This window comes from Carassius auratus, chromosome 16 (assembly GCF_003368295.1).
Source record: "Carassius auratus strain Wakin chromosome 16, ASM336829v1, whole genome shotgun sequence".
NCBI classification, from domain to species: Eukaryota; Metazoa; Chordata; class Actinopteri; order Cypriniformes; family Cyprinidae; genus Carassius; species Carassius auratus.
Window position 1 is genome coordinate 9,736,919 of NC_039258.1, and position 288,358 is coordinate 10,025,276.

Consider the following 288,358-nt stretch of genomic DNA (forward strand, 5'->3'; position numbering starts at 1 on the left):
AGCCTGAGACTGGCTGCAGAGCTACTTTGCATTGATTTACTGTTGCAGGTGTTTAACAGGGAGCGGCGTTCTCTTACGGTTTGGAATTCGTTACAGCACATCACACGATCAGCATTCAGTAAATAACCCGTAAACCTGCGACTTAAAGGAACACACGTTTATATTCGTATTAGGCAATAGGCATATGCATGTTAAGAAATCTGTAGCAATTTTTATTATCTGTGGTTGCAATAGTAGTGGTTTGATACAGATTAAAATAGCCTATTTATTAATGCTTTTTTGTCTGTTCAACCTATTAACAATTAGTCTATGCTATAATTTAGTAATTGGTCTATAAACGGAATTGCTGTTTAAAAGAGTTTGAAAATAAACTTGATATTTTTTTCTGTTTTACAGTTATATCTGAAGCATAATGCAATTTCTCTCCGCTAAAAATAGATTCAAGGAACCCAAAGCAAAGTGAATGATTCGCTCATTAATTTATAAAGACAGCAACTTGTCGCCATCTACTGGCTCAATTAGGTAATCCATTGAAAGAGTCACAAAAAAAAAAAAAAAAAAAGATATATCAACCACTAATGCACAGACTGATATTTTGTGTGAAACTGGCAAATACAGACAATCAGAGTGATACAAAATAAAGAAAACACTCAGGGTTACTGAAGTGTTGCTTGGCTAACCAAAAAAATGTGAGAACTGTAAGTACGGAATTAAATTAAAATTAAATTTGAATTAAGTATTCTATAACGTTTTCGATTTTAACTTATAACACAATTTCTCTCATTAGGAGAGATGTAGTATGTGTGCCTTATGGTTTCAAGATCAGATACACTATTTAAACATTCTCACTTTACATCTTGCACAGCAGTTTCAATAGACTTTTTATAGCCACCTCTCTTGTCTTTAGAGCTGATCATACTGTCCTTCAGCTGCAGGCACTCATGAGTTTTCTACTGTGGGAAAGTCAGTTTTCACAAAGGAGAGTTCAAAAAAAGAAAAAAAAGACGATGAATAAGTAATGAATTGGGGAAAGACTAGCAAAGAAATAAACTGCTCAAATAGATCTAGAGAAGTATAGGCTACATATTGCTTAAGATCAGTGTCATGAAAGAAAAATTACATCACCTCATCCCATCCTGAAGGACCTACATACATTTTGTTAGATTTTTTGCAGTGTGCATCACAGATGCATTTTGTGTGTTGCGCCAAGTACAGTATGAACCAATCGGTTAAGTGCTGTACCTTGTCTTCAGGGTGTTGCCAGTTCCAACAGGCACACCACACTAAACATGGCAAATAATAAAATCTGATAAATTACAGTATTTGTACCATAGATTTCAGTACAATATCAATTTACTATAATAATAAAGTATATTTACCATAATTTGTACTATACATGTAAATATATAAAATATACATAATAGCAGATCTCTCTCTCTCTGTCATTATATATATATATATATATATATATATACACACATACATATATATATACACACATACATTATATATATATATATATATATATATATATATATATATATATATATATATATATATATATATATATATATATATATATATATATATATATATATATATATATATATATATATATATAAGCTAGTGCAAATACCATGTGGCTAAAATTACCAGAGCTTGTTGCTGAGCAAATTGGGTCTAGCATAAAAACAAGTTAAGTCAAATGATTTACAATGAACAAACGATGGTTTAGGCTAAAAAGAACAATAGGGTTAACTGCTATTAACACACATCTGTTTGTACAGACAACAACAGAAGGATACATGATAAACTAACAAAGACTTTATGTAGAAAATAAGAAAAAAAGTAACAGAAAAATGGTGAAGAGTGAAAAGTGTAGGGAAGGTAAGAAAAAAAAAAAGGTAAAAAGAAGAAGAAAATAACTTATTAACAGTAGAATACTATCTGGCCATGTATTACAGTGATTTTTCCACGGTTAAGCGTGTTCTTGCTAAAAACTGATTGGCAGTGCTCTGCAAAAATGCATTTGATTCCAGACAAAATGTGTATAAATGTATGTATACAAACATAAAAATCCCACAGTGTACTCATAAAAGGAGTCTATGGGGAAATCGTAAGAAAAATAAACATTAAAACACACATACACAAAATTTTAGCATGAGACATTTGTTAACAGAAATTAATCCCACAAGCATTTTTATTACCATGGAAAGCCAATAAATACGAGACCACACAATGCGCACAAAGAATTGAACTATTATAATAAAAACATGCCTTTTAAACCATTCAAAATGCATTTCCTCATGAAGTGCATTACTGTGAAAACAATTTTTGTTCACATTGCAAACTATTACCGAACTTAAAATGCTTTCTATTTTAATATATTTTAAAGTGTAACGTATTCCTTTGATGGCAAAGCTGAATTCTGAGTAGCCATTATTCCATCCAGCACCACATGATCCTTTAGAAATCATTCTTATATGCTGATTTAGTGCTCAAGCAACATTTCTTTTTGTTACCAATATAAAAAAAAACAGTTAGGCAGCTTAATATTCAAAAAGAAAAGCTTTTGTAGTATTGTAAATGTCTTTACTGTCACTTTTGATAAATTTTTTCATCTTAGCTAGATAAAAGTTAATTCATTTATCTTTCTTAAATGGTTTAATACACATGTATGTCATTTTCACGAAATAAACTTTTGGAAAAAAAAAAAAAAAAAAAAAAAAAAAATAATAAAAAAAAACGGCAGCAGTGGCGTCACTAACCATATTGTGGACTATCAAGGCATAGATATAGCACGGCACAGCCAATGATGTAACAAGGTCTTTTTTTATTAGTTAATAAGTTTAATTAGTCAGCATTGTACAGTTAAACCCACAGATACCCTAGTGTCAACACAAACATATATGGACTTTATGGTGAGTGCGTATGTGTGTGTGTGTGTGCACGCGAATATATGTGTAGTGTATCATTAAATATTTGGATATTGAAATATTGGAAGCATGAGAATTCATTTAAATACAAAGATGTCTGTGTGTATGTATATATCACAAGGTTGAAGAGCTGTCTGAATTATGATGAATGCTGGTGTGTATGCTTTGGGAGTAGTAACGTGGTATGAAGTTCACAGGCCAGGCCGAATTCAACAACAGAGATGCAGTCTAAAAAATTCAGCCTGTGTCATGATACTTCATGCCAGCACGCATCCCTGTAAGGAGCTGACTACACATATTGAGACAGTTCAGATCTATCAAACATTTGACCCCTCAGTTATAATTTTCTTCTTCTATATCCCTCACTTCTCTCTTCACAGCATCAGCTAGATAACTTCACCTGCAAACAGATACACAATGTGTAAAAAAAAAAAAAAAAAGCCTGAGTATAACGTACAAATTCAAAGAGACCAGTTTCATTCGGGCCGTGTGAGATTCGTACCTCTCACCAGTCGTAGCGCGGGCGGGAGTGAGGAGGGTGGTGGCGTGGTGACTCGTGGCGAGGCGAGGGAGAAGAGGAGGAGCTCGGAGGCGCTGTCAGGGCCAACTGCTGTCCAACCCCGGCACTCCGCTCACGCCCATAGTCTAAACTACGGGCATTAGGAGGGCGGTACCGGCCCAGCTCTCTCCTCCACTCGTCATCAAACGCAGCTGCCTCACCTGAAAGAGTGATTTTTACAATAGTGAATAAGAGAATTACTTCACAATGGTCCAAGATGACATTTAAGGAGTTGCCTGCAGTTACAAAGGAAAAAAGAAAAAGAGGGATTATGCTCACTCTCTTCCAGGTTGAAGAAGTCCTGTCTCTCTTCACGGTCTCCTGTGAGACGGTTCCTTGAGCGTTCCATCACGTGACCTCTTTCACCAATGTGATGCCCTATAGCCATTCGCTCCAGGCCACTTGCACTGTCCCGCATTGTCTGACGGGTCTCTCTGATCTAAACAAAAACACACATACTCAATTTAAAAAAAAAACAATTAAGGGCGACTAAACTGTTTTGACACTTCTGTGTGTGGTACTTAATGAATAATAATAAAAAAAAAATCTGTTTACAATTTCATCCAGTTTAACCAGACTATCAGTGTAATTTTTTACACTTCTGTTGCCAAATGCTGGGATTACTGCAATAATAAAAATAAATTATGGATAACGGTGATGGTTAGGGATGCACAGAAATGAAAAGTTGAAACCGAACAAAATGAAACATTGGCCCGAATACCGAACGTGACTTTCACAATTGCATAAATTAAATAGCCAAAATTTAATTTTTACCGTAAAAAAAAAAAAAAAAAAAAAAAGTGTTACAATTTAAAAGGATTTACTTAATAATGATTTTTTTTTTACTTCAGTTAGTAAAATTATATTTCTTGGAAATTTTTGAGACTCCCCTTCTTGAATCAGGCATGCATTTTTTTATGTAATAATGTCATTTATAATAAATAAATGCAGCCTTGCGGAGCAGAAGATACTTTTTTTTTTAAACATTGTAAAATATTACGGATCCCAGTTTGAACACTCTGTGCGAATGTTATAATATATATAATTAATAGAGCTGTTATTGTTACTAGAGCTGTTATTACTATTATTGTCTTTAATTTATTTTACAGAGCTACAGTAAAGTGACAATACTAACAATTATGAACGTTGATGGAGTTCTTGCTTTTTCTCAACTTTTATTTTGGCAGAATCTGGCAGGAAGACATCCGTGTTTCTTTCTCTTGACAGCAGCACATTTATGAATGATTCTAATTACGAATTTGGGATGTATATGAATGTTTGTCATACGCATCACATTGTCACATGCCTTGTAAAAATACATAAAAGGTTACTGAGCAACTGACGAATAGCACTGTTTCAGTGCAGATTTTCCACGTGCTTTGAACTTTGAACCCTGGCGCTGCAAGCCCATCACCACTGTCAGAATACATGCAATTTGTGCGTATATTAGAAAACATAACATTCTGCAGTTTATTTACTAATTGTTTAAGGCCATTTCACAATTTAAATTATCATACAGTAACCAGCAACAATCATCCCTTCATCATCTCATCGCAGACATGAGATGCAGTACTAAACACTCTCTGGCTGTCGGTGCTTGTAATGATTTTGGTGTCTTTCTCTGACAAATGCCTCCACCCTGCCAGCATGTTTGCTGCATTAGTGCGCGCCTCTATTTGATCACGTCACGGCACTGTTTGCTACAAATTGGTCTGTCTTTTCACTTATTTGGTCGAACACTGGAAGAGCTTTTTTCCGACCTAATAATTTCAGTTGCTGAAAATTCGGTGCATCCCTAATGATGGAAAATGTCATGGGTATGGCTATATATCCATTTGTGTGCCAGATATTCAAGACTGGGGCTCAAGAGTCAGTCACTGTCACATTCCCATTCATGTCTAGTGCTGTGTGTCCATGTGTCTCTTACACCCCCGGGAGCACTGCGATATTCACTGGTCTGCTGATAGACTTTAGGTGCTCCCGTGTCCGTGGAGGAGTACGAGATGACTGTGGAGGAGGAGAAGGTCTGGCAGTTTGGAGAACCAGACATTCGTTCCTACAGAGTAAAGAAACAGAAAAGTCTCATTAAACAGACTCTCTCTGATTAAAGACACATCTTTTGGCCAAGCATTCAAATAATGCATCTCATAATCTTTTACTACAGTTATATCTGATCAAATGCACATCATTATTCCTTCGCTTGGGTTGAACAAATAATTTATGCTTGGTTGAACCAGCAGTTACGCTAATTACATCTCTATTTGTTTCTCTGTTTCTCCCATGGAATTTACATCCCATGGTAAATATAGGAATTAAACAAGCTTCAGTCTGAAACCTGCCCTTACAAAGACCTGAGATGACCAAACACCTGAGAAGAGATGATGCAACCCCCTCAGAGGACCTCAGATGATGCCAACCCTGAAACAACATAAACTACCACATTTTGCTACAAGTTTGATTGCAACATATAATAATTAGAGTTGGGTCCGAGTCCACCTTTGTCGAGTACGAGTCAAGACCAAGTCCACAAACATCGAGTCCAAGTCCGAGTCCGAGTCCAAAAGGGGCCGAGTTGGACTCAAGTCCGAGTTCTTAAAGGCCGAGTCCGAGTCGAGTCCGCCCGAGTCCAGAAAGTAATTAAATTAAAAAAGATTATAAATTGGTATTGTACATTTTTACATTCTATTAATACTTTAACCTTTCAACCCATTAAACCAATGGCAATATAAAAATGTAATAAAAAAAATACCACTGTTACATCTAGTCATTGCCACTGAACATTTTTATTTTATGTCAACAGAATTAGTTTCCTATCAAAAAAGGTTTCAAAGGTTTTATTGTATTACAAGTGCATGAAAATACAAATGAACCTATTTTATTATTGTATCACACTATATTGTCCTCCAGTTAAAGCTGACATTTCAATTATTTAATGCCTCTCCCCCACATTTGACAGAGGTAAAGTGCAGCCAATGAGGAGATCCTTAATGATGGCATTATGAATTTCTTGTTGTCTTGGAGAACTTGCAACATAAAGTTGCACTGCTTGTTTGGTCAGTTCTGGTCTTGCAAATCCTGCAATGCTGAGCTGTGCAGCATCTGTTGGTTGCTGCTGCTGTCTCTGGTAGTCGGTTGCATCGGTTTTCGGATCACCAGTACACTGAACCGAAAACCGTTTCTTTCGGAGGCGTCCGATTTGAGAACCGATGAACTGATGATACTGCGCATGCGTGTAATTTTTCAAGTATTTTGTTAAACATCGGAAAGTGTGATAAAACTATAAATATATATATATATAGGCTATATATATATACTTTTTTTTTTTAAGATAGGGGCTACATGTTTCTAATCTGTATATTGTAGATTATGTATGGGCCAAAGGGGTTTTCAGGGAAGTTGGACAATAATTAAGACTCTAAAGACTCCATGTTTAATATGAATAAGGGATGATTTATGAAATATCTGTACTGTATTTATAGTTAATGATGACAGATTCACAAACTGAGTTTGTAGTAAACAGAACATGAACACGAGTAGAGCAGCTGATGATACTGAACTGCAGCACGTGCCGGTGTCCTGACATTTTATCCTACCCTGTCAGATTTTCCTACCCGGGTTTTGAGCGATTCTCGTTCTCGAGTCAAGAACCGGTTGTATCAGTTTTCAGATCATCAGTAAACTGAACCGAAAACCGTTTCTTTCGGACGCGTCCGATTCGAGAACCGAGGAGCTGATGATACTGCGCATTCGTGATTCAGCATGAAGAATGACTCACACAGCGCGTCTGAACCGAACTGATTCTTTTGGTGATTGATTCTGAACTGATTTTGTGCTAATGTAATGAGTGCGGGTAAACCGAGGGCTTGAATGAAGGGCAATCTGACGAAACGTAAGTTCATTTAATAACAAATACATCGCAATTGATTATGTATCCGGTGAACTGTTTTTTTTTCAACCGGTTTATTGAATCAAACCGTCCGAAAGAACCGGTTCGCGTAAAAGAATCGAGCTTCCCTTCACTAATCCACATTGATATCCAGTGAGTGGTGCGTGTGTTTCGTCTGCAAGCATGAGACTTCTGCCTGCCGGTGTGGTGCAGTAAAATGACAGAAGGGGAGACATTCATTAATTTATCATTTCAATTTTATGCTGGTTTTATTGTTACACATGACGTGGACTCGACTGTACTCGGAATATTTTCCGAGTCCAAAATGTTCAAGTCCGTGTCAAGTCCGAGTACAAATTCATCCGAGTGCGTGACAAGTCCGAGTTCATTCAAAATTGGACTCGAGTCCGGACTCGAGTCCGAGTCCAAGTTCGAGTACCCCAACTCTAATAATAATTGCTGTTAATAGTGTTCATCGTCTGTTTGATTGAGTCATTAACTCATTTTACAGTAGACTAAAAAATTAAAACCTCTCCAGCTCAAATATTTCCAGTGACTGGTTACATCTACATTTTTCAATTCGCCTAACTGAATTTATAAAACTAAATTCACACTATTTCAGTTTGGCCAATTGAAAAAATTAGATGTGATCAGTCAATAGCAAAATTTGAGTTGGAGAGGTCTGATTTTTTTTACAGTGTACATTTCTGCTATATGTACATCAGTTTGACAGTCACCACTGTATTGTAGAAGCATAATTTTCTGTAAAGCTGCTTTGCAACGATTTTTATTATGAAAAGCACTAGACAAATAAACTTGAATTGAATGTGAGTGTTATATTAGTCTATCTCAATAATTTTTGCAATAGTTTTCTCTCAAAATACAGAGAATTAAAATAGACTTTGATTAATTTTATGTGAAATCTAAAAGGTAGCAACTTCAAAGTCACAGTATGCACTTATTCTAGCTTAAAAGCTGTAAACGATAATACACCCTTACCATTAACAAATGGAATGTTCTTAAACTATAAACCGGAGTGTTTCAATAATTCTGATTTGTGGCTGTTCGGCCACTCTGAAACTCACCACGTTCTCCATCATCCCACCCATCATGCTGAACATGTCCATGAAACCTCCACCCTGAGAAAAAAAAAACACAGAAATCTTAAAATGCACTGACATAGAAAATGACGACGCTGCACCATTTCTGCCACTAATCAAAAAGTGAACTCAAGAGAAATTCAAGATGTCATACCATTCCCATCATGCCGAAGGGGGCCAAGGCTCCAGCTTGTGGCTACAAAGGGTAAAATATAGACACTTTAATCTTCAATACATTACCTTGAATTACTTACTTAACCTTTATGTTTGACTAAGACAGAATGTTCTTTTTCTCCAAAATGCTAATTAATGTCATCAAACTGGACTAAAAATTACTAATTTGGCTAAAAATTATCATTGATATTTTTTGCCCACTTTGTTACACTTGCCAGTCAAAAAAGACCAGCTTACAAACACTTCCTTATGAATTTCTTGTTATAAAACATTACTACTACATATTGGATTCAATATTTTTATAAAATTGTTTTCGGTCTATTACTATTACCACAGGTTTTGTATTTCTTTGCAGAACTGACTGATCGTATGTCTCATTGAGTTTAAGCACTTCAGTTTTTGAACTAATCATGCCAAAATTATCCACAAATAATGTTTTCATTTTCTGTCACTCAAACATAAGCTCAAGAGGCCTATGACCAATCAGTTCTAAAAACAAAAAAATAAAACATGTGCTAACTGAAAGAAAACGAGCCAATTAAAAATTAGGATTTGGTGGTAATACAGAATAATGAGAGATTTACTAGCAGTTTAAAAGGCAGATCATTTTTTAATCAGGAACAAGTTAGCTGAACACTTTTTGCACAGCACAGGGGTTAAAAATCAGCAAATCGAGCCCTGTGTAAAGCTCTAATGTGTACCTACCTGTATGCGTGTACGTGGATGCTGGATCTGAGGGGTGAAAGGAAACGGGTCCATCCCAAAAGACCCAAAGAGACTCCTCATCTGGTGTCTGTGTGCTGCGAACGGATCCCTGTCACAACATAACATGCACATCGTTTTACAGGCATAAAATGCACTTAAAATGTATTTTAAAGCCCTAATGGATTATGATGTTCACCTCAAACACTCAAATTAATTTCTCATTTTGATAGTACTAATACTCACATCATGTATGGGCTGTCATCCACATCATTCAAATAGCGAAACATTGTTGTTTCTTGGTTGGTTGAATTGCACCAGTTAATAAACTTCCGTCCCTTTAATCAAAATCCAACACAACAGCAGCTCAGGAGCTCGTAATCGGTCAACCAATCATCAAGTTCCCTTTGCCAGATATGCAGAACAGTCTCGACTGGTGAATTATACAACCCGGCCTGCGCGCTCTATTACCTAATCACAATACAAACCATCAATTTACCGAGCGAGATGGATAAAACACACCGATATGTTAAAGCAGCTCTGCAGAACATTTAAACCTAGGCGAATACCCTCGAATATTCCAGGCAGGTGCTAATCCATAACAGCCTGCGAGCTATTTCTGATTGTTAGCCTAACATAATAACATGCGTGCGGAAAGCATTTGTTTACAACCACGGTGGGCTTCGGACATACAAGTCAAGGTGAATTTTATCCAGCTGGCGAGAAAAACAGCAGCACGCAGAGCAGACGGACCGACGGAAATAACCGCCGCAGATGAGCACAGGAAGACAGTATGACAAAGGAAACAAAACCTTGAAGATCTTGGGCGAATATCTTGAGCTTCTAAGAGATTCACGCGGTTCTTTTGGAACACACTACATCAGAGTCGATGCCATGTCACGCGCTGTCACTAAAAAATAGAGTCCAGTGCAGAAGAGATGCTTTTGATAGGAAGATTACGCGCATTTAGTAAAACAGGCACAAAAGCCAAACGTCAACAGAAAAGAGAGATGGGAGGGGGAGGAAGAGGAGGGGAAGAGCGCTGCGCACATTCCGGTGAAGGAAGATAAAAGTTTAAGCGCGGCTCTCAAAATGACTGGTTTTGGCTCCGATCCCTTTATATTTAGGTCACCACTTGGTCATTTGAGGGTTATCTTATTGATTTTTTACGAGCATTATTAATGTGATTCTTAATCATAAAATCAAGTGGGTTGTACAATGCTTTGTAAATGTGAGGAATAACGAACTGTAAAATGTAGTTGACGTCTTCAGTGTTTAATTATTTTTTATATTATTAATATTATTTGGACTTCTTTTTTATTTTTCTGTCGCGCGCGCGCGTGTGTGTGTGGTAGAGCACGTAAAACACGTAGAAATGCGGTCCTAGAACTGCAGTCCTGAAACGGCAGCCTCGGGTTGTGCAGGAAGACACTGTTGGGGATGGTTTTGCAAAATTGTGTGCAAAATATAAAATAATAAAGCACCGATAGATAGATAGATAGATAGATAGATAGATAGATAGATAGATAGATAGATAGATAGATATACACACACATACATATTTAGGCAGGGGGCTTTTATCATGTTAAAATACTTTGTGTCCTTTGTTGCAGTGTTTGCAAAATAAGAGTTTATTGCCTGTCTTTTGTCGCGTCGCTAGAGGGCAGTACACATGACAAAGTAAATAAGCCACCTTTCCACTCGTTTCCGAATTCAGTCACGTGATGCATGTATATCATACTGACAAGCATTTTTTTAATTGTATTGCATTTTAAATTATTTTAGATTTTTGTAAATATGTATTTTATTTACTACCCATAGCAGTTTTTTTAACTTGTTCTCCCTGCCCCCATCTATTTGGGGTTAGATCATTCCAAAAAGGGGGAGGGGTTGTGAAACCAAAACTGGTTCGCCTATGACATTTTGGTTCCCCAAAGAACTTTTCAGTGATCAACTCTTAAAAGAACTTTTTTTTTAGTCCGAAGAACGTTTTAAAATTCTAAAATCCCCTTTCCACTTTAAAGAACCTTTTGTGGAACGAAAAGGTTCCATGGATGGTAAATGTTTTTTTTTTTTTTTTTTTTTTTAAACCACTGATGACTAGACTCTTTATTTTTAAGAGTACATATTAAAAACTGGGGTTAGAAATCTTCTAGTGTGTTAGTTTAAAATATTATTATTATTTTTATTATTATTATTTTTAATGTAATGTATTAACGTAATATGTAAAATAAAATCAGAATGGCAAACACTAATGGACCACATTCTTTCCATTCTAGTTTCTGTGTCTTTAAAACATATTCGATTTGGATTTATAAAATACTATATGAAAATCCCTCTATTGTCTTTACTCTTTAACCATAAAGTAAAGATGTAGTCCTAGGCCTAGAGGCTTCTTAATAGGAACTACAATAGGGGTGTGCGCAGGGTGGGCTGGCTGGATTATTCGCAGGAACTACGACTAGACGTTTTTCGCTTTCGTTCACGTCAGATTGATACTCTCAAACCCGGACGTAACCAACGCCTAGTCGCCGGAGAGGAACGGTGAGCAATTCATAATTTTTAACATTGTTTTATTTGAATTTTAACTTATCAAACAGTTGTTAAACTGTACACGTTTTAATTCAGGTCGTACCGTTGAGTAATTTTGATTTAGGATGGTGTGTCGCCCTCTCAGTAGTGCTAACGCATTAGCTTAGCCTCGCAGCATCCTGTCGGCCTCATTAAACAAAACTTTGATTTTTCTTCACTGTTGCCAGATCTCCAAAATATTTATTTCGTTTTCTGTTATCGCCACAAACTCCACATTTCTTAGCCATTTACTGTTGTATTTAATGAAGTAGATTTATCAAGCGAAGTTTTTAACTTGAATTGGTGAGGAAAGATACAATAATTAAACCATTCTAATGTAAAGTCAGACTTCCAGTATGAAAAAAAATACGTATCATCTCATGTTTAGAAAAATCGGCTTTGTATAAACGACACAGGTTAATTAGTTAGTGTTTTACTTTAAAGCTACTTTGTATTCGTTTTTTTTATCGTCCCAAATTGGACTCAAAATGTAGTGATTACTAAGGACTAATACTTTAATATCTAATGTAAAAGTAAAATCATTCCGAAACGACAATGTAGCTGAAAACCAGACAAAGTTTTCTGGTTTTATTGTTTCGACAAAGTCGAGCCTTCCTCTCAGCTGCGTTAATATGCGGAAGCAAGTAAGACGGGACGCATTCTTGTAGATGTCTCTCTGTATGCCTGCTTTTGTTTCTGAAATCAAATCACATCACATTATTGGCAATTCTGTTGAATGCGTTCGAGCTGCCTAATTGTGTAACAGTGGGAACAGTGAACGCTGGAACTGCTCAAAACAAACGATTCACTCAAAGGTATTTCTGATTCCCACGAGAATCCCAGTAATAACGTGATTTCCAATCTCTTTCTCTATATAGATGCAGACCATAAAGTGTGTGGTGGTTGGAGATGGAGCTGTCGGAAAGACCTGCCTCCTCATCTCATACACAACCAACAAATTCCCCTCTGAATATGTTCCCACGGTAACAGAGTAAAGGGTGGTGGGCTCTGGGACAATGATTCTGGGGGAGGGGCGCAGTGATCCAATGTTCATAATAATAATAATAATGCTAGCTATTATTTGTTGCATGCTTTGTGCTGTTTAAGATTAGGAAATCTAATATATGTGAGTTAGTTTGTAGGATATTTGATTAGTCTGAAACTTTTTAGGGTTGTATGTTTGGTGTGTTCTGAACTAAAATGTGATGAATGTGTGAATTAGATGTTTTTGTGTTTGTTTTAAAGGTTTTTGATAACTATGCTGTAACAGTGATGATTGGAGGTGAACCGTATACACTGGGGCTTTTTGACACAGCAGGTAATGCAAGTCTGGGGCTTACTTTACACTTGACATGAATCTGATTTGATTCTGGTTAGCATGATAGGGATTTAAGTGTCAACATAATCCAAAGAGACCCGAGGAAATCGCTGTTGCTGTGGAAAAACTGGAAAAATGGTGCTGAACATGGGAAAACAAGTGATAGGCATTTTATGCATCAATTCATGCTGTGTCCAGATTTGCTGACTCATTCACTCATTCACTATCTAGTGAATGTCACATAGGTCAGTATATGAGGACGAGAGAACATGCATATTTGGATACTGCTTTAGACAATATTATGCATATTTGCTCTGCATATTATTCTCTGAAAATGATAAAAACAACCTGCTTGATAAGACTGATGCTTGTTAAAAATGTTAATAGGATTTCAAATTGCATGTTGATTTACTGTAAACAGATTGATACTACAATCTGTAGAATAAAATGGGTGTACTATTGTAAAAATTACATCTTGCCCACACACAATTCCACCATGTTTGTTGATACACTGCCGTTTAAAAGTTTGGGGTCAGTAAGTTTTATCTTCTTTCAAGATATTAATACTTTTATTCCATAAGCAGCATGTTTATTTCAAATAAATGCACTTTCTTCACCTTTCTATTCAGATAATCCTGTAAAACATGTATCATGGTGTCCATTTAAATATTAAAAGCAAAACTGTTTTAACATTAATAATAATAATAATGTTTTATATAAATATCTTAAAATATAACCCCATTATTTTTAATGTTATGACTGTATTTTTGATCAGATACATTCACTTTAGTTGGCATAATACACTTCTTTTCAAAACCATTTCAAATTTCAGTTGACAATAAACTTTTAAACATTGTTTTCATTAATTAACAATCATCTCTAGTCGTTTTATTTTAAGACTCGTTGGATTTCTCTTCAGTTTTAGCCGCGGTGTTCATCTCAAATGACTTGGAGCTGAAGAGAGGTGGTAATGAACTGCGTCTGTTCTTGTTTTCTCAGGTCAGGAAGACTACGACAGACTTCGGCCTCTCAGCTATCCGCAGACCGACGTCTTCCTTGTTTGCTTCTCGGTTGTTTCTCCTTCCTCCTTTGAGAATGTGAAAGAGAAGGTAGGTTTTCATCAAATGCTTTCTGCTTTCTTGCTGGTCTCACTGTTTGGGTCATCAGAACTTGAAAGAAGCACCTTTTTCTGATAAGATCATTGACATTTGTTATTTATGGTATACTAAACGGTCACCGTTTAGCATTTGAATGCTATATCTATGGTATGGTTTCATGTACAGATAGATACTTGGTTAAACACATAGTATGTTTCTTTAGTTGGATGACGCTGACGTCACATGCTTAGTGTCACTAAAGCACTCTTTAGCAGTACCTGATTTTCCTGCTGGACTTGGAGAATGGAACTCATGTGAATAGACCTGAGATGTTTAAACTGATCAACCCATACATGAAAAGCACATTCAATACTGAGGCATATCAGATTTCTGGAGAAAGGCTGCATTTTTGTAACTTACATTTAGATGCATATTTGTCATTGGTTTTCTATTCGGATTGATGGTGTAAATATATATATATATATATATACTTTTAAATTAAGATTTTTACCTGGCTCTCTTTTTTACGCAATTGTCATTGATCAATTGCAGCATTCTGTGCACATTTATGTTTACAGTCTACTGTTTTACAGTCTATTTAAGGAACTGATTTCCTGCACAGTGGTGCTAGTTTCATGTTTCCTGTATCACTTCACAGTCTCTTTAAGAAGCTGTTTATTAAGCGATAAAATGCTTAATAATATTGTCTATTAATAATGTTTAATTAATGTTGTCTAACATGAAGAGAGATGGGAAAATGGAATTCTGAATAACCTTTTTACCATTTTTTGTAGTGTGGAACTGAAACCGAAAACGTATGTGAAAATAGGCAGCACAGATGAATTTGTAAGATAAAGACTGCACAGAGAATTCAAGCTCATAATTTCGTGACCCCATAAGGGCCATTCATAATTTATTTTGTAATTTGAGGTTTATTATTATTATTTCCAGTATGCACACACACACACACACACTACCATTCAAAAGTTTTATTTTTGAAAGAAGTCTTATGCTCCCCGAGGCTGCAGTTATTTGATGTTTGATGATATTATTTGATGAATAGAAAGTTCACAAGAAAAATCTTTATTTCTAAATAAAAAATCTTTTGCAACATAAGCGTTTGTCACTTTTAATGATTTGCCTCCTTGTGGAAAAAGTGTTAATTAATAAAAACTTACTGAACTTGTAAGGTAGAATATTTCTTTATACGATATGTATATTTCAAAATATTTTTTAATTTTATATTGAACATTTCTTTCTTGTCATATACATTTGTTTTCATTCTGGAATTGGAAATGGATTTAAATTGCAAATTTTTAAGTGTTTTTAAGGATGTTCCCTTTGCACTATGAATAGCTTTCTAGGCACTGTCTTACCAGTCCTTTTTCTCCTCTCTTTTTCTCTAAGTGGGTACCAGAGATCTCTCACCACTGTCCACGCACTCCATTCCTTCTGGTGGGCACTCAGGTTGACTTGAGGGATGACAGTAACACTGTGGAAAAACTTGCCAAAAACAAGCAGCGCCCCATTTCACCTGAGAGCGGGGAGAAGCTGTCCAGAGACCTCAGAGCTGTCAAATACGTGGAGTGCTCCGCCCTCACACAGGTTAAAAGAGCAACCGCACACACACCCGTGATGACATAACAGCTCTACTCACTTATCACCACTCACATGACCTACTGCAAATGACATTTTACCATCTCTTTCTTACAGAGAGGCCTGAAGAATGTATTTGACGAGGCGATACTCGCCGCCCTTGAACCTCCAGAGACCAAACCCAAGAAGCGCTGCGTCCTTTTGTAGGAACACAAGCAGTGGGTGATGCACTCACTCCAACAAGAGAGGCAAAGAAAAAAATAAAAACCTTTTTAAGGTTGGTAGGGCTTGGGGTTTGGAGTGGAGAGAGTTATAATTGGGAAAAATTACGGGAACAAAACAGCAAAAAAACAAAAAAAAAACATGATACTGGAGGAATCTGGCAACAAAATGGTTTTGCAAACAAATGCACACTGTGCCTTCATAAATCTAGAACAACAAAAGAAATTAAAGAACCCTGGAACCAATAGCACCCCTGCAAACAAAGAGCATAACGATAAAAATAGGCGCGCTTTACGCGTGTGATGTCTTACAGAACAACATATAGATTCACTTCAATGCTTTAAGTGTCAGTTACATGTAATTGATCCAGAAAAAAGTGTGACAAAGTGGCACGGATAAATTAGATTAAATACTTCAGGTTTCTGATCGGCATCCAACATGAATTTTTTTTATTTTATTTCTTTTGCTGGACAAACGCATGTGTGTCTCCCATACATGCTTTTCTCTAAGCCGCACAGAATGTCTATAAACAGCACATTTCATAGTGTAAAGCCGAACATGCTGACTGCTCTGATGAACACTTCTGCAGGGCTCAGCTATTTGCTCTGTAACCTGCGGATTGTGTACGTGCAGAAGCTGACTTCAGCTTTCCTTGAATCTCCATAGTTGAGCATATTGCAATGGGCACAAATGCTATTCATGACAAATTTGCCTTTTAGTGTTGTTCTGGGGTCCGTTTTCCAGTTTTTAATGTTGCGGTTTTGCCAGTTCTAGACCCCGGACTCGCATGACAAACTGTAGGCAGGTTCTGTTTTACATGTGGTTCACATACTGTTGTTTATACGTACTGGACTGGATGTGGCGCAAAAGCAAGCTAACGTGATTGGTTTGGGCATGTAATTAGCTCTAATCACTGACAATGGCATTGAAACCGAACATATACAAAAATAAACAACAACACTTTTAGCTATTTTTAAAATGTTAATTTTGGATCAGAGTGTTATGGCCATAGAAATGACACTCTATGGCCACTTCCCCTTCTGAATGACTTGTGTTATATGGTTTATAAGAGAGTTTGGGACTTGAATGGGAGCCAATGGATTTTAGTTCACAAGCATTTGTTTCTTCCTGTATGAGCCAGACTGTTCTCTTCTTCTGTGGTTCATGCTCCTAGAATCTCTCTTAAGTGCATTTACTCTTGAGCCTTGCAGTGCCTTCTGCTGGCCATTTAGAAAACTGAATTTTATTTGTTTTATTTTATTTTTTTCCCTCTCATTTTTTTTGACTTTGATTATGATGTATTAAATGTATTACTGTTTTACTCTTGGGTGAATGAATAGTGGTGACATTTTGAAACTTGAGTTTTTTTTTTAAAAGGCATTTTATTTTATTTTTATTGTTTCGCTAGAGTACCATTTGATTGTCATTTATTAATAAAATAACAATTAAAAATGTAATATTTTGAATAACCAATCTTAACAGTCGTGTGAATAAAAAGGAGGAGGATAACCGATGATGATGATGGTTTGAAATATGGCCTTTTCTTAGTCAAGTTCTGCGGTGTTTGGAATCTCACTATATTTGTAATAAAAGTGGTGCCACTGACTCGCAGCTGTATTTCTATCCTGTTCTTTAGAAGATTACGTGATTGTTTAGTGTCTGCCAATTAAGCATACTGCCATTCAAAAGTTTGGGGGTCAGTAAGAATTATTTATTTTTTTAAGAAACTTAATACTTTTATTCAGGAAGGATCTGTAAATTCATCAAAAGTGGCAAGTGGAGTCCTTTACAATGTTACAAAAGATTTATTTTCTTTTGAGCTTAATATTTTATTAAAGAGTTTTGGATAAAAACAGTTTCCACAAAAATATGAAGCAACACAACTGTTTTTACCATTACTATTACATTTTTCTCCAGCACTTAATCAGCATATTAGAATGATTTCTGAAGGATTCAGACTGGAGTTATGATGCTGAAAATTCAGCTTTGTCACCACCATAATAAATTACTTAATATATATGCATAAATGTTGTGTTTTAGCTAAAAAAGTTGTTTTTGATTGAATAAATAGTTCTGGTGACCCTAAGAGACTAGCTACTGAGCCCAACATTTTTTTTTAAATTTATTAATTTAAAATGTGTCAATCCATAATTAACAAACACACCTTTCCACGTGTAGGATGTCAACAACTTTATTTTAGGCCATAAAGATGAGATAATGGCAATAAATGAGCCTCTATGCAGCTAAAGAGTTTGCAGGTGGAACTTTCCATCCAGAGATAATGCCACAGTGGCATGATGCAGTCAAATAAATAAACACAATCAGCAAAACTGAAAAGAAATTCATAAATACAGTAAACAGGGAGAGAGACTCTAGAATTACATGCTAAGGCCTCAGACTAAACTAACATTATTCTTCTGCTATTATTCAGAGGTTAATCTCAGCTTTAAGAGCGTTGTCTGAGTATGTTAGTTACTGGTTTTGTAGCATTTAAGAAATGTAATAGCGTCTGCATGTTCCTTTTAAGCAAGAGTGCAATTGGAGATTAAAATAATTATATAATGTAATGTCACATCGGAAAGAACTTTAAAGTCACCAAATAGGAGGCATAATGCAGAATGTTTTAAGTGGAGCAGGTTTGGTGTTCATCATGTGGGCATCAATGCAGGCTGGCATGAGATGAGGTGCTTCTGGTGTGGTTGTGCGGTTTTTCCAGGTACGTCTCATTCTCGGCAGGTGTGTATGAGCACTGTGTTCTTACACTGCTGGCAGCGAACCGAGCAGCACCAGGAGAACTTACAGGAGCAGCGCTGGACCACCTCAGCCCGGCCTGCTCGAAAACCTGGGCCACAGCATAGCAGTTCACATCCGTCTGGTGCCAACCGTGAGGTTCCTAGGATGTGGAATAAGGTTAAGTTAAGAGTGATAACACACAAATCCAGGGAATGGTCCAAGTATTAATAATCAGAAGTAGAAGATCAAAGATTATTTTGTGACTGGTTTTTACACGTTTACCATTACACCGTCGTCCTGCAGTGCCAGGAATGCCGTTGTCTGGATCCAAGCGGCAGAAATCTGGTGAAGGGGCTAGGTAGACCAGGTCCCGTGCGGCTGGTGGCTTCACTTGGGGGTCCCGAGGAAGGAGGGCTGTCCGAGAGCCCACACGTGTCAGCCGAACCTAAGCAGAAAGTATGACCATGACCCTTGACCTTAGATACAGATATTTTTTCTACCTTCAACAACACTACCATGGTGAAATTCTAATGCAGCGATGCTTGTATCCTCCACATAGAATACAGTCCCATAATGCATTGTGACAAGCTTCAAAAACCATCAAAGATGGTGGATTACATTCAGTCCATAGAAACATTGACAACAAATACTATTGTACCTATTGTAAGTGCTACATGTTGTTTGTTGGAGACAACCCACATTTTTCAACTTTAAGTTAAGGAACCATATTCAACAGTGGAATTCATGGTGAAAAACGTACCCATGATTCTGCAGAGGAATATACACCAATTGTTGAATCCCACAAGAAAATTGTGCTAAAAGAACTCTTTAGTGCCACCCGCTCATGTAACATGCTGTACTCGAGTAATTTTCTTTATGCGCTCAGGCTTCATATATTCATATTTTGCAATAAACATACAATTTTTGGTTTCTTTATCTATAGTTAATTTTAAAACACCAGTTTCATATTTCTACCTTTTTATCCGACTATCATTCGCAGTGCTTTATGGGACTGTGGTTATTTCTCTCATTAAAGCTAGTAAGTACATAGTCTTTTTGTCTCATTTTCAGTTGCTTATGTGCTTCAACTCAAATGTTTAGTTTTGTGATTCACCTTGTAGGCTTGGTTCATGGCTTATAACTCTTTAACAAAGACTTTTTAAAGATTCCTATGGGAAAAAATTATAAGAATGAACTATTAAGGCTACTGAACCACACCGTTTTTAAAGCACCAAATAACTAATAACTAAAACCCAACTCAGAAAAACAAACACTTGAACATACATCAGTTTGATAAGGACTACTTCAAATATCATAAGCCATTTTTGGAAAAATGTAATGGAAGTGTAATTATTTTTGGTGGGGCAGATGTCCCATTCGTTTAGATGGAGAGGGTGGGTTTATGACCTATATTGCAGCCAGCCACCAGGGGGCGTTCGAAACGTTTTGACTTCACTTTTCAGGATGTGTGTGGCACACTTGTTTCACTTATGAGGTTTCATCTCAGTTCTGCCTTAGATGTAGGCAGTTGTCAGGTAGGCACCTCAGTAGTTTTTGTAACAGAGACATTGTGACATACCTCTGTGGCCCCATCAAAGCGTTCTTTCAGCACAGCACCGACCCGGCGGAACGGAGGCATGACCTTCCAGCACGTTCTGAGCTCACAGGACCCCGAAACACCATGACACTTACACTCAACTTGCATGTTATGAAGAATCGCCTGAACAAAGATGGAGAAAACCATGAAAACAATATGCAGTTGATGATGAGTCTTTATACCAATAAGTGGAACATCTCACTTGCCTTTCGTCCTGCCTCATTGTTGTGAATGTTCATTAGCGGCCGCCCTGATGACATTCCTTTAGCTCTCTCTGCCTCATCCACAAACGTCTGAGAAAATGCAACGCCATAGGACAGATTATCAGAGCAGCCAGACCACTGGAAACCTAAGGGTGTGCAAGAGGCATATTTTAATCAAACAATTTATTTATTTTTATTTTATCAGTGTGATTATTGATGTGTCTCACTATGCACCTTCAGGACTGACCCCCCTGACCTTTCGGTCACAACCGCACCTCTCCAGTTCTCCCCTGCTACAGCCCCGAGTCACAGCTACAGCGATTGCTGCTGATGAAAGAGCATGGACAAAAGCAGCCTCACGGGTGCCTGAAGACAGCACACAAAGGGAACAGGACTAAGTTGTGTTTAGTGTTGACAGTATTGATTGTGTTTTGTGAGATTAATGTTTGAAGAATGTTGGAAAGTGGTCTGTTATTATTAATGAGTAGTATAATATCAATACTCTGAAACTACGGTTTCTTTTCTGAGTTTCAAGTTTTCTGAGGGCCCCTACTGGTTAAATATTGGACCAGTCACTGAATGAAATTCAAAATTGAATTTTTTATTTTTTTATTTTACACTTTTATGTCATTACAGCCCATACTTGAGCCATAATGGTAAGCTTATATTCAAAATTGTAGCATAAAATAATGACATAATCCAATATGTTCTGATACTGTACGTTGTGAAAGCATTTCGTTGTAACCTTGGTTCATGACTCGTCCAAAAATATTGATCCCGCGAGGGGTGGTGGAACAGTTCCAGCGCCGGTTTCGAAACTGGTGTTGACACTGCAGTAGGTAAAACCAAACAAATAGCTGAAAGTCAGAGTTTATATATGTAGATGTGCAACTGTAATTACACTTGCTCATTTCTGGCCTAAAAGTATGTGTGGGCTAAAATGTGGCTGGGGCTAGTTGTCACAAGCAATAGAGAAAACAAAAGTGGTGTGTTGTTCAGTGAGCTATATTTTTATTGGGACTACAACAATAAAAATGTACAGCACTTTTTTTTAAGCCACAATCAGATTCAGAAAGAGGTTAACTGCCAAGTGTGTTTACATACACACACAAGGAATTCTTCTTGCTGACTGGAGCTCTTTACCCTGTCCTTGAAAAAATGAATGTCAGTACTGTATGTTCACAAAATTGGCATTGGGTTTCAGCCTCTCTCACCTCCTCAATGACCATCTCTGCAGCCTTTCTCACGGACTCCATGACCTCCCCCCGTGCCCGGCACACCCCGACTTGGCCTGGTGTCAACCCCCTCAGACGGCCACATGGTTCTGCACCAGACACAGGACGCGAGCGCGGCAGACGTGCCAGAGAACTACAGAGACAATACAGTACAGTAAAGAATATGGCTGCATCAATACATACACATAAATAAAAGGACAACATTTTGTAGGTAAATTGAAACCAGCAAGAAGCTGCAACAAATAGAGTAGAAACAAAGAAAGTATGTACAAATGATGGCATAACAAACAAACGCTTTCACACTAGCCAACTTACAGCCAGTTGCTTGCCATGGTGAGGTGGGGTGCCCATAGCAACAGCAGGAGGAGTCGTCCCGTGAGAGTCACGGAGGACACCGTTGGCATCAGATTGCCTGTCTGTCTGACTACCTGTCTGTCTCTGAATTAGTGATCAGCTCTTGTTTCTTTCAGTCTGACAGCTGTGCCTGTTACATTGGGGTTGTTCCCCTCATATCTGTCAAAATCAAGAGACAGAAAATGACATGACTAATTTTTACATTATTGTGTGATATCATTTTCTATTATAATAAATATAACATTAATTGGAAATTACTTGATCTGCTCATACTTATGCATATGCATGACTGGTATAATAGCAATTACATTTTTACAGATTATAACTGGCATCAGAGTATCTGTATTTTTGTTGATTAAATTAGCAAAATATTAGATAAACACGGGCAATGCAAGAAATTCTAACCAAATAGTTTTACAGCCTTCAGAGATAAGTTTTAAATGTGATATTTCAAAGATATTAAATATGATCTAATAAATAAATCCAAGTCGATCACTACAAAAGACAAAAATTACGTTTTTACCACTCTGAGGTCCAAAAGGATCCGGAATATTCCTGTTGACGAACTTCTGAAATAACGGTTCAAATCTGCTAATTAGCCCAACAGATCATCAGCTTAATCTATTATAATAATTTCCATTAATTCCACTTAAGTTTTGAAGATAAAATGCCTCTAAGTTGTAATCGTATTGTCACGCAGAGAGAGATATTCATCTTATGACATTGTCATCTATAACGACAAAAAAAAAAAAAAAAAAAAAAGAAAGAAAAGAAGAGAAAAGTGAAATATTTTGGTTGAGTAAAATAATCAGGACAAGGAAAACAAACGTACTAATTAGATAGATAAATAATCAGAAACCCTTTATGATATTCCATTTTTTTTAGATCCTCTTACAAAGTTATTCCTTGTCCCAGCTAACTAAAAAATATATTGCTCTTATCCTAAGAAAGCACTTCCATTTCCTTCAGATCTGTAACAGTATATGTGGGGAAAAACGTTGCCAGTAATCCAATTTGTCCGCCAAAATGAGCAAATCCAAAGGTAAAAAAAAAACATAAGTGTGGATGGAGTGAAGGTTGTGGGGTTATAAAGGAAGGATGGATAAAGGGAGGGAGGGCTGGAGACCGCAGGGAGGGGAGGGGTGAAGGTTTCGGACATAGTACATTAACATTGAGGGATGAGCTTGCACTCATTGTCCAATTTACTCAGGACGTAATACGTGACCTCTGCTTAATGAGTCCCGCAGGATGGTGCCTTCAACTCGTGGGATTATACAAATGCTAACACGCTCGACTGTGTGTTTGTATTGGTGTTGTGCGTCAAAAAGAGGGCAATTGACCAAAAGTCGAGTGCCAAATCGCTGTCTAAATGCATACATCTGTGAGCAAGTGAGAGAGAGAGAGGGGATTCCTTTTGTCAGTGCATGTGACTTGAGCATCTGTTACCTAGTATCAGTGAAGGCTGCATCAGAATATGTTGCCCTTAAATCCTGAGGCTCTCACAAAAGAGTTGCGCTTGAAAGCCAGCGGAAATTGACGGAGAAATATGTGCCGTAACAATAAATAACCTGATAGATAGAACAGCAGGGGAAGGGTGCTCAGACCTGTCCTGAAACGGGCCTGTGTGAACGTGTCTTACCTAATGTTTAATTTTCCCAAACTTTTGTTGCTCTTTTTACGAGTGTCCCCCTCCCCCCTTTCTTTCCTCCCTCTGCCCTGCTCCCTCTTTTTCTCTCTCTCCATATTGTCTTCGAAGAAGGGATGACATTTAGACAAGGAGGAGAAAGCACAGTGCTGACAAATATTAGAACTGAGGCAAATAAATCACCAGAGAGAGAGAGAGAGAGAGAGAGAGAGAGAGAGAGCATTAGGACAAGATCTTGGATTTCATGGATCTGGTGTGGCCCTCGAAAAGTACTTGGGCACTTAAAGAGTAAGTTCACCCAAAAATGAAAATTCTTTCATCATTTACTCATTTTCCACTTGTTCAAAACCTGTATAGGTTTCTTTCTTTTGTTGAACACAAAAGGAAATATTTGGAAGAATGCTGGTAATCAAACAATCGATGGTAACCTTTCAGCATATTTTTTTCCATGGAAGTCAGTGGCTACCATCAACTGTTTGATTACCAACATTCTTCAAAATATCTTCTTTTGTACAGAGGAACGAAACTCATACAGAATTTTGGTAACTTGAGGGTGAGTAAATGGACTATACCTTTAAGCCACAGTTTTTAAAACAAATGATTGAATGAGGTGGCATCTAAAAACAACCAGAAAAATTCATATACACAAATAACTATGGACATTTTCACTAACATTTGACATCAATAAATAGAAAGTGTCTGAATATTTTTAACAATCTCTCTCTCTCACTCTAAATTATTGTAAACCTTACACACATAATTTATACGTTTCTTTTAAACAAATGCAATTTTGGCATATATAGAATATATATTGTTATGAAAAGTAAAATATTAATGTATTTTTAAATGCTTTTAGCTTTTGTGGCTAAATAATGAAACATTTTATTTTTCTTATAAGCAGTTACTCTTTTTATTAATACAATGTAGCATTATATTGCTTTAAAATGTTTAATATCTGCATAAAATAGTTTTTATAAATTTTTATGCTAAACATTCCGAAGTTTCAGACTTTTTTTATCTGCAGTAATACGTTTTTAGTTTTGTCCTAAATATTCAGAAATTTCAGACCTAACACAATTACATAAACTACACATCATTTAATTTCTTACTTATATTTCTATAGTTGTAGAACTTGTGAAAATGTTACAGAAGCATTTATTTACTTAAATAGACCTATAGGTCTGTTTTACTGCTGAACTCTCCTGCACCTCAGCAAGCGAATAAATAACTGTGCCCCCTTAGAGATTCACTGCCTTTCTCTCCCCTCCCTTGCACTGTTTCACCCCGCTCCTCGTCGTATTCTCTCTTTGTGTCCTGCCATCCCTCGCAGTGACGTCTTGCACCGTCTCCCCCAGCAACGCCATGGCGACCTGCACCCCCATGTCATGTCCGGCGCCTCTCTTCTCCTCATCTCTCCATCCGCTCAGCTCTTGCTCGTAAATAAAATCTCTTCTTTTTAAATCAAGTGTCCCATCTGTCGGAATCTGTTTTACACTCTCATTTGAGGTGTCACTGTGGCTAATTGTGGCTGTTTTGTGTGATTTAACATGGATTCAGGTGGATGCTTGTGCTGGACTGATGTTACATTTTATTATTTTTATCATATATACATAAAAATATAGAGGTCTGTGTGTGTGTTTATTTTTAAATAATTAAATAATATTAAACATTAATCAATATAATTTAATTTTAATATTATACAATTAATTTGTATACATAATCTGTGTGTGCATATATATATATATATATATATATATATATATATATATATATATATATATATATATATATATATATATATATATATATTTCAGATTAATTTATTTCTATACATTTTTTAACAATTAATATTTCAATTAATCCACATATCTGTGTTATAAATTAATAAATTAATTTGTATATAAAATAATTCATTAAATAATAATGTAGTATGAATAATATAAATCATTTTAATTAGTTATTTTTATCTATAAATATAATTATAAATATAATCATATAATTCAGAAATCATAAGTATAATTTGTAAATAATTTACATATATACAAATATGTTATATATATGCACAAATTATACATATTTTATTATATATAGAGATCTGTTGTGTGTGTGTATATATTTACTGTATATGTATATATGTATGTATGTATGAATGCATAAAAAATGACAGCAACAAAAAAACCTTGCATATGTGTAGTGCGTTGGGTAACCAGGACTTGTCATAGCACTTGCTTTTTATTCCTCTTTTGTTGGTTTTGATTGCATCTGTTGTGCTAATTTGTAAGACAATTTGGATAAAAGTGTTGGCTAAATGACTAAATGTAATATTAATGTAAATAAATGCACACACACACATACAAATTTACTTAAATGTGTGTGTGTGTGTGTGTGTGTGTGTGTGTGCTGTTAGAACATGCATCAGAACACAATGACAGCACACAGTGATTATTATTGGATGGCTTGTTGACCTCATTCTGGAACGCTTGCACAGGGTTACTGCAGACCACTGAGAGAATATTATGGGATAGAAATGACAGCCCTCCAATCTGGCACTCCCTCCCATCCAACGACAAACATTCAGTCAGTGTTCTGTCAGAACTGAATGAATGCCAGAATGACTTTCTGTAAAGCATTGTTGAGTCTTGTTGATTTCAAATTAATATGGCAGTAACTCATCTGCAGGACCTAAAGTGAAATGTTCATGTTCTTTTTTCGTAAGTGATGCAGTTCACTGTCTCATCCATCCATCTCACCACTGGATGTCCTCACTGCTCCTTTATTAAGAGGAAGGTGATGCTAGAATATCTGTGCTTGTTGCAGCATTGGTTATCAACTGTAAGCATTTAAAGTAGCACATGCAAACCGATGCTTCATTTTAACTGTGTCCACAGTGTCAACATTACTCTGATCTTCAGAAGAATATTATGGGATAGGAGGGACATAATATCCCTTAACAGTCTGCCATGATTGGTGACTGTGAGCTACACCTAAACCCCCCCCTCCCACAATCTCCATGGTGACTGGTCTACTTTAGGCAGAAGGGTGTGCATAAGTATGTGTGTGTGTGTGTGTTTGTGTGTGTTTGGGGGGGACTGCTGCTGTACAGAAGAGATGCACTGTGAGGCGCAGAGAAAAACAGAGACTTTTGTCAAAGGTGGATAGGACATAGTATTCAAGGACAGTACAATAAAAACAAAATAAGCCTAGAGATATCTCTCCTCTGCTGCCTATCAAAGACAAAGGGAAAAGACTAATTAGCATTCATTAGACTGCAGTTTCTCAGATATAAGATCTGAATGAACAAACCGCCCAGTGAACACAGTGTCCTTCTGATTAACCTTTAGGGTCCTTCAAAGAAGTCCTTCATTAGCCAGGCCATAAGGTCATGATTTTTGTAATTAATTACATAATTGTATGCATAAAATAATTGTACATGTAATTATACACAAAGAGCTGAGTAGATTAGTTACAGATTGTAGTCCATTACTGATTAGAGTATTCATGATAATGAAAACTATTAGTGACATAATCTAGATTACTGTTTTTTGTAATGTCGTCTGACTACTTTTTAGATTCATTTCTTAATCAAACTTGTTTAAAACTAACTATTAAACAAACCAAAGAGAAAGTAAAAAAAAAAAGTGAAAGAGACGTGACAAACAGCCAAGTATGGTGACCCATACTCGGAATTAGTACTCTGTGTTTAACCCATCCAAAGTGCACACACACAGAGCAGTGAACACACACAAACCGTGAACACACACCCGGAGCAGTGGGCAGCCATTTGTGCTGCGACTCCCGGGGAGCATTTGGGGGTCCGGTGTCTTGCTCAAGGGCACCTCAGTCATGGTATTGAGGGTGGAGAGAGCGCTGTCCATTCACTCCCCACAACAATTCCTCCCGGCCCGAGACTCAAATGCACAACCTTTAGATAACGAGTCCGAATCTCAAACCATTAGGTTACGACTTCCAGAAGCTCACTGGATATGATGAAGACATAGTGTTTCACAGTTATACACCACCAGTAACTTGCATATTTATTTTTTTCACATGGTCTACAAAACCACCATTGGCTCTCCACCCCTTTACCTAAATTCATTACTTCAGACTTATGTGCCCTCTAGAAGCTTGCATTCAGCAAGTGAACATCGCTTGATTGTGCCATCCCAAAGAAGCACAAAGTCACTTTTACCGACTTTTAAATTAAATGTTCCCTCCTGGTGGAATGACCCGCCCAACTCAATCCGAGTAGTTGAGTCCTTAGTCATCTTCAAGAATCGGCTAAAAACACATCTCTTCCATCTTTATTTGACCCTCTAACTTTAGCACTCACTATTCGAATTCTATTCTTTAAAAAAAATTCTAACTAGCTTTTTAATATTTTGGTATTCTATGTTTTCTTTTCATTTATTATACAATTATAAAAAAAAGACCTCTAACACTAGCTTGCTCTATTCTTTTTCTATTCTGTTTTCTTTTTATTTATTATATTATTTAAAAGCCCTTTCTATGTATTCTGTGTTTAAGCCAACTGAGACTTGTTATAGCACTTATATATCATTGCTTTTTTGTTGTTTTTGATTGCTTCCATTGTCCTCACTTGTAAGACGCTTTGGGGTAAAAGCATCTGCTAAATGACTAAATGTAAATGTAAATGTAAACAAACTGCTGCAGAAAAAGTCTGATGCAATGCAAAATGTAATAAGTAATTACAAAGTAGTGGAGTAAAAAATGTAGTCAGTAGAGAGTAAAAGCTGCTAATATCTTTGATACTCAGTCCAAGAACAAAGTTGTGAAAAAATATACTTAACACAGTAACTAATTACATTTACTCAAATACATTTGAGTAACATTACACTTGAGCAAAAGCAGAAATGCAATCTAATCCTACACACATTTCAGCTGCATCGGTTGGACTACATGACTGGCAAGTTCCTTTCATGAGAAACAGTGTACAGTATAAATATAAACAGAAATGACTGCTAAATATTTATATCTTAAATAAATTTTTTATTGTATTTTATTGTGGCTTTAAATAGATCTACTCGCCCAAAACTTAACCTGTGACGCTTGAAAGGATCACATAAACATTGCATTTCATTCACTCCCATGTGAAGTGGCTCTGACCTGCAGTAAAATCACTGGAGTTCAGACTGAGAGAGCCTATTTTGGGTATTGTCACGGCTGATCTGATTCATAAGAGTAAGTGTTTTTGTTTCACCGCTTCCCACACACTTATCCCAGAAGTCAGGTTTCAGACTTCGGCCTGATATGGGATTAAAAAGAACTGTTGCACCTTGGCATCTCATCACCTCTGAAACTGTGAAGTGTCACTCTTGCAGATGCATGGCGTTTGACAGATCCCTGAAGTGCACTACTTGTTAGTTGACTTCCATACAGGTGCTTAAATTCGTTTTTATGTCGCTCGAGCAACAGAAACCCAGCCAGGTGGACAGACAGCCGCAGATTATTATGGTCTGTCGCCAGCGGCCTGGGGTTTCCCTGGAGACCATGTGACTGGTGTTGTTTTTTTCTTCACTCTCTTTTAGGAGTTGTGTTTATTATGGGATGTCAGAGCGGCCTGCTTATGACTATTATGGGATGCCGGTGAGGGCGGGAGGGGGCAGTGTCTCCATAGCAACGTGGTTGCTAAGGGGGCAGGGCCTAGGAAAGGGGAAGGCAGTGTGTAGTTGCTGGTACTGTGTGCGAGGGGGAGATGATTATTATGGTCTGTAGGTTGCGAGGTAACTATGCAGAGTTGAGTGAGTGTTGTAGGGAGGGGGAGCCTGCCTAGGATTATTATGGGATGTCTCTACCCCCCCTTGATTTCTTTGTGTGTATGAGGATGTTCGCTTCTGGTCACTGACGCTGGCGAAAGGGGAGAAGAGTGGACGACGTCTCCCAAAGATTTACACCTTTTCGGAGCTTCTTTTTGTATTCCAGTGATAACGTTAGTTAGTAGGCTAACCTGCAGCTTTCGCGTTAGACTAAAGCTGATCATACCGCCGACTATCTACACCTTGGACTGACCTGTAAGTCTATTCCTCCCACCCACCTCCAACCGCCTGCGTGAAAAAAAAAATATATATAACGTTATATGTGCATACAAACAAATGTGCGTTTCTCGGCGAGTTTTTAAAACATGAAACAGAAAATAAACAAACAATTTAATGGTAACTTACAACTGTGAGCCACCGCGTTATAAAGCGCCGTGTGGTGTTTGTCGGGGCTTCACGACCTCCGCATGCTATTTTGATTTTTTTTTTACATGGAGGAAAGTTTTAAAGACACGAATGTAACCTGAAACGAAGGGAGATAAGCGCTTTAACTCAACTCATCCAGCCGGCTGCCATTTTCCCCGCAGCCGGATCACTTGACTATGTTTGCTAGCTTTGCTAACTTGATTGACAGCTAAGTTGAGGCGTCTTTCGCTCGGACCGAGCGAGGAAGTTTACGAAAAAAGCCGAAATGACACGACTACGTCAAACTCTTTGTAATGCTACACGCTTTATGATGTTGTAGTTATGAAATGTCACAATCGTTAATTGATTTTAATTCATATTAACACAGTTAGCCTCCCCTGTCATTATTTTTTTTCTTTCTGTCAGCATGGTGTGCTGCTAGAAACCAAACCAAAATATTGTTGTCATTTCTATTTTGTCAAGCGTCCGGACGGGAATATGTCGGGGAGTGAAGACGACAGGGACCATTTTGGACCCATTAGAGATGGTAAGGTTTAGCGGTCCTGTCCGGACCCTCATTAACCACATCATTTTATATAACCTCCCCAAATGTGCCTGAACAAGCAACTTAACTGCTGACATGTCAGAGTAACGTTACTTATAAACAAATCATTCAAATCATTTTTGTAAGGAGAACGTTGCTAGATTCAATGTTTATTTGCTGGAGCTGGTGAGCCACGTGTTACTGCACCACACGGCTATATAAAGCCAAATGTTTAGTTTATGATGCAGTATCGGCAAGCTGTATACAAAAGTCAAATCACTTCCTGTATCACTGGTCAGCAGCAGTTGTTAAAATAAAAGATAAATCTATTTGTTACTGACTCCATCTTAAGAGAGAAAAAAGCTTGTTTTTCTATATCAGCGACCATGCCGTGCAATATCTCTAGCACAGTGTGTCAAACCCATTTGTTTGCTTTCCTCTTCTGGCTGCCCTCAGTAATGGCGTTGGTAGAGCAGCCTATCAGCAGAGAGTTTATAATAAATGAATGATTTCAAAAGCAAGTGTCTTATGCCCTAGTTTCAGTGCCGCTGACATATTTGGACAGTAGACTCGCATCTTGAAGCAGGAATGCACAATATTATGTATTTTGAAGGCTTTAAGGTCTGATAAAAAAAATCTAAATGTCATTGTATTGGTGACGTAAGGGTCATAAAGTTTAATTAAAAGTACTTTATCAGTTCAGGAAGAATAGGAATGACATGAGATTGTTTAGCTTTAATTGTTCATGTTTGATGCATGATGTGGGTCTGTGTTTTGGATAGATGATGCTGATGAACCGATATCGGAGGCAGAAACTCCCAAATCCAAGAAGAAGAAGAAAGCAAAGAAAAGCCGTGAAAGCAGGAGCAGTAAACGACAGAAACTCCTCAGAGAGGTAAGTGAAGCACCTTTAGGGTCAAAATATGTGCTGTAATACTAAGAAATGTTTTTTGAGCACCAAATCAGCATATTAGAATGATTTCTTAATAATCATGTGACATTACTTGAGTAATGGCTGCTGAAAATTCAGATTTACCATCACAGGAACAAATTAGATTTTTTTTTATTATACAGTTATTTTGAATGTAAATATTTTCAACAATAGCCTATTACTCTTTTTATTTTAATTTCTTGATCAAATAAATGTAGCCGTAGTGAGCATAAGAGCTTCTTTTTAAAATATTGTACGTCTGATTTCAATGCTGCAGTGTCACATCAATCATCATTTGCCATTACCGTCACTGTAAAACACGTTTATATAAACAAAGATTGAAGTGAAAGGTTCTTCCCTGAGTTTATCGGATATTACAATCTCTCCTTGGGTGGTTATTATGGTGTAGGATGTTCCTGTCAGCTCTCCTGAAGTCATGGAAGCAATCCGAATGGTAGAAGGTGAGGAAGACGAGGAGGACAGAGTGATGCGATCTGAGAGTGAAGGGAGTGACTATGCCCCAAGCAAGAAGAAGAAAAAGAGATCCAGCTCCTCCAAGGAGAGAAAGAAGGGAGGTTCAGCGGGAGAAAAGGCTGGTGGCTCATCTGGAGGAAAAAGCAAACGTAAAGACCCAGAGCCCGAAGAGGAAGATGATGACGATGATGATGACGGTCAGGTAAGGGTTAGCCAATGGGTGGTCATGATTTGATATTAAAACCTTGGGACAACTAAAAAAGTCAGTGTCACATGAGGGTGATCTTGTTACAAAAACACTGCATTTACCAAAAAAAAAAAATATATATATATATCAAAACAAAGATATAACATGTATATTTTTGTTATTTATTTAGATTTTCTATGGCTTCTGCTTTAACGAACAGTGTTACTTGTAGAAAGTACATGTTCCAAGAAAAGTCTGATACTGATTGTTAGCCTTGTCTATGCTTTCACGCTCTACTTTGTTGGCACAACAAATATAGATTTTCAGTTTTGTTTGTAAAGTTTTTATAAGTTCTTCTTATCTTTCATTTGCCTTCTGTTGGTAATATTTTTAAAGGGTCATATGACATTGCTAAAAAGAACATTATTTTGTGAATTTGGTGTAATGCAATGTGTTTATGCGGTTTAAGGTTCAAAAAACATTATTTTCCATTTAATGTACATTATTGTTGCTCCTTTATGCCATGCCTTTCTGAAACGTGTCGATTTTTACAAAGCTCATTGTTCTAAAAATGCGAGGTGTGCTCTGATTGGCCAGCTATCCAGTTTGTTGTGATTAGTCGAATGCCTCAAGCGTGGGACGAAAATGTTACGCCCCTTACCATACTGTGGCGCCATCTCCCAGCATAATGAGACAAAACCAATAAAACCCATTAAAAATGAGGCATTTCATACATCAAGTGGGGACATAATTACTGATTATAATGGCTTATGCTGTCTTTTTACGCATTGCGTTGTGTATTGCGCTGCGTTATCATAAAGCATGTCTGCATTTATGATCAGAGAAATGACAAACAAGCAGTGCTACTCTATTCTGCTGAAAACTCACGTTTGAATCGTCATTGGCAAATTCTTTAAATATGAACATGTAGTTACAGACTGTGAGTCAGAAGGGCCAGACTGACCTTGCAAAGTTGGAATTGCCCAACTCCACTGATTTCTAGATGTGTCCTCTTTTGGAAGGCCAAACATAGTATTTTTGCTTTCACAACAAAAGAGCTTCTAAATTAAATTAAATTTTTAGGTAAAAATTGATAGCCTGAATGCACTGTAAGTTGCTTTTGATTAAATGTGTATATATAATATATGTATATGTGTATGTATGTGTGTATATATATATATATATATATAATATATATATATATATATAAAAAATGTGTATATATATATATATATATATATATATATATATATATATATATATATAAATAATATAGTGATGGGGACACTATACTGTCAACAAGCACTGTCCTTTGGATGAGACGTTAAACTGAGTTCCTGACTCTCTGTGGTCATTAAAAATCCAAAGATGTCTTTCGAAAAAATTATGGCGATTTTCCGCTACACAGTACCAGTTAGATTCACCTTTGTTTTTTGTTTTTTTTTCACTGTGTAAAAGTTGTATCTGTACCTGCTTCCAGGTATTACCTTACTTTTTCATATCACCGTGAGGTTCTGAGCGAGCTGAGGTGATACTAAAATGTGACGTGAAATCACAGCAGACTGCTGATTGGTCAGAGAGAATTGTCACTATTCAGTGCGTCATCATTGAATAACCCCGCCAGCAGTTATGCTGCCCTCAGCCTCTCCAGAAGCAACGTTTGTCTTCTTACTGTGGAAAACAGCCACATCCCGAGGATCTAAAACAGCATAGACTCGATTTCCTCCATTGTCCTGTGTGTGTGGGTAGCGGGTGTGTGTCGCGTAGAAGATTACGTCACGGCAGTTTCCTGCGGCGTTGCTATGACGACCAGGTACTATTGTGGAGGTACTATCTGTAATGGAAAATTGAGCGAAAAGCGAGCCGAGCCAAGACGAGGCGAGTCGAGTTGAGCTGGTACTGATAATGGAAAAGCGCCATTACAGGGGTGACCTAGGCATACTAGCGAGATTTGCCAATTGGCCTCTGACCATCGTGGCCTCCTAACAATCCCCATTTGTGCTGATTGGCATCATCACCTGGTGAGCATTCTTGCACACTGTGGCTGCCGTCTCATCATCCAAGTGGATGCTGCACACTGGTGGTGGATGAGGTGACTTCCCCTCACAATGTAGAGCACTTTGAGTGCCTAGAAATGTGCTATAAATGTAATGATTTATATATATATATTTAGGATTCCATTCTCTAGTGTTATTCACCTTTCATCCTCTGTTCACAGGAGCCCAAATCTTCCTCTCAGCTGTTAGCAGATTGGGGAATGAAAGACATCGACTACACCTTTACCCAGGAGGACTACAACTCTCTCACCAATTACAAAGCTTTCAGTCAGTTTGTCAGGTAGAACAGCAATCTGTTTTTGTCTCATTTCTGTTATCGCCTTATGTAAACATCTTTATAATATCCTATTGTTATTTTACTCTGTTGACTCATCTGAAATATTTTCCCCTCCCTCTTCCTGTGTAGACCTTTAATAGCTGCGAAGAACCCTAAGATTGCTGTGTCAAAGATGATGATGGTTTTGGGTGCTAAATGGCGAGAGTTCAGCACTAATAATCCCATGCGAGGCTCAGCGAGTGCCAATGCAGCCCTGGCAGCTGCCAACGTAGCTGCTGCAGTGGAGAGTATGGTGACCAGGGTGGATGGAGGAGGGGCTGCACCTGTGGCCACACCCACATCAACACCAGCTCCTGCTGCACCACCCCCATCCCAGCAGCCCCCAGCAGTCCCCCTGCGAAAAGCCAAGACCAAAGAGGGCAAAGGTCAGAGGAGAGAGAGAGAGGAATGTGGATTAAATATATGAGATTTGATTGGAGATTAAAATGTCAGGATCAGAAATAATTAAAAAGAAAAAATAAGGAATTTTGGGTGCCCAATGGTGAATTTATTATGTGTTTTTTTAATATAATTTTTTTTTGTGTGTCTTTTAATATATCTTTTCTAGGCCCAAATGCACGTAGGAAGACCAAGTCCACACCAAAGCCCCAGGACAAAAAGTCTAAAGCGAAGAAAGTGGCTCCACTCAAGATTAAACTGGGCAATTTCAAGAGAAAACGTTCATCTGTATGTATCTATGCTGCTTACATTATATTTCTGCAACATAATGGAAATTAGCTAAATTGTACATTATTATTAATGTTTATTCAATATTATTAGTTAATGTATTACTATTATAGCAATTAATTCTAATCTATACATATTAGTGCTGTCAATCGATTAAAAAAAATTAACTAATTAATCGCACAATTTTTTAAAATTAATCGCGATTAATCGCGATTAATCGCAATTAAAAGACTGAAACTTTTTGGATATGTAAATGTAAAATGTAAATAATTAATGTAAACTCAAGACAAAGAAACTATTTAAATTCAAAATATGATTGTTTATTGGAATTTTTTTAACTTGTAACACAGATTTTCTCATGTAAACAACATACCTGCAATAAACCATCAATATCCTCCAAATTAACTGTTGGCTTGAAAGCCATATTTATTACAGAAATAAAAACACAGGCATGTAAGTACCATGTGAATTTCAAAACAATCAATGCCAATAAAAAACAAAAATGATTTCCATGTTGAATTCTAAGTGGACTGCAAAAAAATTCCAAAGTATAGTCATTGCCAGTGCTTTAAGTGGGCCGGTACGCACAGGTACTCAGTACCGCCACTTCCAAATATAGCTCTTGAGCGTACCGCCACCTCTCCGTGCGCCCAGAACGTGCTTGTAGCGTACCGGTACGCTCATTTGGACTGATCTGTTTTAATAGAGGTTTTAATCTTTTACCTGCACTGCCGATTTTCAGAGCACCCTTCACAATGCAAGCTTCCTAATTCATCCCACCCAGAGCAGAAACTACATTACCCATTCACCCTTAAGTTATACAAGTGAATAGCGCATGTGTCGCTTTTCCCACTGTTAAGTGTCAACAACTCAACGTGGCCGGAGAAGGTGTGTGAAACTCGTTGTGAGTTATACTAAAGCAAAATCTTGAGTATTTATTGTCTGATAAACATTAAAAACTGTCTGCGGAGGTTGAGTCGTCCTGCACCCCCCGCTGGCTGTTCATTGGCTGCAGCATCTTTTTTCTAAGTTCTAAAAAAATACCGTAGACGGCAAGGCACAAATTTAGATATTCATTTATCTAATTAATCTATAGCCTATGCACAAAGACAATTCGATCTTTTTGTCCCCTTTTTGTTTTAAAGCTTGATGAAGAGAGAGAGCGCAAGTTGCTGCAGCTGCGAGGAGGACAGTGATGCACGCGTACAGGAGTGATTGACCGTTCGCGGCACTGTGTACAAAAAATACTCCGCTACACAATTATTTCGTTTAAGCTTATTAACGTTAGCGTTACAGAAAGGTCTGATTTACGCACTGTTACAGTCATTGTTTTTTTTTGTTTTTTTTAAACAATGACATTTGAGTTCATGATTTTAATGTTGCTGTTTCTTGTGGCAGACTAAATGAAGAGTAATGTTTCTTGTGGCAGACTGAAGAGTAATCCGGCAGAGTTTTATACTGAAACTTTCCGTCTAAAAGTCCTTCCTTGGTCTTAACCATATTTCTTTGCACGTTGAACACACATAGGCCACAACTGGAAATAAAAAAAACTGCAACCGCGTTAATTGCGTTATTTTTTTTTAACGCGTTAAATATTTCAAATTAATCGAATGCGTTAACGCGCTAATTTTGACAGCACTAATACATATATAATTCTATATAACAGTTATAACATATATAACAGTTAAAAGGACAGTTAATTAATAATGTTACAGAAAATTTTAAATAAGTATTCCTTTGAAGTTTTTGTTCATCAAAGACTCGTGAAAAAGAGAAATGTTAACCAGTTTTTAACATAAATAACAATAAGAAATGATCTTATCATTCAATGACTTGAACAGCAAATCAGCATATTAGAATGATCCCCAAAGGATAATGAAACACCGAAGACAGCAGTAATGGCTAATGTCTGCTGAAAATTCAGTTTTGTCATCTCTGGGATAAATAACTATTTAAAACATTAAAATAGAAAACATTTATATTATGTTTTACTGTATTTGATCAAATAAATGCATAAATAATTGCTTTAGTAAGCATTAGGAGAATTCTTTCAAAACATTTCCCAACCCCAAACTGTTTAACAGTAATGAATATATATTTAAAATGATTCCTTAGTTTTATGGCTAACATCACCAACTTGTTTTGCATCACTTCACTCAGAGCGGGGAGGATGATGATGGTGAGAGCGATTTTGACAGTTTCTCCATAAGTGATGGATCCAACAGTCGGAGCAGCCGTTCCAAGAGTAAAAAATCCAAGAGCTCCAAGAAGAAGAAGCGTGAGTGGAAAAACAGCACAACTCCGAATACTCTTCACTCTACTGAACACCCTATACTACTTTTTGGCAGCCGTTTACATTTGTTATAAACCATCCTTCTCTTTTTCGTAGTGGATGAGGATGCTGACGGCTATGAGACTGATCATCAGGACTACTGTGAGGTGTGTCAGCAGGGCGGTGAGATCATTCTGTGTGACACCTGTCCGAGAGCCTATCACATGGTGTGTCTAGATCCTGACATGGAGAGAGCACCAGAGGGCACATGGAGCTGCCCCCACTGCGTACGTACATAAAAATGTTTTCAGAATAAAAGTCTGGCATTTCCTTGAGCTGCTACGGGCTCTTCGAGAAAAATCTAAATTCTCTCTGAGTGTGTGCATGTGCACAGTTTCTCTACCATTGATATTTAATGAATTAAGTTTTTGATGATTTATGCATTATTTATGTCTCTCTCTCAGGAGAAGGAGGGAATTCAATGGGAGGCTCGTGAGGAGAGTTCTGAGGGTGAAGAGGAGAATGATGATGGAAGGAGAGATGATGGAGAGGTAGAAGAGGAGGACGATCATCATATAGAGTTTTGTCGGGTGTGTAAGGATGGAGGAGAGCTGCTGTGCTGTGACACGTGCCCCTCATCCTATCACTTACACTGTCTCAACCCTCCTCTGCCAGACATCCCCAACGGAGAGTGGATCTGCCCGCGCTGCCTGGTGAGAGAGGAATAATATAGTGTGATAGTCCAAATCCATCCTTTGGATTAGGTTTTCTTAAGGTTTTGCTTTCAGAGATGCCAGTGTTGAAATAAGTAGGAATTAACATAATTGATTACTCCCTTTATTTAAATTAGTTTAATATTGAAAGACGTGGAATATGATGTCTTTGTTTTCACAGAGTCTTCCACTGAAAGGCAAAGTCCAGAAAGTCCTGGCCTGGCGCTGGGGTGAGGCTCCTCCCCCTATGCCCGTACCACGTCCTGTAGACCTGCCAGCTGATGCTCCGGATCCTCCTCCAATGATTGGGCGGAAGGAGAGGGAGTTCTTTGTGAAGTGGTGCAACATGTCTTATTGGCACTGTTCATGGGTCCAGGAACTACAGGTGACACAAATAAAAACACACACTTTCATGTAAGCAGGAATGCACCAATATTGAATATGATAATAATTAAACAATAAATGTTTAAATAATAGGCATCACTACATTATAATGTACAGTGTGAAAAATTTGTATACATATTTTTTCTAAAGATTACATTTAAATTATAAGTATTTTTGCATATTTTAAGTTTAAGTAAACAACACATGCCCTCAGTTGTAATCTAAATGTAACAATAGAAGAAAATGAGTTTGCAGTTTAATTTCCAGTATTGATTTCCAGATAGTTATTAAAACAACAAACAGCAACAACAAAAATAACCTGTAACAGCTGATGTGGTTCCATTATACTGTGCATTCCTTATTTTAAGGCATGTAGTTCCACATTTATGTACTAAAGCATAAAATATGCACAATAATTCATGGATTTTTATTTTGTTTATTAAAATCATTTTATAATTTATGTCTTTTTCTTTCTTGTCACAGCTGGAGCTGAACTGTCAGGTAATGTTCCGTAACTACCAGCGGAAGACGGATATGGAGGAGCCCCCCAATCTAGAGATGGGTGCGGAGGGAGACGAGGATAAGAGCTGCAAGAGAAAGAACAAAGATCCCTTTTATGCCCGTATAGAGGATAAGTATGGGCGCTTTGGAGTAAAGTTAGAGTGGCTCTTCATCCACCGCATCTTAAACCACAGGTGAGAACATTATTATACCGAAGCCTGTTGAAGAATGACATATGCTGAACTATTTGGGCATTCATTTCTCTCATTCTTTCTGTCAGTGTGGATAAGAAGAATAATGTTCACTACCTTATCAAATGGAGAGATTTGGCGTATGATCAGTCAACCTGGGAGTCTGAAGACATGGACATCCCAGACTATGAGACCTTTAAACAACATTACTGGAACCACAGGTACATGCACCAAGGCCTCTACAGCACTTTACCCACATGCACACTAGTGTGAAATAAAATTGATTGCAGTTATATAAGTTAATCTGCATAACTTATTTTTTTCTGTTTGTCAGGGAGCTGATGCTTGGAGAGGAGGGCAGACCGGGTAAAAAGATGAAGAAGGTGAAAGTGAGGAAGACAGAAAGGCCTCCTGCTAATCCTGTGGTGGATGTAAGGAACCTTAGAACAGCATGGTTCAACTTCTGTCTGATTTATTGACTAGGATAGAATTTTAAAACTGAACACTTTTAGGTTGGAGCCATGGCTTATTCAGTGCAAACTGGAACCAGGCCCACTTCTTTTCTCTGCCATGTTTCACACTTTTTCCTCCATAATTTCCTGTTCCATTTGGCTACAATCGCATGTCTAGATTGTTTGGAAACATTGTTTTAAAGAAAATACATTCATAGGTTTTTGAATGACAGTTATCTAATATTCTTCCTGTCTCTTAATTTCAGCCTACTATAAAGTTTGATAGGCAGCCGGATTATCTGGATTCTACTGGTGGAACGCTTCACCCGTACCAGCTTGAGGGACTGAACTGGTTGCGTTTTTCTTGGGCTCAGGGCACAGACACCATTCTGGCAGATGAGATGGGTCTTGGAAAGACGGTTCAGACTGCCGTCTTCCTCTATTCACTCTACAAAGAGGTGTGTTTCTTAAAAAAGTATAATAATTCTAATATATTATTATATAATAATATACATATAATATAATGTATAATATTTCTTATAGTAATTAGAAGTGTTCCTGTGGCTCAAGTGGTAGAACATTGTGTTAGCAGTGCAAGGTTGTGGGTTTGATTCCCAGGGAACACATGTTAGGTAAAAAATGTTATCCTGAATGCACTGTAAGTCACTTTGGATAAAAGCGTCTGCTAAATGCATACATTTAATTCAATTACATTTTAAGTGCATTTTAGAAGTTTGGGTCGGTACAATTTAAAAGGAAGGAAAAGGAAGAAGTTTTTTGTACTCCCCAAGGCTGCATTTATTTGATCTAAAATAAAACAAAAACTGTATTATTATTTACTATGTATTAATAGTTATTATTATTATTATGACCATTTAAAATAACTTTTCTTTTTTATTTTAAATGTAGTTTATTCCTGTGATGGCAGAACTGAGTTTTCAGCAGCCATTGCTGAAATCTTCACCGTCTCATGTTCATTCAGAAATCATTCTGAAATGTTAATTTAGTTCTCAAGAATAATATTTTTTATTATAAATGTGCGAAAGGTTGTGCGGCTTAATTTATGGAAGCTCTGATACATTTGTTTCCAAGGAGTATTTGATGAATGGAAGGCATTTATGTACAGTATTAATAGTTTGTAATCATTTAAAAGTCTTTGATTTTTGATCAGTGTACTCTGATTTTGGTTCAGTTTTTTTTATCAAAAGTATTATATTCTTTTAAAAAAGTCTTAGGGACCTCAAACATTTAAACGGTAGTGTATTTCAATTATTTTGTTATTGTAGTTTGATTAATTCATTTTAGAGGAATAATTGTCTCTAGGAAGACATGTTTATTATAAAAGCTATTGTTTATAATGTGGCATTAAAGTTTATAAAACAGTACATTTGGTAATGGTCTCTCTCAGGGTCATTCGAAGGGGCCGTTCCTGGTCAGTGCCCCTCTATCCACCATCATTAACTGGGAGAGGGAATTTGAGATGTGGGCCCCAGATATGTATGTGGTTACATATGTGGGTGATAAAGACAGCAGAGCTGTCATACGAGAGAATGAATTCTCCTTTGAGGGCAACGCCATCCGTGGGGGGAAGAAGGCCTCCAAAATGAAGGTATGAAACCCAGAGGAAAAGAGTTGATACAGTAGAAACCATAACACCAAACATATGTAAATTTATGGAAAATTGGTGCCACATCTGCTTTGTGGTTTGATGATTTATCTGTTTACATTGTGTGGTTCCTGAATCTCTCTTTATCTGTGTAGAAAGAGGCTTCTGTGAAGTTCCATGTGCTGTTGACCTCCTATGAGCTGATCACAATCGATCAAGCCATCCTGGGCTCCATCGACTGGGCTTGTCTTGTAGTAGACGAAGCACATAGACTGAAAAATAACCAGTCAAAGGTAAGCTCCATGTGTCAGATGAGTGACACACCAAAATATCTACTTATTAAAGGATTTCCATAAATCTGAATTCGGTCAACATTCTCCTGTCTTTCCAAACCTGTATGACTTTATTTCATCATAAATCCTGATAAAAATTGAATGGCTGTTGTTTCATTTTAAATGTCTAATTGATTCATTTATTCATTCGGACTGAACCAGTTTGATTTGGCTAACAAAACCAGTTTGAAAGATTCATTCACAAATCTAATTTGGTCCTTTAGTTCAGCAGCTCACTCAGTGATCTGATTTCAGCCTTTATCTTCTCCACTAGAGGTTAAAACTACATATTTCACTTTTTCCTCAACATAAAGCTATCAGAAAAATAGTGCAGAGCTTGTGGAGTACTTTTATGCGGCTTTTGCATCCTTTATGGAGAAAGTCATACAGGTTTAGAGCATCATTAAAGTGAATAGATTATGACAGAAGTTTGAGATCTATTGCTTTAATATTGTGATTAAACTAGTATTTGATGTAAAACTAACACAATCTCACTCTCGTTTTATCTCTCTTAGTTCTTTCGTGTGTTGAATAACTACCCTCTTCAGCATAAGCTGCTGTTGACGGGCACACCTTTACAGAACAACCTGGAGGAGCTCTTCCATCTGCTCAACTTCCTCACACCTGAGAGATTCAAGTATGTGTGTGTGTGTTCTTGATAAGTGAGTGTGAGGAGGATGTTTGTTTTTATTTGCTGTTGTTCAGTACCAAATGTGTGTGTGTTTCAGTAATCTGGAAGGTTTCCTGGAAGAATTTGCTGACATCGCTAAGGAGGACCAAATTAAGAAACTGCACGACATGTTGGGTCCACACATGCTCAGAAGACTCAAAGCTGACGTCTTCAAACACATGCCCTCTAAAACTGAACTCATCGTGCGAGTGGAGCTCAGCCCCATGCAAAAGTACGAAACATGTTCAGTGTTTGTCAGTGTTCTGCTAAATATTCAGTACATTCATTCCTCATTTGCGCCACCTGCTGGACACCCTCTCTGTTATTTACAGCATGATTCATTGAACTGTACGACTGAAAGTTTGATGATTCTGATTATTCACAGTGTGTCTGTATAAATGACAGTTGTATGGGGCATTTATGACTTTTATATGACGGTAGCCTCTGATTCAATCTTTGTTTTTCTGGAACAGGAAGTACTATAAGTACATCTTAACACGCAACTTTGAAGCTCTGAACACTCGTGGAGGAGGAAACCAGGTGTCTCTGCTCAATGTGGTTATGGACCTAAAAAAGTGCTGTAACCACCCCTACCTCTTCCCGACAGCTGCTAATGTGAGCATTCACTCTCAACGAAGACAATAACCCTTTGTCAGAGGTTTTCAATGAATAACAGCAGCACTTTCAGCTGATCATTATGAGTCTGATTTTGCAGGAAGCCCCTAAAATGCCCAATGGCATGTATGATGGCAGTGCCCTCACAAAGGCTTCTGGGAAACTGATGCTTCTGTGTAAGATGCTGAAAAAACTGAAGGAGGGTGGACATAGAGTGCTTATATTCTCACAGGTACACACAAATACCGTACACCGATTTACTCAACTAAATACCACTGTATACTTAAAAATCTTTGTGCACGGATGTAGATGACCAAGATGTTGGATTTGCTTGAAGACTTTCTGGAGAATGATGGGTACAAGTATGAACGGATAGACGGAGGGGTGACTGGAGGGATGAGGCAGGAAGCCATCGATAGATTCAACGGTGAGAGGGGAAAAGCCACCTATTTCCATGAAATAACAGCAACATGACGGATGTTTTGTTTTGACAAAATCCTTCTCTTTTCTCTCACCGCAGCTCCTGGTGCTCCTCAGTTTGTTTTCCTCTTGTCCACCCGAGCAGGGGGTTTGGGCATCAATTTGGCAACCGCTGACACTGTCATCATCTACGACTCTGACTGGAATCCACACAACGACATCCAGGTAGAGGCGACAATATAATACCTGATGCTAAATCTGTCAAACACCTGCATCTCTGTGAGAGACTCTTTCTGATGCCGTCTCTCTCCTGTTGTCTTTCTCAGGCATTTAGCAGGGCTCATCGTATTGGTCAGAATAAGAAGGTGATGATCTATCGATTTGTCACTAAAGCCTCTGTGGAGGAGAGAATTACACAGGTGAGATACAAAACCGTAGTTTCAAACCCAGGCAGATACAAAACTGTTGTAAAAAAAATACAATACAAAACAGTACAACAGCAAAAGTCATCTCCTGGCCCTTGTGCTTCAGGTGGCAAAGAAAAAGATGATGTTGACTCACCTGGTGGTGCGGCCTGGTCTGGGCTCCAAGGCTGGATCCATGTCCAAACAAGAGTTGGATGACATCTTGAAGTTTGGCACAGAACAGCTTTTCAAAGCCGAGCTTGGAGAAGGTTTCATCTTCTGAATATAAAGTTGCTTTGAGATTAGAAAATAAAGCATTTGAGAGAATAATAATAATAACATTTAAAGGCTAAGTAACACACGTACAGTTGTTAGTTAAGGATCTGTATGTGACGTGTTTTGTCATTATTGCATAAACTACAGAAATGTCCCGAAACATAAGCTGCTGTGGTGTAGGCGTTAAGTTCTGCTTTTTGTTGAAGTTTATTTAGATCTTTAAACTGCACATGACCTTACTGAGCACTCATGTTGTTAAGCTGATTTTCATTCTGATGCTGCAGAAGGTTTTATGAAAAATATTGCTAACATTTTTTTTTTTTTTTTTTTTAATGGAAAGTCGTTTTTTATGGTGGGACACCGAAAATGTAGTAAAAAAAAACCCGCCAGTCTGACTGTGCCAACGAAAAAAAAAAAATTGGGCAGAAAAAATAAATACTGCCAAATACCAATGCATATGACATACTTCTAGTACTAGACAATAAAGAAAAGAAATAAGGTGAATAAGTTAATACAGAAATTAATGGAAATAATCCTAACTATAAATGAAAGGGACTAAAATATAATAATAGAATAAACACTACTAAAGTTGATTTCTAAATCAAATAAATCTGTCCTCCAGGTGACAATAAGGAGGAAGACAGCAGTGTGATCCACTATGATGACAAGGCGATTGATCGGTTGTTGGATCGAAACCAAGACGCAACCGATGACACAGAGCTGCAGAGTATGAATGAATACCTCAGCTCTTTTAAAGTGGCCCAGTATGTGGTCAAAGATGAGGATGAGGAGGTGAGTTTGTGTGGGATTGCGACTGTGTGTGGTGTCTTTGTGTCTCGTGTGAATCTGGAGATCATATGGTGTGTCTCTGTCAGGAGGAGGATGTGGATAGAGAGATTATTAAGCAGGAAGAGAGTGTAGATCCTGATTACTGGGAGAAACTGTTGCGCCATCATTATGAGCAGCAGCAGGAAGATCTGGCTCGTCACCTGGGCAAAGGCAAACGGCCACGCAAACCTGTCAACTACAACGACTGCTCACAGGAGGACAGAGGTAGTAGACGGGGTACAGATGCACTTTTAACACTTTTTTTACTGCTCTTTCCCTGTACGTGTGTGAGTGTTGTTATAGATGAAGATTAACTTAATGGTGTTGTCTCATGTCTAGTGTGTTGTAATATGTTATATTTTTATTCAGAAATGATATTTTTGGTTTCAATTAAAATAATGCATTTATATTTATTTATTTAAGTTTTTAGATTTATAATCTATAGATTATTTAATATATGGTGGTGGTTGTTTAGATGTACCCATTACCAGTCAAACATTTGGACACACCTACCCATTTTTTATTATTAACTTTTATAAAACTGAACTGAAACATGGGAATTATGATGTATATTATGAACTTAAAAAAATGCTATTCAAAGCAAAACTTTAATATGCCTAAAATAGTTTGTTTTAAAAAAAATCATGCAATTTATTCAATGTATACATTTGTATATGAATACAATAGAAATTATAGCATTTAGATTTTTTTTTTTTTTTTTTAAGATTATGAGAAACTAATTCAGTCCAGTGTGTACAAAAGTTTGACCCTATTGTTATACGTGTGTGCATGAATCCTGGTTGTATTTTCCCCTTAAATTAAATATTTTCTTGTCAAGAAAACTCAGGTGCTCATTAATATAATGCCTCACTCATTTGTGTTCCCAGACTGGCAGGATGATCAGTCCGATAACCAATCAGATTACTCTGTGGCTTCAGAGGAGGGTGATGAGGACTTTGATGAGCGATCTGAAGGTCAGGAACAAAGTTAAACCGTCCTTATCTGAATAAGCAGTTATTATATATTAGTGTTTACACAATCCTCTTTTTTTGTCTTTAGCTAACTCCCGAAGACCAAGTCGTAAAGGCTTGAGGAATGATAAAGATAAACCACTGCCTCCTCTACTGGCCAGAGTGGGAGGAAACATTGAGGTACAACTTCAGTTACTTTTCAGCTCGTTTCTTCTATTCCCTCCACATACTCTGCGATAGTTAACCTCTCTCTCCTCATTAGGTCTTGGGCTTCAATGCTCGACAAAGGAAGGCCTTCCTGAATGCAGTGATGCGTTATGGGATGCCTCCCCAAGATACCTTTACCACTCAGTGGCTCGTTAGAGACCTGCGAGGCAAATCAGAGAAAGAGTTCAAGTCAGTCTGACTGTCCTTGGAGTTCTTGTTCATTTATTTTTACCTCATTTACTTGAGGACTCTCTCTTTTTCAGGGCATACGTGTCCCTCTTTATGCGTCACCTGTGTGAGCCAGGCGCCGACGGGGCAGAAACATTTGCTGATGGCGTTCCACGGGAAGGACTGTCACGACAACATGTTCTCACACGCATCGGTGTAATGTCACTGATCCGCAAGAAGGTGCGTGAGGTTACACTTGGCTAGTGTTTTATTGGTTAAGAGTGAACCATTTGATTCTGTGAATGGCAGTGGTGGTGTTATAGGATTCACTGTTTTAAATTCTCACAGGTCCAGGAGTTTGAGCATGTGAATGGTCAGTGGTCAATGCCCTGGATGAAAGAACTGGAGGAAAGCAAAAGAGCAGCAGCCATTGCAGCAGGAGAAGATCCAAAAACACCGTCTTCTGGGACGCCTGCAGATACCCAGCCCAACACACCAGCACCAGGTACACACATGCATATGAGTGTTGTTATTGTCAACTAAAACTAAGAAAATAGTATAAATATTAAGTATTTGACCAATAAATAAGTACACTAATGAAATGGAATGCTGTAATATATAATTAATACTAAAATAACACTGGCTCATATGGGTCAGGGAGATTAATATGGAAATTATAAAAGTTATGACCAACAAAAGCCACGTGGTCAAGTGAACGTGAAAAAACAAACAAAAGAACAGATCATTTCAAATAATTCAACCGTTTTATGGTAAGTTGCATAGAGGATCCCAGAAGAGGATTAGTTCTTCATTCACAGATAATTTGTCCAGTTTCTCTGCATGGCCAATCATTACACATTAATCTGACTCCCTTTTATCCAAACAGAAGACCTTTCCAAGAGCGATGACGTAAAAGAGCTGGAGGAGAAGGTGGAAGGGGACGGAGAGAAGGAGACGAAAGGCTCCAGACAGGAGGATGAGGTGTTTGTTATTTACAGTCTCATTTTTTCACTTAACCTTCCTGTTTCTCTTCTCTGTATTTTTCAACAATTTCCCATACCTGCCTGTCTCATTTTGTCTTTCTTCTTGTCTCCAACTCTCATTCTCACGTCCCCTCTTTTTTCTCAGATCATTGAGATTCCTGATGAGGGTGAGAAATCCCCCAGTCCAGCAAAGAAAGAGGAGAATAAGGACAGGGAGAGAGCGACCACCTCACCATCAGCAGAAAAGGATGGAGGAAGCAGAGATGAAGAAAATGAAAAAGAGGGAGACAAAGAGAGGTCTGCTGAATTGAAGGAAAGCACATCTTCAGATGTCAAAGCTGAAAGTTCAGATGCCACAAGCGGTGTAGACTCATCCAAAACCAAAGGTGAGGTGCTGAGCACTACGTAAAATGGCCAAAATACACATTTATTTCCTTATGTATACAACATATCCAAAAAATGAAAACTTATCTTAAAATGACCAGATGAACTCAAGGTCCCATGTAACAAAAAGCAGATGCACGATTGTAGTTTGCACCAATAGTGTCTTACTCCATTGCAGAAGAATCTGAAGAGAAGACCGAAAAAATGGACCCTAGCCCAGGAAGAGATGAAAAGAAAGGTACGTGTTTAATACAAATAACACCTTTATGTCACAGATAGCTGTTACAGTGAATAATGTCTTTCTCTCTTTCCTCAAACAGAGCTGAAAGACGAGAAGGACGGAATGAAGTCAGAGGACTCTGCTAAGCTGCAAAATGGAGAGAATGCCAAAGAGACAAGTGGAGGAGTGGATGGAGTGAGTGAGGAGAAGAAGAAAGCAGTGAAGCAGAGGTTCATGTTTAACATCGCTGACGGAGGTTTCACAGGTACGCTGGGAATTTACTGTCTGTGTGTATGTGTACATGCTGGTGGATCCTGAATCAATGAACTCTCTGTTTTTCTCTCCAGAGCTTCACTCTCTCTGGCAGAATGAAGAGAGAGCCGCCACGGTCACAAAGAAGACTTATGAGATCTGGCATCGTCGCCATGATTACTGGCTGCTGGCTGGTATCATACAGTATCCTTAATGCCATCATTTTGATAATCAGTGCGTCTTTCAGTACAGACACAGCAATACATTTCCTTGTGTCACTAAAAGGAATGCGTGTTGTTTTAGTGTACTTTATTATTAGAATTTATGTATGCTATTTAATGTGATTTAAAAATTATTATAGTTTTATTAATATATTAGTTTTTCATTGTTTGTATTATTTAAAATGTACAACCAGTCAAAAGTTTAGACATACAATTTAATTCTTTATTTACCAGTTCCTGAATTGTATTTTATTTTATTTTTTTAAACGCATTACCAGTCAAAAAATGTGGACACGCAATCTTTCATTTCAGAATAATAGTAAAGTCATTAGAACCAAAAGAAGTGCAGGAACTATATAGAAGTACCGAAGCTATGTAGTAGACAAGAAATATTAAATAAATCAAAACTTTACTAGAAATTAAATCCTCTACTGGCAATCTAGTGGAAACGTTTAGCTCTAGTTTTGTTAAGAAAATAATAATAAAAAAAAAAAAAAGCAACATAAATTCAGGCAAGTGTGATGAAGTGTTAGTATATCTTATCAAAAATTGTCTGTTATGTCCTTCACCTCTACCATCAGCCACGGTTATGCACGTTGGCAGGACGTACAGAATGACCCGAGGTTCGCTATCCTCAATGAGCCCTTTAAGGGAGAGATGAGCAGAGGAAACTTCCTCGAGATTAAGAACAAGTTTCTTGCTCGCAGGTTTAAGGTTAGTGATGGACAGATGCTATGAAAAATGTACACACTGGCAGAGCTACATGGCTCTTCTTTCAACTGCTTCATTTATGTCTCTCTTTAGCTGTTGGAACAAGCTCTGGTGATCGAGGAGCAGCTCAGACGTGCTGCATATCTAAACATGACCGAGGACCCCTCTCACCCCTCCATGGCACTCAACACACGCTTCAGTGAGGTGGAGTGTCTGGCAGAGTCACACCAGCACCTCAGTAAAGAATCCATGTCAGGAAACAAGCCTGCTAATGCAGTTCTACACAAAGGTACAGTAACCCCCAGAACTCTAGACTGCACAATATGATTTGCCTCACAGCTTTAGACATACTTTTGCAATGCAGAAATAAATTAAATACAAAATAACTCTACTATTTCTTGTCACCAGCAAAAAAAAATGGTTCACAGATTATTCAGGATTTTTTTTAATTAAAATATATTTTTTTATGAATTGTTAATCTAAATTAAATGTAAATTTAACTAAATTTGAATTCAAATAATCGAGGTATCATTCATAAATTTAGTTTTTCAGTATAAAAAAAAGAAACCGTTTAAATAAAAAATTGAACAATGAATATAAAGTACGCAAATTCCATTTTGCTTTTTTCGTTGTACTCCTTTTAATCTGGAAATTACTGTTACTCACCGAAACTGTGGTGTATGTCTCGTGACACATAAACATTATATTTTCTTAATTGTTGTTAAACAACCAGAGATAAATGAATTTTAAGTCTGAATGTAGTTTTTTTTTGCATTGGTAAGGCTAGATTTGCCAATACATGTTACTGTAGTTACAGAGGCCTGGTTGATTTGTAAATGTAAAAAAAAAAAAATGAAATGATGCATTAAATATCAAAGTAAAAAGCCCAAAGCTTCTAAGCAGTTCAGAACACTGTGTTTCCAGCACCGCACTTCACACTTAGTTTCTCAGCATAGTTTTAACACATTTGGCTTGCTTATTGCATCCTGTAAAATGAATGAATTTACTTAAAATGTTCAAATAAATAAAATGAATAATTCTGTCCTACCGTTGATCATTCTCTCAGTTCTCAAACAACTGGAGGAGCTGCTCAGCGACATGAAGGCAGATGTCACCCGGCTCCCAGCAACCATCGCTCGGATCCCGCCCGTCGCTGTGCGGCTGCAGATGTCGGAAAGAAGCATCCTTAGCCGGTTGGCCAGCCGAGGGCCGGAGGTCACACAGACGCAGGCGCCACGCTGATGACTCCTGGAAGAAGTTTTCACTCATACCTCCCATAATTCACGATGAGGAAACATCTCACACACATATAGACACGCACCTGGGTCGGGTGATCAGATGCGTTGTGTATATATATATATATATATATATATATTTGAATTAAGTTCCAGCTGCCTGAACTAGTTTGGACAGAAGAAGAGTGGAACAGTTTCACAGCTAACAGCTAACACACTGTGGTTCCCCAATATTTCTTGTAAAGCTCAATTTAGAGGCATTCCAACCTCCTCCTTTTAAATATCCTATGAACACACACCTGCTGACCAGAGAGATGCATACATATGTTAGAATACACAGCACCCAATTTTCTCCAGTGTAAATCCAGTTCAGGTTTTCCAGGTCACCTCTGCTCTGTTGTAGGCTATGCAGGACAAGGTTGAAGAGCTGGTGTGGAGTTTTGCCTTGTGTGGAATGGATCTTTGCAGTGGGGATTCTTTCCTCCTCAGGTGTGTTTTGTTGTAATACACACTAGATGAATCACTGTTTTTGTGCGTTTCCACAATTATGCTTCAAGCTTAAATCTCAAATGTCTGTTTGAACCCTAAAACATCATGTGGTTTCCAACTTGTGAAAGGTTTATGCTGATGGAAACAGTCCCTGTCCCAAAAGCCCACATACTTCTCCAAGTCCATGCTTGACATGGTGACATAATGCCAGATAGACTGTCAGGTAATAATCCACTGATGCAGGCTCTGAAGAATTACCCTTCTATAAAACATAAGCACTCTTCTTAAATGTCAAATGGGACACCCTACGGTCTTGATAATTGCTATTGGGACAGGGCCACAACTCCTATAAGGACATGACCTTGCATTTCTTTAGATAGAGATAAATATATATATATAATAATCAAGATTTTTTTTTTTCATTTTGAGAACTGCTGCTTTAAGAATCCACATTTACTCCCCTTTCTCTCTCCTAATTGGCTTGTGTATAATGTAACTAGAGAATAAGTCATGTTTTTTTTCCTACAAGAGAAGACAAAATCCCCTAACAGAGGTGACAAAACGCAGCTGTTAATTTAACGTCTAATATTACACTTTCAGAGGGTCTGAATATCTCACTTTGTAATTATTGTTGTTACCCGGTTATTGTTGTTATGTCTTATGTTTAAGTTTTGTTTTTATTAGACCTGCAATAAAAAGGTAACACAGCATGCAGCATTTAGTCTCTTTATTCGAGTGTAGATAAAGTTTTATATAAGTTTATACATAAATATTATATTTTGCTGAAATCTATTTGATGGTGGTTCTTCTGGAACTAGACTTAACCTATGTTCAGGAAAACCATTATCTCCCTACATTTCCTTGTTAATTTATTGCATATTTTAGCTAGATTTTCTTTAAATTTTTAGCTAGATTTTAGCTTTTATCTCCTTATGATTGTGCGCCTTTTTAACACACTTGTTTTAGTTCATTGTTGATCCCCTAAAATCAATTGATGGATTCCATCTGGGTATTCAAATGTATTCTGCAGAGTGAATTGTATTAACCAGGTGTGCTCAGAAGTTCACATTTTAAGGTCCTAATCTGAATTCAAATCAACGTGAAAAGGTCTGTAATAATTTTTATTACAAAACGTTTTTAATAAACATGCTTGTATAACTTTAACAATTCAACTTTATATGCTAATAAACAAATTTATTACATCATCAAGTCGTATATAACCAATGAAGCAGTTCTCATTGTATATAATTTCTGTTTCTGAAATAGTACTTCAGTATTACCTGAAGTCACTTCAACTGAATTGCTAAAATCTTGAATTATAACGGCAATATGCTGTTCATGCAGCAGCGAATTATATTGTTTACAGGTGCATCTCAATAAACTAGAATGTCATGGAAAAGTAAATTTATTTCAGTAATTCAACTCAAATTGTGGAACTTGTTTATTGAATAAATTCAGTGCAAACAGACTGAAGTAGTTTAAGTCTTTGGTTATTTTAATTATAATGATTTTGGCTCACATTTAACAAAAACCCAATCTCAACAAATTACATGGGACACTGTATGATAACACTGTATGATTTCAGACCTTAAAACTAAATAAATTATGAGCCTCTAGAACTTCTGACCTTCTAACTGAACTCATTTTCACAAATTGAACAAAGAAATATAAACAGTGTTAATAACCAAAAATAAACATCACAGTTCTTTCTTAGTTGCATTAAGTGAAAACAATAAGTGCAGCCATAATTAAATGCTACTCTCTCAGTATTCAAAGTGCAAATAGAGACTCAAGCATTTCAAGCATGATACAGAGCTATAGAAAACTACACAACCTATTATAGCCTACATATTAATAACAGTCTAGATATGTAGCCTAATTTTGCACACATCAGGGTGTAGCTCTCAAAACACAGGGGTATAAAAATCTCTCTTGAATGCTTCTGTGCGTTTCAGTTTCGGTTTCGATTTAAAGATTCTGCCAACTCTCAGCGCTGCTGATCGTGCATTCTACAACACAAGGCATTCATTTTGTCAGATGCTCTGCAGCTAATTCTTATGGACCAAGGAGGGTCTTTTTTGTTCACGTTGAAGTAAATCTTTTAAATAATAATAAAAAAATAGTCTGGGCAATCCGAGGCCCCTGAACACATAGGGCCCCTATAGCTGCAGCCTAGGCAAGCCTGTGTGTTACTCCGCGTCTGTGAGTGATGTCTTCAAAAATGGATCCTGGACTTTACATGTATTCAAATATTATAGATATGACCTAGAGGCTAGAGGGAAACATTTGCAAAGCAAAAATTCAGGTTAGTAAGAGCTTCATACTTTTATTCCGCTAAGATACATTACATCAAAAGTCAACATTAAATAAGTTCATGATCCTGATTTTTTTGAAAGTTAGTGTGAAGACGGGTTATTATAGTTAAATAACTCTAGTACTAAAACCATTTATTTTTTTTTAATACAGTGCTGGGCTGGCATTGTGGTGCATTAGTTATTCTTCTACGTGTCTCTGTCTACACAATTTTTTATGTTTTGTCTCTTTTATCCTCTGAGTTTAATAATGTAAATTATGCAATGAACAACACAAAACATACAAACCTGATTCCAAAAAAGTTGGGACACTGTACAAATTGTGAGTAAAAAGGAACTGAATAATTTACAAATCTCATAAACTTTTTTATTCACAATAGAATATACATATCAAAAAAGTGAGACATTTTGAAACGTCATGCCAAAATATTGGCTCATTTTGGATTTCATGAGAGCTACACATTCCAAAAAAGTTGGGACAGGTAGCCAGAAAAGTTAAATACACATATAAGGAAAATAGCTGGAGGACCAATTTGCAACATATTAGGTCAATTGGCAACATGATTGGGTATTAAATGAGCCTCTCAGAGTGGCAGTGTGTCTCAGAAGTCAAGATGGGCAGAGGATCACCAATTCCTCCAATGCTGCAGCGAAAAATAGTGGAGCAATATCAGAAAGGAGTTTCTCAGAAAAAAATTGCAAAGAGTTTGAAGATATCATTATCTACCGTGCATAATATCATCCAAAAAATCAAATCTCTGGTTGCATGAGTGTGTGTGGCATGGGCAGCTTACACATCTGGAAAGGCATCATCATCAATGCTGAAAGGTATATCCAAGTTCTAGAACAACATATGCTCCCATCAAGGAAGACCTTGCATTTTCCAAAATGACAATGCCAGACCACATACTGCATCAATTACAACATCATGGCTGCGTAGAAGAAGGATCCAGGTACTGAAATGGCCGGCCTGCAGTCCAGATCTTTCACCCATAGAAAACATTTGGCGCATTATAAAGAGGAAGATGCAACAAAGAAGACCTAAGACAGTTAGTCTCCTCAGTCCCCAGACGTTTGCAGACTATTATAAAAAGAGGGAATGCTTCACATTGGTAAACATGGCCTTGTCCCAACTTTTTTAAGATGTGTTAATGCCATGAAATTTAAAATCAACTTATTTTCCCCTTAAAATGATACATTTTCTCAGTTTAAACATTTGATATGTCATCTATGTTGTATTCTGAATAAAATGTTGAAATTTGAAACTTCCACATCATTGCATTCTGTTTTTATTCACAATTTATAGTGTCCCAACTTTTTTGGAATCGGGTTTGTATGTCAGGTTGCTTTGCTTCCTCATGTGTTTATTTCTGTGTGTGTGTGTGTGTGTGAGGGGAAGGTCTGGAAACAAGGAAGTGCAAAGTACAACTAAACAAATGGACTTCAACTGTCAGCCTCGATGACACCCGGCCTGTAAAATCAATCTGCAAGGAAAAAGGCATAAAAGAAGAAAGTCAGGTAGCAAACGAAAGATTAAATCAATTCAGAAAGCCATTGGAGAGAAGAAGCGGTAAGAGAAGGTCATTTGCATTCATTGTCGTTGTTTTGCACTACATGTAGTTCCTCAATTGGACTCTTGTAGTTTCAAATGGTGAGCTTGATGTTTTTCTGATAATTCATATTTGACAAAAAGAACAGAAATTAATCCGACATCTCTGTATCTTTCTCTACCTCTCTTGTTTGCTTTCACTGTTTTATGAAAAAGCCACAAAAAGGAAGGAAGGAGTTGGTAACAGTGCATGAGAGAGTGAGAGAGGGAGGGACATATGACAGGCTTATATACACTGTCAGGACAACCTGCTCTTCAAAGCACCTAAAACTGTTTACATTTCGAGAGCGAGGAGAAGCAAAGAGGGCAGGTATGAAGCCGCTAGACAAATAATGGTTGTGGTTGGTTGTGTAAAGGGACATCATTGCACTGCTTATAGAAAGAGGGAAGCAAATGGAATAGTAAAGGATGAGTAATGACAAATGACAAGAAGAGAAGAAGTCTATACTTTAGTGCTTTGGATTATTATGTATGCCTGTATCATATCTAATTCAATACTAATCTGCATTCAATTATTTTTCCTAATGACTGGAAGAGGAACATTTGAAAAAGGAAGATGGTTCGGTAAGTTGAGACAGACATTATGCACTCTTGTTCCAATCTTGTCCAGTCCTCATCTTCCCCTTTTCAGTTTTGCTACTCTTGCGTTTTGCACCACAGACTCTTATCTGTGACTCTTGCAAGGTGTTTGTAAAAAGACATGTTTTTTTTTGTACATAACTGCAATGTGCAAGGTGTATTTATATGTTGATGCATGTCTAGCTGCACGTTTATGCGCATTTCTGCAAATGCACTTGGTGGTTTGGTAGGCCTTGGTAGAGTGTGCTTCTTGTTGCATGTGCTTCACCATACGAATGTATATATATATATGTGTGTGTGTGTGTGTGTGTGTGTATGTATGTTTGTATGTATGTAATTATACATATATACATATATTACATAACATCGCTATTATTACATTATATTCGCACAATTCTAAAAGTGTCCAAATACTCTAAGTACTCATATATGTTTGTGTGTGTGTACCTATGAAGTACCATAAGGTTGCATTATATAATTACATTTTCAATCAACAATGTTACTCTCGAGTTCAGACAGGTGTTCTAACCTCAGGTGTAATTTAGCTCATCAACTATGCATATTTTACACTTATATTGCACTACACTGCCGAAAAATGTCCAAATATTTTTGAACAATGTATTGTTTTTTTTTATCATTTAAAACCTACTAAACTTCTTTTTGTGAAATATTTGTCTTGCGTGCAGTTAAGTCTTTCACGTACATAATGGTATGCCATTCATGTCAAGTCAATCATGTAAAATATAACATTATCATCTCTAGTGTGTCTGACTCTAACATATGCTCATTTACATGTTGAACAGGTGGTTCCACAGAGATCTGTCTGGAATAGACGCAGAGTCCGTTTTGAAGACACGAGGTGTCCATGGCAGCTTCCTGGCTCGACCCAGCAAGAAGAATGTGGGCGATTTCTCCTTGTCCGTTAGGTACAGCACTTTTGGTTTTAGCCACTTTTTATGTAATTTAGAGAAAATTTGGTTCAGAGGATAAGGTCAGATTGGGGGATAGATAGCCTTCACAGCTTTCTGTTACTTTCTGCTTTAGTAAAAGAAGCCTTTCTGTTTTGACTAAAAACGAAAAAAAAAAAAAATATATATATTTACTGAAGATTTCCGTGTTTGATTGGTTTAAGCTTATGTTTCTCTTACTCTAATTTGTCAGACCGTGTTTAATTGTAAAGAAATGCAAGCTTGTTAAGAAAAATTTATATACTTCCATTCAAACCAATTATTACTTGTTTTATTATTACCACTTTGGAATAGATGGCAAGCAGTTTCTTTTTATTAGACAGACATTGCGCAAAATGTGGGAATAAACATTTCCTTATATGTGGTGATAATTTGGTTCTGTATTTTATAGAATATGCAGCACTTTTTGTCTCGTTCTTTTCAGAGGCATTGTGTGGGTCATGGTTTTCTGACCTTTAAAATTATTAATGGACATGTTTTCTTGCAAAAGATTTATTTATTTATTTATTTATTTTTATTTAATTTTTCTTTTACTCATTATCTGCCATGCAACTGTCAGTAATTCATCCATTTATCTATATGCGTTTGTAGTAATTCCATGGACTATAAAACCTAATTTGCTTTTTACATAAACATATAGACTTTCAAACCTACAATGTGTTTATTTCTCTCTAATCTTTGTAATATAAGAAGTGTCCACTTAATAATAGAAAACATTAATACAATGATTGTATGAGTGTATGCAATGTGTGACTTGGATGTTGTCACGCAACTAGTTGATGTGACTAAATGCCAGTGTAATGTCAGTTCATTTTTTGAAGGGCAAAGATCAGTGCCTCAAAATTGGCGCATGTAATGCCGTATGATTCTGCCCATTTTACTGAATTGCAGTTTATAACTATAACAATGATATATTTTCTGCATGTAGCCTACAAACTACTTATACTTGATCAGTTTTGGTATTTGCAAATCAATTGTGGTTGCATGGTTTTATGTCACTATCTTCAATAAACCACATTTGTAGCTAAGTAAACCTTTATTTAGGGGTAAATCACAACATTAATAATTGAAATCAACTGTTACTAACATTCTAATTTAGTGTAAAATCATTCCATTTGTCATTTTTTTTATTATCATTTATTTTATTTTATTTACAAGCTTTGAAGGCTTTAATTAATTGGAATATTATAAAAGTGGCAAAAGTGTAGGGAGAGAGGAAGTGAACTGATCCTCCATGTATATCTTAGTATAATGTGTCTTTCGCGTGCCACATATCTGATATGTTTTTTAGTCTGGTTCCAAATAACATAACCAAAGCTAGTTTGCTGGCATACATAAACACAGCTATTTTCAAAAAAGGTAACGATTTATTCAAATTCAGGAGGACAAACCTGCTAGCCTGAGAAAACACAATGAATATGGTTAACCAGTATCTATGATGGAAAATATTACTGCCATCCTTTGTGGAAAAATATTTCAGGTTAAGTAATTGCTCATGTAAAGTTTCTACACACTTTTTGAAGTTACTATTACTCCATTTCCTGTGACATTATGTCCGGTTTAAACCAGTTTATGACCTAGATTATTTATTTTGAAATTCCATGTTCTATCAATAAATGTGACCCTGGCCCACAAAACCAAACTTAATTCGCTGGGGTATATTTTTAGCATTAGCCAGAAAAAAAAAAAACATAGTATGGGTAAAAATGATCAATTTTCCGATATTAAGTAAAGACTTCATGCTCCATGAAGATATTTTTTTAATTTCCTACTGTAAATATCAAAACTAAATTTTTGATAAGTAATATGGAAGCTAACTTCAAATGCGATTTTCTCAGTATTTTGATTTTTTTGCACCCTCAGATTCCAGATATTCAAATAGTTGTATCTCGGCCAAATGTTGTCAGATCCTAATAAACCATACATCAATGGAAAGCATATTTATTTCAGCTTTCATATGTATGTATAAACTCAATTTAGGAAAACTGACACTTAAGACTGGTTTTGTGGTCCAGGGTCACAAATATAAATAATAATTTTTTTCTAAGCCTGATGCATTACCAGTCCACTTTCCTTCTTTTGCTCTCTCTCTCAGAGTGGGAGAGCTAGTCACACACATAAGGATTCAGAACACGGGTGATTATTATGACCTGTACGGCGGGGAGAAGTTTGCCACGTTGGCCGAGTTGGTGGAATACTACACCGGAGATCATGGAACCCTACAGGATAAAGATGGGACCATTATTGAGCTCAGATACCCTTTAAACTGTTCTGATCCCACCACTGAGAGGTAAGCCATCATATTAGACCCTTCATCCTGAAGATGCTAGGTTGTATTTACAAAATTAACTGAACGAAATAGCTAAGCAGTTTTGATATGACTTTGGTTTGATCTAAATTGTTTCCGAGACTCTTTTATACCCAATTTCAAAGGTTTCCATGACATTATTACCAAATACCAATCTGTATTTACTAACCTTGTCTATGCAAAGTAATATCCGCTTTCTAAAACATGTCATATATTCTGATTATGATGTTTGCATAGTTTGTGTATGGAACTATTCCATTCCTAGTCTGTTTGCTTTTGCAACACCATATACCAATTAATGAGGCCCCGCAAACACAGATACATAGATCCACATTATATTCATGCTTGTTTATATTGCATTCTGATATTGATTGTATTCATACATGTAACACCATTCATTCTGGCTGCAGTCGGGCTGTTTCGGTTTTTTTCTAAAGTTAGGTTGTTATTTTATTCATAACAGCTGGAAGTGTTTAGTAAAAAAAAAAAAAGTGAAAAGGTCAAAATCATAATGTGGCATTTCCAGGTCTAGTATTATGCTACTTCATTGTTTGATTTTAAACTTAATGCAGATAAGCACAGCGCTTTTTAAATAGTAATTGGAAAATCCTGTTTCCAAATGTGTATTTAGACTGCTGCTGTAATGGATCCAGTAGTAAACAAGGCTACAGTTTTCTGGACATGGAAAGTAATTTGCTTCAAAGGGCTAGGAATTTACATTTATTCTATGTAATATGTAATGTTGTTTGCGAGCGGTAAAGGAAGTTTCGCTGCTTTGCCCTTTTGGAGAGTGTTTGGAAGTGTTGTAGTTATGGTATTTTTTTTTTTTAATTTATCTGTTCAAAATACGGTTATGCTAACTGAGCTTCTTGTTTTTCTGGAAGATAAATGCTACTCTGTAGTACAAGTTAACAAAAAGTAGTTAATTACAGGGCTTCAATGTACTTTAATTAGTTTTTGCTATAGCTGGTGTGGCTAGTATAATAATAGCTCATAGTGCATACAAAAAACAAGTTAACTACATTGAATTTCAACCTAGTTAGCAACTTTGTGTTAGCTTGTAAATAAAAACATGGATAAAATAGTATAACATTAGTATTTCAGTTAGCTTTCCCAACACTGGTCACTATGCCAAAAGGTTAATGGCCAACTGATAGAAAAGGTTGTTAATTATATTTACTGCCCCTGTAAAACAAAATGTCACCTAAGAGGACTTTCTGTCCCTTCTGTTGGTGCACTGATGTGATAAAAGCTATTGTTAGATCAGCCATTTTATCACACATTGGAATTCTTCCATATTCTAGTTTCAATTACGTCAGAAACCAAGAAACTAAATTCCTTCCACCACTAAAGTTAACCTTATCAAATTAAGAGTAAATTCACCAAACGGCAAACAGATTCATTTTAAAGAGACATGTTAATGCGATCAGCAAGTATAAATGTTCTCTTTGCCAAATGCACATTAGCTGGCACTCAAATCAATCTGCATCAGATTCTGCATGCAATTTGCATTTGACCAGACAATTGGAGAACTCTTACACAATATACTGTATTAATTTCCCCTGTTTATATTGATCACAGACACACATCCTGGATCAGCATTGCTAATCACAAGCTTTTCAACATGACTAAAGCAAGATACTCGTTGCATCAGTTAACCATACTTGCGTGTAGGAGAATTAATGCTGGCTGTAATAATAAGCACTGAAAATGCATGTTACGCACAGATATTGCAGACTTAATATTAGGTTGTTTTTTTCACGTCTGTCAGTTTCCCTTCTTTGTCTGCACACAATGTCTCTATGGTGCGAATGTGTAAAAACTTACACATATTGGTGTGATATATTTCAGATTTATTTTTGTAGTTGTGTTATTATGTAGTTAGCTATTTATGTAATGCTACAAAGAAAGACAACTCACTAAAATTAAAACAGTCTAAAAACTGATTAAACTAATGATTATTAATCTAACGAATAATGCACTGTGAGTTAAAGTGAATTTTTATTCATTATAATTCATAATAATTATATAAAGTGCATAATTATAAAGTGCAAACATCCGAAACTGCTAGAAATAATGCCTATGTTGAATTTTTTCATGTAATTACAAAAGCTGTCTGAGCTCCACAAATTTGTGTAAGCCTGATGGCCATGTCCACAATGGTCAATAGAAGCAAAAGCATCTGACCCTCTGTGCACAGGAGATCACAAGATTAATGTCACAAATTTTCAAATTTGAATAGTGACTTAGAAATGGTGCAAATTCCTGAAAACTTTTTATTAATTTTATGCCAAAATGCTGGTGTGTTTCCTGTTTATTTTCAGGTTTAGTTAAGATTTGAAATCCCAGATTTCAGTGTGGCCTTTTGGATCCCAATTCTTCCCCATCTTGGTCACTGATTTTTCTTGAAGCACTTTATTTAATTTCGATGCACCTTGAATTGCACACACACTCCACCCCTCCCTCTGCCATGTGTCTGACTTCCTCTTCTCAACTGCGGTTGGAAACTTTAGTTTTGACACATTTGCAAACAGTGACCAGACCCATTCAGGCCTTCCTTCATCTCACCCATGTCTCTCTTAGCTCTCTGTCCCCCACCTTTCTGTAGAACTCTTTCTCTTTTTTTGGTCATGCTCATGATGAGCTGTTTGATGGGTATGGTTTAACGGACAGAAAACGTAATGTATTCAAACTGAGGTCATGGCTAAACTCAGTGTGACACTTTGTGTCCCATTAAAAGTGTTATAGTGTAGCTATGTTAATGTGTTACCAGCTGCATGAAAAATGTTTCCTCTCATGATTTTAACACCATAAAACTTTGTAGAACATCCTTTTTTCGTGTTTTTTCGTGTTCTAGAAATTAGAGATATTAAATGAGAACGTTACATTTCCCCCCGAAAAAACCTCATAATTTCACTATTCAACAACATCAGTCCAAATCTCTGTTTTCAGAAATGTTTTGCCTTCACTGTAAAAGTCACTGGGGTTCAAAACAACTCTGACTTTCAGTAAATGCTTACACTTAAGGCAACTTAAATATTCACTGAGGAAATGAGAAGAGGAATCTGTACTGTAGGTATATATAACAGCACAGTTTTTTAGTTAGGATGAGTGTCTCTTATATAAATATTAATAAGAAAGGATGTTGATGTCATTTTACACACAATAATGTCTGTGTTTGAAAGAAAATGATGTTCTTAGGTCTAGCATACAAGTTATGATAGTGAAATGACAATGCATTGACAGATAGTGTAATGTGTATGCATTTGATATTACATGTTTAATGGCAGAACCTGTAACTTTGATCACAAGTCCAATCTAAAACGGAAAACATAAAAGAGCAAAGATCTAGATCCCTTTAGGGAGGCCTAAAACGATTAAGATGCACTGATAATGTTTCTTATGGTTAGAAACACAAAGACGTCTGATTGCATGACATGGTGTCTTAATCATACGAAAGTTGTCCAGCTGAAACATGCGCCAGTCACATATGCTTAACCTTCGGTCATTTAGATATGTTTAGAGAAGTCAGAGAACTTAAGAATCACATTAACAAGATTTAGTCAACTAAAAATATAAATTTCACTATAATAAATGCCCTCAGACAATGACTTGCTCGCTTTTTTTTTAAGTTGTCAAACTTGTTTATGTGTAAGAATAAATATGTCAAACAGTGTGAATGTGTACAAATGTCATACGAGTATATATGTCAGACTGCAAATATATTTCCATAAGCAAGTTATTTTAAAACGTAAATGTTGTTATCAGCTAAATGTATAAAAACATTCAAAGCACGATACTTCTGTCATCATTAAGTTACCCTCAAGTCTGGTTTTTGCAGAACACTTTGGTTGTGTTTAATAGTGCTATAAAAATAACTGACATTGACATTATAGCAATTTCTTTAATTATAAGTAAAGTTGTATTTGTTAACATAAATGTTTACAACAATAAACTACTCAATTATTCATTTATATTTTTAACAATTGTATTATTGTTCGAAAGCAGCTAAATCATATGTCACCGGTTATAATTGTCAAAGAGCAATCATGGAAGAACCCCCATAGGGGCGATTAAGCAAGCCTTTTTATTTTTTTTTTCTCAAGAGAAGAGAGAAGGAAGGACAAGCTAAAAATACACCAAAGTCTCGAGTCAAGAAATCTAGTCATCAGAAAATTTTCCGACCGCAGTACAGGAAGCTAAGATGTAGAAATTGAGAACTGAGCCCAATTGTTAACTCACATTTTAGTACACAAGACCATGAGGACCTGCATTCTATGCACCACGATCCAGAAATGCATCGTTAATAAATATATGCACACTGGAAGTATAAATATGACATGAATGTTCAGCCTCTTGTTTTTGTGTTCATGGCTGTAGTGGTTTGTGGTGCAGCTGCATTTGGCTTTTGTTTTGTTATTTTTAGGCACCGTCACCCTCTAAATACCTTGACGGGTTTGTTTGCGTCAGAGATGTCAATTTATTTTCAGTATGCAGGAATTACAAATTTACAAACAACTCAACTATTTTAATTTTGAAAAGTTTCTATTGTGAGAACATCTACAGTAATACCTAGTGCCTGTATGAACTTCTTTATGACTTTTTCCCCCTTTGTTTTTGTATCCCCAGGTGGTACCATGGCCACTTATCGGGTCCAAACGCTGAGAAGCTGCTCAGAGAGCGAAATGAGCCCGGGACGTTCCTGGTGAGGGAGTCGCTCTCCAAACCAGGAGACTTTGTTCTGTCTGTGCTGACCGATGATATGACCAGTTCTGGTAGGAGGGTCTCCCATATCAAGATCATGTGCAATGTAAGTGCTTGTGCATGTGCTCATGAGTGAGTCAAACAAGGTCAATGGTTTGCTTTCAGTTTAATAGCAAGTATCTGGATTGAGTGCGAACATAGAGTATTCTACCTCATAAGCTTGTTTCAAGTCCAGTATTTAGTTACACTTCCCTTCAAGTAATGTTTTGGACAAAATCAGCAAAAATCCTTATAATCTGTGTAAATGCATTAAACGGATATGCAACCGAAGATGAGCAATACTTGATTACACACTAATAGCAACATAAATGGCTAATTTGTTATAAATAGCTCAGGTACTTTTTTATTTTTAGCTTTTAAAAACATTTTTTGTGTGCTGTCCCTTATCAATTCAAAATACATCACAAAATATGTAGGATTCATTGCTGATTTTGTATATTTACATAATAGATATCATAAATTGCTCATTAAAATGCTAAAATATTGCAGTGAATCCTACATAGTTGTTACTTTTGCTTAGATCTGAGCAACTTGATCAGTGACACAGTATTTAAATGGACAGTTCACGCGAAAATGTAAATTCTGTCATTATGAGTTATTCCAAACCTTTATGGATTTTTTACAAAATAGGATATTTTAAAGAATGTTGCCAACTAATAAGTCCATAATGTGGTAGTCAATGCCAATCAACAACTGTTTGGTTACCCGCAATCTTTTTGTGTTCAAGACTTGAGGGTGATTAAATTATGACAGAAGTATCGTGCTTTGAATGTTTTTATACATTTAGCAAATAACAACATTTAAGTTTTAAAATAACTTGCTTATGGAAATATATTTGCAGTCTGACATACATACACATGTATGACATTTGTACACATTCACACAGTTTGACATACTTAAAGACATGCAGAGTAAAGCATTTAAATACATACGGTACACACAGTATGACACTGATTCTCACACTTGTTCTTACCTGAAAAACGGCACTGGACTTTGAGTCAATGTGTGTGCAAACGGCAGCGGGGGTGGACATGCTCCGCTCAGGGCTCTAAATAAGCACTACTGTTGAGCTGTTCAGATGAATGGTAGATAATTATGACCAGGGGAAATCAGGTCAGTGCACTGCCTGTCAATTGTTTATTTATTCCACTGGTGCGTCTGTGTATGTGCTTTAGTGAGGTTCAAAGTGCACAAAACACTGTCGTTGCGCTGTTCCCCTCTGAGCAAATTAACACAACAAACTGTGTTCTGTGAGGACGGTCCTAATCAGCTCAGAGAACCAGTTAAGTTCTAAAACTTAACAGCCTGTTAACCCTATTTTATCTAAGAAAATGAAAGCTTTCACCAGTGGACAGCTTCTGTGTTTCTGTTTTAAAGACACAGAAAGCTTTTATGCTGCCATTTTGGTGATGTTATTTAAAGTTTAATGCGCATTCTCACAGGTAGTACTATTAAAGTAAAATCTGCATATCCATTTATGTATTCAGTTTTGATAAGCATAGCATAAGCAAATGTTCAAGCAAACTTATTCATAAAAAGGATTTTCAACATTTTCTGCACAGCTGGAGTTAATGTGGCGAACAAGGCTTGTGCGTACTTAAGAGGAACTTACTTGAGATATATCCAATTAAAAAACCTTGGCCTGTTGATTGAAAGTAAATGCAGTAATTTTTTATTAGTAATTTATAAGTAAAACAAAAAGCATAATATGCTTTCTCACACAGTCTTTAATAATATAGTATTATTTGTTGGTCCATTTTGGCATCCAGTTAAGGTGCCAGTGAGAACCCCATGCTACCGTTGTGTATGAATCCAACTGACTGATTAACTTTTCATTTCTCACGCCTCTTTATTTTCAGAATGACCGTTACACAGTAGGTGGTAAAGAGGTTTTTGACTCTTTGGCAGACCTTTTGGAGCATTTCAAACGCAGTGGTATTGAGGAATTGTCAGGGACAATGGTTTACCTCAAACAGGTAAAGAAGATTTGTAATCAGAAGTTTATTTTATTTTTTTTCCATACCAACATAAACGTCTTAAATGTCAAGCAAGATGTGCACTAAGCACTAGCAGCAAATCCGCTTCTGGTATTAGCAATCTGGAAACTGACTGTTAGGTTTGGTCACATTAGCTTACACATTTTGAGATATTGAGCTAAAATGTTGTAAGAAAACTATTGCTATTACTTTTATAGTGGCTAAATGTTGGCTTTGACTTAAGAGCATCTGTTCTGCTGAGATAAAGAGATTTCGGATGGAAAATATTTGTGAAATTTTTACTTAGTGTGACAAAATGGCCCATCTTAAAAAACTGTGGGAAGCACCTTTAAAGTTGTGATTAATCTTCGCCCTTTTCTGTCTGTTTCATTCCTCCTTTGTGTTGTCGGTCACCTACACATTTTTAGGTTTGTTTATGTTGATGTCTTGCTCTTCTCCCTGTTTTAATTTGTTTTGGTCTCTACCCTTTCCTCAGCCTTATTACTCCACGAGGTTGAACGCGGCTGATATTGAGAGCAGAGTACAGCAGCTCGACCAGACCTCAGGCAACATGGACGGGGCCAATAAAAAGATTAAAGCTGGCTTCTGGGAAGAGTTTGATGTGAGTAGCATGTTTAAAGGTTATTCGCCACCTGCAGTAGATGAATCACAAGTTCTTCATCCGTTAGAAGCACGGCTACATTTTATTAACCCATTGTGGGATTTATTTTGAAAATCGCTTTTTTGACAATTCATGCCTTTTTACAGCCATTTTTTGTACTTATTACACTTGGTACAGGTTGGTAAAAAGGATTTACTCAACTGTTGCTAAAATTGGTGTGTTCATACAAGGCTCTCTGGTCGTAGTAAGGTTAGACCACAGGAGCCAAACGGTCGTTCAGAGCTACTCTCAACAAGCAGGATGTGGTCACGTGTACTCTCTATCTTAATTTCTCTTACTGTCTGTGCTATTTCTGATCTATAAATCTGTTTTTCGGCATGCAGGCGCTGCAGAAGTTGGAAACTAAGGTAACGAAGAGCAGAGATGAAGGAATGAGACCAGAAAACAAAAGCAAAAACAGATACAAGAACATCCTTCCCTGTGAGAAATGAATCTGGCCACAATACAGTATTTCTTTGAAAATATATATAAATGAAATAGGTCGAATAGTGATACGTTGCATACATTCTGATAAAAATTCAAATGTCTTCTCTTTTCAGTTGATGATACTAGGGTTATCCTGGAAAACGCAGATCCCAATGTTGTCGGCTCTGATTACATCAATGCCAACTACGTTGTAGTACGTGCACGACATAAATCACAACATAATCATAAATATCTCAATTTCTTTCGTTAAATCATCTCTTTTCTCTCCTCCTCTCTCTTTCTATATGTCTGTGTTCACAGAATAAATTAATGGATATTAATTACCAGAAAGTTTACATTGCTTGTCAAGGCTGCCTCGCAACAACTGTAAACGATTTCTGGCAAATGGTATGGCAAGAAAAGTCACGAGTAATTGTCATGACAACAAGGGAGGTTGAGAAAGGACGGGTTAGTAATTGGTAACATTCTTCCAATTTATAATTCATTCTGTTTTTTAGTTTTTTTAAATCTAGTGTTATTATTTTTTATTATTATTAAATGTGCTTTCTATTAAAGCCTTGCAGTCAAAAACTTGTCTCGACTGCAAATGTAACATTTTAAGGTCTAAAAATATTCAGTTCCTATTCTTGTTACATGTGCCCTCTGCAGAATAAGTGTGTGCCATACTGGCCTGCTACTGAAGGAGATTCAAAGGAAGTAGGCAGATATGTGGTGACGTTACTGTCTGAGAAGGATGCTGCTGATTACAAGGTCAGAGTGATGGAGCTCACAGCTCCACACCGGGTAAGAAATTCCTTTGTGCAAACATTCACACTAGCACACGGCACGTTTATGCATACAGCACCTGTGGCCCAGATTCTGTCCCTGTATCTCATTCTCTTTCAATGCACTTTATAAAACAGTATCATGAGAACACAATATTTTGTCTTTGAATGTGGCTTTTCTGTTATTAACAAACACAGTTTCATTATGGTTCCAATTTTACTGAAATGTTAGGATTTTGAAAATTTTTAGAACAATAAATAAATAAATAAATAAATTAGAATTAAGATTGTGTGCCTTAAAATACTAAAACATTTTTGGACATTATGCATTTTTCAAATTGCATTTTTTTTTTAGTTTTTCCATGAACATAAAAAAACAAAACAAAACAAAAAACAGTTAATTTTAATGACATCTTTTCACTAAGAACATTGTGCTGGCAGTAGAATTTTCTTAATTAAAAATATAAGTAAAATGTTTCTTAAATCAAACATTTATTTACTTTTCTGATTTCAGAAAGAGCCAGCTCGCACCATTTGGCACTACCAATATTTGAGCTGGCCGGATCATGGCGTTCCACAAGAGCCTGGTGGAGTGCTTAGCTTTCTGGAGCAAGTCAACATCAAACAGCACGAACTGTCTTCAACTGGACCTGCGATCGTCCACTGCAGGTACTTACTCACAACAGAGCTGAATCTACCACTTGGGGGCTCCAAAACATACTATTTCATGCTGTTTCAGATGTCCATAAAAGTCCTTTTTTTTTTTTCTTTTTTTTTGTAGTGAACTGGTTAGTTAATTTTTAATGACATCCGAGAGCTTTCTGACCCTGTGTAGACAGCAATGCAACCGATTCACACATAGGTTCACACATGGACTATTCTAAAATGTCCTTAGTACCATTTTGGGACTTGAACATGATTGTTGCATTGCTGTCTATGCAGGGTCAGAAACCTGAGATTTCATCAATATCTTAATTTGTGTTTCAAAGATGAACAAAGGGTTTATGGGTTTGGATTGACATGAGGGTGAGTAGTTCATGACAGACTTTTGGGGTGAACTGTCCCTATATGCCATTTTTATTTTGTTTAATGTCAAGAATATCCAGATGTATATATAAATAAACTAAACAAAAATAAAATGTTTTTTATTTTTATGTTATGTTATTGTATTTCATTTATTAACAAAGAGAACACTGAAATGTAATACATGGTGGTGGTCTTATTTAGGGTGGGAGGTTTAGGCAATAGACAGACCACTTAGCATTTCGTAATCACAATACATGCTTGAACTTTTCATGATCCCATACTTCCCACTCTAAACCTTTAAATTAATAGTTTGTTTGCTCTTTAGTATTAACTTGTGCTGTGGGAAATTCAGTGTCTCATGACCTCTGCAAGCTTGAAGGGATATCTTCAGTTATATGTTGCTAAATGTGTTTTGGCAGTGCTGGTATTGGGCGAACGGGAACCATTGTGGTAATCGACATGCTTATAGATAACATTGATGCTAAAGGTGAGTTTATATCATCACACTTCATACATCATACTTTTACTATGAAAAAATAAATCAGCTTTAAAAAGTCAACAGCCTGGTATCTGGAAGGTAGCTGATTCAGTCTCTAGCTGAAGCAAGATATTAGCCATTGTGCCCTTTTAAAATGTATTTAAAACCTCAGTGATTGTCCTGGTAACGATTCATAGGTTTTCGATTCGATTCAAGAACGATTTTGAAAAAACTTTTGTCCATTGTTAAATGCTAGTTTAATGATGCGACATAGCATACGTAGAAAGGGAAATTGACGAAAGTGTCAATTTATATATATATATATATATATATATATATTTTTTTTTAAGGAATCCTCTTCTTTTTTTTATCACATTTAATTAGATGTAAGAAATCAAATACACTGCTGGACAATAATCAATCATTTGTAATCAAAATTTTATATACTAGGCTACATTTAATTACCAATTATTTTAATTGTCTGCACAGAATAAGGTAGAAAATATACTTTATAGTTTCTGTACTGTAATAAACGATGTCAAACAACTAATAAACAACTCAACGTGGCCGGAGAGGGTGTGTGAAACGCGCACACGGCTCGGTAAAAAGACAAATAAAGTGAACAACACTTAATATGCTCTCTTGGCTTCAGACTCTGAGTACTAAAACATCACGATCAGAATCAGATGACTCGCTGGCTGACACCCCACCAAACCTGAATGATATCGCTGCAGGTCAGACGCAAGCTAATGAAGTTATGCAGTAGCTCTTTCTAAGGGTATTTTTTCAAAATCCTTTTGCACATTTTATTTATTCTCAGTAGCTCTTTCTAGCTCAAGCAAATCCACAAACTAATAAAAGGATTTATTATTTTTTATAAGGTCGTCTATTGACTGCTCTATATAAAACCCCTTTATTATAGTTTTTGTTACCTCAGGGGATGAGGGGAGTCATCAAAAAAAAAATATATATATATAAAATATATATATATATATATAGAGAGAGAGAGAGAGAGAGAGAGAGAGAGAGAGAGAGAGAGAGAGAGAGAGTACCGGCACCCCTTTTGGGCCACTTAAAGCACTGGCTCCGTCCATGCAATAAATACAGCATTCGACTGCTCAGGTAGCGCCGTCGGTAAGATGCAGAGAGCCATTGAAAAACTACAGAAAAGTAAAGTTGTTTCACTTTATTATTACTGGCCACAAGTTCGCAAGTCAGCTGCGTCAGAGACGAACGGAGCGCGAGCGCAATCCTGTGAGTTTCGGGCGGTAAACGGTGGAGCGCGTGAAAGACAGATTAGAGAGCACGATCTTTTACTGTCTATGAGCACGATTCACAAACAATCTTCAAGGTCTCCATTAAATTGTGAGTGTAGTAATTTAATGTGTATATATTTTGAAAACATTGAATCGATATAGAATATGCATATGAATTATGATGAATCGTCAGGGTTTGTAATCGATGCATCGAGAATGCGAGTGAACCGTTACACCCCTAGTGGAAATATTAGTGTATTTAGGATGTTTTTACTTAAACCTCTGGAATCCTGTGATGTCTAGCTTTTAATTAATTCCAGCTCTTAGTGAGATGTTTGCAATGTTATTTAAGATCAAACACATTCTAGAAAGGGTCACTACTGTTTCAAAATTGACCTTTATCTCGAAAAATTTATGACATTACTATAGCAAAACTCATTTTAGATCAGGACATGAAAAATCACACATCAGAGACTCATTATAGTTGATCATTTTTATTACATCTTAGGGTTAATGCAGTGCAATCACATTTATTAAAGCATTATAACCTGTGAATGTCCTCAGGCTTCTGGAACTTACAATATGTTTGGCTAACATGCTTCCCTTCAAAATGGTCCAGATATTTTTACACAAATCAATAAAGTTATTCTTATAATCTTATAATAGGCTTATTCTTAGTTGTTGCAACCACATTTCACATGAACACCTCAGGATGGTACTTCATTCAAGGTGGATCAAACCTGGTCGCAGTTTTTTTTGCAAATGATTCTAAAGATGTTGTCTTTGTCAGGTCTGGACTGTGACATTGACATCCAGAAGTGTATTCAGATGGTTAGAGAACAGCGGTCTGGCATGGTGCAAACGGAAGCACAGTACAAGTTCATCTACTTGGCTGTGCTACAGTATATAGAGTCGACGAAGGTCACACGAAGAGCTGTCATGGTAAGAAAATGGCTGAGGATCATGGTGAAAGGTTTCTGAAATGCAATAAAGGGAATTACTGGAAATTAAGCCACTATTTGTTTTGGGGTCAATAAGACATTTAAAATAATTAATACTGATATTTAGCAAAAATTAAAAAAAAAAAAAAATTCCAGTTTCCACAAAAATATTAAGCAGCTCAGTTGATTTCAGCATTGCTAAGAAATGCGTCTTGAGCACCAAATCAGCATAATTTGAACGATTTCTGAAGGATCATGTGACACTGAAGACTGGAGTAACATTTGTGGAAAATTCAGCTTTGCCATCACTGGAATAAATTACATTTTAAAATATATTAGCCTCCTGAGACCCGGAAAAAAAAAAAAAATTGTGAATTTAGTATTTTTCATGTAATTACATTTTTTATAGCATAATATTATTATTTTTTATATATAAAGATGATTCTAAACTATGTTATGAAAGATATAACAATGATTTGATATACCACTATTCTTTATGCAGTATGTGTATAAAAATGCCATAAATGGTTATTCCCTTTGTATACATTGCATCTATAAACTGTATCTAATTTGCATATCAATATGTTTTTGGGGCAGTATGTAATGAAAAGATAAGTGAAATAATGGGGGTAATAATTGGCAAGATTTCATCAAATATCTAATATTTCATAGAAATATTGAAATATAATTTCTTTCCCTGTTCATTTGCTGTGTCTCCCAAAATGCGTTGCCCTTTACAGTATACATGTATGAATTCAACATCCTTCGTTTCATAACAGAAAGCCACATTTTGATTCGAAACCCCAGAACATTTTCTTGAGATTTTAATGATGACAGTTAAAAAAATGGTCAGATTTAACGATCATTACAAAATATTATCTTATTGCCATAAGTGTTACATTTGATCACTAATATTGAAGACCACGGAGAGGGAGTGGTCATGGTGAAACTTGACCAAACATTTGCTGAGCATAAGCACCTCTTTTGAAAATATTAAACAAACTTAATGACCCTAAACATTTCAACAATAGTATATCCATGCAATATCTTATCAAAGTCAACACTGTAAAAAAGGAAGATAAGACTGATGTGTCTCCCATCTGTTGTACATAGTATTGCTATTGATTTTTTTAAAACTTTCTGTTACAGGAAACAGAAACTGAATATGGAAACCTCTCAATTCAGTCCAAACACCAGAAGGCCAGTCGCAAAGCCTCTGCAAAGTAAGTAGACTTCTGCTTGTAGTGTATCCCCAAATACTCCCACAACCATCCAGAAACATTCCTCTTACATCGCCTTATCTTCCTCGAACTGATGACTAGTTTAACAGGCGGTTCAAAGATCTCTCAGTCACACAGACATCTGCTTACACAAGCTTTCTGGAAGCCTTAGAGCCATTGTGCAATGTCCAACCGAACGAGAAAGAGAAGGACTGAGTTGGACATTCTATCTCAGATCTGGCATTGTTTCAGATTGTCCTTGCTCTAATCACTGAGTTGAACTAATCATTGGCTTACTGGAAAACGTTCGGCAGGCCTCTCTCTCACGTTTTGTGGTTTGGGTCAGTTAATAGCTCAAGCTGCTGACTAAAACAAAATGTTGTAGACTGCAAATGAAATGAGAACTTATTAAAAAGTATGATCATAACAATTTTTGCATAATCAAGTGCAATAATCCAAGCATTGCAGTGGGCTTCTCATCCACTCCTTTATTTCTCTAGAAGTTGGGTTGGTTATGATGAATGCTATAAGTTAGTGACTAATCAGTTACACTGATTTGTTTTCCTTCCTTTTTTTCAGAAAAAATGAAGACGTTTATGAGAATCTAGGAGCAAAAGGAAAGAAAGATGTCAAAAAGCAGCGATCGGAGGATAAAAAGAGTGGATCTGTCAGGAAACGATAAAAATAGAAAAAAAGAAAGACGATGAAATTGAATTTTGCTTCATGATTGTACAGCTAATTTTTAAATGATTTTTCAGTGGTTTTAAAGAGAACTGAGCCAGGGTTTTACAGAGATGCCAAACTATTTGACCTTATCAAACAGATCTTGCTGTGTTTTTGTCCATGTTTACTAGTTAATATTTTTTGTATATTTAGTAAACATTTGTTAAGTAAATTCACTAAGTTGTAATTAATATAAATCATCGACTCGTTCTCAGTTTTAATAAAAGTCATGCCCAAAGACCTGGCCATTATGATTATCTGCTGTAATAAAATGAAGAAATGAAAGTGTTTGCATAGAATGTTGAATTTTCCGGGATGTTATCGTAACAATGAGGCCGAATGGAAAGGTTGGTGTCCTGCAGAGATGATACGCACAAACTCTGGCCTGATGCCAGAGAGAGAGAGGGACCTGACTCATTCATATTCTTTACATCAGAGAGCTGTAGACATCAGGGTCAAACGTGGCCCTTGATCAGTGAACCCCGTACAGGGCTGACCTCATTTAACACAGAGGCACAGCGGGGAAAACATTTGGAGAAATTAATGAACTTTACAGAGTGCCACATGAGCCACAGAACAAAGTGTGTCGGAGAAAAACCAGAGCCTGGTTTGATTTTGAGAAAACCTGTTTTCAGTATTACCCAGCTTCTATCAAACTGTGAGGAAATCTTTGAATAATAAATACTATTCTTAGAATAAAATATTCTAAATATTACTTATAATATTATAAACATTGCTATAACATTATAATTGATTCATAAAAGGTAATGACAATATTATTATTAAAACTATAATAATAATAATTTATCACTGAGATGCAATTATAGTTTTAGCATTTGAATTAGATTTTATTTTTACCTTCAGCTTTTATTTAAAGTTTAGGCCAAGTCGTATGTTGTTACAGCATACACACACCCACACATCTATATTGGATTAGTTTTTATTTCAGTTTTAGTTTTAGATTTTGCTCTGCATCGAATTAAAAGTTAAAATATGAAATGTTGCCTTTTATTTTATTCCAGTTAACGCTATATTATTTCAAGTGACGGAAATGACACTTTCTGCAGACACATAGGCCTAGTTGCATAATAAGATGACTAATTTGCATCTCACATGAAGGAGTAAATTCACATAAACTCATCCTTTTTGTGTGTTTTTTTTTATATTAAAGTTGGACACAGAGGCACGTCCACCTGTAGCACCTCCCCTTAATCCCTGTAAAACAATCCCAAAACCGGGGAGAATTCGGTCTTTGATTTGTTTGGGAGGAGTCACAACCGCTTTTGGGTCTTCTTTACAAAGGATGAACCGGAGCTAGGTCTGGGAACACTGTGTAACGCAACATCACGGGATAGATTCAAGGAAACACTGACCACGGATTCTGCTCGGTGTCTTCACTTCGCGTGCTGTTAGGAGGAAACGGCATCAAATTTAATCAAATTAACTAGCGTACAATGCGATAGTGTTGCCTAGAGACTCGGATAGAGATCCAGACAGATTTCAGACGGAGAAGCAAGCCCACGGTGCACAGATCACGCAAAGTTGAGTTGGATTCGTGTCGAACAAAAAACAAACTGAGAAGATGTCCAAACCGAATTATACTGGCATTTACAACATGGTTTCCCAGGAAAATTTTGAAGAATATCTCGCTGCTTTGGGTAAGCAACAATATATTATATAAATTTTCTTTTTTTCTTAGTTTGGCAATCTACGAGCTTATGATCAACTGCTGTAGTATATAAAGAGTCTCTTCTAAACGAACCACAGTGACTCACTTTGAGTGTAACTTGATGACTGTGTTGACCTTGATGTACCTCTTTCACCTGTCCTCAAATCTCTGAACATGAGGATGATGTAGCATACCTCCTTTTAATCTGGGCTAATGTAATGAAATCCACTCCAATCATCTTCTTGCCTTGGGGGAGAAAGCCTAAACGAGATCACAGCAATTTAGTTTCTGCAGAATACAACTGGGGAAGTGAAGACATGTCTGAATTTGTCTCTAAACCCTGTATCATATTCATATTCATATTCATCGGATATAACCTTGTAATACTTGTCTCATCATGTTATGCGTGGTGTTAAAGGGTTAGTTCACCTAATGATGTTGTTTCAAACTTGTATGAATGACTTTCTTTTGTTTTTTAAGTTCTTTGCAATTATGGAGTGTTCAAACTTAAAATCAGCAGGAAAGTATCATAAAAATGCATTATCTTCCAAATCTTCTGAATTCATACAATAGCTTCTGAGTAATGAATAAACTGAAATGCATGCTGTTTTTTCACTGATAATCATCTTTTACCACTGTGAGTGTGACCAGGTCATCGAATTCAATTGCATTCTTATTATTTCAGAACAAATCCTTATGTTTCACTGAAGAAAAAAATACACAATCTTCTTCTTTCAATTAAGTATGCTAATCTTTTAATCTATCTTTCTCTCCTCATCAGATGTTAATTATGCATTAAGGAAAGTGGTCTGCATTCTGAAACCCAGCAAACATATTGAGCATGATGTGAACACAGGCAAAATGACGATTAAGACCGTCACCACCTTTAGGAACTTTGACATGGACTTCACTTTGGGACAGGAGTTCACTGAGGACCTGGGACCAGTCGATGGGCGAAAGTGCCAGGTGTTTTTTTTTAATTATTATATATATATATTTCCTAGTTAACCCATTTGTAATGTATTTGTGAGAAACACATGGGCCCTGTTAAAGGTAACATCAGCCAGACAAAGGAGTGTGGGAAAGTGTGGTATGTGTGACACTAATGGTAATGTTCTCCGTATGTTTCAGACCACAGTGGACTGGGACGGTGATAAATTGGTCTGTGTCCAGCGAGGAGAGAAAGAGGGCAGAGGCTGGACACACTGGCTAGAAGGAAACCTCCTCCATTTGGTAAGGAAACAGGGATTGTCCCGGGCTGGGAAAACAGCTTTACATTTATACATTATTCAGTGTCTGGAGGAGTATATAAAACTGGTTTGTTATGAACAATGTAAATTTATTAGTTTTTTTGTTTTGATAAAATTATGTGAAGATTTAGCTATAACCGAATAATAAGGATTTGCTTATAGTTAAATTTCAATAAATATGTTTGCATATATTTTCAGTTTATTTCTATTTTTTATTTAAAGGCAAATCTGAAGCAGTTATAAAAAGTGTGAGAAAAAAGAGAAACCATAATGAAAAGAGTAGGTGAAAGAAGAGATGAAGAGGAGGAGGGGATTAAATGAGTGATGGGCCTTTTGTGGGCTAGTTTATTATTTTTTTAAGTTTAAAAAAACATTCTTTTGGGGTTAAACGTTACTTCATTTAAAAGTTTGAAGTAAGATTTGTTTTCGTTTTTTTTAAAGAGGATAGGAGGATGCATTCAATTTATCGAAGGTATCTGGTGCTGGCTGAAGGTTTCTTGCGGGTTCTGTCTTTTCAGCATGCAGAGTTATTTAAATTAAATTTAATTCTAATCTGACTCCATTTTAATATGACCTAAAATTTAGATTTCTATTTATTATTATTCTGAGATTTTATTATTCCATTTATTCTTATCATTATACTCATTCGGGTGCTTAGGTTGCTCAAAAATATCGCTTTGGCCTTAGCGTAATTTACTGTCACATTCTCGTCAGTCTTGGGTATTAGAGTCTGGCTAATACTTTAGACGACCGCTCCTATGCTTGCTCATTCTAAAAGTAATTTTAATTAGCCCCCATAGATTTGTACACACTCACAAACATTATTTTTAGTCAGCAGTCACAACCACTACTTTAGGTATAAGTCAATCAACATTACTTTCCCTGATAGTAGTTTTGGTATGGCCATGCCATGGTTTCCCATTTACACTTAGCTAGAGTAATATAACAATACACAGAGGTTAGGCTTACCCTGTTTAGGTTGGTCAAATAACATCATTGACCTAAACGGAAATTTCCTAAAAGTCCTTACAATCTAAGTAAGCTTGAACTAATACCAAGTGTTAGCCGGATCTCTAAAGATACCGATGGTGTGCCCTATTCTCCATCTCAACTGAATTTAGTCTGTTACTAACCTGACGCAGGAACAAGGATACAGCGTAATCTACTTGAGGCAATAATTACAGAGTAAAACAGAATAGAATCAAATATAACAATTTATTAACAGTCAAAATATGGTAAATATGTATTATGCCAATTACATAGCCAATTCAAAGATATCAAATCAATACAAGACATCAAATTCTCAAAGATGAATTTAAGAGTAAGATGTATTCTTGGTTTTTAGAAAAATATGGACACACTTCATGCCATGGGCTCATTCTTGCTACAGAAGGCCCTGATCCTCTTGCAACATTTCCTTACGTACCTCAGACCAAGACAAACATCCCCCGAGATTGAGACAGGAACTAACAATAGGAATTAGCATTGGTCATGTAGAATTATCACCTCTTGATACAAAAGGCATTTTGCATGAAAGAGACTGGGAAATGGCACATCCTCTACAGTGAGCAAAATATCTCTTAACTCTTAGGATCGTTATCACCTTTAAGTCTACTTACCAGACACACTGAGACACTTCAAATGACACCAAACATGGCTGTAAATATCACTTGCATTCATGTAGAACATTATATTCTGCTTTGACCATCCTGAGTGAGCTGGGTGAAGGGAAGGATGGGTGAGGGGAAGGAATGGGATGAGGAGGAACCAGTGCATACTGTTTTCACACATTTTCTCCCAGTGAGATCTGGGAACAGATGTCTGAATGTTAATGCAATGTTAATGTCTCAGAAGATCAAAGTATCTGAGGTTTTTCATCCTTACAAGTGACTTTAAAAGACATTTGTGCAAAGGATTTGCATTTTAAATGCATTTAAATGCTGTTCTTTAGTACTTTCTATGCAAAGTGTCCTGAGAAAATGTATCATAGTTTCCACATACACATTAATGGCTTTCAACATCGCTAATAATTAGAAGTGATTTCTGAAGGATCACATGACACTGACAATTTAGATTTACCATCAAAGAAATAAAATCATTTTATATTTTTATTTTAAATTGTAATAATATTTTACAATAGTACTGTTTCTTCATTTTGATCAATTAAATTCAGGCTTTGTAAGGATAAGATACTTCTTCCAAAATCATTAACAATCTTTTCATTTGAGTTCTTTTCATTTATAGAAAGAGTAGTTTCATTTTAGAAATGGTTTCAATGGAGCGACCTTTATTCAGAAGCACAGTGGTGATTCACCTTCTCTGAATGTCTTTAGTTCTTGGATTAAACTCGGTCGAATCTTTAACAACTGGGCTAATACTATGAATCTCTCACCAAGTCTTTCATCCTTTTTTTCTGCTGTCACGTCTCTCTCTCTCTCTCTCTGCAGGAGATGAGGGTTCAGGGTGTCACTGCCAAGCAAGTCTTTAAGAAGGCTGAGTGAAGATGGAGAGAAGAGAGGGAGAGAAAACAGAGGGGCCATTTGCTGGGGGGTTGAGCTCAGGGTTCAGAAAGAGGTCATATCACAACAGTGATTTGTCTCTGAGCCACAACAAATAGTGTTTTAATGGAGACTACAAATGATGAAATTGGTTCACTTTCTATAAAACTCTTATCAGCATTTACAGCAGTTTCCCCTTCACGGCTGCAGTCAAACCAAAACACAAAGTTCAAATGAGATCACAACAATAGAGCCCTGTTGCCCTCTGTGAACATTCAGGAGTGGTACTGTAAAATATGGATTCATGGCACCCTAATACTGTATTATGCAGATATGTTTACAGTAAGCAAAAGTAAGGTTTAAATGAGCCAGTGGTTTAGCTGGTCAAGTACAGCTTGGAATTCTTTATTGCTAAATTACATTTAATTTCTAGTGTCCATCCAATAATGGATTTGTTTTAATCTGTGTGATAGGATTTTGATTAATAGCAATAGACAAACTAAAAATGTCAAAAAAATCTGAAACATGTGGTCTGAAATGTGTCATGTAGTTTTATTTGTCCACTGTAGAATATAACATTTGTATTACCATAATATCCTGTTTTTTATGAATGCATTTCTTATAATATACTAATACTGATGCTACACTATCTATCTATCTATCTATCTATCTATCTATCTATCTATCTATCTATCTATCTATCTATCTATCTATCTATCTATCTATCTATCTATCTATCTATCTATCTATATCTATCTATCTATCTATCTATCTATCTATCTATCTATCTATCTATCATTAAGTTTTTGTTAAGTTAATTTTATTTAGCTTGTATGCATTAAATCGATCAAAAGTGACAGTAAAGATATTTATAATATTAGATTTGTTAAACTTTCTGTTCATCTTTCTATTCATTAATTTCTATTAATCATGGTTTTCACAATATATAATAATATGGTTTTTAACATTGATACTAATACTACTAATAGTAATATGTTTCTTGAGCACCGAATCAACATTAAAATCATTTCCCAAGAATCATGTGACACTGAAGACTGGATTAAGGGCTGCTGAAAAATCAGCTTTGGTATCACAGGGATAAATTACATTTGAAAACATGTTCAAATAGAAATGTTACTTTAAATTATAATAATAATTCTCCATTTTAATCAAATAAATGCAGCCTAAGTGAGCACAAAGACTTCTTTCCAGAACTTTAACAAATTATTATTATAATTTTTTAAACGTCATTATATGAAGTCTTTATCCATTTCTACAAGACCGTGAAAAAATTAAACACCTTCCTCTTTGCAATTCCCTCATTTTACCTCTAAGGGGCGATAATGGACTTGGAAGCATAATATTTGGCTAACTCCGACTAACATATCTGTAAAAAAAAAAAAAAGTCTAAGTTGTGACATCTTCTGGTAAGACCTGGTATGACAAAATGAAAGTCTCCACCCTTTTGCTTTTATACACAGTCAAGGGATTATTAAAATAATTTTTTTTTAATTGAAATGAAATTAAACATCTGGAAAAATAGCAACTTAAATAAAGACAATAAATTGTTATTACTACAAGAGAGAACATAATGTGTAACTGCAGTATCTGTTTATGTTTTCATACATATAGGTATCTTAAAATATGTATTCATTAATTTTTTTTTCTATAAAAAATAAACTCTAGTTATTTACACATTCTTCCAGAACAGAAGTAAAGCTTCTACACTGGTAGATAAAAACCACTGTATACTGCAGATCATTGTCAGGTTAATAGGATGTCTGTGAGCCAAGGTTAATCGTTCCATTCAGACTCCTGCGGCTCTGACTGATAGTTCGAGTGGCATGTGATGCTGTCTGTATATCCGTTTGCGGCAGCTGAGGGCCTGTATGTCTCTGACACTGTCAGCGGTTGCGAAAATCCATCACACTGTATGCTGCTGTCCATGTCAGTGTACTTTCCAACTGAGGAAAAAGAAAATAGAAAATAATCAATCAGTGATTGGCTAAACATCTCAGGAATCTGTGTCCTTTTTGAACTCATAATATTTTTTACTTTTTAATAATATGAACAACGTCCACATGCATTCAGAAGTAATGTCAGCTGACAATTCAACATTGCCATCATTTACATTTTTAAATATATTCAAATAGAAAAGTTATTTTAAATTCTAACATGTTTGACTGTTTGCTGTATTTTAAAACAAATGATTGGCCCGTCTCAGCGTTTCTGTTTCAAAAGCATTTGTCCAGATTAGGTGTAAACAGTTTCTTGTAAATGGGTCTTTTGACATTCAACCAGAAAAATTGATAACTGTACTAACTGTAACTTCTACCTGTTGTCACGATATGACTATGGTTTTGCAACAGTATGCGATTCAGACCCCATGTTTGGCAGAGACATCAGAGACTTTTATCGCCCACAGCAAAGTACGTGCAGGAGGAAAGTGTGGGAGGCCAAAACAGCTAAACCTATTTGGCTAACTGGCATGCAGTGAAAGACAACATGTATGTGGTTTGTACCATTCGTCTGCGAGATGATAGGAGGTCAAAGGAAACTTCGCAATTATTTACAGGGTGATGCAAAGCCATAGTCGAAGTCATCACAAAATACGCTGATGCTTATTTCGAAACTCTCCTGACTGTATTTAATGGGTACTGTGGGAATGTTTGGTGAGATTCTAGAATGCTGTGTAAAGTTATCTGAAAGATTTCCAGGTCACATCTTTAGAAATATTAGAGCTGCTTTCAGAAGCAATAGTGACTAAAGTGAATCAGCATTGAGCTGAATAACAGCTACTGTTTTAAGATGAGCTGAACTTGTTTCATAATTGGAAAGTGACGTGACATACAGCTAATTATGGTGACCTATACTCAGAATTAGTGCTCTGCATTTAACCCATCCAAAGTGCACACACACCATGACCACACACCCGGAGCAGTGGGCAGCCATTAATGCTGCGGCACCCAGGGAGCATTTGGGGGTTCGGTGCCTTGCTCAAGGGCACCTCAGTCATGGTATTGAGGGTGGAAAGAGCATTGTACATTCACTCCCACGACCTACAATTCCTGCCGGTACAAGACTCGAACCTACAACCTTTTGTTTATGAGTCCAACTCTCTAACCATAAGGCCATGACTTCCCCATTGATGAACTTTACACACTTATTGAATTGAACTGAATCAAAACTGAACTGACTGGAGTTCAGAAATAGACCTGGCCTACATTCACACATTTCTAATCATACATTTTACCTAAATGTGTGCATTGCTGATGTTCTGCCTGCTTCTCCACATCACAGTCTGCAGGGTGTTTCAGGATGTCTGGAGGAAGCACTGGCGAGACGTGCCTTAAAGAAATTTCTGAGAACACAAAAAATGTCAGTTATGACTCATAATTAAAATTACATTTCCTGTATGTTTTATATTTTTGACTGTTCTTTAGATTTGAATTTACTGTATCCATTTGAAATATTTATTTGATTATTACTTGGTTCTTAATGTAGAAAATTCCACAAAGATTCATGTGAGAGAGATGGATGTCATTTACCGTAGTCTGTATTTTACTTCTATTCTTAACAGACTCTGTTGTGCAGTTTGTACACCACACTGATACATGTCTGCGAGCTTATATGTAGAACTGAAAGGATGTGGTTTACCAGCAACAGTTTAATCTTAAGCATTTTCTGCAGTAAGCTATTGACAAAGCCTACAGCATAGTGCTTTGTGTTCATCCTCACTGATGCTGAAAATCAGTGATAGTAGCAGATGTATTATCTCAAATATCAAAAGATTTCAGAGCAGTTTATCACTAAGTGACCTGCATTAGACATTGTATATGTCTTGGGTTTGGTTTCCCATCAGTCAAACGTGCATTACTGCTAAATAACCCTTTTATGTAGTGCAAAATTTTGCTCACCCATCATCAAAGACAAGTACACTCAATCTAGAACTACAATCTACAGATCGATATGAAGTCAGCTTGACTTAATTGACCACTGAGCAGAAATGATTCAGTCTTATATCAGTGTTTATATATACATATATATAATAATGTTGATTATTCCCGGATTTATTTTAAATACTCTTGCATTCTAAATATGTGATGTCAAAACTGATTGTAAATGTAGAATACAAATAATATGTGGGAAATTATTTATATATTATGATCTCTTCATGAAAATACATGCGTGCATATGCTTAGTGAGTGAGATGGGACTTAATATTTTACAGTACACTTACTTACCTAATCTTTTTGACTGACGTTTGTTTCTCCAATAAATTATAAACAGGATCATAACTATAATTATGGCAGTAATCACAATCCCTGCCCACAGACTTGCAGGTAACAACCAAGAACAAGCTGAAATAAAGGAGAAATAATGAGTTTATCCATTATCCAGGTCTGGTAGGAAGGGTTTTTTTCCAACTCTTTTTATACGCACATTGATCATGGTGACATTTCTTATAAAATAAGTCTTTCCAGGTTTAGAGACTTACGTGCTTTAAATTGTCCACACACAACATCTGATTGGCTGGTCCCAGGAACCTTCACATGTCGACCCAAATCATCACAACTGAAAAATGAGAAAAGAGGCTAATTATTTCAGAAGGAAACTGTGTCACGTTTTATTTCTATCGGGCTAAGGAAAATTCAATGGAAACTATTATGTATATGAATAATATTAGTTTTTGTATGTGTGTGCTTTGTGTTTTAAGTGTAGAAAAAAAGGAAAGAAATATGTATGAGTATGTCAGTGGGAGTTTGAGAAAGGAAGTGATACCCACCCACTTTCCTACACAATGTATGTCTACACTTTTAGTGAATGGAAGCAAATTAATGCGGTCTTATTTCGTGTAGGAGAATGACATAGACACCTTTATGTAAAACCCGTTATGGTTATACATAAAACCTATGCCTTCCTACTCTGACTTTTGTTTAAATCAGATGGTGGCAGATAAGAAAGGGCATTATAGAGAGAAATTATACGGAGAAAAAGTTAAGCAGAAGATGAAACATCTTTGGTCGTGTAACTTGGAAATAAATAATATGAGTCAGAAGCATGTGATAGTTTAGCAAGAGTAGATTTAAATTTAAAGGACTTTTTAGTCATATGTACACTGTGTGGGGGGATTCTGTGAATTTGTGAGAAGTTAGTCTGTCGCTCAGTTGTGGAATTGCTACAGTATACTGTAAATGTACGACACTGACCCTCACCTTGTATAATTTTTGCAGCTGGAAATGTAGTCGTCCACATCGCTGTAGGTTCCCTCTGGACAGGGAACGCACTCTGTGTTTTTCTCGAACGTGTCTACAAAACAGCTTCAGTTATTCAGCAGTCCGTCTGCCACATATTCCACTCTAAACAGTCTATGGAAGTAGTTCAGATCATTGCAAATCTTCTAACAAATCCATGCTTCAGTGCAAACTCAACTGATTCTTTTTTGACTTTTGTGGATTTTGTGGCAAAGTGTAGTCTTATGTAGGCTACACATAGTTTATAACAAGATTGAGTTAAGTTGGGTTCATTTCTCTTGCACATAGTCTTTGAACCAGCTTATGACTACATATTAAAGGCTATGTCGATGGATTAAAGAAAGTGTGTGGCAGTTTTGTTATAAAATGTACTTTGCCAACAAGCCGCTAAATCAAAAGCACCTTTAGTTTAGGTGCTTGGTGGAATGAACAGTCATCTTAGTACTTATGTAGAAACTGTCAGGTTTTTAAAAATGCCCAGTAATTTTAAAAGTCACGTTTGAAGTATGGTTCTGTAATATTTATGTACTAAATGTGAGAGTCTTTGCGAGTAATGCGTAGCTTGTATTTTACTCATGAATCAAAAACCGCCATTCTAAAATCAGTTGGAAATTCCAATGGGTCCCATGACAAATTAGCCTTCCGATCGGCCTACAAATTGACCCTAATAAATAAATTATATTCAGTGTTTGGAAGCATAAATAAAAAGAAAAATATAAAAGCATAAAAAATTAAGCATATAAAAAACCCAAATAAAACAGTTATTATAATGACATTTTAATAAAACAGTTATCGTACAAGCATGTGTCCTGTTTTGTGTCCTAAACTCCTGAAACATTGGTGTCAATGCAAGAGCAGTCAATACAATTTGAGAAAGAAATCAATTAAATCTGTATGTGTGAGAGAGAGAGAAAATATTCAGACGTAAATCTCTTTGTAATCATTAACAATTTCATAAGTAACTGTAATTGAATTACTCTTTTTTTTCAGTAACTAACAGATTACATATGCATTTATTTAGAAATTAAATTGAACAACGCTGTTACATGTTACTCCCCAACACTGATTATATGATATATTTATTTATAATAATTAGATTTTCACAGTATAACTGAGACTTAAATAAGTAGATATATCTTTATATTTAAATTGAAAATATTTCAAGGATCGTCATATTTGGAGGTACACTAAGGCGTCAAATATTTTGAAAGCAAAATGTTGAGTATGCCAAGGTTGATTACTTACGATGAAAGGCGACTCCTTGCCCTGGAGGACAGGTGGAGACCGGACTGCAGTTATCGCAGTGGGAGTCACTTATGTGTGTACAGTAGTATCCCAGCTTACACCTGCACTCTGTGTTTTTGTCTTCCTCACACTCCTTTACCATCTCCATGTTGCTGGCTGTAACACACACCCGAACATTACTTGTTGAAATAGACAAGTGGAATTATTAGTAATAAAAACCAGAGTGAGTGAATGGGTAATTACTGCTGGAGCACTCCCTGCAGGCTATACACTGGGTCAGACTGTTTTCCTGATCAATAAATGTGCGTCGTGGACAGGTTTTACACACTGTTTCTGATGTGGCATTGCAGCTGGCAAACACATATTTTCCTGAGAAAGAAAGAGAGCTCAGTTTTTGCACAAGACTCCACAAGCACACAAAAATTTTGTATTTCTTGTAGCTATTGCCAGAAGTATTGGGACATCCCCTTCTAATGAACAGGTTTGACTGTAATTTCCGAGAGTACTTACTTTTGCTTTAAATTAGAAGCACACAATTCCCTAGAATATCATTATATGCTTAAACATTATGATTTTTGCTCATGGAAATTATGAAAATATATATACATGCATACACACACACACACATCACACAACACACCATGGTTCTAATAAAGATTTGAAGACAAACTGAATGTAAATTAACTTCAAATCCTGTCGATATAAAACACTGCAGATAAAAGAAATGTGTTTGTTTGCCCATAAATTGGGATTCAGTGTGGTTGAAAACAATGGCTTTAATTGGCAAAAGCACAATGAAGCATTATTCAATGTTTCCTTTTAGAGGAAAGAATGTCATACCTCTTTGGAACAAAATGAGGGTGAGTAAGCGATGACAGAATATTATATATATATATATATATATGAAGAGTTCAGATGCAAAACCCTCTAAGTGACATCTGAAATTTTCATCTAAAATTTGAATTTTTATCATGCTCCATGTGTAGACCCTTTTCTATGCAATTAAAGTTAAATAACTGAACGTAAATATAGTGGCCTGATAAAAATGCTTATTTTATAAGACAATTTCAGACGGCATTTAGAGGCTTTTGCATCTGAACTCTTTATACAGTATATATATACGGATTTCATGGCAGTAGAAAAAAACCCCCATCCAACCAAGTGGTAACCGCAAACAAAGGATACTTCTCAAATGATATTTTTTTTCATGCATGTACAGTATGAAGCCAGTTCTCCTCAATTTCACACAGGTGTCCTAGCACAATAACCATAGGTGTAGTTCTGCTCAACTGTGAACTGTGAACATCCTCCGCTAAAGCATGTCTAGCCAGAAAGTGGTCAAATTCCTTTTGGTTTCATTTAAATTCTATACAGTTTTAAAATTGATGACATAAGCTTATTGAATACATAAATATTAGTCCACCTTGTATGTCATTATTTCAAATTGATACAGAATGTCCTGTGTTTTTGCGTAAATTCCAGGAACCATCAAAAACAAATGTTAGCAGACTTACAGTACAGGATTTCCGGATTCTCTAGTAGGCTGATATCACGTTGATAAAAACAATGTGATGACTAAAAATAATAACCTGTGCCTTAAAGTCAATTGAATGGCAAGACGTTTCTCTAAATTTGCACAAAAAACAGACAAATTGAATGTAAATGAACTTCAAATCATGTCGCTGTAAAAACAGCAGTAATATAAAGCATAGGACCAATTTTGATCATTTATTCTCACACTAAAGTTTGTGAACTGCTTTCATAAAGCTGCTCAAAGTATTTTGACGAGCAATAAGTGAAACAATACATTATAAGAACTGTAATAGATTCTAATATTTAAAACAGCTAACATTCCCTCTATGTTACATAGGCTATAAAAATATTCCAAAGACAAATGCATAACTTTTTTAAATCAGCTGTTTTACAGTATTGATAGATTATAGAAATCCCACCTTTTGGACATTTGCTGCATTTCACATCTCCCATCTTGGCTACGTTCAGTGTTTTCTCGATTCGGTCCTTTCAGTGTGAACAGTTTTGTGCGGTCATATGAAGTCTGTTGACTTGTACAGCCCTTTACACCAATTATGGAAGTGATGTCTTGATCGGTTCACGTAAGTTACCAAGGAATTGATGATTATTCTGTCATGCTGACCCAAACTACTGCATCAGTTGTCTTCTTCCTATTCTTTCGGTCTGTCTGTCACGCTTGCTTGCTTTGTCTTTTTTGTGGAATGTCTCAGTTCATCCGCTGCAGTTAGGGGAATAATTTTTTTTCCCTTTCTGTTTTTTTTTTTTTACGTCACCCACTCTTAACCCCCTCTGTTACTCTGCGCTGGAAAGCCCCGCTACCTCTATCCGTCCTCTGCACTTGAGCTTGCAATCTCTTGCCTTCCTTCCTGTTCGTGCAGCACTAAACCCCTGAGCCACACAGAGACTATGTCAACATGAGACCTCTGTTTATCGAGAAGTTATGAGATATGATTAGAGTTGTTAGATTATTAGTGTGATTAGATCAACATGTACAGGTGAGGAAGTCTATTGTGTTAGCAAAAGCTACTGCCGTGAAGTGTTTTATGCTTAAACTTTTAGTTTGGTTAATAAGATTTCTGATTCTGAATAATATCAGGCTATAACACTTCATTCTTTCTGAATTGGGGCAGGAATGTTTTAGCAAAATGTGCCTGCCAATATCTGTTGCTGCTCTGACTCACACAGTGTGTGACCTATATATCAGAAAAAAAGTGAGTTCTGACTTCAAAAGAAAAAACCTTGACTAAATCCTAAATAATAAAAAAAATACATTAAAAAAGTATTTCTGTTTGCCTATTTAAGAAGAATCACTTTATGTATTCCCCAATTGTTAGTCGCTTTGGATAAAAGCTTCTGCAAAATGACAAAATGCAAAACCCGCAGCTTTGTGGAAGCCACTGCAATATCATCACGGTGAGAATGTGTGTGTGTTTGTTCCTACTCTTTTCCTCATTTGGTCAGAACTGTTAACATTGCAGTTTCATATCTTTACTGTAATTTCTGATGCGAGTGCTGGTGTGCTGTGGAACACAGAAACCTCTGCCTTTCAGTATGTAATATTTTATTCTATGGTTTATGAAAAAAAAGTATTTCCTCACAATATTCATCTCATCTCCAACATATAGCTAAGATAAAATGTCCTGTTGTTTGAACAGACACCAAACAAACATATACTGTATACATTTAGGTATTTTAATCACCCTTGTGATGTAAACAAACTCATATAATCAGTTTCCCAAAGCATATTCATTATAACCACTGGTGTCATAAAGATCCACTTTATGGTTATTTATACAGACTGATCAGGGTTTTCAACCTTTTTGATGGCATTGGATCCCAAATAGGAACCCTTCAACTGTATATATTTTTTTATATACAGTATATACATAGCTGTGTAAAATAGCATCTAGGCAATATTTAAATCAATGATTTTCAAAACAATAAAATAATTATGATATAGCTCATAGATTTTCAACGAGCCTTTATAAAGAAGATTAAAATTGTAATAATGTCAAATTCAAGGATTTCATCTTGTGTCCCCTTTCGAGTCCCTGGCCCCAGTAAAAAAAAAAAGGCCAAACCTTAGGGTTCGCAACAACAACAACAGAAGTGGGAATCATGGCCTACTCTGTATTTGTGAACAATTGTACTTCCTTAGTTTTGTGTTAAATAAAGCTTTCTGTTTTACTTCCTTTTTTGGTAACTTATAGCTTACTTAGCTAATTTGTAGGCAAACTAAATGAATGGTAATATAGCATAATTTGTGCAATTTGTTGGAAATGTTCATGTAATGTAATTGGTAAATTGGCATTAGAGAAAATATTCAATGTAATGTGTATGCACATCTACATATTTTCTAAAACTACACAACAGTAATCACAATAGAACTAAACAGCTCTTTTACCAGTGCATTGTTCAAACTGCTGTAAATGACTCATCAGAATACAATGCAACATCTTATAATGACGTTGTTTGACCTTTTTTGTGTGGTTATTACGGTAAATTGTTATTGGAAAACATCCAAAAATACAGTACAGATAACCTCGTCTTCCTCCGTGCCCCCATCTCTCTTCTTGTCCTCTAAACCTTCTCGCTCTCTCCCTTTCCCATTTGTTCTTCCTCTTTCACTGTCTCCACCCCTCACTTTCTTCTCCTTTTCATTTCAGACTGCAGGCGGCGTACTTACCCTCTGTCCAGTCAAAGTGCATTCAAGGGTTTCAGCATTGTCCTGCAGCCGATGTGTTTCTGGTTCATATGCATTAGTTGTCAGTTTACTGAAATAGTTTGAATGCGTAAAGATGTTGACTTTTATTTAGTTTAAATTGTGAACTCAAATTACAATGAAAAGTCCATTATACTTTTCTGGGCCACTGTACATAATAGTTTTATCAATGGACTGAACATAAACTGAATAAGCTGTAAATGAATGCACAATTAATGTTAATGTGATCTATAGCTCCACTACAGTCTGTCTGGAGCAGTCACTACATGTTCCCTCTCCAGATCACGTCAGTTCAAGGGGAACGCCCACTGACAGATGTTGGGAAACACTCAGTGTAAGTATGTTGACTGGTTTTTAAGGGAAAAGAGGGCTGGACATGATGATGCAAACAGAGCATTAAAGTGAAAGTGTAGAAGGAGAGAGCGGCTCTGTTGTAACACTTCTCATCATGATCGTTTTTTGGTATGTACATATTTCTCTACCATAGTTTTATTCCTCTAACAAAATATTGCATGGATTAAAAGTCTATCTATCTATCTATCTATCTATCTATCTATCTATCTATCTATCTATCTATCTATCTATCTATCTATCTATCTATCTATCTATCTATCTATCTATCTATCTATCTATCTATCTATCTATCTATCTATCTATCTATCTATCACTGCATGCTTCCTTTTCTTTGTATATCCCTGTCTTTTTTACTTTATTAATCTACTATTTTCTTGCTTGTTTTCTGTTTTGATTTTCCTGACTTCTTCCTTCCTGTCCAGTGTTCTTGTCCTTCTCTTTCCCGTGTGTGGGTCAGTGTCATTGGCTGGATGGGTGCAGTCACCTGGACATCCACGAGGGTATGACCCCCATTCCAACCTGACTTGGAAAAAGTGTGCTCCAACCGGACACAAAATGACACTCACTCTCATACATTTGGACCTAGAGGAGAGCTTTGAGTGTGAGGACGACGCCTTGAAGGTGTGTGTACAAAATGCTAATTGTGCCTTTGTGCACTTAAGTGCAGTTTTATGTTAAAGGAATAGCTTACCCAAAAATTAAAAGGAAATCCAAAATGTAGTTTGTTTCTTCCTGGGAGCAGATGTGGAGAAATTTAGCATTACACCACTGATAAAAACATTGCAATGATCCACAAATTATCAACAAGAATCCATCCCCATCGATTAACATCTTGTGAAGCAAAAAGCGACATGATTGTGTGAAACAATTCTATCATTAAGGTGTTTTAATCCATGAAATAATTTATGATATTGCTTCACCTAGTGAAAATATCCATCCAAGATAAAAACATCTTTTTTTGGATTTGTTTATTAGAATAACACAGCTTTTCTCTTCACAAGATGGAAGTTGTGCTGATTACTTGTGGACTATTGTAATGTTTTTAGCAGCTGTTTGGATTTTTGACGTGACGGCACCCATTCACTGCATTGGAGAATAAGCGATGTAATGCTGCTTCCAATCATTAGCAAGTGATGTAATGCGACATTTCTCCAAATCTGTTCTGATGAAGAAACTAACTCACATATATCTTGTATGGCCTGAGGGTGAACTATTCCTTTCAGAAGAGTGTTTGTGTGAAAATATCTACTACAGTGTAAATTTTACATAGATTATTTCGATTTGTGTATTTGTAAGTGACAACTTTTATCTCCAGTTATTTGCAGATGAGGTGCTTCTTTTCACTCTCTGTGGACGTAAGTCTATGAAGGAGCTGCAGGCGTCTGTCAACCCTTTCCTCCACTCTTCCCCTGGCGGTTGTCTCTCTGTTTCATTTCTTGCCGACTACTCCAACACTGAGAGACACACTGGATTTCAAGGCTTTTACACCATACAGGGTGAGAAACGTGATGAGTAATACATTGACTACAGGCCGAAAGCACTTTTGATTATTTGTGGGTCACCGAGAGTGTTATCAGTTATTTCTGATCTGAGTTTTAACCTCAAACCTGTCTGACTTTTAGATGTTAATGAGTGTATAGACCCTGAAAATGAGTGTACCCAACTCTGCAATAACTACATCGGAGGTTATCGCTGTTTCTGCAGACCAGGTTACATCCTTGACTCCGATAAGCACACCTGCCAAGGTAATGAAAGAGATTTTGAGACATGTATTTTGCCTGCCATATTGATTTAGTGTAATTAATTCTGTAAGGAATATAGCCCATGCACCCAGTCATTATTAAAAATAAAAAATAAATATTGTTTTTATTATTATGCATTTTACATAGCTACTTAGCAAGCAAATGAATACATGGACATGAAATACTGTGTTAATTTTAAATAAAGTAATTTCATTATTTGTATATGTTTCCACTTAGAAAAATATTAAAATGTGCTAAACAATCAGCATAGCAACCAGACTAAAAATCCATTCACACCGTAGACTATAACTATGAATTTGTAATGATCATTGTAATTCTAATAGTATAGGGAACGCCACAGAGAAACTATATTGTTGGAAACGCTTTCAGAATTAACTTTTCTAAGTGATGAATAATTAAAACATTGAAAGCCAAACTGACTCCAAGAGCATGAGCATTTAACATGGCAGATGACATGATGGCAGCATGCGCTTATAATCATAATGTGATTGTTCATTCTATATGCATCAAGGTTTTGTTTTCTCTCTTTGTGTCAGTTAGCTGCAGTGAAGATCGCACAGGCTCGCAAGAAGGTGTGTTGACGTCACCCGAGTGGCCTGGGCCGTACCCAGAAAACGCAGTGTGTTCTTACTCTCTGGCCGTAGAAGAAGGTCTGCAGTTTGAGCTGACGTTCATGGGGGTGTTTGATCTGGAGAAGAAAGAGAATGGAGAGTGCATCGACTCAATAACTGTATGCAACAAGCTTAGTCAAATATCTGAACCAGTCTTGTTTTTCTCTTTGTATTAGTCCTCATTGACCTCCTCTCTTTTTCCATATCCATTCCTCCAAGATAAAACCTCTCTCTGGTGATGCTGAGACATTTTGTGGAAGGGATCTTCCTTCGTCCCTGTTTACAAGGTCTCAACGTGTTGAGATTATCTTCAAGTCAGACCATAAAGGAGCAAACCGAGGGTTCAGCCTCTATTATAAAACAAGAGGTGTGCCTGTTGCCCCCCATCTTTAAAACTAAACAACAATATACTGCATGTTCAGGTTTGGTGGGAACACATGATCTGGGAATCAAACTCATTTGAAGGGTCTCTAATCTGAATATTGACTGTTGATTGAAAAGTGCTCAGAATTGTTCCCTAAGGTGTTGTGTTGTTGTTTATTTGCTTTCTGACAGGGATGAAATGCACTGGACCTGTGACACCACAATCTAGTGTGTTCCCGCAGAATTCTGAATATCCCACGGGCTACAAAGTTACAGTGAAATGTGACAAAGGACATGTATTGAAATCAGTATGTATTTCAGGCTGATTGATTTTGCCTTCTCAGGCAAAAAATACATTAGAAAATGTATTTTTAAATATCAATTAAAATTGACAATATAAAATGTATTAGTAAAGTAGATTTATATAAGTATATATTAGTAACCAGTTTTAATAGTATAAATTGTATAGTATAAAATATAATTTAATTAAATTGATAAAATTGAATAGAATAGTATTATATTATGAAATTATTTTAAATAATTAAACATATCATTTAAAATTTGGATAGTATTCTGAGTTTTTGCTGCTATCAGTCAGCATTATATACAGGCATGTACTGTTGTTTATGAATCGAACCTTTTTTTAATCATTGAAACTCCATAGAACGAATCAGCTGAGGTTGAGTATAAGGCCACATGCCAGAAGAATGGACAGTGGATTCCTGTTATTCCCTGCGAACGTGAGAAAATTTCTTCTTTTAATGCCTTTTTGTCTTGATTTGTGAATGATGTTGTGTTTTTAAGATATACATGGGAAGTTTTTAATTTAATTTATTAAATGGGCTGTTTTCACTGCTGTTTTCCCTATATACAGAAATGACATGACATGATGTTTCAAGCACACAAAAATTAGCACAAACTTGTAGCATACAATTTGATGCTTGGTGGGCATACCAGCAGTACAATGCCCAGAAAATGCAGGAGGCTGAAACATTTTCATGTGTCATATGTAAAAAAAAACACACACACTTCTTATTTTCTTCTTTAGCTGTGGATTGTGGCATTCCAGAGCTTCCTGAATTAATGGAGCTATCAGATAAAGATCCTCCAACAACATATCTGAACCGGATCAGTCTTAAGTGTGCAAATGAATATTATCAACTGGATAAAAATGGTGAGATGTGTATGGTTTATGTGAACTATGCTGACATAATTCTTAACAAAGTGCTATTTAGTTACACATTTTTCACTATCTTTCATCAGGTTATTTTACCTGTAATGTTGAGGGTAACTGGGTGTCTGAGAGTGGTCAAAAATTAACTGAAGATTTGCCTAAATGTGAACCAGGTACTTATTCATTCTCAATACACATAAAAATCCAGATATACATTATTTTTCATATCTCTTTTTCATATATTTCATATTGCTCTCTCTCTCTCTTTTAGTGTGTGGAAAGAATATAGATGCATCTTTTGGTGGCAGAGTCTTTGGTGGGAAGCCAGCCAGTCTGGGACAAATTCCCTGGCAGCTACTCCACAGGTCAAATCCCAGAGGTGGTGCATCTCTGATCAGCGATTATTGGGCTCTTACAGCAGCTCACGTAGTGGATAAAATTGGAACAACCACCATGAACTGGTTAGGTGGAATAGTTCATGGTCAGGACACAAAATCAGTCAATATAGAGACAACAAAAATTATCATTCATCCAAAATATAAAAGAGTAAGTCAGGGTGAAAAACAAACAAACTATGATCATGACATTGCACTCATTAAAATGTCTAAAAGGGTGCCACTAGGTCCAAACATCAGGCCAGTGTGTCTGCCAAACAAAACAGATGAAGTTGCAGCAGAATTCACAATCTCAGGTTTTGGCAGATATGAAAAAGGACTGAGTAGAGAGCTGCTTCATGCACCTGTCCAGATATATCCAGTTAATGAATGTAATTCACTGGGTTTGCCTGTCACCGAAAACATGATCTGTGCTGGAGGAGAACAAGTAGACAGTTGTCAGGGTGACAGTGGAGGTCCTTTGTTTTCTCCTGTTCTGGGCTATGGGTCTCCGGACAAGCCCTATCGTCTTACAGGCATCGTATCGTGGGGTCCTCCTGGATGTGGAAGCTTTAAGGGCTTCTATACTAAAGTTCAAAACTACCTGGATTGGATCAAGGAAACCATGGAAAATAACTAACATCAAATCACAAAAATACACCAGTTGTTATTTGTAAAACACACCAATAAAGTTACGGTCTGCTGTATCTAGTCAATGTATGTTCATCTGCTATTTCTATGAATAATTCACAGAATTTTGAAACTTTTATATTCACCAATAAAACCATTTCCACAAGTTAAGAATCTCAGCCTCTTATTTCCTATTCCTATTTTAGAAAAAAATCTTATTTTTGTCCAATGTTAATACCATTACACTAATTACATAGGTAAGTGTTCATAGGCTGCTACTCTCTCTCTCTCTTTTTTTTTCATGTTTTTCATGCCTTGCAGTGGTGCCAGATTGGTGGTGCATGTCAGTATTCCTCTTCAGCCAAATCAAACAAACCTGACTTTTTTTGTGACTTTTAAAGATTTCCAAACTCTGTTGTATTTAATCTCAAATAGTGAAGATTTATACATTATGATTAATTACTCAAAACTGCTTTAGAAACACCTTCTTTGTATCTCGCAAGAATGGAAACATCTGATAATCTGTGAAGAAAAGATCCACGAAAATGATCTCTGTAGACTTTAACCCTTACTGTTTGAGTAAACAGGTTGAAAACGCATGGTTTACGGGAAAAGTAGTCACATCTCTCTCTCTCTTTCTTCAGCCATAGCCAAATCAAACAAGTTTACCTTTTTTGATGACTTTTAGACTCTAGAGTTCTCTCATATGTGATTGTTAACGAATCTTTATCGCAAGAAAACCTTATGACTGCATCCACAGTTTAATGAAACAGCTACTGACATCTGAATGTTTGTTATGGACAGAACACATCTAATAATCTGGTAAGTTGTTTTTAGATATTATCTTCATATTTTCATAAAGGACAAAATAGATTTGAAATTGTGTGATTACTTTAATAACAGCCATTGTTGGATGTCAATGCTTTATAACAATCTCATAACCTTCATTAAGTAAATGAACTAAATTATTCCAGCAACATGATTGACTTTGTTCTTTTTCTGTTTTCTACTGAAACACTGATTCAGCCTGCTGTGGGCATGTGTGAATGTGTGCGAGTGTGAGCCAGTCATGTTTGGGGAGGTGTCTTCTCCACAGTACCCTCAACCCTATCCAGCTAATCTCCAGAAAGAATGGGACCTGGAGGTGCCACAAGGCTATCAGCTCCAGCTGACGTTCAATCACCTGGACATTGAGTCCTCTCCAGACTGCTACTACGATTCTGTCACTGTTAGTGATGCTTCATCTTAGAACTTGTTTCATGTGGATGTCTTCATACACAATGCTTGAGTGCTGTGGCATCATTTGAGTAGCACAATCCATACCTCGTACTGTTGTACTGAATATTGTGTTTTGTTGGGGAATAATGGCAATAAAGTCATACCTCATGCACTACATATAAATTAGGTTTGAAATGTCATTGTGACTACTATTATTTGGCTTTATAACACATTTATATATCAAGGCCTGTGTATTTAGTAATACAAGAGCACATGTGATTTTATTTTTTCCTTTTATTTTTTTATGTGTAGGTTGTGTCTGATAAGCAGGTTCTGGGGAAGTTTTGTGGCCGGAATTCCACAGACAGGTTTCACCCAGGTGACAAGCCCATTTTGGCTCCTGGTAACCGTCTGCAGCTGGCTTTTCAAACGGACGACTCAAATCACGAGTCACACTTGGGATTCACTGCATTCTTCCAGGCTGTTGGTGAGTCATGTTTGAAGCATATTAAAAAACAAAACAGTGTTGTAGCATGTTTAGTTCTCCTAATATGCTTTAAGGACTTAAAACAGATCTCTTTTACACAGCAGTTCTAGAATTTAATTGGTTTTGAGTGGTGTTCAAAGAGTGTAGTGTATCACCTGTTTGTGTATTAAAAGTGGGGATTTTCCAGTGATTGTAGCTGTTTTTCCATAATTCTTTGAGACAGAGATAGGAAAAATACACTGAACAGAATTGCTAAGGCACAGATTTAAGATCTCTGTTTTTAATTTTATAAGGAGATATGTACAAAACTTAATATATTGCATTCCCAAACATCACAAATCTGAGGCACTATTAATTTATTATGTAGGGATAAAGAACCACAGTGGCTTTGACAATTGCAGCAACTTCTACTTTCATTGCATATATTTGTTGCCAATTTCACAGGAAGCAACCATTTTCTTCTTTTGGACATGTGGATGTGCTTTATTCGCAATTGTTTGTTCAATATTCCAATGATCTTTAAGTTAAATTCAATAAGACAAATTCACAACTTTGAATGGAAACTGATACTATCTATGGTATACATCGATACACCATAGTTGGTGCAGAGAAGTGACTGTCTTTATAAGCGAGTCATTGAATCATTCGCTTAACCATTTTATTCTACTATGGTGTGTTGCTCTGTGACACAGAATCAATTATTTGTTGGCTTTGTTCGGAACTATGTTCGTTAAACTACAAAACTAGACACACTATCTGGTTCTAATTCTTGTTTATTTAACTGTTGTATAAAAGCAATATGCTGAATATTGGGACAACAGTACTTTTGATTGTGCCGTATGATGTTATTTACTCAAGCGTAATTAAATAATTAAGTGCTGTACTATTACTACATTTAATGCTCCTATACCTGTTCCCTTAGACATAGATGAGTGTTCATCTTCCAGTGTGGAAAATGGTCGGCCATGTTCACAGATATGCCTCAACACCCTCGGCTCCTACCTGTGTGCCTGTTACCACGGTTACACATTACGGCCTGACCAACGCACCTGCGTCTGTGAGTGTGTTCATTAATAAAAACCCAGGTGCTGTGAACTTTATATTTCCAGCACAGTTTATGTTGATTATAAATAAAAGCGATGTAAAATTAAAAGCTAATTCAATATCATATCATAGTTTAAAACAGGTGAAAATAATGATAACCTGTAGCAAGTTGTGTGTGTTTCGTCCTTGTGTTAGTGGAGTGTGGAGGTGGGGTGCGCAGTGAATTAGAGGGGACCATCTCGAGTCCTGGTTTCCCAGACATGTCCCCGCTTAATCTGGACTGCATCTACACCATCTCTGTGCAGCCGGGCTTTCTGGTTACTCTCAACTTCAGCCAGAACTTCCACATAGAGCAGGTCTACAGTCAAGGAGAGTCCTGCCTCTTCCATTGGCTGCAAGTATGCTTTGCTATAAATGTCTATCTATAGTGCCCTCCACTAAAATTGGCACCCTTTTCAGCAGCTGTGAAAATGCATCTGAATTGTTTATTCTTTTGCTCTTTAATAATAAAAAAAATCACTAAACTCTAAACCTTTCATTGAAGTTAAACAATTGAAAGTGGGGGAAGCTCACATTATGAAATAAATGTTTTTCTCTAGTTCACGTTGGCCACAATTCTTGGCTTTCAATTATTGAGTTTTCTCCTTTAATGCCTGATGGGATTGCAGAACACTTGACAAGAGATCAAAACCATTCCTTCATCCAGATCACTCCAGACCTTTCAGAATACCAGCACCATGTTGGTTCTTCTTCTCTTCAGTTCACCTGACTCATTTTCTACAGGGTTCAGGTCAGAGGAATGGGACGGTCATGGGAGAGGCTTCATTTTATGCTCAATGACTTCTTTTTGTGTTAATTTTGATGTCTGTTTGGATCATTGTCCTTGTGGGAGATCCAGCCACGATCCAATATAAGATTTCTAACAGAGGCAGTCAGGTTGAGAATTTTTATCTGTTGGCATTTGCCAATCTGAACAAGATTTCTAGGAACTCTGGCAGAAAAATAGGCCAACAACATGGGCATGGGGTGCTTTTTATGTGGAAAAAGAAGTCATAGCTGGACAATTTCATGCTCCTAGTACCCCTGGTGTGCTAAAAATGTAAATATGAATGGGAATATACTTCAGAGAAATTTTACTCATACGAATTTCTAGGGGTGTCAATAATTGTGTACAACATGCATTGGAAAAAAAATATTTTCATTTTTTTCAATTTCATAATGTGAGTTTCCCCCCACTTTAAGTTGTGTCCCTGAACAACATCATCATCAACAACAACAACAACATCAAAAATATGTGAGCTGGTTTAAGTGGGTCCACCAGCAGCCACAATTCAAAACATACCTAACCAGCAAAAGCTGGATTTTTCAACAGGGATTTCTTCAATGAAAGTTTAGAATTTTGTGATTTAAAACAAAACAAAAAATTAAAATGAAAGTTCAAAAAGATTTATTTTCACAGCCACCTTTACTCGTATTTACCAAGGGTGCCAAATCTATTGGAGGGCACTGTATCTTCAAATCTATTAATTTTTAGGTTTGTTTCTGTGATGCTTTTCATTCTTTCTCAGGTGTCTGTCCAAGGAAAAGAACCCCAAAAGTACTGTGGAGGAAAAAGCCCCGGAGTCCTGAAGACGGGCACTCACTTTGTCCAGCTGGAATATCACACCGACAGATATGGACAGAGCCAGGGGTGGAGCTTACATTACACAACACAGAGTGAGAAAGAAAAAAAAAATGCATAACAATATATATATAAAATGGACAGTGTATACCAGATTAGTAATATTCTAAATCCTCAAATATCTGTAGTGCTAATCTTCATTAGTCCAATTTTCTTCTTTTGTAAAGGGGTACAGTGTCCACATCCAGGCACCATCGACAATGGAACAGTCACTCCAAAATTTGCCCAGTACTTGTACAGAGACTACATTCATGTGCGCTGTAAACCAGGATACAAGCTTATGATGGTGAGGTTTACAATAATGCTGATAGTAAAGCAAGAACCATAAGAACCATTCACACAGAAAGTGTTTTTGTGGTTCAACATGACACACAGGGCAGTGTGGGATAAAATGATCTAAAGACATTTTTTTTAAGTTTAACTTTTTTAACTTGAACGCCACATTTTTTAAACAACGTTTCTTGTGCGAGATGCTGCAAAAAACACAATATGTGAGTGCAACGGTTAAACACATCTATCCAAAATCAATGGAAAAATGAATTTTTTTGCGAATGGCCCAAGAGTGCATTATTGATTATAAGCAGGGCTTCCTTTAGAGAATATGGTGGACTTAATGAAGCATTTTGCTTTGCTTTCTTTAAGGGAGAGAAAGAGATTCCAAGTTTTAAGTCCATATGTGATAGTAATGGACAATGGCACTTGCCACTGCCGGAGTGCAAGAGTGAGTAAAAACATACACCTGATTTAGCATTTGGCTACATTTCATACATACATCATTTCATTCCTATGTATCATCCACATTACAGTAATTGACTGTGGAGCCCCAAAACTACTTCTGAATGGAGACTTTGAGCTTATCAGTGGAGAAAACAATGAATATCTTTCGGTCGTAGAGTATCACTGCAATGAGCCATACTACAGATTTAAAGATGCTTCTAAAGGTTGGATGCCACACAAAACCCACCTTTATTCTTTGTTATTGATGAATCATGACCTCATTTCCATGCTTTCTTTCTTTCAATTTTGTAGTAACATACAAGTGTGCAGTAGACCGAAAATGGACAGAAGTCAACAACAATGATGTTATTCCTCTTTGTTATCCTGGTAATAATCGAGGCTAGTCAACAGACATTACTATTGATATTTAAGTTTATTTTTAATTTCACATATGTTTTTTGTTTTTTTAGTGTGTGGAATGAATACAGAGGTCTCTTTTGGTGGCAGAGTCTTTGGTGGGAAGCCAGCCAGAACAGGACAGATTCCCTGGCAGCTCTTTCATAAGCAACTTCGCAGAGGTGGTGCATCTCTGATTAGTGATTACTGGGCTCTTACAGCTGCTCATGTGGTAGATGGACTTGAAAACCACAACATGACTTGGCTTGGAGGAATAATCGATAGTCAGGACAAAAACCCAGTCACTATGGAGTCTGAGAAGATTATAATTCACCCAAATTATCAGAGGGTTCCTGTGGGCGGTGATCAAAAAAACTTTAATAATGACATCGCACTGATCAAAATGTCTGCTAGAGTGCCACTCGGTCCAAACATCAGGCCAGTGTGTCTGCCAAACACAACACATGGACCTGTAATGGAGGGCAAGATGGGTACAGTATCGGGCTTTGGGGGGTTTGAGAAGGGCTCAACAAGTGATATTTTACGTTATGGGTATATTCGGGAATATCCTTCTCAACAGTGTGTTTTCGAGGATTATTTGGTCACTGATAACATGTTCTGTGCTGGAGATGAGGTTAAACGCGTTGACAGTTGTCAAGGTGACAGTGGGGGCCCTCTGTTCTTCCCAATGTTGGGCTATGGATCTAAAGAGCAGCCCTATGAGGTGAGGGGCATTGTGTCATGGGGTCCTGCAAGATGTGGCCATGTTTCTAAAGGTTACTACACTAAAGTGCAGAACTACCTGGGCTGGATTAAGGAAACAATGGCAAATAATTAACATCTGGTGTGCGACATGAGAGATTATTAATTAATTTCAAGTGGTATCTAAGATCAGTTTCAATTATGTGCGTAATGGATGAAAAGATTTAGATGAAAATAAGCCTATTTTGCCTGTCTTGTCCAATTTGTATAAATGTTTCAAAATTAAGCAAAGAGGATTATCTCATAACTTTATCCCCTCTGCAGGGTTAAAAAAATAAATGACCTGAGCTCTCAAATGGTTATGTTACTGGCTATGCAATGATCAATCATCATCAAAGCAAGTAATTCTTATTTACTAAACATGTCAGATATACACTTTCTTATCCATATTATGTGTAAGAGTAAAGAATACTGCAGCCTAATTAATGACTGTAAAGTATACAATGTGCAAACGTTGTTCCCTGTGAGACATTAATAAATAAATGAACCTATTACTGACCTTTTTTTTATATATATATATATGCTGCTCTGGGTGTGTGTTCACAGTGTGTATGTGTGTGTGTACTACTGTGTGTGTGCACTTGGATGGGTTAAATGCAGTTCACAAATTTGAGTGCACATATCACTTCAGTATATATATATATATATTGAAGTGTTGTTGTCTCTTCAGTTGTGGTTGTCTCCAAGACATGGATTTCCCCAGTCTCAGCAGCTGTTCCCATTGTGTCAAAAAGCTGGTGATCCACTGACAGATAGAGCTAGGGAAAGAGAGCTGGGTTAGTTTGATCTGGAGGGCTGTTGGAAGGAAGGTGTTGAAAGCCGAACTAAAGTCCACAAAAAGGATCCTCACATAAGTCTCTGTTTTGTCCAGATGTTGCAGGATGACTATATATACACTTCATCCTTCATCCTCCTTATTTAAACTTTGTGTCATGGTGCATTATCCTGCTGGAAGTAGCCATCAGAAGATTGGAACACTGTAGTCACAAAGGGATGGACATGGTCAGCAACAATATTCAGGTAGGCTGTGCCATTTAAACAATGCTTAATTGGTACTAAGGGGCCCAAAGTGTGCCAAGAAAATATCCCCCACACCATTACACCACCACTACCAGCCTGAACCGTTGAGACAAGGCAGAATGGATCCACGCTTTCATTTTCTTTACACCAAATTCTGACCCTACCATCTGAATGTCGCAGCAGAAATCGAAACTCATCAGACCAGACAACGTTTTTCCCATTTTTTTTTTTAAATTGTAACCTCCGTTTGCTGTTCTTAGCTGACAGGAGCATGACCCAGTGTGGTCTTCTGCTTCTGTAGCCCATCTGTTTCAGGGCTCAACGTGCTGTGCATTCAGAGATGGTTTTGTTAATACAGTACCTTGGTTGTAACAAGTGGTTATGTGAGTTCCTGTTGCCTTTCTATTATCTTTCATCGTCTGCCCATTCTCCTCTGACCTCTGACATCAACAAGGCATTTTCATCGCCACAACTGCCGCTCACTGGATATTTTCTCTATCTCGGACCATTCTCTGTAAAACCTAGAGATGGTTCTGCATGAAAATCCCAGTATATGAGCAGTTTTTGAAATACTAAGACCAGCTAATAAACCACTTATAACCACTAATAAAGTGGCCGATGATTGTGTGTGTGTGTGTGTGTGTGTATATACACACACACACACACACACACACACACACACACACACACACACACACATACCATATACCTGTTAATAACATGCACATTTCCACAGATCGATCAGTACTGTGGTAAATCAACACCCCTCCCCATTGCACTTTCTGTTTTTAGTGTGATAACAGAAAAGCACTCAAGGCACTATAGATGGAGTAGAGTTGGTACACTGATTCAGCGTGAGCAGAGGTTCACAGAGGATTTAAGCAGGCATCTGGAGACAGCTAACATCCAGCTTGCAGAGACCGAGAACTTCTTTGAAGCCCCCTGTGATTGTGCGAAAAAGCTAAAAACATGCCAAGGGTCTGGTATGCACACACACTTTTCAGACATTATTTATGCTAGAGTGTATCACTACAGAGTTGCAAGAAAGCTGAAAGAGGTTGTTTTCAATTAACATATCCACAGATCACAGTGCATAATGTATATTTATCTGTGATAAACGTATCACTATTGACAAAGGTGGATTCTATTTTAACATAATATGGAAGGGGGACATCTGGTGGTTACAGTAAAAACAAGAATTCCTTCAAATAGCAATAACACAATCAAGAAGGATGTCGCACCCAGGGAGTACAACAATGTGAATCAGTGTGTGAGGGATTGATAAAGTGCCTTTAAAATCATTAGTATGCTTTTTTTTTATTTATTTTTTTTAAATTATTTTTACGTGTTATTTATATGTCTATGCGTCCGACAGAAACGGTTCTCGGTTCAGTGTATGAGTAAAAATGTCGAAATAATTATTATTTATTATTGTTCTGCGTAATTTGAAGAGAAACATTTTTGGATCTTTATCCCGAATATATATATTTTTTAATCAGGAAGAGGCTGGGGGGTCAAATGGGGGGTAAAGGCATTTTTTGGCAGGGTCTTGAGACCCCCCAAGACCCCCCCTGGCGCCGCCGGTGGTGTTGTCAATAAAGCACCTATGAACCAGCATTTGGTCACATACATGAAAATGAAACATTTACTTTAATATCTTGTTAGACCTCCTTAGTTTGATTCCTTGGTTCCATAGTTCCTAAGTTTGTTTTGAATTATAATTTTTCTCTGCAGCTACCTATTCTGCGTAATGCTTATCTGCCCTCTATAGGAGGAGCTGACCACAGTCCTCTGAATATCCCTTTTGGAAGCCACACACACAGACCGCTGCCCAGGACATATGGTGTGCTCGTGACAGGATTGTGATTTACTGTATAGGAGAGCTTATATACTATTTTTAAATTACTTATATATTGTATAAACAGTATGTAGTATATCTGGTGATTGTAACAGAACTCACAATTATTTTAAATTTAAAGGGGGAAATATTTTAAAGTTTGAAAATAAAGCTGCTTCTAAATGACCTTATTATATTTTGAGAACAGAACAGAAATTATTATTTTGAGTCTCAAAAGGCAGCAAAAAAATATGATTTCATTTAATTGCTGTTAAGGGATTCGCCATAGTTTCTAAATCATGTATATTTCTAAAACACTGAGGTAACCTTTAAGGGTGTTTACAAACTTCAAAGTCGGTATACAATCCAAAACCACGAAAAAATAAGTGATCTTTGTACATAACGCAGTGCACTGAATGAAAGGATGTGGTTTCTTGCTGTTCATTACGTCAAGACATCTGACAAACAAATGCACTTAGTGGTGCAGCTGGATGAGAACGTGCGTCAAACGTTGTTGTTTCCCCTTTTTTGTGATGTTTGTAACATGTTTGTGAACGATAAGTGGTGTTTTGCAAGATCTCCTCTCCATCCTTCATTAATGAAAATCTCTCATGAGTGATCAGTAACCTTTAACCATCCTACATTTCCACTTAAACTTAATGTTCTTCGGTTCCTGTGGCTTTGTCGCAATACTTTATACATCAAGTAGGGGCACAGAGCTCAGACCCAGCATGGCAAAAGCCACTATCTGAAGCAAAAATGTGTTTCATACCATTTAAAGCATATGAAAAAAATCTTCAGTACTATTAGAGGGATAGTTCACTTTCAAATAAAATTTTGGTATGTTTTAGCTTACCTCAAGGTAGAGGTCCAAAAATTTGTGCCTGAACCCGAAAGAGACCCGTAATATACTACACTGAACCGACCCGGACCCGTCTATTATTTCAGAAGCTGGACCCGGACCAGTGTAGATCCGAGAAATGTCTACCCGGACTCGACCCGGACCCATCTATTATTTGAAAACTGGACCCGAACCCGCCAGGAAGACACAGACCTGACTGGACCCTATTGCAACATATTCCACCTTAAATTGCTATAACAAGTCAATAAACCTGTTGCAAAAAATATCACTTTTGTCTTACCTAATTTGGTTAGGTATGACTCTGATCGCACGAGTATTACACACAATGTTAAACAGACCCGGGACCCAAGGTAATAGATTCGGAACATTTAAAATATAGACCCGAACCCGTACGGGTCCCGGGTCGACAGGTCTCGGGTGCACTGTGAGGACCTCTACCTCAAGGGCATCCAAGATGAAAGTGTCTTTGTTTCCACAGTAGTTTCCATCCGGCCCTTGCGCAGACTGAGCCAAAATGCGCGCACATGTCACACACCAGGAAGCGCAAGCGCCCTCAGATCACTTGGACGTGGTTGTGTACACGAGGTAAAAACTATCTAAATACTGTTCGTTTTCTCACACAAACCACTCGTTTCATGTCTTAGACCATCAATGTGTACTCACGAAGAGGAATTGTTTAATTTGGACTCCTCTGTGCATGCTCTTTGAGGTGGTGACCATAGACCTGCATTATATGAGTCACAGACAAGAACGGTTTGACCTAAAATATTAAAATTAAAACTACTGTGGAAACAAAGACACCTTCATTTCGGATGCCCTTGAGGTAAGCTAAAACATACCAACATTTTATTTCAAAGTGAACTATCCCTTTAATGTGATGAATCCTTTCTTCATTCACATCAAATTAAATAATTTCAAAAGCCAAATTTTTTTATTTGCTTTACAGTGATGTTGTCAGAAATTATCAAAGGCTGACACCATGTTGTTGAAGTAAAAATATTAGTGTGAACTATAAGTCCTTCCCAGGAGGTTCTTGCACAAGCAAAGTATTCTCCATCAAAGAACAGAAGCAACAGCAGGAGCGATGCAGGTTACAGTGGAGGGCAGACACTTTGTGTTGCTTTGTCATAAAACTTTGACAATGCAACATGAGTGAACTGGAGAACAGAACAGGAACCAAAACAAAAAAATATGCTGAAAATAACAGCAAATTCATCTCTGGATGACAAGGACATGATGCAAAGCAAGCACTGGTTGTGATTGAGAAATCTGACTTTCTGAATGTTTCAAAAGACTGCACTAGTCACTTGGATGACACTATAAATGAGTGGCATACTACAATTTAATTGACTAACAACTTGCTATAACATGTAATATGCTAAGATAAATAGAATGTAATATGTGTTACAAATAAGCAGGGCTGGGGAGTAACAAAATACATATAACGACTTTACGTATTTAAAATACAGAATATGAGTAACTGTATTTCGTTATAATTACATTTTAAATGATGGGTAATCAGATTACAGTTACATCTGAAAAGTATTTAAGACTACCAAAAGTGATTACTTTTAATACTTAAGTAAACAGTCTGTGGATTTTAACCAATACAGCAACTGATTCAAACTGCGTGCAGGAGCTTGTTCATTTAGCATATGACATTTCTGAATAAAAAATATTTATACACTTTTATACAATTAATGTAGGCCTGTTACATTCTTCTGATTATGGGCCTATTAACATTATTAAGTTACTTTTATTCTTAAATTAATATTACAATTCTTTTGCCCCACAATAATTTCATAGTGTGTTAACGTAGAACTAAAGTTTATGCTAGCTTACTCCTTATTGAAAATGTTTTTGAGAAGGTCTTTAAAAAAAGGTTTAATGATTATAGCCCTACAATTAAAATTATTAACACTGCAATCATTTATTAATGATTTTTTTTCCCCAAGCACTGACTTAAAAAATAAAAGAAAACAACCTGTTTTACATTAAATAATTTTTTCTCTTTTTATTTATTTATTTTTAAAATGTAATTATTTATTTATTTTGCACTAGCCAATATGTTCAGGCCACAAGAGAAATATTAAGGAAGTAAATTAAAACATTTAGCTTCTGTGTATAACCATTATCAGCATATGAAGTAGATTTGTCGTTCGTCTCTCGTGCGCTTTTAATCCAGTGTCAGACGCCCAAAGCGCCATCAGTTTTTACTTTCACTTTCTGGTGAATCGACTGAGATTAAGAGGTTCAGGCTTAATTCTTGTTGCTTGTGTGATATCCATTGGCTTGCCTTCCTGGTTTAAAACAAATATTTACAATATTGCAACATATATCAGCAGATTTGTGCTATGCCAATGGACTCTGTCCCATTTAGCCTAGTGCCCGCATGTCACAGTGTCTGGTTCGTGTATCCCTGGGTGTCCATTAGAGGTCTCACTTCCCCATTTCGTCACCTCACTTCAGGAACTGTTTTCACACTAGCCTTTGTCATTACTCATCACTGTTCATTGCACACAGCTGTCCCCATTTACATTGTTTGCACATGCCCTTAAATACCCTGTTGTTTCTTTCATTGTTATGGAATCCTTGGCTTATGTTATCCGGTTTTTTGTGGTCCCTGTGTTTTTTTTATTTTTTTCCAAGTTTTTTGTTTCGGACTGCTCACCTGGATTTTAACCTTTGCCTGGCTAAGTTACAATTATGGATAACCCAATAAACACTGCTACTGGATCTCCCTGTTTGTGTGTGCGTATTGTGACATCGCTCACTTTTGCCCAGCCGCCCGCCCACAAATAAAATTCTGGTTACGCCACTGGTTTGGTGTAACTGGATTAATTTTGAAGCTTGCAATGCAACATGAAACAGTACAGAATCCATTACATTATATTCAAATCGAATTTCTATTGATTGGAATATTTAAATTACATTAAAAAAAAATTCATGGAAATTTTTCTCTAAAGCCTCTCAAATCAAGGACTTTTCTTTCACAGAACTGCCCACTGGATGGTTTTCATCTATGTACCAAACAGTACAATGTTGTGAAAATCCAGTTTGTGAAATACTCAAACCACACAGTCGGGCACCAGCAATTATACATAGTACAGGTTGGGTTGGCTCAATTTTAAGACTTAAAGAATTAAATTTCTGTTTAAATTAATAGGAAATATGTTTCTGCAAACCAGGCCTTTGACAGTGAGAGGGTGAAAGACATTGGTGGTAAACAAATGAAGAATAACAGAGCATTTAAAAAAAAAGAAAAAAAAGATTAGAATTAGAAAAGAGTGTTCTAGAGTTAGAGGGTCAAATAAAGATGGAACCAATGTGTTTTTAGTCGATTCTTGAAGATGGCTAGGTTCTGGATTAATTGTAAATCTTTGTTAAAACAGGCTGGAAAACATGCCAAGAGAGCATTGCAATAGTCCAGCCTGGACAGAACAAGATCTTGAACAAGGAGTTGTGAAGCATGTTCTGAAAGAAAGGGCATGCTTTTCTTGATTTTGAATAAAGCAGATCTGCGTGGCCTGTTTTCATTATATTTTTCAACTGGGTACTTTGTTCAACTGTGTGTGTTTATCTCTTTTTTTATTTAGTTGTGCAATTCTGGCTTTTCCCGCTTTCCATTTCCCAGCAGAACAACACCACCTCTGGAGGAGATTCAGAACTTTAGCACAGTTAAAAAAACAACAACATAAAAAAACCCATCTATTAAACTAAAATTGTGCAATCCTGCTCACTCCCAAAACTTTGCCTGGACATGTTTGTTCAGTTGACATCAGCAGTGAAGCAAGCATTTTGAAAAGGGGAGGATCATAGGATCAAAAAATATATAAAAATCATTCTGGTAACAAAACCCTCAGACACGCAGAAGCTTCAGTTTGCTGTGAACCATGATGTCCTTCAAGTCTGCACTGGGTCTGCTTCTCCTGGCCATGGTGGCCATGGTGGCCGAATCCTCATGGGGCAGTGGTACATTTACAAATCTTTTTTCATTTTTGAAATATTTATTCAAAATATTTAATTTAATAACAAAAAAGAATATGGATTTAAGATATTTTCAGCTGTTAAAAACTGGTGCACTTTCAAGGGAATGATCCTTTTTCCATCACGTTAATCTCTTCAGATAAAGGGAACTCTTACAATTATGACCTTTCCAAGATGTCTGATCTGACGAAGCTATACAACTCCAAAGTTTTCATGGCAGAGAGGATGACCAGGCCTCTAGAGGGGATGACATTCCAAGCAGGCATACTTAGCCACTCTGGAGTCAGGTAAAATCAAGATATCATCCACATTTTCATCCATTTATCTTGTGTTGTATTCATCATAGTGCATACATCACAGTTGTAAGTGATGTATTCAAGTAAGAGGAGTGAGTGTTTTGAATCTTATGCATTTTGTCCACTGGTCTTGCTTTTAGAATCACTCTAGAAGATGGCACTAAATGGCTGGTCCATAAAGGGAACCGCTATGGCATCTCATCCAACACTGTTGTTGTGGCTGCACGTCATATGAGCAATAACTGGAAGGCAAGTAATTTTGCAACTTGGGTGTAGCTTAAGGATAAGAGTCAGTATTTTATCCATACATTAAAGTCTAGGAGTTATTTAATACATGATTCACTTTCAGTTTCACTTTAATTTAGCATTTTGTTCTGATTTATATATTTTTTGACAGATTGTGGAGACAAAAAATTTTCGTGGGAGCAAGAGAGTGACTGACTTTGTGGCAGCTGGAGGAACAGACTACAAACTTCTGTTTGATAACTGTCATGATGCAGCTGACAGGATGATGGATGGTTAAATTGACAACAATCATGTTAAAATGTTATATGTGAAGAAAGCATCACTAATCTTTTTTTTTATCAATTTGATAATGCATTCTTAACTGTTACACTGCTGTTTTGTTTTGTTTTGTTTTGTATTGCTGTTTGTTTCAACTGCCTAAACAAAAAATATTTACTTGTCACACAATTTCAAAAACCTGACTCTCAGACGTCAGAACCACACACCAAATCAGCAAAACCATACACCAATCCTCGGCTTTTGACTCAGTTTCCAATTTCTTAAAACACTTTTTGCAAAACACAACACACAACTCTTTAACACACTAAAATCTAAGAGTAATTCATATTATGGCAAAGGAGTTTGCAAATTTAACATTTTGAGGGGTTTGTGATATTTTGAATGGAAAAGATGTGAGGCATTTTGCAGTTTTGAAATCGTGTGTAAGCAGTTAAAAAAACTGTAAATGTGTGATTGTGTTTCAATTTATTGGATCTTAGTAATTAGAATTTTTAAATAGATGGTTCAGTGTAATATTGGAGTAATCCTGAGCTGTAGGTTGCTACAGAGGTTCATGTGTACTCATTCACTGTGCTGCTTGTCTAGCTTTTGAAAATATTCCAATATTGATTCTTTGAATTTATGGGTTAAATAAAAGTAAACTAAATTGACACCGTACCTTTAGTTTGGGTATTATTCAATTCTAAAGAAAACGTTGCCTAATAGGTTTGGCTATTTGTAAAACATTGCATTTCGCTCCAACTTTTTAATGTTATTACTCACCTGCACTTGATTGCTGTTTTTGTACACTTTTTCTCTTTTTTAGCTTAGTTCTGGCAAGAAATTCCTTTATTTTTGACTTTCCGTTTGCCAGCAGAAGAACACAAATGCATAATTTCTTGTGCAGTTCTTAGGGGACTGAAGCTTCTTTATATTAACCACATTATGTCTTAAAGAAATAGCTCACTCATATATTATTATTATATATTATTATATTGAAACTGAACAATGGTGGATGGAGTTTGTACAAATAATCAAATAATTTTGTCAAAGAGGCTGGCTAAATAGACACTGCCTAATAAATTATCCTGACCTCACCTGTTATCCTATCCCATATATCAGTGTGAACAGCATTTATCATCATTTAAACAAGCATTTATGAAATTAAGTTTAATATTTCTTTACATAACTATTCAGATTGTTGACTGACTCCAAGGGAGTCTACTCATGACAATGTGTAGTCTGGCTCTTTCCCAAAGCATTACCTCTGCAAGCCATGTTTGTTTAGATAAATTAGAATTGAAAAATGAAGTCAGCTTTTTTCACACACAAAATCTCATCAGATTCTCAAGAGCTACAGTTTGCTGTAAACAATGACATACTTTAAGACTGCACCGGGCCTGCTACTCCTGGCTGTGTTGGCCATAGTGTCTGAATCTTCATCCGGCAAAGATACATTTATACATTTTGTTAATTTTCACTTTGTGTACTCTTTTTACATTGTCATTGTCTGGTCGAAGTTTTGTTTTTCTTCATCAAATTGATTTAAAGTTAGTAAAAGAGCACATGTGAGGGAATTCTCTATTTTCTGTAAAACTGAATCTCTTTAGACAAAGGCCCTTGCAAATATGACCTTTCTAATGAGTCTGACCTAAACAAACTGTACAACTCAAAAGTGTACATGGCAGAACGGGTCACCAGACCTCTGGATGGGATGCCTTTCCAAATAGGCATTCTGAGCCTCAGGTGTCAGGTAAAGGCAAGATACAGTATAATCAGCTGTAATTGTATTTGTGTGCTATATGCATAATGGTGAACAAAAGGCTCAATACATCAAATATAATGCTTCCAAATATATTTTTTGATATAAGCTGATATATCCATGATATAGATATATTTAAATGGCCAACCTGGTGTGATAATTTTGGTCTTTGTATAAACTTTTTTTCAGCTTAAAGAACACACGGTCATGTTGCTTAAAAAAATAAATTAATTCATTATGATAGCCTATTTTAATATATATATATATATATATATATATATATATATATATATATATATATATATATATATATATATATATATATATATATATATATATATATATATATATAATATTTTTCTTAAAGCGTCAAACAAGCATATAATCATCATGATTTAAAAATAACTACGTAAATAAAGCTGCTAAGCTGCAGATGGCGTCAGAGGATCATGTGTTTATTTATAATTCGTACCTGCAAAATGGCAAAAGCTGTGGAATATATAAAGTGGAAGAAAGGAGACTATGCCCTCCTTCAGAAAAGTGTGTTTCTGTTTAAATTGTAGGATGATGATGTAACAGCTAATGTGTTTTTAAGGGAGTTAAATAGAAACATTCCATTTATTAGAATGCTAATTTAGTTCTTATAACACTGTTTTAAAACATAGCCTAATTCAAACCTGTGGCGAGAAGCGCATGGATATACTTGTATATATATGTTGTATATTTATAAATATGCAGATTTTTAATAAGCCTATATTTAATATATTTACTACATAAACTTAAAAACATTAATGTGTCCACAAATTCCTCATTAACAAATAAACATAAAATATCTTCATACTGACTAAAGCCTACATATGTTGATATTCAGATGATGTGTAGGCTACAGATGAGATTTTGTCCCATCCATGGCCAAAAGAAAATAATTATGGTGGAGTAATTTTATCCCAGCACAATGAATTTTAAGTTTTACCAATTCATGTAAACTTATAAAACTTCACAAAAACCATATTTGGCACTGTAGCAGAGATGGCGGATATCAAGCTGAAGTAAATGGGCTCTGTCTCTTTTACAATAAAACAAGCAAAGCGCAAAACGTCTGGTTATAGGTCACGTGTCAGTCTGTGGCGCTCGTGCCTTCAGGCGTTTTGTTCGTCGCAAGCGTGCGCGCGCACGTCCAGTTTGGGTAAAAATCAACTGAGCTGGAATGAATAGAAAACACTATAGGAATTAATTGCTATTCTCTCAATGAATTTTCAAAGGTAAATGTTTATGTCACGCGTATAGCGGCCATCAGAAAGCAACTGTCATTCTTCGATTCGTTTCAACAACGATAAAAAGTGGCCTGTCATTTTTTCTCTTTTTTGCACATAGTTTTATCCCCTCGGAACGGTTTAGCTAGGTCAGCTGGTACAGCATTAGCTGCTTGGCTAGTTCTGCTGTGCTAACTGGACAATGAGAGGTTTGACTTGAAGGTTCAACTGTAAAATAATGAGGTTATTTATTTTTGCTCGCGGGTTTAGTGACTCTTTCAGGAAAGACTTGACAATTATGTTCATACTGCAGGAAATTTGAGATACTCGTTAGCCAGTACCTAGCATTAGCAAGCTAAGATAAACCAGTGAAAAGAGTCAGCTACCCTTTTTTATGTTTTTCCACTCTTCAAATTGATTGTAGTTATTTTAGATGTTTGTGTTTTCTTTACAGGATAATCAGTTTTTAACATGGAGATTTAACTTGTGCGTTAGTGTGTTATAAGTGGAATACAGTAGCTGGTTAGCGTAGTTAGCCACTGTCCTTTCTGAACGATTTTCTATAAGCATTGATGCATTAACTTGATTTCTGTTTTTTGCATCTAAAAGTCATACTTCGTGATACGTTGAAGTATGTAAACGTTAGACAAATATCTTAAGATATCTCCAGATATTAGTTTATAAGAATACAGTAGGTTGCTCAAAGGCCTGGTTTATTTTGCAAGCTGTTAAAATAGTAAGGCATAAGCTACTTAATCAGCTTGATTGAAACCGTGTATGTTTACTGGTCCATTTGCAAATACTACCTATGCAAATGCAGTGCATGTTGAAGCAGTCAAATTGTTTGTCTGTTTTACTATATAGTTGGTATAAGTGATGATTGTCCAAGTGATATTGTTCATAGATAATGTATTTTTTCATAGGTCCATCCATAGGACGAGAGAGAATTTGTGTCTTGAGAAAGACCTGGTAAGAGTACACTCAGAATGAGCAAGAAACCTCCAAATCGACCAGGGATTACTTTTGAGGTTGGTGCCAGAGTTGAGGCCCAAGACTACCTGCAAAAATGGTATGAATTCGTTTTGAAGGTTCAGTACAATCACTATTTCTATCAAATATTTGTTCAAACAGAGGGTTTTAAACTGTGGTTCGACTATGGCTTTAAGGTAGTGCTAAGGGACTGTGGACATTTTAATAGAAAAATGTATATAATAGTGTAAAAATGTATATGACATTTAAATCTTATTAATAATTATATAAGTCAATTTATATAAGCTTTCTAAATTTAAGGATGCTTTTAATTTTGTCTTATTTAAAACAATTGGAAGAACACTGAAGCATTTGTCTGTTTATGTGTCACTTTCTTTAAGAAAAGTTTTAAATGTTTTCTGTGCTTGTTGTTATCCATGATCCAAGTTGAATGGTTTCTTTGCAGGTACCCTTCCCGTATTGAAAAAATTGATTACGATGAGGGGAAGATGCTTGTGCATTTTGACCGTTGGAGCCATAGGTACGATGAATGGATTCTCTGGGACAGCAACAGGGTTCGACCATTAGAGAGACCAGCGCTTCGCAAAGAGGGTCTCAAAGAAGAGGAGCTGTCTGTATGTTTGCAGTACTTCCACTTTTCATATGTTTATGATCTGAAATGTCTAGGATGACATGGCAAGCATGAGAAATGCAGGGAACTTTGTTGGCTTTTAGAATATGTATGTCGAATGAAACTGCAACTTTATTGACGTTTTCAGCCACTCAAATGAAATAAAAGAAAATCTCATTTGCTAATCAGATGAGTGATTGATTAATTCTTGTCTTACAAACATTTCTGCCAGGAGAGACTCAGCGAGATGAGAGCATCTCGCCTTCCTGAGCTTCCTGAAAGTACAGAGAGCACAGAGGACCAAAAAGACATACCCCAGCAGAGACAAGTACATACCTCAATTGCCCATCTACCTTGATCTGGCTCTCTCAAACTGCTTGTCCCATCATTGTTTGGGTTTTTCCTCCATCTACATAGCCAAAACCTTTCAATGTTTTTCTTTGGGCTGCAAGCAATCATCCATTTAAAGAAAAAAAAAAATACATTTATTCACTTTTATTTAAAGAGGTGTTGTTTCACTTACTCTACTGTACAGAAGTTTGGTTTTGGTAAGATTCTAAATGAACTATCTTGTGCCCATTTATTATTCAGTCTAAAAAAGAAATACAGTGATATTGTAAAATATTTTAATAAATAATTCCTGTGGTGACAGTGCTGCTCAAAAAACATTTATTGTTGCTGTCAGTGTTGAAAACAGTTTTTTGATGCTTAATAGTTTTGTAGAAAACTATCTTTCAGGATTTTTTTTGTTGAATATAATGTTCAAAAGGATTTTGAGGTTTTTATTTGAAATATGTTCTTTGAAAGAAAAAAAAATCTCGCTGACAACAAACTTTTGAATTATGGCATATTTAGAGAAAGCTTTACCAAAAATATGATTAAGAATCTATAAATACAGGTGAAAGTTCTGTGGTTTTCTTAAAATGGATTTTAACCACTATTCACTTATCTGTGTGGTTGTTAAACTACTATAATCAGCTTGTCAGGTGCTACATGAAGTAATCAGTGGTTTGCGGTGTGTTCATCACAGTTTGTTCTGCTCTAACCATTCACTTTTATGATCACAGCACATTCCATATCTTCAATACAGGCTTGGTTGCATTTGTATGAGTTGGTGAATATAATTAATTGCATGTCTGTTTTGTTTTTATTGCATTTTTAGGAATTGGGAGATGGTGAGGAAGTGCTTGCCCGATGGACGGATTGCCGCTACTACCCTGCCAAGATTGAAAGTTTCAATAAGGAAGGTAAGATCACCTAGCTGATCCTTAAGGGCAGAAATATAATTTTTTTGTCCTTTTTCAATTAAGAAGTTCAGTCTAATTATCATTCAGTTAAAATGAATCTGTCTTTCTTTGGTTAACTAATGATTGTTCTCAAATGCATAAGAAAAATTACTTAAATGCTATTTTAGGATGGATAGGATTTAGCAAAATGCATCCACAGGTTAAGCAATCTTTGAAATCAAATCTAAAAGGTGAAGAATTTATTTGCTGTTATTTTGTTTACTTTAGGAACGTACACTGTACAATTTTATGATGGGGTCATTCGCTGCGTGAAAAGAATCCATATCAAGTCCATGCCAGAAGACGCAAAAGGACAAGTAAGTTTATTAAAGTGACTTCACAGAGTCCTCATTAGTTCCTTTTTATTTTTCTAACAAATAGGTTCTAATAAATTTAAAGGGGTCATATGACGTTGCTAAAAAAAAGACGACATTTTGTGTGTCTGATGTATTGAAATGTGTTTGTGGCTTTAGGTAAAAAAAAAACAACAACCACACAAACTGTACATTATTGTTTCTCCTCTATGCCCCTGCTTTCTGAAACCCATCGATTTTTATAAAGCTCATCATTCTGAAAAGCGAGGTGTGCTCTGATTGGCCAGCTATCCAGTGTGTTGTGATTTGCCGAATACTTCAAGCATGTGATGGAAATGTTAGGGCCCTCACCACCGTGTTCCGTGTCCCGGTGCGACAAGACAAAACCAATAAAACCCATTACAAATTAGGCATTTGTTGCATCCAGTGGGTACATATTTACTGAATATAATGACTTGTACTATCTTTTTACTCATTGTTGCATCGCGCCGTGTAAACATAAAGCCATGTCTGCATTTGTGATCAGAGAAATGACAAACAACTAGCACTGCTCTACACATCTCAAAACTTGCATTTGAATCATCAATGTTAAATCCTTTAAATGTAAATGAGTACTTACAGGCTGTCAGTCAGTGTTATTTGTCCAAACACCAGCATTGTAGGCTACTCTCCCAGTAAACATTGTCCTTCATAAAATGTGCTGCACACATCTGAATATTTGCGTTGAACTGTTCTGGAACAGTGTTGTAAAAACAACTTAGCCACTGATTTCTTGTCAATGCCTTGTGTCCTCTTTCGGAAGGCCAAACATAGTAGCTTCGCTTTCACAAAGAAATACAGCATCTCCACAACATTGCGGCTGCAGTAACAATATTACAGCGAGAATCAAAGTTGCTCCTCCTTTCTTTGTGTGAACATTTGGGCGGCATTATGCAAATTTTCCCACACAGTGACGTAGACGTAGGGGCGTTCAAGAGGCATTTTCGGAGGGCGTTGGCGAGTCTTAACTTTTATTTAAAAAATATCTCTTTGGGTTTGAGACTTTAGGGATCTTATCTACTCACGAATAGCTTGTAACACACCAAAGAGAAAAGAAAACTGGAAATCGCATCATATGACCCCTGTAATAGATTTGCTTTTCACAGCTCGATCATTTTTGAGAATGCTTTATAGTTAATTGTATATTTCAGTGTGGCCCTCTATAGTATTGTCCTTGACCTCTTCCTCTCTTTCAGAAGGTAAAATGCATGGGGTCAGTCCTGAATAATATTTGAAGACACAAGCAGCTGGTCCACACAGCTTACAGTTGCGTCTTTGTGCCAGTCAGGCAGCTCAGGGATGCCAAATCACTTTATTCTTCCTCCTTAGTTACCTTTACTACTTTATTAATAGCTTTTTTTTTTCTGCATTTTAGCCATTGTCAGAGGTGTGTTTGTGACTGGTCCATGTCAGATGTGACTGATAGTGCATTGGTTTGTGTTCAAGCAGGACTGGATCGCTCTGGTGAAGGCTGCTTCAGCTGCAGCCAAGAACAGAGGAGGAAACAGACCACGTACCAGCGCCAACAGCAACAAGGACCGAGAGGACAGGAGGGAACAGCGATCAGATGAAGAGCTTGACGATGACGAAGAGGAGGATGATGATGATGATGATGAGAGTGAATCAGAGAAACTTGGTATGTGATTTGTTAGGACTTTTCTTGCCCAATGAGTTTCTGGATGCTTTACAGTGAAACTCTCCTACTGATTTGTGTTCAGTTATATATCTTTCAGAAACCTTTGTCATTTGGTTTTCAGATTGATCTTAAATCAGCACCTTGTTCATATTGATCAGCCACATCTGTTTATTTCCTGTTTTATGCAGCAGAAATGGACTCTGAAGAGGAGGACAGTAAGCCAGCTATTGAAGAGCTTGAACCTGCTACAGCAAAAAGGAGGAACAAAAGACAAGGCAACTTGTGCAGCAGTAAAAGGACGCGTCTCAGCAAGGTGGCAGGTAAACAATATTGTTGTGGAACATGAGGGCCTTAGAGTCAAACATGTTCTGAATTCATCTTTAATGGTGAGAATCATCATGGCTTCAATATTTATTAAATGGACTTTAACAGTAATTAAGCAGAGCATAGTGATTATGACTTTTGTGTGTGATTTTCCTTTCTGATCATCAAGGGTGTGCTGACACTGAGTCTGAATGCAAAGCAGAGTCAAAAGAGCTTCCAGCGACATCACAGCAGGTATAGATAAAACTGACATACTGGTATCAACATGATGATCACTGTAGTGCTCACACTCGGTCATGTTTACTTCTCTACCACCCTTTAGAAAGCGTCAGGTGCCGAGGTCAGTCCAGCTGATGAGAGATCCCAGTCCCTCAGTTGTCAAAAACAACCTGCATCCCTCTCTAGCCCATCCCTGTGCAAGTCTCGCTCAAGAAGACTCAAACATGATTCGGGAGAGTCCACCACTAGCAATCAGAACACAACCGGAGCCCCTGATCCCAGTCCTTCAGCCAGTTCAACACACACCCTCCCAGACAGTACACACACAGGTATGTAGTGTTTATCCATTGTCAGGTATCAAAAAGGTACAACAAACTTACCGGCACCAGAAAAAAATAAAAAAATAAAAATATATAAGTAAGCATGTATGTATATATAAATTTAAATATATAACATAATATTTAAATTTATATATTTATAAATTTAATATAAAATAAGTAGATGCAAAAATAACATGCATATCCGTTTTTGCATAGCCCCTACCAACTCCCCTCAGAGGAGAAGACGATCTCAGCGTCTAGCAACAAGCTCTGACCAGGCTTATCCCTCTTCACCGCACACAAGGGATTCCAGCACTCACCCTCCTCCTCCTCCTCCTCCTCCTCCAGATGACTCTCAAAAAGCTGGTGAAAGACATAAACTTTCTTTAGTAAAGCTTATGGCATAGTAAAGCACTTAAAAATGACGGTTCAAATGTTTTGCACGATTTTCAAATGTTTAAGACTCATACACTCATCAATACTGCATTTTTTTTTAAAAATTCTATGTTTTTAAATATAATTATTTGAAAAGCAAAACTGAATTTTCAGTAGCCATTTCTTCAGTGTTCAGTTACTTGATCCTAAAGAAACCATTCTTATATGCTGATTTGGTTCTCAAAAAACTTAATGTCTTATCATAAATGTTTATAACAGTTGATATTTTTAAAAAAAGTTTTTTTTCTGGATTCTTAGAATAGAAAGTTAAAAAACAGCATTTATTTGAAATACAAATTGTCAAATTTAGGTTTGTAACGATATACCGGTATGATGATATACCATGATATAAACATGTACTATTATCATACTGTGTACATTTGCTTATCTATGGTATTGAGAGAAAATAACAGACAGAGAATCTCACCTGCGCCTAGTCAACAACTTTCCACCTAACTGTTCTCTTGCTCCACCCACACGTAGTGTTGTCATGATACCAAAATTGTGTTGCACACACCAACATGAAATATGTCTCCTACAAATCTGGAACGCAGTCATTCTTTGAAGTATCGATACTAATAAATTTAGGAATCGTGACATTTTTTATTTCCTAGAATTGCGATACTTTTGAAGTATCGATGCACCGTGCAACCATACCCATGTGTACAGCTGAGACATTTGAAGGACTGAGACAGAGGATTGATGAATAAATAATAAACAAAGCTGTAAAATAATGACGAAAGCCCTGCTATATAAATATATAGGCTAATCTGTTTGTTTTGCATGTTTCTCTGTGAATGAGTGGCGTTGTGTCATGTACTACATACACAAGTATGCACCAGCGTGGCTTAAAGTGCCAGGTTTAATAGTGCCTGCTGTCTCACTATCTGAGGACATGAACACAAACACTGAGAGCCTCACTGAGAGAACAATTAATAATCATTTCATCATTTTATTTGAGAAAACCAGTCAAAAACAAATACATACTCAAAGCTCTTCAATACAACCCGTCCAAATAAAAGTCTGCTTTTTAACTCGAAGAAATTGACAGAAATTACAATTGTACTATAATGTAGCCTACCTCTAAAATAATAATAATAATAATTTACATAAACATTGGGGAATATAATTTTTTCCCTCATTTTAATTTAGTAAATCTGTTGTGCAGCCCTTTGCGAAAACATAAAATAAAGCTTTTAAAACATCAAATAAATTGTAAAATTTCTATGCATTTTCATTAACACCATTTTTGATAGTTTATTTTCTATTAAATCATAAAAGTACAGAATCCAGAAAAATTAAGTCAAACCAGAACTTATTAATTTGTATGGATTATTATTGATAAATATAAGTTATTAAACTAATAAATAATAAATGGTAACATTTTCTTCTTTTTGAATAAACATATGCTTTCAAACATTTGTTCAACCTCATAAAAAAAAAAACTTTTAGATTGTTTAATACCGTATACCGTGAAACCGTATATCCATGGTATTTTCTGAGACTATTATCATACCGTGAAAATCTCAAACCGTTACAACCCTAGTCACATTATAAATCTCTTTACTTTCGCTTTTGATCAATTTAATACATCCTTGCTTGCTGAATAAAACTATTACTTTAAAAAAAAAGTCAGTGAAAAGTCAGTGAATACGCATACCAATAGAACCGGTATAAATAGTAATAAATACCTTGTAATTAAAATTGCATAAACACTTGATCTGTGTAAATGATGCATGTTATTTTATGTTTTGTTTTTTTAGTTGAAGACAGCAGCACTGAAGTTAAAACAGAAGCTCCTGCACAAAAGCCAGTTTCAGGAAGCCCATCCACAGCTCCACCTACTAACATTGCTCAGTCACCAATCAGTGAGAAGGACAAGATAACTGATGTGTTATCAAGTAATCAGACAACACTGGAAGGGAACTCACCTTCTGTAGTGACAGGTTGGTTGGCCTTAGAATTGATTGTTTCTCCATGAACCTTTTGAAGGACACTTTGTGTTTCGTTGATATAAACAGCAAAGTCACATACCTGGATATATTGAAAATATCAACATTAGATTGTGTTATGTTAATGGTTGTAATAGTGTTGCTGCTGGGCTTTTGTGATAATGTAGATACTATGTATTATCTTCTCATTTTATGTTTAGCTGCATGTCAGAAAGTCCCTTCCAGGACTCCTAAAGCCAACAAACATGCCAGAGAGCCAAGTATGAATCATCACTGCCTTCCACTCACTTCAATTTGAAAGTCTGTATATATGTCTTACAAAGGTTTCCCCTTCCTTTTCAGTTATTAACACCAAGAAGTCTGATGACCCCAATGCTCCCAATGAGTCTTTAATAGACCTGGACCATAATAAATTTAAGTGTAAAGTCCCTGGCTGCTCTAAAGCATTCCGGAAAGCAAAACTGCTGGACTATCACCTGAAGTACTATCATAACACTGAGAAAGAAATGGATGGCGAGGTCTGCTCACCAGAGAGGGTGGGCCGCACCAGGGCCACGTCTGCTTCCATGCCTACAAGCACCTTGTCAGATATGTCAGATAACAAGAGACGCAGGACCGTCTCTACTTCGTCCTGTAAGTTGTTATTTGTCAGGCTGATTTCAGTGGAAATGGCTGTGGAATTAACAGTTATACAATTCAACTGAATGATCTTCTCTTTGTGGTCTTAGCTCTGTCCTCTCAGGGCTTCATGCTTCAAATGGACAGCTCTGGCTGTGCGAGGCCTCCTAAGTTCTGTAAGAAGAAACGTTCTTCTGCTTCTGTCAGTTCAGACAGTACAGAGGTCTCCTTACCCCCTCCCAGCTTCGATAATCTCCACGACAAGATTATCAAGAAGGAAAAGCACCTAGATGGTGAGCTATTTCTTTAGATTCTAAAGACGATAAATGAGATTTTTCCATTTTCATCTTATGGATGTTTATTTGATCTTCAGGGCTTTGTATAAAGACAGAGCGGAAATTCAAACTGGAGGATAAATGTCAGTTGTTTGGTCAGTTTATGGACACTTTTTTTTTTCACTAATCTCTTTTTTTTTTTATCTCAATTTTACGTTGTTTAACCAAGAAGTTTTCATCAAATTTTGTATTTATTTTCTATTTAGTGAAAAAGAGGGATAAAGACAGAAGGGACAGGAAGGAGAAGGACATTTTCCGAATTAAACAGAAGAAAAAGAAAAAAAAGAAGAAGAAATCAAAACTGCACTGTAAGTTATATGTTTGCCTCATTTTCAGAGGTCTTTTTACTTAAAGGTTTTACAAATGAATATTTGAATCTTACATCTGTGAGTTAAAAATTAGAGCAACTTTCAAATTTCATCAATTTCGACTTGCCTCATTTCACTTTAGCCGTCTATTTGGTGTATGAAATGAGTGTCATATTGTTCTCATTATTCTAAGGTTACTCAGACCTGGATGAGATGTCGTTGGCTTATTTGGATAGGGCGTCTTCCCCAATACATCGTTCTTCCTCTAGTGCCTTCAAGCACAGCACCTTCCAATACCCTCGTGCCATACTGTCTGTCGACCTCACCGGGGAGAGTATGTCTTTTCATTGATTTACAGCTTTTTGTAGCCGCTTTCCAATAATGGAATCATTTTACCATTCAATTTTAATGTGTTCTGTGGCTAATAGATAGAAGTCAGCATGAATATGGTGTCAGTGATGTGATGTTGAGCCTCATTTCATATCCTACTTCCTTTTCCTATCTCAGACCTATCAGACATCGACTTCCTGGAAGACTCGACCACTGAGAGTTTGCTGTTCAGTGGAGATGAGTATAACCAGGATCTGGACTCGATCACCATGGAGGACTTCCAGGATGAGGATGATGATGGTGCCAATGAAATCGTTCGTTGCATCTGTGAGATGGATGAAGAAAACGGCTTTATGATTCAGGTAGGTTTACTCTAAGATGAATTTTGAAACTAGTTTTAATGCTGTCTGTAAATATACAATTTCATGCAAGAAACATCTTGAGTATTTTAAAATGGTTTTGAGTACCTATTTGGTGTCCTTGTTCTGAATCTGCTGTCTGTAAATTGCAAATAATGGTTTCTGTTGTTATCTCTGTCTTTACAGTGTGAGGAGTGTATGTGCTGGCAGCACAGTGTGTGTATGGGGCTTTTGGAGGACAGCATCCCTGATCACTACATATGTTACATCTGCAGAGACCCTCCAGGTAACATTCCTGTGTGTCAATACTGTGCACAAAGGGTCAGCAGGAGTTTGTAGCTTTATCTTCAACAGTTTATTTAAATGGAAATTAAGTTTAAGTACAGAAAATATAAAACTGAAATTGCTCCGAAGTTGTTAATGAACTGTATTTGTTTTTTTTTTTCAGGTCAGAGGTGTAGTGCTAAATACCGCCATGATAAAGACTGGCTCCAAAAGGGCCACATGTATGGCTTGTCCTTCCTCACAGAGAACTACTCGCATCAGAATGCCAAGAAGATCGTGTCCACTCACCAGCTGCTGGCTGATGTTTACAGTGTTAAAAGCTTGCTTCATGGCCTTCAGCTGAAGATGGATATTTTACAGTAAGAGACACTACCTTTCCAGAAGCATACCAAATTTTTGACATGTGACATTTTTGAAAAAACAAACATATTGCTACCATAAAAACCATCCAAAAAGAATTGTTGCAAAGATGGGTTAAGCTGGGGCAGGGCGATAAACTGCATGGTAAAAAAAAAAAATGTTTGTTGCTAATGATGAGAAGAAATTTTGACTCGTTATGGATTAACCTAACTGCCTGTGATACAGCAAACATGACAACAACACGTCTCCATTTATGTGGACAGTCCAGAGCTTCTTGAGCTTTTTTACAGTTTCTCTGAGAAAAACTACAAATACACACTCACAACTCAACATTTTTTTTTTTTTTTTAGAAACAAGCACAACCCAAGTTTGCACTTGTGGGCCCGGTCTTGGGTGAACTCTGATGAGGACCAGCCTATGGGTGGCGTTCCAGACTGCCTTCATTTCCAAGAGCACCTCAACCAAAACTCGAGCCCTGAAACTTATATTACCAGTGAGCACAGCTACCAGAAACCTCCCGGTACAGGCCTTGAACACTCAAGGGATGAGCAGGGGACGCAAACTTCCTCTCAGTTTAACCGAAAGGAAGAAGAGGTAAGCATAGGACACTTAAAACTCCAATCTGGATAGGTTCAGTTTATGAAATGTACACTTTGAACCAATTGTGAAATCGGTGCTCTTTATGGTTTGTGTAGGTGAGCAGTGCCATTGCTCTGTCTGGCTGTGTCAATGACAACAATAAGGGCTCCATGGAGCAGGCCAGGAACTGTCTGCAATGGCAGATGAACCTGCTTACACACATAGAGGATGTTCAGAACCAGCTCTCTGGCCGTATGGACCTTATCGAGAAAGAGCTTGATGGTAAGGGTGAAGCAATTATAAAGTCTAAATTAAAGCTGCAAGCAGCATTTACCGGGGTTCAAGCACATTAAGGCCTCTGAGGTGGTCAGAGCCAACCTGGATGTATGGATGACAGTTAAACACATCCAAAATGGAGAACAGGCTAACAGACAGACACGCACACTGAAAGTAAATGATTAGACTAATATATGTATACTCTATAAGCATATGCACACACACACACACACACACACACACACACAAAGACACACAAAGATACACATATACATGCACAAACATTTTGTTGCAGATATAGGTATTTGATAAAAAGTGATAGGTGATAATAAGCTTATTGCAAGTCTTCTCTTTTTTTAGAGTTTAGATGTCATTTTCAGATTAAACTGTAATCATAATGTGGCAAAATTGTTAAAACTGATACATCTGTATGAACAAAATGGAAAACATCAATTCAATGAGATACAAAATGTTATAACAGTTAATTTATTAATGTTTTGGCATGAATTCATAAAAACAGTACTAGCTGAAAGAGCCCATTAGTGGTCTTCCGCTGCCATCTAGTGGTTATAAATTGCATTTACTCAAACAACACTGTGTTTTTAAACATAACTGTTAAAGTGTTGTTGTTGGGTTTTTTTGCCCTATCTCTCTTAAATGTTGCATGCTTGTTTAGAATGAAATTATGCATTACTTTACACAGTTTTGATAATTTGTGGGATTTCTGTTTGTATTAATAGGTCTTTGTGCCTCTGGGGTGGTCTCGGCCAACCAGGATGTATGGATGACATTTAAATACATCCAAAAGAAAGACACACACACACACTGAAATTAAATGATTAAACTAGTTTTTAAGAGTTTAGATGTCATTCAGGTTTCACTGTAATCACAATGTGGCAAAATTGTAAAAAATGATGTTTCTGTATGAACAAAATGGAAAACATTGATTCAATAAGATGTAACATGTTATAACAGTTAATTTATTAATGTTTTGGCATGAATTCATGAATCCTTTCTACAGTACTGTTCATTTTAACTGAATGAGCCCATTAGTGGTCTTCCGCTGCCATCTAGTGGTTATAAATTGCATTTACTGAAACAACACTGTGTTTCTAAACATAACTGTTATAGTGTTGTTATTTTTTTTATTTTTGCCCAATCTCTCTTAAATTTTGCATGCTTGTTTAGAATGAAATCATGCATTATTTTACACAGTTTTGATCATTTGTGGGATTTCTGTTTGTATTAATAGGCCTTTGTGTACACTATGCAAATAACATAATATAAAATTACTGGTTTATAGTTGTCTAAATGCAATTGTTCAACATGTTTTTGATAATTATTGACCTTCAGAGTCTAGAGAATTGTACTTCAGTGGTTTTATTGATTTTCATCTTATACCCGATCACTAGTTTGCCAAAGTACCTTTTTAAAATAATCTTGAATGTTTAATTAACAGCTTTATTGACAACGTTGGTCCCAGAGGCAAAGTTGTTCAGAATGAGGATATTTATCAAATGATATAAAGATTTAGTGTTTTTGAGTGAATATATGAGCATTTACAAACAATTTGAGGCCATTTACCATATAAATCTTGTGTTTTGAGACCTTTTCTACTGTTATAGCGCCACCTATGGTCTGATCTCCATGAAACTTTGCATGCTTGTTAAGAGTCATCTGTTACATGATTTCACTGAGTTTCATAAAGTATTGAGTTTTCGTTAAGGTTTTATAGGCTTTGGGGTATGTTTGGCCACACCCCTTTTTCTAAATTACCCCTTTACAGCTGACCAAAGGACAAAATTCAACATTTTTTTAATAATTATTGATCTAGAGAGTCCACAGAATATTACTGCAGTGGTTTGGTTCCGATCGGACAAAAAACCTAGGACTAGTTCGCAAAAGTAGGTTTTTAACATATTTGTGAATAACAATTGAATGATTTGATTGACAGCAATGGTTCTTGAGGCAAAGTTGTGCATTATGAGGAGATCTATCAAATGATATGCATACTGTGTTGATATGTGAAACACCACGTGATTACAGAGCCATAAAACTCGTTAGCGCCAACTAGTGGCCGATTTCTTTCAAAATTCTTACAGACCTTAAGGTTCATGAGTCGAACGTACCCAGCGAGTTTCGTTCCGATCAACATCCGTTAACCCTTTCAAATAGGTGCTTAAAATTGTTTGGCCAATGGCGGCCATGTTTTTTGAGATATGCAAATGTCCTCATATGTACTTGTGCCCCTTCAGACCGAGACATTGCATACCAATTTTCAAGTCGATCGAGGCAACAGTTGCCTAGTTATAGCCATTTATGTGTTTTTTCTATCTTATAGCGCCCCCAAGTGGCAGAGATGCGCAATATTTTTGATTTGACCAAAGATTGAGCTTATACATATGTATACCGAGTTTGGTGAAGATATCTCATTCCGTTCAAGAGTTATAGTTAAAATAGCATTTGGCTAACGTTAGCATAGACGCTTTTTGGTGTACTGTTTCGCGTAAGAATTGAAATTTCAACCTTTTTTTGATAATTATTGATATTGAGTGTCCAGGGAATATTTATGAAGTGGTTTGGTTCTGATTGGTTGAAAATCCTAGGACTAGTTCGCAAAAGTAGGTTTCGGATTTAGCTCGATTTTGCGAGAAAACGGTGCGTCGTAGACCCCAAAAAGGCGCCGTGCACTTTTGTTCGGGCTAACCCAAGGATTGCAACAATGCCATGTTTTTGAGTCTATGGCTAACGGTTTACACTTTACGGCCAAAATTGTCCAAAATTTTTGTTTTTTGCGCTGTAGCGCCCCCGTTAGGCCGATTGGGCCGGTTCTTTGTATCTGAGTAGCGAGCAAGACTACTACCATCTGACCAAGTTTCAGCTCTCTAGGCCTTACGGTTTGGGCTGCACGTTCAGTTTTAAGGCGGAAGAATAATAATAATAATAATAATAATAATAATAAAAATCCTAACAAATACAATAGGGTTTCAGCACTGCGTGCTTGAACCCCTAATTATATTTATTGCCACATGACCAGGGGCTGGTTGAATTTGTTACCACCATGAGCTTAAGTTGAAGTTAAATGTCTTGCTCATGAGCACCGTTGTCATGGCTAACGATTTATACTTTGTGAACCAGAAACATTTAGTTTACTTTTGCCATAAAAAAAAAAAAAAATCATGCAAGAAGCAGAGAAGAGTTTTGATATTTTGTAAAGGTTTCGTTGTCTTTCTCTCTGTCTGTATGAAGTGCTCGAGAGTTGGTTGGACTTCACAGGAGAATTGGAGCCCCCTGAACCCCTGGCCCGACTCCCACAGCTCAAGTGCCGCATCAAACAGCTTCTGACGGACCTGGGGAAAGTGCAGCAGATGAGCACCCTCTGCTCTGTGTGATGCACACATTATAGTGTGTTTTACGAGCTTCTGACGAAACCTCACGCTTTTTGCACACAACTACGTGTTTGAGAAGGTTTTTTTCAACATGATCCTCCTGTTCAGTAGATGTGCTCTTTGTGAAGTAAAACGTTGGCCATCGCCAAATATGAAACGAGGAAAATTCACACATAATGTGCGAAACAGGAAGATGTTGGTGTGTTCATGCTAAAGTCTAAAAACATATCTGCTTGAAGAAGTTTTTGTTCTCCTAAATAGGAAGAGCTCATTATAGCAGATTCATTCTTTCTCATGTTCACAGAAGGGATTATCTGTTTTATAAAAATAAAAACCTGAAGAGGTCACAACACCACACCCAAATTTAGGTTTTCACTTCTTTTTTTTTAGTTAGACCCCCAAAGCAGATCCAGTCTGTATTTCCACTCTGTGAGCTTAAGGAAATATGAACTTGACTGATGAGGGTCACTGAGAGCAGACATGTTTAAGAGTTCTGTAACGTTCAAGGAAAAAATATCTGGTTATAAAGGTTCTCACCACTTAAATAGTAACTTTAAAGTGCCAAGAAAACAGACCACTACGGTCTTATTTTGTTTGTTTTTTCTGACACAAAGTCCAGGATTTACACGTTTTTGAAATGGACTAAAGGTTCACAATGCCCCCAAGCTCATTAGACCAACAACTGGATAGTTTTCATACAACTCGTCTAATACATCAGCATGTTTCTCTACAGTCTTGAAGGATGCTGTAGCAAGTCACAAGAAAACGGGCTACTCTAACTTTATCCAGGATGTCCAGAGATAGGTGAATCTTCTCACTAATGTCTGTTTATCCTGTTGATAATTTAAGAGTTGCTACCGTGAACTAAGCTAATCCTGTGATGGATGTAAAGGCATATATTCAATCCATTTTGTTAATTTTTTTCCCCCTTGAAAAATAATTTATGGACAGTTTTTATAACTGTAAGGAAAAACAAAACAAAAAAACTAAGGCGTAAGGGGATAATTCTTGAAAATGCCTGTTTAATCTCAATTTCTATTAATCTGTACAAAGAGTGTTTTAGAATTTAGATTTAAAACTTGAAGTTTCTTTTGATGAGAAATACCAGCTGTACATTTAAAGAGTTTATTTAAAGACCTGATGTAATTATCTGTATGTACAACTTCATTAAAAAAAAGTTCTCAACATTTTTTTGTGTATGGTCATCATTTACACTTAATTATGCAATGATGTAACGGTGAGTTTGTAACTTCATTTTGTAAATGAGAGATGTAACTTCACACCGCTCTGGTTATGTATATTAGAAGTGTATTTCAGGTGATTGATTTTGCTGATTCTTTTTAAAGAAGTGCTCTCAAGAGTTCAAGCTTGGCTGCTCACTTTATGATGTCTGAAATGTTCTTGAAATGCTGGTGCAGTGTGATGCATCCCGTGGCCAGTGCTGGTGCGTGGACCAAGAAGGCATGGAGATCTATAGAACCAGGCGGAACGGAAAGCCCTAAAAGTGTGAGTGCATTTATTCACTGTCATATTCATTTAACTCCCTGGATGCATTGGTTGAACAGTTTAGATTAGTCTAAAAGATCAAGATTTTTACTTCTACTTTTGACATTAGATGTGCTATACAATGAGTTTTAACCTTTGGGCCCTTAGGTCCTGGTACTTGTGAGGTGAGACAGCGACGACTCACCATCTCCCCCTCAGTGCTCAGATGATGGGGGCTTCTTACCGTTGTGGTGCAAATTTATCTACACCACTGAGAGAATGATATTTGATCTGTTACACACCTTTAACAGGTGAGATGTGGTTTTTTAATTCAAAAGTTTGGGGTTGGTAAAATTTTATATGATCCAAAATACTGTAAAACAGTAATATTGTGAAATATTATTACAGTTTAAAATAACTGTAGAATATATTTTAAACTGTAATTTATTACTGTCATCAGATCATTACTCCAGTTTTCAGTGTCACATGATCCTTCAGATATTATTCTAATCTTCTTATTGAGTGCTCAGGAAACATGGCTTATTATTATCAATATGTTGTGCCCTTTAATATGTTTTTGGTAATTATAATTTTTTAATGCATTTTAATGCGTCCTTGCTGAATAAAATAATGTATTTTTTTATTAGTATTCATTTAATAGTATTAATTTAAAAGACATTTTTCTGACCCTAAACTTTTAAATGATAGTGTATATCCTCCTGTAAGACTAAAATTGGAAATTGCCAAATAATGGTTATTTTCTTGTAGTAAATTGAAATTTTATTGAATTAATAGAGGCTTATATCCAATAGCTCTTTCTAGCTCTACACTTCTGTATCTGGGATAGCTGATCATGCTTTACATGTTGAACCAGCAGACAGCAGTATTGTGTCAGATAGAAGAAGCATGTAACAGTTTCCATGATTTTCCAGTTTTCCTAGATAATCTGTTAGTCTTCTCTAAGAGTTTGAAATGCATCTGCTACAAGTGATTTATTTAATTGAAGTTAATTTGCTTCACCAGAGACCCAGAGCTGTTCCAGACCTTCAGTGCTTTCAGAAAGGCCTACACAGAGCTCTCTAGTTATTGTTTCTGTGCAGACAGTCGTGGAAGAGAGATGCCAAGCACAGGTGTTAATATATTCTTTAAACAAGTCCAATTTGTCAAAGCATAAGTGTTTTATTATTATTATTATTATTATTATTATAAAATAAAAATACAAAAAAAAATGTTTCCTGTTAATATAGGGACAGAATATATGCAAACTAGTAGTTGTTTTAGCAGTACAGGACTAAAATCCATCCTTTAGCACTTATTTGCTACATCTGTATAAAAGTACAAGTGTTTACCGAACTCTTACTTTTTTTTAATAAAGTCCAACCCCGTGTGAGAATGAACGGGCTGCAGCTACTCGGGCTGGCAGTTCCTTTGTACCCTCCTCTACTGTTAATGGAGCATGTGTGCCAACACAACCCAGTGTCAGTCAGTACCAAAATTGTAGTGAGTTTGGCCTTTGTATGTGTTTTATGGAATATTAACAGTTCTGTTTCATGACCATTTAGTATCAGTAAATTCTGATAGTTATTTATCAATAACATAAGTAATGTTAAGGAAGTTAGATGCATTCAAATATATCCACGCACACATTGCAAACTAATCTAATTAATCCGTCTAGTGATACAACTTTGTGGTGCCAAATGACTGGTGGAACAAAAACTAAAAACTTTACCAGTCATCTGGTGAGTGAAAGTTTGAGTACAATGGAGTTGTGCACTGACTAATGTTGTGTTTCTTATTTGCTTAAGCCCTGGAGTGAAAGACTGCCTGTCTGAGAGGAGACAAGTCCTCTTCTAGCTTTTTTATGGCCCAGCTGGAGACTTCAGCAAGAGCAACGTGTTCTCTGTTTCCAGAGACACCCTCTCTTTTCTTGGTACTTGCAGTCCTGAATATCAGGAGCTTTTGGCCAACTCTGGTCTTCTTAAGTCATTGCCAGAGCTGGAGCATCCAAATGTCAGAGACATCCTGGCAGAGGTCCTCCAAGGGATGTTTCCCTCTGGAGCTCTTGCACCGAATCCCAAGAGACTCCAGGAGAATCTCTTTGAAGGAAAATTCCTAATAAACACTGGCAATTTCAACTTCACTGGCACTGTTGGAAACAGTGGTACGTTGAGTTTCAGTCAAGTTGATTTGATGCAAGCTGCGACTGATTTAATGCAGTTGGCCAAGACTTTTACAGATGGCTCTGTCAGTTTTAATCTAGACCAAGAGATCTCTGATGCATTTGGCTGTTCAGTGAACCTGAAAAACAACAGAGATATGATTAAACTTGTTTCAATGACTCTTGACAATGAGCAGTTTCTCACTACCCTTCAAAAAGCAATCAAACAGTTGAAGGCAGAAGAAAGCACCCAGTTGTATCAACGTCATGCCATTTTCCAGAAACAGATGTTTGCAAGTCTGTGACTTCCACCTCAACCCCGTTCGTGCCCCAGTGCACTGAGGATGGACGATACCAGGAAGTTCAGTGTCAGGGCTCAAGAGTGTTGGTGTGTGGACTCTCGTAGTCTGGAAATAACAGGTTCTCACATCACTGGGTCCAGACCGAGATGCTCATCCCAGTGTGAGAAAGAACGTCAGATGGCGATTGCAGTCAAAGCCAGCAGTTCTGCAGGATCTGAGGTCCTGATTCCTAAATGTGAGACTGATGGTGCTTACGTTGCACATCAGTGCCTTGGCAAAAGTTGTTTCTGCGTGGACTGTTCTGGAATGAAACTCAGCATTCATAGCTCAGGAAGCTCTCTTCAATGCGAGTCTGAATGCTAACCATAGATGATTAATTACAGAGCCAGAGAGGATCCTTCCTGTATTCATGCATTTAATTAGACACGCATTCAAATGATCAGGCACATATGTAACAAACAAACGGCCAAACACCTCAATTATGCATTATACAGACTTTGTTTTTGTTTTTTATGGAGCTTAATTGCTTTCAGTTTTGCAAGGTATCTTCGCAAAGGTTAATTCATTGACAACGAAGGCATTTCACTTTACTAAGATGGAATCACATTAACAGTAATTATTCAAATCTGAAATGTAAAAGTTAGATTATGACTTTTTAATATTATTTTATTGATATTCCTATAGGTCAAACAAGCTGCCAGGCAACAGCCACCCAGCAATTCCTGTCCAAAGTGCGCTTTGTTCTCTCTGATCCATCTTCAGTAACCCAGTTTTCTAAGTGTATCCTTCAAGTGTTCCTCGTTGTGCTTATGATGGCAGCTGGCATCAGATTCAGTGTGATGGGCTTCTAGAACAAGTGATTGAATTCCACAGTGAGTGGGAAAGAATACAGGTTATCCAGGCCCACTGTCAGATTTCAGTCTTCCTCTTGGGAGCTTTCACGTCCGTCAGTGTTGGTGCGTTAACCCTCAAGGAGACATGCTAGCAAGTAGCAAGGCTCCTGTAGAACAAATCCCCAAATGTGAGTTATACAAGTTATACACTATAGCAATTAATGTACTGTATGCAGTGGTATTATCTCCCACTACTATTTCACTAATAATAGTAGTAGTAGTTGATAGTAGTTATACTACTATCTTCCCATGATCTCTTTTGTGTGTCTCTTCAGGTCCATTTCCATGTTCTATTGTTCAAAACCAGGTCTCTGAGTTCCCGAAGCAAGCTGAAGAGCTGATCTCTGCTCCAAACAGCTCACATGTGCCTGTGGGTTACAGTTTTCTCCTGGCAGAGATTGTCTATGCGAGCCCTGAGGAGCTGGAGCAGACACACTCCTCAAAGATCCCCATCACTCAGACTCTGCTGAGCAACCCCAACTCGGCACTGAGACTCGCAGCTCATTCCAATACAGTCTTCTGTTTGATCAGTCTCAAAATAAAAGCTCAAAAACTGCAGAAGAAGGCTCAAAAGTCTGAGACTACATCTGAAAAACTTGGAAATGAAGGTTGCTGAAAATAATGTAAAAATAAATGTATGAAATAAAATACCTATATTTTAGAGTATAGAGAATTTATCTACACCATTTAAATAAATGTATAATTGTGAATATAATTTGTATTTTAAAATGTCATTTATTCCTGTGATGTCAAAGCTGATTTGTCAGCAGCCATTAGTCCAGTCTTCAGTGTCACATGATTCTTCAGTAATTATTGTAATATGCTGATTTGCTACTCAGGAAACATTTGTTATCAATGTTAGAAATAGTATTAAAGCTGATTTGAAAGAAAAAAAAAATGTCCCCCAGGCCAAACTACATGCCAAAGGCTACAAGGTCACTTCCTGCTCTCTGATTGGACAAACAATTCTCTGATATCACTTACACATACAGCCCATCATGTGAGGAGGTGAGGCTTTCTTTCTTTTTTCTTTTTTTGGATTGTATTATACATACAGAAAACATTCTATGTTAACCACTGAAGGTTTGCATTTCTTGTTTGTCTGTCTCATCGTATGTGTGTACGTGTTTGTAGGATGGTGAATTTTTGGTACTCCAGAAGCCCGGTTTAGGCCATTCACAGGGGTTGTATGTAAGTCCAATAACTGGACAAGTCGTCCAACCTTCCATCACCAGTCCTTCTGGAGAACTGCAGTGTAATTATTTCATCTATTCATCTGTAGAGTGTGATTTAGTACAACATGTTCTCCGATCAGCAGCCTTTGTTGGTCAAATTTATTGTCAATCGATCACAAGCTTGACACTTTCCTTGCTGCTGAACCTACCCATAATTTACCCATAAACCTTTAGGCAAATAAAAGGTTGTTAGGAATTTAGTTTCATTGCACAAGTGCCACGTTTTTCCAAATTCAAAAGTGAAAGGAGCAATGGTTGGAGGGTGATAGTAATGTTATTCTAGCACTAAGATTTAGTACCATATCAAGCAGCGGGGCATTGAGAAAGGTACCATGTCAGGCCCATGTTGTGTGCTGTAGGTGCAGGTTGGTGTCCTCTACAGAAGTCTCTGGTATTGCAGAGAGAGGTCGTGTGGACTATGAGCTTCATTGTGTGCAGGACGGGCAGAGATTCGCTCAAAGCGGAAAGGAGCTGCCAGGGACACGCACCCTTCACAGCACAGGATAAACCCCAGCCTGCGACAGTAAATAAACACTTTGCCTTTCTGTAAAGTTGTGGCAACATGATTTCCCCTTATTCTTTCCCTTTTCAGTTCCTGAGTGCCCTCTTCCATTTGGAGATATTTCCCATGGTGCTGTTCCGTGTAGCACTGCGAATGTTGCGGGTCAGCAGACGAAGCACTTTGAGCTGTTCTGTGACCAAGGTTATGTCAACACCCTTCCTGTCGCCAGCTTTCTGTATGATCCCAAGGCCAAAAACTGGCTCGATGATGCTCCACTATCCTTCGCCTGCCAAAGTAAAGGCCACAGACACAAGCACTGTCCTATTTACCCGTTAAAACACTTACAAGTTGTTGCAGTATGTCCTTCGGGATTTGTCGTTCTATGAAATGTATTTTGCTCTAATTACTGTGTATCTGTTTGTACTGAGCAATTGTGTGTCTGTGATGTCCATCAGAACCTCAGGTTTTACAGACAGTGCAGGTGTCCTCACAGCTGTAGCTGTCCCTGGCTAAAAACTTTGAAAGAAAAATAGAAGCCACACAATATTATTAAGACAATGCATCACCTTTAGGGCCAGACTCTCCGACCTGCCAATAACATCTCTCCCTGATCTCTATGATATTGGTGTGAACAGCTTTATGCACCTTATTTAGTCCATTTCTGTATATTTAACATATGTTTGTTATTACGTGATTTCCTTTCTAAATAAATGCATGTGTATATTTTGCAGATATGGCACTTGGCGAGAAAATGTTGTTAAATGGCATGAGGGAATTAATCCGAAGTGGGTCATACCAGTCTATCTTCAGCTATGACCGTTCTCTTGCTCTTTCTATTCCTCCATAATTAAGCTGCATGGATGGCTATAAGCAGCTCCCACAATCCACTGGGTGTGGTAGGTTGGCTTCTGCACCAGTTGGTTGTCTTAATGACAGACTGGCCTGTATACCATAAAGAAAAATGGCAATACTAGCATTTCCGAATATGCACCTATAAAGTTTTCTAGAATTTGGTGCATGTTTTAGTTTACTGGCATAGAAATAGGGTGAGCAAAATTGTATATATGTATAAGGTAATATTTCAAACTGTATGCAATTTGTCCTCCTCTATTATTAATCTTTCTTCTGTATCTATAACACTTTCTCCTCTTTTTCCACTCAACACCATCATTATCCAAGCTTAATCACTCTGCTCCCGGTGTGTTTGTGTTTTTATCCCCTCTCACATGCAGTAGTGTGTGCAGCTGGTTCTTTTTCTTGTGGTGGTGTGTGTACTCCGTGTCCACGTGATACTTTTGAAGAGGAAGAAGGGCAGGTTTTCTGTTCTCCCTGCCCCTCGGGAACATCCACTGTGGCCCAGGGAGCCTTTAGTGCTTCTCATTGTGAGTAAAGGCCAAGCTGAAACAGCCCAGCCCAACACACAAACTCAAGAATAGCAGGTGTAGATAGTTACAATTATACATGGCAGCTCTGTCAAAATGTAGATAACAGGTTTCAGAGGAAAATGAGTGATTGTGAATTTTCCTCTTGTTTTCTTTTTGTCCTTTCACTGTCTTGATGCTCCTTAGGTCTTACTGAGTGCCAGCAGAGTAAACTGAGTTTTACAAAAAAAGGGGAATTCCTGTCAGCCCAGAAGGACCCCGTGTCTGGCAGATGGTTGTGTATCTCACCACAGGGGGAGTACCTTTCTTGGACAGCTTCTGCTGCTCCAGTGACACATGAAGAGTGCAAAGGTATGTGCTACACAGTCAGTGTTGGGAAGAAACTAGTTAATTTTATTTTTACATTTTATATAGTATGATAAATATATAGAGTCTGTCCCTTAATTCAGTTGACTTTATTTTAGTAAGGGTTTGAATTATGTATTATGTTTGTATGTAGGAGTTTATTTTAATGACTTTAATTGTTCAAAGAGTTCATGTCACAAGCTCAGATTAAATTCATTGCTTCATTTGAGTCCCTGTTGGTCTATCTTTTTTTACTACCAAACTATTTAAAGTATGCATCACCCTATGTATTTTTGCAGGTTATTGATCCCATTGTGAATGATTCATCCATGCTTTTTAAAAAAAAAAAAAAATTATTATTATTATTATAGGACAGTGTGTAGGAAGCAAAGTGGGAGAGTGAGAGAGGGGGATGGGATCGAGAAATCGCAACTTGTGCTATTTTTGGGGGCACTGTACACAAGGCTATTTGCTTTATTTGTAAACTTTTTTTGATTTCTTTAGTTAACCAAAATGTCATAAATGGGTCTTCCTGTGAAATAACTTCTCTCTAGTTATGTACATCTGCCTCCATCCAATCAACAACCAATTAATGGAACCAAGTCCCCCTAATTTTTTACGCTACTTCCGTTTCATTGTAGATTTTAAATTCTGCTGTTGCTTACTATTTGACTAGTATTTTTATTTGATAATACCCTAATATTACCCAACCCATACGTTGAGATCTTTATTGTTTAGTGTCAGATAAATTCTGCTCTGGTTGTAAAAGTAAATCATATGATGCTGATAGTTTTATATTCAGAAACATATTGCCTTCTTACTGTAGTTCGCAACTTTATGTAAGTGAGTTGTAGTGTATCTGACTACTTTTTAAAATGTAGCTTGCGTGTAGCTTGGGGAGCTACAATTTGAAATTACCTTCCACAAAACTTTCTCAAGTATTGGTTCAGCAGTGCTTAAAGGGTTAGTTCACCCTAAAATGAAAATCATACTGTTCCAAAGCCGTAAGACCTTCGTTCATCTTCAGTACACAAATTAAGATATTTTCTCTGACCCTTCCATAGATAGCAACACAACTATAATGTTCCCAGTTCCAGAAACGTAGTAACGATATTGGTAAAACTGTCCATGTGACATCAGTGGCTCAACATAAATTTTGCGAAGCTGTGCACAAAGAAAACAAAATTAACATAATTTATTTAACAATTCTTCTCCCATTAGTTGTGTCTTCCGCCATTTTGGAGAGTACCAAAGAATGTAATCAGCGTTGTTTATGTTGGGGTGAAAGCGCACATGAACTTAATTGGCATAATCAGTGTTGTTGGTTAAGAATGCTTATGTGTTGTGATACTCTCCAGAATGGTGGAAGACAGTAACTCGGAGTAGAAGAATTGTTGAATAAAGTCATTATTTTTGTATTCTTTGTGCAAAAAAAGTATTCTCATAGCTTTGCAAAATTGAAGTTGAGCCACTGATATGACATGGAATGTTTTACTGATGTCCTTACTATTTTTCTGGACATGAGAATATTAGAGTTCCATTGCTGTCTATGGGAAGTTCAGATAGCTCTCAGATTCCATCGAAAAACTTCCCAGAATATGAACGAAGGTCTTACGGGTTTGGAACAACATGAGAGTAATTCATGACAGAATTTTCATTTTGGGGTGAACTAACCTTTTAAGTAAATGATTAAATCTTTATCGGTATGAAAGGACAAACAATATATAAATGTATGTACTGTATGTTCAGTATATCACTCTTTGTGTGTGCGCAGTAATGGAAAAGTTTGAGGTGGTTGCCTATTCCTCCCTCCTGCGGAAATCGGAGAATGATGAAATACTGAACTCTGATTCTTCAACCCAGCCAAAGGAAACACAGCTCAGGAAGTGTGTGCTTGGTGAGATGCACTGTTAAATACACACACTGCACCTGTACTTGAATTAGTCAGGTGGACACGTACACTCTTCATGACTGATGTCGATCTCATCCCTCTCTGTTAGACTGTGCCCTGGAAGATTCATGCCAACATCTGGCTGTTTTCAGTGATGAAATCTTACTGTAAGCTAGACAGCACAAATGTGGATAATGTTGAGTGCAGTACCTCTGAACAAGTATGACCAAAATGCATGCACACGATAGTACTATTGCATGTAATTCTTATTCCATTACATTATTCCAGTCTTAAGTGTCACATGATTCTTCAGGAATCATTCTTATATGCTGATTTGGTATGTATTATATTAATATTGTCTAACTTTTGAACAGTAGTCTAAGGCTTGCTTGTAAAATGTATCTTCAATCATCATCTCCTGACTTTATAGTTTCAGTATCAATTTGTCCACAATTTGCCCAAGTACATGTTTTAACAACTTTTTTTTTTATTTTTTTTTATTTTTTTATACATAAATCCTCATTTATCTTTACACAAGCTAATAAGAATAAAATATTCCACATTTTGATTGGAGAAGTAAGAGATTAATCATATTTAAGTGTTAGATTTGGCATTGGGTCTTTTTTTCTTTTTTGGTCTTAGTGACACATCTCCTTTCCCTAAAGTGTGATGAATATTGCAAAAAAAAAAGAGGGAAAAAAAGTCTTGTGGTTTTTTGGCATTACAGAGCAAGTGGTTTCTGGGAAATGATGGCGCTGAGACATTCCAGACGCTCAACTGTGTTCTGAAAGTAAAATGAGATGATCCCAATCTGATGGTGCTGAGAAAGAAAGGTAAGATCATCAGCTGTTAGTTAAATCCCACATGTTCTCACTTCAGTTCGTTATTGTGACCCTGTGTTGGCTACACATTGCAATAAAATGTGGTGATGCATACAGTATTGAGAGTTTGAGTTTGTCTCAATAGAGAACTTTTCTACGAGGCAAAGAACATGAAAATGAAATATAGTCAATATACAATATCAAAATTGAACCATAGTCCCAAAGATTAAGTTGTGGTCCGTGAGTTATGATTTGAACAAAGTGGTCTAGTCATCCGTGGACACAAAAATAAAGAGAATTCTAATAAAAACATTGCTAAGACTTGTTCTGTTACGAGATAAATATTTTTCCATGTGAAAGAAATGACTTGATACTTTGAGACTCCTCTCAGGAACAGAGATTCCAGTTTCTAGTTATTTTTGGCGACCCAAAAACATTTAGATGCACTTGTGTGTCTTGGCCATGACTAAAAGAATATGTTCTTCTTCTTTTCTCCACCCTTCATCTTCTGACAAAAGGTCATGAATTCATCACAGCAGGCCCGAAGAGTTTCGAGGGGCTGAGTTTCCCAAAGACCGGTTCTGGAGTCTATCGGATGCTTGTGTGTGATGCACGTGGATCCACTCTGGCAGACGTCCATCACTTCTGCGTCAACTCTTGCAGTCGTGAGAACTGCTGTGATGGATTCATCCTTAACCAGAATGTCCTCGATGGAGGTCAGAGTCATTCTTACTCATAAAAAGCAGATTAAGCTCCTTTACACTGCTATAAAACCAAATCACTATATATTATACATGCATATATATATATATGTGTATATATGTTTGATATATGATCAATTAATATTTTTTAAATGGTTGTGTCTTGTGTTTTAGGCTCTATCATGTGTGGGCTCATGAGTGCTCCTTCAGTGCAGTGAGGCAGACTGGGACGTGGGGGATACGGCTTCCTCCAGCCACATCTGTGGTGCTGGTGTCCAATACAGCAAACAACAGAAACCTTTCACTTTCAGTTTTGGTGGACATTCACCATCAGTATGTGTCCATGTACACGTACACACTCCAGATTTCATAACACTTTCAAACTGTACGCAAATTTTAGTTCAGCTGTTAACTCGTTTCAGCTGTTGTTTGACCTTTAGCAATTGTTTAGTTTCCAGTAGTTGCTCTTTATTGGTTAGTCCTGTTGTTTTTCCATCCTGGTACCCATTTTATAAACTCAAAAATGAAAAGAGTTTACTCTGTCTGATTGATTATGACTTGCTGAATCATTGCAGTGCTTGAGAATCTTAGCTTTCGTGTCTTTAAGTTTTACATGATTGCGAATTCAGTTGTATGTCAAGATTTATGATTTTATGGAATTGTGGGCATTATAGTGGAAATGAACATTTCTTGCAGCTGATGCAGCCTTAACGGCATCCAGCAAAAATAAAACTGCTTACCAAGAAACTCTCATCAGCTTTCAACCCATCTACCTCTGGAAAGGTTCGGACATTCTGCGCACATCAGCTAAAGCGCTTTAAAAGCCTATCATAAACAAAAGTATATATTTTGATGAATTATGATCTAGCTTTTATTCTTGTATAATCTAGTGGTTATAATTTATGTCTTCAGAGTCCGATATAAACACACGTCCAAAAACTCCCTCTGCTTGCAGTGGATCAGCTGCACTTTCTGGTACAAATGAATGAAATGAGGCCAAACTCATTTTTTATGTATTTATTTACTAAAGCATTTGTTTGTTCTTGTGCTCAAAAATACCTTGTAAAAAGTTAAATATAACTCTTAAAAAAAAAAAAAAATCTCAGTTCTGTATTTTTTTTTCTTTTTATTCTGTCTCTCTAATAATCTTTTATTTAGACTCCATAAAGGAGACATTTAGTGTTCTAGAGAATGGTGATATTAAAGTCGACTCAGCGAGGTAACTTCCCAGTCAGCTTTGCTGGACCTTTAAGAACCAATACACTTTCCAGGAAACACAGCTGTGGTGTCTGAAACGTTAAGATTCAATCTTGAGAAGCTATTGCAATAGTTATACTTACTAAATGTTTGTATGGTCCAAGAATCTGTCACATTCTGATCTGTAAATGTGGGCTTTGGGTTTCAGGCTGTGATGAAGGCTCTCTGTATTTTGTGTGCGTATTGTATCCTGACACATGTGTATGTGGGCCATATAACAAACCCCTCAGGCTGGCATGACACAGAGTCTTCAGACTTCATACCAGGAGAAAGGTAAGTCGTTTATACTTCCAGATGGATCTGAAATTATCAAAACACTATAACTCAATACACCAATGATTTGGTTGTCATACCCAATATCATCAGGTAATCACACATATACACTATATTACACTGTATATTATTGTCTGTTTTCAGAGACATTTCTCTGTGATTGGACAGATGGGTTTTGCATTGCTTTAAGCAGGATGTGTGACTGTGGTCTATGGTGAAGTCTGATGTCAGTCTCTGACCACTTTCATTGTGACCGAGTTGGTCATTTACTTTATTTGTTTTCAGATATGATCCTAGCAACTGAACATGGAATGCAGATGATTCAGATTTTAGTATTGCTGGAGATTGATGGAGACATAAGGTGAAAGCGCAAAAGGAGACAATGATGATATTAATAATGATGATTAATAATGACAAGTTTGTAGTCTAAGTCTGAACTGAATATTAGTCTGGCCAACACTAAGCAGACTCAAAAAAAAAAAAAAAAGATTCTAATTGCAGTTCTCATTGCAAACTTGAACCAGGATCATTATCTCCTGTATTCTGCAGTTCACTGGTCATTAGCCATATCAAACCATCTCTAGTTCTCATTACACATTTTTTGAGCTGCTAGTGAGAGGAATTGTCTGGATGACTGGAGAACATTTCAGTGAGGTGAAGTGGCAAAACTCCACCTCATCCATGTGGCGTGCAGACAGCGATGAGCTCATGCTGTCTGCGGTACGTGGAAGCAAAGACCAACACAATCTAAAGCGACTTTCCTCAACACCGCCTGAAAAATCCACTATCTTGACATGTTGTCTAGCTGGTACAGTTGAGTGATGTTCTGACAGTTGACTTCTGCTAAATGCTTCTGCTTCTGTCAAAAAAAATAAAAAAGTGTCAAAGTCATCTGTTAATATCTTATAAGTGGTAGCTTCATTAGCCTGTTTCATGACCACTAAAGTGTGAAATCTAACGGAAATTCTGCCAGCTACTTTTTAAGTAGACGACTCTAACTTAAAAGCATCATGGTATCAAGTTTTGTATTAGTTTTTATGCCATCCATATGCTATACTGTCCTCCTAAATTTAAAGGTTTTTTTTTCTTCAGATATAATAATCCATGGTCCATATAATGATGGTTTAATAAAATAAACAATTTACTAGAAAACTAAAATTTTCAAGTGATTTCAAGGGGACTATGAATGTCCATTACTCTGGCCATGGTGTACACATTTTTTTAAAAATACAATTAAATTAGATTTTGAAATTCAATACCGTTCATCTTGATTTGTGACCCTGGACCACAAAACCAGTCTTAAGTCACTGGAGTATATATTTAGCAATAGCCAAAAAAGCATTGTATGGGTCAAAATTATAGATTTTTCTTTTATGCCAAAAATCATTAGGATATTGAGTAAAGATCATGTTCCATTAAAGGGGGGGTGAAATGCTCGTTTTCACTCAATATCCTGTTAATCTTGAGTACCTATAGAGTAGTACTGCATCCTTCATAACTCCAAAAAGTCTTTAGTTTTATTATATTCATAAGAGAAAGATAGTCTGTACCGATTTTTCCCGGAAAAACACGACCGGCTGGAGGCGTGACGTGTGGGCGGAGCTAAAGAATCACGAGCGCCAGTAGGCTTTTGCGTTGAGAGCGAAGCTGTGACAATACCGTGAGGACAAAACCAACCAAAACAAACCATGGCTAACAGTCAGATTCAGCGTATATATATGATCCAGAATCAGATCCAGTGGCTGAAATTTAACAAGAGCAGCATCAGCAACAACGTCTCTATGTTGTATGCACTGAAACTGTATTTATTTGCTTAGAGGTTTTGGAAAATGACTAAGTTCCACTTTGTCGTCTTTTTTTTTTTATTTTTTTTTTTTAAAGCTGTACATGTGGAAAGTGCAGTTTGATGACAACATTGCATGTTGTTTACTTGATGTGCTTACACGCTGATAGCTATGTTAACAACACTGAGATATTTGAAGCAGTTTTACTCACCGCCTGCGGTTCCAACACACGATCGTGACCCTTTTTCGTTGGGACTGCATTATCCTTAAGAAATAAACGATGTGCAAATCCGGCGTCAGACTGGGCCTTATTTGTAAAACAAGTATCTTCGAAATGCAGGGAACATACACAAACACTTGCACAACTCCGTTGATGCTCTGTAAAAATAAACTCCATCCACTGGTCCCTTAATGCTGTTTCTCTTTTGGTAATCTGTGCAGTGTTGTCTTGCCCTGGCAACCAAAAACACAATTCTTTTGTGACATTTGGCGACGCTCTCGCTCTGATCAGTGAATGTCTGTTGTGCTCCCAGTGCTGTGCTATACGGGAGCGTGCGCTCTTCCGGCAGAAGTGCCTTAGGACCCATATAAGGAAATTCCGCTCCATCTAACGTCACACAGAGCCATACTCGAAAAAAACTTTCCGAAACTTGTGACAAACCGGAAGGAGTATTTTTGGAGCAGAAATACTCCTTCAAACGTTCAACTTAATTTTTTAAACTTTGTCCATGTTTAGCATGGGAATCCAACTCTTTAACAGTGTAAAAAACTCAGTATGCATGAAATAGCATTTCACCCCCCCTTTAAGATATTTTGTACATTTCCTTAAATATATCAAAACATAATTTTTGATTAGTAATATGACTTGCTAAGAATTCATTTGGACAACTTTAAAGGGGATTTTCTCAGTATTTAGATTTTTTGCACCCTCAGAATCCAAATTTTCAAATATTGTGCGATCCTAATAAACCATACATCAATCAGATGATGTATGAATTTCCATTTCGAAATATAGACACAAGGTTTAGTGATCCAGGGTCACATTTCAACATTCTCCACTGTTTTCCCTTTGGACTGTTCCTCTAGGTCTCGGAATTAGTTTCCTCTGAAAGAAAAGCACATGGGTGAGACCTTCTGTGTAATTGTGGTTTATGCATGATGTTCATTGTTAGCCTTTAAATTAGAAATGGAAAAGTAGTGTTATGTAAGATTTGGTAAAGTGAGTGAGTGACCACCCAATAATGTGGTTATTCTGGATGTATGTCTAAACTGCAGAACAGATTTAAATCATGTGGCATCACAAGTGATTTATTTGAACAGAAGCGGAGAGACGGAGTGTCTCTCAGATTGCCTTAGTCATTCATTCCTCTGTATAGCAAAGACTTTGTCTACTCTTTAGCCACTTTTACTTTACTTTAGCTTTACTTTTAAAAGGGCTGGTCATTGTGGACTATGTAAGGTTTTATGTAAGAGATTTTGTCTTTTTTTATTTTTATTTTTTTTAGTACATGCCTTTTTAAAGATGCTTATATGGAAATTATCATTTTAAAAAAAGTTAATTCAAATCTGAAATTTAATTATTATTATTTATTTTTTTACTACATTGTGTTGTATTACAGAACCCTTAAAAAGTTAGGTGTTTATGAGAACATGCTTTTGAACAATTTAAAATAGCAAAACAGGAATATTTGTATTTGATAGTCCTATCGTGTGTTCCTGGAACACAAATACAGGGATTTTGAGTCATAATAGGGGATCACAGGGCCTTGAATGTTTCATGGCCTATAAAATGATCCACAACAAAAAGGTGTGATCATAAACTCTTAACATGTGGTCCATCTGCTGTGGATGTTTAAGGGTGGAAAATAATGCTACCTTTGTGGAAATCTGCCGTAAGGGCTTTCACAATGCTGTAAAAGAGAGTTTCCAGTTTTTTTTTTCTTTTTGACCCAGCGTTTTATCTTAGCTTGTACTAAGGCAAACTAAAAACTTTTCATAATTAGCAAATGTTTTTTGCCTCAAAAGCACCACTTGGAAGTTTGTGTGTGTATAAATGTTCCACTGTTTGGAACATTAGGTAAAAAAAAAAAAAAAAAAACTCTTTTTACCAACCTATTCCACCAAAGTGCTTTTGATCAAGTTCAATTTTACAATGATGCATAATATGGACATCATTTTCTTTTTCTTGTGCAGTTTCTCTGTCTGGAAGTGTGAAGAGTTTTTACAGCCATATTCCTTTTAAGAAGATGGTGTCCTACTCTGTATGCAGTCGAGTCAGTCTGTCCAGTAATTCTATCACAGAAGGGTGAGGGGAAAGCCAACAGATTTGTGTTTCTTTGTTTCCTTCATGAGTCATGCTGGTTTAATTTTTTTGAGCAGGTTTTTTGAGTGTGAGAGGCGATGTGATGAAGATCCATGCTGCCGTGGGTTAGGATATGTTCAAGATTCAGGAGTACCTGGTACAAAAGAACCTTTACACTCACTTTCAGAAAAATCTGAAATCACACACTTTATTCACTCAAAACACATGTGATGTGTCTAATCTGAGGAATGAAACCACTCACAGTTGGCCTCTACTTTGTTTTTTGTACAGGATCAGATGTGTTGTGTCTAACTCTGAATAGTCTGGGTATCCAGACATGTGGTGAGAACAACAGCACTAACTGGAGGATTCAGGACTGCTCCCCATCCAAAGTGCAGACTGAAGCCTATCCCTTCGGCTGGTATGAAAAGCCAGGTATATGTGCCTTTTCGAACTCGTGTGTTTCAGTAAATTTAGAATTCCAATTATGTGACTTGAAGTAAATGACTTCATGAAAAGATTTTACCATCACCTTTCTAAGTCTGTAGTAAACCAATGGATAAAGAAACCCAGAATGTGTCCACTATTAAGTCTCTGCTCTCCATCAAAGAATGGTAAGATACTCCTTAATGAATAATAACTTACTCTTTTCTAGCATTGTATTATTTTTATTAATCTATTTATAATTTAAGTAATTTATGTAATTTCCACGCATCATTCTTTATCTCATTGCTTATGTGCAAGCAGCTGATTTAAAGAACTGGAAACAGTTGGATGCCGGATCTGTCAAGGTGGATTGGTCTGTTTCAGCTTTTAACAGTGTCCACATGAGCAGAGATATAGCAGAGGATCTAGATCAAGTCAGAGACTGGTGTCTATCTGCTAACATTTCTCACCCTTTTCTTCTTCTTTTTTTTTTTTTTCTCTGAGAACTTTTACAGGAAGCTGATGTGAGGCAGATATTGCTAAACAAATGTACAGTAGCAACATAGTTTAGTTTTGATCTGAATAAATATTCTTTCTTATTCTCACCAAGGCTGCATTTATATTGTGTGTGTGTGTGTGTGTAAATTTAATTATTTTAATTGAATTAGTAATAATCAGATTTTTAGCCAGCTGATTTGACTGGTACCTGGAATGACACATTTGATTGCATATTATAAAAGTATAAATGTATGTTCTCCGAAATGAACATGTATTTCTACCCTCAAATCTGCAAAATTTCTCAAATTTCTATCCTCAAACTTCTATCCTCAAACTCTAAACATAGTCACTTTTCTTGATTGAGATCTGATTTGCTTGATCAGAACTGTTTTAGATCCAGTTGTCTTCAGCCTGGCCATCCCTCTGACTCCTCCAGCGAAGACGGTCTGTACCTCAGTGAATTTGTTGCTAGTAGTGTGGTAAGAATCACATGGTATACTTGTGAGCTCATACATGAATAAATTCATATATAGGTATACAAGTAGAGTACTGTTCAGAGGTTTGCAGCCAATAAGTTCATACAAAATAATACAATGATACATAATATACTCATTAAAAAATGTTTTTCTAATTTAGTGTCTCATTGGAACTCACTGTATGTCTTGGACTTTTATATATGTTAAACCACTGTATCTGCTGACTGTGGTGTGAATGCTGTTCATTGGTATTCATAGTATAAGTTTTCTGTTTTGTCACAGGGAAGGAATGCTCTGGTTCTGGTGTTCTTCCACAACTCTGGATCGATTCTCTTAGATGGCTCTTACCTCGCTGCTGTTGGCAGCATGATAATATAGTGAGTGACTGTCAGTTTCAGGGTGGCTGCTTTTGGTTTCCTAAGTGCAGGTACACAAACACACGCATATACATTAAAAAAGTGTAAACATACGCATCTTGATAATATTCTGAGACTCTAGCCAGCCCCACAAATGCTTTCTATTTTAAATATATTTTAAATGTAATAGCAAAGCCAAACTTACTCTAGCCATAAGTCTTCAGTGTCACATGATCCTTCATAAATCATTCTAATATGCTGTTTTGGTGCCAAAGGAATTTTCGTTTTCAAAACAGTTAATGTTGTTTAATGTTTTTGTCGAAACTGTGAAACTTTTTTTTTTCTGGATTCTAGAAATAGAAAGTTCAAAGTTCACATTTAAACAATTTAATGCACTCCTGCTGAATAAAAGTATTAATTTATTTAAAAGAAAATAAACGTTTCAGTTTACATCAATTGAATAATAAATAAATAAAACAATTCTGGGTTCTAGATCTGTACAGACTGAAAACCCTTGGCATAGAGAAACATAATATAGAATCTAGTACATAACATGGTCCTCTCCATTATGAGCCCTGAATACAATCTTGCATCTTTAGTTTTATTTGTCTTTTTTGTTTTGCATATTATGCATCAAAAAAAGAAAGCCTAATAAAGCCTAAAAATATATAATCTCAATGTTATGAAGACAGTTTTATTATATATCCTACACTGGAATAAAACTGTGTCCTGGAAGCTCTGTTAGGTTAGAAATGATGTATTGCAAAACTTTGATGATTTTTTCCATAGAACGGAATTCCAAAAAAAAAAAAAAAAAATGGAGTGGATATGGTTATGGAATATAGTTGCGTAATGTCCACGTGAGAAGTTCCATTCCGCACAGTGGTTGTGAAAATATTCAGATTCTTTTCCCCTTTGCCACCCTTGGCTGAGTACATTTGAAAAGGAGGCCTGACTGGTGCCTTTGAGTGGTCTGCCAGGATGAGCTTTCATTGTCCAGCCAAAAACAACAAGCTGTGAAAGCCGTGCAGAGACTGATTGGCTTCCTTAAGTTTCTTGAACTATTTGTGACAATGGTATTTCCCAGCCAAACCCCTGTGGAGCTGGGAATATTTTATTAAACATATAAAAGATGATTATTATTATTATTACTATTGTATAATGGATCAATTTTCACATGGTTATAATGAAAAGGTGATTTTTCAGTCATTTATTGCAAATCCTCTTGCGTCATTGTTTTAATCTATGTGTGGAAAACACATTTGGATGTGCCTGATGAATTTAACTCTGTTGACTCTGTGTAGGTTCCAGTGCTCTGCCGGGGAATTGTGGGTTGCAGGACCAGGCAGCTGCTCTGGGTTGGGTTCAGAGGAACAGTGCTCTTTTTGGAGACCCCACTAAAGTCACATTAGGAGCAGAGAGAAACAGAGCCGACATTGCGAGTCTTCGTCTCACTTCACAGTCAGCTTTATCACTTTTCTGCCATGCTTTACTAATGGTAAGAACAGAACTGCTGGTTACATGACATCACTGTTTTATGTAACAAGACTAATGTCTGAGGTCACTTTTACAGTAAAATCAACCTTCTCCAGTCCGAAAAAGAATGACGCAAGGTTGCACAACCATCCTAAAACATTCATACTCAAAACTTCGTAAGCACAAATTTAAATAAACACGTGCTTGAAGAACTTTAACCTTTCTCTGACAAAAAGTCTGTCTCTTTCCAGTCCAGACACAACAATGCCTTTAGATATCCCCCTATCGGCATTTTAAAAACAAAAAATACTTTATTTATTAGATTTTATAGAACCATGCAACACATATACACCAACACATATTAACTAATATCTCACATATAACTATCCAACATATAATTACAGAACAGCAAAAAAAATTAAAAGAAAAGAAAACACACACAAAAAGAAAATACACAGAGAAAACAACAGTAGACCATTTATCTAAAACAAAAGTAGGGGGGTTTAGTCCAATAAACACCAAGTATGGATTCAATCATTTTCTTAGCTCATTTAACCATTTATCTCAATTGATCAGTTGAACAATTCCTATAGAATCAATATCACCAAAGTAATTTAAAAAAAGGTTGTCATATCATATCATGTCTTTTCTCTAGATACAAATGTTTCATTATATCCCTCATCAGATTTATAAATGTGGGCACATCTTTCCGTTTCCAGTTTAACATTATTAAACTTTGTGCTAGTAGACAAACAAATACAACTATACTTTGTTCAGCCCTGTTTTTAGCTATCCCAGATTCAACAATACCTTAAACCACCATCAGGGGATCTAGATCAATAGGCCTTTGTAATATTCTTGACAAAAATACTTCTCCAGTAGGATGAAGGGCCACAGGGCCAGTGATGCTAGTGCACACCCACTACAATCACATGAAGGGTCTACGTTTGGGAATAACTTACTGAGCTTTTGTTTAGACCAGTGTAAACAATGCATTACTTTAAACTGTATGAGTCCTTCATGTTTTGCACAAAATGATGAGCCACAAATCTGTTTAAGGGCTGCCTCCCATTGCTCCTCTGTAATTTAAACATCCAAGACTTCCACCCAAGAGGACTTAAAGGGTTCTAGAGTTGATGTGCTGGAATAGTGCTTTATATATATATATATATAAGTGATTTGAGGTATGCTAAATTTCTTTTGTGGCAGTTCAAATAATGGAAACACTTTATCAATAATTATAAAGCTATAAATTCCTTTTCCAACCCAATAATCAAATGTTGTATTATTATTATTTTTTTTACGATGGGGCTTTAAAGGGAACCAGGTTGCCAGTCAAAAATTATTCAGAACTGGGTCCAGATCTTGAGTGTATATAAAACTGCTGGATTGTCTAATCCACAAGGGTATATAGTGGGTGAAGGTGAACACAGTAGAGCAGAAAGTGAGGAAGGATAACAGCATGCACTTTCTTTGCTTACTCATAATGTGGGTTGTTTTTGTAACCATTTGTATACAACCTTATAGTATGCAATCTTATATAACTCGTCAAGTGATAAATCTGAAAGTTTGGAAGTCCCATTCCTCCTTTTGATTTGGGTCTCTGTAAAAATGCCTTCCTTATTCTAGGTATCTTTGTATCCCAAATAAATTCTGAAATAATTTTCATAATCAAGACTAAGGGAAAAACTTTTCTTGATTTTTGGAGAATTTTTTTTTTTATTTTGATAAAATAATTTTTTTCCTGCTAATGAGATATGAGACCATCTCCGTACATCCTGTATTGTTTGATCAAGTAATTTTGAGAAATTATCATTATCTACAAATATATTTTTTTGTTTTTGTTTTAAAGGGCAGTGTTTCAAAAGATTGTTGATCAGCTAATCGTTAATTTAACTTTTCCCTATATTAAGTTTATACCCTGAAATTTGTCCAAATTTCTTTAAAGTGGAAATTATTGCAGGAATAGATTTAGATGGGTTGGAAATGTATAGTAATAAATCATCCACATATAATGATACTTTATGCTCCCCCACCCCTAAATCAGCTTTTGAGCTCCTGGAATGAATCCGATGTGGTCTATAAAGGCACCTCCTCATAGTTGTCTTCCACAGTGGCCAAACTGTCAAGCTGGTGGTTTTGCATCATGTAGACAGACTTCCATCTCTTCTTCAAACTAAACTTCTTCTTCGCTGGTTTCTCTTGTTGTCCCAGCAAAGACAGGTAGGAAGAGACACTGTTCTGAACCCCATAGCTGACCGCTGAAGGGCTTGTGCTCTGGCGGACGAGCTCCGAGCTGAGTGAGGGGAAAAATGCATTCGAGTTATAGATGTTGTTTGAGAGGATTTACAGCATTTAAAACGCTTCTCTGTTCATATGATAGTTCAAATACTTGTCAAATAAATGAATTTCAGTTTTAGTAGAGAAACAATCAGAAAAAAATTAATATATGCATTACCATTCAAAAGTTTGGAGTGAAACTTTTTTGAAAAAAGTAAAACTTTTATTCCGTTAAACTACAGTAAATACATTTAATAAATAAATACCAACTTACATTTATTTATAAAAAAAATATGAATTAGCACAAACGTTTTCCAACTTAATAATAATAAGAATTTCTTTAGCACCAAATCAGCATATTTCTAAAATATCATGTTACACTGAAGACTGGAGTAAAGGATGCTAAAAATTTGACTTTGCCAGGAATAATTTAATTTAAAATGTAGAGAAATATAACATTTTTAAATAATTTTCACAATATTACTTTAAAAAAATGCAGCCTTGGTGAGCATAGAAGACTTCTTTCAAAAACATTACTGACCTCAAACTTTTGAGTGGTAGTGGTTAAGGTTTTTATCGATCGTATTACCTGTTCACTGCTCTCCAGTCAAAAGATAATTTTCTCCCTTCTGGTGTTTTGGTGAGCTCACTCAGAGGTGTTTCACAGCTGATCAAGCATGGGCCAGTTAGAACACAGCACAGTCCGTCTGCTATATCTAAACCAGAGCGACAGGGAATTTGATTTGCAACAAATTTACCATCTTTTACACTAAAAGTGGTTGTTGTTTAGTGTAGTATTTGATTTACCAGAGTAGTGGTTGACCAAATCTTCCAGACATTGAAATGTGAGACGTGGAGAGATGTAATACCAGTTGTTTGGCATTCTAACTATTTGATAATGCTTAATAGTTCTGTGGCGCACAGATAAGGAGTACGAACCTAGAAAAATACAAGCAATATGATAGTAACATCAACCATACTATTGAACAATCCAAAATATTATTTGGACGATCCTTTGGATTGGTCTTTTTATAAAACTCTGTCCATGGACCAGACCCCTTGTACTGTGTGGGACTAGACTAGGATATAATGTTCATCTTAAGTATATATTCTGACCTTTTGTGCTCTCTCTGATCAAGAACGACCCCACTCGGTTTGCTGGGAGTCGAAGGAGTTCCTCAGCTTTTGGTCTGGTCACGGTTTCAAACAGCCAGCTGAGACAGTCACGAATGTTTCCATTAGCACTCAGAGAGCATTAAACAGCTAGTGGTATAGCTAGTATAGTTGGCTATTCAGTACCTACCCATGGTAGACTTTTGTGGCATGACAGTGTGGTATATAGTTCACTTCCTTAGTGTTGACTGAGTAGACCTTCCACCAGTAACCTTCTCTGAAAGAAAGTCAGACTTGTAATGTGAAAGTTTATATATATATATATATATATATATATATATATATATATATATATATATATATATATACAGTATTGTTCAAAATAATAGCAGTACAATGTGACTAAACAGAATAATCAAGGTTTTTAGTATATTTTTTATTGCTACGTGGCAAACAAGTTACCAGTAGGTTCAGTAGATTGTCAGAAAACAAACAAGACCCAGCATTCATGATATGCACGCTCTTAAGGCTGTGCAATTGGGCAATTAGTTGAAAGGGGTGTGTTCAAAAAAATAGCAGTGTCTACCTTTGACTGTACAAACTCAAAACTATTTTGTACAAACATTTTTTTTTTCTGGGATTTAGCAATCCTGTGAATCACTAAACTAATATTTAGTTGTATGACCACAGTTTTTTAAAACTGCTTGACATCTGTGTGGCATGGAGTCAACCAACTTGTGGCACCTCTCAGCTGTTATTCCACTCCATGATTCTTTAACAACATTCCACAATTCATTCACATTTCTTGGTTTTGCTTCAGAAACAGCATTTTTGATATCACCCCACAAGTTCTCAATTGGATTAAGGTCTGGAGATTGGGCTGGCCACTCCATAACATTAATTTTGTTGGTTTGGAACCAAGACTTTTCCCTGTTTACTAGTGTGTTTTGGGTCATTGTCTTGTTGAAACAACCATTTCAAGGGCATGTCCTCTTCAGCATAGGGCAACATGACCTCTCCAAGTATTTTAACATATGCAAACTGATCCATGATCCCTGGTATGCGATAAATAGGCCCAACACCATAGTAGGAGAAACATGCCCATATCATGATGCTTGCACCTCCATGCTTCACTGTCTTCACTGTGTACTGTGGCTTGAATTCAGAGTTTGGGGGTCGTCTCACAAACTGCCTGTGGCCCTTGGACCCAAAAAGAACAATTTTACTCTCATCAGTCCACAAAATGTTCCTCCATTTCTCTTTAGGCCAGTTGATGTGTTCTTTGGCAAATTGTAACCTCTTCTGCACATGCCTTTTTTTTAACAGAGGGACTTTGCGGGGGATTCTTGAAAATAGATTAGCTTCACACAGACGTCTTCTAACTGTCACAGTATTTACAGGTAACTCCAGACTGTCTTTGATCATCCTGGAGGTGATCATTGGCTGAGCCTTTGCCATTCTGGTTATTCTTCTATCCATTTTGATGGTTGTCTTCCGTTTTCTTCCACGTCTCTCTGGTTTTGCTCTCCATTTTAAGGCATTGGAGATCATTTTAGCTGAACAGCCTATCATTTTTTGCACCTCTTTATAGGTTTTCCCCTCTCTAATCAACTTTTTAATCAAAGTACGCTGTTCTTCTGAACAATGTCTTGAACGACCCATTTTCCTCAGCTTTCAAATGCATGTTCAACAAGTGTTGGCTTCATCCTTAAATAGGGGCCACCTGATTCACACCTGTTTCTTCACAAAATTGATGACCTCAGTGATTGAATGCCACACTGCTATTTTTTTGAACACACCCCTTTCAACTAATTCAACTAATTGCCCAATTGCACAGCCTTAAGAGCGTGCATATCATGAATGCTGGGTCTCATTTGTTTTCTGAGAATCTACTGAACCTACTGGTAACTTGTTTGCCACGTAGCAATAAAAAAATATACGAAAAACCTTGATTATTCTGGTTAGTCACATTGTACTGCTATTATTTTGAACAATACTGTATATATATATATATATATATATATACATATTCAATATATATATATATATATATATATATATATATATATATATATATATATATATATATATATATATATATATATATATATATATACATACCTACATATATAGGGGTGGAACAGTTCAACTTTCTCCACAGTTCGTATTGTTTCACGGTTTCAGAGTCACGGTTTGTGCTATGTTTATGGAAAAACTATACTTTCAAAAAATATATATTTTATCATATCAATGAGATTATTCTATCTAACTACAAGCAACAGCACAAATACATACAATAGAGTAAAGATACAAATAAAATAAACTGATTTTCAGTTTTTTTAGGTAGGTCTAGCATTAGTTTTTAGTTACAGAAATTGAATAAAGTAATCACATGCAAAACAGCATTGCATATTGAACTGTATGAATTAAAGATTATTCTTTCTGAAAAAAAAAAAAAAAAAAAATGTTTCTCAAAGCTTTTCAATCAAGATCAGTGAGTGATTTCTTTGTTGTTGCTGTTTGATTAATATAAAGACTGTCACTTTAAGAGAATGCACTGATCCAGTGCACAGATACAGTAGGCCTACACTCAGCTGGCTATAAGATACTTACTAAGATGGGGATTTTGACATAATTTTTGTGTGAATGAGTCCATTTAAACACAGTACTTCAGAGAGAGTTTAATATTTCCGCGCGATCTGAAGCTGTTTTTATTTAATTTTTTTATCACTATTGTTGTAATGTCTGGGAATCCAGAATGTGCATCCATCAACAGAAACATATATTAACTGAACCATGTTTGTTTTACGTGTTATTTATAGCAAACCATATTACAGATGCTTTGTCAGATTTACAGTAAACTGAACCGCGGTCCCAGCGCTTGCCGAACCAAATGTGGAGAACCGAATGATTCGATTTTTTTCACTGAACCGTCCCACCCCTGCTACAAACTATAACACTTCAGTATCTGTCTATTCACACTTACATACTAACACTTCAGTATCTATCTACTAACACTTCAAACTTACAAACTCTCTCTCTCTCTCTCTCATTTCTTACAATCTTAAAATGTTGTTGATCACGTAAATTGTGAGCATAAAACACTCTTGCAGATGTTATGGGTTTACACAGCTAAACTTATATATGTTTTTGCTAGCATATGTTGCGTAATAATCTTGTGAAGCATGTTAAGGGACATATTTTACTATTAGCATACAGGCAAAAGCTCTTATAGAAGCATATGATAATAATGCTTACTCTGAGACTATTTTCAGCCAATCTCCCATTCGAAATATGGGCTCGCAGATATCAGGAGGAGGGTAGTTATCCAACACTAATGCCATGTCATTCTCATCCACTGTAAAACAGAACATTTTGCATTTGCATTGATTTTCGTAATGTTTAGGTTGTTACTTGATTAAAAAAAAATATATAAATTATAACTTAAACAAAGGTGTATTTTTGAGCATTTGTGTTAGGAAGTCATTTAGTATTATTAATTTCTATTTATTTGCAGTGCCAGGAGGAAGTACTTCGAATATGCTCTTTTTGCCTTTTTGTTTTTAACCAAAAAATGATGACTAAACAGAAAAACAAACTTCCTTGTCTGCTCATATTCAGTCCTGTGTGTGTTAAAGCTAATTGTTGCGCACTTGTGCCCAATTTTAGAGACTTATTATTTCTTAGGTCATACACAAACTTTGTTTTTTGACAGAAAATTAAATTAAATTAAATTAAATTAAATTAAATTAAATTAAATTAAATTAAATTAAATTAAATTAAATTAATGCATTTAGCAGACACTTTTATCCAAAGCAACTTAAAGTGGCATTCAGGCTAGATCAGTATAGAGGAGTTCAGCTTAGGCTATTGAATATTATTTCATTTTAAGGACAGACCACAGCTTACGCTGCACATTCTAGAAAGAGAACTGATATATATATATATGCCTATGTATTAATACAGTTTGAGTCTCTTCACACACCACGACATCTGTAAATGATTGAAACGATAAGGCATCAGCTTACAATAACTGGAAGCATCACTTGAAACCAGTCACTCAAACAGTGCTCAGCATTTTCGTACCTCTTGGTGGAAGGTCTTCATTAGTACGTGTTTGACTGAAATCCTCCAAGGTTCTTTGGCTTGCCAGAGTGCCTCCCATTGTCAATCTCCCACGGCTAGTCCTACAAATGTATCACATCCAATCAGCCATCAGATGCCTGTCCCAACTGAGACTATCTCCCCTTCTTGTAGATTCTGTTGTTGTTCTGTTGTGCAACTTCCCACTGATAAGAGTTTAAGGGCATGGCCTGAGTAAACGGGGAAGCTCTCTCACCACACTTTCCACTTCACAAATAAACAAAAGTAGGAAGTGTTGAAATCTAACTGCTTTATAATGCATGCTAATTCATTCATGTACACTCTATATATGGAAATAATGCACCGCTTCTGGTAAACAGGTGTATAAATAGCATTGGTATGCATAGAAAACCACTCACAGTTTCACGATTTTCTGTTTTGACAAATTGTTTTGTCTAAACCTTAATAGAATTATATAAAACATGTTTATGTCCCAATGACATTTGAGTCTGACTGGAAAAGTGCTCAAGCTGAGTAACAAATGTCTCGAAAGTAAAACAAAAAAAAACATAATTAATGACGTCTAGAGGAAAATAGTTAATCATGGTTGATGAATAAAGATCCGGATACCTTTTTAGTGGTCACAACGATGCTGTTGTTTGCTTATAGGGTGGATCAGTGTTTTCGCCAGCTGTTGTAATGAGTACAGCTAAAACCCAGGCGCAAACTGCATCCCTGGCTAGGAAACTTGGCTGCTTGGCCTCTGATACTTCTGATACTTCACAGCTGCTGACCTTGCTCAGAGCATCAACGCTGCCCAGACAAAGGTACAATGGGTTGCTTTGGTGAAGAAAATAGACAAAACATTCTTTTAACATCCTCTGGGTTTTTTTTTTTTTTTTTTTTTTTGTAGTTGTTAGCAGTGATTGGTCCTCTGCAGGTCTGGTCACCGGTGGTTGATGGAACTGTAGTTCGGGAAAACCCTACTTTTGGAGTCATCATTGAAGAAGGCCTCATCAGAGCCAAGAACATTAAAGTCAGGACACAAATATTTCAGACTGAGAAATAAGCGGGAGGAAAGCACCTAAAAGAGAGTGTGAGAAACAAAGCCAGGTGTGGTTACGTAAAAATGTAATTCGTTATTCAGCATTTTCTTATTGATTTTTGATTTTCTTTTATTCGAGATGAATTTCGAGCAGCTAGATAATGCTAATGCTTTCTTGAAGGAGGCTGTGACCTGGTTCTACTCTTTACAGCACTCCCTCCCTCCCTCAGGATACAATGTGTTCTCTCGCGCACTGGAAAATGCTACAAGGTAAGAGGTGAAAGGTCATACAAAACATGAGTAGAGTGTATTTTTGTTTTCATTATAAAAATGTTGCATAAAATTTACCTCCCAAGCTAAGATATATATATATTTTTTTTTGCAAAGAAAGAAATGAAAACTTGGCCTACGTTGCCAAAATGATTTGTTAGAGAAGTAAAATGTTTCCCCGTTCATGCCACGTGAACGAATGCAGTGGTAAAAAGAACCTCATTTTAAAAGCCTCTGATCAGCCTTTTGTTTGAAAAACGTAGTTGCAACTCTTTAGTTGGATGCCAAAAGGAACAATAGATTACATCTCTCCATGTGATCAGCTGCCCAAGTGAACGATTATGTTTGTACAGACCCTTGAAAAAACGTTAAGTGGTCTGGAATGCTGAGGAATCCAGAGCTGAAATCATTTTGAGCCTTAGGGTAGGACTCTATGCTTGCACCGCGCTCGTCTTGCCTTCACTGAGGGTGTGGAGGCTGCTGTGTTTGTGGCAAAGAGGAAGGAAATGGTCTATATAGGTCTCTGACTGAAATATACTCAAGTGTGAGTTTAAAACCATTCTAGTAAAAACTGTCACTCATTAATATTGTGATAGCAACTCATCACACTAGCAATGAAGGTTTTATACTGGATGGGGATAGGTAATATTGGAACTATGGAAATATGTACAAAATAAATAAATAAACTGTACAAAACTAGAACTGTCTGTGCACTTTCAATGATGGTCATTTGATACTTGATGTGTGGCGGATGCATCCTTCTTGAGCTCTGTTTCAATTTTATTCAAGTGTGTCTGGAAAATATGAGTTCAGCAGGCTAGCATTGTACAATCTTTTGAGTCAAGAGTTCATTTCACAAAAAGCTCGGTCTTTTCCCTCTGATTTATTGCTGCTTGTGATTACCAGACCGTGTCTTCAAACACTACATTGTTCACTTTTGGAAACATAGCCAAAATATTTTAAATGGAGAAAGAAATGCTTCAGTAGAAGAATTCAATTTCTGCTACAGTAATGTTAATAATAGTAATTTCTACAATGACCCTTGTTTTAAATATGCAAGTGGCTGTAGTATTCAGTGTAATATTTGTTAATTTGTGCACAATACTTTTAGCTATTTTTTTTTTAAGTCAATTTAACATTTTAATTTGGACTTCTGTCCTGAAATTCCTGCTTCTTTCTCTGAATTGTCTGTAGCTGTGAAAGCAGTTCAGGAGGAGAACAAGCTGGCTGCCCACATAATCACTAGTGTCAGATATAGTACAGACCAAACCTGACCAACACACCCCAGTGACCTGCGGCACACACAGCTGCACAGCAACACAAACAGGGAAGAGACCAAAGAACATATAGAACCTAATACAGCCAAGTTTAAGTCTGGCACAATTTCCTGATCCTCTTTTCACCTTCATTTCATTTTCTTTTTTCAACACTGTGGCACATTTACTGTACTCTGTCAAAAATAACACATTTTTATTTACAAGATTTTTATTTATAAGAAAATTATCGTTGTTATTGTCCTTGAGTGAATAGTGTTCTGTCCTTTAGTGAATGTTTATTGCATTATTTTAGTGTAATGTATGTTACCTGATGGCATTTTTTAAAGACCATATGCACCATCTATATACAAGTTATGGACAAATTATTTGCTTTGAACTTTGGTTTATCAAGTTGCTTTATTTACCACCTATAGTGTTGTGGTGGATATCAGTAAAATGGGTAAAAAGTAGATTTTAGTTAAACTTGCTTGGTTTGTTAATATTATATAATTTAATGAAATAGTGGTTATAAGTTATAATAGTTATTATGCATGAATGTGCAATCCTGTTGTACCTGAAAATGGAAACCACAGAAATCCACAAAAAGGAAACATGTTAAAATGAACCATAATGTGATAGAACTTCTGTGTCGATATTAAAATGCAGATGTAGCCACCTGCACCTTGCCATTCATGCATCCAAATAATGGCCAATTACTTCTACAGAGACCTCTTCATCATCTGTTTAGCTGTGGACATGGCTGAATTCTGGGCATTCTACTACTGTTCACATGTATCACCATCAGTTCAAGCCTGGAAAGGGGAACAGAGATGCATGGCAGACACAGTGATGAAGCTCGTATGTGTTGCAGTACACAAGCCATGGACGGTTAAGACAGCTGACTTCACTGTGTGATCCTCTCTCTCTCTCTCTCTCTCTCTCTCTCTCACACACACACACACACGGTATGCGCAAAACAACTCTACATTTGAACATTCAATAGCAAATGCTTAAACTAATAACAAAACATACTTACAGTAGCATAGTCAGAATTACCTCCTCTCCCAGGTTCACAAAATGGTTGTCCATAAAATGCTGTTCTGTTGTAAGTAATCTTAAAGATTCCTAAATGCATCTGCTGTTTGAAGGCCAAATAAAGTGCTAGATACAATCAGCATCTCCTTGACATGGCTGCTTCAACACTAACTGCAGTTACTGAAACCATGCCTTCTTTCTTTGCATGAACATTTGAGAGGCATTATGGAAATATTGCCACATAGTGACATAGACAAGTGGGGGCGTGTTTGAATGAGCCGTTTTAGGGGGGCGGAGTCTTAACTTGATAAAGAATATCTCTTTGGATTTGAGACTTTAGTCTTTGCAACTTTACAGATCTTCTTCGTGTATCAAGAGCTTCTAACACTCCAAATAGAAATGAAAAATTTAAATGGCATCATGCGATCCTTTTGTGGTACTTGAACTTTCATTGAAGTTTTTTTTTTTGTGAACTATCCCTTTAAAAAAATTAAACCTCATTTCAAAATAACTTTATTGATTTTGCAAAGCTCTATTCATCTCTCCTCTGCTTTTTACGGCAACCCCATCCTGCCTCTTGCGGTATCTTACATTATCTCCTGGTTGTTGATTTTAGAGATTGGAAGATAAAAGAGGGGTTTTCACCAGTCAAATCCTGTGCACTTGGTAATACTTGCAGACCTGACTTTAGACGTCAGTGGTAGATTCTGGAGGTATTCACAGTTCAACCCAAGAGCCAATGTCCATCCCAGACGCCAACTTCTCTCTGACTCCAATCAAACCTAAATCTGAGAAAGATGCTTACAATTAGTCTCAAAATGTTCCCATTTTCTTGTAATTGCTTGTTTTAAAACCAGTTCCATCTTAGCACTCTATTACTGTGCTATTTATGTTGATGTAAATCAATATGATTCTAAACATTCATAGTAGAATTTAAGCAATAAACTGAATTGAAAACAATTTTTTTGAGTGCTTAAACTATCTTTAGTAGAGGATTGAAATATCTTAATAATTACTGAGGTGATTTTCATATTAAAATGAAGACATCATACAGTCACATGGAACGGGACTGACCAAAGTGCCAGGAGGACATATGAGTAATCCTGTCTCCAAGTTTCCAGAAGCTGAAAAAGACTTGTGTGCCACTGACTGAGGGTTATTCTGAGATGCTAATTATCACTTTATTCCTGGAGATTATAACTAGCCTTTCCTCTTTGTCTAGACTCTACTGTCCCAGCTGTCTGGACACTTTTGATTACATTCATGCATATGAACAAAGTCAAGGTCAGAGCATTTTCTCAATGTGATATTTTGAGACCATCTGAAATCACTTCCACATGAACTATGAAAACAATTTGCACATTCAGGGCTGAAATATGAAGGTTTTTTTTTTGTCTGTGGTGTAGGAGATTATTTTAGAATTTACTGTTCTTCTGTTTAGAGCATCAGTGGCAGGCTGCCCAGTTGTCGGCTTCAATTGGTAAACAGAAGAAACCTCAACAACAACCCAGCACATACTTCAAGGTTTTGGCAAATTATGAACACATCACACAAACCTTGCAAAATGTTGTTTGTGTGCTTTTCTAAAATGTAATTATGTACCAATGTTATTTAGCTTTACTTTCATTTTCTCTACAAGTCCTTGTCCAGTTGTTCTTATCTTTAATTCTTGCTGATCTCTGGAATGATTTGTGTCCAAATGTGAAGCAGTTAGAGCAATGTGAGTAATACATGAACTATAAATTTTAATAATGATTGCCTCTCCTCTTTATATCAATATTCTGGTTAGAAAACATTAATACATCACTGACATTAATAAAAATCTGTCATCGGATTCTTTGACTTAAATGAGTCAAAAACAGATTGAATACCTCACTCAAAGAAAACAAATTACATTGACTGCAAACCTCATTCCACGAGCTCTTTAAATTTTAATTGTTTGGTTTATGTTGTTTTTGTGAAAATAACATATTTCTCTGGACTGATTTTGTGTGCACTAGAAGAAGAGGACCTCAAAAGCATAATTGGGTTTCAGCTCTGCACATTTGTGTAGTTTTGTTTTTTCATGCCACTAAATTAAACCAAAATCAAAGCAAAATTAAATGTCAGGTCTAAATGAACACTTTGAGATGTATAAAAAATGCACCAATTACATTTTTCCTCTGAACAGTAAGTGAAGTTTCTGAATGAATGGCTGGCTGAGATTAAATGCCATGCAAATGCAATAATTATGCCACTACCAAGACATAATTAAGACATTAGAAATCTAAACATTTATCCTCTGTATATGTTAGTGATTTGATGATACAAACAGCTGGACATTTTCGCTTTCTAAATAATTCAGATGCTTTATTTTAATTCCTCCGCCCCTGAAGACTGGACTGGAGTGAACTGAAAGAAAGCTTCCAGCAGACTCCCTCTAAATCTGACAGACTGACGTAACGCAAGACTCCAGTAACACTGCCCGACGCCTCCGCGCGTGTCACTGAATGCTCTGTGGATGCCACGAGGGAACGCTTGTGGATTCTACCTGTAGCAAACAACATTTCTTGTTTCAATGCATTTCTCTCAGGAATACAGTAATGTGGAGACTCCTGTCGTGGATTCTTTTGACAACCAGTTTGCACCAGGTGGGTCTTACCATATTGTTGATCCAGTGCAGTATTTGAGTAAAAAAAAAAAAAAAAAAAAATTCGCGGAACTACAGGTTTTTCACAGTTGAGAATGACAAGAATATTTTTGTAAACTGCCCTTCAGTCCAGTTGAAGTGGTGACGTTGTTTATCAAAGTGCTATTTTTGGAAAGAGCAAAAACTGCGAGCTGTCCTATGCGTGCCATAGGTGCAAATTCATTACAACCCACACATTCTTAAAAAGAAGTTCGATAATGTTTTCAAAACTGAAAGTGACGGTTTGATTGTTCATGAATCATGATGTCAATAAAACAAATGAACAACCTGTCTTTTGTTGCATTATGTGCCAGGAGTAATACATTGGAGCCATTTTTCAGTTTGGAAAAGTTTAAGAAGCGATCAGTATATATTTTAATACAAAATGTCCAATAAAACACGATTGTATGTTTGGAATTATATTTTTATTATTATGTGTTTTATCTTATTTTACCACATTTGGTTACATTCATCACACTAGCAAAAGTGCTGTTATTATCAGAATATCAAGTGTACATTTATTAATATTAATAATAGAATATGCCGCCTTACATAGAAAAAATCAGTAAATTTGAGAATTTATTCTCCGCCAACGAAAATAAAGCATCAAGCGTTGCTTATCAGAATGAAGCGATTAACAGACTGAAACTCCGGACTGGAACTACATATATGAGTGGAGCGGATCTGCATAGAGCAACTTATCCTCTTCTGCAATCCGCTGTAGGTCACTCCAGGTTTTTTTTTTTTTTTTTTTTTTTTTTTTTTTTTATTTATAAATGTTTCATCCACTGTAGAAGAGAGAAACCCGGTCTGACGGGAGAAATCGAATGAGACTCTAAAGCCCAAAACAAGCTGTTGTAGGCAATACGATACCACAGGCAATGTTAGCTTTATAAAAATCTGAATATTGTGTCACAGTAATGTTGCATTTCACTCTGTTGGTATATCTATTCAAATTAGCCTTCAGTTTTGGAAAACGGTAACCTAATTCTGTCACAGTGTAAAAGTGATCCTGTGCTGATCATTCGAAACTAATCTGAAGCATCCTCTGCAAAGTTCTTGGGAGCCTATTTGAAGGGCACAATTTCAATGCAATTTCAAAGCAAACTCTCTGTTGCCCCAAAGTGGCTGAAGTTGGCATGTCTTCTTCATGTTCCTCTCTTTTCTCCCACACAGGCCAGTTCCCACAACTCCACAGACTCTCCTCTTGTGACCACAGATTTAGACCCTTATAATAGAACTCGGTACTGCAAATGGCCATGTAAGTGTCCCAAGAGTGCCCCTGTTTGCCCACATGGGGTCAGCTTGTTGACAGATGGATGTGACTGCTGCAAGACCTGTGCCAAGCAGGTGGGAGAGACCTGTAATGAAAGAGATACCTGTGACTATCATAAAGGGCTTTACTGTGACTACAGTGCTGACAAGCCGAGGTACGAAAAAGGAGTGTGTGCATGTAAGTGACCTTACGTATTCCTTTATACTTAAAATACTGTATAAAGAAACATTTATTTTGCAGTTGATTTTCCTAATATAATACAATAATACAACTTGAATAGTATTCATATTAATTCATATTAATTAATGCATATAAGTCACTAGAGAAAATGACAATTATGCATTGTGTGTATAGGTCTATACTACTTACACTACTACAATAGTGTTTTGTTCCAACAGGCATGCAATATATTTTTCTTTTTTTAATTCTGTGTCAAATTGATTAGATTAGATTAGATTCAACTTTATTGTAATTGCACATGTAAGGTACAAGGCAATTAAATGCAGTAAGCATCTAACCAGAAGTGCAATAAGCAGTTAGTACAGAATATACAAGGTCTACAATATGTACAATAACTATACAAATAAGGCACTGTTATGGACATATATTGGTACTCAGACACAAACCTGTCACAGAACCTTTTAGTTGTAAGTACAAATATCCAGACCTCTCTGTTACAGATGTTATGGGAACAGGCTGTGAGTACAACGGTGTGATTTACCGTAATGGCCAAAGCTTCCAGCCCAATTGTAAGTACCGTTGTATGTGTGTGAATGGGGCAATTGGATGTGTGTCGCTCTGCACCGAGTCCCTGCCGCCCCGGGTCTGGTGTCAGTCGCCCAAGCGAGTCAAGATCCCAGGCCAGTGTTGCGAAACATGGATCTGTGAAGAGTCCCGTAAACCACGCAAGACCAACCCCAGACATGCTCCTGAGGAGGGTGAGTATTCTGTTATTGCTTTTTGTGGTGATAAATGTCCATCAGAGGTCTATAGCATGTTCTGGTGAACTTCCATTGTTTAAGCTCCTAATCATCTTTCTTTATGTCTTTTTCAGTGTCCCTCACCTCTAATGATATTTGGCATAAAAACTGCATTACCCAGACTACCCCATGGAGTCCCTGCTCAAAGACCTGTGGGCGGGGGGTATCACAGCGCATCTCTAATGACAATGCTGGCTGTATGATGGAGAAAGAGTCTCGACTGTGTAACCTCCGACCTTGTGAGGTGGACATCACCAAGCACTTTAGAGTAAGAATTCGTTCCTACCTTGGTTTATTTGTATTTCATTTGCATGGATGGATTGATGAATTATCATGTCATTGTCATGGACGGATGCACTGATTGTCATATCTGTTACTCAGCCGGGAAAGAAATGCCTGAACATCTACCGTGAGCCTGAGTTTCAGAACTTCACCATCTCGGGGTGTGTCAGTACGAGGGCGTATTGGCCCAAGTACTGTGGAGTCTGTACCGATGAGCGCTGCTGCATCCCATACAAGTCTAAGACCATCGAGGTGGAGTTTGTGTGTCCAAATGGGTCCGTTTTTTATTGGAAATACATGTGGATCAACGCCTGCTTCTGCAACCTCTCCTGCAGGAATCCAAACGATATCTTTGCAGATCTCGAGCAATACTATGAGGTCAATGAGATTGTTAACTAACTCATTCACTGAGTGCCAGATACAATCTCTTTTTATGGCATCCTCCTTAGGCTCACATTTGTAGTCTGTGCATTACACTCGACAGTAACAGGGATGCTGGAGTGCACATAAATCACTGTTGATGAGAAATTTTGATCGAATTCGAATGATTTGTGAATAAACATCAGCACAGCTACTCATAGAGATGGTTCGTGTAGTGTACAATTATAGTTCAAACTGAAGGACTTTATGGACTTAATATTTTCATAAGGATGGATGAATGAATATGAAATTAAGAAAATGTTACATTTAAGATGTTGACTTCGTGTTCCAAATCTGTGAAGTTCAAAAAAAGTTGTAATATTTTGCAATTTAAAAAAAAAAAAATACAGCTTTCAACGAAAAAAGGAATTCTCCTTAAAGGAATGCACATCATCAGTTTTTGAAAATATATATTAGTTAAAATGGTGTTAAAGGATGAGTTTGTATCTTCGTTATGTAACATATTCTGAAAAAACATATAATAGAATTGACAGTGATCTCCTTGATGTTCACGCTTTCATTTTGCCAAGTTGTTACAGTTCATATTTAATTCTGGAAATATGCAGAAATGTATCTTTTTTAATAAAAGACGTTTGCTTATTTTTATGCCTTAGCTTGTATTTATTTGTCTCTGTTGAGTATTTATTTCTGTAATGGTATAGTTGGGAATCCATTAATGGGATTAATAATACAAAGTTACATTTTATGTATTTTTAATTTTTCAGTGTTAGACATTATACAGCCGTGAGGCTGACTGAATATATATTTATTTTTATTTTAGGAATACAGTAGTTAAATATAAAGTGATTTAACCAACATTCCTTCCTTGTTAATTAATGAAAAATAAGATGGAACTGTAAGAACCACAACAACTAGATATGTCAGAAGTTGTAGACTATATTGTCAGACTAAGAAATACTCTCAGATCAAAATTTAACACTACTGTTAGGAATTAAAAGTACAGAAATCATGTATAAACAAATCCCCCAAACATTCATCCCGATCAGAGAACTCTCCAAACAAATCACGCACATACTCCGCATTTTAAGATACACACACAATTATATATATTTTATACATTCTCACAGCCAAGCTGTAAACATCATAGAACCTTCTTAACATAATTATATACAATTTTAATTGTAAAAGATCACATATTGTTCATTGTAAGTAATAAAACGTCAAATTAAACCACTGGTTCAGATATTTTAAACTAATGCTAAGTCAATATATTAAGTACGTGGAACATTTGTTTGCTGTGAGCGCCATCTTGTGAAAAATACCAGTGATACATTAAACATTATCTAATCACAGGAGCATCAGCTTTCAGGTTCAAATTCAGTGATTTCAGGTCCAATATCAAACCGCCTGCTGAGTTCCATTCTGATTCGCACGGTGGTGTTATTTTCACGAGGCGCTCAGCAGGACAGCTCGACGGAATGTGTTGGGCCTGAGGAGTTGTGCTCCGCGCCAGGGGTGCTCTCCATGGAGACGTCGGTGTGGGAGCGTCCACGCTGCTCATCCGTGTTTGTACCGCCGCGGTTACGGTTTCGCTCCCGCTCCAGAGATGAGTTACTGGCCGTACGAGACCGAGCAAGACGGGTCATACTGGCAGAGGGCACTGTGGGGAAGAAAGAGTAAGTAATAAGAAAGGGAATGACCACGGGTTTCTCTCATATAAAATGTAAAATGACTATTATTTATTGTTATTTTATGGATAGTAGGTCAGTATTGTTAAAACAATGTGTGCTTACTGTAGCCCATGCCCTGGATAAAATATTTGAAAGCTTCTATAAGCTTGCCAGGCTGTGAGAGAACATGAACATGTAGTGTAAATATACTCATTATGGCTATAAAATCAAATATATGATCTAGAATAAAAATGATTTACATTTGAATGTGAATCTGTAAATGCAAATTATATCTACCTGATCAACCTGAGGCAGGCCGCCACAGTCAGCCATCTAGAAAAAAGTTTAAATATAATTTATAAACTGGGATGCGCTGAAATATCTGTCTGATATCAGTTATATTATTATAGTCAAATTAGATCAAATCAGATTACAATTAAATGTTGGGATTTAAAATTAGCTTCTAGTAGTATTTGAAATGTAAATGTAATTGTGTGTTGGAGTCAATGCAAAGGAGGGTAAGGTCACTGACCTTGAGAAATGTGGTTGTTGTTGGGTTCATTCTGGAGTTGCTGTCAACCTGTGAGGTAAAATATTTATATAATAATTATATTCATGTTTTGTATGCTTTACAGTCAATAACTGGAAAATTGTTGCAACCAATCACTGTTGAGTAGCATTTACTTTCTCTAACATATTTAAGAAAATAACAAAATAATAATTCTCACCACAGCTTCCACAGCTGGAGAGCTATCACCCACTATCAGCAAAGCTGGACACCTGTCATGATGACAAACAATTTAGTCACTGAAGCACAATTTTAAGTTTTAAGGCACTAGTCAAAATCTCATATGTGTGCTATCATTAGGTGGAACTTACTGGAGCATTCTTACATTTACGTTTTCACCTTGTACTGGTCTCTCGATCTCCAGATTCCTTCGGCTGAGAAATGATGGAAAGAGGCTTTCAGAAACTCATTGCAGTATATAGAATATACAGGTCTTATAGGTTCATTTAAAATATTAAACTCAGGACCTGAGCGATTACAGACACAGATTACATCAGTGATACCTTTTGTAGGATTTAACAAACTGCTGCAGGTTGGACTGGTTAATGTTGTTTGTAATGAGATGACGGAAGGTTGAGATCAGTTCATGATTGTTCTGTATCTCCTCCTACAACATTAGTAAATGTTAAGACTGAAGTGACAAAACAGTCAAAATTAATATTGAGAAATAATTTGCAGATTATATAGTTTCAAATCCTAACATATTAATACTAAATTCATTTTGTTTCATTAATAATCAGTCAAACTAATCATAGACTCCCTCAGTTCTCACCTTTCCAAACAGGTGTGAAATGACTGTATCAGGGAGAGCATGAGTCCAGCTTGTGATCTGCCAAGAATGTAACGCTTCAGTGAGGATTTGTGTAATGGTATGTATCGCTTTGCACATTCAAATTAGTTTAATAATGCAATTTTTTTTTTTTACAAATTATTCTCATAAGAATGCAGGTCTAGCAGAAATAAATAAATCAGTTTTTGTACCTTTTGTGCTGCCCTCTCCAGGAAACCCTCTGCATGTGCATTCAAATTAATCAGAACAAGACCTTCAACCATGTCTGGATGTTTTAGCTTTAAAACACACATGCAAAAAGAAAGAATGAAAACAAATATTAATGCAATAATAAAAAGATTAAAAGATGTCATTATTTAAAATGCAGTACTTGAATGTGATTTGTGTAAAGGAAACATCCCTGTGTATTAACAAGCAAGCCTGCAATATTAATGAGCAGGATAGCACTGCTTTGTAGTAAGAGTTGCAAAACTGCAATCCAAGCTATTTAAAGCTATTCAAAATGCATCTGAGAGGAAAAGTGTATAAAACGCACTGCAAAGCGTGTTAGGATGTTGGCTCCGGCTCCAACCGCCATTCCAATCACACTCTTCAGACTATGAGGAAAAAAGAGCAAGCTTTCAGGTAGGTTTGAATCAAGACCACTGGTAAGATAATAATACAACCTTCAAAAATATGAGTTAAACATCTTAACTGGTTTAATACTAGTTTTAAGACTTACCCAAAATGCTGTAGGACCATAGGGAGGGTTTCTGAGAGCTGGTCCATAGAAGGATAGGTATACCTACAATATTAACAATAATAATAGCCTCAATCTTGTGGAACAATATGGAAGTCAAATACTATGACAGGTTAATTAGGTTTGGCTGATGGCCTTCCAGGCATTAGTGAAGTCATAATCTGTCTGGATGCTGCTCTGGAAAGTTGGATTATGGGCAATGGATGTCCGTTACGTTGCATGTAGCAGATGGCAGATCATAAACATGCTCTGCACCCTTCAAACCCTACAAGTGACACGCTGACCTACATTCTGTCAGTCTGGTGCCATAGGGTGCTGATTAAAGCTGTCTGCATTATATTTCCTAGAGCAGATCTGCTCCGATTGAGCAGACTTTAAACGCATTTCCTGTCTTAGAGGCTGGGGAATGTTTTTTTTTTTTTTTTGTCTTTGTCGACAGAATGAGACGGAAGTCATTCATTTTTAATTCTAAGACATAGCTCTTAAGATTTTAGTTAATCATATGCCTTCAGATGCTTTGATAGAACTGGAACCGTAATCTGGTGGCATAATGACCCTCACTTACTCAGAGGAGAGTGTGCTGGCACCCTCCTGCTGTCCTGGGGCATCAACATGGCACACAGCAAAGTGTTGCATGATCTCATGCATGTCTTTGTGATTAAAGAGAGACTCGAAACAGCTCTTATCTGCAGAACAAAGAACACAGCTGTGCTACTAAGATAAGTATTCACAAATGATTCAGTCCGTTGAGACAGAATACAAATGAGATGTTATATATATAGGACTTGTTTTAAGAGCATTGGAACTTGGACTGGCATTTGCAGAGGCATTGAACTGTTTATGGTAAAGTCTTACAGCAGAGGGGAATAAGAAGGTACAGAGGTGGTTCTTACGGTTCAATCCGATGTCATGAAAGGTCAGGATGGTAGGCCGGTTACCTTTCGGAATACCCATCATGGTGCAGTGCACCAGACCAAAAGCAGTCTCCACATCCTCCTCCTACAAATGCAATGTTATGGTTAGTTTTGTAACATATTAAAAACCTTTTTTACAATGCCTCTGCGCATACTCATTCATCTTAAAGATGATTATTTTCAATGGCTGCAAAAAGAATGCATTGGAACATATGGGTCCAAATAGTTTTGACAGATTAAAGGTTAACATATTTATTGTACCTTTTCCCTCAGTTCACCCAAAAAGTATTTTTGTTTATGTTGTGCACCACCTTATAGTTAAAAATAGCCTACTTATTTCTGACAAAAACACAGAAGCACTACTCACAGTGATGTCAAGCTCAAAGACGCTGCACTCAGAGTCCTCCAGTACCATGGTTACAGATGCTGTTGAAGGCTGATGGATAGGCAGTTGTAAAAAATAATTGTGTGTATTTGAAAAGAGTAGATCCTGGTTTGCTGCTGCCTCAAGCTCCAAGTTGTGCAGAATGCAGTGAGGTCTGGGTTTTATATCCCCTTGTTTACAGTGGCGTAAACATGTTATTCCCAGCATGCCTTGCATAGTGGCCAGAAGGAGCCTAATTCTTAAAGGATGGAGAGATCACAAATTGGATCAGTAAGTTAAGCTGAACACTGGCATCAGCCACCTCTGTGGTGTTCCCCTAGTACGTAAACATTTTATGAATGAAACACATGGGATCTTGGGAGTTGCACAGCAATTGCCACTATATATAAACACTATAGTGACTTTATATCTTTTTTATGGAACACAAGATATTTGGTATGTCAAATGGCTTTCAATGTAAAAATAAAGGAGTTAGTCTTTAACAATAATGTAATGTGAATGTTTTATGACTCCAAAAAGCACAAACCTCAAAAGATCAGAACAAACATCAGGCACATAGCACTCTGTGTAGTCATGCATTTAAGAACCTTGACCTCACAGTGATTGATATGAAGTACTCTGTTTACAGTGTCCATCATCAGAGTAAGAGCGTTAAGCTCATTTAGCACAGGGACAATGTGCTGCTACGTGTTTGTGCAGGCGTAAGGCAGTTCAGGGCAGATGGCATGTCTGCGGTCAAGACGTCATTGACACTCTACAAGTGTCCCTGTCGAGTACACAGCTGTGGCCTGGAAAACAGTACTGAAATCTTCTTGGAGGATCAACATGAATGAACAAGCTGTTTGTTCAATCCTCTTTGTGATTCAGAACTGATAGCTACTGTATGATTCAGCATATTATATAGATATGTATTTATATAAATGTTTGGGATATTTTTTAAAGAAGTTAATACTTTTATTCCGCAAAGATGTATTAAAAGTTGATATAAAGTGATAGTAAAGACATCATCATTGTTCTAAATATTTTATATTTCAAATACATTTCTATTTTTTCCACACTGATAATAATAAAAATAAAAATGTAAGCACCAAATTAATTCTGAAGGTTCATGTGACATAAGGCCCCGAGTAATGACTGCTGAGTTTTTGCCATCACAAAAATAGATTATATTTACAAAATATTATAACAAAATAGAACATATTTAAATTTAAATTATGTTCTACAGTGATCAAATAATTGCAGCCTTGTTGAACATAAGAAGATATTAAAAGGTCTTAGATCACTAACTTTTAAATGCTGGCCAATGTGTTGACATTTTTATAATTTTAACTGATAGACTTTTTTGTGCATTTTGTGATGTGATCTAAGTGCTGTCAGAGACAGGCAATGCATGTCTATTATTGAAGGGTTTATGTGAGCTGTGTGTGATCCTTATCACTGAAGTGGCATAGTGTCAGGCCGTCTACCATGAGACAGCTATACATGCTCGGGAAAACCCAAATGTCTGTCTTATACTTGTAATTGCTACATCTGATTTAAAATTTAATTGGGCTAATAAAGAAAGATTAAAATCTTCACAAAATAAAATCAGTAATGCAATTACACTTTACATATTTTTGCAAAAATCCATATAGTTACATGCAATAAAGAATGAAAAAAAAAACATACAATACCCAACCTAAATATTAAAAGTGACCAAATTAAAATAAATAACAAATTCATTATCCATATCCATGATGCAGAAAGGGTCAGGCATCGCCTGCATAAAGCTTTTTCAACAATCACATTATATGAAATTGCAGTCTTGTTTTATATTATTAATGTCCCATTAATTGTTTGCCAGTATCCTCTCAACTCAATTATTTAACCTGTTTTAATTGAGATTTAATGGAAAATCTGAAGAGCCAGTGTAAGTAATAAAAGATATTTGGGGGTTATTTAAAAACTGTTTAACCTATTTTAATAATTTAACTCAAACAATAGCCTACTATTTCCTCCAAAGGTCACAACTGACGTGGACTATCCATCTGTTGCTGGACATATGTGAGCCTCATCTTTTAATTGGCAATGACCTGCATAAATTCTGAACCAGACAGAGTACTTAACCTATAAAGGACTATGTAAAATAATTTTAATGACCTCATAACTTATATTTAAAGATTATGAATATGATGCCATGCTAAAGAAGTTAAATTTAATTAAAAGTTAAATCTCATTATACATTATCATTTTGCAGGACACCTGGATACTGTTCTTTTAGGGCATGTAAGAAATAATGTAATTTATATTTCCATATGTCATATGCGAAAATATATGTAGATGACACGGTTAAAGTAATCAAAATGTTACGTGAATAGATGAATTAGATTAGTTTCAGATGCACCACTGACATATTTTCATCATCGCACGCTAGATGGCGCAATATTAGTAGTATTTCATGATTTAGCAGCCTATTGTAATAATTAGCTCGGCATGAGATTAAAACCTGTTCTGAATATGATTACACTTAATTACTACATTTAAGCTCAATTCAATATATACATTTCAAATATTAGAACTTTAAAAACGGGCAAATATTAAATGAATTTATTTCAACTCTTCTCATATTATCAGATTTACTCACATAAACGTTTTTTATTGTTTCTAATTTATTTTTTATTTCAAAACAATAAATATGTATTCGTATAAAAAATGAAACCTTTATTCTAATCTCATTTTTACGCATTATCTTCCTTCCCTCTTGGTTGCTCTGGGTGACGCTAGGTCTCCATGGTTGCAGCAGGGGGAATCTCCGCGCTCGCTCGCGCAGCGCACACGCACCCAGCCACCCACACACTCACAGAATCACATGGAGCGAGTCTGACAAATCTGTGAGTATGAAAAATCAGTATCAAAATCAGCAGAAAGTCGTCTACTAATATAAAACCTCATGTTTAACAGCTTTGTGAAAACGTGTGTGCTTTGGGTGTCCGCGCGACTTGTATTTTTGACGGCGGTGAGCGCGCGCTTGAACGAATTATTGTTTAGTTTAACTGTTAGGAGCTTTCATAGTAATAAATTCTAACATATTAATACGTCATCAGTATAAGTAAGTGCCCTACATATTATCTTGTGACTGTGGATTTTATACAGTGTGAAAAGTTAATTTGTCAAGGAAAGTGGTCGTCTGCTACCGGCGTTTTCAGAACAAAAGCGTAGCGTTGAGTGACTGTTAGCGTTAGCGCGCTGCTAATGGTGTGTGTGTGGAGGTATTTCTTTCACACAGCACAGATTATATTAAGCATTTCTGTTCATATTTAGTTTGATAATTAAACAGAATCTAGATAATAATTGTATCTCTATTGTTCCGCGCTTGAAACTCAACTCGCTGTGTGAATTGGGCACATCTGTACGCATATCAGCAAACATCTTTATCACATAACGATGGAGAAAGTAAAATAAAACCTCCATAACTTTGGATGTGCTTTACAATTACTTGATCATAAAGTGGCCATGTTGATTTTGATTTATAGTTAAGTTGTGCACAATAAAAGCAACAAGTTGTGATCAGGCTCGGTTTGTGCTTGTGTGTGGTCTCTTTGTCTGGTATCGTGTCCGTCTCAAAAACCTTTACTGATGATGCACCTATTATTTGAACAAACGCGGTTATGTTCCTGTCCCTCGAAAGACCTGATGATTCAGTTCTGCTTAAATTGCGATTTGCCTTCTCAGGAAGAGATGTTCCCAGATTAAAGAGCTCTCGTGTGCCAGGTTATCAATCCCGAGTTCACATGTTTCCGTTTTTCTTCACAGCTGTAGGTGACTGTGTTTCAGGTATATTCTGCTAGAAGTGAACACAAAGCTGTCGTTGCGGAGATGTGATCTGTGTGGAGTATTTGATCAAGTGTTCCAGCTTTCTTGTTGTTTTGTTGGATTTAGCTCAGAAGGAGCATTTCTGCTGCCTTTGTGTTTTGGTTTGTTTATGAGTTTAATATAAGGTGCTGTAAAACCCTGAACAAACATTTACAAGATGCAGATATTTATACAATACATTTGAGTGCATCAGTTGACATGCTTTTAGGGTTTAAAATGTTTGATTTTTGTAGTTGAGACATGAAATAGTCCTGTGTTGTGACATGCCAAGCTCCATCTAAAACATTTTTAATAACATTTGTTGTTTTTGCGGTTATGCATGCTATATTGCTATGTATTGGTCTACTTTTTTTTTTTTTTTTTTTTTTTACATTGCAATTCTATCTATCGTATCACTGGACTATTTAAAGGGATGTTCACCCCCAAACTTCATGTCATTTTGAGCTGCCATGACTGACTTTCTTCTGCAAAACATAAAAATGTATATTTTGAATAACAGTTTTGGTGACCATTGACTTCCACTGTATATACAAAAACACTTCTTTAAGATCTTCTTTAATATTCCACAGATAAAAAAAAACAAACAAACAAGAAACTGACAAATAGGAAGTATAATAATGTCATTTTCTGAATGAGTATTTTCATTTTGTTTTCCTGTACAAATACAAAAACATTCTTAAATCAAGAAACATTTACTTGAGAATCAAAATGACTTTAAGTTTTGTTTTATGAGAAATGTCTCAAAATTGAGTCAATTTATGCTCGAAGTAAGAAAAAGAAACTTAATTCAATCAGAAAACAAGATTTAGACCTATAACTTTCAAGTCATTTTTCTTCCTAGGTAAGATTTTTGTTTTTTTTGTGCAGTGTACAATTACACTCTAAACATTAATATTGGCTTGCAAACACAATCTCTAGACTTGTGCTGGAAAGATATAGATAAAGACGTTCCTGTCACTTCTAGTGAAGTGAGAAATTCTCAGAAAAGGTCAACTCAGGTGTGACAAATGCAGTTTCGAGTCTAGTAGTTTTACTGTCAAACAACCTTATGGCATATTTCTTTGAACTTGTAAGTGCGCCTACCATTCCTGCATAGTTCATTTGATTTGCTGCCATTTCCTCTAACTGTTCATCTATGCAAACATACATTGCGTCATCTTTGCAACCACAGACTCCGTTGCAGTGGAAATGTCCAGTAGGTGCAGGCCAGGAGAGTAAGCCCACCTCTAATCAGTCAGGCAGGAAGAGTTTAGGCTGGGATGGGTTTCCTCCTACCTGCGGTGCACTTCACGCTGCAGGTCACCAACCCGCCCTGCTGTTAGTAATGGAATGTTGGAAGAGTTTCTCTTGGCTCTGTATTCTGAAGTTTAACCGATGACGTAAACTGCCACCATGGGGCAAAGGGTGGCTTCCTCCACGACAAGTGAGTAACTCCCCTTTTATTAGGAAAAAGTGAGCGAAGCTGGAAGCTTTGTAAGAAAGGGAGAGATTATAAAGGGGTGGGGGTGTTAATGTTTTCTTTGATTTAGCTTTTTTTCTGTTTATGTTTCCCATTAATTTAGCACCACCTCAGCCTCCCTGCCTGTTTTCAATTTCAACACAGATGCAATAGTTTGTGTTTTTTTTTATTAGAGGGTTACTTATGTTATTCAGCCCGTAACGCAGTGGGTCTAATCAAAGCAAGCTCCTTCATTCGAGGAAAGTCGGCCTCCAAGGGTATGTGACATTTACCCGGCATGCATTTACTGAAGCCTGCTGCTGGGAATTCCTCCCTGAGAACAAAGTCACGCGGGGCCGGAGTCTTAGAAACCTGTTACTCACTGCTACATAATTGTAGTAGTTTCATAGAAGAAATAAGCCGCAGGACTCTCCCACTGCAATTCTGCCTGTCAATCCAAATGGTTTCATCTGACTCTACCGGTGCCTGGCAGTTTCTGGCTGCCTGACAGCCACACAAAGAGGCGAAAAAGGGAAGAAAGTAGTGGAGGTTTCAGAAGTACACTGTTGCCAAATAAAGGGTTATGCTGCGATTCCCAGAGGAGCAGTTGTCCCCGTTCTCTTAAACTGGCATTTAAGGTCACTTTTGGGTTCGGAAAGCACAATAAAGTCATGTTTGGTGGTGTATACATGTATACGCAAGCTTTGAGTGCATTATTGTAATATGAACCATTTATTTTAGAGTGAATAAGACATTTTTAGGACTCGCTTCACAATCAGATCGCACTTGACCACATACATGCTGGTGTAATAGATTGATCACATGTATCATAATCATTCAGATCACTGAAACCACTTTTTAGTCTTTTAGATCTGATGTTGTGTAAAAGTCATCTAGCTAAACGATATGCTGGTACTAATATATGTTTACATCAGGTGTAAAGGGGCAGGTCCATTTGATCTCATTAGTTCAGATGTCACAGACTTTTGATGTGGAAAAAGATTATTTCAGAAAGAAGATCTTTACAAGTGTACATTTTTTTTTGTTTGTTTTAAAGAATTTAATTCTTTTTTTTCCCCCATTTACGATACACTGAATTTAGGTCTGTGCAAAAAAATTGAATGTGATATTTGTGCGCATCGTCAGTAAAGGTGCTCCTGTGATTAGTAGTACATCTCCAGCACATGCGTTCAGATTATGGTTGCAAGGTTTTCACAACAAAACCTGCCAATCAAAACTAGCCCAATCAAATTGTGAGGTGGTTCCCTGATTAAAAAAAAAAAAAAAACTTTGGGGGATAAAATACACATTCTTTTTAGTGGTGTGCCCTTGGTAAAATTAGCATTTTAGGGGCTAAGTATCACATTATTTGGATTAGGATTGCTTCAGCCCGCCGGCATGAAAAACAAGACTTGGTAACACTGGTTCAGATGGAGCAATACATTTATATTGAATTATTGTCAGCCCTACGTCTCAAGTAGTTTGTAGTTGTTGTTGAACTGTCATATTGGTTTCTTTTTCAACTGTACGAGAACAGTATGCAGATGATGAAATCTGCATTGTGCACATTGTATGCATAACTTAGTTTATGCCTAAAAAATTTATATAGTTTGGGATTTAGTAGGGCTGCACGATTACACAAATCATTACACATCATCATTGTTGATTATTCCCTTGAACTTGTAATTGCTATTATTAATTATGATTATCACAATTTACATTGAATTATGTTTATACCATTGTTTGATGCAACTGCTTACCAAATTTTTATATGAAAATAAACACGATGAAAACACTAATTGAAAAACTTTGGGCTTTTCTATAGTAATAAGCCTCAAATGTCAACAATACATGGGCTTGGTTTCTTTAAATTATATTAAAAAAAAAATTAAAAAAAAATCTGAATGGTATTATAATGTTTTACTAAAAATAAAATTAGATAAGATAATGTAGAAAAAAAGCATCTTAAGCACCCCAAATAACATTAAGTGGACTGAACGATTAATTGCCACTTTGAATGATTGCATAATTGTGGCATCCATAATTGTAATCGCAATTAGAAATTCAATTAATTAGGCAGCTCTAGGATTTAGGCCCTCGTATCTTGTGGATTTTAGCAGCATATACTGCAGGTGTGTTTATTTAATATCAGATTGATAAGATTATCTTCCTCTGATCAACTTGCTCTAAAACAATGCTGTTTCGTGTTTAAGATGTGTGGTCGAAGTTAGTCATAGTTGACCCTAGTCATCCCCAGCATATGCTTTTCACTCTTTCTATCTGTCTATATCACACATACAGAAAGGTTAATTTCAGAAAGGAATGCTTTCTTAATTAAATTTCTCCATAATTCTTCCGCTGTCCCTTAGGTGATATGCTGGAGGTCTGGACACTGTGTGTGGCTGCATGTGCTTGGGGTAGTTGAGGGAAAAAGGGTGGTGAGCGTCTCACAGGGAGATAAAGAGTCATGGTGGTGAAGTCAAAAATAAGAGGCAGATTAACCTGATAGAGAGAGAGCGAGCACAAGCTGCTGTCCGAACACTCCCAGGGGATTCCTCGTGTCCAGTGTACAGAGACACAATGAAGGGAAATGCTTCCTGTGGGGATCCCATAGAATTTTGCACAACTGTATCTTTCTTTTGTGGGAATAGATCTCTGCAAGCATCATTTGCATTCATCTAGTGCACGGCTTGCAACCCTGTCTCAACAAACAAACAAACAGTGGTCCACAGGGCAATTGGGAAGCCCCTGAGCTCCAGTATAAACTATAGTTATCATGCGTTTGGGGATTTTGAGGTGATGCAATATCATGATAGATATCCCAGCGGACTGAGAATTCTCTCTTCAGTTTTATTTCTCATGCAGTTTACACAGACACATGCATGTCATGCATGTTGGACAGTTGATTGCAGTAAACATAAAGTACTTTTACGTCATATTGTGCTCATATTTTAAATGTTTATATATGAATCAATCTGAAATCCAAACAAGTATCTGATTATGCACCAGCAGCTGTGGCCAAAAACGGCTGACCTGGAACCATGGTGACCCCTGAGAGAGCCAGTGTTTATACTGGTCTGTCCAGAGTGAATGGATGCACGTAGACCTGTCATGTGAATTAGTGTGGTTCTTTTAGAGTGTGAGATGCTGTGACTTTTTTTGACATGGACAGGTAAATATACAAAATTTTGTTTTAATTTAAGTCGTATTAACTAGTTCTTTTAAGTGAATCAAAAACATACAGTGCAACTTGTATTATGATCCCTAAACAAATGACTTATGAACCAGTTCTTTTTAATGAATTAAAAATAAACAGCTCAGCATGTCTAGTACAATCCCTAAATGAATGTAGTTTTAATAAATGTAGTATGTATAATGTGCCATACAATCTCCCCCCCAAAATGACTTCTTTTTAGTTAATCCAGAACATACAGCACCACAAATGTAGTCCAATTAATTTTTTGTGACAGTATGGCTAGTGTAGTCCAATCCCTAGATGAATGACTCTTATGCAGGGCTCCAAACTGTGACTGAAACAGTCCCAAATGTGACCACAAAAGTTAAATTGCGAGTTAAGTTTTTAGCACTTAAAAATTACTGTTCAAAAGTTTTGCATGATTTTCAAATGTTATTTTAAAGGTGCCATATGCAAAAATTGAGGTAAAAATATCCATAACTTGACCTACACGCATCAAAAGAATAAGAAGAAATAAGGGAGATGATGTCATTAAAAAAATGTCAAGTTATAGTGCTGCAGAGATATCAACCTTAATTAGCATTAGCATTACTAGCCCCGGCCCGACAGGTGTCGTAATACCAGTTTCGGCCATGGGAGGCGGTATGCGGGTAACATAACCACCAGCCAACCTGCAATACACGAATAACTCGCTCGTCTTGTGGGCGTGCTTGAACCTGATGTCAATCGTGTGGAAAGTACAGCCCACTACTTTCTGTTCAGGGAAGAGAGCGGAAGGATAGCTGAAGCCCTTGGCAAGCGACCAACACCCGCTACAAGGAAACAACCGCGCTCGGAATCACAAATCAAATCCGATAAGAATATCAGAGTAAACATCGGCACTGCTTTTAATCGCTGGAGACAACTGATGGACATGAAAGAAATGAGGTTCGACTCTGAACTTGCAACATTTCTTTTCGATTGGTAAGTTAGATGCTGTTAGTATTTCGCTAAAAGTTTGTTTTATATGTTTGTGTATTTGTTTTCGGGAAGTTATAGCATAGAAATGTATCGAAGGCTGTTCGATAAACGTGCTAATGTTAGTGATGGCTAACCGTAGCTGCGTTTGATAATTAGCTAGCTGTAACTTACCCGTTGTTTTAATTCATAACTAACCTGCTCCGTCTAGTCTGTTGGTCTCCTTGTCCTGTTTGCTTTGTGGTTTTTCTGTGCGTGAAAAAATTGATGTGTGGCGTGAAAGCGTGTGAAAAGAGTCAATTGCGTGCGTCTCACGCTGAATGCTTGAGAGTTGGCACATTATTTCCCAAGCAGAATAAAGGACAGGTTGATTATTGCTGTTTAGCGTTTGTATTAAACTATGATGTGTCCCTGTTTGCGTACAAGGACATAAAAAAATAAATTAAAAGTGATACATGGACCAAGGTGTCTGAGATTGTTCATTTTAAGTAAAGGATCCTAATATTTCGTCCACAACAATATTTAATGAGGTTATAACTCCTTGTGGTTAGTCTGCACGAGATCAACAAGCTTGTTTGCTTTGCGGCCGCTTTAAATACAAAATAAGCATTCGATCTACGTTAGAGCATCTGAGCGCTCACAAATCTTTCTGCAGCGTCGTGAGCAGAGCGGCAAGAGCGATTTTTGACGCTCTAGACGCCGGCGGTGTGAACGTACAGTTAGGCTTCGGCTATGGCTGTAGTGTTGTTGTGAAAGTATGGGCGGAGCATAGAGACTATGCCGTTTCTCGTTTGTTACTCTAGAGTAGACCAATTCACTTCATTGAGGCATACTGCCCCCATCTGGTATGGAATGTGGAGTATGACTTGATTTTTTTTTGCCAAACATTACAGATGGTACCTTTAAGACTCATGCTCATCAAGACTGCATTTTTTTAAATAAAAAGTACACTGGCGACTAGGGGTGTCCATGGTTAACCGGTTAACCGATTAACCGTTAAAAATTGCGTAACCGAGTGAAACATTTTGCTCGGTTAAGTGACGTCAATGGCGTGCATTGAATTTAGTTGTAAAACATTTTTGCACCACCAGAGACCGCCAGAGCGCTCCCAGACATTTGTAATGTCCACAAGAAGAAGTCATTTTTCTAATATGAAGCGGGCAAAAAAAAGTACAGCGTTGGAGCACTTTAAAATTGACAGTGACGGGGCAAAATGCAAGTATCGCAATACAGTGCTTAGATATACTTCAAGTACAACCTCGTTGTTGTAATCTCAACAGCCAACACCCGGGCATCATTAGGCCGGTCAGGACACACTGGATGCGTGGCGATGGGCGAAAGCATCTCAGCTGCGTGGCGTGTCTGTTTTTAATTCGGCTCCCATGTTAACAGGTTAGAGCTTGCCGACTGCCTGCGTGAGACGCGCGGCTCGACGCGTGCATGCTAGAAATAGAACCGACGCCTTGTTGGAAGCGTTTCCAGGCAAAATATAATAGGAAAATATGTTTGTCATTTTGTACAGAAATACATATTAATTCATGACATTTTAAATATTTGAAAGTCTATAGGTTGACATAAATTCAGATATAAATGTAATTAAAAATTTTTTTTTTATCGATTTTCAAATATTGTACCTGTCAAACATAGTCATAAGCCCTATTCGGACGGGACTAGTTTTACAGGGGGTCGTTAGAGAAATCTGCGTTTCACAGACGTACTTAGTGATTTTAATCCCGTCCGAATCTGCCACGTCTGTGTTTTTCTCACACAACCTCTGTGATAATTCCAGAGCAAATTACCTACCGTTTTTCAGCAAACTCAGTGATCCTCTGAGAAAGCTAATCCCGTCTGAATGCGAATGTCTGTGATTGCCGGTGATATTTTATTTCACAACGCGGTTCCTTGTGTGTTTTGGCCAACGTGAATAACCGTAGATGCTCTTACCGCGCGGATGTTTGATAGATTTGCTTAGCGGCAAATAAATAATAATAATAAAAAATACAAATAATAAAATCAAAAGCAAGATCGCGTAAACCGTTAATACCGGCTATTGTAATATCAACATCAGGTAAGATTACTCACGTTCATTAAGTACTCAGTTACATAAAAAAAAAAAAAAAAAAAAAAAAAAAGGAAAACAAGTTAAACTAAAAAGAACCACACATTAACAAGGTTTGCTATACTAGCCATTTAGTATTTATTGTGTAATAATACTAATGGCAATCATTTTTAATGAATGCAATGCACGCATACACAGCGCGTGATCTCTGTGACGCCCAGATGCACAAATCAGACCCTCCCACCTCTGTAATAAACACGGAGATACTAGTCCCGTCCGAATTGGTACATGAAAATCACAGACGTCAGGTGGTAAGAATCGAAACTCAAACGTAGTTTAGAAAACTAGTCCCGTCCGAATAGTGCTATAGCCTTAGTGAGGCGGCCGCGGAGCCTGCTTGTTACCATCGCCTAAACACGGAAAGTTACATAACTATTACTAGAGCCTGTTCCTTTATAAGATAGCCAAAGGTCGTTGTATATTTGCTTTATACATTTTAGGCTTATTCTCAAATTCAGATTGTGTTAGTGGGCGAGATTATTAGGCAGTTTTAATAGGACAATTTGACCAGAGAGATTAAATTTTGTCGGACATTTCTTTTTTTCGGCCAATGTCCGGAAATTACCGGACAACGGAAACCCTGGCGCACACTATGGTTAACCGAGTATTAACCGCTAAGGGCCTCGGTTAACGGTTAATGAAAAACTTGAAAACGTGCAGCCCTACTGGCGACAAAGCCTATGTATTTACATGTTATAACTTAAAAATTTGCATGTAGTGCCTTTTTCTTGATTGTTTTGCGATCGCATCATTTGCTATTTTCACGTTAAAAACTGAGACGATGCGCATCATTTTTTTTTTGTGGAAAGAAAGAGTTTCAAACAGTCCTCATCTCTGCCAGGGTCAGGGTTGGAGCTAAACTCTGCAGTGCACTGGCCCTCTAGGGCAAGATTTAAATAGCCCTGGTCTAGAGTAATGAGTGATTAGGGCTGAGCAAAAATAATGAATTTTTCGATAAATATATATATTTAAAAAAAAAAAATGTATGATGTCGATTTGATTCTCAAAAGCTGTGACTCGATCTTTTCCCATATTTATTTCAGCACACATTTAAAACAAAATCTGATTAATGTGTATCTTATCATCACTCTTCTCTACTGGATGTCACCCTCTTAGTTACCTTGCGCGGTGTTACAATGGAACTGTTGTTCGTTCAGGACTTATCATGACGGAGAGACTGTTAATGAGTAGAGGTCGACCGATTGTGGATTTTGCCGATACCGATAGTTAGGTTGGACCACACTGGCCGATAACGATTAATTAACCAATAGTTTTTAAAATGGATACTGAACAAAAACTAATATAGTGCTTTATTTACAAAAAAAAAAAAAAAAAAAACTTACTGAAACAAACTAGTAGTAGTAGTAATAATAATAGTAGTAATGGTATATGTTGAAATGACCACACTCTAATAGGACCCTATGAAATCTGTTAATGAAATTCCATTAAAGTATAAAAAAATCAACATCATTTGTATTAAAATTATATTCACTGGTTGCAATAAAAAAAAATCGCGAATCGAATCGAGAACTTGCGAATCGAAATTGAGTCAAATTGGGACATCTGAATCGATACCCAGCCCTATGAGTGATGGTGTGAAATGTTTCAGTACAGACTGAGTGGCAGTAGACAGATGGGGCTGTCACTGGAGATGGGCCTGAAGAAGTAGGACGTATTCTTAAAGGCACACCCAAAGGGTCTGTTAAGACCCATCTGGAAGATAAAAGTTAGGGGTGTGCCGGTTTCAGAATTGGTGATGACGGTTATGACGTGAGTCAAATGTGACGGTTCATAACATAACCGTCGGGGGGGGAGGGGTTATGCTAGTGGATCTGTCGTAGAGTCAGTTGGTTGTTCTTGGAGATAGCGGGTTAACTCCGTGTCAGCGCGCGCTCTGATCGGTAAAGGGGCAGAGATTTCAGACCTCCGTTTATTAAGGAGATGTGTCACAAAACTCATCATCCGCGCCACAGTTTTTTGAGCAAATTTCAAAGCCGCACCCATCTGTTCTAGAAAGGATGCAGCAAAGATATTTAATGCTAATGTATGAGGCATAGGCCTACGCTGTGTTTCATTTACGATGAGATGCGCTCTAGTTCACACTGCAGTGCAAGTGAACGCGGCGCGCTGGTGCTTCCATGTCACGGTTATCATTGTCTGCTATATTTGCTTTTTATTTATTAAAATACATGCAATTGGTTGATGAAACATTTATTAAAATTAAGATAAAATTTGTACAAAACGAAATTCGTTTTTAAGAAAGGTTTTCTACAAAGCAAAATTTAATGAAGTGGTAAATATGTCTGACGATTTACAAAACTTCATTAAGTGGTAAAAACCATGTTTCCCGATATATTGCGGATCTTATGATCCTATCTAAAAAATGAAAATAATTTTTGATAAAAAATGTTTGTAAAAAATATTTTAATGACACGGTTTTGCCGGTTATAGAGTTCTAATGACGGTGTTCAACTATAACCGCCGGTCTCACGGTTATATACTAACCGTCACACCCCTAATAAAAGTTCAATTCAATTCAAGTTTATTTGTATAGCGCTTTTTACAATACAAATCGTTACAAAGCAACTTTACAGAAAATTATGTTTCTACAATGTTTAGTAGTAGCTTATAAGTGGTGACTGTCAGTTTGTGCATGACAGGATTTTTAGAAAAATGAATACAAGACGTAGTCAGACAGACGATGAACATTATTGATATTATTAATAATTATTATATGATGCAGTCACACTTGTAACAATATTTGTTAGTTCTGTTGTTGATTCAGGGTTAGCATCATCTCTGAGGGTCAGTATCATCTCTGCTCAGGTGTTCTGGATCCAGACTGGAGCTTAAAATGCCTAAATCCTAGTTATGGCAAAACATAGAAACAAAATAGAGACATCATTAGCATAGCTGCTGATCCAACAAAGTAAAATTAATTAGTTTAACCCAAGCTAATGAATAAGAATGCACATTTGATCAGATGCAACTACACTCACAATTTAAGAGATACATTATTCGAGAGAGTCTGAACCCCGAACATTATCAGGAAGGCTATTCCAGAGTTTGGGAGCCAAATGTGAGAAAGCTCTACCTCCTTTAGTGGACTTTGCTGTCCTAGGAACTACAAAAAGTCCAGCGTTTTGTGACCTTAGGGAGCGTGATGGATTGTAACGTGGTATGAGGCTAGTTAGGTACGCAGGAGCTAAACCTGCGTACCTAACAAAAGTTATTTATTTTAGGGTTGGAACGATAGCCGATGCCACATCTCAGTGTTGGGCCAACATCGTGAGCGTACTGTGATAAAATAGAATCACAATCCTGAAAAAGCATTTTCAGAGACAACATTTGGATTTAAAATCAAAATAATGGACAACTGTTGTGTTTGTGGTAAACAGCTGCAGATCAAGAGCAGACTGCAAACGCATCCTGTGTGAAAGCAAAATGAGTCCATGCTGCTTCAGCACTGCATACTCATACAGCAAATGCACTGCAGGCGGAGTATGTGTGAACATGGCGCAACATCTATTTCAACACCTGTGACACAGTCGATCATTTCTATAGCAAAATAACCCATATGCCATCCCACACGAAAAAATGTATTCTGTATAAAATCAATTCAGAATAATGAGGAGTCACTCAAAGGTTCTTTATTTTGTTTTGATTCATGACAGGTTGTTTTCTGAAAGTCACACTATGTAAATCAAATGACTGTGCAAAAGTGTTTACAGCATTTGTTCTCTTATATAGATATTTCATGTGTCAGCTGCAGGGGTGAACACCAGGCGTGGAGGAATCTTTTTCTTAAATCTGGTCTGCCAGCTGGAAAAGAGAGTCGAGTTTCGATAGGTGGTGACTAGGGAGCCTCCCCAGCATGCACGTACAACATGTCTTCTGTCTCTGTTTTTCCTCCCCAAAATCCCATGAACCCCACACCCAAGAAGTGAAAGGAAAGCTTAAGGGAAGGTGAAATGCATTGCAACACTTTGACCCACCAATTCTTATGGCTGTGTGCTTGAGCAGCACATTTGGAAACACCTCTCAGATGTTTCTGAATTCACTAGACCTCCTCAAATTAGTCTTTCTGCCTGTCAGTCTTTTTGATGCTGCTTTACAAGGCATAGTTCATGGAGCTTGAGAGTTCTAACATTTTGGAAAAAGTTAACCATCACTCTTTGGTAAAACACTTTGTGTGTTCAGTTGTATTTACTTTGATATGTTTGGGCTATTAATAAATACAACCTAATTGGTTTGGAATCTAAAATGAACTTGCATTAAATATACATTGAGCGTTAATCCCAGTATATTAACTAATCATCAGGATTCAGTCAGATTTACTGAACAGAAACAGCTTTTTATGCCCACTGAACTTGCCTCTTATGTAGAAAACGTGAATATGATGTTAATTTGGGTACCAAACTAACATGTGAAAAAGTCCAAAGGAAAAAAGAAATCTGTTTCTTATATTCTGAAAGGAACCCATTTTAAAATGATTTGAGAAGCGAGTTGTATAGTGGTTGTCTAGTTTGCCTGGTTCTACTCATTCAATGCAGAAGAGATGTTTTGAAATCCAATATGAAGTAATTACTTACTCCTGACCCTTATAAAGCTTTGTGAAAGTAATGTATTTGCTAGATTGTTGAATATGTATCAAGCCTTTTCTCTCTGAAGAAATGACCTGTTCCAGAACTTGCTTGGAATGAGTTGATATGTGTATGAATGGGTCATGTGACTGGAAAAGAGATGATGCTGATCTGAGTGTTCTTACAGGGATTACAGCACTGCTCCTATCTCTCTTCTGTTATCAGGGACACTGGGTCCTGCAGGTCAGAAGGGATAAGGATAAAACCCCAGATCTCTTGTGACATCACAGGGATGTTCCTATAGAGAACAAACATCAATGTATACACGCAAATCTGCGAAACCAAGTTTCTTCTTCCTAAAAATCATCTTGTTTTAGTTTCTGCAAACACTGTAATGAAGTTTAGAGGTTAAGAGACTCCAGACTGAGAGTGAAATGTCCCTCTCAAGTCTAGAAGATACTATTGATGTTCATCTGGACATAAGCACTAATTCAGCCTTGTGAAGTTGAGTTTTATCTGATCTTAGTCAGAATGTATGTTGGTATTCTCTGTTTTAGAATGTGATTTCTGATTTTGTGGAGATATGAATAATGCTTTTGCTAATCTATGTTTGCCTTTATTTGGAAATGCTGTAATTTAGTTGTACATCCAGCTTTCCATGTGGTTTTTCTAATAGCATATGCTTGCATATTATGTCTGTTGAAAATCAAAGGATTGAGTCGTCTTCATGTGGTATGGTGTTGTACTTTAAGTACTTCCTTATGTGTATCTTATGCCTGGTAACAAATTGCACACCAAACTTACATGCAGTGCAACATGTGCGTGTGTGCTCGTGTTTAACACATATTAAGGTCTAATGGAGAAAAAATTTGCCACATAATATGTTGATCTGATTTTAGGAGCGCCTTATGAAGGAGTGTCTGCATACCAATGTTGTTGAATTCTGAACTGCAAATTCGTATAGTTAAAAAATATAGGACAGATATTAAATATTACAGGATATTAAATCTTAGATTGACCTCTTGGCTCAAGACAGAGAATCCAGATTTTGAATCTGCATGGTTTTGGGTGTTGTGGGAAGGTAAAGTGTAATGTCTCTGGGTGTGACATCATGTCCTGTTGTCCATATTCCAAAGTAATATTGCATGTTCAATGCCTATAATGAATGCACTTAAGTATAAGAAACTTGCCAGTTTAGTGTCTTGTTTTACCTAGTGGTTCTCAACTTGTGGCCCGTTGCAAGTCCAGATGCCGCCCACCATGCAGAACACAATTAAAAAATTACTTCCAGTTTTACATTAATTAAAAAATGTACTAAACAAATGTAAGCTATAATGTTTTTATGTAAATTGTTTTTTTATATATTATTTTCAGAGCAGACCAAATGTACTCTGTGTATGAATTAAATTCATATAGTCATCAACAGCCATTAGTTCGGTAAAATTAAGTACCAGAATGGACAAATTAGTTTTTAAGGGAGAAAAAGAAAAGTTGAAAATGCCAGCGATGTAACGCATACAAACAAGAACAGTTGCAGCATCAGCGGTGAAGGAGAGTGCTGGACTTTTGGTATCAACTTTCGGTTTGCCCCCGCCACTCACTTGAAGACAAATCACATTTTGAACGCACACTTTCTGCAATGTTGCGCATCAAGTCACGCTTCCATGCACATCTTACAGACTGCAACTTAGAAATCGCAACTTCATCGCGCTGTTACTCCTTTCAAGCCGAATTTTACAAAATTGGTCTGCTCCCGACAGCATCAGGTGTTTTATTAATCGTGAGTAGAATTATTTATTTATTTCAATAAATGTAATAATTTAGATATAATATTAAAGCTGTATCTGGTGGGTTTGTGTTGGTGACATAATGTGTAAATGGCATGTGCCCGTGAGACTTGCACTTAGACATAGTGCGGCCCAGTGAAAAAAAAAAAGGTTGAGAACCACTGCGCTGCTCTAACTACTACGCATGTTTGTTTTGGTCATGGTGACCTTATCCTGGTACAGCGTGATCTTTGCATGCTGTTAAAGGTAATAAGTGTCACTCAATTTTACAACCTGCAGTTTTTAAAATAAGCACACTAAGGTTTGCACTAGGTGTTCTTGTATCTCATTTGGCAGAGCAGGATGCTGGCCAAGGCTGTAAGAGTTTGAATGAGAGAGGACATTGACTGTGTATCTCGAATGCACTGCTTTGAATAAAAGTGTATAGAAAATATGCAAATTGATTATGCAAATGTTGCCTAAATGTTATGTTCAAGTGAAGTTTCTTGTTAGTTATTGAGGGCAGTTGGCTGGACAAATGTTGATATTAAATTTGTTAGTAAATTCTGGTTATTCTTTCCTATTTGGGTTGAGTCACTATGTTGCATGAACTTTCTAGCTTTAATTGCTTATCTTATTTTATAAATCACCTCTGTCCTAGGTATATCTTTGAAGCAACCACTTGCATGCCATTGGCTGACTTTTCATATCTTGGTTATCAGTTTGAAAAAGGGTTTGTCATCTCATTGCAAATGTCAGATTTTGTCATTTTGTAATTATTTAGTTTTTGAATGTCAGATTTACACCAGATGTTTACTTTTATGAAAAACCTTCAATATGTGGCTGAAAAGTTACTGTTGTCACTTACTGTTGTTACTTGTTGTTGTGATCCTCTTCAAAATGTTGTGTTGAGCAGACATTTAAATTCTGGGTATGGCATCTGTTATCTCAGCTCCCAGGAATCTTTACTCAGATGTCCAACCTTATAAAGTTACATGGCAAAGAAATGTATGTGTGATTAATTATTTTCTTCGGTAACACTTTATTTTAGTTTCTTATTAGAATGCATATAACTAGAATATTAGCCATTTATTAGAAGCAATTAAGCACATATTAATGCCTTATTCTACATCGTTAATCCTACCCAATACGTAAACATAATAACTACCTTATTAACTATTAATAAGCAGCAAATTAGGAATTTATTGAGGGAATAGTCATAGTTAATACTGAATAAGTGTTATAGTTTTATTATTCAAAAGTGTTACCTATTCTTCTAGCTAATTATTTAATCCAGTTGTAAAAGGCGAGACCTTTCTCAGTGGCTGCTTTTTTATTAAAGGATGCTCATGTTTCAAAACAAGTCCCCAGTTATCTTTAACTCCTTACCCTTTTCATTTTGGATCCGGCTAAATTTATTAGGTGACAGCTGGCAGAGGTATATTTAGAACACAGGTGGTCATGAGAGCCTTCCTGCCCTGCAGTTCCTCTCCAGTCAAGTGCAGAACCGAGGCAGAACAAAGCCAGTCCAGTCCTCAAAACACTCTCACCCGTCAAATACAGGTTCAGCCCCACCGACAGGAAGACACCTGCAAACCTGTTCAATGAACTTACACCTCCTGCACTCTTTGAGTAGTGGCCTTGTCATTCAAAATGTATTTCTTTTCTGTCCAAATGAAATCCTAAAATATATGAGTGTGAGTGTTAATGTGTCTGGTAATTTTGGATCGTAAACATAGTTTAAAAAAGGATCATATTTAAATGTTCACAAGGCAAAACTAATGACCCCAGCTGTGCTGCCAAGGCATGATCTTGCTGCCCATTGGTATTAGCGGAGCGTGCCATGGTAGCCCTTGTGCAGAGGTTACTTGAGCACAGCTGAGTGAGGCAGAGGGGAAATGTTCCATATCACTTCTTACCTTCAATAAACATTGCCTTCATTAAGCAGCTAAAGTTCTGATCATAGCTCCCTGAAAACTTTAGAGTTAATTAGAATCTGGAGAGTTCTAGTAAGGAAAGAATGTCATGTGTGGTGTCCCATACTTGGAATTTGTGCTCTGCATTTAACCCATCCAAGTGCACACACACAGCAGTGAGTATTTTTACAGTTTTAAATTTTTGCATTTATAAGACTCTTCTATGCAAAGTGACTTACAGTGCACCTGTTCCCTGGGAATTGAACCCACAACCTTTTGCACTGCTAACGCAGTGCTCTACCACTGAGACACAGGAACACATGTGCACACAGACACACCTTGCTATAGGGTTTCACCTCAGTCATGGTATTGAAGATGGAGAGAGTGTTGTATATTCACTCCCCCCACCTACAATCACTGCTGGACCTGAGACTCGAAACCATGACCTTTAAGTTACAAGTCTGACTCTATCCATTAGGCCACAACTGCCTCAGCATGACTCTTGTTGTTCCTCGTGATTGAGGGTTGTTTGTATACAATAATTGGCTTAGAGTGCTGAAAAGCTTAGGCTTTTGAAAATACCAGTTTGGTTCAGGTTAAGAACAGTCTGCTGGGAAAACAATCGTTGGAGAATTCTAGAGCCCAAGGGTTCCAGATTGTTCACTCTGGCAACTGAGCTCCTTACCAGCATGGAAAACAGACTAGGACACAGCCACTTTCCATCACTCCTTTTTTGTTCATTAAAAAAAAATGTATATTCTGTCAAGAGGTAGAGTCTGCTTATTAGGCATAGTGGAAAGGGTGCACATCCATAAACAAAATGTCCCAGGACCTGTGAATTTTGAACGGATCGTAAACATAAAATTTGTTTTATTTTAAGCTGAATTTTTAATAAGAATTATACATTTTGTCCAAAATGTTTCCAAAAATGTTGACCTAGTACCAGAATTAATTAATTAATTTGTTTAATTCCAATTTCATCATTCTAGAATGTATAATATGCTGACAATGTTTCCAATATAGTGTTTCCGTACTGCTTAAAAATAAATTCTGTATGATTTTTCTCTCTGATTGTAATTTGTAATTGCTGTCATGATGAGAGTTCTGGCCAGATGAGTCATGTGTTGTGTTTGTTTGATCACTTGGAACACTTGCCCTGGATGATGTCATTTGCATTTAATCCTTCAATTAATTGGTCTTTTTGAAGTCAAGCCAGGATTTCTGGGGGAAAAAAACATACAAGCCTTGTTGATCACAGAATCTTGTTCATTTCAGGAATTGTTGGTTAATACTAGCACAGTAAGGTTGTTTCATTCATTTTTCTCTTTCTTCACTCCATGTTTGCGGTCTTAAATTTCTCTTAAGGAACAAAAATTACAGAGCAAAATAAAAAACAGACAAGACAGCAGTTCAAGTTAAATATACATATATTTACAACCGAGCACCTGGAAACACACTGCACTAGTGGGCAGAGAGGCCTGTCCAAGCTTTATGTAAAAGGATTTGGCTCAAGATGTGGTAAGCCCTCAACAAGCATGGCTTGTAACTAAGGGGTGTAAGTATGTGGTGAGTCTGTTTTCTTATCTGTGTTAAATCCTAAGTAACATGATTTACATGGTTTAGATATCAGAATGATAACTTCATGAAGAAAAAAAGTTGCTGTCAAAGTTTAGGTTTCCTCTTCACTGTTGAGAAAATGTTCTGTTGCTGATCTGTTTCACATTTCTAAGGGACCTGTTTCTTTCAACTTTATGAATTCTAATGTTTTTGTATAGAAATAAAATCTCTAGAGATTGTTTAAAGGAACAGTTCACCCATACATGAACATTCACCGTTTATTCAGCCTCATATCATGACTTTCTTCTGCTGGACACAAAAGTAGATATTTTGGAGAATGTTAGGATCCAAACAACATTTTACCCTATTGACTTGAAACCTATTGACTATTAAGAATGAAAAATAAAAGAGAAATGGATACGACGAATGTTAGAAAGCAAGTCATACAGGTTTAGACCAGCGTGGGAGTGAGAAAACAATGATAATAATAATAATAATTTTTTTGTGTGTGTGAATGGGCCTTGAAGGTCAATTTATATATTCATTCTTGTTTCAGTCATGTGAAAATATTCAAATGACAGGCCAGAATATGGATGTATGTGAGCTTTAAACCACTTACAGTCTAGTAAACTTTTAATGGGATTACTCTTCTTCTCTTTTTTTTTTTGTGGGAATGAAGTGTGTTGTATCTCATCCTTAAACATTACACATGAGTGTATGTGTTGATACCTATTAGGTTCACTGGCCATGCTATTTTTATATTTGGATGAAGAGAGAGAGAGAGAGAGAGAGAGAGAGAGAGAGGTGGGGTTGGATTGGTCTTCACTCGTCCTAAGAGCATTACGAGTGCATTTGTTTGTGACATTAGCAGAGTGTGCTGTCACTGTCATATGGCAAGCCAAGGCAGCCTTGACTGGTTTAGAGCAGAGACAGTTATTCTGGATCACAACTGTTCACCCTCCACTGTACCCAGCAGAGCCCTGGGCTTAATCCTGAGCGGAACGCAGCCTGTCACAGAGGTAAAGGGGGGACAACTCTCACGAGTCCTGGGGGAGATCCGACACAGCCATTCTGCATGATTTTCTCATGCGTATTATTGGAAAAACGGTGTGTAACTGAGGTTTCTTTGCATTTAGCTTCTTTCTCTCCTTTTTTCTTGAACTAAGTGGTGTGATACTTTGTTTTTGATTTGTCTACAACATGAACTTTAGTTTTGTTAAATGTTCTGATTAAGTGTCCGACTGTATGAGACGTTGGCACAGGTGAACTCTACTTTCTTTGCTGTCAAACTATCTGCTGTTAATAGTCTGCAATTCTGATTTTGTATTCTGTGTGTCGTTTTTTTTAAAGAGCAATTTCACCCAAAAATGAAAATGATCATTTAGGCTACTCAACCTTATGTAGTTCCAAACATGTGTGAGTTTATTTCTTTTGAGAAACACTGAAGATGATGTTAGACAGACATCATTTTTAATATTTATTGAAGTGAATGGTGACTGAGACTAGCTATTATCTTTAATGGTCATAATTAATAATTTTATTTTGGGTGAACTAGGCTATGTCTTTAATTGGAACACCATTGAGTTTGTTTCATATTCTGCTTTTGTTGTGTTATCTCTGATGTATCGAGTATCATCATAATTAGAGATTGAAGAACATATATTTGTTGTTTTAACCAATTTGTCCATTTTAATACTAAATTTATACTTTCTCTAAATTCAAGTTTCTCTTTTGTATTATTCGCCTTTTTCTTAATGGATGTAATGTTTCTACATGTTCTTAAACTTTTCTTAAAAGATCACAATCAGCGACTTCTGCTTGTATGGCTTTATCTGATGTCTTGAATGTCATCATTTGTGATTAAGTAGCATATTTTTGCATAACTGTTTGTCCATTTAAATCCAAAATCCTTTGTCTATAGACATTGTTTTTTTGCATTTTCTTTTAAACTTGTCTTAGAAGGTTCTGAAGAACTTTAAGAGGAATAATATATTGTATTATACTTCATTGAACAATAATTGAATATTTATAGATTGGGATGTGATTGTCTAAAACTGTAATTTTTATTTTTTTTGTCTTGTTCTCTTAACAGCTTCCTTCTCCAGCTTCTTGTTCGTTAATGGAGTTCCGGCAGGGCAGCGGTGATTACTGCCACGCCCAACATCGCACCGCTTGATCACGGGTGGATATGCCCGAAATCTGCCACTGAATGTTCGGAGAAACGCCTTCTCTGTTTTTCTCTTGCTGGTCTTTCTGACTGACCGCTTTGCTGTGCGCCAAATGGGTTAATTGGCATCGTGGCACCTGGCATTTAGCTACCGGACACTGTTCCACCCGTCTAGCTGCCCGGAGTATCCCTATCCAGAGGAAGAGGCAGATTTGTTGGAAGAGGAAGACTTGTGGCCTCTATTTACCAAGAAAGGCAGCTTTCAATTTTTTGTGCTGTTTAGTAGTGATTTATCACAGAGGATCCTGCAAATCCCTGACACCTTCACTGTGATTGTGCATCTGCTGTAGAACTGCTCTAGGTCAGAGTAGTGCCATACTGTGAGTGGAGCTGTGTGGCCCGGATTGGGTGTTCTTTTCTTCTGTAGAGTGGAGGGACACCAGCATGGTCAGGATGAACCGTCCTGCTCCTGTCGAGGTCTGCTACAAAAACATGCGCTTCCTTATCACGCACAACCCAACCAATGCATCACTGAGCAGCTTCATTGAGGTGAGAGATGAAAGATGACATACTGCTCTGAAGTGTCGGTAACTACTCTTTTGTGACACATAATGGCACACATAAATGGACCACAGCCAAGAACAAATTCAAAAGGCTTGTTCAAAACCTAAATGTTCTCAAAACCTGTGCAATCTTGTTCCCTCAGGATCTGAAGAAGTATGGGGCAACAACAGTGGTGCGTGTGTGTGAAATCACCTACGATAAGACACCGCTGGAAAAGGACGGAATCACTGTTATGGTGATATATATTTTTATTAATATTAATGCTTATAAAATGTATTATTATTATACTTAAAAATAATTAAATATAAAGAGCAATATTCACTTTAGGACGTTATTATTTGTAGTCTTATTTACTTTGCATTTTGTCAAAGCAAAGAAAAAAAAACATTAAAAACAATTATCAGGTCAACATCAGTTAACACACACTTACATTAAAATAATATCCATATGGATAAAAAAACATCTGTATCACTTGATCTCTAATGTATTGTGTTAATTGGGACATAAAAAAAAAATCTAAATAATAACTAATACAGTGACATTATGTATATTTTTTGTCTTCAGGTGCATTTGACCTTCTGTACTGTAAATACAGTATTAGGGCTGGGTTTTGACACAAATTTCATGATTCTCATTCACAAGCTTTCGATTCATTTCAATTACCGAATCGATATTGATAATTTTGGATATATATCAGGAACAGTACTTGCCAAATTTTCTCAAGGAAAAAAATCTCTCAACTAATTCTGTAAAATATACATGAGAGTCAGTTGGTATAACATTACTATACTATTGAAGGTTAAAATTAACTATCTTAAAATTATATTTGTAACTATAGCATACAACTGTTAAAATTATGCAATTACGTGCAATTAAAATAATAAATTTACAATTACATAATATTTCTACTTTTAAATAGAAAAATTATAAAATTTAAATGGTGGCTGTCATAAAAAATGTATTTATTCAAACATAAACATTAGAACAGCAAAAATGATAATGAATATTTTATGTGGTGGATATATCTAGCAAAATACCCCTCTACAGTTTATTTTTCTATCTCACTAATGAGTTTATAGTCACCGAATTTTCTGAGGTAAATGTGACGTTACGTGACATTGTTTACAAGACTTTCTATTGACGTCTTTGCGGGGCTGAAGCACTAAATGAGCGATTACATGAGACAAGATACAGATTGTAAAGTACTCTTTTAACATAACTTCAGCAATTTAGTCGTGATTATTTTGTGTTGAAGCTGGTATTAATGTGGAAGAGATGATCAGTCATGTGCGCCCCGAGACGCTACAGTGATCTCATCACATTAAACAGCACCAAAACAGCATTTATTGTTTGAATACTGCAATACAACGGACATAAATTGAAACCTGATTAACCGTATTAACCATATTAAAAGCACAATGCTTATTGCAATTTATTGGATGGGAGGTGCCCTTCAATGCTCTGTCCATTAACTGAAAACAGGCTACACTAATCGATTCTTGGGATTTAAGAATTGATATTGTTTCATAAAAATGAGAATCGATTAATATTGAGAGATCTGTATTTTTACCCACTCCTTGCCACCCTTTAACACTCTTGCTATACTGCAGTGATGCTGCTGTTAATAGTGGTACTTATGGTACAACATTAGTGTTATGAAGGTGATTGGCTCCCTCTGTCTGGATTCATATGTAGGATGAAATTCATTCTGGTTAGCATAAACCATATCTACACATCCCTTCGGTGCACATCTAGTCCTGGAACACACATGCTGTATGAATTGGCCGCCCAGTCATGTGATATGATGTCACATGAAGTGAAATGAGGTTGCTTTCTGTCCTCCGAAGGGAGCTCTGCGTTTGAGGATTCAATCCAATAACGCTTTGCCAAACATCAGATCTTTTTCTGCGTTCACCTTTTTTTAACCGCTTGAATCCATCATGCACATGTGTTTTCAATTTTGCTCGTCAACATTTCCCTGTTACTATGACAACCATGGGGGAGCTTGATCTCTCTCCCTCTGTGCTTTTTATTAAGTCTTATACACTCTTGTGTCCTTTCACTCTGCCTGATTTCTCATTAAATAAGACATATCCATGACACTACATATTTAACTTTGATATCAAGGAGAATAGCTTTCTAAGCCTACTAGATTGACCCCGAGGTCTTTGTGAATTTATCCAGAATGCTGGTGCATCCCAGGCTTTACTTAAAAAAATTCTGTGAAATGCATGAGAAGTTATGTAAATCAATTTCCTCCTCTGTGCCATCAAGAGAACTTGTTTCCGCAAGAGAGAAACACTATTGACTACAGAGCCTGTTTGAAAGATCACTGCTGTGTTTATGCTCAGCTGGACAAGATGTAATGCTTCAGTCCATGGCTCTCCATCAAAAGAGCATGGAGCTTGTTAAAAACATGACTGCATTCATCTAGACAGGATACAGGATCAATTTGAATAGTGTACATACTTAAAACTACAGTGTGTATTTTCTGTATCAGTAGAGTCATAAAAAAATAATTTCTAAAATTATGATTGTTTTCAAACAGGTTTTGCAAAATGCTCCCCGTCTGCTGTTGGTTGGAACAAAACAGATCTCACCCTAAACTCACAGCATTGGTTGAGGCAGTGTTGCTGTAGTCAGGCTAGTCAGGATACTTAAACAAATAGAGCAATGTTTTAATTGTTCTATAGAGCCACAGTGTTTATACTTTTCTAAGAAATAAAGTAACAAATGGCTTGCTAATGCTGCCAGGTGGGAAAAAAACACAAAAAAACGAATTAAACATTTTGGAAAAAAGGTAAGGTTTAAATCAAGTGAGGTCTGTACTGTTGCAGTTTGCCTCAGCTTTTTCAGCTTCTAAGAAAATATTTGCACTACCATTCAAAGGTTTGAGGTCAGAAGATTTTTGTTAATGCTTTTATTTAGGATGGATACATAAAATAAATAGTGACAGTAAATATATTTATAATGTTACAAAATATTTCCATTCCTAACAAATGCTATTCTTTTTAACTTTCTATTCTTCAAAGAATCCTGAAAAGATTTATCACAGTTTCCACAAAAATATTAAGCAACACAAATGTTTTCAACATTTGTAATAAGAAGAAATGTTTCTTGAGTGCCACATCAGAAGCGATGTTAAGGATTTCTGATGGATCAAGTGATAGGAGTAGATTGGCGTAATGGCTGCTGCAAATTCAGCTTTGCTATCACAGAAATACATTTTAACATATTAAAATAAAAACGTACTTAATATTGTTTTATTCCTTTTTTTGTTTTATTAAAAAATAATATTTGTGGGCTAGGGATATGCCGGTATCATTTGTGAAGTTATTAATCTTTGTCAAAAATAAATAAAATAAATACAAGTCTTAGTTAATGTTAGCTCATTAAATAACACAGCTGCAACTTTAGGTTTTAACAATGTGTTATTAAATATTGGAATACCTAAGATTTATGAATGTTCAGAAGAATTTTTCATTGGCAGTTTAACTATTGAATTAATTAATGAAGCCCTAATGTAAATGAATGTGAATGAACAATAAAGTATTAAAACACTTTCAAACACTATCTAGATCATGTTGTAGTCCAGATTAAACTGAAAAAGGTTTGAAAATGAATACCCTATTAAGTCTAAATATTTAAGTATTTGTCACTGTGATGAACATCATATCAAATCCACAAATCTGAATGGCTATTTAAATCTATTTGAATACAGTGCAGCTGCTTTATTTATGAGGTTTCCAGGGTACAGGCTGGATTTTCTGCAGTTTAGCGCCATCTGCTGTCAGAGAGTGAATGTGCTTTCATTCAGGTAGTCATGCATGCTTGTTTACATTAATACAATATTTTAAATTGTTCTCTGATGTTGGAGTGTGTATGTGAAGTGTATATCTCAAAATACCCCAATTTTTCATAGCTTGTTGAATTTGCCACTTTTAGGGTATGAGCCAAAACGCCCTGTTTTTTGTGTTTGTCCCCTTTAAATGAAAATGAGCTGGTGCTCCCACCAGAAGAGTGTGGAGCTTCAAGAGCTCATGCTTGCGGGCATACCAGTGTTACAGTTTAACTGGTGGTGACCGTGTTACTGACTTCACATTGCTTCCAAATGCAATTTTTAACACATTACTATTTACCATCATTCTGGTAGCACATGAAGGCAGCATTAGTGAAAACAGGCAGAGACAATGGTAGCTTTAGCAACATAAGCCTTACAGAGAGCCAAGAAGCTCTTTTGGAAAACAAAATATGACACGTGATGCTTAATTTGTCTGGAGTCTGGACGTTTTTGCACGAAGCGTTGGTATCAATCCCTCTTTCAGAAGCAATCTTTGCACAACACCAGTGATGAACTGATCTTCGAATTGTTAGGCAGTCCGGTGTAAAATAATAGCACAAAGTTTTTCTAAATTAACTTAATAAAAAAACTAACACACACGTGAGCACTTAAGAGTATTTTTCAATATTAAGCTGCAAACCGACTATTTAAATTTGAATTCTGGGTGTCTCTGTGTTAATGAATGGCACTGATGTGCGTTTTGCTTACCACTTGTACTGAAGCGCGCGTGACACTTGCAGTGATTTTAGAGTCTGCTGCTCACTAAAATACATGAACATCTCCAGAACTGCTCTGAGAGTCACTTCATGAGCATTTGACCATTTAATTTCAGTAAAACTATCCTCATATCATATACTCAAAGAAATGTGAACGTTTTCACGGCAACCTGTCAAAATAAAAGTTTGTTTTGACCTTGAAGGCATTGCTGCAGAAATGTTACTATTGTTAAGTAGAATGTACATAATAGGCTGCTGCTACTACTACTAAAATTATTAAAACCTTATTTTTAAGGAATAATCATACAATATTTATTTAATGTTTTACTTGTAGGGGTGTGACGGTTAGTATATAACCGTGAGACCGGTGGTTATAGTTGAACACCGCCATTAGAACTCTATAACCGCCAAAACCGTGTCATTAAAATATTTTTTACAAACATTTTTTTATCAAAAATTATTTTCATTTTTTAGATAGGATCATAAGATGCGCAATATATCGGGAGACATAGTTTTTACCACTTAATGAAGTTTTGTAAATCGTCAGACATTATATTTACCACTTCATTAAATTTTGCTTTGTAGAAAACCGTTCTTAAAAACGAATTTCGTTTTGTACAAATTTTATCTTAATTTTAATAAATGTTTCATCAACCAATTGCTAGCAGTGGTACAAAACAAAATAGCAAATTTTCTTTTGTTGTTCAGACTAATGTTGTGCCCCACTCTCTCACCAATGATACAGAAGCTGATATGTCACATGTTTTCTCTGCATGTTGACTTTCTTTCTGTATGCTCTCTCTCTTTCTGTTTACGGACTGTGTGTGTGTTTTTTTTTTTTTTTTTTTGGTTATTAAATTGATCAATTCTGCTCTTCATAAGCGGAGATGAGGCAAAAGCTTTGCAGGGGGCCAGAACATTAAATGGGATTTCCTCTGTATTACACTCAACTCCAGATGGATTCAAATGGTCATCCTTCCCATTTTTACACTGTTGGATCAGAAAAGTTCAGTGAACTCAATACGTTACTTGGTGTTATTTCAGTTTATGATTAACCTGTGGATTTCAGATCCCAGTTGTCTCATAGAACAAGCATAAGATGGTAAAAATTCTAGATACAATGTTTAAAACAAATCCGAAAAGTATAAATCACATTGAAATTAAGAACTTAAATTCTTATATAGTTCATGAAACAATGTTTCTTTTTGATGAGAAAACATATCTGTGAGCGGATTTGTTGACATTTTGGGTGCCTTATATCAGTATTTCATTCTCCAAAGTTCAAGTTTCAAAAACAAGAATCCCTTTAAAGGAAGTAATGAAACCGAAGTGTTGGTTGACAGCAAACAGGTGCCTCAAACTTCTCATGCTCTTTTGTAAGCAGAAGCTCGAGTTGCTGGAGAAATAGCAGGTATGCGATTCGAGGAAAATGCCAGGGCATTTTCCACAATTAGGCCCTACGCTGCTGGTTCTGGAGTTGGTGTGCCCTGGCAAGAGTACAGAGCACTTCCATCTTGGAATGGACTCTTGGAATTAATAGCCTACTGTTGACATACCAGACAAGGAGGGGCCTATTAACCTCTTAGTGGATTAAAATGTTATTTTTAAACTGGGAGAATCTCATAGACAGTCCTCATAGAAAATGGTCTCCTTAACTCGCTCCCTATAAATGTCCCCTTTTCTGAGAAAGCAGCGATGCAAAACACCATGCTCTGTTTGTCAGTGTATTTTGACCGAGTACATTTTTATTTTTAATACATCTTTCAGTTTCAGTCTTCCATTAAAAGCTCTGTGTAAAGAAAAAAAGTCTTACATTTAGTCATTTAGCAGAAGCTTTTATCAAAAGCGACTTACAGATGAGGACAATGGAATGATATACAAGTGCTATAACGAGTCTCAGTTAGCTTAACACCGTACGCGTAGCAAGGGCTTTTAAATAATATAATAAAAAGAAAACCGATAGAATACAAAAAGATGAGAAAGCTTAATTTTTTTTAATTTATTTTTTTTTGATAGAATAGTGAGTGGTAAAGTTTTGAGGGTCAAATAAATCTGGAAGAGATGTGTTTTAAGCCGATTCTTGAAGATGGCTAAGGTCTCAGCTGCTCGGATTGAGTTGGGCAGGTCTTCTCATTAAAAATGTTGACCCTACCTCATGTTCTTTCAGACCTCTATTAATTTTTTTTTTATGGAGCACAAAGATGTGTTTTGAAGATCATCTTGTGTGTGTGTTTTCCGTCAGTACCAGTGTTGTTTTAAACACACTGATTTAATTGTGAGGTCAAAAACAGTAGAAACATTCTTCAGAATATCACCCTTTGTGAACCACAGAAGAAAGTCACACAGTAGAACATGAACATTTTAGTGTGAACCATCCCTTTTAAGTTCTTAAAGACTTAGAGACAGCTTATTGAATAAGATGTGATCACTGGCCGTTTGCATCTTACATAATTCAACATTTCAGATGATTCAGCTTTTGCACATGGTGTTAAATCGAGTTGTTCTTGACAGATCTGATTGAACCGGTAGAGTTGACAGGACGAGTGCCATGTTTGCTGTTGCAGAACTTGTGAAAATCACACAGGAATCATCAGAGGGGATTCGCAGGCTGCTGTGAATCTGAGATGATGAATAACGCTGAATCTTTACAGAGCACCATCTGCTGGTGGTGACTGGAGTCATTTACTTCCCTTTAATTTGTTAACTTTTATCTCATCTGCTAGTATTTTGTATGAGTGTTTATATAGTAACGTACAGACACATTGAAATATGTAGCGACAATAGATGTGAACTCATCCTCCTGTTTCTCTCCTTCAGGATTGGCCTTTCGATGACGGCGCACCTCCTCCTACCAAGATTGTGGATGACTGGCTTAGTCTGCTGAAGAATAAGTTCTGTGAGGATCCAGGCTGCTGTGTGGCTGTGCATTGTGTGGCCGGACTGGGCCGGTGAGTGTCAAGTCATCCTGATGTTCCAGATGTGCTGCTAACGCCAAAACTAAAGCCAACTGTATGCTATGTTAAGAATTGAACACCACTTTATTAAACTGAATATAATTTTTTTTCACTAATATTCCACAGTTGAATTATATGGCCACTCAAGTCTATTTTCGTTGAAGATGTGACATCTATTGACTATTTTTGCAAAAAATGTCACTGTTTTGTCAATTACACTGTAATGTAAGTTATAATTCTGATTGGAAATTAGGGAAAAATCTGCCTAGTAAGTACAATTATATTAGTAAAATTATTAAATAATTACAACGATTGAGATATATATAGACTTTTTAACAGTGGCCATTCAAATCAGTGTTGTTATTGTTAACTAAACTATTTAATTGTTTTCATAATTTAAATTACTTTGAAAAAAGTATAAATGTTTACATGAAAAAAACAAACTTGAAAAATGTCAACTGAAGTTCAAGTTAAGTTAGAATTACTGTAGATAAAATGAAAATGAACAGAAACTAAATAGGACAAATGTACAAAATCTTAAATTAAAATGTAAACAGAAGATAAATAAAAAAATACCTAGTTCTTAATATGAATAGTGCAGAAATAATAGTGAAATAGAATTGGTCCAAATAAAAATCTGCTGAGCTTTTTACAGTATTCTGCAGGCGCAGATTCCATGTAGTCTTGTCATTTCCCAGCTTGCTGATGTGGCTCTTCAGAAATTGTAGACGTGCAAATGCTCATCTGAATTGGGTCAGGCTTTATGTGGCTCCCTTCTCTCTTACAAGAATTCTCAAACATATCAACAGCCTTTCCCAGGATCTGTTGCTCTTTTTCCCTCAGAATGCAATCAAGGACTGTGTGTGTAATATCTCTGGCAGAGCTTTAAGCTGGCTCGTGTTAGTGTAGTGTTTGAGTCCTGCTGTTTACATTTGGTTTCTCATCAGAATTTTTATTTTTTTTTGCTTTACCCCAAATACCCCTCAGCGACAGGCCTCTCAGTCTTGGCCCCGGTTCTCTGCAGGTCAAACCCATTCTGCCTGACCGCTGTGTGCCAAAACCAACCGTCCAAACGGACACACAATATTAATCCCAGTTTATTATTCGAAGCACAAAAGGTTGACGTCCGAAGACGAAACAGGAAGCGAATGATAAGCAGCTCTCTTAATTGCTCCTTCATATCTCTTTTCAGTGAGGGATCCTAGTGTAGTCCCGGTGTTGCCCTCTTATCTGGCCAGCTGTCAAAACACACAGACTTTAATTAAGCTGTGGCGCTAGAATTGTTGAGCCAGACGGTCAAATGTGGCGGTTCTGCGGGAACGGTAGGCTAATGACAGTCCGGTCTACCCTGCCTGCCCTCCTCCCACTTTGACCCCTGACCGCTTCTGCCGACTAGTTAAGCACCAAGCCTCTCTGACGTAGGTTGCAGCTCCTGTGGGAGCCCTCAGCAGTTTTTGACCGGGAGCCAATGTTTGCTTTAGTAGGATAAGTTTGTGTTGTTACGCATTAGAAAGGGGCACACTCAGGAGACTTCAAAGCTGTCAGGACCCTGAGCGCGAACCGTAAAAATAGAAAAGGTCTCTGACAGGGGCTGACACACTCTAAAAATCTAAATTTATTGTATTTGAGTAAATCTGGGATTAGCACGTAGTGACATTTAGGGTCTTTAAAATTGTACTTGTAAGGATATGTATGCACAGGTGAAAGCATTGTGCATACTATTAGTGTAGAAGGGAGACAGTGTCTCCCAATGTGTCTCTGCAATAACTGAGAAGATGAGGTAAGCCTGCCTGAGATGGTACGGCCGGTCCATGCACAGTGACAAGGACTCCGTGGCAAGAACAGTGCTCCGTTTTGACCCTGGTGGCCGCCGACTGCGAGGAAGACCCAAGGAGAGGTGGATGGACTCCGCACGAAGGATTTGAGAGCGGTGGACCTAGCCCTGGAGGACTTCACATACTGAGCCAAATGGAGCAGACAGAGCTGAGCTACGGACCCTGTGTGAACACAGGAGAATGCCAGGAAAAAGGAAGAAGAAAGAGAAGACATTGTCAAATTAGACAACTTAAAGCAGTTGTGATCGAATGCGTTGTAGACATTACTATATGTCAAGCAGCTAACATTTTTATTGCTAACATAGCGGACTCATTGAAAAATACATTGGCATCATCTGTATTAAAGAGAAATTAATCACTTCATTGGTGTACAAGTGAATAAAATAGCTTATTTTTAGGGTGGACAAACCTCACAAAAAAAAAAAAAAAAAAAAAAGAGTATCGTGTTTGAATATGAATTGGTATTTGGGCTGTCAGGGTCTATATTGTCTTGAAGCCGTATAGTAGCTTTTTGTGGTAAGCTGTAGCGAGGAAAAACCGAACAAAAAATATCTACTATATATATACATACATACATGCATACATACATATATATACACACTGTAACTGCAGACCTGTTCTCACATGCGTTAGGTGGTAACCTTGCTGAGAAGGCCTGAATGGTTCACTATTGCAGGAAAGCCTATTGTTTCTGTGGGCTGTGCTCACACAAAAGCTGTTAGAGGTGATGTTTCCTGGTATTAAACCCTTTGTGTGTGTGTGTGTGTGTGTGTGTGTGTGCTGCAGGGCTCCAGTACTGGTGGCTCTGGCACTTATAGAGAGCGGAATGAAATATGAGGATGCCATTCAGTTGATCAGACAGTAAGTATACATAAAATCTAACAATACATTACCAACACCTTGCAGCAGAGCGATACAACACCCAGTCAATACAGTGAGTGATTCAGTACAAGCACAGTAAATGATGCAGCACTGATACATGACAGATTGTGCAGCATTTATGCATTACAGCTAATTATACAGCAAAAACAAATTAGAGCAAATTATGCAGTCAATAAATGATGAACACTGATGTATTTGCACTGATACCACTATGAAATATAACAATAGCACACAATAGCGCTAATTACAGAAAACAATTTGGCAAAAAATAAAATGCTTACATTAATAATTGTAATACTGCTTAAATTAACAATTAACGTATGTAAAAACAAACTTATATTTTAATTTAAGCCATTAAAACAAAACATTTATATATTATATATACAGTTTTTTGTTTAAAATGTATATTAATAATTTTATGTATCTCTCATAGTGCTTTTGTATTCAACAAAAGTTTTATTTAAAACATTAATTGAAATAAAAATAATTTGTGTGCATATTTCTAAAAAAAATAAATTGTTTTTTTTTTTTCTCACAGGAAACGCCGGGGCGCCATCAACAGCAAGCAGCTGACATACCTGGAGAAGTACCGCCCCAAACAGAGACTGCGTTTCAAAGACCCACACAACCACAAAAGCAAGTGCTGCCTCATGTGATCTGGTCTTACCAGCCTGCCACTGAAGGAACCAATCACTCATGGACTAAACCGGATTTAAATTACCAATCTAGTGCATTTGAACTCTTGCTACAATTCAGGAGGGGAATTCTACCCCCTTTTGGTGTATATGTCAGACCCCTACACACAGGGTCTTCACCAGCTCAGGGCTGTGAAAGACAAGCCTCTTGAATTTTGTCTTTACACACAAACCCCCATCCTCACAGTGTTTACAAATGAACACAAACATACGCCCTACGCACACACTCATGCACACTTTACCAGCAGCACACAGTCCAAAGATGATCATGGCCACCAGCCACCTGCTCATAGAACTCAATCACTGTTGTTTCCCTCACGCTTTCGTATGAAACTGCTTGACTACCCTGTTCTTTCTCTTTTGTAATTTTGAAGTTTCAGAATGCATGTCGCTGTACTTTTCTGAAGATGCATGTGAGTGGTCTAACCTAGCGCTCTCTTTTTTTCTACATGGTATCATGAATCTACTCTGGGATTCAAGTTTTTTTGCACCACTGGCTGCTTATTAGAACTGTGGGCATCTGGATGGATAACATGGCACACTTTCACCTGACTTCCAGGTTTTTGTATGTTTTAGCTGCTTCGAAATCTTGTTGAAACTCATAAAAAAGAAATCCAGCTAATCTGATACACTTCTGTACCACAGAATTGCAATAGTGAACCGAGAGAAATCCATGAGTGAGCACAATTGCAGATCATTAATTCTGTTCTAATTTAACACAGCAGCCACAAGAGGGAGTCATCACACTATACATTTCACACCAAAAATCTTTTTGGACTTGCCGGAGTTTTATTTTATTTATTTTTTTGCTGTTTGCACTCCGTGCTCAAGCGTGGCTTTTTCTCATGGACATTGTTGTACTCTGGACACTTATTAACTGTGGAATTTCAGAAGGAACTTTTCAAAAAGAGGCTTGAAATATTGAGTCTTGTCCATATAGTAGGAAATGAAATGGAATCACATGATCTCTGCCTAACTAGTGGTCATATAGACACCAATGAAGGAAGAAAAAAAAAAGGTAATGAATCTGTGTCAGGTACTGAAGTGATCTCACATGCATCATGCATCAATAATCTGCAAATATGAAATGCAAACGACCTTAGATCTGGGATACTGACATATTTATCTGCCTTTGAAATCAAGAGCAAAAGCTAGGGAAGGAAATATCTAATAAAAGAGTATCTTTGCATAATTGCAATTGAGGAGATTAAGAAAATAATTGTTCCACGTTTCATGGAATAAGGTTACATTTGCTTACAAGAGTCAATTATTCTATTCACTTGGCCTCTCCTGTTTATCTACACAAACAATGGCTGGACATATTTTAAAGCTAAGCTCACTCCAATTTAGAGCTGAACTTTAAGATAGGAGATCAACTGTATCAAGTTCGCATTTCAGGTTTTGACACTTACAGTGAATAAAAGGGTGTTAATTAAGCAGCTCAATGTTGCTCACATATAAAAGGTCTTCTCTCTCACGTGCTGTTTAGTCACTTTTATTACTGTTGAGTGTCTGCATTTACAAATCTGGAATGTTTTGATGAGTTGTGGCCTCAATAAATGTAATAGTTCATCATGGAATCTCTCTAGTAACCGATGTGATCAGCAAAAAATAAAATAATCAAAGGTAACATTTTCAGGAATATATTTAGGTATCATCACTAGCCCTGCTTTTGTGATGAAGGATGGTGCAAGAGTACACACCACTCCTCAAGTTTATCCTGACCTCATTCATTTTTGGTCCTGAAGAACAAGACTTCGTCCACAAGAATGTTCTTTATTTTTGTGTTGAGTTTCTGATTTTTGAATTGACCAACAGAGCTGAAGTCATTACCCTTGACACTGGATGATATAGTGTCAGTATATAAAAAGCATGGGTGGTATCTTTAACTATACACTATTACTCCATAGTAAGGTTCACTGATCCACTGGTTTCCAAATCATATCTAACGTGGCCTATTTTTGACATTAACATATTATTGTATTACACGTTTTATTAAACCGTGATTACATAATGATCTATTGTTCCCTATTTATATCTAAAGTGATTGGCATTATTGCATTATTCATCTTTTTTTAATGCCAAACAAACAAAAGTTAATTGATGTACATATTGCTCTTTTATGAAATTGGAACGGATGTTAAATCTGAAATCTGGAATACTTAAAATTAATAAAGACCTGGTGTTTCTCACGAGTGTGTACCAGTCGTTGATTTGTTATTGATGTAGTAATGTATGTATTTTATAAAATAGAATTGTTACAGTTTTTATGGTAACAAGTTATCACAAAATCTCTATTATTTAAAGAAATAATGTGTGTATATTCTAACCCTTGCATCAGTTTAGATTTACTATTTAGCTCCATCTGTTTGGTAATGGCAACAGGTTTTCTCAGAATGTACACGATGCAACATATTATAGAAACCGGTCTGTCTGTGTGTCCTGCGCGTTCTATCTTTCTGGCCGTGTCTAAAAACCTAGTGAGCTCCCTACGTAGAAAGCATCGTTAGACATCACATGCGCGTTCCGAGCGTTTTTTTTTTTCTTTCGAGCAGCTCGTTTTAGGTATTGATACGCAGCCTTTCTCCGATGCAGCATCCGCCATATTGTCTACCAGGAGACGCCGAAAGGTAATGCAGTGTGCATTTACGACCTACTGATACTTGTATTCCTAGACTTTTTAATATTTCCTTCAGATAAGGACACACACGTAAAGCACTACGCTACTAATACATGCTTATGTGAATACATATCGTGTTATTTGCTGGCGACACAGTTAGAGCGTGCCAGTGCTATTTGCTAACCACTAAACCCGTCGAGTATTCTTTATAAAAACAGACATAAATTGACTATTTGATTCCATGTCCGGCTAAACACAAATATTAACTTCGTGTATGTTTAATCATTTTCATGAATATGAGTTGTTTATTTTTTTTCTTGTATAAATGTGTTTAATCTTTTGTGCGAATGTAGCTAGCGACGTTAGCTTTGTTGTTGCGTGTCGCGCCACGTTCGGCTAGCAACGTTTCTGCGATAAAACATTAAGATATTTAGCCCTGTGTTCATATAGTTAATAAATTATGCTTATATAATATGCTTAACAATGTAATAAACAACTTAGAGGGTAAATTAGCTAAATGCGTCCGAAAATGTTTAAGAAATGACTTAGGCGTGGCAAACGCTATACTATTTAGCGGTTAATTTAGCTGGCTAACAGCTGTTTTGGAAGCTAATAATAAGATTTTGAGAAATCCTGTTATTATATTGCTTATATGACTCGTTTGCAATTAATTTATAATGTGGATTATATGTAGATAAAGTTGGGAATGCAGATAAACAATCCACTGAGCTTGACCGGTTTCTTTTTGGCTGTAGCATAAGGCCTGTGCCTCAAAACAAGATATTGATTTAAGGGAAAATGTTTTTGTGTTCCTCGTTATCTTGGCGGTACTTAAATCATCCCTAGTTAGGCTTTTATGTGTTTGTGGTGTGTTTTTCTCCCACCCCGCTTGAATTTAACTCTAATAATTAGGAATTAGTTCAGTAAGATCACAAGGCTTGTCACGAACTGTAATTTGTTAGTCTAATGACTATATGGCAGTACAGTGACCTGGTTGCTTATTAATGGACGTTGGTCCTTGAATCTGTACTTTGATACCCAGGCTGATGTTGCACAGCTGTGTCTAAAGTTTACAACATCTTTGTGTTTTCCAGCATCTGGAGGGCCATGAGGAATGACTTCTAGGATTGCTGTGTCTCCTGAATAAGCTCCTGGATGTCCTCTTTCATTCATATTACAATCAGGTGTGGTGTTCGTGTGGCGCTTCTGGAAATGTATAACATTGCAAATTAAAGAGGTTTACACTGAGTTTGCTTGATTTATCAGATGTCTTAACATGCTTATTTATTTATATTGTAGCCTATGCTCCACCATAAAGTCATCACATCTGCCTTCATCAGCTCCACCTTTCATCTGCTGCTTGGAGGAACCCTCCAAGGTAATAACCTGTACAAGTATATTTATTTATTGAGTCTTTATGAAATTAATTTAGACCTGGGGTCCTCATGAAAGGGGCCCCATCCTAAAATTTCAAAGACATTAATATGGTTTATTTAATAAGAAAAATAATAATGATAATAATTTATTCTGTTAAAAGTAATGTCAGTATTGATTGAAAAAAAAGTGGGCTCTATCAGGTAAATGTTTCTTAATTCATTATAGGACTGTACTTTTAGATATTTTTATTTAATTTATTTGCTTATTCGTTCTTTCATTATTTAACTTAATGTATTTTACATTTAAAATATTATTTCGCCTTTTGTCCCCCTAAACATTTCTAGGGATCCCATAAAACTTCATTTTTTACAATTATTTTTTTTTTATCCAATTTTTAAAACCCCATTCTAGATTATAAAATTCATAATTTTTATTTACTTTTCTATTCGACACTGTTAAATTTGTAAAACATCTTTTTGGTCATCCTGCAATCTTTCAGTGTTATATTTTGTCTTTCCAGGTGTTTCAGGGAATACCTTGTGTAGAATATGTCTGGCCCTGTCCCAAGTCGCTCTCGAGTTTACCCTGATGTAAACACACAGCGACCCAGAGAGTACTGGGACTATGAATCCCATGTGGTGGACTGGGGGTGTGTACTCTTGAATTTTTAGCACCTTTAAATGACATGCACTATAAATAGCCAATTGGACCTATAATTATGCAGCATTATCCCTGTGGATAGTTTTTTTGTTGTTTTCTTGTGCTACTTAATGCTATATTTGACACGTTCATTGTGTTAAACTCACATTGTTTGTACTCTGTTTTTATTCTGCAGAAATCAAGATGACTATCAATTAGTGCGAAAGCTTGGTCGGGGAAAATACAGTGAAGTGTTTGAAGCCATAAACATCACTAACAATGAGAAAGTAGTCGTCAAAATACTCAAGGTATATTTGGATGTTTTCATTCACACTTGTATAGATGATTTGATCGGAGATATCTCAGTTTGTTTGATTTTTTTCTTTCTATTTTTAGCCAGTGAAAAAGAAGAAAATTAAACGAGAAATAAAAATTCTGGAGAACTTGAGAGGAGGCCCCAACATAATAACGCTTTTAGACATCATAAAGGATCCTGTGGTATGTTCATGATATAATATTGGGGAGTTTACTTTCAATTGGTTTCCTATCTTCAAGACAAAGTTTTTGTTTTTTCCCCTTCTATTTATTAATGACTTGCAGTTTAGTTTATTTTCTTGGAACCGTGATGCATTAGCAAAGTATATATATCTGCCAGTTTGTTTGTGTGCCATCAGGTTTAAAACCCATTCTGCTTTATTTTCAATGTACAGTCCCGAACACCAGCACTGGTTTTTGAGCATGTTAACAACACAGACTTCAAGGTTAGATATGTTTATTTTATTTTTTTTGACACCCCTCCATAGACAATTTGTTTAATTTGATGTTGTAGTAAATACATTTTCTCTTCACAGCAACTGTATCAAACTTTATCAGACTTTGACATCCGCTTCTACATGTATGAAATTCTTAAGGTAAGATGATCACTAAAAATAATTAAAAGTGGGTAATTTATAAAGTGATATCATGGAACAAAAACCATCCAGTAACAGTCTGTCATGGTTTAAGTTTTGCCCATAGTTTAGGTTTGAAAGTTGGAACAGTTTCAGTGCTCTGCTCAAATTTATAAAGGATCTAATTCTCTCCGTTTTTCTATCCCCAGGCTCTCGACTACTGCCACAGTATGGGAATAATGCACAGAGACGTAAAGCCACACAATGTCATGATTGACCATGAGCACAGAAAGGTATTGGCCAAGTTAAGAGTTTACTCAACATTGAGCGTTCTGGTCTTTTCTCTGATGGTAAAGCTGAATGTTCTGTAGCCATTACTCCAGTCTTTAGTGTCACATGATCCTTCAGAAATCAATCTAGTATGTGTATTTGATGCTCAAGTAATTGTTTTCTTATCAAAAGGTAAATCCTTGCTGAATAAAATTACCTCATTGACCTTTTTAATTTTGATTTGTTGAATTCTAAAGCTTCGTTTGATTGATTGGGGCTTGGCTGAGTTTTACCACCCCAACCAGGAGTACAATGTACGTGTGGCTTCCCGATATTTTAAAGGTCCTGAACTACTTGTGGACTATCAGGTTAGTGTCCTAAAATTCAGGATTTAAAATTTCATGAACATTAATTTTCTATCATCCCATGTTAAAATTTCACATTTAATGATTTTCATCATATTATTCTTAGTTGTAAAAAATCTTTTGGTCTGTATCTAGATGTATGACTACAGTCTGGACATGTGGAGTCTTGGATGCATGCTGGCCAGTATGATCTTCAGGAAGGAACCATTTTTCCATGGACATGACAACTATGACCAGGTCAAACATTTATTTTTGATATAGCACAAACAGCCTTATTTATTATAAACCTATAGCAGGGATGTTCAGTCATTCAATCGATGAATTCATAAATTTGCGGTGTAGAAAAAAAATAGCTGGGTGCTTTTATTATTTGTCTCTTGAATTTAGTTTTTGATGTTATTTTTCTTTCTAGTTGGTTCGGATTGCAAAGGTTCTGGGTACTGAGGACCTGTATGATTACATTGACAAATATAACATTGAGCTGGACCCACGCTTTAATGACATTTTGGGCAGGTATGACTTTAATACAGTGTTGATCAGCATAGTCAGATGCTGATCAAGTTGATTAAAAGTAGTATTCTGTTTTAAATGATCTCCATAGTTCTGTATGTATGTGTGTGTGTGTGTGTGTAATCATGTTTGTACCATCTTTCACTTGTTTACCCAGACACTCCCGGAAGAGATGGGAACGGTTTGTGCACAGTGAGAATCAGCACCTGGTCAGTACCGAGGCTCTGGATTTTCTGGACAAGCTGCTACGTTATGACCACCAGGCCCGACTGACGGCCCGTGAGGCCATGGACCACCCTTACTTCTGTGAGTTCAAGAAAACCTGTGAATGCTTCTCCAGTCTCTAATGCAATGTACATTCTTGCATGCGTGTGCTTTTATACACAGCTGAATAAATTGATGACTTAATTTATTATACACATTGAGCATTTAGTGAATAATGGACCCTGCAAGGCCTCCAATCACTTGATGACATTAGCATTTTTTTAAAGCTTTTTGTGACTAGGCCTGTCATGATAACAAACTTGGTTGAATGTTAAATTGTCCAAGAAATTATTGCGATAAAGGATAATAGCGTCGTTCTAAGACCAGTTTCAACTAATATAATGATAATGTAATAACGCAGGTACACCTTTTCAAAGATCAATAAACTTATTTTATTTTATGGCAGTTTAGAAATACCAACATGTTGACTTTGTGTGGCTTAAAATGAATTTTGTATGTTATATTATCTGTATATGCCGGTAAGGGATGCTCATATTGACCGTTTGACCTTGAACCGAAAATAAACATTTTGACCGATGAAGGGGCGTCTCATCTTTTCGGAATGATGCAAGCACACCAGGTCATGTGAAAAGAACCGACTCAATCAGCTTCCTTCAGGGTGAAAATACCAGCTGTTTTTGGAAAAACGGGGTGCACCAAAACACTGCAGAGTTTTATTTTACTTCATAAATAAATCTTGTAGCAGAGTTACAGCAAGGGTTTTTCGGTTGGTGGAAATCCATTACTGAAATTTCCTTGTTGTAAAGGATATCGCAGCTGATGGATGCTTCGCAATAACAGACGCCTCAGGATCGCAACTGCACAAGCGCTTTGGAATGGAGAAAACGACGTTTAAGCGTTTTTCACGTTAAGCGTTTTAGAATGTCCCACAGGAGCGAGTATGAGAAGTATTCAGAGACACAGGCTGTGAATAGCGAACATGCAGTAAGAGATGCTCTTGATGCATTGTGACGCAGCTCTTGTAAGTTTAATTTTTTTTTCATTGTCTTTTCAAAGCTAAAGTTACATAACTTTTTTCGTTAGTTTTAATTTGCCTAACTATTGACCTGACCCGGTAGACGCCATAATCCCACACTGTCTCTCTCCTGCTTTCCATTTTGTGTTTTTGTTTTTTAATAATGGTGAGCGTTTAGCAGTTGGCGAGAGCAGTGCTGATTGGGGAGATTGGAGGTGCACTCACTCTATTGGTTAGTAAGGCTGTCACCTAAGGTTGACAGTCATGCTTATGCTCTTTTACGATTTAACAAATCGCAGCATCTCAAATCGCGATTTCAATTCTATTTTGATTAATCGCACAGCCCTACCCTGGACCACAAAACCAATCATAAGTAGCACGGATAAATTTGTAGCAATAGCCAAAAATACATTGTATGGGTCACAATTATCGATTTTTAGTTCATGCCAATAATCATTAGAATATTAAGTAAAGATCATGTTCCATGAATATATTTTGTAAATTTCCTACTGTAAATATATCAAAACTTAATTTTTGATTAGTGACATGCATTTCTAAGAACTTAATTTGGACAGCTTAAAAGGCAATTTTCTCAGTATTTAGGTTTTTTTGCACTTTCAGATTCCAGTTTCTCAAATAGTTGTATCTCAGCCAAATGTTGTCCTATCCTAACAAACCACATATCATTCGAAAACTTATTTATTCGTCTTTCAGATGATTTATAAACCTCAATTTCTTTCTTTTCTTTTTTTAATCCAGAATAAATTGTAACCCTAGCCCAATTTGATAAAGCTATAATTGAACTCTCACAATTCTAAATTCAAAACCTCATCTATGTTCACATTGACGTATTGTTGTTAAGATTACTGGTTTGTTTGTTTGTCTCTATATGTTTATGATGTCATAAGTTTAACAACTTTACCCGTCAACCAGCTAGGTAATGTTAATTTTAATTTAATACAATTTCAATGGAACTTTCACAAGTAAATGATCAAGATTTAATGGCTATACAATGCTATGGGCAAAAACACTAGAATTGATCACACTAGGACAAGGCTCTGTTTATTGTTGAGCCCTGGATTAGTACATTTCAATGTAACTGTATAACTGGCTTCAGATGGAAATGTACCCGTTGATGGACACTTCATGTCATAATTTGTCATATTTGAGATGATGTATTTCATGTTTTTTTATATAGATCCTATAGTTAAAGACCAAGGCAGAGGAGCGCCAGCTGCAGGAATGGCTGCTAGTTCCACACCTGTCAGCTCTTCTAGCTTGATGGCAGGTAAACCGTTTACCTTTCTCCTCAGCACTTCACCTCTGTTTGGCATATTTTGCATAACATGAGCATTTTGTCATGCGCTCACCCTCGTGTCACTGCAAACCTGAGTGATTTATTCTGCAGAATACAAAAGATATTTTGAAGAATGTTTTAACTTTCCCCACTCCATACAGTGCAGGTCAGTGGAGTCCAGGACAATATTGGACCCCTCTGGCTTTCATTATATGGACAAAAGCATTTTTTTCAAATTATTATATTTTACGTTCCACAGAAGAAAGTGTTAACATTTTGAAATTATATGAGGGTGAGAAAATGACAATGTTCATTGGGTTAGACTTGAACCTATGGTAAAAAAGCATTTGCCAAGAATGTTCTTAAGAGAAATATATAAGTTTCAACATGTACTAGGTTAAACATGTTGGTGGCTTTCACACTGCAGGCATCACCTCTATGACTCCGAGCACACAGCCCAACATCGCCAACATCAGCGCCGGCTCGCCCGTCATCCCTGCCCCAAACACAATGGCCACACAAGTGCCCACTGCCGCTGGAGCCCAGCCCTGAACACCACCCGCCCCAACATCCCCCCTCTTTCTCACATCCCTCTATCCGTCTCTCTCCTCTTTGGGCCTGCTTGGAATTGTGAATCAGTGGTGAGGGGGTGGGGGGCATTGATTTCATTTGTGGTTATTTTTATGATGTTGCAAATAACACCGAACTAATGTTAAGTTACCATTTTATTGTTTTTCTCCTGAGGTGTTGTTTAGGGGTTTGTGAACTCAAAGAAACCCATGATGTATTTGCACCTGTCTGTGTGAGTTAGAAAAGCAAACGGGTGTGAACTTTCACTCGCCGTGACTGTTTAGAAACACTTAAATGTCCACCTGAAGAAGGATAATAAAATTAATTTTATATGTCCCTCTAGCGTTCTCGTGATCAAACCATTTCACTTCACTGACTTATTTTAAATTGTTTTTTGTTTTGTTGTACCTGGGATTTTAGTCCCTGTTTTTAGAACGAGTCTTGATCACAAAGTTCACAAAACCTTGTGTCATAAATTGAACCTCTGAGTATGAACGCAGACAAGGAGTGATTTGATCCTTGGTTTTGAAGAATATTATGGGGACAAGACAATGCAGATTTGAAGTTAGAGTCATGATTCAGCTCTGCATTTAGACTGAAGGCCAGATCCAATCAAAACTACTGTAACAGTTCTGATTTGTGTTGGATCATTGTGTAACAAAGCAGTCTTTTACCAATAATGGATGCTCTTTTGTTTCAGCTGTGCTGGTTCTGTGTATATTGCAGGTTGATTGGATTTGGTCCCAGATCTTGTTTAACTCACTAGTTGCTGTTCAAGGACTTATACCAATTACTGAGTAACACAATCAATAATTGCCAATTTTTGTGTTACCTTCAGTTTTCTCTCTCTGTGTGTGTGTGTGTGTGTGTGTGTGTGTGTGTGTGTGTGTGTGTGAACGCATGAGTGGAATTATTATTTTTTTTTTTTTTAGTTTCAGACATTTGTTTGATACTATGAAGAATTTTGTAATTTTCTTTTGAGAGGCGACTGTTCAGTGAAATACACACATTTCTTTCTACCCCACGATTTAATCTATTAAACGGGTGAAATGTCAATTTAGCCCTCAATTTTGTGTTTTCCTGTTGTTTGCCTTTAGTTGGGCTGATTGAAGAGCAAACAAGAATATTATGTGGACGGTTTGTGTCACTCCCAAAGCTTTTTGTCTAGACAAACTGAATCTTTAATACCTTAATTGTTTAAGTGTTTCTTAAATTGTTCTTGCTTTTGCTCTTGTCTAGTAGTGAAATAACCAGATGTTGAAGACTAGCTCTGAACTCCTGTTTGTCCTCTGCCTGTGTTCAGTGTGACGAGGTCAAATCTAAATCTCTTTACTGTATTGTAAATTCATTAATTTAAAGTTTGCAATAGAAACTTTTGCAGAGATTTCTTTTTGTTTGTTTTATAAATCATTTAAAAGAGAAAATATATCGTTTAAGTAAAAAGACCATGTCACTTGCTTTATTTAGCTGTACGTTTATATTAATGCAGCGCGGCTAATACAGTGGTGCGAACATAAAAGGTATGTTTGAAGTCAGGTGGGAAAAACAGGTTACCTCACTCACATTTATATGGATTTTAATAATTATAATAAAAAAAGGAAACCAATTGTTGGCTCTCGTTGAAAACTAGGTTTAATCGTTCGTTTAAAGTTTCGCAGTTCTCGAATTTATGCTGATTCAAACCAATTTTGTGAAGAAAAAAAAGTTGCACATAAAGACAAATATTCTTAAAAATTGTTGTAGTACTTCACCAAATTGTCAAACTAATTATTTTATGCTTACTGTTCATTTCCTGATTTACAAATGTTTGCAAATTGCGAGTGTAAATAGTTTAAAACTATATTTTGCGCGTTTCTAAAGCTAAGGTAAATGGACCATGAATAAAACGAAATAAAAAAAACAATTAAACACATGCATTAAAAGCCAGTATGTGTAACAGATTGTGTAATAGCGTCAGAAAGTTGTTCAGTCTTTCATGTCTTGTTTTTCCTGGCCGTTGACATTTGGAGCAAAGGGTTCTGCACGTTTGTGGCGTAGTCCAATGCGTTACACATTCTTTCTTGAGCTTTTTCTGCCATCTAGTGGACATAAGAGAATTGTTTTTATTATTTTGTTTTAAAGCCATTTTTAATGTCATATTAACAAACGGGGATTGTTACATAGTAGTTTTGTTTGAAAGCGTTACTAATTCGAGCTAAAGTTGGGCACTGAAGTTTAATCATTATTCTTACTAAAAGTAACACCCAAGAACCATTATTCAGTTCTAAAATCTTTTCCTATAATTCCAAACCTTAACTACGCCTAGAAGCTCAAACCATCTGTTATGTTTTAATTATTACATTTCTAATTTAATTTTGTTCTGTTTAAATCTAAGTGTCTCTACACTGAAGGTGTCCCGTTTAGCTGGTAAAATTTTTCTAAGAAAATTGTGAATTTTTTAATTTTAATTTTTATTTTATTTATCTAATTGTGTTGTATTAAATCATATTGTGTGGTGGGTGTCATTTAAAACAAATGTAATACCATTTTAACCCCAATGAAAAATGATCAGAAAGTGTCTCACTTGACCTATATTCATCCCAAACTTTATTATCCTCAGTCTAGAGATCTATTCTGATGATATGCTGTTTTTATTTATAAATACATTTTCCTCAGTTGTTACTTGAAACCTTTTTTGAGAAGTATATAAGATAAATGAATCTACTGATGGAAGTCTTTAGTATAATGGGTTCCTATTTCTTCACAATGGCACAAACAATTTCTTTCAGTGGATCTCTGTGAAGGGAAGGAAATGCCATGGGGTGAACTCAGCCATGCATCCTCCTATTACTATACAACACACCTGCCATTCAGAGTAAAACAGGTCTTTGCTGGCTTCTCAGGCCTCATCTCCAGTGTCCCTGTAACTGGTCATCTATGACCCTATTGTCCAAATCAGAGACCTGCACTCGTATAAAGCCACACATGGCACATGAGCCCTTCAGAAGGACATCAGCACTCACCATGAAGCTGTAAGTTGCCAAGCTTCTCCCTTTTCCTTTTATTTGGATTAATTTTGTTGCGATATGTTTAGTCAGGATTTTCCACAATAAAGTACAAGATCCGTGTTACTAGTTTTCAAATATGTAGGACTGTTTTATGAGTGCCGGTGTAAAAATTAATGATATTGCGCATGGAGAGACAGCTCGACAATATTAAATGTGTGTTTATGTTTCATTTACATCGACATTTAGAAAAAGTTGTAATTTTCCCTTTCGTTCTCCCTCCTGGCTCAGGACCAACATCTGCCTGACTCTTCTAGTCTTTATAAACGCAGTACATTCAGCAGCTATGAGAGGTAAACTCATTTTAGTTTAAAGAAGTAAAGATTTGTAATGTTTTTGGAAGGTTGGGCATGTTTTTTTTTTCTGCTGAAGGGATAATTTATATTCATGTTACATTTATTATTTACCGTGCTTTTGTACATTCTTTCCTCAGATGCATTTGAAATGAATCTGCATCTTGACCACACTGATCCAACACAGCTCTCAGGTCTGTCAATTCTTTCTTCAGTATGATCTTTCTTGAGTCGGATAGCGGTTAATACTCTATCAGAAAAAGTCTGCTGTGCTACTGGTTGTTGGATATTGACCTCTGACCCCCCCTTTTTCCTTAGAAATGGATCTAGCAACAGAGAAAATTCTGGATGTTTTACATCCAATGGATCCGACTGCAGGTCAGTAATTAGACAGTGCTGGAAAATCTGATGTAATATTCAGACCTGTATGACTGATGATTTAAGAAATTCTGTACAGTCCTATACATGACATTTATTGAACATGATTTTCTCTCTCTGTGTACAGAATGTAAAGACCCAGAAATTGTCAACTCTGCTGGTATGTTTAATTATTTCTTATTTTATTGCTTTTTTTTATTTTTATCAAAACATATTTGGATATATCGCTTTAAAAATTAATGCGCCTAAAAAGGTGTTTTAATTGATCAAGACTTTTCCAATACAACACCCAAACCAAATCTGGCAGATCTTGCAGGTAAATTAACAATTTGTTCTATCCAATTCAATAAAAAGACTTATGTTTGAATATTAGTTTGTCTACTGATTTTGGTCTGTCCAACTTATGTTTCCTAAGATGTTGCTGAAGAGAGATCTTTTGAGAGTAGCAACTCAGGTGATCAGTCAAGTAAAACACATGAAACATAGACTAAAACCTTTAGCATATATTGTTTAGATATTTATTATTTCTTCATTTCCATTTTAAACAGACAGCAGATTAGCAGAAAGAACATCAATCGAAGACAGCAGAGGTAGAGACCTGTATTGTATTTACTTCTGCATGCAAGCTTTTAAATGTTATTTGACAAAAACACTCCAGCCTGTAAAATATAATCATAATCTGCAGGCATGTAACTAATTCAGTATACGGTTTGCTTCAGATGGTGATAGCGACAAGAGGTTAAAGCTGAGAACAACACTCAGAGGTATGCTGCTGGATTTAATGTGATTGTTGAAATAAACTTTGTTTGCATTAAAAAACAAAAACAAAGAAACTCACTGACATACTCTGGACAACAGACACACACAAGGCATTACAGGAGCATTATGGGAACTCAGCAGGTAAGCAATAGTTCCATCTGGTCTAACCCTGCTACTGTTTATGAACATATCTGCTGATGTGATATTGTGTGTTAATATAGAGAGTATGAGTATGGACAGGACTGTCATGGACATAGACATGACTGAGGACTCAAACAAACATATTAATGAAGCAACAGGTATGTCGTTTTATACTGTATATGTGATCAGATCTGCTAGACGTTATGGAAATGTTTCGAACAAATGTTTAAATATTTAAATGCATACACCTAGTTTGGGGTCAGTAAGATTTGTATTTTATTTTATTTACTTTAAAGGAATTAATACTTTTATTCAGCAAGGATGCATGGAATTGACCCAAAATAACAATAAATACATTTAGAATGTTACAAAAGATTGCAATGGTAAATAAATGCTGTTCCTTTTAACTTTCTATTCATCAAAGATAATAATGAGAAATATTTATTGAAAATTCGGCATCGCCATCACAAGAATAATAAACATTTAAACATATATTCAAATAAAAAAGGTAGTGAATATTTTCAATTTGTCAACTTTTAGGAGTATTTATAGCTATAAAACTCAAACTGTAATTTGACAAGGTCTGTAAATTCATGTTTTTGCTTACTAAATAAATCGGATATCTTTTTTTGGAATTATCATGCAAAATATCATCTTATAATTCTGTGCAGTGATGGAGGACATTAGTAGTCAGGAAATGGACAGATCTGAAGAGAACGGGAGATACCAACCTCCAAGAACCCGGAAGATGTTAGAAAAACACAACTCTGACACAAGCAGACACAATCTGGACTTTATGAAAGAGATGGATCCCATAATTCAGATTTCTGCCGGTAGAATGAACCTCAAAGGCCAGTCTGGTAAACCACATGATACTGATAAACCTCAGCAGGAGAGCCACAGAAGGGCAATGGTTTTAGACAGCCCAGAGTCTGTGGACACCCCAGATAGACCAGACAGTGAAGAACGTGGTGATGATGGTCGAGGAACGTATCAGACACACATCTCAGGTTAGTTCACTAAAAAAATCATTTCATTTAAAATAATTGGGCAAAAACTGCTAATGAGACTGATTAAATATTATGCAGGAATCAAAGCGAAACTGAACTATGCCGCTGACCAGGACACACTGGACGACAGCAGGGAATTGGTCGATCTGATCCCAGGATGCACTGAAACATCTGTTGAACATCCCATGGAAGAGAACAACGGTCTGGATGCCCCTAATGTGGACCAGAAGATTCAGAAGGTCTCGATGAGCTATCAGAACCAGCTGAGGAAAATATGTCCCACTAAGAGAATACGAGCATCCAACAACCCAAGAGCACAGCTGGATTTAGATAGTCCAGAAAGAGTCAACAGTGAACTTTTGGACAGAGACATCAGCAGAGAGATGCTGGAATATATGGTGGTTCCTTTGTAGAGACTTACTTTTTTTGCCCAATATCTACCTTTTTGTTGTTGTTTTTTGACAGTGTGATTTTAATGTAAATTTGAACTAATACATTTGTTCTTGGTTTGTTTGTTGAACTTGCATAAATAAATCATTATTAATCAGTTTTAAGTCTGTAAGATGTGAATATTATTGAAAATATATATAAATTATTATGAAAGCCTCCTTGACTTAATAATTATATATATATATATATATATATATATATATATATATATATATGAACAGTAATTTTAACAATAAATAAATACATTTTATCAAACAAATAAATTACTTTGAAACAGCCTCTCCTTAACTTAGTACACATTAAAAAAAAAAAAAAAAAAAAAAAAAAGATAATAAATTGTATCAGACCAACAATACTACTACTACTGCTAATTATTATTATTAGCATAGACAGAATGTTAATGGGAGTTTTAAAAAGAAAATGTTAATTATAATATTAATAATAATATCATTAATGGTATTCATCATTTTAATAATCTTTTAAATAATGTTTTATAATATTTGTATGATTATAATAATAATAATTAGTCATATCTGTCCCTTATATTTAGTATTTTGGATCATTTGTATACATCTGTAAATTTCCATTAAAGTGTGATGTCAGATAATATGGCATTTAGAAAGTGCAAGGAAAAGCTTCAAAATTGTCCGACTTTACCATTGTTCTCCCTAAGTACCAATATTTACTACATACTACACCTTGTTTAAATGCCCTTAAACATTCTCCATTTGCAGTTAATGGTACTAATGTTCCATTCATTCCACTGAAACTGATTTGTGTCCCACTGACAGTATTTTAAAAGATTTAAATGGCTTTTTTCAGGTCAGAGGTTAGCAACTGTGCTTTTTTTGCTAAATTTAGTCCCAGCTCGCACAGAACGGCTTGCTGCGAGTCTATCATTGATTTAACACAGCTAAATGATTAAATCTCTCAGCATGTAGCTTTAGACAGACAAATAGAGGATATTTATCAGCTATGACAAGACAGCTCGCAGCTCTATAGACGCGATGGTGATGAGTGTGTCTAATACGTCGGCCAGATCCACCTTTCCTATCAGTTTATCAGACAGATCGCACTCTCTTCTCTATTTATCATATAGATCTCATTCCCGTGGGTGCTTATTTGTCCTACGGTGTTGATTTTGGTGGGTTTTCACAATCAGTGTCCAACTGACTGTATGAAAGGGGCTGCAGGTACCGTTGGCTCGATGGCGTCCTGTCGGGGTCATAAATCACACAGTCTCTCGACTATGGCAGGCTTCATCAACTCTACCAGACCTCGGAGAGCCTTTTTCTTACTCGTAATCATGACAGAGATGTCAGCATGTCTAAGGAGATTTACAAGAGATTCTCACTCGAAGCAATTGTGAAAAAACAACTCCACTCACAGCTGCGTGGCTGGTCCAGCAGGCCTATCGATCTCCACGCTGTAATATAGCAGGTTATTGAAGAAACATTCATCTCCAAAAAGACCATCAAATTACAACTAATCCTGTTGAATGAGAGACATAGATCATATGAAACAAAACTTCTTACCAGGCCGTTATGAAAACCATTAAAGTGGTCTAAATCAAGTTAAGGTTAATCCATTGCACTTTGTGTTGATTCAACTTTTATTTGGGATTAAAATAAAATCTGGCGAAGCTCATTCGACTGTACTATGTGGTACAATGCTGATTCAGTGGGGAAACCACATTCAGGGTTACAAGTGAGGCAACTATAAGCGAAAGGGGCCAATCTAACTTTAAAAATATTCATTCATACTCATTTCAGTACATTTTTTGTGTAAAATCCATTTACAATTGTAATTGTGTAAAATTTACTGAACTGACTGAACTATTTTTTTCTGTGTATAAAAATCTAAAATGACCACACAATGACAAGAACAGATTTACAGATCAAATAATACAATTTTAGGTTTAACAGAAAAATGTAGTTAATATTATTTAATAATTGTTTTTTAATTATAATTTTAAACTAATAAAAATTTATAGTATGTTTTTCAAGGTTCATATTAGGCTTTTAAAAACTAAAGGTTCCAAAAGGGAAGAACAATTATTGAACAGTTCTTAAAATAACCTTTATTCTTTTTTTATTCTTTTTTTAAAAAATCTTTTTGTGAAGAATATTTTAAGATTTAAAGAGCCTTTTGTGGAATGGAAAGCCGAGCTAGATGATGAACGAAAGATTGACTCGTTCTCGTGTCAAGAACCAGTTGCATCTGTTTTCGGATCACCAGTATTGATGGGAAGTTCGACTCTTTACCGCAAACTGGTTCTTTCAGACAGTTCGATTCAATAAATCGGTTGAAGAAAACGGTTCACTGGTTCGTTTGCACTCGACGCATTCAACAGAAACGGTTCTTGACTCGAGAATGAGTCAATGTTTTGTTCGTTATCTGGCTCGGCTCGGTGTTCATCTTCACAGCAGTTCAGTCAGTGTACTGTTTGAGTAAATGTATTACTCCGGGATATTGGTTTGTTTGAACTCCGAGGGAGTGTCAGCCACATTAAAAAAGTTAACAGCTTAAGTCATTCATGGATTAATGCTTATTGAAGACGCGGACCGTTTAAAGCGATTCAGTTCAGTTCAAGAAGAACCGGTTAAATCGAATGATTCATTCGCGAACCAGATATCACTACACTTGAACGCGTTCACAACGGACCTGGAAGAGAAGACAGTGCTGAATAAAGTCGTAGTTTTTGTTATTTTTGGACCAAAATGTATTTTCGATGCTTCAACAAATTCTAACTGACCCTCTTATGTCACATGGACGATGTTTTTCTTACCTTTCTGGACATGGACAGTATACCATACACACACTTTCAGTGGAGGGACTGAGAGCTCTCCGACTAAATCTAAAAGAACTGTTTTCCGAAGATGAACGGAGGTCTCACGGGTTTGGAACCACATGAGGGTGAATCATTAATGACATCATTTTGATTTTTGGGTGAACTATACCTTTAAATCTTACAGAAATTGGGGTTGTGCTTTATTTTACACGTGTACGTGTACTAACATGTACTTATAGTGTACTTTCAGTGTATTTATACAAAAAAAGTTCTGGTAATACAAGGTAACTACATGGGGTAGGGTTAGGTTTAGGGGTAGGTTCAGGGTTAGTACCTAATTATTACATAGTTATTGTAATTACTAAGTACATAGTATGTACATGAGGAACAGGACTGTAAAATAAAGTGCTACCGAAATTGGTCCTTTTCACTTTCATCGCAGGTACCTCATTGCAACCTTGATTTGGTTTCTTCTTCTCTTTTAATGAGAAAGATTATGCCACAAATGCTGTCAGCTGAGTTTAACTCATACTGAACCCTTTAAAGCATCTTTTAAAATTATTACAGACATTGTAACAACGTTGAACAGATCTAGTACTCAATGGCAGTCACCCAGTTGTAGGAGTCATACTGTATGTTGTCATCTCGTTCGGCTTTACAGCAATAGTTCCCACGTGTGGAAGGTGACAAGGGGCAACTGATCTGACACATCAAAGCCTGTCAACGTAACACAAACAATGGACATCAGCAGATTGTACAGTGATGTAAATCTGTCACTTTTTGACATTAAGATAATCATTTCAACGTTCACAGTCTCAGGTTCTACCTTCCAATACTATGATACTTCTCATGAAAAAGATGTTGACCCGTTACGCATCTTGTGTGCATTAAATCTGGAGACATTTAACATCTCCAGAAAGATCTATCACTTGGATGAAGCCGTCGGGACAGTACAGTGCAGCTCCAGTGTCTTGTGTATATATATTTTATATGTAAAGATATACAGTACACCCAGGACAGCAGCCAATTCACAAGTAATCAATCTTTATAGAGCAAAAATAGCCTTTAAAAAAGACATGGGGTTTTTTTTATGGGTCAAAGTTGTCAACACTGTCCAAGAACACCAACCACGGTGCTCCACATTCTTCAGATTCCTAATTTATGGGGGTTCTGTCCTGGGACTTGAGCCCTGTAAAACCAAGTGGTTCACTGAGCACCATCAGCACATCCAGCTGGTCTCGGGCCATGACCTGAATGCTGTCTGTGTGGTTTGATGTTGAATATATTTAAGCCACATAGAAAATGAGTCAATATTAGTTTGTGTGTCATATTTCAGCTTGATACACAAAACTGGAAAATTGTTGGAACCTATTTAAATCCCCGTGAGACACAACTCACTGTTTTTCCATTTAACCAAAATCACTTAAATAAGCTCCCTCTTCGTTGTGGTTGTCTTTTTTAGTTTTCTTCTCAATTTAAAACAGACAGTTAGACAAACAAACAAAGAATATTGTATTACTTAAATGTAGCTCATTGCAGATTCCACCTATTCCCAGAACTCAAAGCTTTTTACCCTCCACAATTAGCCTTAATAGCCAAAAGAATTTAAAACCGATACATTTTGCTCATTCACCTTATTTAGTGACTAGTGTTCTGTCTTTATACATCCCTACATTAGTAAGTGGCTATAAGTGACTTTTCGTGTAATATGAGCAAGTTAAATTATTTCCTTCAAACACTGATTCATTCAGAAATGCCACAAACATATGTTGTGTGACGAAAGGCGACGGGTGATTCTGATGTGGTTCCAGATTTGTATATCTTCATATTGTCATTAAAGGGGGGGGGTGAAATGCTCGTTTTCACTCAATATCCTGTTAATCTTTAGTACCTATAGAGTAGTACTGCATCCTTCATAACTCCAAAAAGTCTTTATTTTTATTATATTTATAAGAGAAAGATAGTCTGTACCGATTTTTCCCGGAAAAACACGAGCGTCTAGAGGCGTGACGTGTGGGCGGAGCTAAAGAATCACGAGTGCCAGTAGGATTTCGAGTTGAGAGCATGTGGAAGCTGTGACACAGATCCAGAGGCTGAAATTTAACAAGAGCAGCATCAGCAAAGGCGGTATGCTATGTGGTACTGAAACTGTATATATTTGCTTAGCGGTTTTGGAAAATGACTAAGTTCCACTTTATGTCGTCTTTTTTTTTTTTTTTTTTTTTTTCTAAGCTGTACATGTGGAAAGTGCAGTTTGATGACAACATCTCATGTTGTTTACTTGATGTGCTCACGCTCCGATAGCTAAGTTCACAACACAGAGATATTTGAAGCAGTTTTACTCACCGCATGTGGTTCCAACACACGATCGTGACCCTTTTTCATTGGGACTGCATTATCCTTAAGAAATAAACGATGTGCAATCCGAAATGCAGGGAACAAACAAAAACACTTGCACAACTCCGTTGATGCTCTGTAAAAATAAACTCCATCCACTGGATCCTTAATGCTGTTTCTTTTGGTAATCTGTGCAGGGTTGTCTTGCCCTGGCAACCAAAAACACACTTCTTTTGTGACTTTTCGCGACGCTCTCGCTCTGATCAGGCTGTGCTCAGCCTCTCAGTGCTCTGCTATACGGGAGCGCGCTCTTCCGGCAGAAGTGCCTTAGGACTAGAGCTGTAATCGGGCCTTAAAAGTTAGGCCCGACAGGACCCGAGCCTGACAGGTTTCGGCCCGAGCCCGACAAGTACATTTTGATTGACAGCTTTTTAAAAGCCCGAACCCGTTTACAGCCCGACATTATTCAAATGTGCGCATGCACACAGCTCTTTTGCCTTTTGTCAACAATGAGTCATTTATTAATATTTTAACATAATTTACTCATAAATAACATAGAATAGACCACTTAGAAAGTTGGAATAAAGAAATAAAATAAGTCCTTTGTGACATCGTAACATCTCAGCATTCTAGACATAGGCTCATTTAACCTATACATAGACCAACGCACCAATAAAAACGAGTCATTTAAACAAATTTTAATTAAGATAAATTTTAAATTAAGATGGGTATTTGGCGAAATTAAGATAAAGGCTCCGCCGGATTTGCTTCGCACTAGCAGATGATATTTAATTAAAGAATAATGCCAACATTAGCGTAAATACTCTGTCAACATTATGCATTTAAGACTCAATGAATATTTATCATTTGAAAAAACATTACTCACAGAGATTAGGCTAGGTCTACATGTTTTTGTGGAGGAAAATGACTGAATCCACTGTAGACGTCTTCTGCGCGTTCCTGCGCTCACTGATGGTGCGTCATTATTCACTCGTTATTCTCATTATAAGCATGGTCAAAACTTTTCCACACCTCAGAGTTTGCTTTAGTTACTGGTGCAACCAAAACGTAGCCTAATCACCAGAGGCAAGCCTCCGTTAAACCTGCTCAGCATTCATTTTCGCACATGACCGCACATTTACCTCGCAAACCGGAGCACAAGCCCGAGCCCGGCCCGAGCCCGCGTAAAATGATAGAAATTAAGCCCGATCCCGACGGGTCCCGGTGGGTTCGGGCAAAGATCTTCAGCCCTACCTAGGACCCATATAAGGAAATTCCGCTCCATCTAACGTCACACAGAGCCATATTCGAAAAAAACTTTCCGAAACTTGTGACAAACCGGAAGAGGTTTTTTTGGAACAAAAATACTCCTTCAAACGTTCAACTTAATTTTTGATACTTTGTCCATGTTTAGCATGGGAATCCAACTCTTTAACAGTGTAAAAAACTCAGTATGCATGAAATAGCATTTCACCCCCCCTTTAAAAATAGACAAAGTGTCTTTGGGAATGTTGTGTCCAAAATGTACGGTAAGTAGGCTACTCTACTCAGTATTTCTTTTCTTTTTTTTTTTCAATTGTGCTACACTGATATTTCCAAGTGTCCGTGTTTATTTTGCATTAAGTTATATTTCATAAATACAGAATGCGTGTACATTCCCTCAGGTTCATATTACCACCCAGGAGTCTGTCTGATTCAGCGATTCACTGGAAAACTGGTAACTGCATGTCGAATGTTTCATGTTCCAAATTTATACATATCTAGAGATCAGCCAGTTGGCGCTGTTTACGAGACCATGAAGTGACCACTTTGGACGGATAAATATACTACAGATACTACATCAAAAATACATTTTCTCTGCCCGGATTTTAAAAAGACCAACAAAAATAATGAGACTCTGCTGAAACATGAAATGCTATGAGCAAGATCTAAATGCTGACAAAGCTGATGGGTTTATTGGTCATTCAATAGAGTCTCGATTACATCTTTGCTTTGTTACAGACAAAACCAAATCATGAGTTTGTAATAATGACTGAAGCCTCATTTGAGTTGCTGTCCCATGATGACTGCTGGATAGTTGACCATCTGCCAATGAGTCTGGTTCTTTTCAGACCCCTGAAATCTTCCGGCTATGGGTCCAGAAACCCCCTGCGGCCCCCAGTGCAATTTGTCCTCAGACCCAATGCAGAACCACACACCAGATCAGGCGTGTGAGCAGATATGTGTGTATGTTCACCATGGAGAGCTGTTTCCGTCTATGCGGAGTGAGGGGGAACATATGTGACCGCTCCATGTCTGGCTGCAGCCTCTGCGGGAGGAAGTGGGGTTTTATTCTGCAATGGCTTTTCCAGGCGGAACAAGGAATGGGAAGAAGATGCAGAGGGAGAAAGAGGAGAAGGAAGAGGAGAGAAACTAATTTTGTCTAATTCCAGCACCTTACAGAGAGCCTTAACACGAAAGCATGTTATTCAGAGCCTGTCTGAGAAAAATCAGCAATTTCCAGATATTAAATGATGGATGAAATGAGTGTGTGTGAAGGGGGTATAGGGGGTCTTGTGGGTAGGGGGAATGTCAAGAAATAACTCCCAGAATCCTTATTAAAAACTTTAACTTTAACTCATTGAAGGATCTGATCAGTATCTTTATGTCTGGTTCATTTTCAAACCCAACATCTGGGCTCCGACCTTCAGGAATATTTGCTGACTTTTTTCTCTACTGTTGAGTTAAGTTCCTTTGTGCTTTATTGGAATTGGGTGTTTTTTCCAACCCGATCTCACGGCAATTCGTAAATTTTTCATGAGGTGGCTTATTCATACGAATTCGTAAGACCACACTCGTACAAATTCATACGATGTTTGCCGAATCGTACGTATTTTACGAGTTGCACAATTCGTATGAATTTGTACGAATGACCTAAAACTAACCCCGCCCCTAAAACTAACCGTCACTGGAGTTTAGACAAATCGTACGAGTGAGGTCATACAAATTCGTACAAATATGCCACTTCGTAAAATACTTATGAATTGGTCATGAGATAGCGTTGTTTTTTTCAACTATAGACACTAATGTTCCAGGGGTTAATTTTAATTACAACTAACAACAAACTTTTTATTTAGGCCTCTTTCTTAAGTGAATATTATATTATAATTGTCATTGAAATGTTTTTCAATACCTTTATATACAGTATATTTATATTTTTGCTATTGTGTAAATTGTCTTTGCATGTATAGATGTATTTTGATGATGACTTTAAATCTTAAAACATGAAAAAACATCATAATTTTTTTTTACAAATGGTGTAATTATAAACCATAAAGATATTGTATGCACAATGTTGGTAGAACATTTAAATAATCTTGTGTGAGCATAAAATAATTTTTCTAGACAGGTTCACATGGCCAAAAGTAGAAGAAACACCCAATTAATTTTTTCTGTACAAAGTTCCAACACTCAGAAGTCAAAGTTGCTGTTATTTAACACAATATACTAAATTTAATCATGTAAAAAGAAGACAGTCAAGAATCAGGTTAATAGCTTTGCTTCTTTGCTTATTTAGTGCATCAGTTTGATATACGTTTAGAGAAAACGTTGTCTGGTTTTTGGAAAGTTTACACTTAGTTGCGTACTTAAATGTTATTAATGGTGTTTCTGCTCTGAGATTGCACCTTAGCCAAGGACTAAATGTATGTCTTTGAAATCAGCCCATAAAAACAGCCTCTGTGCTGATTCTGCATTTACAATGAACTCAAACAGTTCAATGTAAAAAATAATTTTCCTCTGAGAACCTAAATTACATAAAATACTGACTCCTCAGAAAAAATACAATTTAATCCAGAGGGAATTTAAGAGAAGTTGGATAACAAAAAAAAAATGTTCTTGTTTAGAATTTTAAGGTAATCCTATTGGAACAAAATCACTCAATAAGAAAATTTGTTTCAAACAAAGTTTAGGCTAATATTCATATATACCAGCTTTTATTTATTCATTTAAACCCTGGAAAAACAGGAGTGGTTTTACTGGTGGAGTGGTGGGTGACAACTAAGCCTTTGCTTCTTGTCGGAAATTTGATTAAATGCGGCAAAGACAGGGCGACCCACATGTCTGGGAGTGGAGATTTTTCATTTTTCTTTAATACTCATGTTTAATTTCATGATTGGCTAAAGCTCCAGGTGGCTGCTTAATGTCCAACAGATGGGCCCCTCCGCAAACCCAATTTTCCATTGCAGGCTGATGGCAATAAAAGGAGGGATTTTCACAGTTCCGCAGGCACCCCTCGCATTTCCACTCTCCCAGGGGCAGAGAGAGAGTGAGCAAGACCGCAATGTTATACTTTGTTTTTATTAAAGCGTTTGATTGACAGCAAAGGAAGATTTTTCCAGTATTAAACTCTAGGCCCAATTGGATGGGACAAAGTACACCAAGTCTTGATTTTGAGCTACTGGGACTGGGTTATACCACCTTTCTCTTTCTGTTCCTCTGCCGTTCGCTCTCTTACTCTCTCCCTTTGCTTTATTTCGTGTCTGCTATGAAGCCAATGGCTCTGTGGTGAGCCACAGGGGGCTGACAGAGGCCCTTAAGATCTCAAGGCTTCCTTTACAATCAAAACTTGAGGAATTGGATGGGACGGAGAGAGAAAGAGGGATTCATAGGGAGGGAGGTATAGAAGAAGAGAGGATGCATCAAAGCCAGGGTCTTGAGAACACATGTTTGGGCATAAAAGTGTGTGTATGGATTAGGAGTGCTGTAAAACCAAGAAGAACCTATTCTCCTAAGGCCTGTCAAATGAGGAGATAGAAGCAGCTGCAAAGTCCAACTCCCTCTGTCCTCACTGACCTTTGACATCACTGTCCTCATTCTCTTCTTCACTGTGATATCAGGAGTCAGATGTCAAGACTGGTGCACACTAAAACCTGAGGGAAAGTCATTTGATTCCAAGATTAGAGGTCAGTTCTTGGATACTTGATGCAATGGATAAAACTTTCTCATTTAATCTAAAATAAATACAGAAATAAAATGTGTTCTTATTTTGCTTTTCTAAATATCTAAAAATATCTAAAGCAAGTAACGTTCCGATTTTTTTGTGTTGCTTTAGATTTGTTCAACGTCATAATTGTTCGACTTTGGCACCAGTGTATATATTTTGTTTATTTGCATATATTTCTCAAACATGGAAACTTAAAAATATTTCTCTTACTTGAGCGCTCTTTAACAAAAGAAAGCCTGGCGAAATCTTGCCACATTAGTCATGCTCTACTGTTTTCTGTGAAACCCAGCATTAGGAGAGGGCAAATTAGCAGGTCTATTTCAACAATAGCAGCTCAATATTAGCCTCTCCAGCAGGAAACAATTAGCTAAAAGCAGGTATAAGTGGACAGGATCGTGTTTTCTGACTGAAGAAATGTTGACACAGAGGGAGCTGGCTAAAAAACTCAAGTCACAGAAAAGGAGTTTTCTCTCTCCCACAGGTGTGTGAGTGTGTAAGTGTGTGTGTTGCAGGGATTAGACTTAGACAGAGCTGGAACGGGCCAGTCAGGCTCTTTGGACACCTGTCATTCCATCGTTGCTTTACTGCTTCCCGTCCTGTGGTATTCACAAGGCTCCCTGCTGGATCTGTGAAAGCTTTACCAGAAGCCTGAGATATGGACTGATACATTCACACTCCCACAGAAAACAAAATGGATCTACTACAAAAAAAGCAAAGGGGAAGTAAAGAACATCTTTATGCACTACAAATCTGTTTGAAATCCAATAACTCAAATAGCCTACCAAAAAGACAAAGTATTTTGATCGACACATATTATTATTGAGAATTGTCACAGGATCCTGGCTTTTCATTTTTGGACCATATAAAACATTCCGAATCCAAGCCCATTACCAAAGGAATGACCTGAGGATATTCATACCCTTTTCCTCTTCAGCATGCAGGTGCTGCTGGTTAGCATAATTAGGGCGCGTATTATTCCACTTAGAGAAGGTTTGATTTGTACTTCATGTGAAATCAGTCAGATCATTTTCAAGGTCATACTTGTTTGTAACATTTTTGGTGGAGTTCATCATATGTGGAAAGTTTCTAATAGCTTTCTGATGTCTTTAATTACAGGCTTGACTCTTTCTTTGACAATAATATCCAACGACATCCACCGTAAAGGTCAGTGTGCAGTGCTTTTATTTAGACACTTTTATCCTTAGCAGCTCACATTGCAGGTTTGAATTCTATGGTTTCATGCATTTGCTGGGAAATCAAACCTTTGTTTTTGATGCTAAAAGCGCCGCGCTAGATACCATTTTCAACTTAATTTAACTTTCTCCAACATGATGTTAAAGCCTTGTGTCCCAGAAACAGTCACCATTTTTTTGTGCCATTCATGGCTTGATCTCTTAACCTCAGTTAAACTGTATGAATATTGGACCTGTTTCCATGAGGAACGTGGTATTAGTGGACCAGTTCTGTTGCCATCAACTAGTCTCTACAGTGCAGTCTCCAGCCACTGGGGATGATGAAGCACTGTTGATGTTGGATAAGAGAAGCAGATGGAGAGGGAAGGAGTGAGTTAAATGATCTGAGAGCACTAGACTGGTTACAGTTCACAGACTCTATATTGAGCAAAATATGGCTGAGCTGAATAGAGGGATCCACTGAGTATGGGAGACTTTACTAAGAGTTTACTGAACGGAGACGAGAACAATGCTGACGATTTTAGGATAGTGACATTCAGCACTACAGAAAAGCACATTTTGGAAAAAAAAATTGATTACCTGTTTTACTCGGATTTAGATAACAATGTATTGTACTCTAGGAAAAATTGTCAGTTTATAGTAGGGGTGGGCGATCATTTTATTTCACGGTAACAATATATATCACAATATTGTTGTTTTTGCTTTAAATTAGGTTTTTATGATACCATTAAAACTACATAGTTCTTGTAAGCAGAGTCAATATCAACAAAAAACTAATATTAGTAAAAAAAAAACGTAAGCTCACTGGAGACAAGTAAACAGTCAGCGCTTAAATAAGAATAAGAAACTAATTACATGTGAAAAAAAAAAACTAAATCTACTGTAGAATATTTAAATAGGAATCAAAGTCACTTGCAAAGACGGGCATTTTGACTGTTCAAGGCCTATAAAGTGGCAAAAATAACTCTGTTCATTACTTCCATGCTTTATGAAACAGTCTCTCATGGCGTTCGCATATAGAGAAATGAGTTCTCTTTTGCTGCTGATTGCATTTCAACGCCTTAAAATCACTTGTTTTTAAACAGCAATGTATAAAAAAACCTCCAACCAAAGATTTTTTTGTGACCACAGAGCAACATCACGTGTAACAGCGATAGAGACGATAGTTGAACATCTCTACCAGTTAATCGTAAATCATATCATAATTGTTAATCATAGCTGATGACCATGGACAGGCATTTACATTAGACATTTGGAAGGGGGTTAGTGTGCTTGTGTGTGTGTGTGTGTGTGTGTGTGTGTGTGTGTATGTTTGAATGTGAGTAAGAGCTTGTGGGCAGAGGTAAAGTAGAGGACACTGTCTCCCAAAAGCAATCTACCTGCAGATCTCATCAAGACTGAATTTACAGAATCCAACTTACGACTGACTCCCTTCCCGTTCATCTTTCAATCTCTTTCTCAATTACTCTTGCAGACCTCTCACAGTCTGTCTGAATTCATTTTAAGCACTCGAACTCAAGATTTTTCAACCCTGACATATACATAATTTGGTTTAAACAATGTTTTGAAATTTTAATTGGCATAAATAAATAAAAATAACAATAATTGTTACATAATAACAAACAACTCCTTCAAATTAATGTTTGATCAAACTGTAGGAATGTGTTCTGATTGGGAAAAAAGTTTTGACATTTGTAAATAAAGTTCAGTGTAGCGCATACAAAACATATGCATCATAGACAAACTCAAACAAACACAAACAGATTCTTTGCTGGTGAGCAAGCAAGTCCCTTTTTTCTTTCATTTTTTTTCTTTCATTTGCTGTTTTTAAATTACAAATCATCCTCTTCATTCTTATCACGTATGTATAAAAGTATATCACCTCTATATAAAACAAAAAAGAGGTTATGATGAAATTCACATAGTTTTTGGCTTCTAAATATGTAAGTCTGGAATGCAGTGTAGTTGTCCATTATGACGCCATCCACCAGAAAGTTGTTACTTGGTTAAGAAGTGTTGCTTTCAATTAAACAGCTTATTTACAGCAAATTTACACTAAATGTTTAATACGCTCCGGCGCGCTCCTTCAGGCAGATGTGATGGAAATGCTCTTTTACTCTCTCTTCTCCTCCTCATTAACTTCTTAATGCAGTTTTTCTTTCTCTGTCTTTGTTCTGAAAGAAAAGAAAACAAAGTGATCAGAGAATGAGTAGCTTGTAGGTTAAAGGGTCTTTATACATCTTGTACATCCATTCATTTTACAGACACATAAAAAAAATTATCTCATTAGATGTTTAAACACATTAGGACACTGATGAGCAGTTGAACTCCGACCGTGATTACCAATAGGTCAGATTTATTCAGACGTCTGAACCGTAATCAGGACCAGCTCAAAGATAGATCTCATTTAGGGAATCTGATCGCTTTGGAGTGTTAGGGGTCTTACCATAACGTCATCTTTGGTCACATATCCACCTGGTACATATTAATCAATTGCCACTTCTGGCTGTGTGTTTTGCCATTACTTTGGCGTAGTTTGGCAAGTTTTTGTGCTTATTCTCTTTGTCTGAATAAGTAGCATAAAATCTGTTCATTCCATAATACATCAGATCTGTGTAGAAATGAAAACTTTTAGGGATTATGATAGCTCTCTGTCAATAAAAATTTATATCCAAATTTAAAATGTATTTTTACAATTAAAAACACATAAATCATGCATTTCAAAATAATTAGGGCCATCAGAATATATAATAAAAAAATAAATTAAAAAAATGAAATCAATCACATGATTTTTGGGTAATTAATTTTACATTAATTTTAATACATTAATTTATTTAAATCATTTTAATAATGCTGATGCTAATTTTTTATTTTTATGAAACCTAATGTGTTTTTTCTGGTTTGGCATTTATGAAGGGGTATTGTTGGACTTTTAAGAAAGACTGATCTATAACAATGGACTAAGAGAGAAAAATCTTACATTTAAATTGAACTCATAACAGAAAAATAAGTGATTTCAGCTGAAAAAACAACGTCTTTTAAATGTTTGCAGTTGAACACTGACAAATTTGAGTTCATCAGCTCTCATTAATTGGCCGAAGCCGATGAAATTTTGATTAATAAATAAATAATCCTCTGTGGCCCATCGAATACGGCTGTATTATTCCAGTAATAGCATATGAAATGCTAGATGAAAGGATGAATCTGGAGTGTTTTCATTAAACTGTGGTGTTTAAAGGGTCTGTTCAGGATTAGCCGTCATAATGATGATGAGGGTGTTGAAGGCTTTGGTGGAACTCAGGACATTTGTGAACTGCGCAGGAAGACATTGAGCTTGTCAGGGGAATAGACCAGATGTTTCTAGTGCGCTGCACAAACACAGCAGACACATAGCAGCCTGTGCAGAGAGTGTTCGTGTCATTTTGTTTACCCCTCTATGAAAATTTTGTCTAGAGCCAAATGAATCGCTTGTTTTCATCAACGAGGCTCATATAAACACTTTTGTTAAGAATGCGGTGGATGTTAATTAATGTGGTTGAAGTCAGACCAAGCATATTAAGGGTTTTGCCAAGTTTCAGTGCCAAAGTGATCTGTATTTGTGATCTGACGACATCAAGAAATCAAGAAATTATGCTAATGTGAGCTCAAACAGCTATATAAATATCTGCTTATCTGTCAATTGCACTCTCAGAACAGTTCATTGTATCAATCACTAGAATAGAATGATAAATGGCATTTAAAGAGAGAGCGCACCCAACAATGAACATTCTGTCATCATTTTGTCACCCTCGTGTCGTTCCAAACCTGTGTGGCTTTCTTTTCTTTTATAGAATGCAAACGATGATATAAAAAAAAAATTAAAAAAACCGTTTTTGTACATACAATAAAAGTCCCCACTGATTTTTATCGTTTGGACAAAAATATATGAAATGTTATTTAAATTATCTGTTTCAGAGATGAAAGAATTAGAATGAGATATAGATTTAGAATGAAATGATGGAGAGAGTTTGTTTTTTGGTAAAGTTCATGAATCAGTAACAATGCACTGACCTCTGACCTGTCACACACACACAAAAAAACTTCTAACTAAACACCTAATTTTACAAGTTTTGACTGTTCTATAAATGTCAGTCAGATTTGATCTCTATCTAACCTGTCATACATTTTGACAGCAACATTTCATCAAGCTACTCACCAGTCGTCTCTGGTTACTAAGGCAGAATGTGCAGATCTGTTTGGGCTGTGAGTTTTCTGAGTCTGGGCTGGGTGTCGAGCTCTTTGGAAGATTGTGGAGGTGATGATACACGGCTCCCGAGCTCCTAAGGCAAGGTTGGCTGTCTCCACACTCCTCTCCAACCAGCAGCACGTTCCCCAGGTGCGAGATGTAGCTGGAGGCCAACCTCAGCGTCTCAATCTTAGACAGCTTCCTGTCAGCTGGTTCGGTAGGTATGAGTGTCCTCAGAGCAGTGAACGCTGTGTTCACACTGTTCGTGCGGTCCCGCTCTCGGGCGTTCGCCGCGTTCCTCTGGTGTATCTCCACGATCTGAGAACGGAGCTCGCTGGGAGCTGCTACAGGTCGGCAGCTGTATCTCTTTTTTCGAGCACCCAACTTAAATGCGCCATAGCCGTGGCCAGCCATTCGGAAGGACTTGTCATCAGATCCAGAACCCTCACTGCCGTTGTCATCGTCCTCGGAGTGCATGCTGATCTCAGAGCACAGGAAATGACTTGGGGTTGGTCGCACCACTGCAAAAGACATACTCAGCACCTTACAGGACCCCTGGACTTTGCTCTTTGCCCCTCGCGTAGCAATTCGTTCTACTTTGCACAAACACAGGAGTGAACTCGATCCCAGTTTCTAATCATACACCCCAGTCTACACTATGGTCTACATGCGAAGTGACTAGCTTCTGTAACCAGTCCTGCTTTAGGGATCCAACCAATCCAGCGATGCTTGACCGAGTCACTTCTGACACACTCATTCATAAGAAATGCTCTTTTCTCCACTGTCATCGGTTATTTGGGCTCACAGCATGCCAAGTCGTCTCCCATACGTGTGTTTGTGTGTGTGTGTGAATGAGTTTGTGTGCTCCAGATCCTTCAGTTCCACGTGTGATTTCAGCTGAGTGTTTCCTTATGCCTTGGATTTATAGTCAGGGGGTGTGGCTGGGGTCCGCTCTCACTTTAACCACCATAAATGTGAAATCCAGTGAGCAAGTGGGAGGAATGAGAGAATACGGAGACTCCTCTCTCTCTCTCCTTCTGTCTCTTTCACTCCACATTAGTATTTTTAAAAACTTGACCCTGAAATGCTTCCACTGAAGATTAATCTGTATGATAGATTGCTTCATTTCTTTCAGTGCATTACTTTTTTTATTCCTTTCACACTGAAATTTCAATTCAATATATTACATTTCCACCCCCCCCCACCCCCTTACAAACGTGAATTGTCAGAGCCAGATGCTCATGAATCAATCCAATCCGAACCTAAATACAGCATTTAGTCTGTGGACGTTAGCCCAGATCATTTTGCCTTTGGCACCACGGTCACAGGAGGCCTGACAAATGATTGCATAGTTGCTGAGGGTTAATATCACAGGATATTATGCAACGTTCATAATATAAATTCGTCATAATTCATAATATTATTCTTGTGTATGGGGATTGTTCACTAGCAGCTCTAGTGCTGATTAAACAGGAAGTGCCCTGGGCTGGGGAGGGTTTGCACTGTAAGCTCATAATGATGCTTATAATGGTTGAGTGGAGGTGATAGGTGGATTGGCAGTTTGAAAATCTGTATCACAGTTATGGGCACACTTAAACTTAGAAACATGGAGAAATGGCAACCTGGTCAATTCAAAGTTTTGGAATACTTATCCTCTCCCCAAATTTGTTACTACCAAAACACAGTAATAATAATTTAATTAGAAGGGTAATATTGACCTATTAAAATTTTGCTTACATCTACATTATAGATTTTTTCTTTAAAACATTTTTTTAGAGGTACTGTACATAAATAATAATTAAATATTTAACAATATTTCAAGTGTAATTTATGAGATTTGTATTTCGAATCCAGTTTTCCTTTGTAAAAGGCAAAAAGGTTATAATACTGATTTCAAAGTTAAGGATTCATTAGTTTGAACCAAAAACTACCATAACACCTTAGTTGATAATTCAGTATACTTTATTTATATATATTCCCCAAATATGAGGATTATGTCCCTTATGAAAGGAAAATATATTTACCAATATTTTTCTTAAAATATTTTGTAATATATTATTTTCCCTTTTTATTTTCTAATATTTAATATTTTTGAATACAATTAATAATATTGATGATACATATAATATATTGCAAAATATACAAATGATTGCCGTTTTCTATATATTGCAATATATTGGAAAAAATAAATGTATATAAGAATATATGCCTAATATATTACATGATATTTTCCAATATACTGCAATATATTTTTGTTTCATAAGGGGTGTTGCCTTTTGTCACTGCTTAAACAAAATGACATGTTTTGGTTGTGACTGTTTAGATAGAGACAATTTTAGATACTTTTCAACCTAGCTCAAAAATACTAATCAGCACATGATTTAGCTAGCTCAGTTCTGTAAATATAAAAACTTATAAAAAAAAAATGTTCTGGAATACAGAAAAAAAAGGTAGTGAGTTTACTTAGTTACAAAAAGATTTTTCAGACACATTTACTTCGAAGAGAAGGGACCTATCTACTCACACAGGAATATTTCCTGATCATAAATTTAGGGCTGTAGTTAAAATCAGTCTCAGCCAATGGACTAAAACATACACTTTTTATTAGTGACAAGAGAAAAATGGGACACTTTTTAGAAGTGTCATAATTTACAAAGAATATATATATATATATATATATATATATATAAACTTTTATTAATCTAAAAGATACTATTAAAAACAACAATGGAAGAAGATACAAAAATCATTTTAATATAATTTTAGTAAATTGAAATTTAGGGGTCAGGGTTCAGGACAGCCACCTCCCAACTGGAAGTACCCAATAAATAATTGTTTTATATATATTAATCTTACTAATATTTTAAATATTATTGTGGGTTTCAATAGATAATAAAAGCATCTTTGTAAACATCTAAGATTTGAATACTTTAATGCTTCTTAAATGTTTTTTTTATGATTGTGGGACAGAAGTTTGCACCCATTCTGTAGAATGGCCCATATACATAACCAGAACTACTTACTTAGATGAAGAAATAATAACAAAGACTTGTGTCAACAGTATGAGCAAACTTGCATAAGTAATGCTGTGTATTCTGAAACTTAATGTCTATAAATCAGAGCAGATCGGTAGTTCGTTCTTCTCTACATCTGATTATAATTCCTTTCTCTGGAACATCTGTGGTACAACCTCATCCCAGCATTAAGTGCCCTTCTCCTTGTGCCCTATGTAGTTGAACTCTTCTGGCATTGGTCAGGAAACTGTCAAAATCCATCACTAATCCTTTGCTCAGGACTGCAGACGGTTGTTATGGATGTCTGCCGGACGTACGTCCAGTCTACTATCCTGGGACTCCGCTGTCTAGCCATAGTTGGGGACAGGCCAGCAGCCACGCCTGACAGGACAGGGCCTCCGCAGCTGGCTCATTTAGTGTAAGAGGAGATGGATTTAGGGTGGAGGGAGAGAGAGAGGGACAGAGAGACCCTATCAGCTGTCTCATTTTAACGGGCATATCACTTTACGTGTCACGCAAGAGTTCTAATTAGTAATGAATTGTGACCTCATCAGTCAAATCTATAGACTGGGGCTGTTTCTGTAAAATAGGGCAATGCTGTTTAGAGTAGGTCACGTAAGCTCAACCCCTCAGTCGAACTAGGAGAAATAATCTGGCATCTATCTCATCTCTCCACTGCTGACTGGTAATTGCCTTTCTGCGGCCTTGCCTCTGACTTCCAACCCCTCTATTTCAGGAGCAGAAATGAAGTCAGTCTTCACTGAAATTCCATGCCGTAATCGTCCCGTTCCTCGGAAGCCAAAGAATTCAGACGGCAAAGCAGGTCAGTGGGGTTTTGAGATGGAAAAAGTGAACCGTTTAGAAACTTCTGGAATTCTGTGCCCTTCAGAGCTTTTCTGACAGCTCTACCTTACAGAATCCTCACCAAACATTGATAATATAATATTATATTATATAATAATTGTATAATATTATAATTTTATAATATAGTTTTACAATTTGAGAGGAAACTAATTGTAAAGTGAACAAGTTAACACAATCGTCAAAGTTAACATTACTACTGCTTTGGAACGATAGCTATTGCGAAAAGCTCTATAGAAATGTAGTTGAATTACTGTAATATTGGAGAGTACAAAAAATAGTTATTACAAAATCAGTATTTTCCTGATAATATTTTAATTTGTTACTTTGACTAATACAGAAATAATATAAAAGCCGGTTATTTGATTTGGCAGACAGCATGTCTTCATGTTTTCAGTTTTTTATCTCACATAGTATAAATTAGTCTTCATGTACGAAAATATATGGCTGCTTTTACAGTATATGTTAGGAAGGGGGTCATCATATTTAGTGGTCTGTGGAGCCCTGCCAACATCTTGTGTGACAGGTTTCCCTAAAACCCCATTAGTCAACAGGCATTTTCTCACATAATGGAGTGTGTCACTCAGAATAAGTCATTACAAGTGAACCGTGAGACATGTTGCTTTACTCACACTTTGTAACCCTAAGAAGGAGTGTAGATGGTGGTGTGGCAAGTACTGGAGGGGGTAAGTCAAGGCCTTATCTTTGAAGATTGGCTTGTAAAGCAGGCAGCTGGTGTGGGCAATCCCACTGCGGCTCTTCAGCGTGGGCTTGTAAAATCCACCTCCACCCCTTCTAACTGGAGCCCTGGGACTAACCTGTGGCCCTGCTAACAATGGCTCACTGCTAATTTAGTGACTCTTTTAAATTCAAAGCATTCTCCTCTTTGTTCACTCTTCATTGTTAGAACACTTCATATATCTTCTCCAGGTGCCACACCACAACAAAATCTTAAAGGGATAGTTCGCCCAAAAATGAAACTTCTGTCGTTATTTACCCACCGCACATTCATGAGAGTACCAAAATGCAAAATATGTAGTCCTCTGCTTGCAAACAAGGTAATCTGTTGTGAATACATGTCGAAGACTGACGGGGGAGAGAAGAAAATGTTGAATACATTTTTTTTTTTTTTTGTGCAAACAAAAAGTATTCTCATAGCTTCATAAAATTAAGGTTGAACCACTGATGTCATGATCGGCTATTTTAACAATGTCCTTACTACCTTTCTATGCAGGGTCAGAAAGCTCTCAGATTTAATCAAAAATATCTTAATTTGTGTTTTTATGAGTTTGTAATGACATGATGGTGAGTAATTCATGACAGAATTTTGGGGTGAACTATCCCTTTAAAACCTCCGATCATCATTTAGGATGCAACCACTTCACTAATTTGCAGCTTCATGCTTGTTATAATATATATACATATATATCATTTTTTTATTATTATTAAAAACTGCACAAAAGTTTTAAGAAATGTATTTAATGTTTTTAATTAATAGTTAACTAATGATGAGTTAATAACTAATGACTTAATAACAGATACTTTCATTATCAAACATGCACTTAAAATGAATGTTTTCACTGGTATAGTATTAGGTTAAAACATTTCTAAGTGGCTGAGAATTTTTTTGAAATATGTCCTGAAATGTAAGATTTCAGGAAAAATGCCGGATTTGGCAAGCTTTATTAGAGAAAAATCACACATTTACAGGCACAAGTACTTCTCAAGGCGGTGGCTAGCTTGACAGGAAATTTGCAATTTGCAGCTATTATTTTTTATTAATGGTGATTACCCAGCAGCATCGCTGATTCCTGCTCGACCAAGGCAGAATGTCAGAGTGCACAAGGGCACATATGTTTCCATTACATCACCAGCATGGTCCATGACATATGTTCATTACAGTACACATTACATTTGAAATATGTTCATTACGTAACATCGTGTATCAGTGATTCACAGAAAACATGAGTAACGGTGAGTGTACAACCTTGACTGTCTGTCTTCAGCATTTGTCTTTCATTTAAATGCTAATCGAATTAGATGCATAATAAAATCTAGCTGAAATATCCAGTCATGATTATACATAAAAATGACTATGCTTTTTAAATTACAGCTGCTTAGCTCGGTAGCAGCCAGAAACACACAGACATCTCAAACATATCTGAATGGAAATGAACCTTAAATGGAAACTGGAGGTTTTCCTTTGCCGTTCATTCCATCATGGACCGTTTCCAACAGCGTTTCATCTCCATCAACATTGCACGCCCCACTTTGCTGCTTGTGGTCATTTGTAATGTAAGCAGTAGCTAACTGGCTGCTTATATCATCTTTTGCAGTGAGACCAATGAGCTCATTTTTTTTTTGGCTGTATGGTCCTGTTAATGTAGATTAGGGCCCAAAAAACAGTCATACATTTTGGGTGTGGGTGAGTACATGCAGATGGATTTTTTTAAACAAATATTTGCTGGAATCTCCCAGGGCTCCATTATGTATGGTGTAAAAAACAAGAATTGAGTATAATGTACAATTGTGTCTGCTTTATCCTCAAGCATTGGCTCGGTTGTCTCTTTTCTTTATAGCGTTTGGCAAAATTGTTCGACTAGAGTTGGCCAGATCAGAAATAATATGAAAACGCTTATTGCAGGCCATAAAATGTTCAAATGATTTAGAAAAGGGCCTCGGTAAATTTGGCATTGAAGCCTATAGTAAATTGTCAATAAAACGTATGAACTTTCAAATGTACTTTTTGAAGCTTAACAGGAAGTTTTTGCTGTTAGTTTATGATGGTGCTTTAGTACGTTTGATCATGCGGTCTATTCATAATTGAAACTGATTCCTGTGTGTGTGTTTGAGGGATCTTTCGGACATATGCTTGTCATTATCCATTGAGAAAAAGCTCTGAGTGAGTGTACAGGAAATCCACAAGGCATATATCAGTCATAGACTGGCGGAACATTTGCCCTCTCACATCCTTTTTCAAAACTTACATTTTTAATAGCATCCAAAAACAAATAATTGCGGTCACTCCGCCATCTGAAATGAATTGCCAAATTGCACCCTTTATGCTGCCTCATTTCAGATACATTTGTGTTGCTGAGTTATGCCTGAAACTGGCTCGAGACAGAGAGGGGGATATCAGCACTTCATCAGCACCACAAGAAAGAGTACCATCAGTGCTGGATCCGTCGTCATGGTATGATAATGGATGGACTGGACAGTTTACTGGTAATTTGTAATGATGCAGTGTGGAATGAAGCTGACGGTAACAATTCTAAGGTGTTTTGATGAATAGTGTGGTTGAGACATTATGATGTTAATGGGAGAAATCATAACAATCAGCGCCTGTAGGTTCAAGTTGTAGTTATGAGATTTAATTTTCATAGAGGCATTGCATGTTTGTATACTCTTGAATATGTATGTGAAAAATACATATCGTTGGTGTAATTTGATGTAAATAAAGTACAATTTATGTGCATGTTGTTGTCTGATTAGAATTCTCATTTAAATATGAATGCATCATTGATGAGTTTCACTAATGTTTTTCTTTTCCCATTCAGGTAAATAAGAGCTGTACTTGAATTACTCCAACACTTATCTCGCATTATTTGGATACCTCATTTATCATTTCGATTAGCCGTGATTATTTTGAAAGTTTTCATTTCATAACCATTTCCTTTACTGAGGTGTAACTCGCTTAATCAGATGTGCAGTTTTTCCTCAAGATGAGTTGGAATGGTGCCTTGGTGATGAGTTGATTTAACCTTTGCCCTGAAACCGTCTTCCAGGAGAATCATGCATAAGTTCAGATGAAATGCCCTAAGGGCAGCCTGCAGAGATTACAAATCACACAAATGTGTTTGTAATGGCTGTAAAATAGAAAATAAATGCAGGGAAAGTGCAGTTTACAGCTCAGATCCTCTGTACGCTTGATGAAATACAATAAATTACGGCCAAAAAAACCCTGCTTTTCTCTGCACTGGAACTTGAAAAATATTTTTTTCTTTTTTTTTTCTAGATAAGTTCTTATTTTATATTTAAGCATTGCCTGGCTGTCTTTAAATGGTATGGAGGAGCTTTAGGACTGAACTGAGAATGTTTCAAGACTTTTCATTTCTACAACACCCGCTCTGGCACTGATTAGTCCTCTTCCAAACCTTTCAATGCTGCCCTCAGGAGTGATTCCTTGGTACATGCTTCATGGCGTAAGATGTTTTACTTACAGCAACACTGCATTTTTATGGGCCTGCCAGAGACCAAAATTAAAGCCAACCCCCCCCCCCCCCCCCTTTCCTTCAGAACAGCAGTCATACTGATGTACTGGATCAGTTTTTGACCAAAGGAAAAACAGTCATACAATTTTCAAGAAACACTGGTGTTAATAAAAAAAGAAAATAACAGGTTTTAGTTTATGAGTGTAAAATGCAATTAAATATTAAAACGTTTTAAATATTCATTTAAACCTGTATCAATTATTAACAAAAGTCATGCATTTTTGTAGGTCAGAACCTGGATACAAGTTTACTTCCATTCTATCGTCCCCAAGTCAGAGATTTTTGAATGGGTTTTTGGTTAAATACCCGAAATAATATTTTGTGGTTAACCTGATATTTTTCATAGTTTTAATTTATGACATGAAATACATCAGGCGCCTGTGATTGATTGTTTGTTTTATTTTTACTTCTTTTGAAAAAGGCAGTTTTTAACAAGTGGCTAAAAGAAAGGCTGCAGAAGTTGTCTGGGACATGAAACATCATCGCGCCAAAACGGTAAAGTCCAGTCACTAGTCCAGTGACTTTGTTTTCACAGCATTGTTGTGTTTATAATTCAACAACTCCACTCTTAAAAATATCAGGTAATTTACTTCATGTATATCCTGGCCTTTTAACTTCTGCCAGTTGTATTTATTCTTCAAAATTCATAAAAGTTTTGCTTATTTGTGATGATTAAGTGAACAAAGCATTTAAGAATCATAAACAACAATCCAAAAGCCAGTGAAAAAAATCGTATTGGATTTTTGTTGAGGGACCAGAATGACTGCAGTGTTTTATGGAATAAGACATTGTCAAACATTTTGACTTGCGCATATATGGTTTGCTTGTGCATTTGTGCCCTTTTGATGTTATGCATATTTTTGATAAGTATATTCTCATGTCTAGTAATTTTTCATCATATTTTCATCAACAATATGTTTTGATTCAGTTCATATATCATATATTGTCATTATGTAAATTTTCAGGCTCATCTAATCACTGACAAAATCAAAAACACTTTATTAATAAACTTTTTTCCCCATAATCCCATTGACGAGATTACCATTGCTTTTTTTTTTTCTTTTTTGTCTGTGCATAACAACTGAAATGCTTGACTTCAAACGTCTCCTTTATTTACAATAAGTGAGCAGAGAGATTGAAAGCTTGGAATATATTTCCAGCCGTCAAGTTCACTCAGAAGTCATGAGCTAAGTGGCCTCAGAGTCTTTCAAGGCTCCGGTTCTGTGACCGTGGATATGCTTAGTTTCATTCACCGAGCTGATGCTAGAACTGACAGAGGATGGAGGGCCTTCCAGCCAGTGAAATGTGCTTCTGCCACTTTTGTCTACTCCGCTCATAAAGTTCAACCATATATGCGTGGACAGAGGCTCCTTGTGAAAAACAAGATGGCCATGCAGAGCTTTGCCAAGAGAAACATAAGTAGACAGAAAAGCGTGCACAAGCCTGAGGAACATTCTTCTCTTCATGGCAGATCCATCATTTTTGAGGTCCACATGGTTTGTGTCTGAAACGTTATGCAGTGTATTATAATGTGTTGGGTTTGTGAGGTTTGTTTAACCTTTCTTCTCCCTCTCTGAACCTGATACCTTCCTTTATTGCTAATTGACCCTGTCTGATATGATCCATTTCTTATTTTTTCTGTGAGTTGGTGTTGTAATGCCATCTTAAGCAAACAATGGCACACAAAAATGATTCATTAAATTAGTAGGAGTGATTTTACTTAATATACACTGAAAATTTGTCAAATGTATTCAGAATTCTATATTCATAACATAGAGATGTTATCTATATAAAAACTGAGACATTTGATTATTTGTGGTGTTTTTCGTTCACATTTATGCAGAGAATTTGAAGAATACAGAATGCTCTTTCTCAACCCACATACATATACATGTGGTTTTTATGTCAGCAAGGTTTAATATCACTCAAAATGTATTAGGCTGAATAATTTAGTTGCATAGAAATGCAAACTCTTAGCCAAAACAGTTTTTCTGTCTTATTTTTCACTCAAGTACGGTGTAGCTAGTAACATCTGACTTGGCTTTACAAAATGGCAAACCCAATGTAACACCTTCTGCTTCAGAAAGAGTTCATCTGTGAGATTTAACAGTGACTGGATGCATGTATATTCTGTCATTTAATGAAGTTTTCATTTGATAAATTTTCCCTGATGTAAAAAAATATATATAAAAAGGTTGCTTTTATTATTGAAACCTCTCTAGATGAGATATGGCCTGAATAAACATTGTTTCTTCTGTTTCCTTTCTTACACATTAGTGATTTGTTTCGGATATACTTTCAACTACCACAAGTGTTCCAGGATTATGGGCCTCTTTTAAGGTGTGTTTGATTATTAAATGAATTATTTTGGACTTGATATGATTTTAACTGATGAATATCCCCTTCTCTATCTTTGGAGGGAAGTCTAATGGATTTATTTTTCATTTTATGTAAATAAAATAATTCCCTTGGGAAAAAGAGTCTGCAGGACTGAGCATGAGGTTGAGGCTGTAATTTCTCACATGCATTTGTTAGAGAGATTTGTTACAAAGTCAAAGTGTAAAAGCACTACTGTAATAGCAGGTGCTGTAGTGTTTCCTGTGTAATTCATTTTCTTATGAGGATACCCACTCAAGCCACTTTAGCTGTCAAAAACTGACCATGGCAGCCAGAGTAAAGCAACTCTTCCTGCTTCCTTTCCTTGATTACCCTTTTCTCTCTCTCTTCACCTCCTTCATAACCGTACGTTGATTTATCCCTCCCTCGTTCTCAAGCGTCAGCTGTGTATTGACCTTCAGCACAACAGGAAACCCCCAGAGTGCCATGAACCAGAAAGCCAGAGTCCTCAGCTGGAAAGCACATAAAGGGATAGTTAACCCAAAATTAAATGAAAAATCCAGTCATTATTTACTCGCATCATGCTTTCTTTCCTATGTAGAAAACAACATTTGAATGTCTTAGCTGCTCACTTACATACGGCTCCTTCTCAAATTCAAACTCCTCAAAAAGAGCAAAAAAACGTCATAAAATTACAGAAAATTTAGCTTGACAGCGATTGTCACCATTTGCTATTCTTCTATGGAACAACGTATAAATGAATATAACTTTTTGTGTGTGTTCCACAGAAGAAATGAATCAGTTCTGAATGACGAGATGAGGATCAATAAATAAATACAGAGTTTTGTATTGTTCTGTGCTCCGTCCCTCAGACTTAATGGTTTAGGATGAAGAATCTTGTTGTTTGCTATTGTAGTTTGCATGAATATTGCAATAAATCTTTTAACTTTAGAGCTAAGCAGGCCATTTTACACTCTTTTGGGATGTGCAGAATGGCCGTGAAATTAATCCCTGGTCCTCCTAGCATAAAACACATGCTTGACTAGTGGATTACTACCTACAGATGGCATTGGAAATATGGCTAGAAGAGGCTAAAGCTTGATTATTTAGCTCTTTGTGGAGGTAATTACAAAAAAAGAACTCATTTAAGCTCCCTGACCCATTCACTTTTACAGACGGATAGCAAAGAATGAACTAGATGAAGTGCAACTGAGTGGAACAGAATACAGGATTCCCGGGATGTGCATAAAATGTTTATTTTTTTAGCTCTTTTTAATTTGACACAGTCGAAAAAATGTCCGAAGTCATCCATTTAGTGCATGTTTACATAGTTTATGAAACAGCCTTTATTTATGCACATATCATAGAGCACATATCGAGTAGACAATGTAAAGATCCATCATCAAAAAATAAGAATTATTAATCTATTAGCATTTACACTATTTATTTATTTGAAAAGTTTTCCAAATTTCTTATAGCAGTGTGCCCCACAAATGCTAGTGTGTTCCCATTTCTTAGTTTTGTTGCATCTAAACAACTGGATGTCATTCATTTTCAAAGAGACACCTGTGCCAGGGATCATTGTAAGTAGAAACATTATGCAAATGAGGAGCAGAAAGATTCAATGACTAACTATAGTGCGATGCAGCTAGATACCACATCCCAATAGTACTGCCATTAGAGACAAACACACTGGTAACTCCAGCATTTCATCCACTGTTAAAGTCTTTGCATACTGAGTCCGAAATTTGTGTATGTTAAAAAATAAATATGACCTCACAATGTGTCAATCATGTTTACACACTGTCTCCGAAACTTTTGTCCATCATAAAAAAAGGGTTTTTCTGCATTTTCTCATCCATTACAAGCAATTTAATAGAAAAGGATGATAAAAAATATTAAATAAAAATAAAAACGCATATGGAAATTTCTGACTCCGTGTGCAAGGACCTTTAGTGTAAATGTATCTTCTATTTTATTGCAAAATGCATTGATGAATTAAATGATTCATATTTTTTGGGTTCATATTTAAATTGCAGTTAAAACTAAAAATGGCTTAAAATGTTAAATGACTTCACAGAAAGAAGGATATCTTAAGATAAGCTCATTGGCTAGAAAGATTTAGGTCCTGGTTGCTACTCTTAAGTCTCATATGCAGTCTGAACATGTCCTTAGTGGATCTTTAATGGTTCAGGTTTTTTATCCTCGACATTAGCCAAGCACGCATAAAGCATAAATTCATCCTTCTGCTTTGTAATAAAGTATCTAGTAGTGCCAAAATGTATACAAAGGACAGAGAGTTTCTCTCTTTCTCAGATTTCTCTGACTGTCCAATCTCAGCCACAGTGCTTTAATTCACTGAATACTAAGAATATACTGTGCATGGTGTTAAAGAGAAATATTGATATGCAGGGGCATATTTATTTCAGGGTATAGTGTGTTAAAATTCCTTTTATGCTTTCTGACTTTCAGTTTCATAAAAAAACTATAGGGCTTGTAAAGCATCAATATGTGTGCCATGACACAGAAAACGTTCTCTAGCTACACCACGAAAGATTAATAACTTTTCACAGTTGTTGCTTTTCACTGTATTTTGAGGACCTCCAAGAAGACTGTTAAACAATATCCATATTATGTGCCAGTTTATGTATTACATGAACAGCTTTGCGTGGAGTTCAATTGCAAGTTTTTTTTCCCCTTATCATAATGCCCCAAATCTTCTATTAACTGAAGATAATTGAATAATAACTTTCATACCGGTAGTTACTACTCACTGGATCAGACTTTGCATTTTCACAGGACCTTTAAACACTAAAATGCAAAGACAAAACTAACTTACAATTAAACTACCGAGCAAGATGACGGAAAATGATCATGTTGGCAGACTTCATTTACAAAGTACAGGTAAACTAACACAGTTCAGTTGGACGATATTTATTTTTTATTTCAGAAGAGATGGAACTGAAACTTGGTTCAAAGAAAGCTGGAACATCATGATTCATTTTTGATACCTCTTGCTTAAGAGAATTAAAAACTGATGCTGCCAATTCTGTCTAAACAAACCCCTGCTTTTAATTTAGTGTGAAATACAATATTTTGTTAAATGCTAATTTTTAAATAAGGTATTACTGCAACAAATATTGAAATTTTAACTCAAATGGACCATCACGCTTATTTATGTGTCTTGGATGTGATCGGAGTATAAAGAGTCCTAGTTTAAAGCTTTTATTCATTAGCTACTTTTCTTAAAACATTGCCTTTGCAATTCACATCCTCCAAGTAAACACAATTAAACTCCAAAAGTACCCATCTCAGATTCTTTATTAATAAAATTCATGTACAAAACTATAAACCATAAAGATTCTGTGAGCATGCCACCTTATTTCAATGTACTTGTGTCAGTAGTTATTTCTAATGTGTCAGCTGGTACAAGTTGCTCTTAGCCTTTCTTAGAGATTAAGCTTGCAATTAAAGGACTCACTATTCAGATACTGTCATGTATCATCTGACTCGTTGCTGAGAATGGCACTAAGCACACACAAATATATGAGCTCAGCACTGGTACGTGAAGTCCAGCCTGAGGTGGCCAATCACTCAAAGCCCAGAATAAAACTTTATTCATAGAGATTTACCGATTTACAAGCTGGTGTCAGTGTCCAGGACAAAAGACAGGAGAGGGGTGAACTCACATTTTTGCAAGTGTTGAGTGTCCTCAGGAGAAGTAAAACTCTAGTTCACAGCTGTTCAAACACAAAGCTATTTCAGCGTGCCTAATAAGAAAAAGCCACAAGGGTTGTAAAATAGTCTGTAATAAAAAGCTGTGTATGTGGAGAGTGGCAAAGATCCTAATACTACACTTTGTCCATTAATTCTGATAAGCTAGGAACTTCCGTTGCTGGCAGCGGGCAGGGATCAAGAATCTTTAAATGTTTAAAAATATGTTTAAAAATATATATATTTTCTTAATTATTTGTTCTTGTAAAGAAAAGCATCATTACTTATATTGCTCATGATACGGACAAATCGTAGGCATTACTATTTTCTGTTCTGGGCCTTAAACTGTTCTGGTTATTGCTGGAAGGTGTGTTTTTACTTTTCTTAGTAAGGATTTTTGCCAGGCAGACAGAAAAACTCAAATAGGCAAAAATCCCGTAGAATAAAATGTCACAATTTCTTCAATAATAGAACTATATTCACTTTCAAAAGATTGGGTCATCCAGTGTTTTTTAAATGTTTCTGAAAGAACTCTATATTCCCCAAGGCTGGATTTATTGGACCACAAAAAACGTAATTCTGTTAAATATTGTTACAATTTTAAATAAATATTTTCTATTTTAATATATATATAAAAAGTTATTTATTCTTGTGATGGCAAAGCTGAATTTTCAGCAGGCATTGCTCCAGTGTTCAGTGTTACTTTGTCCTTCTGAAATCATCTTAATATGCTGATTCTTATTGTTATAAAAGTTATTTTGCTTAATATATTATTTGTGGAAACCATGACATATTTTTCTGAATTATTTGGTGAATAGAATTTTTAAAAGAACAGCATTTATTTGAAATGAAAATATTTTGTAACAAATGTCTTCACTGTTACGTTTGATCAAAAGTATTCATTTCTTAAAACATGAATAAATTAAAAAAAACTTTTGAAGAGACCTTGTTTAATACTGAAGTCTTTCTAAGAATGCCGCCATGCAGGATAAGAAGAGAGAGAGAAAAGAAAAAAGGCATGCAATGGGGAAATAAAAGAATTCAGACACTCATCCCACAGGTCACTAACATGACCTCATTATCATGACTTCATAGTTTCCTCCGGAGCCAAATTCCACCTGCAAAATTTCTCACTGGGATATTTTATACGCAGCTATATTCACATTTTAAATCACCGACAGTGACAACACAATTGGATCTTGGAGAGCGTGTTGTTTGGGGCAGGTATGGTGTGATAAATCTGGCCTTTGGAACAGAGAGTTTGAGCCAGCCAGAATCTTTCAGATCTCTCTCCTGTGTTTGTGTGTTGTATTAATGTCTAGAACGCTAGAGCCAAATTTGAAAAGTTAAGAAAGCAAGAGCTTAAACCACAAGAAAATAAAATCTAGGTTGGGCTGGTGGTTTGAAAGTGTGATTCAAATGCCTAGCAGACAAACACACACATGCTGCAAAATTGTATCTCATATTTATGTCTGATTTGCATGATGTCTCGTTTGATCCAAGATGCATTTGTTGCCAGAGACTTGACAGGTATGCCGTATCGGTTTTCACACCAGCTTCAGCCACGGGGCCCTCATCCTACGGATCACTTTACCAGCTAACAGCACTGGATTCATGCCGCACACAAGAAACTCATGGCTCCAGACCTTGCAGACAGTTTAATACCATTAATAAGATCATTTCCTCCTCTTCCAGCCTCTCGTCAGTAAGCGTGATAACAACCATGACATCATCACAGGTAATCTCCAGCTTTAGAGATGTGACATATTGGACTCTAGATTTCAGACCTCTGGGCTTGCATATTCTTCATAATGGCAATAATGGGTTAAATCTGTCTAGTAAAAAAAGCATTAAAATATTGTTTTTAAATCAATTGTCAACAAATGCATCAGTTGAAACGAACAAGACCTGGTATTGGTGTCTTCAGGGGGACATGTCACATTTAATGAAGCTAAAATACTCCTGCACTTTTTCATTTGGACAAATATGTTTGGGTATTGCGTGTTTCACATGGAAATTATGTAGACCTATGTGAATCAGAAGGTCAAAATCAGAGTCCGATCCATTTAAGAAATGAAACTGTAGTTATTTCTTTCCAGATTGGGGATTGAAGCTCCCCAGACACCGAATAATGGCCTCCCGCCAACTCAGTCCAGTGGTGTCTGGGGTGGGGGTGTTAAGGGCATGGTGAAGATTCACCCCAATCCAAAACAGAGACTTTAATGTCTCGTTATCAAACGGACAGGTCACGGCGAAAACACTGAAGTTCCTGGCGAAGTCGAGCAGGTCAGGGTTAGCGTGGGCAATGGAGATGAGTCGGGAGGTGTAATAATCCATTGAGAAAACCAAAAGCTGACAGAAACAGGAAAAATAATTGGTGAAAACACGACAGGTATATTTTTATGGCCGGTCTTCTGCACAGCTACAGTGAATGAAACACACAAAGAAGAAGACAAACAATGCAAATAGTCTTTAATAAACCACAATAAGGCAAACACAGGCCAGACATGCAGAACTTAAATAGGAGGGTTGATGAGGGTAATTAATGACAAACACCTGAACCAAATGACAATAATCAGACATGAGGGAAAACTAGGTCACACAAAGCACGTGGTCCTTGAGGTGTGACATATATATATATATATATATATATATATATATATATATATATATATTATGTGACCCTGAACCACAAAACAAGTCATAAGATTTTAATTCATCTGAAAGCTTTCCAGTAATGTGTGGTTTGTTAGGATAGGTTTGAAAATCTGGAATCTGACGGTGCAAAAAATATATATAAATAAAATCAATATAATGAGAAAATCACCTTTAAAGTTGTTCAAATTAAGTCCTTTGCAATGCATATTATTAATTAAAATTAAGTTTTGATATATTTACGGTAGGGAATTTACAAAATATCTTCATGAAACATGATATTTATTTAATATCCTAACACAGGGGTTACCAGGATGTCATGTTTGGGGGGGCAACATAGACAACTGAAAATATCGGCACAAAATTAAGCTATATTACACACAATCTTTTTTAATGCATATCTTTTTCTAAGCCAGCAACCCAGAGATAGGCACAGGGCCCCTATTAGACTATAGGGCTATCAAATAAAAGTTAAACCAGGTCAACAGATATGACAGATTCATATATATAACAGATCACGGTGTTTGCCTGATAATGAGTGACAGGTGTTTGCTTGTGAGAAGATGTGTTACACAAGTAGGTTACCGAGAAGGACAAGAGAGTTCTTTAAATTAATCTTACATCACGTTTGTATAGACAGGAGGTTAATTAATTTGTTTCTTCTTTTAAGCTGGTCCAGAAGTAGATGCTACATTTAGGGCTGAAATGCTTTGTGAATTACTCTTAGTAAAACACATTAGCAGTCATTATTTGTAGGAGTTTCTCTTAAATTTGCCAGTTAGGAGCTACTTGTAGCCTCTTATAAGTTTCTTTGTGAATGCAGCCCCAGGTAAAAATTTTTTTGATATGCTCATTTGAACAGTATGAGAACAGTATTTAAATGTTATTCTCTGGTTGTTAGTGGCTTTGGATAAAAGTGTCTGCTAAATGAATAAATGTAAACGCCTAGAAATATATAATATAATGATTTTATCATGATATTTTTCATGCTGGTTTTTCTATTTTGCAAACTGTTTGAGCATCACAGCCAAACTAATTTCCCTATTATAAAGCCTTTTAAGGTAACAAAATATGAAAGAGTGTGGCCGATATTTAGGCCAAAGTGCATGGATTAAAATCTTTGTCATTATTTTATCTTTGTTATTAAAAAATGAGAACAAAGATACACATTACAAATACAGATATTATACAAATAAAGTGCTTAATTTTCAGGTACAAGGGGCATATTTAGCAGGAGCATTAAACAAATTTAATGAACAAATATAAAAATAAAAACTATATAAACTGATTCCTATTAAAGCAACTGAATTAAAGTATAGAGTATTTATTTTTCTCTGTGTGTTTGTTGTTTCATTAACATATAATTCACCCAAAAATGTAAATAGTGAAGAAGAAAAAAACTGAATGAGTTTCCTTCTTCTACTAAACATGAACTCTATTTTGAAGAAGGTGGAGACCAAACAGTTTTCCCCCTACTATAAAAGTCAATGTGGACCAGCAACTGTTTGGTTATCCTAATTTTTCAAAATATCTTCTTTTGCTTTCAGCACAAGAAAGAAGTTAATATAGGTTTTGGACAACATGTGAGTGTATAAACAATGACAGAAATAACATTTTAAGGTGATCTATCCCTTTAATTCACACGGCAGCATGTAGCCTATACTGTCCCTTTAAGACCTGCGCGCCTCTAATATTCAGACATGCATCTGTTTCTTTCAGTTGTTTACTTTCATTTTAAACATATGAGTCTATACATAAACCTTGTGTGTTAGCACAGTATTAGCACAAAACATAACTTAGTAATCAGGCACAGTCCGAAGGGCTTTTTCGTTTTCGGGCCGCGCTTTGTGCTCAGAAAAACCTCACGTCAGAAAAGGACACGAATGATATTGTCATAAAAGGAAAATCAATCATTTTGACCCATACAATATATTTTTGACTGTTGCTACAAATGTATCTGTGCTTTGTGGTCCACTGTCACACACACACACACACACAACCACACGCACACACACACACACACACACACACACACACTTATATATAAATATATAATGCTTCATGTCAGTTCACTGCTGAACACGCAATCCTGAACTGTTCTCAAACACCACGTCAGAGATCTGGTCTCAGATCAGATTACACTCCTGTCTTGCCACCTTGCATTAACAGCAAAATTGACCCTGACGTAATGCTGCCATTTTTCCCTACATGTGGTCCTGATTTCTAGGGTAGACTTAGAGCTTTGGTGTGTGCCTAACCTTTATATTCCTGCGATTCACCTTTTGTTTCACTGGATATGAAAATATTAATTCTGGGAGTAATGACAGAGCTGCAGGGGGCTCTAAAATTGGTCATGCCATTAAAGGGACTGAGTGCATTAAAGACACCTTTCCATGCAGTGTAAGGGACTTTTGTTACCCTGATTTATTTATACAAACTTCTAACTTAGAAATTCTTGAGTTGATACAAAGTCAGACCCATATGCGAATCTGATTCCTAGACATACGCCAGATTTATTGAGTGTGTAAATGTTAAATGAATTATTGATCTATATTAAAGGTGGTTTTGCATATTTGGATGGCAGCAAAGCCTATCGTTTCCACATAAACGCTAAAAAAAAGAGAACCCTTTCCATCATAACTGGCTGTTGAAACAAACGTATATTATTATGAAACATTCAGAGCAGTTCTAATTCATGACTGACAATATTTCATCTGCTTATTTGGCTGCGTAGTGCATTCATGTTTCTGTCGCACATTAGGTGCCTCTCAGTAAAAGCAGCAGGTTTTTGTGAGCGATCCATCCCGAGTTCTGTTTATGAGACTGACTCTGTAATTCTCTCTCAGACTTGGATGAAACAAAAGACTTCAATGGCTCCCAGTCCTCTCTATGCATTAACAGAAGAGAAAATGTCCCAGTAGTTTTGCATTCCTAATCAAAAAGGCCACACAGTCTAGTAGACTTTGGATTTTGTTTAATTAAACTCAAAATTATCTGTTGTGTCTCATCAATTGCAGTAAACCTTTCATTAATCTCTCTGAAAAGGCCAAGAAAATGAGGAGCGAAAAATATGGTGCATGCTGTGCAAATAAAATACATTACAGCACAGTGTAATTACAGCGGCAGGCCACAAACAAATCAACTTCTGCAATAAATCATTTCAAGACATTTGCATTCAAATCTCTGTTGAAATGGTGTTTCAATATTAGCACTTTAAGGCCGTTAAGAATGTAAAAGATTATTAAGCTGGTAGTGCATCCTGATGGCCACTCCTTCTATTGAGGCACTGGCTACGAACGCAGCTGTTGCATGCAGTATAGAGTATGGCTTCTCACTAAAGCTAAGTACAGTGTGGTCAGTACACTGGTGGGAGACCGTCTGCTGCAGCTAGTTTTAGTCCAGCCACCAGGGGGTGATCATTCCTTGGCTTGAATGGGTGCAAAAGTCCTAGTGTAATAATGCAGACTTTGGACTGTGAAAAGGAGCATCCTGCATATGAGGCATTAAACTGGCCTCCTAACATTCTGTTGTCATTAATTCCGAACCTTAATCATCAATTTGACCTCATTGTTTAAGCTGGTAGTGAATCCTGTTTGCCGCATTGAACTTCATTAAACTACAAATACAGGTTGGATGGTTGCAGTTTGATAAATTCCTCACTGCTCAATATTTGTAAATAACAATATTTAATTTGATTAATATTTATTTGATTGATATATCTGTACTCTCAGTACTCATATCATCAGATAATTATATTTCTTTTATGTTGATAAGATGTAGAATGCATTACAGTTTCACATTATATGCACTATGATAAAGCAAATTACAAGATCTTTAAAATGTATATATTTTATATAAACATAAATATTTAAATGTAAATAATAATAATAATAATAATAATAATAATAATACTCTTTTTGCTTAATGCAAGATATTGATCTGGTTGTTAATCTGTGCATGTTTCATAAAAAAAAATAAAAAAATAAAATGTTGATCTTGTAATGTTTAATATAAAACAACAGCCTTCTCTCTTTGATGTGTGCAGGACTTCTCCTATTAATTATTCTGCTAAAACCCAAAGTCAAATCAACAACCGATGCCTCCCCAAATAAGTTCGAGTATAATATCTTTTCTTTTTTAATCCATTACATTTGGATGTACCTCATAATACAATTATAGCAAGGGTCACAAGTCACAAGTCCAATTTCACAAATATGTTTTTTTAGTTTTTTATAAGTTTGAAAGCCCAGAGATAAGGCTGTCTACTGTCTGACAAAGCATGACAAAGGTTGCAGACACATTTCATATCAAAAGAGCTCACCAGCTTTCTTCTTGTGTGTATTGTGTGAGCTGAGGATAACACCTTTTAACCTGCAAACCTCCTCGTTAGTCTAACACAATATATAAACATCAACATTTATGATTATTTATATTTCTGGCATTTCTGCTGTAGCTGCTTGTTTTTAAACTTGTAATTATTATTGTTATTCATAACAGAAACCAATGTGGTTGATAGATTAAAATAACTACAATCTGTTTTGTTTTTTTTAGATTACAAAAATTTCAAGAATTGCATGTTTTTCATTTACTCTCATCCGTAAATTTATATATGTATATAAATCAAATGTAATGAAAAATGTAGCTTTCTCGTAAATCCAGTTCTTTCCTATCCGGGTCAAAATGACCCGCGAGGGACACTTTTGTTACTTTTTATATTGCACCCATTTTTGTTTTGTTTTTGTGTGTGTATTCCCTGTGCAAGTGTGACAAAAGTAAAGAAATCTTGAACCAGTACGATTAACACACGATTTTTATTTATTTTTTAATCATTTTTGGGTCAAAATGACCCGAGGGACGGATGAGGGTTAAGAACACTATTAAATAAATTTTTAAGGGGCTCGATATATCTATATCTATCTATCTATCTATCTATCTATCTATCTATCTATCTATCTATCTATCTATCTATCTATCTATCTATCTATCTATCTATCTATATAAAATTATGTAGAGTTTATTGTCATTTATTATAATTGTAATATTATTAAAATATATAATAATAATTTATTAATGTATATTTTCTTTAGTTCCGCTAGAACAAGACAAGACCAACAGATTTAACTTCTTTTCTAGACCAAGTCGTCCCCCACTGTGGGGCCTCAGCAAACTTCCAGTGTAAATTAATTATTATTATAATTATAAAACTCTAATTTAAATAATAAAAAAAAAAAATGTCCATATACAAACAAACACACACACACACACACACACACACATCCGTCCCAAATTGTACATTTTTATCACACACGCTAAATATGAATAATTAAGTCGATTTGCATAGAGTTTGTCTTCGTTGATGTTTGGAGGACTGCGTGACGACCACGCCCACTCTGATGCGTTCCTCCTGTGCAGAGACCGTGATTTAGGCGTGTTTACTCGTGGTACAATGTAGCGCCTATGAGACCATCAACCTCAACCAAATAATCAATTATACGGTCACGTTCAGGATCAGATCTACTTACTGGGTTGACATCAGGTCCTTCGCTGATTAGTTACTGCTCGATGCATCTGAGAAAAGGTAAGTCGAGTGAATAGCTTGAGTGCGAGCGAGCCAAACAGACAGACGAGGGGAAAGGTAAGATTGAGAGTGCACCTTTAGATATTTGTAAAATCATATTAACCGTTTGAATTTGTACTGCACTCACCTTGACGGCATATCAGCTAACGCAAGTCTAATGCAAACGCTATCATAGTAGTTTAATAAGTCGCTGTGGCTTTGAGGAAGTTGTCATTGAACCTGAAATACCAACGACTGTGGAAGTGACCTACAATGTTAGTTGAACAATGAGAAGAAGAAAAAAAAGTGTCGATATCTCGATACGTCCCGTTTTCAGTGCATGTTAAATGTTTATGTTTCATCTCACATGCAACGCTGTGTCGGGCTGCGTCTCAAAACCTATTGAGCTGTCTACCTAGACAGCATGTTTAGGAATCAGAGGTGCAGTTGTATATTATGCCCACTTTGTTGTCTGTCTAGTCTGGCTATATTTGAGATACTTTCTATGACTGGTACTGATATGTGCAACATGTTTTGTATTTTTGACAATGATAATTAATGAGAATTAGAATGCAACAATTTAAATATGCATTATGAATATTCATACTACTATGATGTTGATTATAACTCTAAAAATACTAATAACAAGCCATAATGTTGTTTAATAAATTAAATTTTAAGCAGAAATTTGGTGCCTGATATTTTAACTCTAGTGGTCAAACTGATTATTGGTACATCTCTGATGTTGCTGGTTTATATCTTTAGGGTGGGCTCATTTTAGGGATACTGGACCACCAGATGCATTCCTAATAGCATCTCTGCTGCTAGCCTCATTATGGGCGTTATAGAGGAGACTGACGTAGAGCGTAAGTAACACTCTTATCCACTTTGCACCCTACTTCATGTCAAGGAATCTCATGTTAGTCCACACACCTACGTACAACACCTGTGAACAGGATCTTGTGACAATGCATATGTAGAGCAGTTATAATGTCCTGAATGATTTTTTTGTGTTAAACAGTGTTGGTTTTCATCTCCAGTGTCTCAATGTACAAAGCAACATTGGTTACTTGTAGTGCATTTGGCTGCTATATAGGTTACGGCAGGGCGATGTAGTTGAAAATATATCTTCGTATTTTCAGCCTTTTGACAATATTTAATATACAGCTCAACATTTGTGTATTTCTTCTGAAAGTGTTTTAAAAAGGGTGTCTTTTGTAATTAGAAGAACTATAATTTTAGCCTAACAATAAATGCTGGCAAGTAGATTCAAAATGATGAATGCACTGTAATTAAGAGTTACAACAGTAGAAAAAAGTTAAACATAATGACATAACAAAATGTAGTCATCTTCTTTTACATCCACAAGTTTAGACGTGTATAGTTATTGGAAACGGAATTGTCGAATTAAAAATGTACTACATTCATCAGAATATATGTTGCTTCATTTCATATTACCAGCAGATTTCTTGATAATATTCAAAGGTTTGGGATTTTTGATGTTTAAAAACAAAACAAAAAGAGGAATTCTGTTATGCATTTACTTAATCTAAATTACAGTAAAAACAGTAAATAAGAAATATTATTAGGATATTAATGAACTGTTCTTTATTTTAATACTTAAAATATAATTTATTCCTGTGATGGCAAAGCAGCATTTTCTCCATTACTCCAGTCAAATGTTACACGAGCCTTCTGAAATCATTCTAATATACTAATTATGAAAATTGTTTTTCTGGTGATTTTTTTTTTTTTGGATTGAATAGAACGTGGATAGAAAGTTCAAAAGAACAATATTTATTACATGTTTTTGTTTTTTTACTCTCACTTTTGATCAATTTAGTTCATCTCTGCCAACTAAAAGTATATCTTTCAAAATATATATAAAAAAGATACTCCAAACTTTTAAATATTAGTGTATTTAATGTTTATTAATCAATATTTGCATGGATATATATACCTTTAAACGTCTTTATTAATATCAAACTCTTTTATGAAGTGAAATTCCTTAAAGAGTTGTTTAGTATAATTTTTCCAGAATAAGTTTTATCATGTTAATGTAAAAAAAAAAATTGTGTAATATAACTTTTTATTGTATATAACTGTTATATAACTGTTTTTTATTGTATTTGTTATATTTGTATTTTCTGAATTGTTTTTGCCATGAAAATAGCCTAAGATGCTGACATGGCATTAAGTAAAATTATACTACTACTACTTTATTTTAATATCACTTTTAGATACCAAAAGGGCATATTTATGTGCAAAACAAAAGCACCTGTTTTTCATTTAAAATGGACTGCCCCATGAATCTAGTCCGACTGAACAGAGTCACGGCTTTCTCTTATCCCATTAGTGTCTTTCAACACTGTTCTTTAGGTTGGATCTGAAGCTAATTGCCCAATGAATATGTTTAGGCAACTCGTTTACTCAGTGCGCTGTAGGTAGATTAGAATAATCGAATCGGATAGGTCTGTATGTGGAAATTAAGTGAGGTTAAAATGTCCAGATGTTGCATAGTCTGTCTTAAGATATTCAGCATTGTAGATCTTCGTCCTTACGTTGTACCGTCTGTATTGTGAGTTTAGGGGCAGGAGTGAGTCATATGCATCAATCATGTCCTCAGTGCAAAGCTCATGACTAACTATAGTGCACATCTCAGAGTTAATTACACTAATCCCAATGATTAATTGACCACCCACTCACTAAAGAGTTGTTTTTGAGCAGGCAAGAAACCGCATTTTCTGGTGTTAAGAGAATATGTTTGTGTAGGAGTGCTCTGTCTGGATTTACCACATAGTCTGATAGTACTAAAACCTATAAAATGATTTTAGGTCAGTGAGAAACAGACACAGTAACAGAACAATAGAAAAGCCGTTCTTGTATACATTGTTGTCCAAAAGTTTGGCGTCAGTAAGATTTTCTAGGAAAGATATTAATACATTTATTCTGCAAGAATGCAATCATTAAATCCAAAATACATAAAATGTTTATAAAAGATTTCTGGGTCATTCGGTGTCAACTCAACCAGACGTCTCTGGCTATAATATTTATTCTGAAGAAAGATAAACATGTATATTGTGAAAGCTAAAATATGAAATATCATAGATGAATATTTACTTTGGAACTGAACCATATAGAGCTTTAATTTGACATGCATGCTGTTTTTCGAACTTTCTAATAAAAAGAGAATCTTTTAAAATAAATAATAATAATAATAATAAATAATAATTAAAAATATCAGGCAACACAACTGTTTTTAGAAAAATGTCTTAAGCAAATCAGCATATCAGAATGATTTCTGAAGGATCATGTGACACTGAAGACTGGAGTAATGGTGTTTGAATATTCAGCTTTGCCATCACGGGAATAAATTACATTTTTAATATATATTAAAATAGAAAATATGTACAAGTACACACATATCAGCAATTCATACCTATCCATCACGTTCTGTTCATGAATGAATGTGTTTGTTTTATCCAATCAGAGGTGACCCTGGCTCTTTTGGATGCTGCCATTGACCGGGACCCAGTGGTGCAGGAACAGGTCAGGATATCCATCTTTACACTGGGAAAGCAGCAGCCTGATGACGTCCTGTCCATGTGCCAGGACTACCTTCACAAACATCCCAAGGTCAGCCAAAGCGTTTCCTTAAAACATCAACATGTAAAACATCAACATTGCGGTTTTTCAAGGTTTTCTATGTGCTTTCCTTTAATGGTTATGTATATGACTGCTGAATGTCATGGATTTTATATGGCCTTTATGATACGTAAAGCATCAAATATTAGAAGGCATCAGGAAATCAGTCTCATCTCTGTAGATTTAGATATACTACCGTTCAAAGTTTGGTGCGAGTAAACTTTTTTTAACTTGAAGAAATGTATTTGTTTACTCCACAAGGACAATAAAGATGTTATAAAAGATTTCTGTTTCCATAAATATAGCCAGCACAACATTGAATTTTCAGGAGCCATTACTCCAGTCTTCATTTTCACATGATCCTTCAGAAATCATTCAAATATGCTTATTTGGTGCTCAAAATGTATGTATTTATTTTAAATATATATTTTTTGTGACCGCATAAAACATTACTGTCAATTTTTATCATTGTAATAAATCATTGCTGTAAATAAATGTATTTAAAAAATGACTGTATATTGTCTTCTCCTTGCGTGAAATGCTTTGATAAGTGTTAAATGTTTGTAGTGACGTGGCTTCTCCTCTCTTAATGTTTCCTCTCAGCTCTGTGCCGCTTCAGCGAGAGCATTCTAGAATACCTGGCCAACCTGGACAAAGCTCTGGACCCCACTGTGTGTAAAGACACCTTCTCTAGTGAGATTTACTCAGCCTATGACATCCTGTTCAACAGCTGGATCCAGAGCAGAGAGTCCAAGGTATATTTAATGAGACGAAGCACACATCCAATTACAGCTAACTCATTTTGAGACAAGAGAGGGCCAACTGGGTTCAGTTCAGCTTTCTTTGGAAGTGAGCTTGTGAACTAAATCTACTTCTTTTAGAGAGGTGGATTTCTTTGTAAATGCTGAAGATTGGATTGTATGTAGTAATTTTGCCTTTTCACATAACATTATTGCAGCCGGAAAAGAATACGGTAAAGATCATATGTTCTATTTAAAATACTTCTTGGTCACTAATCGTTCAAGATTCAGCATTTTTTTTTCATTTGCCTGTAGTGTGAATGTGGATTTATGTATGTGTTAAAATGATACATTCTTGTGTGTCATTCTGCAGCTGCGTCTGACTGTTGCAGAGGCTCTTGGGTCAATGAGTCACCTGATGGCACATGATAAACTGGAAGAACAGTTTCCCAAACTACTTCCCCACTATACTTGGCCTTTACAAGAAAAATTCAGAACTACATCATCAGCAAGGTAAAGCCCTCCTCACCATTGCACAATTACAGCAAATGTTTGGTGGAAGTTATTAGTTCACATGCTTTCCCCCCACTCTGGAATGTGTTCAATAAAGACATGGAAATGTGTAATTGTTTTGCCATCATTTAATCAGCCTGCTGTGACTTACAGTACATAGTCAGATCAGATTTTATGATCAATCTACGAGACAATCCAGGACTCTGTACTGCCTAATGTAGTCAAATTGTGTTTGTGTTTGTTTAGAGCTTGTGTCAGGTCCTGGAGGCCTCTGTGAATATGGGCAGCAGAGTGCTTGAGACACAGATTGATGGTCTCTTAGTTGCTCTGCACCAGCAGGTCAGGGTTTCTTTCACTCACTCTTTATGTGCACCACTTTTTCATATTCATTAAAACAAAAGCGTTTTGCAGACTTCTTCTACATCCCCTGCACAACTTCTTGTAATAATGTTTTAATTTTGGTGGAACTAGTTTTAAGTTGCCTAACAGTGTTACACAGAGTTACCCAGCCCAGGGCCGTTTAACGGTTTAACATAGTAGGAATTATTCACAAAAAAATCAGATTAGAACAGTTGTTAATTAACGGTTTGTTTTAAACCATTCATTTTGCAATTTGAGCATTTTTATTAAAATGAGTTATTTCCTTTCAGAATTAACAGCTTCTTGCCAGTTTAACTAATTTTGATCATTTTAATTTAGATCATTTAATTGTATTCATACCTTATCACTGCTTTTTTTCTTTGAAATTCCAGTTTTCAAAGTTATTAGATAATAATTTGTGTTTCAGGTCATCATTGTCAGTAGATTTATTTAAATATTTCCTTCCAGATATGCACACCTATGGATTTCAGCAACCCTCCAACTGTGAAGAATCACAACGAGGTCCTGCGGTGCTTTACTGTTCTTGGTGGGTCTTGGTTAAACCCTTTCCTTAATTTTAAGGTGCATGCGAATGTAAACATCTGATTGAAATCTCTTTTCTGAATTAGTCATGTGAACATAAACTCAAGCTAATGTTGTATTCTCAGTCAGCTGACTGCTGTAGCAATATCGTTGTCATGTGCTGATGGAGTCTGAGCTGAGATTAAGTTAAGTGTCAGACCAGCAGGCTCCTCCAATCAGGGAGATGATATCATACAGTTGTGTGCTCGGTGCTGATTTGAGGTGACACACACCAGCTGGATCGCACTTCTCTTGCTTTTGGGTTTTATCAAGCAAATGCAAGGAGTCCCAGGAGCTGTTAAGTGTTTTCTGTGTGTGTGTCAGTCATGAGCTGGTGTTTCAAATTGTGTTGGTGCTAGACTATTAATGCATAAAATATATAAATTAGAATAATGACTCATGAAATATAATTTAATTATATATATATATATATATATATATATATATATATATATATATATATATATATATATATATATATATATATATATATATATATATATATATTTATTTATTTATTTATTTATTTATTTATTTATTTATTTATTTTAGTTTTTATCCAATTAATATTCAACATGGGTCCTAAAACAAAACCCTTTATAGGGCTGCTGGTCTAGGTAATGTAGCTGCCTTTATATGGAGCATCTACCAGGCATTAAAACCAGACACCACTGACTGCATTCATACATAGATTTTGGTGGTTCATTTATTGGCACAGAACACTTCCAAAGCCTTATCTGTAACTGAGAGTAAACTTGACAGATTGCATTCATTTTCACTTCTATATTTTGCTGCTTTTGGCCCCAGCTAACACATTCACAGACCGTCTGATGGTGTTTGTTCTCCAGAGGTTGGAGAACAGTAACAAAAGATCAGAATGGGCTCACTGGCTGTACTCAGACACCTCATAAACTCATCCAGTGAGTTTTAAACATGTAATCAAAATATGTCAATGATTTCTTCCTCAGCCAGACACTCTTATCCAGATTGTCATACCTGGCTATGAAAATATCAGAATGTTTTGCTGCCATTGTCATTTTTAAGACATGTATTTTTAAAACTCTGTTCTGTCTGTTCAAGCATCCATTATGGAAACCAAGAGGATCCAAATTTTATCCAGCATCAGGCAACCTCTGGCTGACAACAGTAATAAGGTACATAAATATATCCTCTCTATGTGATAAGTGACAAAATATGGGTATTTCATTAACTTTGGGCACTTTTTGTCCTGCGTACCTTTAGAAAATAAACTCCCTTAAAGTACATTATTCACAGTTTTACTAGTTTATTTAATGTTTCTACTAAAATGTCCAGCAGTGAATGTCCATGCATCATAGAAGGATTTGACATTGGCTATGTTTCCATTCAAAGTTGTGAATTTAACTTATGCACAAAATTAGAATATTGCATAAAACCTTTGCAAATAAAGACCTGTTTCCATCCAATGTCTTCATTGGATCTTCAAAAAAAAAAAAAAAAAATTCCTGAAAACTGATGCAAAGTATCAGTAATATAAATGAAAGATGCTGCAACTGGGGAAGCTTGTGGCTTTTATTCCTACATAATAACTTGTGCCAGACAAAATGCAAACGCAAACAATGTTCCATTTCTTGATAATTGGGAGTGGACCTGTTTGATGATGGAAAAATAGGCGGATGGAAACATAGCTATGAACATTAAAAACATTTCTGCAGTGTCATTGCTAGCACATCTCAAGTTATGTATTGCGTTTGATAGGATTATGTGGTATAAATGAATTCAATTAAATTCACACTTACATAATTTGAAATGACATGTTATAAAAAAATTATTGGTTTTCTTCATGCATCACATGTATAATCTTAATTGTTCTACACTGACACCTGGGTAATCAAGTACACAAATATATAGATTTGTCAATTGGAGTTGGACAGTTTGAAAATTACACATTTGTTGCATTTTTGTACTGAAAATTCATGATTTTTGCAGAATAAATGTTTTCACACTTCGCTGATTATTTTATTGTATTGAAATATTTTATAGTGAAAGTTAGACACATGCAAACCCAATAAAAATATATGCACCTTTTTTTTTAAATGTTTTTAAGTATTTAAAAGTTTTAATGTGACATTCAACCTCTGGTACATATAAGTACCGAAAGTTATATAAATATGTGATCTATTTTTTATTTTCATGTAAAACTCATACTGGTGTCATACTGCTCATTGTGAGTGCTCAGAAAGGTTTCAATGATGGTGTTTGTCTGTGCAGGTGAAGAAGAGAGTGGTGCAGGTGATCAGTGCTATGGCTCATCATGGTTACCTGGAGCTAGAGGGAGGAGACCTGCTTGTCTGTTTCATCATCCAGACACTTACCATGTACAAACAACACTTACTCAATTACACATTTGTTATCTTACTGCTGATCAGCAGTGTCACATGACTGTAATTGCAAATCAACTTCCTGCTCGCTGAACATATTTAACTTTTAAGTTCCAAATCTCCTTACTTGATTTATCATGCATTGCATTGCAAGATTGTCTAGTCGATTTCTTTAACATCAATTAAGCTTTTTAAATTCAGTTCATAGTCCATGTTGAGCAATATTTCAGTGCATACCTCAGTTTTTTAATATTTACATTAGTAAGTTAGCTTTGCACTGTTATTGGCTTTAGCCTAGCCCTAGTTATGCTAGGTTGTGGGACACAATACAGCTAATGAATTGTTAATATTCACACAGCGAGGACAGCGACCTCCAGACCCAGACGAAGTGACTAATGAGGCTCTGTGTGATAACACATTGCACCTTTTCACTACCACAGTGGGCCGCCTGACTGATGTGAGTATGCAGATAAGTACAAACAAGCATATACTTTCCTCATCTTGATGAGGTCATGAAGTCATGGTTCATCTTTCAAAATGTGCAGTGCTCACCTTTGTTCTGTTGTGCAGCATTATGATTGACTGTAATTGCATTTTTCAAGTGAACTTGTAGTTAAATCCATGGTTTTGCTGTACTACTCTGTTTAAGCATGTAGTAATCAGTCCACCAAAAATCCATGGTTACCACACTTTTACTATAATAAAACCATGGGTAATTTTCATAAGGGTATTAGGGAGAACATCACTGTCTGTAGTGGTGACAGTCCTGCTGCCCCTAAATCAGGCACATGCACATCTGCAATGCGTCTTATTATCCTAAAAACAACTCAATGAAACTCTTACATTGTGAGAGATGGGCTTTGCTGTCATTCCGTACAGTCCATCATTTTCACAGCCAAAGTCAGCAGTCCCAGTCCGGCACTGCCGCTTGTAAGAGAGAGTGTCTAGAGGAATATTAGATCTTTTTTCCTGTGAGCCTCCCAACATCAACAGCAGGCCGTTGACAGGGATCTCTCCTCAGCAGACAGAAGAAGACAGTTTATGTGCCGATGAGACTGTCTCCATTCCCTCCGCCAAAACACATTCGAATGATAACCAGGAAAATGTCAGGAGATGTACATATAGCCAGACTATATTTAGACGTTTGTTGTGTCTATCTTGTTAACATGTTGTTTTAAAGCACTGAGTTTGGACTTTTATGAAGTTTATTGTGAATATGGATTTATGTTTTGTGGGATTTATTCAGTTTAATTCACATTTATTTGTATCTATCCATCCATCTATCCATCTACACACATCTACACAATCACATTTATACATACATAGACTATAAAATATTTATAAATAAACAATGTAAGACCTCAACTTCAAAATCGCCTCAAAATGTTGAACAAAATTCCGCTATAAAAATTATTTTAACTATATAAAAAAAAAAAACTGTATTAGTTACCAGTAACTTCACAAGGAAACTTGACATTTCCCAGAAATCCCTGTCGCACTTGATATTTGATGTATTTTATTAATTAAAATAAAATCATCTTATTTTTTTTCTTATCAGTACATTATGGTTTGATGTTACATTTTACACCGTTTAATTGATGTTTATTGCTATTAATTGCTGATTATTTATTGTAGTGTAATAATTGTGGCCCTGATGGGAGGTATTAACACTTGTTTTAAATTGTCCAATATGTGTCGCTTTGGTTTTCTTCATATACATCTGAAATTATGTTTTTTCCTGTGTAGGTTTTGTGGCATATGTTGCTCTGCTACCTGACCCCAAATTAGTATGCCAACGCTGCTACCCCATTGTGCAAGAGTTTAATTCTGCTGGCCAACAAGAAACGAACAACTCATGAACCCAACTTCATCATCAACTTCAATGCACAAGGTGTGGACACACACACATGATGTCACTGATGAGCCTAGACTCAGACTAAGAGTTTTTCCACCGTCTGACCTAAAGACACTCTGGAATCACACTTTCTGTCTTTTTGGCAATGTGGCAAATCCAGCTGCAGTTATTAAACCCTTTTTTCCGCTGTTGGCCTGAAACTAAATTTCGTCTTGTTTTCATTTGCAAGTTGTTTGCTTTGCCTGTTCAGTCTGTTTCTAATTAGTCAAATTAAAAGTGGTATTTATCAACTGAATAAAGTTTTTGGGGCAAAGGCTAATTGTTTCTTACGCTGACAGTGATTAAATTGAACTGTAGTAGGACAAATAAGTCCCAGGTTCAGTGATTATTTATTCGTTAATTGTAATGCTTTTGGATCATGGGCTTCACTAATGGGTTACCCTTGTCTGTCCTCCCCCTCTCTCTGTCGTCTTCTCTGTTTCTTCAGTCTTCCCGCAGGCTCTAGTCTTCCCTCACAATATATCCTGATGATAAGGCTCTTGGTAAGTGTCAAAATTATTTTTTTTTAATTTTTTTTTTTTCATTACTGTACATTGGTCTTAGTTTCAACTGGGCAATGAGTAAGGTAAAATGTAAATAAATTATTTTTGTATAATAACAGTTACGGTGGATATTTCAAAGTTCCTTTTTATATATACCAGTGCTACTTTCATACACTACTATTCAAAAGGTAGAGGTCAGCAAGATTTTTTTTTTAATGAAATAAGTATAGTTGACCTAAAAATGAAAATTTTGTCATCATTTACTCGCCCTCATGTTGTTCTAATTCTGTATAAGATTATTTCTTATTTTGTACATAAAAGAAGATATTTTAAAGAATGCTGGTAATCAAACAGTTGATGGTCCCCATTGACTTCAATTGTATTTTTCCCCCTACTTTGGAAAGTCAATGTGGACCAAAAACGCTTGGTTCTTCAAAATTCTTCAAAATAAAACACATTAAAAACATTCTACCAAATCTAAACTGTTTCTAAACACAAATATTGATTTCAAGCTACAGTGTAACAGTATTTATTTATTTATTTATTTTGTCTAGATTTGTCTGCTGCAATTTTATTTATTCTTTTGTCATCAAGAAAGTCATAATTTTTTTTAAATCCCTGTTTCTATGTAAAAATGTCATTTAGTCTATGCTTAGTGCAGACCGTAAAACATTTTCCTCAGGTGAATGCTGCATTCCCGTTTCGATGGAGGGGACATGGTGCTCCCTCTCTAAGTCTGCTCCATGCTATCAGCTCTAACATTCATCCTAAAGCTGAGCCTCTGTGGGAAAACGAGATTCCAAAGCTGGTCACTTATCTTGAAGGTTTGTTAAAATATACAACAGTGATGTAGTGGATTAGGGACAGAGCTTTTCTTCATCAAGCTACCAGAACATGCCACCTATTGGTCATAACATCCAGCTACACTTTTCAAAGTTTCGTGATGATTCAAAAGGTCTAGCCATCTCCAAACTGATTTTGGACATCAGCTCTGTCTAATTGAACCTGCTGTGAGATTTCAATGACGTAGGTTAATTTACTGACATAAAAGGACTCGTTACCTTATTTAGTCTAGTAACTGATACTTTACAGGTTCTCAAGACTCGCTCTGTCAGTTTTTAGTCGAACGAGTGCTCATCTGATATGATGAGGTTTCAGTGAAACCTCTCATGTGTCTTCCAAAACCACAACCACCTGTCCTTAGAGACTCACAAGACAACCAGATGTTTCCAAGATGCAGCCAAACACATTTTTAAATATGAAAAATCATATTTCACATTCAACAACTCTTCCAAGATAGTTACACGGTATAGCTTTAAAAAGTTAAATTTGGATATCCCATTATCTTTGACTTTTTCCAGAGTGTGGTTTGTAATGCATCTCTGACGGAATTTTGTCTCTGTCTTTAAACCAGAATCAACAGAAGATTCTCTGGATAAAAAAAGCAATGGGAAGAAACTTTACTTCAGGTCTGTAGTAACATCTATGAATAAATCAGGCTAAAAAGAGAGGCTTGCAGTAGAAGCCACACGATACCTTCCTACCTACAACAACGCTCTGGAGGAGAAGGTCAGTTTGGAAATCCATCTGTGCCTTTTCATATTATAAACCAGATTTATTATTTCAGAAAAGGAACTTTCTAAGTCTGCTAGATTTTTTCTTTCTTTCTCAGAGTTTTTTGTATAGGTGTATCGTGTGATTCTCCAGCAGTGCTATAATAAAGAGCTGGTCAGGAAACAGCTGCAGGAGATCTTGATCGGCACTCGTCACAATGATGCAATCGAAAGAACTGTATGCCTCTGAGTAATTAGTAGTTCACTTCTAGCTTCTGAAATGAGAGGTATGACTTCTCAGAGAGAGTGAAACAGCTTGCTGAAGCACCGCATGCTGACGGCACACTAAAACCTTCTCTAGGGAAATGTGTTTCTCGATTCATCATTTTAACCACACTGCCACAAAAATGTGAAGAAAAATCAAATATTAGAAAAATATTTAAATGTAGTTGCAAATGGACTGCAGTATCTTTACTGAAAATAAGTCAAATATTTATATTTCAGGAAATATTATAATTACATTTTCTATAAGTAAATAGCATGTTTCAAGTGGAAAACATGGTAGTCCATTGGTGGATGACCAATTGGACATTCTTATTCATTGCTGTCCCCAAATTTAGGTAATTTTTCTACTGCCTAGTGTTGCAAGAGATCACATATCACATTATTTCTAATCATAGAAACTATGATAATTAAGAATAATGCAAGTAACAGGCAGTATTTGGTACGCAGGGTGTTGCCATGGGAGTCGGGCTGTGTGCCAGCAGTCATCTCGATGGTACTCTGGAAAAACTGGAGGAGTTTGGGAAGTCTGACGCCTTCAGGAAAGCCTCAGGGATATTTGGTCTTCTCAAAGTAGGCCGAGCTTCATTGTACTGCTTACGTGATTCAAATTAAAACATCTTTTTATTTCCCAAATTACACTGTTAAAAACTGTAACATTTAATTTTGGTTTGAAATGATTGTTTTACCATGTTATATTATATGTTTTTAATAATAGTAATTGTAAAATGTAACAGTGCACAGTGTTTCGTTGAGTGTTCGGTTATATCTTAAGTGCTTCAGAGACTGTATTTTACACATTTATCTTGTTGTGTTTCACTTTTTTTTTTGTCATTCAGGATAAAAACGATGTTGATGTGGAGAAAATGAAGAGCACGCTCATTTTGTGTTACGGCTTTGTTGCGTTGCACGCTCCAGAAGATAAGCTCCTTACTCGCTTCGATAGTGACATTCTCCACAACATCTCCAAGAACTTCAACACCAAAGTAAAACAGAGCGGTATTCTCAATTCTGTTTCTAATTTATTCCTCTGAAGGCTTTTAGTCTTTTTAGTCCTTTACCACACGAGAGTGTACTCCTAAAAGCTGACAAAAAAATAACTTTTAGCATATTTACACTTTTAAAAAGTATAGTCTCTTTTCTGAGAAAAATGAACCAAAAAAACTGATGACTAGACTTGCAGTTGCATTAGATGTTTGGTGGAGGTTTTTGGAAAAATCAAAAAATGTCATGCCTCTGTAGACATTCTATTATGTTAGATGAACAGCCCGTTTATTTGATCAGAATTAATACATTAATCATTTCCCATTGTTTGTTACAGCAGTGAGGCACAAAAGAGAAAAATGTGTTGCTGCTGTGAGGTGTTTTGCTAAGCAAGTCCTTTGAACGTCCTAGTGTATTGTTGACAGGATTCAGTTGGTTGCTTTTGTGGCTGCAGTTATGACAGTTTGATCTAAATGATTTTTAACGACAAGGATCATTAATTCTCTTTGAGTGCTGAATCATACCTCATCAATATTCATAATGTAAATGTGCAATTTAAAATAATTTCACTGTTAGGGAGCCATGTAACTCATTTTGTTTTAATATTCTGCAGTCCAGTTTGAATACCAAAGTTGAGTTCGTCTTGTTTTTTGGGGGATTTTAGGAGAATTTTCTTAAACTGAGATGATATATATACAAACACTATCTGAAGTTTCACTTAATTCATCGTTCTTAAATTCCAGTTTGTTGTTAAATAAAAAGGATTATCTTTAATGCTTGTGAATTACATTGCATCATTACTTTTATTGTTGCACAGGTTCTGGGAATTAAAGTAGAGACCAAGGTACCGTGATGGGAAGCGATCACAAGGAGCTTCTCTCACCTCTGACCTTTAAACTTTAACTCACTTTCTCTTCGGTCTTGATGCTGCAATCAAAATCTTTACATTATAACCTTTTGAGCTTCTCATAAAAAAGTTCATAAACCTCTCTATCTCTTTATGACCCTGAGATGGATTTGAAAAAGCATTTATAAGCTCTTTCTATTAAGTTTGGATCTTTTTAAAAGGTCTGTTGTGTTATATTAGAGTTTAAAATAAAGATGACATTTGAAACTATCTTTACACTACTAAGTAAAAGTGCAATGTTTTTGAGGAGTTCAAAAAGTGCTCACTAACTTGATAACCTTTGTCTTACTAAAGCGTCACGGTGTCTTGGTTTTCTGGCTTTTGTGGATTTTATAGGTGGCTGGATTCATCAATTCAACTTTTTCTATCGAATCACAATTATATTGTCAAAGATTGTGATTTTCATCTCTTATAGCACTAAATAAATTAAAATAAATGACTTTATAATGAGCATGCTGAGTGCCGCTGTGACCTGGAAATACTTTCCTAATCCCAGGTCTTGATTTGCCTGTGCTGTTTGATTGACATTTCAATGCGCATAGTTTTGAGTGTGTGTTTGCATCTCTTTATATGTGTTTGTGTATGTATGTTTATGGGTACTTCGTAGGCCCTGACTATGAAGCTCAGTCTCATTCATAGTGTCGGACTCATCGCCAAGGCCATCAGTAAAAGTGTTCGTAAACAGGGCTTCCTGTTCTCCTGCAAACAAGAGTTGATGGGCGTTATGATGGTGAGAGGTTTGATTTGAAGATCATTCAGTTTTTAATATACAGAACTGTATGTGTTTTCAATGTAAGAAAATGTTTGATTGTTTGTTTGTTTGCTTTAAATCTCAGATCAGTTTCATAATGGTATGCAGACTTATTTGGCATTTATTTCTGTTATTTACCTGCAGGATTTCATAAAAGCTGAACCAACAGATGTTATGTGTACCCCTGTTTGCTATCTTGTGTTGACCACATGTGCCAACCTCATGTATCCTACCTTTTGAAATCTTTCTTGTGTTCATCTTCACTACTGTGTTCATTCATTTTTAAAAGATTTGTAAACATATGCTAAACTGGCATCTTTGTCCATTGCGATGCAGTGCCGCACTCTGTTAAGAACTTGACTCCAGTCTTCAGAAACTTAGATCCTCCTTTAACAGAAAATGAAAACTTTGACTTGTTAAAAACATCTTTGAATGGGGTTTATGGGCTGCATACTGCGGACACTCCTGACAAGGCTAAAGAAGAAGAAGCCCTGGATCCACAGCAAAGAGGGGTCAGAATAAAAAATGTGAACATCAGTACTCTGTCCTGTTTGCTTTAAACATGAATTATGTTTTTTTTACTGCAATGCATTTTCCCTCAGGTGTTACATTCAGATACTTTTTATGCTCTTCATGAATTTCTGAGGAATGTGCTAGCCAGAGACTTGAGTCCTGATGGTCTGCAGTCTGTGTTTAAGGTAAAGAAGAAACTATAAGTCACTTGCCATTTTGCAGTCTCTTTATCTGAGCCCCATTTATTGAGTGCTTTTGCACTTTCTAGCATATAGAAAGCTGGCTGAGCTCAGGACCAGACCATGAGCGGGAGAGGGCAGTAAAGACCACAGCAGAGTTACTACAGTTCTACTTGGACAATCTCAGTGTGAAGGTAAGGAGTATCATTGACACATATGTGTTTGTATATTACATACACATCTATAGCATCCATAATGCAGTAGCTAGTAATATTCTTTGAATTGGGAAAGGATTCTTTTGAAGGGTTATATGTTACTGTGTTAACATACTCATATTATTGTTACATTTTAAGCATCTCTAAAATGCTCAAACAGCTTGTTTGACAGTACTTGTGCACCACATGAGCAAGGGTTTTGTTTGTAGAGAAGTAATTAGAATTTACTATAATTAAAAGATATAGGTTACAGATATTAAGTTATTTTAATTAATCATTAAAGTAATTATTTAATGAAATATAGAATTTAAATTTAGTAGTTAAAGTGTTACTTTCTTGGTTAAAAAAAAGTCTTCTGGTTATTTGTAGATTGTTACTGCAAAACACTGTGAGTGCATTCACTATTATTTTATTATTTCTCCTCAAGCTGAAATGTTACACATAGGATCATTTATTTTGTTCTTCCTAAAAGACGTTTTGGTTTCCTCAAGGCAATGATTAATGAAATATGTGCTTTGGGAAACAAATGTAGTTAAAATCTTATTAGATCTCAAGCTCGGTGCTTATGAATATTTCTCTTTCATTCTTTCTCTCTGTCCAGAATCTTGTGACATTCCATAATTTGGGAGTTCTTGTGGGGCGTCTGGCCCCACGGTGCACAGACCCAAACCCTGAAGTGCGACGGGCAGCCATAGACTGCATCTATAGACTAATGTACATTCAGCTGCGCTATGAAGGTACTGCCCAGTTTTTCATAGCACAACTCCGTTTTGTCGAACCTAGGGTGAGCTTCAGATTGCCAATCTCAATATTATATGATGTGTTATGTAATGCTGAAATACTGAGCAAAGGGTCTTTGCTCTTCCATTTTTCAGGCTTTTCACTGGACTACAAAGATGATTCAGTTGAGGGTCTATTAGATGTTCGCGAGAAGCTAAACAATCCTGACCATTCAGTCTTGTATAAAACCTCCTCTGAGCTGACTAAGGTTAATTGTTAATTCCTGACGTAATGTTATAAAATACTGATAAAAAAAATACAGATTTTCTTTCTGAAAATGAAACGAACTCTCTTTCTCTGTGTCTCGTGTTTTAGATCATCAGTAAGCGTTTGGCCCAGCAGCAGCTGAGCTCCCTGTTGTTTCTGCAGTATGATGGTTTGGTGGACTCTCAGTCCAACTGTTCCAGAGCATCCAGCGTGATCCTCAACACCTTGCTGAAGAACAGAGGTACTGGCCTGCAGGATCTGGTACACAACACTTTCATCAGATTCTGGCAAATCACACATTTTCAGCAAATGTTATTACATCAGTTTATAATATTATTATAACTAATATTGTGAATTAATATTTTAGTTTAAAATAACTTTAGCCATTACTTCAGTATTCAGTGTCACATGATCCTTCAGAAATCATTTTAATATGCTGATTTGGTGCCTTGCTGAATAAATGGATTAATTTGTTTTTTGACTTCAAACATCTGCTGTTTGTCAGTGTTCACTGATCTAACAACTTCTAAAGTCTTTAATGAATCATTCAGACTGGTTTTGTGAATCAGATCAACGGATTCATTGTTGAATTGAATTTCACTTCTATCATGACCAAGGCAAGAAAGACTAGAGTGGATTTGTAATGAATAAAGATTTACATTTCAATTTAAACCTATTAGTAGCTTGTAGCTTAGAAAACTAGTTTATACGTTCCCAAAATTCCCTTCACTGACATGTGCACAAGTGCTCCCTTCATGCTCCTGTTTTCATATTTAATGAAACTGTAATTGTTTTCTATCTTGTCAGTTATTACTTCTTGTGTCTTGACTCTTTGTCAGGTGCCAGACATGCGTGAGGTGTTACACAACCGGCTGCAGATGATTGGTGAAGAGCCGGTAAAGGTGGCCATCAGTCAGTCCATCCTCATCCTCGCTACACAGCATCTGCAGACAGTGGTCAACACGCTCGTAGCCTACCCTCTACCATACGACAGGTGATTACTGTGTGTGTTGTTTATGCGCATGGCATTCATTGCCTGTCATGTGCTCCGTGATGCTCAAGCATAATAATGATGTGCTTATGTTTGTGTCATTATGTGTTTTCTCCAGCTGGAGCTGTGAGATGTGGATGGCTCTAGGAGCCGACAGTACACTGGCCCTGCAAATCATGGAGATGGTTATCGAGAAGCTGAATGTTATGGTTCCCTATGTAGATAAGAAAGAGTCCATGTTGAGACCTGGTTTGACCAAAGTTGCCACAAGCCAACCACTGGCTGTAAGTATTAATATATTTATAAGTTGTATTATCTGACTGTTAATGGCTCATCCTAACAAGTCACAATGTGCCAATTATGCAGTGTCAAATAATTTTTCTGTCTTTAATGAAGGAGAGAAGCTGTGTGAAGCAACGAAATCGCAACAAATGACAACAGATTTGAAACAGAATGCATAAAATGCATGGGGTAGAGAATTTTGAGGGAATTCCCATCACAACACATCAAAAATAAAAACCATGTGTTTTTGTAAAATATCTTGACACGCAATGCCATTGACTTTCACAGTTTGTTAAAACATATGCTAGTGAAAACAATTAAATGCTAGATTCTTTACTGTTACATTAGTTAGGAAATGGTTTAAAATTTTACAACTTTTTTTGTTCCATTTATTCATTTTTAATGCTATTTTAAACGGCTTACACTACTGTTCATATTTTTGGAGTGTATGCAAGACTGCCTTTATTTGATCAGAAATAGATGAAAACAGTAATATTATCCAACAATGTTATTACAATTTAAATAACTGGTTTCTATTTTGAAATAATGTAATTTATTCATATGTTGGCAAGAATATGTTGGCAAGAATCAATCTAATGTGTCCATGCTGAATAACAGGAATAATTTATATGAAAAAAAAAATCCCGCAGAATTGGCCTAAACACTGTTGCTGCGGGTTGATTTTCATGTCCGCAGGTTGAAGCGCCCCCAATAATGTGATATTTAGCCCATGAAATGCCAATTTTATAAGGGGAACCCTGCCAAAAACGTGTATTTCACCCAACCGGCATGCAGTTTTTACTGGTGGACCTTCCTAAAAATGTGATTTGAGGAGCATTTGGGCAAGTTTTGTTGGGAAAACGGTTTGGATTTATAGTTAATGATTTTCTCTTGTAATGCAATGTTTTGCAGATGACCTGTGCCCTGCGTGAGATGGCTAACGGCCATTCAGCTGATGCCGTGGCGTATCTATTTCCAAAGCTCTTCAGTGCTCTTCTGGTGCGCTTGGGCTCCAGCGTGGGAGTACAGCTACCTAAAGATCTCAACAGCAACAGCATCATTTTAAACTGCAAAACAACCGACAAAATTAATGTGGCCAATTTTGATGTATGTTGGTGAGTGGCATAAATATGGAATGTATCTGAATCTGAATCTTTTTTGTGTGTGTGTGTGTGTGTGTGTGTGTTTTTATAATTAATGATTCGTTCCGCCTATGTGCTGATTAGTCAGATCGATAACTGAAGTTGCATTTTGGGTCAGATGGTGAATTTGAGTGTAGCTACCCATGCAGACATCGCTGAGCTCCGAGTTAATGAGACATCTGTGTTTTCTCTTTGCTGTGTGCTCAGGGTGGCAGTGGAGGCCCTGCAGATCCTGCTGGGTCGAGCTCAGCTGGACGCTGTCGTGAAACCATTAGATCAGGAGGGAGCTTGGGACAAGATGAAGGACCCGCAGCAGCACACAACAGGAGTCACTCTGCTCTCCAGGTACATACACCTGTCCTCTGTCATCCTCAAGTCATCTTGTACTGTTTGTTGTTTGCAAACTTTTTCTACTTGTTCTGCTTCGTTAAAGAAGATGTGTATGGCAGTAGAATTGTTCTTGAGGACTCATGATGTGTTTTTTATTACAATATTTTGAGAGCACCACACATCAATTTCAAGCTCTCGTAAATGTGCATGGTCTCATGCAGTGTACTTGTGGAAATTGTACCTGTAAAAGTACGAGTTTGGAGCTAACATGCTGCTTTCTATCCCATTGTGGTAAGATTAAGTGTGATCTTCTACAATACTTCATTTTGAAGAAGCTATTCTTTCTTACAGAGCGATGGCAAAGCATGCTGGTCCAAGACTCCCTGCCATTGTGGAAAGTCTGTGTCCTTCTCTCTGTAATATTTATGAGTGCCAGAGGATCACAGTCACAGCATTCTTCTCTGAGGTGAGAGCACTTGATTTTAATTAGATTTTAGTTAATGGTCTTAGTTCAAAGTTTATTAACAATGAATTACTAAAGACAAATTATTTTGCAAGAGCACAGATTGTTCAATTTTTTTTATAAGAATGTAATTGTTCAGATATCTCATGGTACTGTGTATATTTTAATTTAGCAGAGATGCAATAAATTCATCAAAAGAAACAAATACATATTTCTGTTTTAAATAAATTGTTCATTTAAACTTGATCAGAATCCTGAATTTTGTGGTAACTCTCATAGTCAGAATATTCTAATCAGGAATACACTTCATTTTAAAATACATTAAAATAGAAAACCGTTATTAGAATGTTTTGTAGTATATAACAGTATTACTATTTGTACTGTATTTCTGATTAAATAGTGAGCATAAGAAATTGCTTTCAAAAACATAAAAATTTTACATTTGAATTGTAGCTTATAGAATGGTTTTGTGTTTACAAACAATGCAATCTAGAAAACAATTAATGATAATAATAATAAGTTTAATTTTATTAAATTTCTAGATTATAATAATGGCAACCTCATTTTACAATTGATAACCAAAAGCTTTGGCATGTTGTTGTATCTTCACCCCTTACAAGTCCAATATGAGTGTATGTGCTAATATTAATATTTGCCAAGATGTTGTTAGATCCGAAATGAACCGTGCAGCAGCAATGTACCATACTGTGACTGATGAACCAAACAGGTCTTTTATTTTATTTTTTATTTTTTACTGGAACCTTTTCACCCCTGTTTTAATGTGTACTCCTCATTGCGGTTGTAAATTAGATGTCAAGATTTATTTGTTTATTCCTCCAAGCTTCTGAACCACCACGTAGTGACTGAACTGATGATTTTGGACATGCTGATGAACAACATGATGGAAAGAATAACTGACACCTGTGGTACGGTTCGGATGCTGGCGGTCCAAGGCCTGGGGAACATTGCGGTGGGCTCACCTGAAAAGGTATAGATGCTCCGCTTGACATCTGAAAACACTCATTGGATAAAGAGTCTTAATTGATTTCTTGGGCAGTGATTCTTGGCAACAGTTTGAGACACATGGCAACTTGTTTATGCAGCAATCAGTAAGGATGTGTGCAGAAAATTGTTTGTATTCTGAAATGCTGCCTGAAAGGAGCAATTCTTTGCATTTTATGTCTTCTCTCTGTAGTTAAGTTACTTACAACAGTGTTGTAACAAAAGCAGTCAGTTCGGCATGTAATTGTATGTTGCTAAATGTTAATCTCGCTGCCTCTGTTCCCATTTAGGTGAATAAATATGCAAAGGAGCTTTTAGCAGCCATGAGTTGAGGTATGGAAGAAAAGGATGATCCAGGGAAACTCATCACGCTGGAGGCCATGTCTGGAATGTCCAAGATACTGCTTTACCTGGACCAAAAGAACGTCCACCTAATTGTGGTTTACATCTTCATGAAGATTAACCCCTTCCTGGAGAATGTGAGGGTCTTGAGAGAAGACAGGAATGCTTAAATCACAATTATAAAGTTACAATTTCCAGCTATAATTAGTATTTATGCTACTTCTTTAAGATGATCTTATATTTATATCACATTTTTTTTAACACAAAAAGGCACAAATCCAATAATTTATTAGTAACTAATAGTTATGAAACAATTATAAAAAAATTACCAAAAACTTTTTGTGTGTGTCCTATATTTGGAACCCCTTTATATGACATGATGGGAAGACATGAATAATTAATACAAAATACATATTAAATAATAAAAAAAAACAGTTATCCATTATAATTTAACTCATAAATAAGTAAAACTAATTATAAAATTGTAAAAAAAAAAAAAAAAAAATTCTGGGACTCATATGCTATCTTTGGATGTTAACGTGAATTAATTACAATTAAATGAAATTTACAATTAATTACATTAATTAAAAAAATAATCAAATAAAAATCTTGGACTCTATATGCTATCTTTGCACCTTAGCACAAATCGTTGTATTGACTGCGTACTGTTGACCATTCTGGCATAGCCTTTTTTTATTGTAATAAATTTTTGTCTGTTTAGGTTTTATTTTATTTTTTTATATTTTTATAATATTTATTATTATTCTTTTTTTTTTTTAAATCTCAGCTTTAAACTTGCTGTTAAAAGACATTTATTGTTATTTATTGAATATAATATTTTGTTTGACCTCCTGAAGTTGACGGTCACACTAAAGGGTTAAACATCCACATTCACTCACTTTTTATATTTTGAACGATGAGATCCGATGTGCTTCCATCATGCTCCTGGGGAACCTGTCCCAAGTTTGGCTTGGGTGAGCCTGTTTTTAAAGACCAGATCCACAATGTTCTTGTCAGTCTGCTCTTGCATCTCAGTGATCCCAACCCTCAAGTGATCAAGGTCAGTGATTAGACTGCACACACTCCTACAGAGATTTGTTTGGTTTGTTTGTTATAATGGCTATAAATGTTGAAGGTTAGTAATTTGCAATTTATAACGCAAATTGTAATAATAACAATAAGAGTTTTAATAATATCAGAATGTTTTTAAGTCTAGAAGTATGATGCTTGTATGTGAGTTTGGCATTTATCTGTTTGTTCTCCTAGGCATGCAAGTACACCATGCACTATGTGCTCCAGTCATAGGTTCAGAACAGATCTCTGCCATGTTCCAGAAACATCTTCTTGAGGAGAAGGGTCTGCATTATGGAGAGTTCATTAATGACCTCACCAAATACCTAGTATGGAGCCTTTATTATAAAAGCACGCTTTGAATAGCTGAGACTAGTTATGAGTTCAGAGATTCCCTTTTATTGGGAATATCAAAACCACTGTTCCTTTTTTAATACTCAATGTTTTTACGGTTCCATGCAGTATAAGTTTATAAAACCGGAACTAATAGATATGTGTTTTGTCAAAGACCCAGGATTTTCCAGGCATGCTGAACTTCTACCACATCACAGTCATTCAGTTCTTCAAGAGTAACTGGGCTAGATCAGAGCCAGTGCTGCCATGTTTATTGGTAAAAAACATGTGAATTCTTAGGGTTTTTGCTTGAGAACCTTCCTGATGAGCATGGGATCAGTAACCAAGGGTAGGTACAGCATTTCTATAATAATATCTGCAGTCAAGAGATATATTTAAGCAAGGACAGCACTTCCTTGTTATTCTGCTACATTTGTTGTTTTGTGGCACCTAAGGAATCTATTATTCTTTCTTCTATTTTAATGGTGTCTTGTCTGGTCAAAGACTGTGTAGAAGATATTGTTGTAACTCTACATGTCATTCATAAATGCATCTATATATTTGTTTTACATTTCTGTACTTTGATTTATTCTTTGATCCATGTCCGTTTTACTGTGCACAGGTCTGGTGATGCTGCTGCAGGATCCAGATCCTCTCGTGCGAGTGAAAGCCGCTGAAGCCGTGGGTCATTTTCACTGATGTGACCTCCACTCTGCAGCCAATCAGATTAGTCTTCGATTTTAAGTTTGTTGCTTTGGATGAGGAGGAAGCTTTGAATTGTTGTTCTATAATAAGCCTTGAAAGGTTTTTATTATTGACCAAAGACTGTGCACTACTTCTGTAAGAAAAGAGAAGAATAAAAAGGAGAACACTTATTGATGTTACAGCACTTTTAAGTACTCTCAGATATACGGTTTGTGATTTCCTAGCCCAGGTTTTTTACCAGCGGCAGTTTTGAACGCGAGGTACGTACCCGCGAGTCCTTAAAAAAATAGACTTACTAAAGTTTGTACGCAAGTACACCTAATATTACTGATATTACTTGCTTGACCATTCCTCTAGCGAGCTGAATTTTTACCAGCATTTTAAAGCATTAAATCATTAAAAACATATATAGGATGAATCAATATGTTTTAAACCAACATCAGCACTGCAAGGTTTTCCTGGTAATAAAATCAGATGTACTGCTCAGTTAAGAGTTTAATCCTGTAAAAAAGCAGAAGGTTGAGTCATATTGACCACCCTAAACCTTCAGCAATAAATCACCCTAATAGGGAGGTGCATTAACATAAGCTGTTAAAGCCTTTAACTGCAACTGAAATCTCCTGTACTGAAATCCACAATCAAAAATGATATTTAAATAAGCATTTTTAGTGTTTTCCTTCTCAATCAATTCATAAAAGTAGACAAAAACGGTGCCAAAACAAAGATAAATTGTACTAGCGTTGATGTTAAAAGATTTCATACTCATTTTGTAAAGCTTCTGTAGTTAAAACGCCAGTGCTGGCCTTTCTGTGACACTTGTCTTGTTTAATTTCGTAAGTTGTAGCCTATTTGTTAAATGGATGTTAGTTCACAAGTGTGCCACACTATTACAGAGTTTGAGCATTAATAGTATTAAGTGAATTCATGATGTTTCATAAACTGGAAAAAAGTGATGATGGAAAGGTAAATCAACTACTTTTACAAAATTAGTTTCAGTAGTTACAGTAGTTGAATATATATGTACAAATAAATCAGGATCAGAGAATTCAGATTTTCTGTGAGATACTATGTAAACACAAAATCATAAAATTAAACCATTGGTGTAGTGGGTCTATTTCAATGTAAATGGCCTAACAAAGTCTTCATTCTTTCAGCTTTTTATTATTTAATGAATCTTGGAGTTAAAGAATTAGGAAAGCAAACCCTTTGTAGCCTGCATGAGAGTGACTCCCAGTGAGAAATGGTGAATTATCATTATGTTTTGTCTTAGTATAGAGTATACACTACTGTTCAAAGCTTTGGGCTCATTAGGTCTTATTACTATTATTATTATTTTTTAAATAAATTAACACTTTTATTCAACAGGGATGCATTAAATGTATCACAACAGAAAATAGTTATTTTAAATAATAAAAAAACTATTTCACAACATTGCAGTTTTAGGTCGCAGCGTTCCAAGAATAAGAAACTTTTCAAAGACATTTGTAAAAAATCTTCCCAACCCCAAACATTTGAACATAATAGGCCTATCTATAAATTGTTTTATGCAAAACAGTGGATCCAGTTTGGCGTATGAAGAAGTGCTGAAGCTCTGGGTTAAGAAAGTGGAAAAAGAAAAAAAAAAAACATTACAACTCCTTTGTTGCTCAGGGTGTTGAATATGTATTAGGACAAGTCAATCAAATTAAAATGTTTACTAAGGGCACAGACCATTAATCTAAATACTTTAGAATTTAGCAATTAGTGGCGGTTATTCCATTTGTTCAGGAACCCAGTGTGGTAATGATGTTGGAATGCTTTCCTGGAGAAGTCACAGAAAGATTGTGTTTGTGTCTAGGATGGATTTCAGAGCAATACCACTGCCACTGAAGGTTTCTGCTGGATGATCATGGTATTGGACGTGGTGTCATGTTTGCATCTCCTCTTTTGTTTTGTTTTTTATGTCTTTTGTTTCCTTTTTTGACAAAATTGTTTTGTATCATGTAGTAGATGTGATATCTGGATGATGGAGATGAGAATATGCACAACTGAATCATTAAAGTTATTATATACAGTATGACAACTGTCATGTTGGTTTAATTGATGAGTTCTGAAAATTATATAGAAAATCAAACTAAAATATAATTGTTTGTATCTATATTATCTATAAAATAAATAAATAGTAGCAAATAATCTAGCAAATATGTACTGTATGCTGTCTCTGGGGCACATTCAAAAATGTAGCTAATAATATGTAGGCCTAAACCTTTAAGGTAATTTCGTTTAGGGGTAAATGACAAGGTACAATGATTGACCTTTTAGCTTTTGTGAAATATAAAGTACACAACATTTTATAAAGGGTTTTAATCTTTATACTTTTTAAACGAAGCTATGAGGGATGGGCATATATGTGTTTACAAAATGTTCACAACTTTCAAAAATGTGATGGTGTTCTTGACCACTTTGAACGCACTGTACTTTTATCCCTCACTACCGTGAGGTCTATAGAGGATCTTTAAATTATGACTTTAATATTTTTATTGTTGCATGACCGTATTAACAACGAATTAAGAAACTGTTACCGAACTACATTGACTATTTTCACAATAAGCTATACCACTACCATGTGGTAGTGCATTGGAAAACTGGATAAATACCATGGTATTAGTTAATTAAAATTTATATAAAAGTATCATGATAATAGCATCTGATGTTAGATCGTTTATGGTTATCGCAACACCACTTATCCGTACTGTGGAGCAAACCATGTGTATTTCACTTCCGTAGTTGGCCACAAGAGGCCGCCACAATGTGTCTTAAAGAAGCCCCTTGACACTTCCAGCATTAAAAGCTGACTAACAACATAAATGACCGGCCTAACTCAATGAGATTGCTCATCCAACAATAATTCTACTGGACCAAAAGGTCAAAGCTACCTTGATTAGATTCTGATTTTCAAAATCACATTACATTTGCAGGCAAATAGAAAGGCCTTTTAATCCTTAATGAAGGTGTTTGAAAGATTAGAGGCAGCACTACATGAGATTGTGACTGTGGACACGTGGTGTGTACCTGAGGGTAATTTTCTCTGTTGGATGCGCTGGCCGTCCTTCTCCCTAATCAAGCTGATCTTGCCTTTCGGCTCACGTCTATTGACTCTCTCCACCTATTCTGCCGGCTATAACAGCAAGATTAGCCTTCATTTGTTTGAAGTTTGATAACGGTTTCATTGTGCACATCCCTCAAACTAAAAAATAGGCAGAAAATGGGGAAAGGTTTGTGTGCGTGTGTGTGTGTGTGTGAGAGAGAGAGAAACTGGCGCACATGGGATACATGAACTTTTAAAGCATCCTCCATCATCTTATGTGCCTGATGATTCAGGTTGTGAATAACTCTCTTCTGTTATTAATTCAGTTCCTTTCATCATAGCATTTTTTATGACAGGGCCTTCTGCATTAAAAACAAGCTGAAGCATCAGAAAACTCCTCAAGGCTTCATTTAAATCTGTGAGCGGAGCCAAGTTCTGATGTTCGGCTGATATAATCAGCACATGCTGTACTGTGTTCCTTTAGTTTACCTGCAGAACTGATCTTTACACTGCACAATGTATGTGATATTTAATAATATCATTTATAAATGGCTCAGAGCTCGAGTGCGCCGATTCCGGCCTTATAAATAATCTTCTGAAATTTCTTTGTACCCACAGAGCAAAAATAAGAGTACATGCTGTTTATCTACTTTTTATCGACCCTGTTTTCAGAATAATTTTCCAAATGTTATTTTCTGTCAGTATTACTTTGCAGAAGCCAGATTGTTTATTCTATACAAACGCTCCGATTTATGCACCGTAATGATTTCCGCACACTTTGAAGAGAAAGTTCCTATCTCCCGCTCATTCCCTCTCTCTTTCCATCCTTCTGGCTCTCCCTCACCTTTTCTCTGAAATTACACTCATTCATTCCCCTGTGTCAGGGCAGGAGAGAGAGACAGCGAGTGCGTATCTGCAGTTGACCTGGCTCTCTGAGAACGTATGGATCTAATCTAAGACTCGATTGCTTGGCTCACATGTGATAGTACCCATCAATTTATACCCTGTGATGCAATGGGAGAAAATCCTTCCGAGTTCTGAGGGTATTATATTTCGGTGAGGATGATGCCGGAGCACACCGGGGTAAAACAGATTGTGGCCTCATGGATGTTAAATTTTTTCTGCATGTAATGCTGCATTAGATGCTGCTTTTTCATGGAATATCGCCTTTAGGTAGACATTTTGTTTAAACAGTAACCCACAGTAAGTATAGTTTATTTTTTTAATGACTTGATCCATGCATGTTGCTTAAATTCACAACCCCAGGCCCAATAGCAGGGATTTTTAGCACTGGGCCCATCAATTTTAATTGATCTCAAACAGTTTTTCTGGAAAAAAAAAATAGAGTGTTGAAGTTGACCTAAATTGTAGGTTAAAATTATTCTATTATCAGACTAAGTGATATTGATTAATATTTTAATGGCATTGCAGTTGATTTATCACAATGTCTATTATTAATATGTGTACTATACCTGCTATTTTAGGCAATACTCAGTTTTATAAGCCTACAAAACTGTGGATATAAAATCTCTATCCAGCCAACACTATTAAAAATAAAAGGTTCCAGAAGGGTTTTTTCTCAAAAACATTTACTCTTCCCCTAAAAAAGCATTCAGTGAACAGATTTTAAATAACCATTTTTTTTTTTTAGTGTGAAGAACATTTTAATAATCTGAGGAAATGTTTTCCACTATCTGAAGATGCTAAAGATATTAAAGGGACTTCATGGAGCCACAGGTGCCAGTAATGAACATTTATTTTAAGAGTGAAGAAGAAAAATCCAGACTGGATCTCAGTGAGGCAGTTTTGCATTTTAATAAACCTGACCCATCTGTACTGGCCATTATTTGGTTAATAATGCTCCTTTTTTTAATGAGGAATCACTATTGTTAATGGAGTCTTAATTAACGAGAAATAACTCACTCCTGGAAACTAATTAAACAACATTTGATCTGTTTTATCAGAAGGACTCTTAAATTGTTTTCAGTAGTTGAAGAGGACAAACGTCCTTCAGGGAGAGAGGAGAATTATTTTGTCAAGAGGACATTCAGAGAATTACTCTGCCTCTCCAAATTAAACGTCTGGTTGAGCCACTCAGAATCAATTTAAAGTGTCGCTCTGGTAGAGGACAAGCTACCTTTGCGTGTTAATAACTGTCAATTAATGAATTCAACTCTCAGATGGTTAAACTCATCACAGCTCTGTGGCGTTGTCTAATATTAATGCTAATGATGTCAAGATCTTCTGAGGGCAAACTTCGAACATGTTGAAATTGCTCATAATGGTTCAGAAATATGTGTCTAAGGAGAGGACAGCCAGTTTGGAGACTAAGAGGTGATAATTGCATGCCGCTGTGATGTCAGCATGTTCTGACTCCTTTTAACTCTGACCCAGGATCACAGAGAAAAGTTAGCCTCTCTTTGGGTCAACAAGAAGGCATTTGGAGAGACTGAGGGAGAGATTAGGCCTTGCAATCTTAGACACATTTTAGGCTATGTTTACACAACAATGATGTAGTCAAAATGGAAAAGTTTTTCTCCACGTTTTTAAAAAGAGTGACATATACACAACAATGTTTTCAAAACGATTTGCGTCTACACATACCTGCGAAAATCAACAAAAGTCCTGTATTACATATTCCAGGCCAGTAGTTGGCGCTGTCACCTTTTTTAGTAAACAGTACCTGCAGGGATGTCTATATACCTAGCACGTACTACGCACATTCATGCCGTTTTCAAAGATTCCCATATTGAGTATTTAAATGGAAATAATAACGGTGGCTTTTTTTTTTTAAACGTGCACTTTGAAACCTGTTTTCAAAAATATGTGTTTTCAGTCCCCAAAGCACTGTTGTCGTTTAAATGAACAGGCGAAACAAATAAAAAGTTTAAATTTTTTGGCTGAAAACGTCTTGTAAATAGCCCCTTAGAGACAGAAAAAGACCTGAGTCTAATTAAATTTCCTTTTAGGAATTTAAGTTAGTTGACATTGGCCATTTTAGGCCAGGGCTACTTTGCCACTGAAAACGACATTAATTAATCTTGTATGTCCAGTTTTATTTATTGTGCATACTGTATATGTACAGTCAGTGTCCAAAAGTTTTGAGAATTACATAAATATTAGTTTTCAAAAAGTTTGCTGTTAAACTGCACTTCATACGTTTCAAAGGCTTTTATCAACAATTACATGACATTTATTTTATTACATGACACAAAACTTGTATATCATTGCTCTTTTTTTTTTGATTACTGATTTGTAAGTCGCTTTGGATAAATGACTAATTGTAAATGTATATACATATAAAAAACTATATTTAATATAAATATTTCAGGCAAAAATGAAAAAAAAAAAAAGATAAATAAAATTTCTTAATTCTTTTGTGGTTGTGAAAATGTTATTGTTTAGCCCTTATCAAGTATGAAATAGGCTGTAAAATCAGAATTGTACCGCTTTGGTACAAATC

At 36.4% G+C, this 288,358-nt stretch overlaps 16 protein-coding genes, 2 long non-coding RNA genes and 2 pseudogenes across 34 annotated transcripts; 14 read left to right on the forward strand and 6 right to left on the reverse strand.

Moving 5' to 3' along the window:
* Positions 1-2,813: 2,813 nt before the first annotated feature.
* On the reverse strand, positions 2,814-10,394 carry mlf2 (myeloid leukemia factor 2). Of its 3 annotated transcripts, none has more exons than XM_026283917.1 (9): positions 10,170-10,394; positions 9,604-9,695; positions 9,361-9,469; positions 8,636-8,677; positions 8,467-8,520; positions 5,423-5,551; positions 3,775-3,934; positions 3,439-3,656; positions 2,814-3,336 (listed from the first exon to the last, which is right to left on the reverse strand). In XM_026283917.1, exons 2-8 carry the CDS (start codon positions 9,645-9,647, stop codon positions 3,442-3,444), a joined length of 753 nt encoding a protein of 250 aa, XP_026139702.1. In that variant the 5' UTR covers positions 9,648-9,695; positions 10,170-10,394; the 3' UTR covers positions 2,814-3,336; positions 3,439-3,441. The 3 variants fall into 3 exon arrangements, with proteins under 3 accessions (XP_026139702.1, XP_026139701.1, XP_026139700.1); XM_026283916.1 differs by having other exon boundaries at positions 9,604-9,828; XM_026283915.1 differs by having other exon boundaries at positions 9,604-10,394.
* A 1,359-nt stretch (positions 10,395-11,753) lies between these two features.
* On the forward strand, positions 11,754-17,674 carry cdc42l (cell division cycle 42, like). Its single transcript, XM_026283920.1, has 6 exons — positions 11,754-11,901; positions 12,807-12,911; positions 13,174-13,246; positions 14,246-14,355; positions 15,751-15,948; positions 16,057-17,674. The coding sequence occupies exons 2-6, from the start codon at positions 12,807-12,809 to the stop codon at positions 16,144-16,146; spliced, it is 576 nt and encodes a 191-aa protein (XP_026139705.1). The 5' UTR covers positions 11,754-11,901; the 3' UTR covers positions 16,147-17,674.
* On the reverse strand, positions 17,475-23,006 carry wnt4b (wingless-type MMTV integration site family, member 4b). Of its 2 annotated transcripts, XM_026283919.1 has the most exons (9): positions 22,807-23,006; positions 22,245-22,442; positions 21,909-22,062; positions 21,440-21,524; positions 20,929-21,060; positions 20,698-20,840; positions 20,474-20,614; positions 19,177-19,339; positions 17,475-19,054 (listed from the first exon to the last, which is right to left on the reverse strand). In XM_026283919.1, the coding sequence occupies exons 2-9, from the start codon at positions 22,331-22,333 to the stop codon at positions 18,885-18,887; spliced, it is 1,077 nt and encodes a 358-aa protein (XP_026139704.1). In that variant the 5' UTR covers positions 22,334-22,442; positions 22,807-23,006; the 3' UTR covers positions 17,475-18,884. The 2 variants fall into 2 exon arrangements, with proteins under 2 accessions (XP_026139704.1, XP_026139703.1); XM_026283918.1 differs by lacking the exon at positions 22,807-23,006 and having other exon boundaries at positions 21,909-22,436.
* A 6,611-nt stretch (positions 23,007-29,617) lies between these two features.
* Positions 29,618-51,518, forward strand: chd4b (chromodomain helicase DNA binding protein 4b). 2 transcript variants are annotated; one of them, XM_026283922.1, is made up of 40 exons: positions 29,618-29,957; positions 30,591-30,654; positions 31,434-31,546; positions 31,992-32,258; positions 34,462-34,580; positions 34,707-35,002; positions 35,185-35,303; positions 37,464-37,581; positions 37,693-37,862; positions 38,040-38,288; positions 38,470-38,673; positions 39,156-39,367; positions 39,454-39,585; positions 39,699-39,795; positions 40,083-40,274; positions 41,225-41,425; positions 41,578-41,715; positions 42,270-42,391; positions 42,483-42,656; positions 42,898-43,039; positions 43,140-43,271; positions 43,349-43,466; positions 43,560-43,684; positions 43,786-43,878; positions 43,991-44,132; positions 44,762-44,931; positions 45,015-45,204; positions 45,855-45,941; positions 46,027-46,118; positions 46,201-46,334; positions 46,409-46,553; positions 46,662-46,818; positions 47,200-47,294; positions 47,442-47,682; positions 47,859-47,918; positions 48,001-48,165; positions 48,248-48,356; positions 48,955-49,087; positions 49,178-49,373; positions 50,151-51,518. In XM_026283922.1, the coding sequence occupies exons 2-40, from the start codon at positions 30,606-30,608 to the stop codon at positions 50,324-50,326; spliced, it is 5,874 nt and encodes a 1,957-aa protein (XP_026139707.1). In that variant the 5' UTR covers positions 29,618-29,957; positions 30,591-30,605; the 3' UTR covers positions 50,327-51,518. The 2 variants fall into 2 exon arrangements, with proteins under 2 accessions (XP_026139707.1, XP_026139708.1); XM_026283923.1 differs by having other exon boundaries at positions 45,015-45,192.
* Positions 51,519-54,510: 2,992 nt separating this feature from the next.
* On the forward strand, positions 54,511-73,125 carry ptpn6 (protein tyrosine phosphatase non-receptor type 6). Of its 3 annotated transcripts, XM_026283925.1 has the most exons (17): positions 54,511-54,690; positions 54,886-55,039; positions 55,265-55,293; positions 56,112-56,234; positions 58,372-58,566; positions 63,214-63,394; positions 65,208-65,324; positions 65,821-65,946; positions 66,330-66,426; positions 66,546-66,625; positions 66,733-66,879; positions 67,081-67,215; positions 67,711-67,865; positions 68,642-68,709; positions 70,747-70,898; positions 72,047-72,120; positions 72,697-73,125. In XM_026283925.1, the coding sequence occupies exons 3-17, from the start codon at positions 55,286-55,288 to the stop codon at positions 72,797-72,799; spliced, it is 1,761 nt and encodes a 586-aa protein (XP_026139710.1). In that variant the 5' UTR covers positions 54,511-54,690; positions 54,886-55,039; positions 55,265-55,285; the 3' UTR covers positions 72,800-73,125. The 3 variants fall into 3 exon arrangements, with proteins under 3 accessions (XP_026139710.1, XP_026139711.1, XP_026139709.1); XM_026283926.1 differs by lacking the exon at positions 54,886-55,039; XM_026283924.1 differs by lacking the exons at positions 54,511-54,690; positions 54,886-55,039; positions 55,265-55,293 and having other exon boundaries at positions 56,086-56,234.
* A 952-nt stretch (positions 73,126-74,077) lies between these two features.
* rbp5 (retinol binding protein 1a, cellular) lies at positions 74,078-78,850 on the forward strand. The gene is made up of 4 exons (XM_026283927.1): positions 74,078-74,498; positions 75,291-75,475; positions 75,641-75,742; positions 78,207-78,850. Exons 1-4 carry the CDS (start codon positions 74,423-74,425, stop codon positions 78,258-78,260), a joined length of 417 nt encoding a protein of 138 aa, XP_026139712.1. The 5' UTR covers positions 74,078-74,422; the 3' UTR covers positions 78,261-78,850.
* Positions 78,851-79,749: 899 nt separating this feature from the next.
* LOC113116071 (tumor necrosis factor receptor superfamily member 3-like) lies at positions 79,750-87,154 on the reverse strand. The gene is made up of 8 exons (XM_026283928.1): positions 86,710-87,154; positions 85,001-85,126; positions 84,758-84,913; positions 83,474-83,567; positions 82,756-82,832; positions 82,502-82,618; positions 81,511-81,618; positions 79,750-80,221 (listed from the first exon to the last, which is right to left on the reverse strand). Exons 1-8 carry the CDS (start codon positions 86,741-86,743, stop codon positions 80,052-80,054), a joined length of 882 nt encoding a protein of 293 aa, XP_026139713.1. The 5' UTR covers positions 86,744-87,154; the 3' UTR covers positions 79,750-80,051.
* A 2,162-nt stretch (positions 87,155-89,316) lies between these two features.
* LOC113116767 (mannan-binding lectin serine protease 2-like) lies at positions 89,317-101,081 on the forward strand. Its single transcript, XM_026285099.1, has 22 exons — positions 89,317-89,474; positions 89,789-89,987; positions 90,682-90,862; positions 90,989-91,111; positions 91,666-91,859; positions 91,960-92,107; positions 92,296-92,411; positions 92,768-92,843; positions 93,152-93,277; positions 93,367-93,450; positions 93,549-94,285; positions 95,072-95,103; positions 95,308-95,509; positions 95,812-95,986; positions 96,909-97,043; positions 97,226-97,428; positions 98,599-98,746; positions 98,879-98,997; positions 99,354-99,432; positions 99,518-99,652; positions 99,741-99,815; positions 99,899-101,081. Exons 1-22 carry the CDS (start codon positions 89,461-89,463, stop codon positions 100,660-100,662), a joined length of 4,065 nt encoding a protein of 1,354 aa, XP_026140884.1. The 5' UTR covers positions 89,317-89,460; the 3' UTR covers positions 100,663-101,081.
* A 10,895-nt stretch (positions 101,082-111,976) lies between these two features.
* Positions 111,977-128,258, forward strand: phf20l1 (PHD finger protein 20 like 1). Of its 5 annotated transcripts, none has more exons than XM_026283929.1 (24): positions 111,977-112,116; positions 113,031-113,176; positions 113,543-113,711; positions 113,940-114,035; positions 114,870-114,954; positions 115,222-115,310; positions 116,793-116,982; positions 117,171-117,302; positions 117,476-117,540; positions 117,629-117,854; positions 118,062-118,211; positions 120,044-120,226; positions 120,433-120,492; positions 120,575-120,865; positions 120,961-121,143; positions 121,224-121,280; positions 121,392-121,493; positions 121,687-121,827; positions 122,001-122,185; positions 122,369-122,468; positions 122,631-122,826; positions 123,178-123,421; positions 123,523-123,688; positions 126,932-128,258. In XM_026283929.1, the coding sequence occupies exons 2-24, from the start codon at positions 113,094-113,096 to the stop codon at positions 127,072-127,074; spliced, it is 3,336 nt and encodes a 1,111-aa protein (XP_026139714.1). In that variant the 5' UTR covers positions 111,977-112,116; positions 113,031-113,093; the 3' UTR covers positions 127,075-128,258. The 5 variants fall into 5 exon arrangements, with proteins under 5 accessions (XP_026139714.1, XP_026139715.1, XP_026139716.1 ...); XM_026283930.1 differs by having other exon boundaries at positions 117,174-117,302; XM_026283931.1 differs by having other exon boundaries at positions 116,796-116,982.
* Positions 128,259-129,948: 1,690 nt separating this feature from the next.
* On the forward strand, positions 129,949-157,092 carry LOC113116769 (thyroglobulin-like; annotated as a pseudogene).
* Positions 149,200-155,759, reverse strand: LOC113116075 (src-like-adapter). The gene is made up of 8 exons (XM_026283935.1): positions 155,741-155,759; positions 155,114-155,377; positions 154,286-154,385; positions 151,218-151,304; positions 151,031-151,128; positions 150,722-150,853; positions 150,504-150,630; positions 149,200-149,930 (listed from the first exon to the last, which is right to left on the reverse strand). Exons 2-8 carry the CDS (start codon positions 155,190-155,192, stop codon positions 149,714-149,716), a joined length of 840 nt encoding a protein of 279 aa, XP_026139720.1. The 5' UTR covers positions 155,193-155,377; positions 155,741-155,759; the 3' UTR covers positions 149,200-149,713.
* Positions 157,093-161,129: 4,037 nt separating the features above from the next.
* LOC113116076 (WNT1-inducible-signaling pathway protein 1) lies at positions 161,130-164,944 on the forward strand. Its single transcript, XM_026283936.1, has 5 exons — positions 161,130-161,346; positions 162,561-162,837; positions 163,341-163,598; positions 163,715-163,908; positions 164,022-164,944. Exons 1-5 carry the CDS (start codon positions 161,206-161,208, stop codon positions 164,319-164,321), a joined length of 1,170 nt encoding a protein of 389 aa, XP_026139721.1. The 5' UTR covers positions 161,130-161,205; the 3' UTR covers positions 164,322-164,944.
* A 75-nt stretch (positions 164,945-165,019) lies between these two features.
* ndrg1b (N-myc downstream regulated 1b) lies at positions 165,020-169,523 on the reverse strand. Its single transcript, XM_026283937.1, has 14 exons — positions 169,352-169,523; positions 168,964-169,069; positions 168,636-168,756; positions 168,053-168,115; positions 167,867-167,927; positions 167,523-167,609; positions 167,314-167,370; positions 167,045-167,148; positions 166,853-166,915; positions 166,702-166,753; positions 166,506-166,553; positions 166,271-166,306; positions 166,097-166,148; positions 165,020-165,963 (listed from the first exon to the last, which is right to left on the reverse strand). The coding sequence occupies exons 1-14, from the start codon at positions 169,397-169,399 to the stop codon at positions 165,761-165,763; spliced, it is 1,101 nt and encodes a 366-aa protein (XP_026139722.1). The 5' UTR covers positions 169,400-169,523; the 3' UTR covers positions 165,020-165,760.
* Positions 165,859-167,740, forward strand: LOC113116078 (uncharacterized). The gene is made up of 3 exons (XR_003293975.1): positions 165,859-165,979; positions 167,307-167,410; positions 167,544-167,740. It is a non-coding gene; the product is annotated as an uncharacterized LOC113116078 (long non-coding RNA).
* Positions 169,524-172,132: 2,609 nt separating the features above from the next.
* On the forward strand, positions 172,133-206,599 carry ptp4a3b (protein tyrosine phosphatase 4A3b). Of its 3 annotated transcripts, none has more exons than XM_026283947.1 (6): positions 172,133-172,239; positions 192,846-193,469; positions 193,627-193,719; positions 200,859-200,989; positions 203,617-203,691; positions 204,251-206,599. In XM_026283947.1, the coding sequence occupies exons 2-6, from the start codon at positions 193,365-193,367 to the stop codon at positions 204,366-204,368; spliced, it is 522 nt and encodes a 173-aa protein (XP_026139732.1). In that variant the 5' UTR covers positions 172,133-172,239; positions 192,846-193,364; the 3' UTR covers positions 204,369-206,599. The 3 variants fall into 3 exon arrangements, with proteins under 3 accessions (XP_026139732.1, XP_026139731.1, XP_026139730.1); XM_026283946.1 differs by lacking the exon at positions 172,133-172,239 and adding an exon at positions 191,588-191,772; XM_026283945.1 differs by lacking the exon at positions 172,133-172,239 and adding an exon at positions 191,594-191,860.
* A 309-nt stretch (positions 206,600-206,908) lies between these two features.
* On the forward strand, positions 206,909-214,528 carry LOC113116080 (casein kinase II subunit alpha-like). Its single transcript, XM_026283944.1, has 15 exons — positions 206,909-207,037; positions 208,122-208,211; positions 208,327-208,405; positions 208,925-209,053; positions 209,240-209,351; positions 209,440-209,541; positions 209,754-209,804; positions 209,895-209,954; positions 210,143-210,226; positions 210,461-210,571; positions 210,704-210,805; positions 210,981-211,081; positions 211,236-211,384; positions 213,517-213,606; positions 214,043-214,528. The coding sequence occupies exons 4-15, from the start codon at positions 208,953-208,955 to the stop codon at positions 214,165-214,167; spliced, it is 1,188 nt and encodes a 395-aa protein (XP_026139729.1). The 5' UTR covers positions 206,909-207,037; positions 208,122-208,211; positions 208,327-208,405; positions 208,925-208,952; the 3' UTR covers positions 214,168-214,528.
* Positions 214,529-215,544: 1,016 nt separating this feature from the next.
* LOC113116079 (uncharacterized) lies at positions 215,545-220,364 on the forward strand. Of its 5 annotated transcripts, none has more exons than XM_026283938.1 (13): positions 215,545-217,196; positions 217,461-217,522; positions 217,663-217,716; positions 217,841-217,900; positions 218,028-218,060; positions 218,154-218,216; positions 218,316-218,354; positions 218,449-218,490; positions 218,620-218,664; positions 218,759-218,800; positions 218,881-218,958; positions 219,472-219,810; positions 219,889-220,364. In XM_026283938.1, the coding sequence occupies exons 1-13, from the start codon at positions 217,102-217,104 to the stop codon at positions 220,221-220,223; spliced, it is 1,287 nt and encodes a 428-aa protein (XP_026139723.1). In that variant the 5' UTR covers positions 215,545-217,101; the 3' UTR covers positions 220,224-220,364. The 5 variants fall into 5 exon arrangements, with proteins under 5 accessions (XP_026139723.1, XP_026139724.1, XP_026139727.1 ...); XM_026283939.1 differs by having other exon boundaries at positions 218,172-218,216; positions 219,889-220,356; XM_026283942.1 differs by having other exon boundaries at positions 218,208-218,216; positions 219,889-220,356.
* Positions 220,365-231,429: 11,065 nt separating this feature from the next.
* LOC113116820 (uncharacterized) lies at positions 231,430-243,239 on the forward strand. The gene is made up of 3 exons (XR_003294077.1): positions 231,430-231,536; positions 239,541-239,627; positions 242,745-243,239. It is a non-coding gene; the product is annotated as an uncharacterized LOC113116820 (long non-coding RNA).
* On the reverse strand, positions 233,389-236,646 carry LOC113116819 (basic helix-loop-helix transcription factor scleraxis-like). Its single transcript, XM_026285140.1, has 2 exons — positions 235,761-236,646; positions 233,389-233,739 (listed from the first exon to the last, which is right to left on the reverse strand). Exons 1-2 carry the CDS (start codon positions 236,322-236,324, stop codon positions 233,701-233,703), a joined length of 603 nt encoding a protein of 200 aa, XP_026140925.1. The 5' UTR covers positions 236,325-236,646; the 3' UTR covers positions 233,389-233,700.
* A 15,795-nt stretch (positions 243,240-259,034) lies between the features above and the next one.
* On the forward strand, positions 259,035-283,163 carry LOC113116770 (maestro heat-like repeat-containing protein family member 1; annotated as a pseudogene).
* Positions 283,164-288,358: the final 5,195 nt, after the last annotated feature.

What these genes read in the sequence shown, in the direction of transcription:
- mlf2 (XM_026283917.1), bottom strand. Translation starts at nt 9,647, where the DNA reads ATGTTTCGCTATTTGAATGATGTGGATGACAGCCCATACATGAT. An exon ending in GATGACAGCCCATACATGAT is followed by an intron (nt 9,470 to 9,603) that starts GTGAGTATTAGT and finishes ATGTTGTGACAG; the next exon opens with GGATCCGTTCGCAGCACACA. An exon ending in CTTCTTCAACCTGGAAGAGA is followed by an intron (nt 3,657 to 3,774) that starts GTGAGCATAATC and finishes TCACTCTTTCAG; the next exon opens with GTGAGGCAGCTGCGTTTGAT.
- LOC113116080 (XM_026283944.1), top strand. Translation starts at nt 208,953, where the DNA reads ATGTCTGGCCCTGTCCCAAGTCGCTCTCGAGTTTACCCTGATGTAAAC. An exon ending in ACATGTATGAAATTCTTAAG is followed by an intron (nt 209,955 to 210,142) that starts GTAAGATGATCA and finishes TTCTATCCCCAG; the next exon opens with GCTCTCGACTACTGCCACAG. An exon ending in AACTACTTGTGGACTATCAG is followed by an intron (nt 210,572 to 210,703) that starts GTTAGTGTCCTA and finishes GTCTGTATCTAG; the next exon opens with ATGTATGACTACAGTCTGGA.
- LOC113116076 (XM_026283936.1), top strand. Translation starts at nt 161,206, where the DNA reads ATGCTCTGTGGATGCCACGAGGGAACGCTTGTGGATTCTACCTGTAGC. An exon ending in CGAAAAAGGAGTGTGTGCAT is followed by an intron (nt 162,838 to 163,340) that starts GTAAGTGACCTT and finishes TCTCTGTTACAG; the next exon opens with ATGTTATGGGAACAGGCTGT. An exon ending in ACATCACCAAGCACTTTAGA is followed by an intron (nt 163,909 to 164,021) that starts GTAAGAATTCGT and finishes TCTGTTACTCAG; the next exon opens with CCGGGAAAGAAATGCCTGAA.
- wnt4b (XM_026283918.1), bottom strand. Translation starts at nt 22,211, where the DNA reads ATGCCATCATTTGTACATACTTTCTTTGTTTCTACTCTATTTGTTGCA. An exon ending in TGGACGAGTCATGAACCAAG is followed by an intron (nt 21,061 to 21,439) that starts GTTACAACGAAA and finishes TGCTGTCTTCAG; the next exon opens with GCACCCGTGAGGCTGCTTTT. An exon ending in CAGGGGGGTCAGTCCTGAAG is followed by an intron (nt 20,841 to 20,928) that starts GTGCATAGTGAG and finishes GCACACCCTTAG; the next exon opens with GTTTCCAGTGGTCTGGCTGC.
- chd4b (XM_026283922.1), top strand. Translation starts at nt 30,606, where the DNA reads ATGTCGGGGAGTGAAGACGACAGGGACCATTTTGGACCCATTAGAGAT. An exon ending in CACCGCATCTTAAACCACAG is followed by an intron (nt 39,368 to 39,453) that starts GTGAGAACATTA and finishes TCTTTCTGTCAG; the next exon opens with TGTGGATAAGAAGAATAATG. An exon ending in GAGTGGGAGGAAACATTGAG is followed by an intron (nt 46,119 to 46,200) that starts GTACAACTTCAG and finishes TCTCCTCATTAG; the next exon opens with GTCTTGGGCTTCAATGCTCG.
- LOC113116079 (XM_026283938.1), top strand. Translation starts at nt 217,102, where the DNA reads ATGACCCTATTGTCCAAATCAGAGACCTGCACTCGTATAAAGCCACAC. An exon ending in ACATTCAGCAGCTATGAGAG is followed by an intron (nt 217,523 to 217,662) that starts GTAAACTCATTT and finishes TTCTTTCCTCAG; the next exon opens with ATGCATTTGAAATGAATCTG. An exon ending in GCATTATGGGAACTCAGCAG is followed by an intron (nt 218,801 to 218,880) that starts GTAAGCAATAGT and finishes GTGTTAATATAG; the next exon opens with AGAGTATGAGTATGGACAGG.
- LOC113116767 (XM_026285099.1), top strand. An exon ending in TGCATTCTTCCAGGCTGTTG is followed by an intron (nt 95,987 to 96,908) that starts GTGAGTCATGTT and finishes CTGTTCCCTTAG; the next exon opens with ACATAGATGAGTGTTCATCT. An exon ending in CAGGATACAAGCTTATGATG is followed by an intron (nt 98,998 to 99,353) that starts GTGAGGTTTACA and finishes GCTTTCTTTAAG; the next exon opens with GGAGAGAAAGAGATTCCAAG.
- LOC113116819 (XM_026285140.1), bottom strand. Translation starts at nt 236,324, where the DNA reads ATGTCTTTTGCAGTGGTGCGACCAACCCCAAGTCATTTCCTGTGCTCT. An exon ending in TTAGTAACCAGAGACGACTG is followed by an intron (nt 233,740 to 235,760) that starts GTGAGTAGCTTG and finishes CTTTTCTTTCAG; the next exon opens with AACAAAGACAGAGAAAGAAA.
- ptp4a3b (XM_026283947.1), top strand. Translation starts at nt 193,365, where the DNA reads ATGGTCAGGATGAACCGTCCTGCTCCTGTCGAGGTCTGCTACAAAAAC. An exon ending in CACTGAGCAGCTTCATTGAG is followed by an intron (nt 193,470 to 193,626) that starts GTGAGAGATGAA and finishes TTGTTCCCTCAG; the next exon opens with GATCTGAAGAAGTATGGGGC. An exon ending in TGTGTGGCCGGACTGGGCCG is followed by an intron (nt 200,990 to 203,616) that starts GTGAGTGTCAAG and finishes TGTGTGCTGCAG; the next exon opens with GGCTCCAGTACTGGTGGCTC.
- ndrg1b (XM_026283937.1), bottom strand. Translation starts at nt 169,399, where the DNA reads ATGGTACTGGAGGACTCTGAGTGCAGCGTCTTTGAGCTTGACATCACT. An exon ending in ACATCCTAACACGCTTTGCA is followed by an intron (nt 167,610 to 167,866) that starts GTGCGTTTTATA and finishes TGTGTTTTAAAG; the next exon opens with CTAAAACATCCAGACATGGT. An exon ending in TTTCACACCTGTTTGGAAAG is followed by an intron (nt 167,149 to 167,313) that starts GTGAGAACTGAG and finishes CTAATGTTGTAG; the next exon opens with GAGGAGATACAGAACAATCA.
- ptpn6 (XM_026283924.1), top strand. Translation starts at nt 56,089, where the DNA reads ATGCTCATTTACATGTTGAACAGGTGGTTCCACAGAGATCTGTCTGGA. An exon ending in TCTGATCCCACCACTGAGAG is followed by an intron (nt 58,567 to 63,213) that starts GTAAGCCATCAT and finishes TTGTATCCCCAG; the next exon opens with GTGGTACCATGGCCACTTAT. An exon ending in GCTTCTGGGAAGAGTTTGAT is followed by an intron (nt 65,947 to 66,329) that starts GTGAGTAGCATG and finishes TTCGGCATGCAG; the next exon opens with GCGCTGCAGAAGTTGGAAAC.
- phf20l1 (XM_026283929.1), top strand. Translation starts at nt 113,094, where the DNA reads ATGAGCAAGAAACCTCCAAATCGACCAGGGATTACTTTTGAGGTTGGT. An exon ending in CAGAAGACGCAAAAGGACAA is followed by an intron (nt 115,311 to 116,792) that starts GTAAGTTTATTA and finishes TTTGTGTTCAAG; the next exon opens with CAGGACTGGATCGCTCTGGT. An exon ending in GGATAAATGTCAGTTGTTTG is followed by an intron (nt 121,281 to 121,391) that starts GTCAGTTTATGG and finishes TTTTCTATTTAG; the next exon opens with TGAAAAAGAGGGATAAAGAC.
- LOC113116071 (XM_026283928.1), bottom strand. Translation starts at nt 86,743, where the DNA reads ATGGGAGATGTGAAATGCAGCAAATGTCCAAAAG. An exon ending in CTGCAGGGAGTGCTCCAGCA is followed by an intron (nt 84,914 to 85,000) that starts GTAATTACCCAT and finishes TGTGTGTTACAG; the next exon opens with CCAGCAACATGGAGATGGTA. An exon ending in TCAGCAATGCACACATTTAG is followed by an intron (nt 80,222 to 81,510) that starts GTAAAATGTATG and finishes CTTTTTCCTCAG; the next exon opens with TTGGAAAGTACACTGACATG.
- cdc42l (XM_026283920.1), top strand. Translation starts at nt 12,807, where the DNA reads ATGCAGACCATAAAGTGTGTGGTGGTTGGAGATGGAGCTGTCGGAAAG. An exon ending in GGGGCTTTTTGACACAGCAG is followed by an intron (nt 13,247 to 14,245) that starts GTAATGCAAGTC and finishes TTGTTTTCTCAG; the next exon opens with GTCAGGAAGACTACGACAGA. An exon ending in AGTGCTCCGCCCTCACACAG is followed by an intron (nt 15,949 to 16,056) that starts GTTAAAAGAGCA and finishes TCTTTCTTACAG; the next exon opens with AGAGGCCTGAAGAATGTATT.
- LOC113116075 (XM_026283935.1), bottom strand. Translation starts at nt 155,192, where the DNA reads ATGGGAGGCACTCTGGCAAGCCAAAGAACCTTGGAGGATTTCAGTCAA. An exon ending in GCCACAAAAGTCTACCATGG is followed by an intron (nt 151,129 to 151,217) that starts GTAGGTACTGAA and finishes TGACTGTCTCAG; the next exon opens with CTGGCTGTTTGAAACCGTGA. An exon ending in TTTGGTCAACCACTACTCTG is followed by an intron (nt 150,631 to 150,721) that starts GTAAATCAAATA and finishes GCTCTGGTTTAG; the next exon opens with ATATAGCAGACGGACTGTGC.
- rbp5 (XM_026283927.1), top strand. Translation starts at nt 74,423, where the DNA reads ATGTCCAAACCGAATTATACTGGCATTTACAACATGGTTTCCCAGGAA. An exon ending in AGAATATCTCGCTGCTTTGG is followed by an intron (nt 74,499 to 75,290) that starts GTAAGCAACAAT and finishes TCTCCTCATCAG; the next exon opens with ATGTTAATTATGCATTAAGG. An exon ending in AAGGAAACCTCCTCCATTTG is followed by an intron (nt 75,743 to 78,206) that starts GTAAGGAAACAG and finishes CTCTCTCTGCAG; the next exon opens with GAGATGAGGGTTCAGGGTGT.